The sequence below is a fragment of the Sturnus vulgaris genome, chromosome 4 (assembly GCF_052056855.1).
Source record: "Sturnus vulgaris isolate bStuVul1 chromosome 4, bStuVul1.hap1, whole genome shotgun sequence".
NCBI classification, from domain to species: Eukaryota; Metazoa; Chordata; class Aves; order Passeriformes; family Sturnidae; genus Sturnus; species Sturnus vulgaris.
Window position 1 is genome coordinate 60,812,752 of NC_142246.1, and position 244,482 is coordinate 61,057,233.

The following is a 244,482-nucleotide window of genomic DNA, read 5'->3' on the forward strand; positions in this document are numbered from 1 at the left end:
CTTACACATCTTTCCACAGAACAGCCTGGATTCAGGGCAGCAGGGGGTGGCAAGGTGTAATCATCACACTGCTCCCTTGCTGTGGTCAGCTTTGCTGGCTCACAGCCAACCTTCTCCTCATCCATCTTTGCCCTAACATCTTCTTTGCCTTGAAGATGCCCAGTTTATGCTTTGGACATCTTCAAGGGGAATATTCAACTCTACCAATAAACTACTCCATTTTAATTTAAGGCCAGAGTCAGTATCTATTACACAGGGTTTATTATAAAATTGGGTTTTGCAATATATCTGAAATTTTGGGGATAAATCTCCCCCAAAACAAAGAAGTAGCTGCCTAAAATAAGATGTATTTTTAAATCTCAGCAATATCTGCCTAACAGCAAGGTCTTTGCTCCTTTTAAAAATTAATTTCCACCTAGCAGAGGGTTCTTGCCTTCAAGTTTAGTGTTCTGAGACAACTCCATTGCTCTCCTATTGGCAAAAAGTGTTCAATATTCACACAGCCAGAAATGCTGTGCCTAATGTAAGGTTTGGAACGGCACGTCAGGTGCCAGGCCTCAAAAACTTAGGGCACATAGTGCCAGACCTTTTTCTTGGATGCATCTTAGCCTCCCTAGAGGACATACAAAAGCACCTAAAACATTAGGAAAATTAGTGTCACTGACAGTCATTTGTGATCTTGAGTCTTCCAAATGTTTTTGATCCTCTTCCCATTTTCACTCAATTGCAATCACTTCATGTTAAAAAATAAATCTCTGCATTTGCAGAGTAAGCATTTATTTCTAGCTCTCAAAGCTCCTTCCAAAACTAAGTATAAACATTATTAGTTTGATTTTATAGCTGTCCTAAGTGGAGAGTGAGGGACCATCTACAAATGAGCTTCTATGCAGGATATAGGCCTAACCTATGATACTTCTCTGTTCCTGCCACTTCATGCTCTTATTCTGACAAACTGTTCCCTCAAATAATGCAAAAGTTTCAGGTCAGATTTTAGGTGTCCATACATTTTACCCCAGAATTTGAAAATACAACCATGTTCCTTGTGCTTATAATTGTCAAAAGTGATCATAGAATGCAACCCTTTGAGTTAAGGTTAATTTTTTGTTGACATACCTCGGACTGACCAGAGTGATCAAATCAAAGGTCCAGGCCACCAGGTATCATTCCTCCAGCAGAAGCCAACAGCAAATGCCTAAGGACGTGAATAAGAAGTGGCAAACGTGCAGTGACACATCTTTGGTACTGTCCTATAGTTTCTAGTGATCTAAGATTCAGGGATCATTTTTATAAGTATTTTTTGTAAGAGTTACTATCTGCATATTTGAAAGTCCCTGGTAGGTTTTACTCTCATTAAGTTGTCTGATTACATTTTCAATATATACAAAAAAGTGAGATTCATAAATCCCATAGCAATGAGTACCAAAGCTAACAAGTTGTGTGAAAAAAAAAACTCCTCTCATGGTCTTTTCTAGATTTCAGCTGGTATTCCTCTTTCTGCTTAATCCAGCAGAAAAAAACCCCATTGATATTGGTGTGTGGGAGATTGCTCTCAGAATTACCTGGAATAAAAGCAAGAAATATGTTATAATTAAACCAATCTGTCTTCCCCAAAAATCTAGTAAAAGGGATTTATATGTCAAGACTGAAGAAGTGAGCTACTCTTTTCAGATAATAGAGGAACAAAACTACTATCAGATAACTTGAGAAACTCAAACACCAACTTTTTTGAAATTTTGCCAAAACATTCTGCTATGCCTTCAGTGCAGACAGGAATTTTGCAGCCAACATAATTTTAAAAACTGAGATAAGTATGTGTGTGGGGGGAGGGAATAATAGAGCTTTCTATTAATGGAAAGCAGTCCGGCTGCAGCCTGAACTGTGGTGTCTTCCCTCCCTATAATCATGGCATTAATTACTCCATAGGTCAAATTATGTTTCTGTTTGAAAGAGTTTGGCCATCTACGTGAATCAGGGCATGCATATTTAGATCTACTGTATCCTCCAGCATGGGCTTTTATTCTTGTTTGATGCATGCAGGCTACTAATTTAGATTTTCATTGAAGATGGCTATTTTTTCCTCTCCTGCACAATGGCAGTCCAGTTCCAAAATATACAGAGCAAGTACACATGAAGTGAATCTGAGGGCAAGTATACTTCCTCCTTTGACCATATGGACAGGATTTTTCTTTAAAATAAAAAGGCCAAAAAGTGACTGGAACAATGCCCAAAGGGGAGAATAGAGACAGACATTTAAAGGTGAGCTCACTAGATTTATAATCTAATGATAGCAGGAGACACTATCATCCTTTCCAGCCAGCTACCCGGTTAGCAGCAATGCTTATATCACAAGAAGGGCCCTGGAGATCCTTCTTTAGAAAATAATAGCTACAGCTATTAATATATGGGGGAAGCTGTAGCAGTCCACTTCAGATATTGATAATAAATTACATTGTTCAGATATGAGATTATGCACTCCAGGCAGGCAAACAGAAAAGCTGGGTTTTTTGTGTGTATCAGTGTTATTTAGAAGAGCTGCTTGGAAAAGTTTTAAGGAATTAGAGTGCTTCTGTCCAGGAAGAACAGCCAAGAGCTTTGAACAAAAATATTGCTCCTCATTTAAGCATATTAAGAGCCTGGATGAGACAGTAGCTCAGGGCTCACAGGGAAGGTGCTGCCTCTCATTTTAAGCTGATCACACTATTTGTGGGAACAACTTGTGAAATTACTTTGAATGTATCAGAAGACACAGAGAAAACATCAAAATATTGTAGAACATAGCACGGTTTCCTCAGTCAATGAAAGCTCTTACACAGCAGCATTAGGATCATCTTTAAGAGGGCCAGTAGTGGCCCAGCAAGCCACCCACTAAAAACCAAGACAAGCAGTCTTGGTCTCAGAATTTTTTAGAGGATTAGCTTGCTCCCATGTGCAAAGAGATGTAGGAATTTTGTTGTTCAAAACTTAAAATAAGACACACAATGGGGTGGCAGGAAATAACCTGGAAATGCCAGGATTGATAACTCTAAATGCATACAAAAATACCATGAGCTTGTTTTAAGAATTCCTGTACTTCAGAACCCTGTGGTATTTCAGTCATCTCTCTGGTTTGCTGGTGTGGAGATATATGGATTCAATGTTTTTACATTTTTCTCAGCCACAAAGATTAAATAGTTGTTTATCTGTATAATGATAGCAATAAGCTCATGTTACCACACTTATGGGAGCTGAGAGCTGTAGAAGCCCTTAAAAATAATGACCTTGTGGATAAGGTTGTGCGTGTTGTCATGAGTGAGTTCCAAAGACATTTCTGAACTCTGTTCAAGATCCCTCTCTTCTGATTTCTGAGCATATAGTACAAGAATTCCCACTGAAGCCCAGCGAAGTTAAAATCCCTTTTACTTGAGGTGTTCAGTGCTTTGTAGGATCAGAGCATAAGCAAGGCTTACAAATGAATACAATCAGAGATTGTTGGGGTTTTTAAACTGTATCTTTTTAACTGTATTGCAGTCTTTAACACTACCTTTATAAAAAAAGTCAGACTGTAAGAGGATAAGCATAATACAGCAAGTTTGAAAAATTCCCTGACTCCCTGGCACCACAGATTCAAGTCTTGGGGTCACTGAACCCTTCACCTTTCTCAGATAGATAAGATGACTACTGCAATATTTAATACAAGATAAGCCACACAAGCATTTGACTGGATTTGACCTCTCAGACAGCTTACAAACCCAAGAGCTTGTGTAACCTGAACCTCTGCAAGGAAATGGATATTTGTACATTCTCCCATAGCTCCAAGAACTGGAGATTGTGGAAACATCAAATATCATAAGACATGCTGAAGGTGTTATCCAGAAATACTGCTGAAGACACTTCTTTAGCTGTATCTTCAAGTATCAATGGCCAAAACTGCTCCTTACCCAGGTATGAAGAGCAGGCTGATCTTTAAGAGTCTGTACATCTGCAAAGATGCTTTCCAGAAGCAGCTGCACCTCAGAGGCAAACAGCACTGCTCCTCAGTGACAACAAGCAGCTTAGAGACAGCTCTCTGCATGGGAAGCCTGGATGGGTTCTCTGCTGTCCCACGTATATCACTCTACTGCCATGTAACTTGATGGTGTGGCAAACACCCTGCATGGTGAGATAGACAAACATCACTTTATGTCCTTCACAACCAGAGAGGAAACCCAGATAGCCAAGAACATCCACCTCACATCACATGATTTTGCTGTGCCAAGCATTGTCCTAGTGGTGTGAGCTCTGGTCCACCAGAGAAGTAGGGCGGGAGAAGACAGAGGGCTGTGGTTGGGCAGCATGCACAGCCACAGGTTTGGCCACACTCCACTGACTCTCTCACTCTCCCTAACCAGTTGGCCAGGAATCCTTAAATTTAAATCCTTCAATCCTTAAATTCATTCAGCTTCTGTACAAGTATTTCTACTCACATGAAGCACATACACACATTAACTCTGTTTTCCCACAACACAAGGTTTCTCTCAGTGGCTACTCTCAGTGACTACAGTAACCACTGAGAAAAGGAAAGTGGTGCCTGAGGAATGGTTGCCTGCCTGCTTAGCTCAGGCTTCTCATGTACCAGCAGATGCTGCCATTCACATTGCTGTGGCATCCAAATATGCTCTGAAAAAAGTTTTTATCTGTTGGTAAGGACACACATGGCTTGTCTACGGTTGAGGCTCTGCTAGTGCCACATGCAGACTAGCAGTAGTGGAAAATTTTGAAGTGCAGACATCCTCAGACAGACACAGAAATAATCCACCAAATGTCAACAAACTTATGCAAAGCTTTCTCATTTCAGAAATTTCAGTAATTCCTGATGAAAGTATTTCCATTTCATACTTCAGTGTGCACTCCACATGCCTCTGAAAGTCCAGGATGAAAAGTTCTTGTCTTAATCCAAATGTCCTCTAATAGCAATGGAATTTTGAAACTGCCTGTAAAATGTCAGGGGCTCTTTTTTCCCCTTCTGGTGTGGCATCAGCAGAAATGTGGAGACACAAATTCAAACTGCATAAGTGGAACTAATGCCCCTCTCCTAGCTGAATTTTAAACAACAGAGATATGTATCTTGTTTAACATGACTTATGAAGGCTTCTGAGGAAGCTGGGACCACTTCAAAACACTTTGACTAAGAAGAAATAAACTAAACCACTGCAAAAAATAGGAAAAAGTATTAGATTTAAATCAATGAAGAATTTTTATATATTCTTAATGCTGTGTTTATTTGATAAAAAGAAAAAATAATTAGAAAATCTATTATTTCATAATGTAATTGCATTTGTCTGTACAAATATATTAATTCCTGTTCCAATTCTAAACACAGTGCTGTTTGTATTTGTAGGTGGCAGGAAAATATATGTTACTGTTTGTGATTGAAGCTACCAGTCAAGGACATATTTTTGGTACTTAAAATAAGTACAGTAATAAAACTTTATCTAGCCCATAACTTTTTTTTTTAAGAGTGGAAAGTAAGGTACACTAGAGATCACATCTCGTTATGATGAACTGGAATAAACTCCTATTTGCATGTTTATTTTTCTTTTTACTAAATGATTGTCCAAGTGGTTTATTCTTCTTCATTCTGACTGATGTTACATGAACTCTTCCATGCATTATTGCAAGTCAGTTCAAGTATTTTTGTCCAAACTATTTCATATTACACAATTCAATACTTAAAAGAAGTGGAATCAAACTTATCTATTGCTTCTGTAGTATTAAACTTGATGCTAGCCAGCATGGTCCCAAATCTGAAAACACTTGCCTTAACGTAAGTTACTTGCAAATAGTCACAAATACCTCAGTGGGTCCACTGTCATACTTAAATATGTGTGGTTCCACGTTCAGGAACCAGGTTAGTCTTCACCACTTCTGTGCCTGTGCATCCTGAAGGTATCTATTGGCTGCAAAAGGCTCCTGCAGAGGAAGAGATTAAATCCACAGGCTGGGCAACTGCTTGCAAGATGGATAGATACAATCAAGTTGCCAGAGGTACCTCCTTTGTGTCAGATTGCTACAGTCAGGAAGTCTTGACAACCTGTGCCTTCAAAGGCAACAGTTCAAGGCTGAGATCAGTTCAAGGCTAATATCAGTTTCGTCAGTCTGACATAAACAGGTATTAGGGATTATTTCCCTGATAGAAACAAGAGCTGACCTCGATTCAAATGCAAAGGTTATTTATGAGTAAATGTTACATGTATTACTAAAGTTACAGGATGCTTTTAAAATGTGAATTAATATTGCATGGTAATGGTTCTAAATATGTGTGTAGTGAACAACAGGTAGTCCATAAGATCTGAGACCTGCTGAGCTTGATGGCAGTGACAAGTAAACTGCTGGACAGAAATAGTCCAGGCTGACAAAGGGACAAATATGACATTGCTAGAAGCAAGTCACCTGCTCAGTTTTATCTTTTTACCTATAAGTCAGCACTAACTGGGTGTTACTGCCTAGTATGGAAATGCCCTGCTTTCATTATAAGCATATACACATACGTATATATATATTTCACATATAAAATACATACACATGAAAAAAACATTCTAAATGAGGATTCTTTGGCCTTCTAGAATTTGCAGAGACCTCTCATTGCCTTCTTCCAAAATGCATAGCTCTTAGTTAATTGGTTTCATTAATTTTACCCCAGCAAAGCTTTTTTTTTTTTCCACTTCAGCTTGGTTGATTTTTTTGAACTGAGCTTCTAGGTACGCTCTGTTCCAGCCATGAATAAACCAGCAATTGTTAAATGCCACCCCTTCCATGAGCTGCTGTTGCATGGATTATTCACCACATGGATTTGGTAGATGAAGTCCAGTATGATGACAGAGTTCCTGGGACAGCAGAAGACAAGACATTGCTGAGTTAATTTCTACTGCACTCCCCTCTAAAGAGTGGTGAGCTCCTTTTTGAGATGATGGTGGGACAGACTCCAGCTCTTCTCCTGTGAACATATTCCAAATGGCAAGAGACAATGTTTCCAACCCCTTATTGCAAGAGCTTCTTACACCAAGGTTTCATTCTGAAATCTTTCATGTTATCTCAGTGACTTCTTCTTGTGGTGTTGGGACTTTATATTCTGTGGTGTCCTATACTAGTTTAACTTTTTTTTCCGTTTTGACCAAGCTGGTTATTGTAATGTTAATAAGGCGATGACACCCCGGAGCTGTGCCTCTTTTCTCTACGTTACTTAATTTTCATGCAACAAATTGTATATATTAAAAATAAAGAAGAAATCCACTTTTAAATATTGCCTTAGGATGTTCACCTAAAACAATTTAGGTTTAGGTTTCATTCCAAAAAAGACAGGATGGTAATGATTTTAAAATAATGGCCAGATCTGAGGAAGTTAGCGATCATTTGATTTTACACTGCCCAATAGCAACTGAATATTTCAGTGCAGACATGCTACATTTTAATGTAGACATTAAATAGACATGTTCTCTGTCCTAAGGTCATAAAGCAGAGAAGGAAAAGATAACTATGAAAGAGATTTCAAAATTTCAGAGTGACATTTAGGTGAGCAGCTTTTGTGCATGTTGAATATTTTTGTACCTCTGGAAATCGTGCCTTTCATAAAACAATTGTGGGTTTTTTCAGATATCTTAATAATGGTGTGAATTAATTTTATTTGGGGTTTTCTTCCTGAAAAATTAGCAAGTTTGGTTCTGATATACTTAATAATATGCTCTGGGGAGGAAAATTAAGGACACAAGAGTATGTGGAAATAGGGTCAAGAAGCATGAAAATTCTTTTGGACAACAGCATTCCACTGGAACCAGCTCAAGAGTCAGAACAGGAGAGACAACCTGATGAAACTTGGCCTCAATAAGCAAAGTTCAAACATAATGAGAATCAGCAAACAGAAGCTTCAAAATATTTACACATATCCAGACAGAGAAGGAAAGTTCACATCCATAATGAATGGTCATTAGGAGGAAAAAAAATCAAAGCAAAATGAAAGCAGATTTTTAGACAAAGCTGAATTTAAACCAGGGCTGATTACAGCTGCTTTAATGTCTGAATCCAAAATTTGGCTCAACTCTAGTTAAACCATAATCTGACAGATAGCCTCTTTTTATTACAATTCTCAGCTGAATCATTTAGTTTGTGGAAGAAGCGTGGTTCTGGCATCATAACTTAAATTATGACAACTATGAGAGTACTCCTATGATGCAAAAGGGTTATATCAGGCTCATTTACTAATCTCCATAGTTTTCCCAAGATATTTTTTGTCCAAGAAACCCAATGCTACAGAGTTTACCAGCCTGTAAGACTTATAGTAGTTACCTTCTCAAAAAAACCCTGCAGTGTATGTAACCTTCTTAAATTCTCTGTTATTTTTTTCATTTTACAAATGGAGACCCTGAGAAGGGTTTTGCCACAGACAATATTATAAAGTGTTCAAACCTGTGAGTGACATAAATAAGTAGTTTCCAAACAGAGGTGCACATACAAGAAGCTGTATATAGATAACTTCTGGGTGGTAGGTGATGTAAAGTTGCCTCTGCTAATGAAATGGAGTTTTTAAGATGATGGTGTCCAAAGTGGGGTACACACAAGACAGACCACTGGGATGAAGGAAGACTTTATGTGCACCTCATTGGTAAATTATTGTTTAAAAGTAATTTAATCTAATTTTCAACTCATCCTTTTTAAAATTTCTATTTTGTGCATGTTTTACAATAGATATAAATTACTACAGTAGTACATTTATATAATTCATAAATAAATAATTGATTGTACATAGAGTGGGGGTATATTTTTATGCTGATAGGGGTATACCACCCAAGAAGTTTGAAGACCAGCATTTAAGGATCAGCCCCTGATTGACCAAAGTGGGACTCCCATTATTTGACAATTCTTCTCTAAAAGGTTAAAAAATGCCTCTTGGGATTTCCTGCAAAAGCCAGTGAAACAAATGGAAGACTTTTGTAAAAACTTCCAGTGGATTTGGATCAGGCCTGTCAGAATTACAGCAGCAGAGGTAAGAGGAGGTATCTGTCACTCCTGAATCCTGTTCCTACAGCACTGCTGACATTGCTCTCCACAAAGTATTGTATAGATGCAGAAGAAAGAAAAAGTGCTTATGTGTAATTCTGCATAGCAAAGGAGTAGTTTTATGGTGAATAAAGTACTGATATGGGGCAAGATAAACACTTCTTGGATCACAGTAAAGGTTACAGTTAGCAAAACAAATTTAGTTACTAGGTCTTTACTTTTTCTGTCGTTACACAACATAATCATAACACACAGAATACTTGACACTGCTGTTATAAAATAACTGAATGTACAGCCCACTAGTTTTGACAAACAATTGCATTCTATCATCCTAAAAAAGGAAGCCATTTTATTCTTTAGCCCATGCCTTGTGCACTCAGGGCACAGCATTGCACAGGCAGCACTTTGTGGTGTGAGGCATAGCCCTCTCCTGCCATGGACTGCCTTTGTTATTGGTGGCTGTGTCTGGGTGGCCACTGACCAGCATCAGCTTCTCACTGACCTCGGGCCCACGGCCTGGACAGGAGATGTGCTCATCCTTGATGCCAATCTTGCTGTCCCTCAGGCAGCTCAAAGGCATGTTCTTTTCCTGGATCTGAATGATAAAGTAGGGTACCTGAAATACAGCTATTGCTGCTGCTGCACTCTAGAAATGCAGAAATATAATGCAACACGTTTATGCACCAGAAATTATTCTATCACTAGAAAAAAAATGTAGGTGCATTTATTTAAACATCTAAAATCAATCATCAGCTACCAGGAGTAGATTATGTCTTGCTTATCTTCCTCAGTTTCAGTAGTGACTTCACTGGAGATCTGTCTCTAACATGCCTAAGTGGAATGGGAGGATCAGAATGAAGAAGTCTACAGCATCAGCATATTTTTCTTACAGTGAACCTCCCTCCACTAATTGAAACTTCTTTCCAGTTCTCTCAGCTGGCTTTTGGGCTTCATATGGATCTACTGCAGCCATTGCACGATACGAAGAATGATGACTGACACTTCCTGTACATTTTTAATTTAATAAAACATATGGTTATTAATGATACTTAATCATTGAAATTACATTAGCTCTAGAAAAATGCACACATATAAAATCAGGGCAACATTTAACACTGACACACTACCAGTCCATTTTTGTTAGTATATCAATAGGACATTGACTGATGGGTCTGCACTGGCCTGTTCTCCAGGCACTGTCACACTTGTGCCTTGTGCCGTGGCTGCTGCTGTAATTTTGATCTATACACAAGGGAGGGACTCAAATGATTTCAGAGGGTGCAGAGGGGCTCATTCATTAGTCTGGCCTCATAAAAACTTACTCTACTGCAAACACGGAACTGGCTACACCTATTTTAATGCAATTAAAAGACTGCATAAATCAATGTCACAACAAGTATTTCCCTTTAGACACCCACTAATGATCTTAGCTCTTAGGAGAGAGCTTTGCTTTCCTTCCCTGAGTGTCAGGTCACTACATGTGGTTGGCCTTCCAGAGGCAGCAGAAGTCAGATCCTGGATAGCCAAGTGCCTACAGGTACTCTCTGGCATCACCAAGCCACTGTAGCCTTGGAAGCTGTTCAACAGACTTGCTTCTCTCCACGCTCCTGGCAGAGCAGGTGTGCTGGTTTTGTCTTGGAGGCTTAATTTTTTCCATAGTTAGCTGATATGGTTCGGTGTTTTGGGATTGTGCTGGAAACAGTGTTGATAACACAGGGGTGTTTTTGTTATTGCTGACAGGGCTTACACAGAGCCAGGGCCTTTCCTACCTCTCACCCTGCCCTGGCAGTGAGGGGGCTGGGGGTGCACAAGGAGCTGGGAGGGGACACAGCTGGGACAGGTGATTCCAAGTGACCCAAGGGATATCCCATAACATATGGAGTCATGCTCAGCATGTAAAACAAGAAGAAAGAATCAGAGGGGGATGTTCAGAGTAATGGAGTTTGTCTTCCCAAGTCTCCATTACATGTGATGGAGCCTGGATTTCCTTGGCATGGCAAACACTTGCCTGTCCTTGGGAAGTGGTGAATGAATTCCATATTTGGCTTTGCTTGCACCTGTGGCTTTTTCTTTACCTATTAAACTGCTTTTATCTCAACCCATGAATTTTCTCACTCTTACCCATCTAATTCTCTTCCCCATCACACCAGGAAGGAGGGAGAGAGTGGGGCTGAGTTTCTTGTTACACACGCCTGCAAGCACTGTTGACAATTTCTGTACCTTACTGCTGTCCTGCCTTAAAGATCACTGCTATTGTTAGTGCAGCAAAAAGGCCTTGCACTGCCTCCAAGGCCTTTACAATGACAATGCATGTCCCATTATGCACTTTCTATAAAAGAGGAGTTAGAAAATGTTCAGGTGGCTTATGCAGGATCCAAAGCAACATCAAAATGGTAATTCTACCAATTTAAGTGAGCGTATTTGACTGAATAATGATTCCTCCTAACCATAATTATGATACTTGGATTCTGCACTTTCAAATCTATGAGCTGTTTGGTTTGGTCTCTGACTGCTGACTAATGAAATAAACTGCATTTATCCTCCAAAATCTGAAGAAAAATGGGGTATATTTCAAGCCTATTTTATGAGTGAGCCCATTGTGGAACAGATAAAAAGGTGGTGGCTCCCAGGAAACTTTTCATTGTATGCCTAACCAGGTGATTCTCTGGAGACATGCATACGATATTAAAAATAGAAACTCCAAGGAAACAGAGACTGGCAGAATCACACCATGGAGAAAAGAGCTAGGTTAGACACATACATCCCCATCCACAACCAAGAGCCCTCCACAAACAAAGCCCCACAGGCTGCACATGAGGCAGGGCAAGGCTGCTGAGGCTTTGCAAGGAGGTCTGTCACACAGACAGGTGGATCCCAAAGCATAGATCACTCCAGCTTCATCCCTTCCCTCTCCACCAACAGCACCTCAATCTGCTGTTCCCAGAGGTGAACAAGGGGAAAGGCACAAAGCCCACTGGACACCTTCCTGAGGTTTATGTTTATCTGAACATGGTTTCTATCATTGCTTAATAGTCTGGAGCATGTCAACAGGAGATAAAGAGGAAAGATGACTGAGGAATTAAATTATCTGCAGTGCTGAGCAAGCCTTTTTCAGCCCACTGTGGTTTAAATTTGTCACCTGACATGGTAAGATAGAAGAGGTTATGTTACACTTCAGCTCAAGATGCACCTGCCTAGGAAGGCCTAAAATCCCGCATTAAAGGAGACAGTGCATGACCCAGCGCTGAGGGTAATACTGAAGTGTTCTCCTAGAGCCAGGATTTTGGGCCCTCATTATCATCACTCTCTGGATGTTGTTGTAAACACAGCACCCTAACTGATAAACAGAATCAGTCCATTTCAGACTCCAAAGACAAGCAGCTGGAATTTGAGATGGATATCCTTTGATAGGCAAAGAGGGCAATTTTTATTTTTTCTTGTGCGTGTTAGGTGCCAGCAGAACTTTAATCAATCTTCATGTGATGCCAATAGTTCACAGATAGAGCTGCAGTGCTTGAAGGAAATAGGTTAACTTTTCCCACTGTGAGCTGCTAGTTCTGAGGAGTGTTTGATGCAAGTCTGAAGAAACTGCACACTCTGAATTTGAAAGTACCATTAACCAGGAAAAATTAACAAAATACTTAGAAATAACTGAGCTCGGTGGGCCAGTTTTCCAGCTATGACCTTTAATTCTCCATAAAGAGAAGGTTATTTAAAAAAAAAAAAATCAAACATGCTCACCAATCTCACCAATTCAATCTGGTTAATTAAACAGAATGGTGAATGTTACCACATGTGTGGAAGGAATCCAAAAACAGTTTGGGTAGAAGAAAAAAATCACAGTTATAACCCAGTCTTATTTAAAGAAAAAAAAATTAAGCATATGGTATAATATTTCATGAACCTGTGAAAATACTGTAAATATATAATTGCACTAAACATATATAAATATTGCACTAAACATTATAAATAAAAATAAACTGTGAATAATTTTTCCCTAAAAAATGGTATCAGAATACTCAGCATATGCATATATATATTTAGGGAGAGAGTGTAAGCACACTAGCCAAGTGTTGTAACTTGTAAGCCATATTAAGTTACTCATACGAGACTCACACTGATTAGTGCAGATATCCAGGTACATCTAACTGCCCTGGTCTAGTAAGGATGTTGTCTGACTGTGCAGGCCAAGAGCAAATGAAACCATAGGCAGTGCCAAGTCAAAATGCCAGCACTGGATTGTCTTGGTAGCTTACTGTCTCTAGAGGTGAAATTTGGAAATGAAACGTTCAAAAAAATGAAGCTTTGGTACAGGCAAACCATGGAGTTTATGTTGAAAATAAGTGGCTTCCAGCTTGTTGATCTATTGATTAATTATAGGCTCAGGTATAAAATTGAGTTCCCCTTTCCCTTAATGTCTTAAGAAAGACAACAGGAATACAGTATAAAAGCAATTGAAATTTGCCTATTTCCAGTCATTGCCCTTCAATCTGACAGAGTGAAAAGACAGGGTCTGGAGGTCCTATCACAATCTGAAATCTCTAAGTTATTACATCAGTTAGCTGTGTTCTGTAGTAGCCCACCATAGCTAGTGTTCATAAATAGGAAGTTGTGCTTGTAGAAGTTAATTTCTATTAAGATTATTTAAGAGATCTCGTGATAACTTTCATAACTCACACAGGTCATGATCTACTGATGAACTCTGAAAAATAAGTCCTGCTTCTGACTGTACCCTCACAGTGCCACGGCATCCTGCTGCTAATACTTGCAGTGCTAAATCTAAGTTTAGGCTTGAAGAATTAGATCATACTTCCTTTTCCCTTTCATCATACTAGAAGGTGTGTCCTCCTTACCTGAGTACTTGGCTAAATATCTCCTGGCTGTCCTCTTTCATCAGCAGGAAATTATGAACTCCTCGTCCAATATGCAATTATTTAAAAATTGTATTATCATAGCATCTAATGGTCCCTTGCACTTGGCACAGGACAAACACATTGCAGAGGCAAAATACATTGCCCAGATAATTTTCAATTCAATTATGAATAAAGATACAATAGAGGGATACATCATGGAAAGCACAAACAAATGAGATTGGTTAATGTAATATAGAAGATTGAAAAATGTTGCTTTGATGTGGCTCTTCTTCCACATTTCAGTCTTCCAAGAAATGTTAATAATAGCTAAAATCCCTTAATTTCTTCCCTAATAATGCTTTCCCAGGTGACCATATGCCACAGAGATGCTGCGTGATCACAAATGGGAAGAATACCAAAGATCGTAAGGGGAATGAGTCATGAAGCAGCAAGACATGTTCTAAAAATATTTACAAATCCTTAGTTAGAAGAAGAAGAAAAAAAAGCTGCTGCAAATAGCACTTCTTGGACAACAGGATTCTTTGTATGGACAAACAGCACATGTAACATAACAAATGGCCAGCTTTTCATGCGAGACCAATTTTCAAAGAGATTATGAATGTCCCTCTCCTGAATTTCTTCTTCAATTTTTGCTTAAACTATCCTGAATCTTACATATGGAGAAGGAATAAGCTTAATCGGGGCAACTGTAAGCCTTTCATCAATTCAATTATCCAGTAAAGGGCTCACTCGTTGAACTCAGCCATAAAATGTTAGAGTCGCAGTGCTGCTCCTGTCTATCAGCTTGTGTCCCTGAATTCTTTGTACCCTTAGGGATGTTTTATCTTTTGAGAAATGTGACAGTCTGCCTTTGGAGACTGGCCTCGGCACAGCTCCATAACCAATATATTGACAGATATAAGGCAGCGTGGAAAGCGAAGCAGTTCAGGACTTGTGTCTGTCAAGATGCTTTCCTCTCCAGACACGGGACCTTTAAAAGTTATTACAGGGCCTTTCAAACCATTAACTTACATTCATGACATTAGATTTATTTTTATAGGGATCTACAGATCTACAGCAGTATCACATTATATCTCATTTCCCAGTATTTTTACTTTTTGGAAAATATAATTAAAATATTATTATAACTCTAAGCATGCACAGGGCTTATCTTCAAAAGGTACCTTTGCTGTTGGAATAACAGGCTTAAAACGGGGAGATGAATTCACCGATACTGCCAGTGTTGCTGACATTTTCTACTGAAATGTGACTTGATTGTTTCTATATGTAAACTTGAACTTGCAGTTTCTCTTCCCTCCATTTTGAAGAGCGAGGAAGGAAGACCACTGTTTGAAAGTAAATGAAAACCAATCACATCACCTCTAGGAACATACTAATCTATAAAAATTAAATTCAAAAGAACACAAGACTAGTAGTGCAACATTACAGGCATCCTCATAAGGTCAACCATCATTTCTGATATTTCAGGACACAAAGATATGCAGCTATATTGACATGAATGCTTCATGTTGGGGATAACACTATACTAATTGTTCAATACTGTGATTTCCTCCTTGTTTCACCTTACCTGACTATCACTGCTTCTGTGCCCCACTGCCCTGGTTAGGAGAATATGATGGTTCAGAGACTCCTGAAAACCATTCTCAATTAAAATCAGGATTTTTGCAAAGATAATAGAAAACAACATAATTACTTCTTATGTTGTTCTTTTCCTCCTTATTGCAATCCCTTCAAGATCAAACTGCCAAAATACCAAAGGACATAATATCCAAAGTTGGTTTTCTGAAATTTTAGTTTGGAGCAAGCAACTCTCTTGAGGAGATAGCTGTATCTATATATGACAACATATTTTAATTTCCTGTCTTTAATCAAAATCACCAGCCCAATGCTAACACAATGTACTTATTGGACCTTGAGATTTCTTGCTATTTTATGGCCTTTTAATCTTATGCTCTTGTATATGATGTTTAAGAATGGTGCATCTTTAGAATGACATGATAAAAGCTTTCAGTCAGGAGCTGGGAGCACATTTAAGAAATGCACATTTTAAATCAGCCTTTAAAATCACTGGCAAATATTTCCTAGACAAAGTAGTAAATTCTCTGATCTAATGTAGAATGAAATAGGTTTTTGGTACTGGGTTCCTGTCCTTTCTCTCAATGAAATAATCATGTGTCCAGGTAATAGTGGACTATATTGCTGTCAATATCACTTTCAAGTTATTAGGTCCAATCAATGCTGGATAAAAGGAAAAAGGGTGGTCAACAGGCAATCTGGCTTTCAGTTTAACACTCCCTTGAGGATTTTCATTATCCTTTCCTTTTCTGTTCTCAAGGTTAGCTCGAGCTAGACTATTTGTAGCTTCAGCTTCCTGGAGATAATGCACATCCACAATAGCCTTGCTCCTCCAACGTCAGAGTGCCCTTCCACCTGAGTAAGCAGAGTCCTGTCTTTTTTCTATTATTTGTGACCTTTTCCTGGGTTAAAAGGTGACTCCTGAAGCAGACAGGTTTCACTTCTTATGGTGATTGCAGTGCAAAAAGCACGCTTCTACCTTGTTAGAAGTGACATCACTGTACATTAAAGACATCATATCTCCTTTCATATTAAAATGCCTGTCAGTTCTGCTGCTCGCAGGCTGTAAATCTGCCACAGTATCCTGTGCTTGGGAGCTTTCATTATGAAAATATGGAAGATAAGCACTCTGCTTTACTGTCAAAAGGAAAAAGTAGCCTGGTAGTAATGAGGTTACTTTAAAAATAAATATGCGATTCCTTAAACATAGATTACTTGATGTGGGGCAATTTTTGAAAGCAATCTTTTTTATTTGAATTCTTGAAAAAAATCAAGCTTAAAATATAGTATGAGTAAAGCATGCATATATAGTCCTGTAGAATTTATTAATGCATAGATTTAGCACTTGCTCAAGCAATAAATCATTAGATTTTCCTTTGACTTTGGCCCTCCGGCCTTGAAAGAAATGACATACTAGAATTTAACCTGTTTTCCATCTTTATATAATACAGATACAAAAAGACTTGTATGTTCTACAAGACAGTGACAATACTCAGCTGTCGTGCACTTGACTGTAGAAAATACAGTCAGTAGAAAAATACCTCCTAAACAGCAAAAAAATTATAAATCATTATTGATCATTTTATCCCATGACATCATTAGGATCCTAATAATACCTTCTTACTACATAAAGTTTTCATCCATTGTTCTGAAAGCACTTTAGAGATATCATTCTTGTTGTTTTACAGAGGAGAAGGTGAGACATAGAGAGGTGAGATGACCTGTCTCAACATTTGAGAGCAGCTCAGCAGCAGAAGTGAGAACAGGTCCTCCCTCTCTGGACTAACCTGTCCCACACTTGACTTGCTCATTTCCAACCGGAAATTTGAATTGCTTGTTGGTGAAACCCTTAGGTGTTTACATAGCATATGATTATTCATTATTCAACAATGGGATAAATTATCACAGATATTCCTTTATTATTAAAAAAAAAAATTAAAAATCTCCTTATCCATTTTGTGTGACACACTAATCCAGTGTTATTCCCCATTTCCACCAGAATTCCCTCCAGCTGAGGAGACTTCAGCATGTGAGCACAGCATGTGCATTTTCACATTTCATCTTCCAAATGATATCCTCTGTTTGATACTCTGTTGATACTCTGTTTGAGGAGCCAAAATGAGCAGTTTAACAGTTATTTATGGGCAATGAAGCCTTTCACCTCCCAGGCATTGATTTTAATGTCCAAACCGTACATCCAGAGACAGGAATATATATTTAGCCTGTCCTGTGTGCATTATGTGAAATCAATTGGTAATGTCAGTCCCAAGTAGACAAGCACACAGGTGAAAGACATGGGGGAAAAAAAAATCACAACAAAATAAAAACAGAAAAAGGAAAAAAAAAGAAAGAAAATTATTTGGATGAGGAAGGGGAATGCATAGGAAAAATGTAGCAGCTGAGGTGGTGACACAGTTGGGATATGGTCTGATGAGGCAAGACCAGACGACTGCACACATCACAGAGGAAACCAAGAACATGCGTCACTCAATGGAGCTGGAAGTGAAATGAAACAAGAACCAAAGAAAAGTGTGTGGACACAGTGTGCTTCTTCACATTCCACTTTCTCCTGGAAGCTGAGAGGATTTCCTTCCTCTTTGTAATATGAAGTCCTCTGCTGTGGAGCAGAGCAGAGAGAAGTAATGAGAGCTGTAGTTCTTTAACGATCCAAGTCATAAGGATTTATAACCCGTTTTACAGCAATGTTGCCAACACCTTCCTGGCCACAAAAGCCTGCAAGGACTGATCAGGCTTCTGTATCATCTGTCTTCTGCTCACAAGAGGCTTTTGAACCTTTGCAGTCCCACAGTCACAAACCCTGTCTATGCTGAGTGCTTTTGTAGCATTCTCCACTGTTTCCAACATCCATGTAGGTTCAGCAGCAGCAGCAGCAAGGGAGAGATTTCTAATGCCAGGTGGTCTGGATGGCTACAGGCACTTTATGCTACTGCCCTCTCAATTTTCCAGGTAGGATCAGGTGAGTGATAAAAGATGGGTGATGTTTTTGGCCCTAAAGCTCCTACAATTCCTGGGAGTGGTGGAGCTGCACTGATGGCACAGATGGCAGTTTTGCCTGAGAGGTGTGAACCAGACTGTGGAACAGTGAGTCAGTTGCCCTGCATCATTCCCCTCTCCTAGAAGATAACATTCCTCCAGACCTGTTATTGCAGATCTGGAAGAGTTAGTACCTAACCTTCAATATTGTTTTATGTAATTTTCTAGGAATATTTTTTTTCTTGTAAAAGCAGATAAGACTAAAGAATAGAGAAATATTTTCTGGCATGTGTGAACACCAGGGAATCAGATCTGAACACTGTGTTTGAGGTTATACTACGTCTGAAACTGCAAGCCCCAGGGACTGGGCCACAGGCAGTCACACCAGATTGACAGATCTATATTTATAGATAGAACCTTTATTTTCACTAGAGTATCCATTGAATTTATATTAGAGTTAAAAAGACAAGAGAGTTGTATAATGTATTCTGTGAAAAATTAACTTTTGACAAATAGGAAATTTATGCTATTGTTCTATTCCCAGCAAAACAGTATATTTCATACAGATACAGTCTTCTAGTCTTCCCTTTTGATTTTATCCGTTTTTGTTGTTGTATTGCAAAATAATTGCATTCTGTTTTGTTCCCTTCATGAAATAATGACTTTTTAGTCAATAGCCAGAAATTTGGGCCTATTGGAAAATACCATGTCACAAATGCTCTAGGAGTGGCCTAACATTGACATTATATTGCATTCTATTTCTAAAGAAATTGAGCTCTGCTGTTAGTAAATGGTGATGGTAACATAATATCCATTATTCTAAATGCTTAAGGTGGCTGAACACACTTTAACCTTCCTTTTTCACTGAAATTCAGGACAAGTCATATATTGCTATTACCACACTACAAATCTGATATTACTTCATAACCCCAAATCTGCATCAGAAGATTTCTAGGGAGCTGGAAACCGACTTTGCAGATGTTTTTCACCAACAGGTCGGTTTAAAGTGACCACTTCAACTCATGTCTGGGCTTAAACTTGATGCCAGAGTTTTCAACGTGAAATACTGAATCAGCTTCATCGAACTGGATGTGGGAAAGTTTACATTGAAATGCCATCTGGAATTGATACTGCACAAGCAAAAAATACAGAATGTGTCTTTACCCTGATGTAAATATTTTATAGAGTCTAAGCACAAAAGGCTTTGCTCCAACTCCATCATGCCTTAGAAAAAAATCTAGCTAAGTGGTGCAAAAAGGAATCAAGTGAGGCTTCCAGCCTTTGCTTAATAGAAAACACAAACCTGACATGATCTATCACTCTATATTTTAACTGGACAGAAAGTAGGAGAGACAAACATGTGACAAAGGGTCATTGTGTCACTTAAGCCATATAGGAGATGAACAACCCAAGGTGGTAAGCACAGCGTAAGAAGTTGAAGATGACAGGATTTTGTTAGGCTCTTCTATCTAAAATCTATAGCACAAACCCAACACTTTTTTGAGTAAGGTTCCATTCAAAATTACATTTAACTTTTTGATTGGGAACATGGAAGGAAATCAGTGGTTCTGATGATCTTAGCACAGCATGAGAAATAATGCTGGAAAACTAAGCCTCTGCTTATGAAGAAAAACATCTTTGAAGTTTTACTGTATAGGCACAGACAATCATTCACATGCTGAGAGGCTTGAACTCTCCCATCCAAATGGGAATATCAGACCTCTTAATGCTCATGAAAAAGCTGGTCCCTTGGGAAACCAAGGAGTGCACTCCTTGGAGGGGGTTAAGTGAACTCTGAAAGCTTCTGAGGATCTTCCTTTCTTTTTTATGGAACTGAAAGTGTAGGAGACAGAAAGTCTCAGGCTGAGTTCTTACATTATTCTCCCCAGCTCCCTGGAAGAACTGCTGACAGTTCCTTGTCCACCAGAAAGTTTGCAAAGGAGGAAAAGGAAGAAGGTCCCAATACTTCCTTCCTTTCTCTTGCTCCTTCATGCACCCTTCAATTCCTTAATGTCCTATTCCTCACACTCAGAACATCAGAAAAAGACAGTTCTAAGAAGCACAAATCACAGTGAAAGAACATAGCTCCAGAAGGAAGGTTTTGAGACCTCAGGTGTATTTTCAGTAACTTACAGAGGCATCCTAAGTAACAGAGGAGTAATTAGCAAAACTTCTGCTGGCTTCAATAGGAGCAGAATTTTACCTTCCACCTCTCAAACCCCAGAAATGCACTATCATGTTTGCATCAGGGTCCTCAGGAAACAGTGCAATAGCAGTCCTGATCTTGAATTGCAAAGCTTCTCCACTTCAACACTGTTTCATGGAGGCTAGCACCTCCTTCTACCTCCCCATTCTCAGAGGCTCTGAACAAGAAATGTTCCCCTGGTTTTGGAACTTGATCTTGGCCTCTTACTTCATTACATAATTTTTAAAAATGCTTTTTTCCTATTTTTCTAACCAAAGAAGGCACCAAAATTAATTGTTAAACGTGATATGCTGTGATTTGGGCCAGAATGGATTTGTCCTCTCTGGCACAAATTTTAGGTGAGGACTGCTTAAAGATTGTGGTTTTTATTCATCTGCTGGGTGTAGCTGGGGATTGTTCAGGCTGAATTCAAAATGTGCCACAGACATTTTTTTGTCATCTGGATTGTTGTTCATCTGCACTTAACTTATATAAACGATGTGCAATTCACAGGAAAAGGAGAAATTGGACACTCCTTCTGACCCATTCTGTGTTCTGTAGCCATCTCACTCTGAAAATGCTTTTATTTCAAGTAGCTGGGAGAGAAAAACCTTCCTAACTTTGAAGTGGGTTTTATTGCATTGACAGGGGAGAGAGGGAGCATGTGAGAGTAAAATCCTATTTCATTTTTAAAGTTAACTGTAAAGTTTTAATTAGTTCCTCTGAACAAGGATTCTGTGATGCTTTTATATTTAAGAGTTAGCAATAGTACATGATCCACAGACTTCCATCCTAAAGTTCAGTTGACAAAGGCCAACACAACTCTTTTCTTTGTAACTCTGTAACCATTTATGTTTGAGGTGAAGATGTTAATATGGAAATTTTGTGAGCTGGGAACGGCTACAAACTCCATCATTGTAATTTATGACCTTTCATCTGAGGCCAAATGTAAAGGCAATTGCAATTGTTCTCTATCTCAAGGCCAGCACATAGCAGATGTGTGAAATTTGGAGTGCTAGACATAAACTTTTATTACCAAATTATAAATAATTTCTATCACTTACAATGTTCACCTTTCAAGTTCATCTTGATTAAAACACAAGGGCAGCATCTCGCTGATTTCCATGAGTTATACAGCTGAAAAAGCTCTACCATGGAACACTAGGAAAAGATAAAGCAATTCAGTATTTAAAACAATCTACTGAGAGCCAGGCATGCAACATTTTACATCAAAATACTTCTCATCTAGAGGACAAACAAACAAAAGATAATCATTAGCCAATGACATCTGAATTCCGTTTTCACTTTTGGAGATTTGGAATACTTAAGGAGTCCATCTAAGGCTAATTTACCTCTAGGAACAGCACACGAGAGTGCTTTGAGACCTCTGGCAAACCAGGGAAAATTACCCAAGATTTGGGTTCATGACTTGGTCTCAAACTATGGAAGAAGGGAGCTAAGGATACAGAACTTGCCAATCTGAATGCTCATGATTCAAATCCGCTGTGTTTGTGAGGTTCACAGGCTGTGAAGCAGAAAAGTACAAGGATTTTGTTGACTGACACTAGACAATCTAAGTATCCACACATGTAGAAACTGTAATTAAGTATAAACCTCAGCTAGCTAGAAAGCAGCCTATTGAGCCGAAGGCAAAAAGGAAAAACAGCTCATCAGTTTCAGTTTCTGATGGCTCAAAAAAAAAAAAAAAAAAGCTCTGACGGAAAACTCGTCAGAAATAAACCAAAGAGGAAGGCTCACAAAACAAAGTGTCCCCAGTCGGATTTGCAAAATTGCCATGCAAATTTACCAGCCCAGACATGAAAGTTTTATTTGCCCAATCTTTATACTGGAGATTGATAACAATGAAAACAGGAATATTCTCGTATCAAAGCATTACTCACTGAAGCCAGGCAGCCAAATAAAACTTTGCAAGTCTGCTCCCTGGAGTAACTATTTTATGTTCCTTTTCTGCTTCAAATACTAGATATAATCAAGCACAGTTGGATGCTCCTGATTAACATGATGGTTGCCTGGAAACACAAGCACAGTGTGGCCAAACTTCCCTGTCCCTGCCTGTGCTTGAACTCTGGGACAGGCAGGTGAAAAAGGTCAGGCTTGCAGCTCTTGCCTCTTAAAAGCCTTTTAGTTTAAGCATTGGAGAAAAAAATTGTTACTGGACACGAGTTCAAAAAGAGAAGATAAACAACTCTAGAAAGAAGCGAGAATACAAATCTGTGTTCTGAAAAGCCATGGTACATTTTCTTTGTATCATGAGAATTGAGAGGTTTGGCAAGATACTAAATCAATAATGGACAGATAAAAAAATTCCAACAAAACAAAGCAGTCCAGAAGCTTTCACAGATGATTAACTCTTGTCAAAGTACTAAATCCTAAAAAAAAAAAAAAAAAAAAAAAAAAAAAAAGGTATTTTTTAGACATCAGGAGATAGATGAGGGAAAGGAGGAAAAACAAGTGCGATGATGGGGAGAAGTAGAAGAGTAGAAGGTGTGTTCAGTTTCTTGTGCCAAGTTATTCCCAGGTGACTTTTTAAAAAATCTCTTATGTTTCTACGTTCACTGATTCCTCTGTGAAATGACCTTCAGCACTTTCCTGTCTGGTCCTGGACAGGGTGCCTGTGAGGTGCTCACTGTGTCTCCAATAAGGAAAAGATCATTTGGGAATTAACAGGGTCTCATTAGAGTAGAATACAATAATATACTGGACTGTATTGGACATGAGGAGGAATTCCTTCACAGAAAGGGTGATTGGACATTGGAATGGGCCGCTCAGGGAGGTGGTGGAGTCACGATCCCTGGAGCTGTTTAAGGAAAGACTGGATGTGGCCCTGAGTACCATAGTCCGGCTGGCAGGGTGGTGCTGGGTAACAGGCTCGATGGTCTCTGAGGCCCTTCCCAAAACTTAACTGATCCTGTGCGGTTTTTTTCCTCAATACATCTTTTTCCTGGAAGATTTCTCCCAGATGGGGTGTTACTTTGTGTGGAATCCTAAGCAAGACATGACATATAAAACGCCCGCATCTCCGTGAAAGGCCTTGGCCCATTCCCCGCGAGGCCTCAGGGGCCGGGCGAGACTCGCCATGGCCCCCGGGCACAGGGGCGCGCCCTCAGCGCCGGGCCCGCCCCGCGTTCCGGGCCCTGCGCGGACTGTCCCGCCCGGCCGCCGTAGCGGGGCGGGGCCGCGGCCGCGGGCGGGGAGCGCCGGGAAGGGGCGCGGGAAGCGCCGGGAGCTGCGGCGGGCGGTGAGTGTGGAGCCGGCCTGGAGCCCTGCGTGTGCTCCCCGTGGTGGTTTGGCATGGAGCTGCGCTCTCCGGCCGGGACCTCCCCCAGGGCGCTGGGGCCGGGCTGGAACGCGAGGGTTCCACACGCGGGGAGCGGCTCCAAACGCGTGTGTGGTCCGGGAAAGGGACGCAGCCCTGGGGCGCCAGCATCGCTGGTGGCTGTGGGTGTTGAGAGGGAAACAGAGAGGATCCCTGGATTCACGGCTGGAATTGCCCATTGCAATGTGCCCCAGGAAGCTGCGAAATGAAGTCGGCACCGTGTGGATGTGTTCTGCCTTTGGCTTAAAACAGAACAAAGCGATGTTAGAGCAGAAGTCAGGCGAACACTGACTGAGAGGGGGTCTTGCACCAAACTGGGTGCGCCTGCTGCGTTTTTAAATCACAGCATCTTTCCTCTGTAATTTAATCACAAGCCTTAACTTAGTCTGTTTTATTATCTCAAGGAATGGTTTTAAATTTACACTTTTCGTCTATTTGTGAGCTGAGATTAAAACTACTCTTGTTCCCGCACAGACTTCCGTGTATAGAGCATGAATGGACTTCTCCCTCCGCCCCTAAAGGCATTATTTATAAACACCTATTTATGGCTTAGCCCTCTGAAACCATTTTAGCAAGAGGTTTTAGGGATGATGGGGCCTTTGGCACTGTGGAAATTTAAACGATGCACAGTGTGGCAAACACGGATTCTTAGTGATACTTTCAGAAGTAATAAAAATGCCAAAGGGAAAGTTTAATGCAATGGCTATAGGAGGTCCCCCCACCTCAACCCTTAAAGTTTTGCTTTCATCTCCTTCAGTATTTTCTCCTACTGAAAGTATTACAAGTCAGGGGTCTGGCTGTCTGTACAGAGTATTTAAAACAATGTGGGAGCACGTCTCTTTTCCTAATGTTTGTTCTTCACTTCTCAGCTTACCAGAGAAAATCAAGATGAGTCTACGGAAGCAAACCCCCAGTGACTTCCTAAAACAAATCATTGGAAGGCCAGTTGTTGTAAAATTAAATTCTGGAGTTGATTATCGAGGTAAGTTCTCCATCTGTCTCTCACAGTGAGTAAAGTAATTCATTGAGGAGGCTGGAATAGATGCATTGATTTTGAAAAGAAAAAGAGTGTGATCCAGAATCATGGAGTATGAGAATAGAGATCTGAGAATAGTGACAGTAAAAATAGAAAATCAGTTCTGGAGAAGGTGATAGAAAGGGGAATAACAACAGTAGATCTAGAGATTAAAATTACTGATGTAAATCATTACTGTCCTTGGTCACAAGTGATTAAACTGGATGATTCTGAGTTTCTAAACTGATACTTGGAAAGATTGTCTGGAATTACAACTCCTGACAGAGCCAGAAACACTCCTTGTTGGAACTAGACTTTTCTTCACCTTTTTGTTCTGTATTTGGATGTAATATAGATCTTGATCCAGGAAAGCTTCAGAGTAAACTATGCTGTCATAGAATAATAATAATAATAGAATTCTTACATAAGGGATGAAAGTGTTCTTGACATTCTTTTATGTTAAACAACTGCCTAGACCTGTGTTGGATCAAGACTCACGGAGATACAGGAAAAAGTTTAGTGTAGCTTTTGCCAACTTCATTTTAACACAGCCCATCAGTTTAATTCCTGATTTCTTCAGTCTGTCAGTATATCTTCATGTATATAGGATTATAGATTTTTTTTTTAAACCTGTAAATTAAACTTCTCTGTGCAGTGAAATGTCCTGGTCCTGCTCCCATTTAGGTAACAGTATCAACCTGACCAATTTTTTTAGTAGTATCTAAACTCAGTCAAAATTAATCATGTCTGTTCTGTTGTGCTCAATTAAGAAATTTTATTCTGTAATGACTTAAACATTATGGGTCTGCAACAGATCCCTTCTTCAGAGAGGTTTAGTTCAAGTAGTTTAGCTTGGCAGTTGTGAGAGGACACTTGTTTGTGCTGTGACAAGGAATCTTTGTGCTATGACAGTTTTAAGTTGTTATTGTTCACTGTCAGAGTAAGCAGTGGCTTCTTACTCCTTCCTGTTTCTCTTCAGTGTCACTCAGTTGACAAAATTTGCAGTCTCTCATTTCTTTGAGAACCACATTGTCTGAGCACTTCAGGTGGGGTTGGGGGCTTTAAAAGTTCACTGCTTCTCTGTAAATTCTTTAGTGCAGGAGAATGTAGAGAGATTTCAGTAAAGTCAATTAAAGCAAGTCATCATTTATCTGAGGGTACACACAAGGCAGGGCCAAACCAGATTTTCTTTGAGACCATTGCTGCCTTTCCCTTAGTAAGATCCATTTGTAAATGCTGTAGGTGAACTACTCAACCTTCCCCTCAGCAAAGCTAGTTTAATGTGCCTACAATCGGACACCACATTAATTGAACAAGAGTTCCTTGAACACTTTCATTTATCACTATATTTTTCCCTCCCTTCCTTATTTCCTTTGATCTTGTGACAGAAAATCCGTGTAGTGTTAACATTTGAAAAATATGCACTTTGTTTTCTGCAGAAATGTGACCACCAGTTGAAAAAGCCAAACATTTACAAAACAGCATCTCGGGCTGTGGTTGCAGATCTGTCCAGATTCTGCCCCAGGCTGTGTTGTCGGTTTTTTTTGTTGCTTCCACCCTCGGAGGCCCCATATGCACCAACATGGCCTCGTGCAAGTGGTGATGTGTAACTGAAATGTCTTGAACCATTGCCAGGTGCTGCAAATATCCAAGCCCTGGGAAGCGATCAGGGATACATTAATGTATGATCTCTGTGTGTAAATACGGATATGTACATCAGACTCTACCTACAGATAAAACAGATAAATTGCTAACCAGGGTGGGCAGTGATAATATTTGATGCCATTAGTGGTGTAAGAATAAACACAAAGTAAAGGAGGAAGAGAATGAAACAAGCGTGAATGTACTCTGTGAACAAAAGAGTTTGAAAAGACTGTATTTATGGCCTACTGAGTTGTACCTCAGGTCAATCCACATGGTTTCATTTTAATTTTCGAAAAAACATACTTTTGGTTTCTGTTGTGTGGCTCCCTTGGGATTACTAGGGTGGAAAAGAATCCTGACTTTGGCTTGGGTCTTTTTGGTGCATTTAGTGGCACTTTGTGAGCAGTTTTTTCTATGTCTGTGGAAACTGAGGAGAGAAAAACGGAAAGGAAAATAATAATCTTTAAGCCATGACAAGTTGGCAGAAGAAGTTGAATTCCTATTATTAACTAGAAGATCCTGCAGTAACACTTCTGAAAAATGAGAATGTGTCCTGAGTTTTCTCCCTCTTCCTAAGTACAGCCAATATACTATATGTCAAGTTTTACTCCTAGGTAAATCACTGAGTATTTTTCAAACAGAAGAAAATATTATTTGAGTAGTATTGTATGTGCAAGGATAAAGTCAGGAAAGCATACATGCAAGAGCAAGATAAAGCCACTTGTAGAAAGCTGTATTACACCTATATGCTACTGAAATGTGTATTTTCCTGATCCAAAAAATCATCTGCTATTATAAATGACATTTTTTTCTTTAATTGCATTGTGAAAACAGTGTAATTTTATTTTTGTGGGAAGATTTCAGTGGCCTTTTTCAAAAAACATGTAGAATTTTGTTGACATCAAAGATTTGCAGCCAGTGTTCTTCTTGCTCTATAAGCATGAAGACAAATATGTGTATCCTATCCTGTATTAAAAGGGTTGTTTTTCAGTTATAGCCTTCACAAATTTTGTGAAGGACACAGCTTACATAGCTTTGTCCTTAAATTATCCAGTTACACTTAATGTCACAGGTGGCTTTTTGGTGTATGCTTAAAACACAAGTGAGAAGGGACAGCTTAAACTTTCAAAGTGAAAATTATCCATCTTTTGAAATAATGCCTTAACTCCTTTTTTTTACTCCCACAACTCTTACTCCAACTGATAATATTGCCACAAGAGTGCCCGACATTCCCTTCTCCCAGCTGAATTTTTTGAAGATTTGCCCATGCTTAGGCTTTTAGTTTTTTATAAGGTACAGGGTGGGGTTTTTTCCTGTACTATTCAAACACAATGCATTTTTGTTAATTTTTAAATAAAATCAAGCTGATTCTCTTTTAAACTGCCACTGTTTTCAGGTGTCCTGGCTTGCCTGGATGGATATATGAACATAGCTCTGGAGCAGACTGAGGAATATGTAAATGGACAGTTAAAGAACAAGTACGGGGATGCATTTATCCGAGGAAATAATGGTAATTCCTACTCCTTCTGTTACTGCACATTAGAAAATTGTGTTTTGATATTCTGAATTTCAGAGGTGGCTGAGGTGTAAGTAAGCTGCCTGTAAGCCTAAAACTAATATTCTTTCTCAGAAATCTTTACAATATTTGCTTTTTACAGTTTCACTTTCCAGGGTCTGTGATTTTCTATATTCCTGTGGTCCTTTTTTCCTCTGAACTTGAAGTTCATGTAGAAAAGGATGCTCTTGTCTAGCCTTCTTGGAGCTTATTTTCTACTGTTTGACAGGCTTACTCTTTTGCACTTACTCTTGCTTAGGTGACCTCTGCACCATAAGAGTTTGTGTTTTTTAGGCAAGCTACTGCATAAATTTATGCTACAGTGCATACAGTCTGTATTACAGTGAGACAAATATTTTCTGGTGAAGCAGTTTTCCAGGACTGAGTGAATGCTTATCCTTAGTCCTGGAGGCTATTTTCATCTTTTGAGTAAAGATTTTACCACCAGTCAAAAGAACCACTCATGCTTTAATATCAAGCCTTTGAATATCCAAGTGCAGTAGGTGGATTTTAGTGCACTTCAAGGACAATCCCAGGCTCCTGAAATGACTCTCTGGTATCAGGCTGTAATAGCAGGACATGCCAGGGAGAAGAGTATCTAAAAATAGAAAAGGTTCACAAGTCAGATGTGAAGAGACTTATAGAGGAGGCAAATAAAACAGAGTTTGACCAAGTTGCTTGGGAAGAAAATGGAGCTTAGCAAGGAGAGATGGAATAAAAAGATACAAGGACTGAATCCCATGTTAGAAGAGTCAAAGAGAATGTGGCACCAGTGTAAAAGAACATTTTGAGTGGAGAAATAATCCTTGAAACGAGGCCAACCCTTGCTTTTTGCAAGGCATTTGGACTGTTACACTAAGGAATGGAGCGACATTACAGCTGGAGAACCAATTAAGGAAATAATCTGTTATGAAAGTTAAAACAAATGGATGGGAGGCAGAAGGCTCAAGAACAGGCTGAACAGAGAACTGTAGACATGTGGCAGGTTTAGGAGCACAATATCATTTTATATTGTGACTGAATCTGTTCTGGGGATGCCATCAGCCAAGCAGGAGGAAGATGTCTGTTCCTTCATAACTAATCATTAGCTTTGCCTTAAGTGCTTGGGATTTCCAGCTTTTATTGAAAGATCACAGCATTAGTCTGACACCTGTAATTCTGCTGCTGAGGAACTCTCTCATACTCCCCTCAGGAATACTGCAGGGCACTGTCTTTGTTCCTGCTCTGTTCAGCCTATATCTGCTGGGGCATAGTTGGGCTGTGAATAAAATAAATACTGAACCAAAGTAATACATAACATTTAGAGCTAATGGCATTTTTTTGAAACCTGGATTTAAAAGTTGTCTGGGTTTGTTTTTACTGAATGGGATTTATTACAGTATCAATTTACAAGGCATGGAAATAAGATGTTTTAAATAAAAAGACTTCTGCATGTTATTTACCAGGGCCTTCTTCTGTGTGCCACTTTCTCTTTTTCACAGTGTTGTACATAAGCACCCAGAAGAGGAGGATGTGAAGATGCCAGGAGGCTGTTTTTTTGTACTTGGGAACCTCTTTGAAGTGATGAGCCCTCTTTGATTTGTAGTTCAAAATCCACAGGTGAAATACACAAGTGTTTAAGTATTTTTTTTAATAAATGTAAACGCAAGTGTAAACTGCCTGAATGCTTTTGTTCCAAAGCATTGCTTTGTTCCATTGTACAGAAAAAAAATAAAAGAAGTATGTAATAGTGCTGCAAGACTAATTTGAAGCAACAGCTCATTTAATTATGCTAACAGTTACTAAAATACTGATGGGAAGGTAAGCAGGCATGGGGTAATTGCAAATCAAAGCCCTGTATTGATGGCAAAACAATAGTTTAATGGATGGTGGGAAGGAAAATGCTAATCATTTGGTGACAATGACCTGTCCCTTTTGGAAAACACAGGGTCAGCTTTAAATGCCAGTCTAGTAAGAGTCATCGGCTAAAAAGTTCATCTGTCCAAAAAATCTTGAATTGTGGATTGAATCAAGGGATATAACAGTGACACTTCAACAGTTAGGGGTGGGGAAAGAATTGAATCAAATGGAAGAAAAGCCTTAAGGGTGAAAAGAAAGCTCTGTGCCAGCTGAGGAAGTCAGTCAGAGGTGAAGAGCTCTCAGTTGGTATGTCACTACAGCCTAGTAGCTACTTCACCTCCTGCCTGTGTACCCCCCACCCTTCCTCTGCTTGGAGTGACCTTTTTCTTGTGCTTCTCTACCAAACACAATGGACTTCTTCAGTAGAAAGCAATTTTTACTAATACCTAAATCTACTCCTGAAAACACACTAGGAATCTGAAAGTTTTTGTAAACATGCCACATGTGTCCTCTCCAGCCAGTTCCTTCTTTCTTCCATCCACTCCCCCCACAACCTGGTACAATCTCTATCCTCTGTGTCTAACCAGAAATGAGAATAAGGGCAGTAAAGTATAAATGGGGTATGTATTAGGGAGAGGGAACCTCTGAGCTGACAGCAGAGAGGGAACTTATTTGTGTGTATTTTGCAACAATGCTCCCAGATAATCAAAGCACAGCGAGTAAATCCAGCTCAATTTTGCATGGATACTTATTCCAGTTTATAAAGTGTACTTCCTCCTTTTACATGCAGTCAGCCAAGAAAAACCCAAACCAACTCTGAAAATTCAGATACTCCTTCACTGTTAAGTGCAGGAGTGTTCTTGCACTTAACATCACACACTCAGAATGTTTTCTTGTTCTTCATGTCAAAGTTACAAGTTAGGGTACCTCATGGTAAGGTTACTGAGCCAGTTTTTTTACATGAGCTTTCTGAAGCCTGGCTTTATTCTTTGAACAGTTTGTAATGCCTCCAGGAACAAAAGTACTTCCAGTTTTGGACAGATTAACAGAAAACAACTGTGTGAATATAACATTATCGTATTCTTCCCAAATACCAATAGCTCTGATGCATGCAGGGAATAGTAACATGCCAGTAACCAAAGGGAGAGAATTTGAACTGCAAATCTTTAATCTGTTTTTTAAGATGCAGAAATAATTCTAAATTATTTTGCAGTCAGTAGTTAACCTTTCCACATTAAGCACTTCAGAAGCCATGACAGAACACACAAATAGAGTTGCTACTGTACAATATACTTCAATAATTTATCATTTTCTGACAAGGGTTGAAAAAGGTCCAGGATATAAGACAAATCACCAACTTGCTCTTCAGTAAGTGACTTTTTTTAAAAAATGAAGATACCTCCAAGTTGGGCATACTATTTTTCATTTGCCTTGTCATCTATATTTAGCTGGCAGGTAACTGACTGCTTTCAGTCCTGGAGACTGTCTGGATTTTGCTGTTTGGTTTTATTTTAATAGGGGTACATTTTTTTCCCCCTCTCCACACACCTACTCAACACATTGTGCAGACTTGGATTTAATGTCAAGAGTTTGCATTGTTAACTTTTTAACTGTGGTTCAGTTTCTACGAGTGTAGTTATAGAACATATTTCATCTATAATCTACTTTTGGTGGTGTAACCACATACTAAACTCCATATAAATATAAATAGTACGTAGTTGGCATGCCAAGGGGTTTTTTTAATGTATTCTAGGTCATGAAGTCACTATTACTATGTGAGATAGACAGGAAGATTTGCATTGAAGATCTGTTGTAATTCATATTTAAATTTCAAAAGTAGCAAAAGAAAAGAAATGAAGCATTTACTTCCCACACTCACTGACTTCCAGTTTATTTTACAAATTCATCATATGCCATCATTTACCATATCCTGATGCTCTTGCCTCAATAGCTGTGTATAAAACAGTTTCACTTGAGGATAATAAAGCTTATTGAGATCAGAACTGACCAGGAAACATTAATGCCTTGAACAACCTGCAAGCATTTGTCCACCACTTTTCTTAGAAGAATGTACCCAAGATTAAGTAATCCAAAACTGACAAAAATTACTGAAATTCAAAGATTAAAGCTGCACTTATGTTGATAATCCATACTTTTATGCAATGAGATCACACCATGAAACCATGGCAAGTCAACCACTATCCCACCCTCAGCTACACATTCAGTTCACAGACAGACTTATGAAAAGCAGTAACTGTAAATTTGCTACATCTCCACATCCAGCACAAGTTTCTTGCACTTGAAAAGTCAAACAGACACATTTCCTTAAACAAAAGCCTGGCTGGGAGCAGCAGCACAGCATCCCTCATGGAAACTAGGGAAAGCCTGGAAGAAGGAGGCAAATACTCACCGTGTGTTAGAGCAGCCAAAGCCAGGTCACTACTAAAGCCTGCAGTGCCCTCGAGTTGCCCCTATATAAAGGGAGCAGAGCATGCTCGGAAGGTTTTGTTTTAAAGGTGTATACCCTGATGACCACTGACTTTAGCAATTTGTTTCACCTGGTTCCTAGTTCAAAGGGAATCTAATGCACTCTGAGCATCATTCATTTGAGTTCTTTCTATCTTTTTTGTTATGATGACAAAACAGCTACTGAGAGCCATTCTGGGTATGGCTTGGTAGTTCCTCAGGCTTTTTCACAGCTCTGAAAACCAGCTGTGCCCCACAGCTGTGTTGTTCCTGGGAGATAAGAAAGCATGGAAGTGTTTGCAAAGTGACAGCCTTGCAATGTGTGACTGATGGTACCAGAGCAATTCCTGATCTTTAATATCCCAACTCACACCCGTGGCCAGCTCCAGCCCTGTGTTGGTTTTGAAAACAAGCAAGCTGTGGACTCAGCAGTTTCAAACTCTCAGATTCGTGTGCCAAAATGTTCTCCAAGGCCTGAAATCAAATGGGAGGGGGTGTTTCCTGGGCTGCTGTATTCACCCTCGGCCACAGGATCCCTCTACCAGGTCACTCTAATGGAGCTCACGGGCAGCTCCCACTCGGTGCCATGATCACACCACATGCCTGGCCTTGCCTTTATCTGACAGAGCAGCAACAAAAGATAATCCTTTGGAATAGAGGGTTAGTTTTCTGTATGGAAGTTATAAAATAGCTCAAGTGGTGAAAAGGGAGAGCAGCTCTCCATGGATGGTTTGCTTCTGCTCTGTGCAGTGCACTGTGGGAAAATCCATATGGGCTCTGACTGATGCCATGTGCATGCGAGGAGCCCAGCATCTGAGGGCATCTTTATTTTACCTGCTGTCTGTATTCCTCATCTTACTCAGTCTTATTAAAGCAATCATTAAGCTATTTGTTGCTCGACCTCTCTGTCTCTCTCTCTGTCTCTCTCTCTCTCTCTTCCCTCAACCATCCTCTAGAGTAGAACAGCTGCCCAGGTTGCAGGAGTTACCAAATAAAAGGTTATTTTGGTTTGAATTTGTAATGGAAAGAGGCTCACAATGCATGTTGCATGCATGTATACATGCCAGTTCATTGCCAGCAGTGACATTTTAGACATTGTTGGACTTCAGTACGTGACAGGAGAACAACAAGAATAGTCAACTGAATAAAAGGGGAAGAACCTGCCAGGACTTTTGCCAACCCTCTGCCTAACTAGTATCAGAAAAACATCCTGATCTCTTCAAACACAGAGACACCACATGTATAGCTCAACCCTGAGATGCCAGTTTGTAGAGATCATTCTCCATTTTCCTTGTGGGACTACAATGGCTTTTTAACCACTCATCTCACAGCTGGACACTGCTCTTAGTTTTAAAGATGACCTAAAATATTCTTAAATAAGGTGGTGCTGCCAGCTTTGCTGGCTTAATGATCAGTTCCTTGTGATCTGAACTCAGCTGTTTCCACCTTCTGTCTACTTGATCAACCTGCCCACTCTTCCCTAAGCCCCCTCAAACTTTGTTCACAGGACTCAGGTGGCTCCAGCTGACCAGAACGGAATTCTAACTCATTAAAACCCTTATCTTGCACCAGCAAAGTATTTCCCCACCTGTCAATGAAGCAACCAGCTTGCTCTGGAGTGTCAGCTCTGAGTTTCTTACATCCATGCCCATTTTACATACTGACCTCCACTGCACCTGCTCCACAGGCCGCTTTCCCCTGTGCCTGTTGTGCCCTGGTGATGTGGAGATGTACAAGCAATCTGCAGGAAGGATGGAGTTTCTGCACCAGAGAACCTGCAATGTTATGGGGTTTGGAATCCTTCTGTGCACTTATCAGTGACATTTCAACTTACATGGTTTATACTCTATCTTAATTATTGAGTCATTACAGAGCATGCACAGTTGTCCCCAGTGCTATTTCAAATTCCCAACTGCCGTTTGTAGATTTTTTTCTTCCAGAAATCCGCTACACAAATGCTGCTGGGAAAACAATAGGCGGGGTGTAAATTGTCTTATGTCCCCTTCTCCTGACAGCTTCCTACTAACGAAAACGTTTATGACAAGAAAAAGCAAAGCTCTCTCCAGTTCCAGCTGTGCCACGTGGTCTGTCTGGGGCCCATGGTCAGAGCTGAGCTCGGCTGAGCTCAAGTGACTCCAGCAGGTCACAGCCCTGGCCAGAGAAGGCTGAGGCAATGCTGTCCTGGTGGGTGATGCAACCAAAGGCTCCGAGAGGGCTGTATTTCTTATTGGAAACATCTGCCTGTCACTTGGCATTTGAATGAGCAGTTGGAAGCTGCTGGTAGGTGCTTGTGTCACGGTAATGACTGTGACAGGCTTTTTCCATCTCTGAGGAGGAGATGGTTGTGACATTTGCTTTGAATGCAACTTTGAAGTCACAGAGTTTCTGTGTTTGAGACCGGCAGTGAGGATGAATTCTGTGTAAAGCTGTATTTCAGATCAGCCCAGCAATTAACACTGTCCAGGCAGTGCCATCTGACTGGTGCTGCTGAACCTGTGAACAGCAGCATGCCCTGAGGCTGCTGCAGCCTTGGAAGGGAGCATGGATATTTCAGTGCTGCCCTACATCCTCTGCTGTTACACACGAGTTGATCTGTTTGAGCCTCTTCTCCCCACAGCTTTGCATGGTGCTCCAGGGAACACCAAACACTGCTGTTTCAGGGTGTGCACTTGGCTGCTTTCCCCTCTTTTCCAGGTGGGAGTCAGTGGAGAAATGGCTCTCACTGATTTTAGGAATAGGTTAGGAAGGAAAAATCATAAAAGACTGGCTGGTTTCAGGAAAGGATTAGTCATCAATACAGCATAAAGGTAATCTCTTTTGTGTATGAAGGATAGGCAATTACAAGCTGGAACATAACCAAGAATGCAAAGTTGTCCTGCCTTCCTGTGAACTACGCTCTGCTTCCACTGAGAAAAGGAAAGAAAACTACAAGACTTACATTATATCTTGAAATTCAGTGATTTTAAGGTATCTTTCAAAGGCAGAGGAGAGCAGGCTGATGAGAGCTCAGTACGACCAGTTGCCATACCTTCCAACGAGTTAAACAGCTGAGAGCTGGGCTGTCAGCAGCAGAACCTCAGTGCCAGCCCAGCATCTTGCGTCTCTTCCAAAAGACAGGCTGTAGAGCAGGGCAGGCTGATTGGAACAGTGCTAATAAGTGAAGCATCGGCAAGCTTGCCCCCGGTTTTTGGGGGGCGCCCTAGGCAGAGGTCACCAGGATGCCCCCTCTGGACAGACTCACACAATGGTCAGATCCCAAGCAGGATTACAGATTATGGCACCACTGGCAGGTAACAGGGTGACCCTGGTGACAATGGCCAGGGTCATCAGAGAGCCCTAATCACCAGAGTAGTCTGCAGTGATGAGAGACAGGATCAGCTCGGCCACCGACTGCCAGCACAGCTGCAGCAAGTCGGGCAAGGAGCAGGGCTGACAGCCTGGACATGAATACAGCTCATGTGCTAGGGGACAGTCACACTTATCAGATGTTTGGTCCCCTGTGCCAGCTTCGGGGGATTTGTGAGGTGTTGATGGCTCCTTCTGGCAAGGCTGGCACATGGGATGAACCTTCCCAGCCTTTATAGCAAAATTCTGCATTTACTGCCAAAATTAATCCCATGTAAGCATGAGAGATGGGGCACACTGCTGGGGTAACATGGAGGGAGCTGATGTGGCTTGGCTTTGCTTTGCTTCAGCATGAAAGAGGGGGTGTGTGTGTGGGGAGGGTAACAGGGAAGAAAAAGTCTCATCATCCTGCACCTCTGCAAAAGAGGTGTCCCACACAAACCCCAGGATTTGCTGTGGGTCTGCCCCTTCATGCAACACTAGTTGCCTTTGTTTTCATTGAAGAAACTTGGAGATTTAACACACACACACACAGACGGGGGAAAAAAAGAGAGAGAGAAAAAAAAAAGAGAAGAAAAAAAGGAGTAGGATGTGAAGAATATGATTAAAGCAGGATTTGGGCACTGGCAGAGAGCTGCCGTGGGTGGTGGGTATTAGCAGTAACAGCTGCTGCGCTTCCCATTAGAGGAGCAGGCGAGGAAGGTCCCTGAAAGGATGGATCTCTGGCAGGCCAGCAGGGCAGTGGTGGCAGCGAGCCCGGCAGCGAACGTGTCCCAAGGTAAGCGCCGGCAGCGCCGGCAGCCTGAGCCGGGCAGCCCCGGGGAGCAGCGCTGCTCCCCCGCGGGGATGGGCACAGGAGGGCGGCGAAGCTGGGATGGGAAACGGCACAGCCCGGGAAACACCCAAGGGAAAGAGCTGATACTCGGGGCTACTTCCATGAGATCCTGCTAGAAATCTTATCCAGCAAGGGAGGTTCAGGTGTGCCCAGAAGTGAGGTTGGCTCCATGAAGAGGACACATCCTGCCGCTGGTCCAGCAGGGCTAGGAGAGTTAGCAAAGGCTCCTGCGGTTCTCATGAGCACACAGCTGGTTGGAGTGGCAGGATGCTTGGTGTGGAAGGTTAAACTGCATCCATCTGCTTGCTGCTTTAGGCTGGGCATGAATTGTTTTCTCTGTGTGGTGCTTCATTAGTCGGCTGGCAAGTTTCATAAGTGTTCGAGAGGGAGGTGTAAGCTAGATGTCCTCAGCCTCTGTTGCCTCTGATTTATTTATGTTTACTCATTGACTAAGTGTAATGACATCTAAGGCAGGAAAGGCTGCATGTTGAAAAGAAGATGGTAGAAAGTGCTACATTAAAATCAGAAGCACTTGCTTTGCAATATCCATTACCAAAAATGCCACACACTCATCATTCAGTTCCACTTTGAAAAGTGCATTTTGAAAAAGCAGAATGGCCCTATACTCTGTTCAATATGGAAATGTATTTTGTGCTGTCACTGCAGGGACACGGCTCTGTGATGGCAGGCAGGGACAGGCTCTGCCCTAGGCACCAGCCCCATATGTGATGGGGCCTGCAGCAGCTCTGCAGGTCCAAGGGAGAGATGTTTCCCTTGTTGATCAGGCTGTACATTTGGGCTGAGTGTGGCTGTACAGAGCCTGCTCCTCCTCCTAAAACACACAAGGCTTTTTAGGGCAAATCTTTTCTGGCTGCTCCCTCCATGGGCAGCTTCACAGAAATACATCCTCCTGTGGGGGGGCTCTTCCCTTTCCCAGCCTGAACAGTTCACTTCAGAATGTAAACTGTGGATTCCCAAAGTGGCTCCAGGTGCCACAGAGATCACTCACTCCCTTTTGTTTAAAGACAGTGGGGAGAGGAGCTCTGGAGGTGAGGTGAATCAATGGCACCATTCGGGAAGCCACTGCTTTGAAGCGAACTCCACGTTGTTTCCTGCTGTAGGATGGAGGATGGTGGGAGAGCCCACACTGCCATTGCTGGCTGGGCCTGCACCACGCTGTGCTTGGTGTCCTACGCAGCCGCCTTCTCGCAGGGCGCGAGCCTTTCTGCCTGCACCGACATGATGCCCAGGCACCTGAGGGTGCAGCTGCACAGCTCCAACAACAACTATGTCACTGTCCACACCAATGTGTCCTTCTACTTCCCGGGAGACAAGGTGCCAGGTAAGGACAAGCTACTCATTCCTGCATCTGAAAAATACATGGTAACCTCTCAAGTGCTGGAATTAATCTCTGTGAATCTGGGAAGAGGGATAACTGCTCTGAGCGAGTTACAACACCTCTCTGGTCATGAGGACATATTTACAGAGGAATTCTGTTTGCTGCATGGGTACTTTGGGTGGGATTTATTTATCTCAACTGTGTCTCAACCATACCAGACCTTATTACATGCAATGGCACATGAGAGGCACCTCCAGTGGGTAAAGTCACCTTCCCAGCCCCTCTGCACCACTCAAAGGGGTCTGGGTGACTCACCTGACTCTTGGGCATGGTTGGCAGCATTCCCCATCCCTGGCATTGCTGCTCCTCAGGCAAATGCAGACAAAGCTGAGAAGCACTATTCCCCAGCTTGGCCATTTGCTTGTTCATCCGTGTGCAAAACAAAACCCCTCTGAGGGCAAAAAACGAGCTTTCACAAACACAGAGCGGTGTCCAAACCTCCCTCCTTAAAAATGGCTGCATGCTGCCTGATCAATGTGGTTAACAGCTTATCATCAAGGAGGGATGGGGGGAAGACTTGGGCAAATGCTGTGTGCAATAACACATTGCAAAACCAAAGGTGTTTTCAGTAGCGTTAGCCAAGGTTTTTTTCTGGGAACTCCATTGCAGACAATTCACTCCATAACAGCAAGATAAATCCCTTTGTGTCCCGTGTTTTGTCTTCCAAAAGTGACAGTAAGAAGCACGCGGGATTACATGGGCTTTATGCTGCAGGCTCGCAAAGTGTCCAACAATGAAATCACTGGCACGTTCATCTTCCTGCCTCCCGGTTCCAAGCTGCTGACTTGTTTTGAAGATGGTGACACTGTCACACATTCGGACAAGTCACTGAAGAGAAACCTGTCCTTCGTATGGAAAGCACCAGACCAACCCATTGGAGACATCAAGTTTTTGTAAGGACGTGCTGGTTCCTAATCAGAATTTGTGTCTTCTCAGTTACAGGCTGTTCAGCACAGTGCTTTATGTATCTTGAACCCAATATAGCTAAATACTTACCAAATGCTGCAACAATATCCCAGCTGGTACATAAATCACCATTAATATCTGCTGTGTTCTGCTGCTTTTTATTCACATGGTCACTGTTTTCTCAGAATAGATACACTGGAAGATGACAGCTTAAGCATTTTAGGAAACAGAAATATTAAGGCATAAAGAGAGAACCATGTTGCCTGTCTTTGTAAATAATACAGCCCGTAGGACTTCCCTGCCAACAGGATAATCTTGTATATCACTTTAAAAAAAAGGTGGTTTTAAAAAAGTTAAATGTAAACAGAATCACTCACAAATTACTCACAATAGAAAGAGAGTGAGCACTGTGTCAAAACTTGACATCTCTGTTTTGCACCAAACTGTCCAAGTAGCTTGGTTCTAATTTGGAATGAAATTAAACATCTTCTAACTGACTGCCTTAGAGGAAGCACAGTGGCTTTTCATTTCAAAAGAGATTAAATTGTTATATTTCGACTTCAAAAAAATCACTTAGAAACTGCTTGGCCAGATCCTTGGCTGCTTCCCAAAACCTAAGTGTCCTGTTGAGTGTTGTGGCTTGAGTATCTCATTGTAATTCAAGAAAAATTCATTGAAACAGAAATATTGCTGCTTGGAATTTCCAATTTTTGGCCATTGCTTTAGATCAGAAAATAATATTTAAGTTTAAAGAAATACTATTAAACTCACAAAAAAACCCCCAAATAAACCCAAACAAATCCCAACAAGACCTAGTCCTAGCCACCTACTCTGATACTTCCTTCACACTCTGACTTTTGACCCTCCAAGCTGATATCTGATAGCCTCTCCCTTTTTACCCTGTCACAGCATCTGGAAAAACACCTTATTAGGCTTAAAAATGCCTTGTAAGTTTCATCTGGCCCAGAAAAAACCCAGGTTGGTTTCCTCTTAGATAATTTTCAGAAGCTGCTGAGCAATCTGAGCTGAAATTCTCCCAAAATCTCCAGCTTAAATAAGACTCTCAGGGTGAAGTTAAAGGTTGGCCAACACAGTTTTGGCACCTGACAAAAAGCAGAGGATTAGGCAGGCTCAAATATCAGAGGGCTGAGAAGAGAGACTTTTTCTTACCCTTACCTATTCTGCTGTTTGTACAAGTTACATTGGCTTGTTTTAATTAATAAATACCACTGTTGTTTCCCTGCCTACAGAAGATTATAAGAAGAGCTAGTCCAAGTTTTACAAATGTACTTCTATCAACATGATGAATGTAATACAGCTTTTAATTTTTTTTTTTTTGTTTCTTTAAGTTCCCACACATTTTTTGGCTGAACTTAATTACTAAGTGGTGATTCTTTACCCTAAATCTTTCTTATGGGACCTGGTACCTTTTATTTGTAATAGGAAATGCACAACAGGTTAATCCTTTAGAATACTTTTGCTTTGGCTCTCTCTTCAGATTAAAGAAGTCTTTGTGATCAGCTAAACAGTCAGATGCTTTATTAATGCTATAGAGCCAGTAAATTCTTGCCTGATTGTGTTTTAACAGCATCTCCATAGTCCAGTCATACTTTGTTTACTGGGCAAAGATTGAATCTGCTGTTGTGGCTCAGGGAGGGCAAAACAAGACTCTTGCTGACAAGAAGCCCAATGCTGTAGCTCCCATGCCTCTGCAGGGACCAGCTGACCTTCACCCCACAGGTATGGTGAGCAAATCTTGTTGTTCCTTATCAACACCCCCTGCAAAGCACTTTTACAGTTTATTCTGGGCAAGTGTCCAACACAAGTGGCCCAAACAAGTCATTAAATGAGGGACCCATTTAACTGCTGTGTCTGTCGAGATCAGTGATGGCCATGGTGAGCTCCTTGAAGTGAAGGTGTGGGTCAGTATTTGAGGTGTGGATCAGTATTGGAGGAGCCAGTTCCAAGGAGGGCACCAGAAAGTTAAAAGGGGTTGGCAGATCTTATGATTTCAATGCAAATCTTAAAATACTTTACCTAAATCTCAGCTCTTGAAGAGAAGGAAGTGCAATTAGCAATGTTGCCTAAACAGAGGAACACATTTGTCTCTAAATGTGATTATTACCCTCCAGCTATATATTTAGTTGCATTTATGCAGCCTTTGGTCAGTAAGATGCTCCAAGAATTTACTTATACCCGAATCAAATGTATTTCTCTGCATTTTTGGCATGGCACCAAGGCTGAGTTTTAATTATTTTACTTGACCATTACATAGGCAGCAAGCTTTGCTGCTTTAATATCCATGTGGGTTCTCTCTTAAAAATAAGTGACATGAAAATAAAAGAATCACTGTTACAAACCTTCCTGGCAAACCTTGGCACTGAGTGGGATTTGAAATAAACAAACTGAAGACAAAAGATTTCTGCTCCTCTCTCCCTGGTTTTTGTTTTGTCTCCCTGCTGGACAAGGTCCCATCTCTCCTGCAGCTGCCACTGGCTCCCTGCTGCCTGCCAGCCCCACTGGCATCATGGCAACACCAGCACCAGAGCCAGGTTTTGGTGTGGGGTCAGACACTCGTCCCGTTGCTGAGCCAAAGCAGCCAGCCCGGACAGCGCGGGCTGTGTCCGGCAGGAGCATCCAGTCCAGCGGCCGGGGGCTGGAACCGCCCCTTCCCACCCAAGATGTTGGAATGGTGGATTCCTTGCAAGGTTCCCTCTCCCAGGACAATGCCTCCAGCGACAGCACCTTCAATGGGTAAATCTAGGTGGTGGGAAAAGCTGTTCCTCCAGTCCTTATGGGGAAGGAAAATAGTACTAGTTTCCCTGCAGATGAACAAGGAAGATGTAGGAAGGTGTCTGCGCGTAGGGGGGAGGTGAGAGGGTGTTTGTTTGCTGAGATTTTAAGAAAAAAATCCTTTGGATATTGCACATGACAGACAGTGACAGGGAAAAAATCCAAAACGCCTAAGAACCCAACACTGCGTTGCTCAGCACAGTGGGGGACTGGCCAGGTGGTGGAAAAATGTGATAAAACCTATCGACTGTTACAACGTTTTTCTGAAAGTGCATACAAATATTCAGTGAAACAGTGAACTCAGCAGACCTATTTCTCCATCTGCAGGGAAAAAGAAATAAAAGGATGCAAAGCAATTATGACATTTGGGCTTGAGGACGTCTGCTCAGAAGTCTTAGAAGGTTTGGGCTGCATTAGCTTTCATGCAACATTTCATATTGTGGGTGAAAAATATGGGGATAGGAATCAATGATCAAGCATAATTCAAAATACAATCTACAAAATATGATCTACATTGACTGTATGGATCCCAAAACTGCTCTGAGGAGCAGCACTTCTTGGTGGTGTGAGCCACAGGTGCCACTTGCTAACCCTGCCTTTCCTCTGTCCATATTTCAGAGCAAGAAACATTGCCAGTGCTGCCACCCTACACTTGTGTTTGATGTGTACAGGCAACAGAAAGGTAAGCACCAGGGGTGGGGAAGACACCCTAGCAGCCCATGTAGGTGTCATAAGTGGCTAAAACTACACTGAGACTGTTAAAAGTTTTAATTCTTTTTCCTTAACTGGAAATGGGGGGGTTACATCTCTTTCTAGTTTGGTTGGTGTTTTGGTTTTTTTGTTTGTTTTTTTTTTGTTTGGTTGGTTGGTTTCTTTTGTTTTTTTTTGTTTGTTTGGGTTTTTTTGAGCCCACTGCCTGGGTTTTTAAGAGGCCCACTGTAAAAGCAATTGCTTTCCCTTATGTAGACATGACTACAGGCTGCTGGAAATGTCTGTGCTTAGAGATACAGGATACAGAGTTAATGGGGTAAGTCCACTATGAAGTGATGGTGAGAAGAAAAATACAAGGAGAAGAAAGAACTAGGGTCTCCAGAGTGCCAAAGAAGGAAGAGAAAGAACCACACAGAAAATAAAAGAGAAATGGGACACACAGCACAGAATGAGCCAGAAATATTTAGGAAGCAGCAGAGGACAGAGAACAAGTAAAGGAGAGATGTGTATCGTGAGCACCTGGTATAGCCATAGAGAGAAGTGGAGAACTGGCAGTAGATGGAAACCAAAGGGAAGGACAAGTTATTGCACAAGGCAAGATCAGAAGAGCATAATGAAACAAAAAACACTGAGAAATTAGGCAAGAATGGAGAGGAGTGTGAAAAGAAAGAGGAAATTAGTTGAGATAGGGTAAGGACTTGTGAGGCAGTTCCATTTTCTATCCCAAAGTCCCAAATCCTGCAGAATATCCTTACAGTACAGCTTTTGCATTTTGAGGGCAAGTTATCCATACACATGCAATCCTAACTTTGCCAGCCTGCTACTTTACAGTTTGCAGTTCAGCCACTGAAAGTCTTCTATTTACTACTGTATTTTAATAGCATCTTCAGAAACCATCCCTTCCACAAAGGATGCTCTGACCCTCCACTACTTTGCTTCACAGCTTGCCAGGGCTCCTACCTCAGCTTTGTACTCCTGTCACACTGTCTTCCCAGGAAGCTTTAGAAATCACTAATGATGGTAGAGGGTGAGAGTTTCTCTGGTGTAATTAATGGATGTGTGAAAAAGCCTGCTGGGCTGGACAGGCTGGAGAGGTGCCAGCTACCGAGGGCCAGAGCCAAATCTCAGTGGAGCTAAATTAAAAACTCCAGTACATTTTGCAGGTTTTGGATGGGGGCTCAGGTGCATAGTGGGAATGGAAAAATTCATTGGGGACCTCCTAAATTGCATGCTTGTTCCCCAGTTAGTCTTGGATGATACCTGCAGCAAAGCCTGGGCTGCAGAACCAGTGTGGAGCAGCTGGCATTTTGTGACAGTTAAAATAAGGTGCATGGAACCAGACAGTCCTCAGAAACAGGCCCAGGCAGGAACTGTCATTCCCACTAAAATGGGTGGTTAAGCAGCACAGAAGGGCAGAAGATTTCAGACTGTCTATGTAAACTGAGAAAGCAAGACAGGCTTTGCGGAGAGTTTATAGTTTGCATGTGAATGCCCCAAAACTGCTGATGGCAAAGGCCATCCCAAATCTCCCATGTCCATACACAGCATAGCCTCAGAAGGGCAGTACTGAATCCCAGTGGGTCCATGTGAGCCTACACACGCAGCTTGGCTGGGAAGATCACACCTGCCCTTTCAGCATGACCCTGATGCCACTCAAGGTGGGAATTGTTTATTAAGTGATATTATTTTGTGATAATGATGCCTGTGAAAAATACCACCACTACAAGAGGAACTGCAGATGTTTAGTTAGACAAAGCAGTGACCTTCTTCTCCACCTGTGCCCTTCACCTTTGCCCTCCACCCACACTACCACACAGCCCTTGGGACTGACTTGAGTGCTTTGTTCTTCCTGTGGCAATTCTGGTAAGGATGGAGCAGGGTTGTATCTGCTTCATTTTCTAAAAGCCACTGAGTAAACAGGGAATAGAGAAGAGTTAATCTAAAGCCAGAGAGACACATGGGCATCAGAAACAGAGTTGAAATGTTCAATGAGGTAGGCAGTGAGAACTTAATCAGCCCCTTTTTCTCTTCCCTCACTGCATATTTTGGCATGTTTTTGCTTTCAAAGGGCAGTACTGAGAGTGGGACCATCTTGAAAGCCTCCCTACATGTGACAGCGTCTCCCTCTGCCCTGAACATACGCACTCACCTGGATGACATTGCTGCAACCACAGCCTGGCTTGGTGATGCCAGCACTGCTGGCAATTTGTCCTCGGCTTCGAGGCAACTGGCAGGAAGAGAGTTGGCACCGCAGCCAGAGGGGGAAGGCACCAGGGGTGAGGAGGACAAGGATGAGCAGGAGGCAGCTGGGAATACCCTGCCATGGGTGACCAGACCAGCTCCCGAATCTGCTGTTCTCGGGAAAGGAGAAGGCCCTGGCAGAGGACCCCGACTCCTTGCAACCCAGCTCGGCATCCTCCTGGTGTGCACGGCCGCTCTGGGCCTGGCGCTGGCAGCTGCCCTGCGCTGTGTCTGTGCCCAGCACTGCCACAAGCGAGCCGAGGTGTCCTTCAGCGAGCCCGAGCCCGACGTCATCACCGTCACGGAGAACGGGGAGATGATGCACTTCCGAAAGATCCGCCAGAACAGCTTCGTGCTGCTGCAAGCTCACTACAACTGGGTCAGCCCTTCGAGCAGCGGGAGGAAGACAATGGTGGTTTAGTTCCTCTTTGTGCTCCATATAGGCAAACAAACCCAAAGCAGCCAGTTCAGACAGAGGTGTTAGGCAAAAGTATCTAAGCTACAGCTGCTGAGAAAATAGAAGCTGATAGATTGCTCAGTGTGTTACATTTACTGCAATTAATATTGTATATCTGCTCATTAGCTGTCACTGTGGCAATGACATACACTAACTCTGTTGCCTTAAGGGTGTAGCCTAAAATAGAAATTCTTCCTCTGCACTGTGGTATTGACTTCTGTTTAATCTCAGAAAAAAAGTTTCTACTGTTATATTTCTTTCTAGGAACTACAAACCAAACCATTCTCATTTAAGAGCTTACAGGTTTGACTCTGTACACTTGGTATCCCTTGGATGACAAATATTTGCCACAAGATTTCAAGTTTCAATTTGAAAATAAAAAGCAATAACTCATTAGTGGAGAACATTGATCCCAAGAACGCTAAATTGATCCATGGAGTGAAACACAGGATGGCAGACACCAGCTTTTTGGGGAGAAACATGCCTCCTCATCAGGTGCAAATGGAAGAAAATCTTTCCTGTCCATTTGCACCTGATGAAGAAGCTTGTTGAAGCCTGACAGCCAACATTTATTTACTCTTTTGCTTTGAGTCAGCTCAGTGACACTGTGCAGAAACACAGACTGAGAAGTATCCTTCCCAGGTCACTTTGGAGATGCCCTGCCAAGGCTGCATGGAAAGTTAACAGCATCCCTGTGTTCTGAGTTTGTGCAAACTTCTCTCTGACCATGTGGTTTTCTGTAGGAGACCCCTAAAGCAGCCCTCGGAAAACAGCATGCTCCTGGACACCTCCTAAGAAGGACAGGTGACAACAGCAAGGGTAAAGTTTTATTTTACTGCAGCTTTAAAAGAGCCAGAAATAGATCTGATAATGATCCTCTCGAGATATACATTTTAGAGCCTTTCAGAGAGCAGGAATTGACCCTTCTGGTGTCCTTTTCTAGGGTGGATCAGCTCAGCTGATCATTCCCAAGCCATGGAGTGGGGGACAAACTTACATTTTGGTGCTGCAGCCTAATTCACAGCCCACAGCAACCGCCCTGGACCAAGCAGATAATGACAGGACTCTGATGGTTCATCCAGCCTTCCTGGTGACAGCTTCCCCTTTGTCAGGAGAGCCCTGTGGCCATCTCCATGTTGGACAGTGAATCAAAGCCCTGCTCTCATATGCTCCCTTACCTCACCACTGACTTCAGAGGAGACAGGTGGGACATGAGTTCTTCTGCTCCTGCTCCAGCATGATGCACAGAGTGCAGCTTTTGCTAACAGTGCCTTCCATTAGCATTCAGAAAGAGCTGGATTCTGACCATACTGCTGCACTGTGATCAGTGACATTTGTGTTGCACACATGGACAAATTTTTATCAACTTCACTTCTAGGCCCAGTGAGCCCTGGGCAAAATAAATGAGTAAGAAAAGAAGCGTACTCACAAATGCAGCTTGCAGAGATGAGCTTGATGCTCTTAACCATTGCACTTCAAAGAGAAGGGCAACTGCACTGTAGCCCTTTGCTGGAGAAAAAACAAGGGTAGTGCTGTAATTGAAAAGACAAAGTTTGGTTTAGGACTCAGAAGGATGCCAGGTAAATGGTTTTATATTTACTAATTGAGCTGATGCCCTACCTACTAGTAAGTCTCCAGGTTTTTAAGCATACATCTAGATACTTACAATGGCATTCCTCTCTGGTGTCGTGTGCCTTAGAAAGAAATCATGTTTCTGTAAGCCAGTGTAGCTGAACTGTGTAGTGACTAAAACAGACTGCATTTAAGTCATTGTTAATGCAGCCAAAAAAAAATCCTAATTAACTGAGAAAATAGGTCAACAAACTCTTAAATATTTAAAGAACTATCACATATTATTTTAAAAAGTTTCTTATGATGGCATAGCTGTTTATGAATAAATTACAAATACCTATGGCCTCTTTCACTGTCTCCCTGGGATTAATGTTATCAGACTGCTCTGGCTATAAAGCCAGAACCTTCCTCTCCTCAGCTCTTTGCCCACAACCCAGCACTGCTTCTTTCTAGGCTGACTAGAGCAAGGAAGGCCTCATGGTGGTGTTTGACTGGGAGGGGAGAGTGGCACACTACTCTGCCTTCTTCTGCCAAACTCTGTCTTCTGCTAAATTGATGTGCTCCAGTATTATTAGTAGTAAGAACAGTAATAGTGAGCTCTGAGGGATACAGCTCCTCTGAATTAGTAATGAATTTTGCTACTTTGCAGCTCTCTTGGCTGAGACCTAAAGTGCCTGTGTTTTTTTCTTGACTTCCGAATGATGTTCCTTTTGTTACAGTTGCCATGATAGGAGGAATGGAGGTCTTATCTCTTCTTAAGTCCGTTAAAAACACAAGCACTGGTCAATTTATTAAAAGGCAAACCATTCAAACTTCCCCATTCTTAACTGACTTGCCTTATTCTAATATTTACTGGAGAGACAAGTGAAAGACTTGTCTTGTTCCCTCACTAGGTGCATGCCTGGGCTAGTCACAGAAGTTCTGTTGGGACTGGGGATCTCAGTTCTCTCAGGGTGGCTCAGCCTGCAGCACCTGTGGCCCACGTCAGGCTGTCATCCCTCAGCAAAGTGACATGGTTTGGGGTCAGAAGTACTGAAAGCAGCTAATGCACACCTATCCCGAGCCTATCTCCCCACCAGCCAAACAGGCATCAAACATAGTCCTGGCAGTAAAAATGTCTATGGCTATTGCAATGCTTGAGCTATCTTAACTCAAGAAAAAAAGAAATTTAGAAATAAAAAAATGTGGAGAGGTTGCATTAAGCAAGAGAGCTGATCCAAAGCTTAGACATCACAGACATTTTCTGCATTGGTTGAATTATCACTTGTAAGTAAAAAAACCCAGACATTCACCAATTTGGCCAGCTCCAAAAAGGGTGCCAAGACTCGCAGGAGCAGCCCCAGGGCCCTGTGGACCCAGCAATCATGGCCAGCATGGATGTTCGAGCTCTCCCAGATTAGTGAGGGATGCGGCCCCAGGCATTTGTGAGATCTGACTGTCTGGCTTGGCCAGCCCTTTTGGCACAGTTTTTGCAACTACTCAGGACCACAGAAACCAAGGAAGGCAAAACAGCAAGGTCAGGAACCCAGGGAGTAAAACATTCAGCAGATGCATGTGTTATTTATTCACTCAGATTTAAATAATAATGACAAATGCCTGTAAAAAAGAAAAGGAGACAATGCTTTAACAACGCCTGCAACATTCAACTCCAAAAAGACAGCTGCTTAGCAGCAAAAACAAATGACAAAGTAGCAGAACAAACCCCTCACTCCTCCTGGCAAGCTGGACCCTTTCACTGTCCCTGCCAGGCCCTTAAGGCTCATTGTGTCTGGACAGCTCTACAGGACTCCCTTCCTTCCTTTGCCTTCCCTTCTCTCTCCTGCCAGGTTGTCTAAAGCTACGAGAGGGCAGAGAAGGACTTGGGGAGTCACAACTTCTCCTGGGCCAGGAGCTGCTCAGAGATCTCCCAGCCCCTTCCTGCCACTGAACCGCTTCCCCTTCACAGGTAATGTCTCTGCAGCCCTCTTTCCTCATTAGTGCGTGTGTGACTCTCTCAATAAAACATTTCGCTACATGATGTATGAAGGACCGTGTCTCAAACCACATTTTACTGTATATTTAAGTGCATGTTTTGCTGATTTACTACTGTTCTAGAGAACGTCTCCCTCCCCGAGCAGGGCAGGCCCGTAACGGATACATCAGCTCTGACTAATGATTATTAGTACATCCCAAGGTTATGTCCCACAATCAAATAATGTGTAGGAGGAAACAGAGACTCCAGCTTACTCGGTTGAGGACAAAGATCACAGATAGTCTCTTTCAATCTTCAGATTGCAATATCCATTACAGATTGCCACCTTCTAATGTCAAAGTATAATTTGTTGTTGAGAAAATGTGTCGCTGTTCCAAAGGTGAGTCAAAGATCAGCCTGGCTGTATATCAGCACATGTTGATGTACATTAAGAACTGACGGCCAGGTACCAAGGACATCGGGCAGCTGCTGCAGAGGGAATGGCAGCAGACGTGACTTGCTGATCCTTCCTGTGCAAACACAGGACCCGGAGTGGGAAAATATTTAACCCAGTCGAAGTGAGGTGTCAACAGTAATTGCCAGTGTCTAAGACAGCACCAACGCGACGTGTCAGAGGCAGCGGCTGCCTGCAGCGGTCTATGCCCGCACGGCTCCGGGCAGGAATCGTGCAGTACCTTGGCTCCCGGGCAGGTCCGTGCGGGCCCACGCCGCGGGATCCATCGCAATCGCGGGTGCTCCCGCCGGCCGCCGCCAGGGGGCAGCGTTGTCCCGGCGATGGCGGCCCCGCGCTCCGGGCCGGTCCCGGCGCGGCGGGAGCGCTCGGGCGGAGGGAGGGTTTGTAATCCTTGTCAGTGACATTCCAACTTACATGGTTTATACTCTGTCTTAATTATCAAGCCGCTTCAGAGCATGCACAGTTGTCCCCAGTGCTATTTCAAATTCCCAACTGCCGTTTGTAGATTTTTTTCTTCCAGAAATCCGCTACACAAATGCTGCTGGGAAAACAATAGGCGGGGTGTAAATTGTCTTATGTCCCCTTCTCCTGACAGCTTCCTACTAACGAAAACGTTTATGACAAGAAAAAGCAAAGCTCTCTCCAGTTCCAGCTGTGCCACGTGGTCTGTCTGGGGCCCATGGTCAGAGCTGAGCTCGGCTGAGCTCAAGTGACTCCAGCAGGTCACAGCCCTGGCCAGAGAAGGCTGAGGCAATGCTGTCCTGGTGGGTGATGCAACCAAAGGCTCCGAGAGGGCTGTATTTCTTATTGGAAACATCTGCCTGTCACTTGGCATTTGAATGAGCAGTTGGAAGCTGCTGGTAGGTGCTTGTGTCACGGTAATGACTGTGACAGGCTTTTTCCATCTCTGAGGAGGAGATGGTTGTGACATTTGCTTTGAATGCAACTTTGAAGTCACGGAGTTCCTCTGGTTGAGAAGAATTTCTTCCTAATATCTATTCTAAATCTACCTTCATTTTAAAGCCATTCCTCCTTGTCCGATTACTACTTGCCCTTGTAAAAAAAGCCCTCTCCAGTTTTATTTTAGCCCCTCTGTTTGCAGGGGCTCGCTGAACTTCCTGCTAACAGCTTGCAGGAAAACACCCTATATGTGCAACAAAAGCCAAATATGCCAGATACTCAAGCAGTGTCATCCTTCCCATGCAAAGCACGGGAAACATGGATGCAGCACAGTCCATGCTGGCCACGTCAGACACAGCAACACCCTCTCAGGAGGCTCCGTGTCCTTGATGTCTATGAGGGCTACTGCTGTTCTGGGCCCACACTGACAAGGGCAGTTGAGGTACCTGGAATGTGAGGCCAAGGGCATAGCTTGTGTCTGTGAGACTGGCTCCTTGATCCTCCCTTCTACTTATCTGCCATGCTTACACATCCCCCTGATCTTCCTCAACTCCTCTCTGTCTCTGCCCTTCTCTCCTCCCTGCTATCTTTTCCCCCTAAATCCAAGCTTTGTCCCACCTGTGAACAGACTTGGTGTTGCAGGTGCTATTAACTAGCTCACCTCGGCTTTCCATGGCATTACAGATACCATTTCCTGGGTCCTTCTGCTCCTACCAGGTCCTTCTCCCCAGAATGACTACAACTCTTCCTTCAAACTTCACTGAAGTATGGCCACCTCACACATCAATGTCCCTTTGCTACCTGTGAAATCTTGCTCTTCCTTTTAGGGCACTGTAGCTCCTGTCAGCTTCTCCCTGTCTTTGTGACAGTCAGCAATTTTGCTTGTTATGCTCAGGAGCTTCCCAGGTCCTGCTCCGTTAGCTAAGGCTTTTACCAGGCTCTAGTCACCAACCTGTGTGCCTCAGTGTGCTCCCCCCCAAGGTGTCTGCATGTGGCATTGTCTTCTCCTGTCCTCTTCCTAGCCTTGATGGGCCAGTCTTCTCCATTCTCTGGTGGTTCTGAGCACTCTCCTCTCTGATCAGCCACAATTTCAGCCTTTTGGAGTGATTCCCTTTGTGCCCAAGTGGTCTGGTGCAGCTTCATTTTGCAGGTCCTGGGCAAGGAAGTCCTTGCCTTGCTCAGGAGACCAAATTGGACTGAAAGCACGGTTAACAGCAAACATAGGCAACTTTATTTCAGCAACTAAGTCTGTCAGCATTTGCATACATGCAGAGAAGCAATGTGGGCAGGATAGAGCAGGCCTTTGGCACTGAGACAGCCTTTGGATCAGCAGGCATTGCCTCAGCAGGAAACGGTCATGGTCCCATGGAACCTGCACTGGATCCTGTCCATTCTCCTGCTCAAATTGTATTTCCCAGTAGGTTCTTCAGGAGCTCCTGGACCTTAGTGAAGAATTCCATCAGCTTCTTGAGTGGAAATGGGCAGCTGTTATTCTCTTCCACTGGTGTTGGCATCGAACTTGGCTTCTGAGTGGGCAGTGTTGCTGTCCATGGATTATTAGTGGGGAATGCTGTCGGCAATGGCTTGTGAGTGGGGAATGCTGTTGGCAATGGCTTGAAAGTGGGGAATACTGTCGGCAATGGCTTGTGAGTGGGGAATGCTGTCGGCAATGGCTTGTGAGTGGGGAACGCTGTTGGCAATGGCTTGAAAGTGGGGAACGCTGTTGGCAATGGCTTGAGAGTAGGGAACACTGTTGGCAATGGCTTGAAAGTAGGGAACACTGTTGGCAATGGCTTAAGAGTGGGAGGTGGTCTTGGCCATGGCTTAAGAGTGGGGAGTACTGTTGACCATGGCCTAAGAGTGGGCCATGGAACATTCATATGAACCCAGCCTTCTGATGCTTGAGAATCCTGTACTTGTGGAAGCAGTTCCATCTGGATCAGAATCCACTCATAGAAGTGCTGAACAGAAGTGTATACTCCAGGACGTTTTGCTCTGGCGCAGCCTCTTCCCCAGCTAGTCACACCGACGACCCAAAAGAAGTCAGCGTTGTTGTCCTGGCACATGAGTGGACCCCCGCTGTCACCCTGTAGCAGAGCAGAGAGAGTTAAGGTGGTGTTGGGTGGCCCTTGTCAGCACTGAGGCTGCCTCCTTCTCTCTCACAGCCCCTGCCAGAGCTGTATTCCCAGCAGAGCAAGCCTCTGCTCAGGTGCTGGAGCCTCCAGACGCTTAGCTGGGAGTGGGTTGGGGGTCTATGAAGTCAGGCTGTCTCTTGGCTCTGGACAGTGATCCTGGATGTGCAGAGGACAGATGTTCCAGCATTGGCATCTGGACCTCTGGGCTGCCAAGAGCACTAGCAGGGCTTTCTGGGCAGAGTGCCAGGCCTCTGGTACAAGGGAGGCCCTGGGCTAGGCCCTGCAGATGGGGAATGGGTAGGAAGCCCCAGCAAAGGTGGGGAGCCAGGGCTGAGTGAGCGACTGGCCAGGGAAAGCAGGGGCTGGGCTGTGTTGGGGCGGTGCTGCCTGCGCTGCTGGAGGCTGAGTAACTTGTCACACTCTCCTACCTGGCAGGTGTCAATGCCACCCTCCGGGTAGCCAGCACACAAGTTGTGGGTGTGGATGCTCCCCCCGTACCACTCGCTGCTGTTGCAGATCTGGACACTGATAAGGTGGACCTTGGCCTCCTGTAGGACATCACTTGATGTTTGAGCTGTGAGCATAGAAAGGAATGAGGACCTGGCAGCTTGCTGCCACTTTCCCCATCTGGGGGTGATTCCCTTCCCTAGGGCTTGGCTTTGCTCTGCAGAGGTGCTGGAGCTCTCTGTCCTTGCTGTCTAACTTTAGGGAATGTGCAGCCTGACTCTGCTGTCAGGAAGCCCAACCTGTCCTCCCAGTGTATCGAGCTTGCCCTCCATTTTTGGAAACTCACATCTTGCAGTGGTGGCACCCCAGCCAGCGACATAGCAGGTGTCCAGCTGTCCCACGCTCAGCGTGCCGTTGGGCACACAGACCGGCTGGACGTAGGGGCTGCACTGGACAGGCTCGTTCAGTTCCAGCAGCGCGATGTCATTGCTCTGGTCGGCAGGACTGTATTCCTGGTGAACCAGCAGCCGCTTGATCAGGCGCACCTCAGCCTCAGGGCCCGGCTCGGACAGCTGGGTTGCCCCGATCAGCAGACGCATGGCGCTGATGTTCCTGAAAGCACATGGAGAGAGGGGTGAGGGGAAGCAGAGCCTGGAGCTGTGGCAGCTCAGCAGTGACCAGCCTTCTGCTTCTCAAGGCAGAGGAAAGCAGCACTGTGGAGGCGGTGACTGCTCTAGCGTGCCTCAGGCTCTGGGAATGTCAGCTGGAGCCTGCTAGGAAGTAGTGGCATGTGCCCAGCCTTCTCCTGAGCAATTTCTCAGTTGGGCTCTGCATTGCCCAGGCACTGGGCACACTGCAAAGAAACGGGATGGGAGAAGCATATGGCACTGCTAACAGAGCACCTGCTGATGTTGTGAGGATATCCCTGTTTCCTGCTCCTCCTTACCTGGACTCGGCAAAGCAGTGGGCTGCTGTAAGGACCCACTGTACGCTGATGAGGGACCCTCCACACAGATGCCCCGTGTCTGAAACTGAGGGATCTTGGATGCTGACAAGCCAGGGCCAGGCCCCTTCCTCAGCACTTTTGCCACCCACGACGCGTGTCATGCCTCGCTCATCATCAGAAGTCAAGGGCCGGATCCCACAGCTCCCTCTGCAAGTAGAAAGTCATTTCCATCCTGCTCTGTGGCTTGCTGCTGCTCCAGCAGAAGCTCCGCACAAGGTGTGCAGGGACAGCAGGTGGGAGAAGGCCACGGGGTGTGCGCCTCTCCACAGGGAACTGAGGTTTCCCCATGCTGTGGCCTGGCCACAGAGGACAAGTGGGCCCTCTCTGAAGTGCTGCCCAAGCTCCCTCCCAGAGCCTGGGGCCACTTACTCGCACGTGTTCCACATGGCCTGCACAGGCCTGCATGTGGCCAGCAGGACGAGGAGGAAGAGCAGCAGCATTGCTGCCCGTGGCTCGTGTCAGCTGCGAGAGCGAAGCCTCCGTGCACCAGCACAGCCACAGTGCCCGCGGCGCCCTCAGCCCTGGGCTGATGTCACAGAGCAGCCGGTTCCGTGTTCTCTGCCTCGAGCACAGGGAGCAACATGGAACCGTAGAATGGTTTGGGTCAGAGTGGACCTTAACAACCACCCAGTCCCAACCCCTGCCATGGGCAGGGACATGTCACACCAGACCAGGCTGCCCAGAGCCCCATCCAACTGGGCCTTGAACATTTCCAGGGATGGGGCAACCACGGCTTCTCTGCGCAACCTGTGCCTGTGGCCTCACCACCCTCACAGTCGAGAATTTCTTCCTCATATCTATTCTAAACCTGCTCCCTCACTTTGAAACCATTCCCTCTTGTTCTACCACTATTTGCCCTTATAAAAAATCCCTCTCCAGCTTTTTTGTAGGCACCTGCTTGTGGGATGAGGGTGTGCAGGCCCTGGGGCACAGGGAAGTGCAGATGCATTTGTCAACAAGACAGATAATTTTGCTTTCATTCTTTAAAATATGACAATTTGACTGACTTTTCCTATTATATAGTACTTAAGTAAAAGTCAGTTTGGTCATGTATGTATGGTATTCGGGCCTGTGTATCTAAAATGGAAAATACCTGTGATCCTGTTCTCCAGGATGACTTCTCAGCCACAGTCAGCACTCTCTCTGAAGGACTGTAAAGTGTTAAGTGCTGCCTACAAACAACAAAGCATAGAGAAAACACTGATGAAAATACATGGTATTAAGAAGCATTGAGATATATCTGATAAAATCTGGCTTTGCTTTCCATCCCAACCCACATATTCTGAAAACCTCCTGAAGATCCTTAACCAAACAAACAAAAGAGAAAAGATGTAATCAAAATGGCATCTAAAAATTAACCTGCTGACTGATACAGATGTATACAATTAATATGTGTATATACACATATTATTCTAGCTCCATAGTGCTTTCTACCCCTTTTTGTGTTTTCAGACAGAGCAAGGAAAAGACAGATACAAAGAAAAAAAAAATTAGAAGCTTGAAAAAGAGTCAAAATCTGTGTTTGCAAACCAAATAAAATTTTTGGACACCTCGGTGTTTAAGCACTTTCTTTTCAATGTTGTTAAAAGTTCTTGGTTTTCAGAAAGTACCTGTCCTCCCAGAGTGATGGCTACCTGATGTGTCAGTGCCAGCTGAGCATCTGCCATCATTTCTTATTTTGGGAAATGTAGCCCACATGTGTTTACACGTCTTCAGACTGTCAATCTTTTCCAAGGAGTTGGCAAAAGGTTTGCATCTGCATTGGTTTTACTTATCTGAGTTGTTTTCCCATTCTTATGATCACCTTTATTCTCAGTGAGAGGTTGAATTTCTGGTGTAGTAATATCCATCCACATAAAAATGAGGGCTCAATGCATTTTAAAAGGGAGAGTCATTTAATCATTGATGAAGGTACAATATTCTGAGTAAGTCTTAAAACCACCAGAGGTCACACATGGGTTTTTTCCTTCCACTTTTCCTCTTCCAGCTTTTTTAAAAAAATTGTTAGTTTGCCAGTACAGCTAGATTTTTGATACAACAAGGTAGCTAAACTTCATGCATGGAAAATACTGAAAAATAACTGCATTCAATGTTCAAACAGACCTAATTTAGACAGGGATTCTAAACACATATTTGCCTGTGAAAATTAATGGTGTGCCCAGAATATGAAATGATGCTGGTTTTCATGACTTGGTAAATTTATAATACATCATTTTAGTGACAAACAGGAGAAATGAAAACTATGTTGGTGTTTCTTTGTTGTTGTTTTGGGGGATTTTTTTGTTTGGTTGCTTTTGGGTTGTGGTTTTTTTTTTTTTTGTTTGTTTGGTTGGTTGGTTTTTTTTTGTTGGTTGGTTTTTTTTCCTTTAAGATGGATATGGCCATCAGCATTTGGATAAATCTCATACAATTTTAACTGAGTAATGTCAGCTAGAACCACAACTTCTGCTGCCATAAGTGTCATCTAGAAAGTTTTTTTAGTAAAGATGCTGAACAGATGAATATCTGAATGGGATATATGTCTCATGCTGATTTTAAATTTACTAGAGAAATACAGTCTTCAGTCTTTGGATAAACTACATTGTTCCTGTCTTCTACTTTCAGCCTGTAGCAGCATCCTCTGTGTATGGGTACAAACACTGGTATCTAGGACAGATGTTAAGTACATATTAGTATTTGTTAATTCATACAGTTTAGTGGTATTATGTCTTTCAATTAGTTGAGACATGTTTCAACTCTAAATCAATTCCCAAAACACAATTAAAAAAAAAATCAAGGGTACTTAAAAACTAGTTGGAAGTGAGTGATCAGACTCTTCCATTAATTAGGAAAAAATCAAAGAGATGATGGAATGTGTGCTCCAGAAGCATCAGTGACTGCATCAAATAAGCTTAAATCAACAAAAAGTTAATTAGGTAAACATAATAATTACCTACAGTGTATTCTTGAAAGATAAGAGGAGCACAAAGTATCTATAACTTCCAGAACAGAGGGAACTGAAACAGTGGAAGATGCTGGAATATTTCAGGGTCCTGGGCTATGTGTGACACACAGACAGACAGACACAAAAGGTGTCCAAGTTGAAGATGTTCAACTCCACTGTCAGCTCTGGCTTCTCAGGACACTTGGGCTGCTCCATAATACTGGAGAGGGATAAATAACTGAGCCATTCATTAACATAAACCAGTTACCTCCACTCTCCATGGGTGGTCTAATTCCCAAGAAACTAAGAAACCACTCTTACCAAGAATCCATGTCTGCCAGCTCTCTCATTTTCCAAACTGCAAAAACCCAAACAATAATAAGGCCCAGGACAACCGTCAGTCCAAATTTTTCACTTCAAGTCAAAGGTCTCACTTGACTTTTGATTTTTAAAGGGCAACTATCATAGCTTTTAAGCCATCTGCTGAAGAGATGAATAGCACATTTAGGATCTGCATGATTTATTTGGCAAAGCCTATTAGTTCTTTCTGAAGAAAATTAATAATAATTCTCATCTGTTTGTCAGTGGGAATTTAATGTAGGCTAAAAAGTCACTAAGAGTTTTCTTCAGATGGAAGTCTGTTCAAAACAGAACAAAATAGATGAGTTTGAGAGAAATGCTTAATAAAGTCTTCTTTAAATGAAATCTACTCAAGACTGGACTGTTAATCAAAAGAACATTACTTACCTTACCCAGCATTGCTGTACAGAATCTGGCAGCAAGTTTTAAAAAGGAACCCTTTTCTCTTTCTTTATAGTCATAATTTATAACAGCTGAATTATTGGCCATAAATACTCTTTTCCTTCTACTAATGTATTACGCTTCTGGGATTGTTCAGAGAAAATATTTTGTTACTTTGAGAATAAGCTCCTAAATTGAGGATTCTGGAAAAAAAAATTAAAACACATTCAAAGTAGCAGCTGTTCATAGAATATCACTGTGCCATCCTAAAAGACGAAATTTTATTTTTATTTTCAGTATTAAAAGATAATGAAATTTCTCAATAAATTTATTTTTTAAACATAGGAAGCTGCTGCTTGCCATACACTGGAGCATATTTATACAGATACCAAAATTCAAGGCTCAGATGCAATTGAAATACAAAAATTCAAACGGGATTAATTAGCAGAGGGAGTTTGCTGGTGAAAGTGGAGAATTAGATAAGCAAAATATATTCCTAAAAATATGTGATCAAATTATAGAACATAGAGGATAATGATTTAATATACATCATGATACATGATACATGGAGGAGTTTTTCTATATGTATTACACACCCTACTTTAAAACAAACAAAAAAAACTACCAAAAACTTGTCTGAAAAACTGATACCAGCAAGATTTGAATTTTGTTGGGTTTTTTATATTGCCCTGATAGATAATTAAAATGATATTATTTGGGACATTGATAGGTGATAGTGTAGCTCTTTATGCCTTTTATAATCAGAGAGGTTACATGTTGGTGTTTTGTGTCACAAATAGGCGTTACCGGATTGCAAACACGATACGAGTCGGGCTCTGCTGAGTGCAGCGCGTCTGTTCTGATCCCTGACTCACACAAAATCTCACCTATCACAATTCCCCTATGGTTTTACACCAGGAGAGGCCAGAGGGAGGAAGTTTGTGAGCACAGGATGGCATAGTACTGTGGGATTTGGCTCTGGCTCTGGGAGAGATCCATGCGTGATGCTCACAGACAGCCGAGCTGGAAAGATCCAGGCTTCTCACATTAACACTCCGTGAGCTGCAGCAAAGAGAGTTACCAGATTAGCTGGCTCAAATTGTGTCATACTCTTATTTTTAGCACGCTATTATGCCTCTGGGATATATTTTATTTATCAGGGAATTGGACCAGATAAACAGATGTTGTAGCTGTTTTCTAAAAAAGGGCTTTATGCAACTCGATGTGAGGTACCTGAAAGATTGTATGTTTTGGGGAAGGAGCAGAGTGAATATGTGAGGCAAATATAGTAGTCCTGAGCCACTTCTGGGAAATTACAGTTAATTTTTCCAACAAACAGAGACCTAAAATAGATCAAAAAAGGTTTCTTTGTAATTTTTATAAAGAAAAATAGAGGTCCTCCCAACATTTCTCTAATCTGAAGCAATATTATGAAACAGAACAAGTGAGAATTTGCTGGAGAACTTGCCAAAATATGTCAACAGCAGTATGGGATTGCCCAAAGGACTGACAGTGACTCTAATGGATCCAGCACTGAACTTTAGGTCTGCATCATGTGGATGTTCCCTTCCAGGGGAGCTGCGAGTCCCAACAAAGAACACAAGAACTGTAATTTGCATGGGTTAAGTTGTTCAGTGTCAGTACAAAAAGCTGAGTTCTGCTTCCCCAGGCATCATCTTGGAAGGCTGCCCTGGTTTCTTGGCTACAGGACAGGGTCTCTCAGAGAGCTTGGAGAAGAGATGAGAGCATCATCTTGGTGATGACACCAGGTTCAGTTGGGGACAGCTAACTGGGAGAAGCTAAAAAAACCCCAAAACAACAACAAAAAACCAAAACAACAACAACAACAAAACAACAAAAAAAACCCCAAAACGGGGAAAAAGACATTTTATCACTTCATCAAACAGTGTTGACAAGAAGTGGCAAAACTACACAGGGAAGGCACCAGGAAATAAAACAATTTTTGACATCTTGGGTACGGGCTGTGCAGCAGACAAAGGATTGAAATAGGGGAGGACTGCAGTCACAATGCTAAGGAACAGAGGGAGCATAGAACTGCAAAAGCTTTTGTCAATAGAATTTCATACCCAATTATTGTCACAGGACTCTCAAATTTTATTTCCTGCATTTCTCCTGGCAGAAGGCCAGTTCTCACATGACCTCCATAATTTTTTAATCTTATCAATAAAATTGTCTTTCCTTTAAGGAAGCCCATTTTCTTCCCTTTCAAGGCAGCTGATTTCCCTTAGAAGTTGGAATTATTTCATAAGAGAACTGACCATGAATAGCAAGTTTTCCCTTACAGAGATGAGCCAGTACCAGCATGCCAACATCTGCAAGTCTTTGATTTTGTGACTACTATACTAGATGTAGCCCACCCACACAGGATGCCACCAGGGGCTTTTTTTCCCTTTTTCTTACCTGAGTGACAAATGTTTGTGCCAGTGGCAGTTTGGAGCACAAAGAGTGGATGAGATGCACCAGCATGGGATCCTTAGGAGATGTGTGGCCTCTTCCATGGGCTGCTGCAGCTGCTGGGTACAAGCTTGTGCCTTGGAGCACAGATCACAGTCAGCTCCTAATCTCACACCTGCTTCTGGCTAGGGCTAGCAATAGTCAAAGTTTATCTGAACCTACCAGGCAGCCTAAGAATTCAGTGGTTATTTCGTTATTTAACAAATCCAGGTGTTTCTATCAGCTCAGCAGGGCTCTTTTCTGCATAATAATTCCAAAAGCCTTTGGTTTACCTGCCCTCCCTGCCCCTGACCATGGTCAGAAGGGTAGGTGCCAGGGAGCAAAGCCTGATTCATCGGCAGCTATTGCTCATTTGCTTGTCACTCTATAGGTCACTGGCTGGCAGAAATCTCTGTGGAAATGCATCTAAAAATATTTTGAAAACTCGGTCTCCACTGATGAGAAAATTAAGTGGTGACTCATGCTGCCATCAGCTCCAGACTTGATTACTGCAATTTGATGGACTGAGAAGCTGATGCTCCACCGAGACTACAATTTGCTTAGGGGAGCAGCCGAGAGGCCTCATTGGCATTCCTTGCTTCCAACACATCTCTCTTGTCCCTTTAATCACTAATAAATTTAATTTCACTTCTCACTGAAGATCTCACTCTCCACCTTTCTGGCAAGAGGAACAATCCAGAGGCTGCTTTCATGACCTCTGCTGCAGCTTTAGATGCTAGCACAAAGCAGACTTGCCTGGAGCAATGCCTCCAACCTGCATTTCTGAGTATTGCTTTCTCTAGTCCTGCACAGCTTGTCCATGCAACTCCAGAAGATTCCTTACCATCCCACAGGGTGCTCTCTGTTGAATGAGAATTTTACAGGAATGGGACACCTCAGCTTGGAGGAATTAAAGTCAAAATGCCTCCTCGTAGAAGCCACAGTCTAATGATCACGAGCAATAGTGTGGTTGAAGCAAGAAAATGGTAAAGAGGGGAGCACGTCCCTCTCCTGATATTGCTCTGACAGGATGCTCTAAGTTTCGGTCTGGGAGACTGGGGCTACCCCATGGAAATAGGGACAAAAGAGATTTGGTTTACAAGATGCTAGAAGGGGCAGGCCATCAAATCTAAAGTAAAATGCTCTTCATTTACTCTCATCATGTGCTACATTATCCCTGAGCTTTGTTAGAATGATGGCAGGGCTCTTCAAACAGCTTCCCTGGGGAGACTGCTCTGCAGCTTAACAACCTTGCACTGGAGATGTGCAAGTGTAACCAAGGGCAGAATTTAGTCTCTTGTCTATTTAACGTGTTTGCGAGGGACTGCCTGTGTTCCTGGCACTTTATAATAATAGTAATATAAATGCATTTGGATTATAACCAAATGGAGAAACTATGATTTAGCCCTTTACTGTGTTGTAATTCCCAAATGCATCAACATCTATTTAAGTGCAAAACAGTCTACAGTTTACAAATACAAAGCTGCGATTGTCTGCTGTAAGGGTTCTGTATAAGATTATGATTCAATACAAAACACAATTCAGTGTCTGAAATTTCATTTTTAATGGCAGAATAACATCAAAAAAGTAGCTCTTTCTCCATATGCAGTCTTGCAAAAAAAAAATTGTATCCCAGGGACTTGGCCCTTTCTAGTCATTTCTACATATATAACTGCTCATCTCTTATGCACGTATGCACTCGCACATAAATCAATGTGCTTGCAGACAGACCATATTTCATCTTGCCTTCTAACCTCCCGCTGTCAGGATATTGCCACAGAAAAATGTACACAAATAAAACTAACAGCTCCTTTTTCCCTGACTGCCAGAGTAATGTAGGGGACTACTTCTGTAAAACCAGGCTCCTTTTGCTCCATGAACAAGCACAACTGCACAGCTTCTGCTGAGACTGCCTTTCTACCACATAACCTGTTCACACTTACAAAAGGATCAACGAGAAAAAACACAACCACATCTTTGATTTTAACTACATTAAAATTGTTTCTCTTGATAAGTTACTGGAGTCATCAAAAGCTTTTCAATGTAATGCACAAAAAGGGAAATAAAACATTTGAGTAATTCCACACAAAGTCCTAACATTGCCTGTGACCTCTGAAGTGCTGTTCTATTGTTTGGGTGAGTTCTTTTCCCTCTGCTATCATTGGATGGGATTAGAGAGATGCAGAAATAGGAAGTGTTGATGATCAAGGAAATCTTCATGTTGTAACATGGGCAAAGTTCTCATTTGCCATTAGTTTTATCTGATTATGTTTAATATCAGTTAAATTTAAAGACATGAAGTTGAAAAGATTCACAAGTGCTCTAAGTCTTTACTGAAAACCTGGTTAAGTTCAGTGCATTAGTTTTCAATGGGTGACAACTAGCAGTATTCTGAGGACTTTCCCCAAGTTCATGAAGTATTTCCAGACAGTTAATGGGCTTGCTTTTTTTTTTAAACAAGCAAACAGTTTAAAAGCTCACCCACAAATTAATAAAACAGATAACAGAGGCAAAAATCTGACCTAGGGGATAAATAATTTTATCTTGTTTTCCTGTTAACAGAATTAAATTCAAAACCATTGTTTATTAAAGACATATAACAAGTCATAAAACAAACATCTTAACAGTCTTGACAGAATTGGTGTACACAATTCAGTTTCATTAAGTATGGATTTAAAATACGTATTTCAGTTTAGCTTGATATTCCCTTTAGACCAACACCTCCAACACTCATACACAATATTTAAGCTGCCCCAAAGTAATCAACAAGGACTTTGTAAAGACTCTAACAAAACTACATTGTAAACCAGTTTGAAATATTCTTAAATGTGAAAAAAACCCCAAAAAACAAAGGATGTGTTCAATGGAATCTAAGTTGTTGGAAGTACTGAAAGGCAGAGATTCAGTACACAGAGGTAGCTCAGTAAGGGTACTTGCAGTGTTCTGACTATTTAGCATTGACACAACCACAGTCAGCTACTGTCTGCTTGAACTCTTGCTATATGTTTGAAAAATGGAACACTGCCTCTGGGCCTGTTGTCTCACCATTCAAAACCAACAGAAAGAGTCATCAATATCAGTGGAATTGGGAATAAAGTCTCTATAGTCTCTGGAAATTCAGGTTTATGGAAGCAGAACAAAAAGAAACTGTCCTGAGTTTGGTAGCAGTCCTCTGCTGCAAGCAGGGCTTTTAAACCCAGAGGATTTTTTTCCCATATGGAACCAGTTACCACTTAGAATGCTTAAGGTAGTGGAAACTTGAATTTGGCCCAGGAACTCTCCAGTTCCTTGCAGGCCTGTTGGTGGATTTGCCTGTGCTATCTAGGGATGCACTGATCAAACTGTGAGCTCACTGCCCAGTGGGAAGAGAGCAGAGCCCTGGGGACATGGGCAGTGGACAGTGTCCCTCAGCCTCCTCACCTACTCAGCAGGGAGAGCTTGATCCCCCTCCAGGGCAGGAAAGAATTCAGCATGTGCCACCTCCCATACCTTTGTCACATGGTCCCTTTATTGGTGTGCCAGTTCTGAGCAGGGTGATGCTGTCAGCTCCCCATAGTTTCTCATACAGGTGGCAACAGGGAGTGGCCATCAGGTAAAGCACCGAGGATTGGTACCAGATTACTTTTTCCTGTTGTTCACAGGACTGGAAGTAACAGACCAGGTAAACCAAGCACATTTTTGTCTTAATAAGGCAAAAGGATACGAATTTCACATGCTTATTGTCACATAGAAGATCTTCAGCTTGTGCAAAGGCTTACAGCCTTATCAGAGCTCCGATAATCTACATTTGCTAAAGACTTGCTCTGAGATGTTTGCACTCAGCCACACCTTTAGCTGCAATGTTAACCATGACACACATGGAAGCCCTGCATTTATATTGATCCCACATTGACCTATTCCTTTCCTTACTTAATATTTTAATGCACAATTGCCAGCACCGTTCTTGCAGATGGGCACACCTCCCAGTCTGGACTAGAGCACGTTTCTGAAACCTTCACCTCCCAAACAAAATTTAGTGCTGGCTGCATGTTTAAATATATGCCTGCATTCCTTTCTCTTCAATGCCTAGAAATAGTATTTAGAATTCCTTTTTTATATAAGTTTATTAGAAAGAGTAATATTATTTTTTTTAAAAGTTGTGATTGATTGTCAAATAAGCTAAGATAGCGTTTCTGTTACTATAAGGATCCTTTTAATTCGCAAAAAAAAAAAAAATTATCAATTTTCTTGTCCTCATAAGCTACTATTCATTACCACTGCAGCAATAGAGAAAACATAGCTTGGCTTACTACAATAAAGGCTCTGTTTCAGCATCCTAAATTCTCCATGCATCGCACAGGGGGAAGGAAAAGAAAAAAAGAAAACCAAAAATTTGTGTTCTTCAGGGGCAAATGATGAAAAGATCTCCTAGCTGCAAACACAAATACTTCACTCATAACCCAAACACCAGACCATTTCTTTGAAGAAGCTTATGAGGCATTTAAGATATACAATGGCACAATATCATACAATGGAATTGAAAGAATTTTCTTGAGAAACCATTAACTTTGAAGGAATGTCTAGACAACTGTGTCAACAAATGCAAATAATTCATGCTTTTCAGCTTCTATCCATTGGATGGCCCCATGCTGAGTATACACAAACTCAGAAGAAAAAGGCATGTCACAGTCATATGACTAGGGAGTGTAACAGAGTCACACAGAAATTCAAGTCAATCTCAGAAAAAACCTTCAGAAAGCTCTTCCCCCGGGTATGCCAGCAGTGGGATAGGCTTCTGGTCATTTTGGCTAGTTTAAAACAGAGACTTGCAGCTGCTGCACCCTGGCTCTAAAGCAGGGGCAATGGAAGAACCAGCTGCCAGTCATGACCATTCACTCGGTTAGAAAAATAAACTAAAGGACTCCAAAATACTGTACAACCTCTGGCAGCAACCAACAAAGTGGCTTCTGAAAACAATGCTTTTGCCAAAAATGCATCTGTAAGGCACTTAACAGGTATCTTTTAATATATATATATATATAGATAGATATATATAAAAAAATAAAATATGCACTGAAGCAACATTCACAAAACCCAGCTGTGTCAATTGTCCGTGTGTACAGTATAGTACATATATACATTCACTGTGACACAGGCCATCTCCACAATTATACCTTCACGGGTGCTTTGGGCTGCCTGGTTAATTTCAGTGCCTGTGAACAGGAAACAAAACAGTCACTTTTCTACACCCTTAAAAGACAAGCAACAGCACAAGGTAAGTTTCACATTTGTAAGGGGCAATAAAAAACTGCGTGTACTTCTGAGAGGCTGAGAGAGGAGTCAGCGTGCAGCTGACAGGCTGGGGGTTCTGAGATGAGGGTTTTGTCTCTTATCACAACCTCTGCTCACACAGAGAGCCTTAACACAGCAACCACAAGGACTATGGCTACAGCGCCAGTGAAGGAAGCAGAGATGGGTCTCAGATGCCTTTAAGACAGTGATTGTTTGGACCCCACTCAAACCACTCGTGGCACAGATAGAAGGAGCTTCAGACCCACTTAAGGAAAGACAGCGAAGGAAATTTGTGCCAGCACTTTTGTGTCCCCAGCTTCCTTCCTGGGAAAGGCTCAAAGCCTGCTCAGAGGATAATCACTGCTGCAGTGGTGGATGTCATGCACCTCTGATGTTTATATCTTCCTTTCTGATAAAAGGTAAGAATAAGCCAAAGTCCATCAGTCCAGAGGTGATCTAATGCCAGGGGACACCTGACATCTTTGTAGCTCTATTGTTGCTGAGGAAGAAAGAAACCCCTTTCTTTTCTGATGGCAGGGTCCAGCTCTGTGTTCCTCACAGAGCTGGCCAATTATGGTAGCTGAGCTATTTATTCAATGTGTGACAAAAGTTCAGCTCAGTGCTCATGCTTCCAGTTTGGCAGGAAGCAGCGTCTCTAACTAAGGAGAGAAATGCTTAGAAGGCATTAGGTTTTCAGCTGCTCCTGTACAGCAGTGTGGTCACTGGGCAGGATGCTGGCTATTGGTGTGCTCAGCAGCAAAAAAAGCTCTGTGTCTCCTTAAGTGGGACAAATTGGCCCAGATGAGAGGAAATTAGAGAAATTAGCAAATTCTTGAAATTTGGAACCTCTGTTTTTCTGAAGTCTTTTGGGTGAAGAGCCCTGACAGACTGGCATTTTTCTCACTTCTAGTTTCCAGCAGGTTGGCTAAACAAGCAATTTGCAGTCTGAGAGATGCCTGATGGGGCTTCTTATTGTAGATATTAACCTTTAATATTGTACACTTAAAGCTTGTAAGCACTGCTTGAAAATCACTCCAGCACAAATGTAAACCCTTAAAAAAACCCCAAACCTTTAAAAATAAATGGGCTATATTCCTCTCAGAAACACCAGCATTTAACTATTGTTAAATCCAGCCCTTTGAGATTAGTCTTTTGGATATTATTCAGCAAGAGACTTTGGAGAGAGAGACATCATTCCACACTTTGTTTGGGGAAACAATTTTTTTAACTTTGTAGTTTGGCAGATTCTGCTGCCATATTTACAAAGTAGAAATACCTTAGTGTAGATGAACCTCTAAATATTTAAATTCAATTTCATACAACCCGATCACATGTACTATCATAATTAAGTAAGAATGTCACTGCAGTTGAATACTGTGACTGGATAACTGCCTCCCCCTGCAAGAGAGATGCCAAAATGAAGCCAAGGTGTTTGTAGAAAATAAACATCAAGGGTGATGATGACATGTTTATTTTCAAAGCAGGAGACCATTATCCAGTCACAACATTCGCTTCTATTATACTTATTGCAACTGTACCAGACCCAACCTCATTGATTTTTTTCAAAGCGTAATTAAAATAACATTTGTGAATAATACAGAAGACCAACTGAAGAAACTGCTGCAACAGAACAACAATCCCCCAAAGTGGTTCTACAGTGGCATTACAGTCTGCTTAGCACAGGAGGTTTATTTGATGCTTAATGAATAAGAAACTAGTGCTGGTGAACTGTAAATCTCTCCAGTACTGATTGACTGTTCTGATGCTCTGTTTAAAGGCTGTTTTAACTTGCAGCAGCTGACAGCAGCCCCTAAAGGCCATTACTGCCCTGAGAATCAGCAAGGTCTGGATGAGCTCCAGCCCCACTTCTGAGATGCTGAAGAAAAGTCAGCATTGCAGGGATTCTTCTGTCACCAGAAGCATTAACTTTAGGCTGTCTTTCTACAGGAATAGCATGGAATTTTCTTTATACTACCAGTAAAGTCTCCTGATAATTTCTGATTAATGATTTTCAGACTGATAGGTAATTGCAACTAGATTCTCAGACTTTCATTTTCAGGTACTCAGACCAGTATATATTAAGAAGGTCTGATTTCTGAACATAGTTTCTGAAAACTGAGAGTTTTCCTGCTTTTTACAGTTCAGGTAACACATGAAAACCACTGATTTGGGGAATTTTAACATTCAAGATAGCAAGGTTACTGTAGTGGTGTGAAGCTGTAAAATGACAGCCACTGGGTTTTGCTGAAAATTGGAAATATGAGTGTTATCAATAAAATTTCTCCACTGCTAAGTGAAGAATGCAGGGTAGTGATGGAGCTGAGCTTCCCAGAGTAGGTCTCAACCATCAGTGAAAATGGCTGCCAAAGATTGCTTCAGCTTCTGCAGTTTCTTGATCTTTATTATTTCAGGACATTCAAAGACAGCATTAAAGTTGATTTCATGGACTAGCTTTTTGCAGGGTGGTTATTCTGAGGACCTGACTAAAACCACTACAATTATTTCACATAGATCACAGAATGGCTGTCAGGTGTCAATACCTTCAATTTGTACTGAAATAAGCATAATTTGAATCAGTGATGTTGATTCCAAACCCTCCAGATTGTAGTCTATAATCCTACAAGTTATTCCATGCCTTAATTTTGGCATGAAATGGGATGCCCCAGACTGCTGTAGACTTCTTGCTATTGTAAAGGGTGACCCAAGATGGGGGGGGGGGGAGGGGAAAAAAAAGTTTTCATCCTCTTTAATCCAGTTCAGAAAGTGTCCTTATTTTACCTCATTTCCCCAGCTCTCATGCCAGCCAACACATCTTTGTCACTTCTCCATAAAGGAGATCCAAAGCTGTGATTATTAGTCAGCTAATGGATGGAGACATTCTTATGGGGCATAGTCTGAATTCATAATTTCAATGAATTAGTGATTTGAATTAACCATAGAGATCTAAATTCAAGCTTTGAACTTTTCCAAAGTCTTTTCAATCGCCTTTTCAAGTGGGATAAAGTTCTGCACTTTTAATTTGATATTGCCATGATTACCATTTATAGAGGAAGCAAGGAAATAGAAAAATCCCTATTATAAAAGGAACTCCAGGAGTTTAGGACATGTGTTTAAGTATTTTTCCCCTCACAATACAGTTGCAATTATAAATCAAATCCAACAATTCTTACCTTTTGCCTAGAAAGCATCCAGGATTTTATCGTTGGTACCAACAGACTGCCAAGAAGGATCTGAGCAGGATGATAGATGAGCAAGGGGACAGAAATTAAGGACAGGTGTTCATAACCTGCAAATACTATCTTCAGCATGGGAATCCCTGCAGGCAGAAAAACAGGAGACACTTTCACCTCAGACTCTGAGCTCCAGACAAAAGCAAAGCATTTTATGTTGAACTGACATTTCACAAAAAAAAAAAAAAAAGCCAAAACAAACTGTTTTATATATTAAAAATCCAACCCAAATGAGCAAGAACATGGAAACAAAAAATACATGGCAGAGGAAGTTGTGTGGCAGAAAGGGAGGAGTAGGGAATGCCATAAAAGATCTTTTCTAATTAGGCTAATATTGCAGTAAATAAAAACTGCTGCTGAAGACTTGATATAAAATACATTCTGCTATAGCATGACTGTTCAGTTGCTGAGCACAGTTCTGAACTGCTTATTCACTCCTTCCTCTCACTATGTTTGTATGATTGTCCTCCACCAACATGCCCAACTCCTGCTTGTAACCTTTGCAACCTTTTGTTGGTCTGTTCTCCACTGGAGGAAGGTCATATTTTCCTGGTACGTTCCCTCCAGCTGGTGAGCACCCAAATGAGAGCCTTCCCTGCTTTGACTGATCCATGAGACAGAAAAGGTTTAGTCAGCTGGGTGAGCAATATGAAGTGATCCTGCCCACGAAGAGTTAGGCAGCAGCTGGAGTACAGAAGTTGCTGGATGCTGGAAGAAGTGAGTGCTAAGACCTAGAGATGGGCCATTTGTCCTAAGAGCTGGGATTTGCACTCAACAGTGCTAATTCTATCAGACATCTCTGTGCACAATCTTCCTGCTTGATGATGTGATATATAAAGATAAGTTTTATTCACTTCTGCAGTAATGAAACCAATTTTGCCTACTTTGAACACATTACTGTTCAAAATTATCTGCTTAAATCTTGGAACTTTGCTACCATGCTCCACAAAGTGCAGGTGTGGGCAAAACCTGCAACCAGCTCTGTCTTGCCTGCCCAGATATTTGCACAGCTTCCAACAAGAGCAGCTGTGATTCCACAGGAGCCTCCTGAGAATGCACCTTATTTTCTCTCTCATCTTAAATGTCACTCTAGGAATCCTTTGCTGGCATCAACCTTGAAGTGAAGCAGACTACACACAGTTTTCACAGCTCATCCAAGTGTCTCATAGAATCACAGATTGGTTTGGGTTGGAAGGGACCTCAAAGCCCATCTTGTTCCAGCCCCTGGCCACAGGGACACCTTCCACCAGACCAGGCTGCTCCAATCCCCATCCACCCTGGCTCTGCCTTGTCTCCTTTCTCAGTAATGACAAAACACTGAGCTTTGTGCCACATACCCTCCATTTCCCCAGGAGGAGATGTTTCAGATCAAAAAAGCTGTCATATTTACGGAAACTTTTCATTACATCTTGGATAAACTCCCATTCTCAACACCATTTCAGGTTTCCTTTAATAAAGCTGATGCCTCCCTATGTGAGCAAACAGCTTATTTGTTGAATATTACCACTTCACCAGTGCCTCACTATTGTTGACACCTGTGTAGGCTTGCTGAAATCTTCATGTTATCACAGCACCATTTCTTGTAATTATTATTATTAGTTTCATCACATTACACCACTAAAAATCTCATGCCTGTGCTAGTAACCTTTACCTATGTGTGTATTTGAAGGGATGGATTAAATCAAATAAATAAAAGCTTGCATGCTTTATTTCAGAATTATAATTACCTTCAAAACAACATCATAGACATATCATACAATCGCTTATTATTAAGACTAATTTCTGTGGCTTGGGAATAAATAGCATTTAGACAGAAATTAAATGGGCATTTTCATCATATTAGGGCATGTAATTTACCCCAAATGCCCATCACACTGTTTTTGCAAACAGATAAAGGTTTTATTGCCAGTTTCCACATCTCAAATTGACACTCGTGGGTCCTTTTCTGTTTTCTAATCATAGAAAAATACACTAGAGTCTCAGACTATGAACATGCTGTATTTCTGTTTGTAAGACAGTACCTGGTGTTTTGGTAGTGCAATTTCATCCACAGATCCAAAAATATTTTAGAAAGCTGAAGAGGGCTCCTACAGAGAATCAGAAACACTACAATGACTAGCCTAAGATCACACAGAAACTAATGTCAGAGACATGAACAGAATACGTCCAAAATGACTGAGATAGGCTTTACACTACTGTATATTTTCTGAAAGAAATATAAGAAATTCCAGCCTGAAAGGTAAATTCTCTAGAGGAAAACTATTTCTGTAAACTAGGAAAAGAAAGTTGTCAAAAATAAATACAAAATACTATAATTAGCGTGACAATATAATTAGATCACTGGGTAGAATGAGGTTCTTAATTCACAGCTTGTTTAAATACATGTCACAACAACAGGTTCCTGGAAGCTACTCATGTGCAATTAAAGTTCCTATTATTTACCAGGAAATGCTAACTGGTGAAAAGAAGTAATAATAATCATTTTTGCAGGTAAGAATTAGTCCAATGGAAAGAAAAAAACCCCAACCTTGTTGCCTTTATGAACTTTCTGATCTCTATAATTCCAACTTTGCCAGTATGCAACTCTCTCAGAAAATATTTCGTGACAGAGATCCCCACAGTGTAGTCACAAACACTTGTGTCAGTAACGTTACCACACGGCTAAACTAAACAGCGTGAGTTTTATTTAGTTTTTAAAATGCCATCTAAACTTTTTAGTAGCAATATGTAGTAGATGCAAGGATCAGTATGACTGCTAATGTTTTCCAAACATATAAAACCCATGCAAATACCTAATTAGGAAAAACATGCCCTAATAGTTACTTTTACCTCTTTTAAAAAGAAACACTAAAACAACTACATTTTTCTCATATATATGTGTATATAAATATACAGACATAAACACTTGGGAAAAAAACAAACACTGAAGCTTCATGCCACAAACACCCATTCATGCTGCTGTGGTTTATGGAGTTACAAGCTTCCAGCAACCTGGTTCAACTCTCTGCCAGACTCTCACTCACTAAATCTCATGAGACCTGAATAACAAAGTTCTCTTCTGTGCTTTGGTGCTACGCTGCTCAGCTTTGCTCAAAGTGGGGCTTTAACAAGCATCCCATCCTCCTCCAAGAAAGGAGTGAGGTGGGACAGCAGAACCTCATCTATCTAGAACTACACAGAGCTGCAGCAGAAGGGAGAAAACCCAAAGATTTTTCTACAGGTATCCCTTTCAAACAAGATCATTGGTACTCCCAGCTTTTTACCTCAAATTTCCTTCTTCCCCTTTGTTTGGGAATGTTTCTCCTACCAGTGTTCCCATCTTCCTCCTTGTTCTTAGGCCCTGGTATTCAGAGGCTCTTTTTCTCTTTGTATTTTCTCCCTTCCTCCTTTCCCCTCCTCCTCTCCCATGCTTCCAGCCTCTGAGGGTTTGCTTCTCAAGACCTTTGATTCTACTCCTTGTAGCCATGTAAGTTTTGGGTACTTCCACTAAAATCACTCAGCTCCACTAAGGGTAGGGGCACCAACATCACAGTCCCACTGCAGCTGAGAGAAGAAGACAGGCCTGTGACAGGGAGCACATTTCATTTTTCTCCCTTTTTTGTGTCCCTCACTCAGCTCTTCTTTTTCCACATTAAGCACTTTGCAAACCTGAGGAAAGAAGGGAAACACTGTTTATCCATGACCTTCAACAGCAGCAGGGAAGGGTGAGAGGACTGCTCTAGGAAATAGGAAAGCCCTCTTTGCTCTCCATCGCTCCAGGGTGTTCCAGTTTGGCTCCAAGGCTGTAGGTTATCAGCCCTGGCCAAAGGACACAGCTTCTCTAATAATCTGCTCAACTGAAAGCTATTTAATCCTTCCCCCAGTCTGCACCCAGTATAGCCTCCCACATCCTCATTTCCTAAAAGGCCCATGAAAATATTATGCTGTGCTTCACTACATTTAGTTAACTGTAAAATAATAATAATAAAAAACCCTAAAAGATTTGAAGGTATTTTTAAGATAATTTAAATATAGGACTCTTTTCATCTAGCTATCACTGCAGTAATATAAATGAAGCAAATTAATTTTAATGCTCCAAGGTACTGATTCTGTGTCACTGTCACTGACAGGATCCAACTAGACTTTATGAGATGGCATTTGACTTTATGGAAGTGAGCACTATGCACGCATTTACAATTTTACAGGGACTTTAAGCTGTCATGCTGAAAAATGTTTATAAAACATTAATCAAAAAATGCCTCTTTAATACAATGCATTGTCTGAAAGATGTTAGAAGGCACATATTGTAAATGGATTCTTTTTCTGACTAAAGTAATTTCTACCAAAAGCCTTTCCCCACTGCTATACAAGTACACAGTGTGGAGAGATAAAGAGCACTTTCTCAGCACATTACTACCTGATCCAAACACTTGGGAAATCACTAATGTACAGCATGCCATATTTCCATGTCACACATGACACATTTGTCTAAAATTACCCAACAGAGTTTGACATTGCAGCATATTCCTTAGCAGAGCTTTCAACTGACATCTGCCAAGTAAGAACTTCAAGTAGGAGCTTTCTTCTTCTAACAAGCAAGTAAGAGTTTTCTTTTATCCTATACCCATGATGGAAATGATAAAACAATAAGTACTGGAAATCAGAGGGTTTTTTCTATTTTAATATGTTTATTTTATGCTTGCTGGATGTGTAAGCTCCCCTTATAGCACTGTTTCATCATTTGCTGTTTTCTATCACATTGCACTGGGTTCAGAGAACTTAATAGAACATTTTTATTGCCACCAAAACACAGGCCATTATCTCTCACACCCAAAGCAGAATTATTGCTAGTGCTCTACTTCCATAATTCACTGTATAGGTTTTTTCCCTTCAATGTCTTCATAACAAACAATTTATCCTAAACCTTTATTGCCTACATTGCTGAAACACATTCCACATCACAAAACATTGCAGCATTTCTTCTCAGGAAAAGAGATTTGGGGCAAAACAAAGACGTCATCCTAGGGCTATGGAACCATCAGGCATTCAGGAATCAGAATGCCAAAGAACCCTCACAAAGAGGCAGTGGAAATACTTGTAAGAAAAGCTTTAGCCTCTGAATTTTTACCTCTCCCTTGTACTTGTCAATACTTTTCAGAAGTCTCTACTGCCATAATCTTCAAGTGCAATGCACAAAATGAATCAAGTACATGATGGGAGCTTCTCTAATGCCCTCCATGCTACTCTTAGTGAAGGATCCTCTCAGGGATTGATGTGAAAGGAACAGTATTGGTCAAACAGATATTTATTTTTTCATCTGAGAAAAGGCCTGTAAAGAGGGGCATATATTGCCCTGAACCTCTCTCAGGCTGTCAGAGCAGGGGGAATCTGAGTTTATGCCACAAAGACCAAATGAGCACGTGAAATTTTGCTGCCAAGTTTCAGAATAGCACTGCATGGAGCCCAGTGACTGCATGGTGGGCAGGGCTGGTAAGATTCAACCAGTGCCCAATTTAGAGGAATAGAAAAGAGTTGCTCATGCAGAGAGCTGCCAAAACAGCAAGAACTGCTCATCTCACTTGAAAACTTTATTAAGGGTTTCCCTGTTTCTTCCCAAGCAAATCATTGCTGTGGTTAGTTTTGAGGAGACAGAAGGTCACACACTATGCCTGTCCTTAGTGAAGCCAAACCAGGGAGAAATGTTTCTTGTCCTCGTTCAGAATGTGTTATGACATACTGAGATCACGATAGAAGATGCTGCTATTGACAAATTAACTGGATTCTTTTTCCTACATCCATGCCATCTCCAAAGCACATCCTGAATTCAAGTTAAATGCTTTTCCCTAAGGACCAGTTTCTTCCAGGTGTGGGAATAGCTAAGTGATACCTGACAACCTCTAACAATGCAAATATTCGTTTGCTACTGAGTATTCCCATCCCAGCCAAAGAAAGAACCTTCCAATGCAATAGGAGATCACATTACATTGCAGGGAGAAATGTGCCCTTTTGCCCACATATATGCTATATGAAGAGGACTTGTGCTTAAAATGTTCTCAGGGAAAAAAAAGACAATTTTTTTTCAGTATGTTTTCATATTTCAGGTGAGTAACAAGTGTAATGGAAAGCAAAAACCAGGCTCATGGAGAGGTAAAAACAAACATCTGAAGGGGAGATTAGACAAGGGACTGTGGGATGTTAAGAGACTCTGGAAGAACTCCAGGGGAAAACTGCAAAATGGAGGTTGTCCTCGCTCACTTTGGAGGTGTGGACCCTAATCTTCAAAAACATTTTCCTTTCTTTGGAAAAGAACAATCCCCTTGCATTACACTAAATTATTTACCTCTTTGCAGGACTAGAATTACTCTGCCCTTAATCAGTGATGTGGCCACATACTGGCCATACAGTTCTGTGGGAAGCAAGAATTTATGCTGGCATAAGAGACTGGACTGGTCTTTAAGTACAGGAGGAAGAAGAAGAGAAATTAATGAGAAAGAGGATTTTCCTTTTGCTGTAACTCTAACAAGAATTTAGAAAAAGAAGAAAACATAATATGCTTTGAATGCTTTTGCTCATTCTTTTTCTTTAGGTAATTGGTCCACTATACTCGTACAGAAATCAGTAATTCAAGTGCAATGTAAGTGCAGTTACCAGGGAACACATCTTGATACCATCAAGGTTTTAAGGAAATAAAACTGCAAAACCTGGGAGGAAGAGAAAGAAAATACAGTTTGTCTGTTTCTGGGGTTTCAGCGAGTGCATTCAGATTGGAAGTGATGTTTAATGAAGAGCACAGGCAATCTTAGCAGCTGCTAACAAGGAAACATTTAACACCAACAACTGAAGACTGGTGCCTGAGACTCCAGAACACCTCTACCTGGCTGACAACATGATGATAGGAATTAATTAACAGGGAATTCGGGAATGATTTGAACCACTGTAAGTCATTTTTCATATGTGACTTATTCTTAATTTGGCACCACAATGTGGACATAGCAATGTTGTAAGCCCACACTCACACTTCAGTGCTTTCTTTATTATTTAGATATCAGCTCATTCTTCATACACACACCCTACTCAAAGCACAGGCAGCAAATTGATAATGAATTAAAAATTTGTTATCAATAACTAAACTACAAAGCTAAATTGAATAGAATTTAAAACCATTTTTAGAGGTTTAGTATGGGAACCTGCTACTGAAAGGAATTCTGGACAAAGAGATGGACAAGTGACAAACTCACGAAGCTGAGATTTGATTAATTTGATTATTTCCTTGAACACTACTGCCCTTCCACACACAGCTGAGGCTAAGACTTCACAGTACTAAAGTTTTGATTATATAGATTTATCTACACGTATTATTAAAAAAACCCAAACCATTAAAAACATGTTTTATAGTTGTTCTTATTATATTTGTAAATGCAGGCAGGGAAGGTTTATGGTCCAACCTGTTTCATACTACCTTTTAATCAGATTTTTTTAAAGCTTTTCTCTATCTGTAACCTTGATTCAAAGGAAGACATGACACACAAATTCATTATAAATAGTAAATCAGGAAAACCCTTCTTTGCATAAGGGAAAAACCTGTAACTTTTCCTTTATTCATCTAATTTCTGTACCCAAAAAAAGAATATATGGGGCCAGAAAACCTTACTGCTCCATTTGGGAAAGCATTTTGAGAAAACAGCTCCTTACACCTTGAAATCCTATGGGATACTATCTCCCATTCTAAAACTCTGTGGATAGGGTTATGTGCTTGCAGTGGTCATGGCAGCTTTTAGAGCTGGATCCCTGTTCCAGACTCCCAGGCTATCCTGCAATAGGAGATTTCTAGATTTTGCTGCTGCTGTTGATTTCTCACATCTTTGCACCCACTGCTTTAGAAGTGTCTGGAGTCAGCAGCTCAGACTGGCTGCCAGAAGGTGCACTGAGAGCAGCAAATGTAGATACAACTCTCTCAGGGAGACTCAACATCATCTTCAATAGTCACCAGCTTTAGTGTGGGTGACACTTGTAGCCTCTGCCAGCTTGAGGTAAAAAAAAACAACCCCAAACTTGAGTCATGTCCAAACATGGATCTTCCCAAAGGCAACCTGTCAGCTGTCTGCTGAGTACAATGTAGTTTCTTAAAGTAGATAAATTAACTTTAACTGTTTTTGGTGGGGAGGGAGAGCTCCTGTGTCATTATCATTTTACAGATGGATATGTGTGTTTACTTTCTTTTGTTTCATTATGAAGAGGTATGAGCTTGCTGTCATTAAAAACCTGCAATCTGGTTTTTAGTGTCTGATCCAATTACGTGTGCTTCTGGAAAGACATACAACCAAATAAATAATTGGAGAGGTGCAACTCTGAAATGACAATTGTTATTCATCGATCTCTTTCTGCAAGTCGAGATTGAGAGATGTAAACTTCAAGTGAATGAGATCTCCTGGGTGAAATTCTTCAGTTCAAACACAGTAAACAACTGTTGTCCTCTGATGCACATTTTAGTACTGCTGCAGGCAAACTTTCTAAATATTAATAAAAAAACCTATACAGATGAAAAGGAAGCCCTGGGAGCTGGTACAGAATTTCTTGCCACATTCTAGGTCTAATCAAAGAAACATATGTTTCAGGTGAGAAAGAAAAGGAGATTCCCTAATTTGCTGTAGTATTTCCCCTTCTGGAATCACAGAGAGGTCAAAATTGACTAAACTGCAACAGATTAAATGTACTAGATTGTGATCTTGTGGTTAAAAAAACCAAGGGAGAGCCAGATATTCTGTGCCCAAAAGCCACCATAACTCACTGGATTGTGCCATTTCCTACACATTTCCAGCATATTTCCCTCTGCAAAGTTCAGACCCAGGGATGCTCTGCTCTGAAGGAGGCAAACAGGGGCCAGTCACGTATGAGTAATGAGAGAAAATAAGAGAGATGCTCTGGCACAGATGATCTCAGTGACCATAGCCTACCCAGAACTGTCAGTTTGACTTCCTGTGAATATTATCCCCCATGTGAGGGATGGTGCAAGTTATTGCAGAAATGCTTTCATGTGCAAGATAGCATCTCACCTTGGGGAGGGGAGGGGGGAAGGGGAAGAACTAAATAACCAAATGTTGGCTCTAGAAGACTGCCAAGCTAGGAAGTGTGACCCAGCTGCCTACAAAAGAAAGATGCTAACATGAGAAAAGTGCAGTAGATCAAGATGATTCTGTTCTCCCCACTGTAATCTCATGTAATACAAATCCCTCGGTTCTTGTTCTCCAGAGATAGAAAGGAGAATCACAGAGCTGAGGAAAAAGCCCAGACAATAACCTGGTGTTCCTTCCAAGCAAAGACTGAAGTGATGAGAAAAAGATTTCATTTTAGCCCAAAGAATCACCGTATCAAAACTTTAAAAAGGTTCTAGCAGTCACTAAGCCCATTCCTAAGGGATCTCAGAAGCAGAAATGGGAGAGTTCTTAACTCTCTTGGCAGCCGTGAAGGGTCCAGACACAGCCTTTAGAAGACACTCGTTCTCTGCAGCATTTTCCTCCCATCAGCTTCCCTTCTGCCCCGAGGGACAGCACCCACAGCTCTAGACATTTTTACTTACACCACCCTATCAGACACCCAGGGAAGGAATGAGACTAAAAGCCTGTAAAAGATACAAATGCAAATTCAAGCACTACCATCACCAAGAAGTATGACAGGACGTAGTAACATCTCCTGTCCCACACTCATGGGAAAATTCTGAAGGTAAAAAACAGCATCAAAAGTCTTACTCTTGAAAACTTTCAGAGAGCAATTAACCAGGATTATTTTCTATATCTTTCTGTGAAAGGCAGAGAACTTGATGAATAACTGCCTTAGAGGAAAGTTCTCTGCCAGGAGCAGAGAAAAACCACTACACTCAAAAATACCAGAGAACAGCCTGAATACCTGCTTAGGGCAACACACGTGATTTTGCCATCTTACTTTTCTATTAGAGAATGATTAAAAGATGCCTCCTTTTAAAAACCATCAACCCTTTATTTTAGCACAAGTTAGAACATTTTAGCATTTTTCTATTTAAAGGAGAAAGGTGACTATCACCATACAATAAAGAGAGTTTACAATAGATTACTACAGCATTTCAATATATTCTTTATCCTGAAAAATCTTATAAGGTGGTAACTGTTGAAAGCAGAATAGAAAACTGGAGATATCTGGGAGCAGATTGGAGCTATTTGTGAGCATGATGCCCTCTGTCCCTCTGTGCAGCTGGGGAGCTCGGGGGATGGCACAGGCTGATTAATCCATAGCCTGGATCATCCCCTTGCAGATATTCCCCTCTGAATCTACTTGTGCATTACATCAGGCTTTTAAGAATTGTTCAAATACACGCAAGGTGAGTATTTAAAAAATAAAATTGAATTAAATTAAAATAAGACAAAAGAAAGTTGGTGTTTTGGCTTTTATTTCTAGAATGAACTCTATTCTTGCCTGAAAGTATTTGGTAGGCTAGAAACTTTGATTGTATTACTTGAAGGGCTTCATGGTGAGAGAACTGCTACACTGCTGAATCCAAATGAGGAAAAATACATCCTCCATCACAAACAATACCCTGACCTTATTATTAGGTAGGGCTACTTTTGCTGTTTTGTTTTACCAATGTGCTGTTCATCATAACTCCAGTATTAATATTTGCCCTAATAGGTAACATTACTTTGATTTTTGCTGAGAAAATAATTCTACACAATAAATACCAAGAATTAAAGCAAATATATATATTTTGACAATCCTGAATTTTCCTTTTAGAGTTGTAACTTCTAGCTAGCAATTCACTCTCTGAAAAAAATAAAATAATGTTCTGTATTTGGCTGCAACTTTTGTGTAAGTGCAAGCAACAACTGCAGTATTTTTTAAAATGAGCCACAGTGATAGCTTTGCACTTCCTTGAGGCCTCTTCTCTTCTCACTGAATGAACTCCAGGGAATGGCATCACGTCGGGCTTTCCAGATGGATTATGTGAAGCCATAGCTCAATGTCATTTTCAATAGCAAGGCTCATAATTAAAGGTCAAATAGTCACTTCATCTGCAATCAATCAATAGAAGAAGTACTAATACTAAGTACTAATCAATCAATGGCAAATGCACTAATAAAAGCCATGCATCAAATGTCTGCATATGTGTGTGCTCACATGTACCGTGCATATATGTGAGCAGGGAGAAGGAGAGAAAGGGAACAACCCGGGGGTGAAAATGCCAGAGGCCATTGTGGATACTATATTTATCTTGGCTTCCTTGCAAGTTTATATCCTGCTTCAGTCATTAGGTGAAATGCAAATAAACATTGGTTTTTCTGCATGTGAGATGCCCTGTATTCAAAACCCTGCTGAAGCACTCACCTCTTTGCAGAGGTACTGACTGGTGCTCCCAACTAAGGAACACAAAGGCACCTACCCTGTGTAATTTGTCCTTACACAAACACGCCCTGCACTCTGATCTTTGAGACAAAAAAGTGTGTCAACTGTTCTGTCTACAAAATAAAACCCAGCAGATGGGAACAGCACTCATCTCCGTGCAGAGCAAGCACTTATTCATGGATGCAACAGTGAAAGTGGCAGTTGGCCTCATGAGCATGCACTGCATGGGAATTAGTTGGTTTCATAATATGGTGTGGGAGAAAGTGACTTACAAAAGTCTTCTCATGCCTCTCCTATTACCACTTCTAAAGCTTTAAAGCTGTCAGCTCTTCTCCCACTTTAGTTGGTGCCATTCTCAGCTCCCCAGGGAATGGGTCAGACATACCTATTTGGAGTTTCACCTGCCAAGCTGAGAGAAATCAGTTTCAAAGTGAAAGAACAAGTGTTGGGGGGTCATTTATACACTACCACTGAAATCTTGAAGACAAACAAAGCAGAGCTCCACGACAGATGTGAAATGAGAGTATGAGCCATGTTTGGGCTTTCAGGCATTGCAGTGACAGAGGGAAAAGGAAAAGCTCTCTCCACCATAAGCAAGAAGATGATCTCTCGTTGCATGGTTTATAATAAACACCTACGGACAAGCAGAAATGTGCCAGAACAGCAAAAGAGTAAGGGCCAAAATGTCTGTGTTTGTCTTGCTTCTGCTAAGACCAGGGTGGACAGGGACAGAATTAAGTGTCATTCAGAAACAGCTACTCCTTAAAAATGAATTAGATCTACTCTGCTCCCACCTTCAGTGAAGGAAAAAATGCTGCCTGCTCTGGTTAACCTATCTGTTTACATCATCAGCTCAGGGGCATGCCTCATCACACCCTGGCTTTGTAAAACCCAATACTCCTTATTTTCATACAGATTTGTTTTTATACAGCTCTATGTTATATGGAACTGGTACTAACACCAAAAATAATAAAATATCAGTGGTCTCAAACTTGGCCAGCTAGAATCTGATATGCAGCAGGCACACCTGGACACCCAAGGAGCAGCAGGTACTTCAAGCACACCAAGGACAGGTTCCCAGGGGATTGGCAAAAGGAGCATTTGCCCATCCCTTTCCCAGGATGACTGGAAAGCAGTCTGCCCCAAAGTTGACAGAACAGTGCATAGGTGAGAAACAGCCCCACAGTACCATGTTCCACTATCTACCTGTTTCATTTCAACCTGCACACTTAGACATGGGATATCTGGAGTAGGGAAAAAAGGTATTTATGGCTGAGGGGAAGCTGCAGGAGTTCTTGAAGTCACGGTGGCCAAAGTATTTTTGCTGGTGTACTTGGGCAAAGAAAACTGCAGAATACAAAAGCTGGCTCATGAGGCTATGCTAATACAAGCAGCAGTAACTCGGAATTGGGAAAATGTGAGCCAAAAGGTCAAGGAATATAGGAATCTCAAACTAAGTTCCTCTAAAGAAGAAAAAAAAATAAAAAAATTGAGAGTGTAGTAGCAGAAGAAGAGTGAACTGACTCAGCTGTGTGCACAGAGACAGGTCAAGACAGGCTGCATAAGGATGCTTGGTAGAGTCAGTAGAAGAAACAGTCCTCATTTTTTGGGGGGTGATGGCAAGCCCCTTTAGCACTTAAATATTTTAAAAGGTTTTGTGCTTATTTTCTTAGGGTCATGGCAAGCCGGCAGAAATATTCAACAGAGCATATATAAAACTATTCTCACTGAGGAGAGAAGGGGAAACTTGCACATTTGTGCTGTTAAACAACATCAGCTTCTCCAGCTTTTCTTCTGTAGTATCACAGTTGTGCCCTAAGTTCATACATATCTCCAAGCAGCAGCACAGCAGTGTTTTATGACTTATGTGTGCAGTTGTATCTACAAATACAAGTGTAACTGTCCAGAATACAAGCTCATTTATTAGCCAAGTTTCATAGAACTTTTGTCTGGAAAAGACCAGTGTAATTTAATCTATGTTCTGCTCCAAGGCAGGATCAACTCCAGCTCTTCAATTCCCATCTGAGGCTTGTCTACCATGATAGGAGATTGAAGACATCAATAGGCAACATATTCCAAAGCTGAACTGTTTTACACTAGACAGCTTCCCCTGATTGTTAGCTTAAATCATCATCACTGTAACAAAGTCCTTCCCTTTACAAAGTCCACTGTGACAGAGTTACTTTCTTCCTTCTTTGCATCAACCTTTTATGCATTTGAAGATCACTGCAGTATTTCAGTTATCTTCTCTCAACAATCCCAACTGCTCCATTCTACCTCTGGGGTCATGTTTTTGAGGTCTATGATCATTCATGGCACTCTCCTCTGATCTCTTTCCAGTTAGTCCACATAATTTTAAAATTGTGGAGCCCAAAACATTGTGCAAATATCAAAAACCATAACACTCTCAAGGCACACAATTTTTGCTACTTCTCTGCAACCCATAGGACCGTGTGTGAAAGGAAGGTAGGTTAGTTTAGTATGCTATGTATTTGACAAAGCTATGGGGCTGTTACTCATTTCCTTGCTCTTCCTACACTGTTAAAATAATTTATTTAATGACTTAGTTCAGTAGTTTTTCTACAAAATGAAGTCAAAATTCACTGATCTATAATTTCTCATCCCCATCCCCTTACATTTCCACTGTAAAAAGAGATATTTTGTTTGACTTTTCCTCGTCATCCAGACACTCCTCCACTTCCCACAGACTTCCAAAGGCACTTGCTAACAGCTCAGCACAGGCCTGGCTGAAGCAAAGAGCCCTGAGGTGAGTTTTGCTCTATCAAACCACATGAAAAACATCTAAGTCCCAACTTGCTCTTCCCCTGTTTCAGGCTGAGTTCTTACCTTTGTTATTGACATTAGCTGTGCTCCTGTTCCTCTTTCACAGATACACACTTGTAAAAAGTCAAATATTCAATCATATATGCTTTACCAATATCTGTTTTGATAATCTGAAAACAGTCCAGTTGTGTCCCTGACTGAACACAATGGACAAACCAGTAGCTAGTGTCTGTAAGCATTTCTGATTTAACAATATTTTGTGAATATCCATCAGAATATTCTATTACCACTGTGGGGTCATAAGTAACAAGTACCTCTATGATGTTTTGATAAATTAATTCCAAGAAATAAAGCTATCCAAACTATCTGCAGACTTCAACACATACATTTTGTTCATGCTAAGCAAAAGAGTATTGTCTATTTGTGATTTCTGAATAAACTATATCCTTTGATTTTTTCACTTGTACATCCCAGATTTTAGATGCAAGATTTTACTGTCAAACTGGGCAGATAAACCTTCCAATCTCTTCAGAAACAAATGTGAAATTTTTTCAGCATTAGATAAGGCAACAGGACAGAATAAGAATGGAAAGAAAAATACAGCTTTCCACAAATCAGGTGGTCTTACTCTACAACCTCTAAAATCTCAGCTGAGCAGATTGTGTCCTCTGCCCTGTAGGAAGCATTAATTTAATCTGTGCAAGAATATTATCCTACTATACTTGTCACACTAAACCCAAAACCATTTAAGCAGAAAAAACAGCAACTAAACCAATTTTTTTTCAACACAGCAAGGCATGGTTGTTACTGTTGTTTTGCTCACAAGTTAATCTCCTGACTTACCCAGGGTGAGGGATTTATGTGTGGAACAGAAAACGATAGCCACTGTGTCTGCTGGTGTGAAAGTGGAGTTGTTCCTAAAAAACAAAAGATTTTTTAATAACCTGTGATAGCAAAAACCTTTTTAAAACAGCATCTATCAAAAATTATACTTTGAAGATTCATATACACGTTTACATCACTGGGATCAGTCTAGTGATAGAAATAATTCCACCCATAAATGAACAGTAGTGTTTGATTTTATTTTTCTTTAGCATAATTGTTTCTCTGTTGTGGCAAACTCTCTAATGAATACACTCCCATGTGCAAGACTGGAATTTTGAAAACATGCTGTATAGGACACAACTTTATTCCAGCCAAGTTTATTTTGTCAAACATGCAAAAAGATCACAGTAGGGTCCACTTACCTCCACAAAAGAAGAGAGAATGACCTATGATTTCTTTTTCTAGTATGGAACAGTTGCAAAATTTGGACAATATATTGAGTCTACACTAAGGAGTTAGCTTCCATTTCAGAGAAAAACTACATCTAAGGGTTTAAACACTGGGACTAAGGCCAGAAGGGGAGGAAAAATGACATATATATATATAGAGAGAGAGAGAGACAGACAGAGAGAGAGATAGAGATGACTGGCCAGTGGATCATCCTTTGGTTCAAATTAGGAGTAATTCTATGGGATTCTAAATATTCACCATACTGTGTTGGTTACTGCTTAAGGCATTTTAGATTTCACAGTTGGGGAATATCTTCTCCCTATGTTAGGTCTAGCAGTTCCAAAGTTATTTAAAAATGCCTTTTAAGGCCAGGATATGATCTTGTCACAGAGAAATTTTCTTGTGTCACTAAAAAACGCCTAAGTAGCTCTAAGACACTGTACCCTTCTTTGTCATTCTCCCTTATGGATATTGGATAATTTATACAAAGCATATGCCTGGAGTCTGCTGTATTGTGGCACTCCCCTTTCAGCAGAGTGCTGCTACAACAAATACTCCAGTAAGCCTAAGTGAGAGGACAACTGTGGCTATTCCAGACAGCACCAGTGATGCCCTGAGTCACTGGATAACACCATTCTCACAGTACTAGTTTTTGAGAAGTGAATGTACAACTGTCCTTCCTCATTGATATTTTTAAAAAAGAAAAAAAAATCTCTACCAAACATTAGTTCAGGACAACTGTCTTTAAGAATCACCATAAAAATGTAGCAAATTTGACATATACAGAGAGGAGTGAATTGCCAGCCCAGCAAATGTATCTTAAGATGTAAAAAGTCAAACTGAGTTCTCTCTCTCATATGTCATCAGCATGTCTGCAGGGCAAATTATACCTTCAGTGACATCTGTGCAAATCCATTTTTTTCAGTGGATGAGGTAGAGCAGTGATTGATTGAGATTTAACAACTCTGTAATTAACACACAAGAAAGGACAGAATTCAGGTCCCGCTCTCTTAGCCTATGAAACTCTAACAGAGAAAATGCAGGAAGGACAATATGAAATACCAAAATGAGGTCACCCCTATTCACAAATCTGCCTTTACACATTTGTATCAACTTTGTCACCCAAACCAAAGATACCGCACAAAAGAAATATTCAAAGGTTGTGATTCAGCACATTAAATTACCTTGTGGAGAAGAGGAAAGTCAAAAACATGAAGCTCATCTGAACAGAAAATACTGAAAGAGAAACAAGCTAAAATTAAACCACAATTGTAATTACCATGTCCATGCCTTTTATTCCCCTACTACAGGTCAGAAACGAGGCTATCCAGAGAAATCCACTGACAGACAACCTTTAAAGACTGCCTGGAAGAACAATACAGATCATTATATCCAGGGAATCTAGAATTAATGGTAAGGCTGCACAAGTTCTTCCTGGGGTAACACCTCTGAGTCAAATATTTCTTGACACAATGGATGGCAGGAAATAGTGCACATTATGCACATCTCTTTGCACAGGTTTTGTTTTTATTGGGTTAACAACATAAAATCTGTCAGAAATGCTCTGGTTGCTGGGCATTTAGACTTGCCATTTTACAGGATGATCCAAATAAATACTCTCAGCCCTGGGTATATTAATCATGATCATTCATGGGGAGAGGGAAGAGAACATCATCATAGATGTTTGAATTCTTTCTGAGACAAAGGCTAATTCCTGGGCTAGGAATTTCAGACATTTCCTTCAAGCTCTGTAAGTGCAGGTAGTTGTGAGCATCCCAAGGGGAGCTCTTCTCTCTGCCAGTTCTGCTGACACCCACAGGGGCTCTGGGGACACAGAGCCCACCCTTGGACTGCAGAGATATGAGGAGAAGCTGGTGGCCTCCATGAGTAGCTGCAGAGACAGAGGATCAGCCCAGAGCATGGAGACTCCTCACAAGGCTGGAGCAGAGACCCTGTGACCTGCAGAGGCCTTTTCTGACTTTATGGGTTTTGGGGAAAAGCCTTTTACTTGCAGCAGAATTTGGGGTGGGTCCTCTCCCTATTCCTTGCAAAACTTGTGAATTGCAGTAAGACTGACATGCCCCATAGGGCAGTGCAAGTCAAGACAATGCATTTGATTTTGACCCCAGTTTACAACTGGGAAACATGGCAAGGATATTAGCTTTACCAGTGATATTTTCTGTTCTCCTACATACATTTCTTAGGATGTATAAATGCCACCTCAGCATGCACTTGATTCCTCCTTCATGAACTAAGGGAGCAATCAATTGCCCCTGAATTACAATTCTTCTTCAACTATGTACATTAATTTAATATGCACCAATCCCTTATTACACATAATTCTGTAAAGCAATAAAAATGTGTTGCTACCAATTATTCCTTGTGAATATTTTGCCATGGCTAGAATATTAGCATAAAAATTACATAAAAACATTAATCAACAGAATAACAAACTCTTTTTCACCTCAAACTCCTTGTACTAATTTCACTTCCTGGTGTAACACAATATAAACATCAAGTCAACACATCCAGTGGTGATACAGAAGCTTTTTCTACAATACAATGTGCATACCCATCTCCAAAACTTCCTTGGTTCTTGGTTTTATAAATAGTCCAGAAAATCCTCCCCCCTCAACCAATTGTCTAATATGTTCCAAGCAGTTCCAATACTTATGTTAATATTCTTACTAGGAAATTCCAGTTATGCACACTGGCAATGAACACACAGATATGATTTTCAGTGTATTCCACAGCAAGTGGTGCATTTCATTTCACCTGGCACAAAGACACAGAGTTGTCTTGAAGAGAAATAAAGGCCAAGCAAAGCAACAAAAGCAAACACTGTACATCAACTGTTCTAGGAAGAACATGTCTTTTTTAAACACAAAATAAACATTTTTTTTCAAAGTAGTGATGAGCACAATAATATAAAATTACTTCATCCTGAGTTTCTCTTTCAAACCTGAGTTGAAAATCTCTGTACCATTCTTTTTTTGCTGACAACTCTGCACTGATTTAAGTGCAAGGTCCTTCTTGGATGCCAGTGCAAAGAAGTATTTTTTCCATTTCAAAAAAGCTCCATAGCATTGCTTCCTACTTCTTTGCTTTCAGAATAAAGCATTTATATAGTACCATTTACAATCCCATGTATTACTTTAAACAGGTAAAGTAATTAGTAAAGTAGTGTTTCATAATCTAAAAAATTGCCACAAATAGGAAAGAATTAAGATCTTATGCACAAAGAGGAGGGACAAATTTCCTACTGGCTTTAGTAGAGGTCAGATTTGTAGAAGATATATTACTTTCATTAGACAGAAGCATATGCAGACACACACCTCAAAGTAGGTGATGGACTGATTTCTTGAAATCTAACAGTTTTAGAGCATGAGCTATGATTTATACTGAAGTATACTGTAGTTACCTCTCCTCCATGCAAATTGAAACTCCTGTCTGTGGACAGTCTGAAGCAAGATGGGAATTCCCTGCTGGGAGAGGAGACAGTGCCTGTACAGCTCTGCCTTTCCCTGGGAGGGAGGGATCTGCAAGCATGTTTCCAGCTGATGGCAAGGATACCAGCAGCCTATTCTCACGTGGATGTTATTTAAGGTTGAATGACTTGAGTGCTTCTAAAAGAAACTCTAAGAAATGTGCTCATCCACAGAAACAGATCAACACATTCTAACTCTCAACTAGTTTCTAGGTTTATGATATGCTTAGGAAGAACAGCTTAAAAATTAGAAGAGTGCTTCTGAGTAACAGCTCAATCCCAAATCTTTCCCTGCTGTTTGGAATGTGACATCTGTGTTTTTTATTGCTGTTTAATAACAAAGAAGCCACAACCAGAATGCCAATAAATACTTGTAAAGTACTGCTATGCCTTTTAGAAAAGAATGACCAGAGAACAACCTCAGACACACCTAAATAGCAGGGTTCATTCCTCTCTAAATGCTTACTCGACCTCTAAATGCATCCAGCTCCTAAGAAATTTGGCAGTCTCGTTTACTAGATGCTTTAGAAACTCTTAACCCCATGCCAGTGCTCCCACAGCTCCCCCAGTACATGTAGCTCATTACAGACCTGAAACACACACACAAAAAAAGAGTCACTTTAGGGCTGAACTTACTTATGAACACGATTATAATCAAGCTAAATTTATCCAGGTCAATATTTGGATTGGCAAAAGTATCGCAGAAGGTTGTGTAGATGATCATGAGGAGCACACAGCTGCTGATAGCACCAAATGGAGGCTTCTTCCTCTCAAGCCAGTCCTTGATGTATCTTCGGACAATCTGAAACACAGAAACCAACAGGTTGCCTCTTTTCAAAGATGCAGGGAGCCAAGTTGGGCATCACAAAGTGAATCTGACAGCAGAAAGACACAAAGAGAAGAGAGTAATTTGGATGACGGCCACAGTGGATTTCAAAGCTTCCCTGCCACACAACTCTTCTTCTGGGGAATTTAACATTTGTAGTGCAACTTCCACTGGGCGTCCATAATGAGAGTATATTTTCAAGTACATTCAAATCCATCCTTAATCATGCCAAATGTTCTTTGCTAGCTGTCACTGAGACATGCCCATTAAGCCTCCCCAAAGTTTATCTCCTCTGCTGATACTAATGGATGTATGTAATTATCACAGTCCCCTTTGCATCAACAGACAATTCCAAGTGCAACTTTGGGAATCTTAAAAATCTGACATCTTCAGGAATTTCATGATGGTAGATAATCGAAAGTGATCCATGGAACATTTTAATATTTAAATAGCTAGCGATGCACCAGAAGTTTTTAATTAAATTATAACTCAAGCTTGAAAAGCAAAAGTGCATGTGTTGTGGGAGTTTAAATAATTCAGACTCTGAATATCTGGAGTTTTTGTAAATCCAAAGACAAATGCCATTTGCACGCTTTTAGAATACCAGAATTAACACATGAAAACAAGGAAACCTACTGTTCTTAGCAGAACTTTTGCACTTTCAGGAAACAGAATATGGAGTAGTTTTTCAAGAATTTTTTAGAAATTACTATAAATTTTAAAGCAACCTCAACTTTTAAATTACAATGAATACCACAGCACTAAGCCTCAGCAGATACAATGCATCTATTTTAGTCCTGCCTGGGGACTCACTTTTAGTTTTTTCTGTTTACTTTATATAGTTCGAAAAAACTTTTTAAAGCTTTTATCGTACAGCTGCAACTTGTGTTAATTTTTCAGCAAACACATTATCTTGCCTAATTTCTCCTGAGGCCTCCTGATGTTCTCTGTTACCACACTCTTTTGGAAATCACAGCCTGGGATCCTGAAGCACTTCTGCCAAAGGGCTCCAGAGGTGTCTCGTGACCTTCCCTTAGTGGTGCCACCAGCAAACATCACCACCATTGGCTGAATAACGCAGAAAATCTTAGAGATATTCAAGATTAATATCAGGGCATCATCACCAATGCTAGCATAGGACCCTTTCACACAACAAATGCCAAAGCCATGGGATCAAGTTGCTCTCAGTTCTCCTCACTGCTTTCCTGGCTTGTTTGCAAACCTCTCAGCAGGGAAGTCCAGGGAGCAGCTATCCCACCCACCACAGCAGTGACACTCCATCAGGGCACACACTAAAACTTTGGCACATGGGCTCCATGCCAAGCTAAGCAGGCTGAAGATCAGCACTCACCTCTCAGCACTTGTGGGCTTCCTGCAGATGAACAATAACAAACTTGCAGGGAAACGTCTAAGGGAATGCTCAACGCCCCGGTGAAAACACTGAACTTTAAAATGTCACACTTGCCAGATGTTAAAGAGAGAAAATAACAAAAAATATAAGGCCAGACTTCTGAAAGAGCCTCTACTGGAGCTTCTTCAGCTACTGGGTAGGAATAAGACACTGCATTGATGAAAGAGACACAAGAAGTGAAGACATGCAGAGAACAGTGTGAAAAACATCTTATAGGAAGTTCAGAGTAGTCTAAGTCTGAGCAAATTTGGGACTCTCATTATCGGAAGCAAAAAGCAAAGTCTTTCACTTCTAAAGTGAGTGGATTTTTTAAAGAAAGTTTAAAAAAATATCCTATTATCCTTTAAATTGTCACGTTGGGGAAGAAGAAAAACTACTTAAGGCCACCTATTAATTTATGGTCCTTCCAGAAGATTTATACTGAAAGTAACGAGATGTTGAAAAAGAAAAGTGATGGTTCATTATGCCCCAGTACAATTTCTAGTAGAAGAACTTAATACAAAAACTATAGTCCTGTTCTTGTTCAGCCTCTAACAGACATGACAATAATAACATTGTACACATATTTATCCTTGACTGATATAGAAGAAAAATTGAAAAGCTTTTAAAAAAATGCAGCTGCAAGTATTTCCTCAGAATCTTCAACTGAGTGATACCTTCTTTAAATATCCACTTCTACTTAGCCTGGAATTTTTGTGAATCAACAACCATAAATACCAGTACAGCTTCTCACTGCACACTGTATTAAAAAAAAAAAATTACACAGTCAGATCCTGAAGAACTAAATTGTGGCTTCAGGAAATCATCTAATCAACCCATTGTCGTGCTAAATGTGCACAAAACACAGACAAAACACATCTTCTCTAATGCAGAATCCCTTACACTTTGATCTTCTCACAAGGTTCAACATGATCTCTAATTTCAGAGGTTAATTCAGCCTATAATCACTGATTCAAGGTAACCTAAATTCTTGTATAACTTGAGGGGAGAAATATAACCCTACAGAAGCTCATGTCAGCTGATTCACTTTGACTGAAAAACAATCCATTTGTTATTCATGCCTGGCAGAGTTGCTCCAGGACAAGGATGCTTTGAAAGCCTTTTAATTCTTAACCCAATTCTATAACTTTTCAGCGTAAGCACGGAACTACAAAAAACAAAATTATGAATATTTGTAGTGAAATAACAGTAAATGCCACAAATATAATAAAGACACCACACATTCAGAGCCTGGGCTAAGATATGAAAGCTTCATTTGTCTGAAATGCAGCAAAAACTAACATAATCATTTTTGAATGTTAATATGAACCACTAGTATCCAAAATAGATGCATTACACTGATGGAAAAGAGCAAAAAGGGGAATGTATTGGGTTTTGTGGCAAGGTTTGAAGCAGGGGAGGCAAGAGGAGTGGCTTCTGGGAAAAGTTGCCAGAAGCTTCCCTTATGACTGATGCAGCCAGTGCCAGCCAGCTCCCAGATGGATCCATCCAAGGCTGAGCTCAGCAGAGATGCTGGTAGTGATGCACTGCAAAGATTTTTGTGCACATTCAAATGCCAGCCCCAAAGAGCAGGGAAAGGCTGACCCAGAGGTTGCACGTGAAAGAATATGAAGGTGAATCCTTCCGTGAAACTGCAGTTTAGTGGAGAAAACAGCAGGAGAGAAGCAAAACTTCATAGTAGGTGATATTTTATAAATAATCCGCATGATGAAAGATGCTGATAAACTCACAGAAAAGTTAGACAATAAAAGAACACAAATGTGTCCAGCAGGCAACCACCTCCTGAAGACAACATTCTGGCAAACTCCAAAAGTTTTGGAAAAGCATCAGCCCAAATTTGCTTCAAAACACTGTTTCAGGCTCAAACTTTCCTCTTGCCCAGGATTTAATTTTTAACAACAAAGAAATGTAATTACACTTGAATTAACAATAGTGTCCCCATTTCAATTTAGTTCTCCTACCAGAATAGTTGTAGCCACAGTATTTTTCCTACAGACTGCTCTGTATCCTGCCATAACCTCCCTGTGTAAATACCAACCTCCCTAAGCAAAGGAGCTCACTGCTCAAATGCTTATTTCATTTAACATCCCTGGGCAAAGAAACACGATGTGGTGTTCCAGGAAAGCAGGTAAATAATGCTCATCTCTTATTAGATCACACATGAAAATAGCAGAAGGTGTGTGGCAGAAAAACAATTCACTTCTCTAACTGTACCTGCAAAACACTCACATTGTATGCCCAGAGAAATCTGTCAGTAAAATACAGCTAAGACTGTTTCCATCTGTCTGCTCAAGTGCTGGACACACAAGATAAAAAATGCAACAAACAATGTAATTCATTAATGTTCATTATTAATTGAACTAAATAGGGCAAGGAGCTCCCCCCCCACTTCATATGGAATGGAATAATTTCTGACATTAGTCATGCAGCACATCTCCTAAAAATTATCTAGATTTGTAACTTATTTGTTTACTAAACCCAAGAAATTAAAATAAAAAACCAAAAACCCCAAACAAACAACCCAAGCCCAAAAAGCCCCAAGGGAATAGATAGGAATTCACCTTTTCTGTTTCCATTACACACAAGAGTGTCTCTTGGTATTTACATCATTATGTAAAATAGATTTTTCCTGATTCTACCAACTCTTTTGGACTGACTTTCTCTTTAAGAGAATTTGCAGTGGTGTTACTGTATTTCTGCTCCTTTTATTTTTTGTGTATTGGTATGTTCTTCTAAATACCTGGGAAAAACACCTGAGGCTTTACCATCTAAAAAAAAACCCCACAAGTCACCTTTTCCTTGTGTTCAAACATGAGTAAACAAGCTGAAACTGCTGAATTATCATCACATCTAAATGCAGCAGCTACCTTACTTAATTTGTCTTCTAAGGTAAGATGTCTAACTCTTTCTTAATTAATATCATTACTACCCATAGCAACAGAGTTTTGCAATGAACTTGAAATTGAAAAATTTTCTTTTGAAAATCTTTGAGTTAGGATAGATATTTTCAATAGTCCAGTAATTTTTCCATATTTCTTCTTCCATAGTGATGGCAAAACAAGAAAGACGACTGCATGGAAAATTGGGAACTATGTCAGTGAAGCCTGTAAGACATGAAAGGTGAGAAAATTGGGAAGGAAATCACCTAAGATGACAGCAGCTGTAAAACCAGTATAAAGAATCAGATCCTGGGATGGAAAAGAGATTAATTGGGTTATAGAAATGAAATAAGATGCTAAGAAGGACATCCTTTCACAGATTTCTATAGCATAACCAGCCTCTATATATACAAGGCCTCCATGCCAGTTCAAATGCACAGTCTCTTTTACAAAGCAGCACTTACACCACTTCAGCTAGACTTTGTCCTGATTATTTTAGAGGGATTTTACCTGTATGCCTTAAGGCATAAATTTCCACCTGGTCCTGAATACTGGTGTAAAGTTTCAGACTCTGTGATGGTTCACCTGCTTTCCTAGAACATCAACAAATGTTAAATCTATCCTTATGCTACAGAGTGTGCAATCCAATGTTTCTTTTCTGAAGAGGGGGTAGAAAAAAGCCATATTCACAATCTGAGGGAAAAAAAAAATCCTTTTCTATAAGCAACATGTTTTTTTCCCCTCAGCTTACCAAACTCCCCTAAAAGCTACTTACTCCAATATATCAGTCAGTTTACTCAGGAGTGAACTGGGCTCTGAAGGCTGTTTATTTGCTTTTTTGGTCCTCTGCAACAAGCTCCTAGGAGAGAGAGCTCACCTCCCAGGGTACCTCTCCTCCCCACAGCTCCTTTGGACTTTGAAGAGAATCAGGGCTATTTCTATGTGGACTTCATTTAAAAGAACAGAAAGATTTGACACTGTTCCTCCCTTTTTTTGATAACAATTTTGTTATTTTTTGTTTTCCCCACCTTAGTTAAATAGTTCCTTCCACTCCCTACCGACAGCCTTCCCCTTTCCATTTCTCATTCTTTAAAAATAAATACCTTGCTAAGCTTTTTAGTTTCAATTTCACTTACAACTTGTATTGCAACATAGCACCCTTTTAGACTTGTGTTTATAAGCACAGCTCCCAAATGCTGATAGGGCTCCTCTGGAACATTTTGGGCAACGATGCAGAAGGCACTTAAAATCCTTTACTTGTAGGACATTAAGATTTTTTTGTGTGTGTGACTAGATTCAGTGAGGGTTTCTGTACTGCTGGTTTCATTTTATAGATTTGGGAAGAAGAACTACACAGAATCATAACATTAATTTTAGCTTTAGTTAAGGTCTGTTTAATGTGAAGTGCCCACTTTATGCTGGCAGACAAATTACCAATGGGGCAACTAGAGAATGCATGAATGATAATGTACAGACAAGCTTTTTATTATTTATTCATAGAAAACAGTGGGTTTTGGTGTGCTGCTTTGAAAAATGTTCAAACTAGTAGAATATAATGAAAGCACAGTGAAAATTCTATTTCATTAACATTTAATCATAAATCGCTCTTTAATATAAAACATAAAATAAAAGTCTGTCATAAGCACTTAGGTGCAGGGAATGGAGAAAGTCTGCAAAAAGGGGAAAGGAAACATTGCAGTGGGTTTCACTGTTCCTGTTATCTGTCACTTCAGAAGAAAAAAATAAGCAAAGAAACAACAGTCTCCAGCTAAATCTCACAACTGGTCATGATGAAACTGCTTGGATATTTCTCAAAACCTTACATTTTGATGGCTAAAAGTATTAACAATATCTATGGGCAAGGAAACAATGATTGTAGAAAAATCACAACAGCTCAGGAGCAACAATCTCACCCAGGACTCTGCTACCCAGATAAAAATATAATCAGAACTTCAAGCTGCCAGAGCAGATTCAAAAATCTTTTCCATGAAATATCTATTACCATGTTTATCATATAACAAGTATTCTCAAATTCCCCTTAGAGGTATACAAGAGTGATGCACAAATAACAAGCTCTTACCCACTACAGATCTTCAAGGCTTATAGAAAATTAGATCTTTATAAAATACTATAGATTATGTCCCTTTTTGAGACCTCTTGTCAGAGGGGTCTTATTCGTTACTCTACAAATACAAATGCAATATTATCCTATCAATATTGATTTGAGTAACATCAGCCTGTCAATTAGCAGAGCACATCTGCAGACACCGAGGACACAGGCTAAGACATTTTTTAGGTTCAGACAACCTGTACATCTCTGACAAAGAACAGAGTGATTATCCTTATTGGAGACCATCTATCAATCACTGCTATCTGTGAGACTCAATGACTTTCTGATAACATAGCATCTTCTTCCTCCTTTAATAGTTCTTTCTTCCCCTAAAGAATGGCCACCACCTGAGCAGAGCCTCTACCTGCAGCCCTTTACACATTTCAATGTCAGCAGCTAGAAGAGCATGCTTGACTCCTGTCAATAGTAGTTCTAAAAAGCTAAAAAAATTGTTCAAAAAACAGTAGAAAATAAACATCAATTACACCATTGTGACTTCTTTCTCCCAGTCATCATCAAAAACTCCGACAAGCCAGCCAAGCAACCAAAACTCTTAATATTTTTTGCCATAAAGCAAACAAAAAACCCAAACAAAACAAATCTAAAAGCACCTTCTTATCTGCTCTGCTTATATGCCAGGAGCTGCTCAAACAGCCAGCTCTGCAGCCTGCTCAGGAAATGAGCATTTAGGCAACACAGGTTTTCCCAGAGGCAAGATTTTTTTAAAGGAAAATAGAGCCCTTGGAGAACGCTTTCTTTAAGCAGCCTCCTCTGTTTTACATTGATGTGGTTCGAGCATAAAGCTCCTGTTGATCACAGATGAGTTAGGAAGGCTGAGGAGAGGCAATCCTCCAAGCTTGGGTTTTGTTTGTTTTTTTTCCCCAGTCAAGCTCTTTGCTACCAGGTAACCTTACCAGGCATTCTTCCACTGCTTTTCTGCTGAAAAGTATGGCTGCATGTGGTAAGGAATTGATATCGTGGGCATGAAATGATAAATTCAAATTAATTGCTGAAGGCATAATTCAAGAACTGTGAGCCATTATCTCCTAACATATCTGGAACCCCCAGAGTGAGCAGCCTGTGATTCTCAAACATGTCCCTGAGCCACATGTCAGGCAACAGCTCAGTGATGAGCCAGTGGTGGTCTATGAACAAAGGGCAAAACTTCCCATTTAATTGGAGCAGATGAAGGGCAAAAAGACCTGGCACTGGATCTCTTGATATCAGTCTTTTTCTTGTTTATTGTCTTCCCTGACTCATGCCCATTACTTTTGGATATCCACCGTCAGAAATGGCTTCTATTCCTACCTGGGCAGGTTGGTTTACCTTTGTACAGCTCTACCTAATCAAGATAATCAATGTAAACTACTGGCATTTCTGATCTGTAGCTTTTATTAGCATTTCTTCTCTTCCACATCCTCTGAACAGATATAGTCAAGTGCAGTAACTTCAGAAACAAAGTCTTTATGCTTAGAGGAAAGTGAGATATTTCTGTTGACCTTTCACTTCCAGAAACTGCTTCAAACACTTTTAAAGAAGAATCATCCTATTTCTTGTTGAAGTGTATTTATAAAAACACAAACTATTAATTTGTCATTGGGTTACAAAAGCTTTAGGATTCTCTATATTTTTCTTTCAGTCTTTATCAGAACTCCTAAATCCCATCTCAGTTAATCACAATCTCATCACAATTCTGATTTTGATCTTGTCATCACACAGAGCACTTACTTCATATGCCTGCTGCTCAATTCATGATACTCAGCCTTATCACTTCTTACAGCTGAAAGAACACCCAACTCCAACAATTAGCTAACATATCAATTTCTTATAACATCTTACCAAAGTAACATTCCATTATATATACAGATGAAAATTCTCTTGAAATTTTGCCATCACTTTGTCCAGAGATCTACCATCATCTTTGGACTCCAGCACAGATGCTATACTCCATGGCTATAGGACACTTTATTGCTAAATCTGCTGTTGTGCATTTGTTTCCTAGAAATTTCCACCTAAGGCATCCAACTAACAGCTTCCAGTGTTTGGACCTTTCAGAAGAGGATTCAAGTACTTTTGCTTGCCTGCTTTCGGTGGACGCTTAATTTTGATGAGGTAAGAACACAATACAGAGGTAGATTAATCAGCAACCCTTTGTCCTAATTAATGAGGAAAGTCTTTGGCATTTAATTCAAAGCATGAGAGCAGTTCCACAGCCTTCAGGGACACAGAGCTAATGTCCATTTTCCAGATGATATGGTTGCAGAGAGGTTACACTGAGGTGCTGCTGCTGCTGACTACTGCCATGCTTATCATGCTCTTCCCTTTATTACACTTCAAAGTGTGTTTTTAATCAAAAGAAACTTCACTAAGAATTTGTTAATTTTCAGTACATGCCAATTTTGAAATGTGCAATTATAGTTTGATACAAGACTGATTGACTGTCCTACGTAGCACAGGCAATGACAGATATTCTTAACCTTGTTCAGGGTGCTCCTTTATAGCCTCTACTTTCATTTGCCTGTATTTTAACCATGCCTTCCATTTCAAAGTCTGCTTTAGGTTTACAAAATTCAGAAGGTTCCAGCTGAACCCAGAGTTCAACTGGATGCTAGAATGAGCTTTAAATCCCACTGATATTCCCTCTGTGCATTCTGAACACCTGAGAACAACAAAACTTACAAGTAAGTAAAAATTAGACTTAAGGTGTTTTAGTGTCCAAGAACAGTGACAACAGTTATGACAACTTTTAGTCTTACTATTGTGGTTTCCCACCATGACATGGGATAAAAATAATTAATATTAACATTTGTGAACAGACAGACACTACAGAGTCAAGGATCACAGAAAACCTTGTATGTGCAATTAGCGGTTTTTACATTTGTGAGTTTTCTATCATATGCTTTGTGTGAATAAGACTTTGTGTGAACATATGAACAATGAATATAAAATTAAATGTTGAATAAATGTTCATTCCACAAATATCTTCCACCCAGTGTAACATGATAGAGAAGTCATGTAAAATTTGTTTGTAGTTGTGCAACTAACCCCCTTATTGCAAAACATAAGCCAAGTGGCTTGAGCAGCCTTAATTTAATGATTTCTTAACTTGTGATTGCTTAGCCTTTATATGCTTATTAATGTTGGTATTTTTTTATTCCTGTAATTATTAGTAGATACTACACAGGGAAGAAGGACTTCCTTCACCCCCAGGCAAAGGGCATGTGACAAAAGGACTGTGTAGTATTCTCAAAGCTCATTTGTATGGGGCTGGAATTTCTCACAGCCTGGGCTGCCATTTTTCCCACTTTATGTTCACAAGCTCCCTCCTCGCTCTGCAGCAGTGTATGTTTGTGGTAGTGAGGGACAGATGCTCAATCTCAACAAAGATCAATGTGGCTCCAGGGAGCACTGTAGCATCTTTTCCCTGATATTAGACTTCACTATCCTGAGGCTGTTCCTATGTGGCAGCTTATCAGGTTGCCAGTCTGTCTTTAAGATAGCTCTCTTTATCTTATTTTTTAAAATAAGAATGTATATTTAAAAGACATACCTGTCCAATAATAAGAGGGACTACAACAGTCATAAACAGCTGCGAGAATATGGATGTAAAAGGCACAGAGGAGGATGATCCAAGCTACAAAATAAAGACATACCATTAACCATTGCACTTTTTCTTAGTACCTGCAAATTTCATACACAGATATCACACATTAATATGCATTTTATTTTACACATAAAAACTGGGAACTACGTGCACTGAAAGTAGCTGCACACATGTTTAATAGTTAAGTCACAATACAGCATTTGGTGTTCCACAAAATGGAACTAAACCAATCTCTGATTATTTTATAACCTAGGGTAATATTTCCATCAATATTCATTTAATTGAAAACCTGCTACACATATATGCCAAGTAAATTATATAAGCATTTATAGGATGATAGTCTAAAGAGACAGGGAGTGAATCCTCCTAACTAAACAGTTAGCACGACTTACTTTACCATTTATACAAACATCAGGCAACACAAGTCAGTGCAGTTATTTCAATAAATAAATGAAAATAATGAAATAGTGAAGACAACATTCATATGTTTTATTTCAGTGCTGTTAAAAAAAAGATATAGTGGAAGTATAGAACTATTCTTTCATTAAGACAACTGAACTGACAGGCTTAGTCTTCAAATAGGTGATGTCTCTAACTAATTGCAAATGCTAGAAGTGGTTTTTTTGTTGTTTTTTTTTTTTTTAAGATGCAGGTAGAAGACAGGAACACACACAGTCAGTGGGATTTTTGGAACCTGCTCAGAATGTTTAGGAGAATATAGAGTATTTTTAACATTCTGACTGGACTTATTTTAGGCTAGGTAATTAGAAAGTTTCCTTTAAAGTAATTTAACGCCTCTTTAACAGCAATGGAACACACATTAAAAAACATACACTAAGAAGATTGAATAGCATTGTCAGAGCTCCCATAGACAACCACTTGCTTCACAACGAGGCAAAGGGCTCAACATTAAGGTTTTCACAGATCCACTCTATTTTATATTTTGCACTTCACTTGAAAGATTCTCAAAATGTCAACAGAATACAGAATCCTTTCAGCACCATCTAAAGGATGCTGATTTCCTAAAATATTCTTACATCATTCTCATAAATTATACTCATATTGGATTATACTTTTCCCACTTACCTTCCTTTCCAAGCTACCTGCATGACAGACAAGGTGATCGTGCAATCTAGTAACTTTTTATAAGCTTGCCTTGAAAAATCAACATATGGCCATACAAATGGGTTTCGCATAAAACAAGATTCTTCATAAGTTTGAACAACAGAAAAATTGGAAATTTTGTATAGTGAAGTACTGTACTTCATGCAGAAATGTACAACTGCACTGCTTTTTTGTACCTGTACATTTGTATATGCACCACTTGGGAAATGGGTGAACACTCTGGGCAAACTGAGCTTTTGGTGCAGGTAAATGGCATCAGATTTTTTATGTCCCTTTCTGAATGCACTCTGGGTGGAGAGTGTCAGGAGGAGTGTTCAGGATCTGGATGTTTCCTATGTGCTACCTTAACTGGCACCATCAGCTAAGACTCAGTCTGACCATTTAATAAATCACAACATCTCGTCACCATCACCTCCAACTTTAATAATGTGGGCACATGGGAGGGGACCTGAAGATGATGCCACAGCTGAGAATTTTGGTCTCCAGGTAGGGACTAAGTGAGCCTAAATTTGAGAAGGAAAAGCTTGCATAGGAAGATTCAGATCACCCACGAGTACCCAAAGTCTGGCAGTGCAGCCACATTCCCAAGGGACACAGGGCATTCTGTTTCCCTACAGGGAGCACAGACCTCCATCATCCCACTCATGATCTCCTTGTTGTTTTAATTCTTGCAAGGACCTTCTGAAATTTTAAAAGGTTCTTAGTTTTTCACATTGTATTTGGACTTATTGTTACGTGCTGAGGAGCTAAAAGCATTACTTACTGTGTATTCCAGGAAGCCTTTTCAAGTGAAAGTGAAGATTTTTAAACTTTAAAATCTGCCTGGGCCACAGAGGGAGTCAATCTAAGCAAGCCAGGACACTTGCACAGATTCACAGAACTACAACACTTTGGCAGTGAATCCTGTGCTTTTCTATAAAAATGTTGATTGGGCTTTGCTCACTACTTTTTAAGTTTTATGCTCAGTGGATGCATAATCAGTTTCTAAGTCAGGAATGAAAAACTACTGAACAGTATAACACACTGCTGAAAAAGGCATAGTCTTGCCAGCTTTTTAAAATAGTACTTCAAATGCAGGGTCTTCAAAGTGTTGGGATTTCTTAAGTACTTTGTGTATGTATAAGGATATGTTCTGCTTTGGATTTGGGGCTTTTGGTATTTGTTTTGTTGTGTTTTCTACATAATTACAAACTGAATTAAAGGTACTGATATTACATCTTCAAACAGACTTCTAAACATCGTTTCCCTTCTGTACATTTTGACAATAATTTCAGTGGGCTGTTTTTAACAAAATCTGTTAGATTATGTCTCTCAACTCTTGTATTACTTTAACCTTTAATGAATTTCCTGAGAAATACACAGAAGATAAGATACAGGCTGAAGAGAAGGCACGAACTTCTCAATCACACAGAAAATAAGGATATTTTAACCCAGACTCTGGACATACGGTATCCAACCACAAGAAATCAAAAATACTGAAGAGCCCAAAGCTAATGGAAGAATACTTTGACCAGGGCCTTCTCAACATCTGTAGCATGAAAGCTCATCAGGCTCACAACTCTGAGTGTCCCACGGACTCTCAGACATTGCTTGGGTTCCAGAGTTCCTTTGAAAGTATCTTTTGGATATGTTTGCCATGCTTCTTTTGAGAAAGAGAAGTGAGAATTGTGGAACAGAGGAAACAAAAACCTTGATATAATGTTAATTAAACCTTCCTACATACCTACAAAATGGAAATATTCTGTCTGAATGAATAAATAGGATTTTGCTCAGGTTTTAGTAGGATCAAGCTAAGTTCTGCGCTCCAATAGCTGTCATGAGAGTTTTTTTAAAAACTAACTACCTAGATATGTGCACTGCATAGAAATTAGTATTATGTTAAAATGGTTGAGTATCTTTGGCTGCACTCCTTGTTAAAATAATCTTCGTGCCTAAAAAATACCCTTTTTTCAATGGCAAACAGATGAACTGTAAGAACTGGCATAAAGACATCATAAAATCAAAGTCCTGATTTATAGCTGAAAAAAACCCCACCCCTACCTGATTGGATTGACACATGGAAGATAAAATGCACCACTTAATGAAAAAGAAATAACAAATTTCACGCAAGCAAATTGTCTATGCTTATTTAGGAACAGTTTTTGAAGTTTGATATTGTGAAGAGATTTTTACACAGTAAGAATTCTGGATAGCAATATTTCACTTAAAGGTTCAGTAATAGGCCAGCCCTGCTTTAATCACTATTGCTCACTATTCCAGAAAATTCTTGACTGGGGAAAGACACTTTTCACTTAAATAATCTGAATGATTTCAGCAGGGTAACTCAGATAAGCAGAAAGATAATTCCAGGCAAATCTTCCCAAACAATTCTGTCACCATGCAGTACTTCAAACCTGACCTGCAGCATTCTTGCTAATTTAGTCCTAGACCTTTCTTCTCAAGAGACTGCCTGTTTTTAAAAACCCAACAAATAATTTAGTGGGTTTCTTTATGAGTTTGTGGTAGAAACGCTGGCTTATCCTTAATTAAAAAGCTATATTTAACTGGATATGGCAAAAAAACAAAGAGCAAAACCCAACCTTCCTTGCATAGAAACAAGACAATTCCATCTCCCAGCCTAGACTGTCTCCACAAGCCAGATGCTCCATTCTCATCTTTCTGGCTGACCAGGCAGGTGTCACAGTGGGTGTTCCCATGTCTACACTGCCATGGCCTCAGAAGAAACACATCCTCCCAGTCCCCCCAAATTACAGCCCAGTGACACATGTGCTGCACACACTTTGGAGCAGGCTGTCCTTTGGGGGTGCCTTTTACTGTCCCAGTGCTCTGCTGCAATTAATGCTTCCTCAGGTTGTGTCTTTGTGCTCTTCACACACCATCAACCAGCTTCAGCCTCAGCAGCTGTTGAGCATGGAGCAGGAAGTGAGGCAGGGGTGAAAAGAGGGCAGAACTGATGGGGAGGGGCACTACTGGCTGCTCTGTTACACAGGATATTCAATTTTAAGCTTTTCCACGTTCTGCTGGAAAGGTCTGGCTACTCTGACAGCCTCTTTAAATTTTAGATTCAATGCTTCTGGCTCCTCTCATCCAGCCCAGATCCAGCTGCCAGAGGTCTGTCTGAAACACCCCCTGCCCTAATCCCTTTACATCCTGTTTTGGATGGCAGGCCCATTACAAAAAGGCCATAGAATGCAATGCACTTTTGGAAAAGATGTGGATGGGATCCAGTTTAGTGGTGAAGGGCAGTGAACAAGAGTTACCAGCTGAACAAAGCCCCCCCTTGCTCTGGACTCTTTCCAGAGCCCTTATCCTCACCCAGTCATTGCAGCACGTTACAGTACAGCAGAAAACAACCACGTCTCCCTCAGTAACCCAGGAATGGAAATGCTGTGATGGGAACTGCCATGGGCAATAATGATGCTGAGGATCTGGGAAGCAGGGAGCAGTTAGAAGAGCCCTGATGAGCTCCTGCGAGTTCCACAGAGCCCAGCTCCAGATTTCAGGTAGGAGGTCAAAAGAGGTCATTCCTACAAAACATCTAAACAGAGCAGACAGGTCACTGGGGTGTCCTTCCCACCCCTCTGCTTTACAGGCATTCACATGCACAGCATTTGGACATCTCAGTAAGGCAGAGAAGCTGTGTGAGAGATGCCAGCTCCCAGCCACTGACCAAGAGTCATTGACTGGTACCAAAATAATCCACCTGGAATGGGTGGAAGGAAAGGCATATCACTGAGAATGGAGTTTCTATAGAACATGTTTAAATTTTAAAATAAAGCTTTTAATTACACCTGTCAAAAACTGCAAATTGTCTCTTCCCTTAGAAAGGGCAAAGGTGCAACAGAGATTGCATCCAATGCTTTGGCAGTCATGTATTTTAACAAAAGAGATCTTTCAGTATTATTCTTAAAAATTAAACTTAAGTCCCCAGATCTGCTAAATAACTAGATATATTTAGCAGATTCTTGCATATTCTATATGCTTGTATGGCTGTGGGAGTTGATTTGGTACAAATGAAAAAGTATCTGTTTATCTACATATGCCCTCCAGTTCTGTTGCCAAATAAAAAAAAAATCAAAGTTTCACATTCAGAAGTACGGAAAAATAAAAGCTGACAGACTTTTTTTTAATTTTTATTTTTTATTTCCTGGCTTGGGCAATGAGACTGTATATTTTGGGTTTCCCTTGTTGAAGTGATCACAGATGCCTAATCCCCTTTGGGTTCCCCTATGACACATTAAATACCAAGCCAATCCAAACACACCCGTGGATTTCAAAGCCTTTTACAGAGCTGTAAAAACAACCATAGGGATTCTTCATCTGAAATACACTAGAGCTACTCTTCCACTTAACTGAGGTGCAATGATCTGGAGGGTTAATGTACAGAAACAAGATCAGGTTTACAACCCAGAAACACCTCAATGGGAGTTAGATTAATACCCTTGGAGAGCTGGGACTTCAGAACTAGCATCCCAAAATTCTGCTGCAAACGAGGGGCTGACTATCTGGAAAGGCATAGATTAGTCAATACAGGATATTTAAGAACCATGAATATTATTTATCCACGATAAAGAAAACTGTGATGTACCAGAAGAAATAAATCCGGGGATATTGGAGACATTGCATGAGGCTTGGATAAGCCCCTGGTGAAGCAAATTGCACAACTGTGCAGGATTTGTATTACCTGGCCTGGAGAAGAAATTAAAACTGGAGCAGGTGCATAAAACACCTCAGATTAAGGGATTTGTTTTATGAATTTAAAGATTAGAAATGCACGGCTTGTTTAGCCTAGCTGACTGAAGGCTGGCAAAGAGAAAGAGTCAGGGTGATAAATTTCAGAGAAGCGCTATTCAGATGCACAAGACTGGCAACAAAGACAAATGGATTACACATCTTTAACCAGTACTTACTGGAAATTAGTTTTCTGTTCCTCAGAGACACAAGTTTTTAGCACTGCAAGGGTGGAGGGAGAACAAAAATCCTTAATTTTAGGTTGGATCGTGCTCAGCTCTGAGGTGAAGTGCACAGCATGGAAAAGAGCTGGATTGGGTGAGTCAGGATGGGATTCTCCTGGTAGCCTGGTTCTAAGATCCTGTTAAAGATGTGTGGTTAACTTCTGCCCATGTTGAAGCGGGTTGTGCACTTGAAAGGCTCTCCTAGTTCTATATAGAAGAAAATCTCAAGAGCAATAACATGTAGAAAAGCACCTAGAAAAATCGACAGCACTTTGTGTGTGAGTCAGGAACAAGGAGGTTCCCTATTATTCTCTGTTACTTGTTCCAATTTAAATAAGAAAGCCATAAAAGGTGAATGTGAAAAAAAGCAATAAAATGATTATTAAGTAAATATTTCACAGCAGTCATTGAAAAGTTCTAGCTAATTGTAAAGAGTTTGGATCAGATCAGAGAATTTTGTTTTCCCAGTGATTAAAGAAGAAAGGAAACAGTGAGGTAAATAAACAGGTAGAAATAATGATGCACTTTATATCTTCCACATGAGCGAGTTGATCTGTTAATAGCTAATGCACTGTGCTGCTCCCCCTCCCTTCCCTCCCCATTGTAATCAGCCTTTTGTCACATACCAGTGAAATCCATTAGCTGCAACTTCCTTATCAACTTCCAAGGCTTTCCAGCTACTAAGATATTTGCATATTTAACGAATCATTTGATTGGTATCAACTCTCATTTACCAAGTGCTTGAGAAGAAAAACAAGGCATAGTGTGTAGAAGTTCTGTTTAAAAACAAAAAAGTACTGACAGCTCCTTTCAATAAACAGATTTTTCCGAATTAATGGGATTGGAGTAGACTTGGTAAAAAGTCTGAGAACTATCAAGAACTTTTGGACCCATATTTTAATTTAAAGATTGTGAGCACAAGTGAAAGCTCTTCAGCATTTAAACAAGCTTCTAATTTCACTCACTTTATTTATCTCACTCTCCTCTGCACTACTTGCACCAAATGTCCTTCACTTGTCTACCCCTGAATTATTCCAGCAGTGCTACTTTCTAGTAGTTATGACATCACCACCACAATGCCAACGTAAAAATAAAAATCCAGACATCAAGAACAGGAGGAAGCTGATGAAGCCTTGGGAAGATTCTGTTTTGGTACAAATGCCATGGTAGCTTTATTGGCAAAAGAGCTAATGGGGGAGTAATGCCTGATAGTCACACAGAGAGTTTGCCAAGTGTATCTTTAAAAATACACATGAATTTTGTATTGGGTCTTTAACATTCCACATTAACTGCTCTGCAGGCATGCTTCTGAAGAATGTGAAGTACATAAAAATGCAAAATATTGACTTATCAGTAATATTTTTGATGGCTTTCAATAGAAGTACATAGATTCACACACTTAAGACTTTTGCTGCTTAGAAACCTAACCTTGGAGAAAATAAAACTTATTTTTCTGCTTTAATAATTTTCATGATCGATCTGTTACTCTGGCTTCAGCAAAGTGTGCAAAGTGACAACAGGGAGATGGACAGACTCACTCTCTGAAAGCTTTGGTACACAGCCTCCTAATCATTGTTAAAGAAGCACTGCAGAATGCTGCAAAGAAATAGCAAACAGCATAACCTCATGCTAACTTGAAACTGATTTAACTTGCTTTGTTTCTGCTCCCCAGTTATGAACTCCAGTTATATACAGTTTATGGGACATTGGCCATTTGTAACATCTTTGCTGGGAATATGGCATATTAACCATTAATAACAAGGGTTAACAATAGGATGATGATATTGCTGATTAACATATCTGGGGAGAAATTTTCAGTAACTTCTTATTAGGCAAAATGTTAATCAGAGGTATCTGTGATATTCTTTACAAAGTTTAGCTAAGCATCCTCATATAGTCCAGTAATTACAGACACAGTATTTAGGGCTTCATTAAATTAATCTGAGCCTCTTAGAATGTTAATTTTGAGTAAGCTTTACACCAGGAGTTTCATAGCAGAAATATACTTTTCAGAAATGTAACTGACTTCCTCTTCAACACCATTCATTTAAGATGATAAATTATTTGCATTAAATGCATTATTTATTATACCTTCAACATGCCTTTATCAATGTTGTTTAGACAATTTATATTTACATTACTGGGCAATTATGAACAAAAAGACAGCTCAGAACATTATATTCTCCAGTGCACATAGGGCAAAATATAAACAATAACTGCTACCTCAGGTTACGCTATATAACAAAAACAAGCTAATAGACAACAATGTAGTTTATTTCTGCTAGCACTAAAGGTATTTTATGCACTGTACACAGGGAGAATAACAAATATGAACACAAATGCAACAAGAGCATTCAGACTATCATAGCACAACTCTGTGGAAGAGTTAATGCTCACAAGTACCAGATTCAGGAACTGAAGTTCCTTGATGATATTGATTTGAAAGGTCCAAGAATAGCATTCAGCAGCTCAGCTCAGTTGTTGTAGAGGTAAATGGAAGTTTCATTTTGAAGCTTGAAAATTCCACCCTGTATTAATTAAGCATTAAGGCTAAGTTGCATGACTAAACTGTTGAATGGTTCAGAGAAGATAACCAGGAATTTCCCAGTCAGTGTTTCTCATTCCACAGTAACTCCCACAGTACCACATGAGATGATGAAGCTGCAGGCTGTAAGCAAGCATACAGAAACATGTGAACTGTGTTCTTGCATCCACTGTGTGTTCACCAGGCCAGATGCATCAAGGAAACTCAGAGGAAAACTAGAGAGGTTCACAAGAAAAAAAGTCCAAAGCACAGACTATCACAGGACATGGGAACTCGGGTTGTGCACATTCAGCTGTCCTAAATACCTATCACTGGATGAACTGAATCTCCAGAAAAGCAGACCTCATCTTAGCAAAGTGTGCTGCTGGGCTGACCAGAACAGCACTCTTCATGTGTGAAACTCTCAACACAAACCTCAAGAACTTTTAAATATTTACATACCACAAGAGAAGCCCTCAAGTTTTGGGCTTTGCGAGAAAAAACCAGAGTTTTTGTAACTCCCCTCATCCCCAGACTAGCTTTTTTATCACTCTGATGACAAAGCAATTCATGTGTGTATCTTCCTCAAGAAGAACAAGTCCAAGTCACGTTACAAATCACCCAAACAATTCACATGAATTTTATGCACTTCTAATACAAACGTTTCCAAGGCTGGTAGGAAGAACAGAGACATGATTTGCCCTGTTCTTGCACACATGAAGTTTTACCACCTCTTCTGAGAGGTAACAGTGAAAACTGCAATTCATGGGGTAGAATATCTTGTTATCTAACTATAAAGACACCAAAGAAAAGAACTTTATCTTGTTTGAAAAAATATACAGATCTGTCCTTAACATTTCAGTTTCTGCAGGAAAGATCCCTTTTGACTATTCAGTGCACCAAACTCAGTCAGGTAAAGCACAGTGAAAACTGCCAGTGAGCAAAAGTAAAAAGTAAAAAGGGCTGAAGTTTCCCTTAGAAACAAGGGGACAGTCTCTGAATAAATGCCTGTGGAAGAGACTTTCTATAGACAAGAGGGAAGAGGACTGCAGAACAGAGAGGCAGACCATCCTGAGATTTACAAAACACCCTTTTTTAAATTATAATTTTTTTTTAAGTTATCTTTTTCAACCTACAGTAAGTCTATGGTCCCAGGTGTATTGAGAAAGCTTTGCTGGTGTGTATCAATATATACAATACAGTCAAAGCAGTTTGTGTGTAAACATAGCTACATCAGTGAATTACAATTTGTTCTAGTAAAATAAAAATCTTCCCACACAGTTATTTTGAGGCAGTAGTTGATGTTACAGACACTCACAGTACTATTTATCCCAGTTTATATTGCTATATTTGTATACAGTCCAAATGCTGCTTAAGCATCCCTGCTATAAACAGTGCATCCTTTGCATGCCTCTTACAAATTGTTTCAGAGCAACTTCTCACTTCCCCCCTTTCCAGTGTGCTGACTTACATACAAAGCCATCAGTAAGACAAACATAAAAGAAAATATAGGTTTCCCTTGAAATGCTTCAGCCTATATTCCCTGCTCTTCACAGCAGCCACAGCCCCCAGCACCTTGCACCACATCACACCATTAATGCCAGCAAATCCTCAAGCATCAAGACTTCCTATCTGACAAGGGATTTACTAAACACCATCACCCAACCCACCTGTTAAACCTCTCCATTGTATGCAAATATCCACGCCTTTATAAAACATGAAGATAAAGCTTGCTCTCCTCCCTTTCTTTCTACCAGGAGCTGCAAGGATCCAAGGCCCTCACTGCAGGGTAACAATTGAACTAACAGGAGTGAAGCAGCATTACATTTAGTAATGCACAGGGGCTCCAGTAATCTCTCTTGCTAACCTCTACCACAAAAACACCCATGGGCTCAGATGCCCCAAAGCAAGGCTCTGTTTATCTGAATAGTGCTTTACCAGTTGTTCTCATCCTCTTCAGATCAGTACAATCCTGTGCAGCTCCTGCAAGTGAAAGCTCCCCAAGAGCTCTCCTAACTGAGTTATCTCCCTACCTGGCAAGTGTTTGTATTTTACCCAGTCTGAGTAACAGCATATAATTTTACACTTCTGTAAGAGCAACAGCTCTTGGTCATCTTAGAATGAAGAGTAGGTGGTGTTTGCATTCACTAGGATGCATTTTGATGGGAGGCAGCTGATTTCAAATATTGACCAGAAAAATCAACTTCATTATTTATGCATTTTGAAAAACATCCAAACTGCTATCTTAAATATAATGCCTAATAGGTGCAAGATTACCCAGTAAAAGATATTAATATCATGATACTTACAAAAAGCAAAAGCAGAAGTGGAGTTATAACAATGCCCTGAAAAAAAAAAAGAAAACAGTCTGTTAGGGAGGCAGAATAATATTTTACTTTCTTACCTTAGTACATGGAAATACACAAACATCATTTAACATCATAGAAATTAAGTAACAAACTCAACTTTGCTCTTCACTGAGCATGTTCTTTAACATTTATACAGAAACCATTTTATAAGCTACACTCAGTACCAAGTATCGTTTTTATCTTTTAGCACCTAAGCCCCTCATTTGACATACAGAAATACGGATCATTTATTTAAAAAAAGACATATTAAAGCTCTCTCCTCAGTGTGCTGTATCTTAACTTCACTAAGCAGCTCCTCCTTAGGGGGAGACTTGATCAAGTCCCATGCTACCCAGTCCCAGGTCCTCTTCTGAGCAAAAGCTGCATCAACTGTGATGAATTAGGTGTCGTGACTGTGTAATGTAAGCAGATATTCCCCAAGGAAATGAGCTGAGATCTCAAAACTCATTTCACTTGATTAGACTTCATGTCTCACTGGTAGAAGGCAAGTCTTTCATCTAATCTAATCACACAGGACCACCTCGGCTTTCCACATCCCCCAGGCAGATGCAAGCAAAAAGATTTGTTGTCTTCACTGACAAGGAACAGGTTTAAAGCTGATGATTGGACAAAACAGAGGATTTTAAGTTTCATGAAAGCAAATCTTAGAATGAGTTGTTTGGGTTGGGAGTTAACATGACATGCATCACTTTCATAGCTGCAAATGGCAATTCCCCATCACCCTTCCATCTGACTTCAATATTTTATTATTGCTCAATAAAATGATTCCATCATTTAATGCATGCTAATTCATAGAGCTGGCTCAGAACTTCTCTAGGTCAGGACTATTCTTCATCCAGATAGGTCACAAGAATAGCCAGCTTTTCAGCTATTCACAAACTTTATTTTTAAAATACAAAGGTCCAAAACATACTCACATTTATCTAAAAGGGTGCTTTTTTATGTTTTATTTAGCTACAAGTGAAAAACAATTGAACAAAAAACCCCAGTTGTACCCTACTTTACACTTAACCTTGAGTAACATGGCTTCACTTCAATATCTTGGAAGAAAATCTAAAGAAAAGCCTTAAACAACTAGTTTTGTATTTCTGGGTCCACAAAAAAATCACAGATCCAGATGGACTATCAACCACAGAGAGTTCCTATTTTGTTCCTAAAACAAAATGCAACAAATAAATGCCACAAATTATAGCAGGCAGGAAGGATCAAGGAGGCAACAGTTAAGCTGTGCAACTTGAAGGCTCTGCAGAATTTAAAAACATATTTCAAAATAAATAATACATGCCATATCTGACTGCCCCACAGCCCAGCTATCCATAATAATTTATCTTTTTGCAAATGTCACAATTGAGATAGATCATAAAAGACTGAAAAGAGAAGTAGAAACGGCAAGAATTGCTTCAGGGAGTCACTCACTATTTACAGGAGGTCTAGACCAAAATGCAGATAACAGATATGAAGAAATATAGGTGTTCAAGCAGAGCAGCTGGAGAGGAAGAAACAAAAGTTGAGGAAGAGAGGACGCAGCAAGGGCTGAACTGACACTTGCATACAGCAGAATCAGTGAGGAAGAACCGACTGCAAGAGCTGTGTAATGTAGGGACAGCACAGTCACTGCATCAGAGAGACCAAACCCCAGCTTTTAGGGACTGCTCAGAGAACCTGAGCCAGACTTTGCCCTTCTTCCCCTTTCCCCCTTGACAGTACACTGCACACCTCAAATACTACTGGACAGTACCAAGTGTCTGAGTGTTCCCTGAGCCTCCTCGAATTTTGGGATGGCAGAACACCACTGTGCAGCAGGGTTCCACCTTCAGGCTCCTGCACAAGTGAGGAGGAGCACGGATGGAGCAGGAGGTGTTCCTCCAAAAGCATCCTGTACTCCAGCTGAGCACTGAGTGTAGGCAGAAGAGAGCACACTGCCAGCTTGAGAGCACAGTGAGCTCTCCTCCAAACCTGAACAAACTCATTGACTTAGCACCATTAGCTATGTCTTATGTGCTTCATGCCTCAGCGTGGTTTTATATGTTACCAAAAAAAGAAAAGAAAAAAAAATAAAAAAAACAAAAGCAAAGCAAGCTTTCTCTTTATCTTGTTGATAAATCAAGATGTTGTCCTTCCTCCTTGGGATGGGAGCTGTGACTTGCTATTTAATCACTTTAGAAGCTTGTTGATATTAACACAGTGGGCAACAGCCACTGCTAATTCAAAGCATGTGCCACAAAAGGAAACTGCACCTCTGTGACAGTAACACTTCTTGTAATTCTGTAAGTGGAGAGCAAGAGAATCATAAAGAGATTCCTGACTGAGCATGCTGCAAATCTAGCACTCAAAAGGTCAATTTTAGCAATTTGTTACTAAATTTTGCTATTAAACCTGGTGATCCTAATAATCAGAAAGGGGTTTCCTGTTTCCTCACCACAGAAAGGATTTACAAGGTTGAACTTTTCCATTTGCAGCACACACACAATTCCCTGGGAAGCTAAACAATTACCTGACAGAACAGACAAGTTCATATTAAACAATAGATGCTCTTGCTGAATCAGAGTAATTTGATGTTAATGTCTTATTTTGAGGAGTGCCAGTTTGAAAAACCACAGGGATTACATTAAAACCAAAGGTTTTGTTTTTTCTTCAGTCAGTAGTGCAGTGGTGGCTGTGATAGTTTACAGGTGCAAGCAAAGCAGGATTTATTCAGGGAGGGAACCTCTGTTACCCAACCAACTGCTGGAACTGCTAAAGAACAAACTTCGGGGATGTAAAGCCATATATTATATATATGTTATATACATACACACACACACACACGTTAGATATATGTTATATATATTATTTATATGTTATATATGTTAACCTGAAAACACTGATGTGCTTTTATGTGCTGAAGCCCTTCTCTTCAGGTTCTTGCCCCAGATATAAAGGGCTTACCTGACCACGGTGTATCTGTCTAAGAAAAGGCATTACCTTTCCCTGCACACAGCACCTTGCTTTGACACATTACCTCTTCATTAGGAACATGCTCCTCAATGTGCTTGTGAGCATTATGTGATGCATCTCAATTCATACTCACTAAAGAATAATAAATAGAGCACTTCAAGCCTAAAGCCTACTGACAGAAAATACAGGAGATTATTTACATTTTTGAAGGTAAAGCCCAAAGTCTGATTCACTAAGAATAAAGAAAATGTGGAAGAAAACAGTTACTCCAGAGCCCAGATCATGCTCCAGCAGAGTCTTCACGAAGATGAGAAAATTTTGACACTGGCACTGTAGCTGCTTTCTAAGAATGCAGCTGACTGAGGAGCACAAAGGAAGCTAAAAATTAAAATAAAGATGACCATTTCTAAGTCCATTGGCCACTGAGACCATCAAAGAGGAAAATGGAACTAAATTTGACAATGCTTTCCCCTGCCTTGCTTTCCAGCCAAGTGCTGTCAAATACATAGTGTATGGAGATAAACAGATTGTAGATTAGCACTTCCAGCAAAAGCTGAGCATCTGCCCTTGAGAATGCAAGGTCATTACACAGTTTTAGCATCTTCAAAGTTCGGGTGGAGTGTTAGGCTTCCCGACTGCTGCCCACAATGGAGTCAAAGTTGTAAAGTGACTGCTGTTTGCTATCTGCAGAAAAACTTTCAAGAAATCCATTTACACCTCTGATGTGAAAGACTGACTGAATATATTTCAATGATTTTAGTGGAAAGGGCAGAAAAAAAAATCTCAGCCTAACATGAGACATTGATAGAACATAGGAGTCTGAAGAATCAGACACTTGGAAACATCTCCCTACAGTAAAGATCATGAAACTGATTTTATTTAAGAGAGTTTAAATACAGGTTTGTGTAGGCCAGCATGTACATAAATGTACATATAAACAGCAAGGATGTACTTGGAGGTCCATTTAATTGTTATTTGCTTTGATTAGATAAAGTTGCTAAGAGGTTTTCTAGAGGCTTCATCCAGTACAGCATTGCTGTAGAGCAGGTATTAAGAGGTGTTTATCCTCCAAAAGAATATATAAAATCAATACATAGAATTGGCTGCCAACTCAGGGAAGAGAAGTCACCTAATGAATTTGCAACTATGGTGGCAAATCATTAAGAATGAAATTATGCAAATAGGAAGAGAGAGGTGGGCACAGATCCAGAGGGACACATGGCAGAAGACAAGTAGGGATTATTGTAATGAGGCATGAAATACATGTGAACTTTCCTTCGTTTCCTTTACCCACAAATTTCCCGTGCAATTTTTCATCATTCTTACAGGTCATCAGTACAACACGCATGTGGCACCTGCCAGTGAGAAAAACCTTAAACAAAGTCTCACATCTGATTTGTCCATAGAATCAGGGCTAGAATGGGAAAACAGGGTTTTGTACCCAAGATTCTAAACAAATGTGTATATTCTGAAATCAATTACCCACTTGTGCTTAGTGCTAGAGAGGTTCCTGAATGCTTCATCAGAGCAGGACACAAAAGAAGCAGAAGTGTAAGCTGGGTTATGTAAAAACTAACTGGGCAGCATTTCCATGCCACTGATAGGGTAAGGTGTGAGAAAAAAGTCTTATGAACACTGGATAATTTCATCAGAAGACAAGCATAAATGAGAAATGAAACTCAGTCTTATTCTGTGTATGGCAGTATTTCTCAAATGACTTTATTTCAAGAATTGCTGGCAGTTTTTGGAAAAGAAAGATCAGCCAAAAAATAGATCAGCTCTGTTGGTTAGAATATGAAGTTAATAATATTAAAAAAACCCCAGCCTGCACACCCCACCTCACCACCCAACAAACACATATTCCAAACACAAAACTGCAGTTTTTATGATTACAATGAGAAAGAAACTTCATATCAAAATATGTATTATTTCTATTTCTTATGTCTTTTCCTTGATTTTGTGCTTGGAAGTGTGTTTTCAATTTTTTTTCCCTTTATTTTTAACAAGTTTGCAGACAACTTTATAAGGTTTTACATCTTAAAAAGAGAACCTTGCCTCTAGAAAAGTGCTTCTAGGTCTGAATTAGGCATGTTTGTGAGCAACAGGACATCTAGTGCCAAAGTTCTGACAGAATACAGATGTTCTCAAAAAAAAAAAAAGGGGAAAAGAAAGAAAGTGGAGACACCTAAAGATGGAAAAGTTGATTGTTCCCTGTTTTCACTAACATGACAGAGATTGTAAAGACCACAGCAGAACTCAGGGCCAACTCTCAGTCTATGCAAATCAAGGAGCACAAGACTCCCACTCCCCTCACCCTCCAGACTGGTCCCAGTTCCACTTCACAACATCAGCCCTGAGCAAACACACTGATTATTACCTGTGACACCACATTATTCATCATCTTGAATAAACTGATTTAAAGTGTACTCCCACGTCAGACTGCTTTGCAGTAATCTTAACTTTAGATATCACATATAGAATGATTCCTTCTGTTAAAACACATCTTTCACATACCAAAATCCTCAGAAATTAGCTGCCTTCTCCCTTTTTCCACCTGTCCCCACGTAGCTTTAGAACTGTGCAGAACCTCTTGATAGAACACCATTGATGGAGATAAAACCCCCTATGCTAAAAACACATACTTGGATCCAAAACCAGAAGGGCAAAATCCAGAAAAGTCAGGTTGGGACCAGGCAAGTCCTTGTGAAAGCACAAGAACTGAAGGGGCACTGAATGCAGAAGGGACATAACAGAAAAGGGCCTGGTAACAGGTGCAGAGGCAACTGTGAATTTTACACAGCTCAATTTTTAAGTACTAAATAATTTGAGCATGAAGATTTCAAATTTGTAACTGAAATTATTCCAAAAACATTTCAGTGCCTTAATATTTGGGTCCAGCAGCTGCAGGAGCCTCCGGGAGAAACTACCTTTTTATGGGTTCTTTAAACATATTTTAATATTGTTGTAAGCACAGGTATACAAGCTATGCTGTTCATTTGACTTACTTAAAGATGGCAGCAGAGATGACAAATTTCTGTTGTTTGAGATGTTGAAATTGGTTTCCACAATACAACGTGTTTTCCCCATTTCTAACTTTGTCCCCATGTAAATTACATATATGTTCTGGTTTTATCTCTTGCAATCTCAGAGGTTAAATTACAGCTTTCTCATATTCTTGTAATTTCAGTCATTTCCCCAAGATGCAACTTGTGTCCCTGTGTTGCTCCCACATGGACATCACAGAAGCTCCTGGTGTTGGGCAATTACTTGCCTTTTGTTTTCCAGTTCAATTATTTTCTAAATAATTTCAAGTGTAACACTCCTACTATACATCCCTCCTCTGTCAGCTACTCTAATGACATTTTTGGATCTGAGAAGGCTTATACAACTCCAATTATTCAAAATAAAAGATTTAATTTAGTTCTTTACATCTTGTTCTGTATTAAATGACTGTTCTGAAAGCTGGAGAGAACAAAGGCTTATGAACTGATGCTTTTTAGGATGCTTAATACACCCATTCTCCCCACAATAAATAATAGGAAAATTTGAAAAGATATTGAACAGAGTGTGAAGTTAAGTTCACATATTTTTGGTAAAATGATAAATATTGCACCCCACCAACATAACAAACTACAAAAAAAAATATCGGAAATAGAATTCTATGTAACCCTAATTCAACTATAATTACAAATAACCACTACAACAATAGCTGTAACTCATCCAATTAGGCCAAGATTTTAATAGCAAAACTGTGAATTTAGAAGCACTATGTCAAAATGGCTTTTGTTTTATCAGAGGGGGCAAAATAAATCAGATTTCATATCAACTACGAGATTATGCAGAGGGCTTTGTGAGTTGTTCCAGACATTGTTCCACCTTTGCTCTGTTGTATTAATCTAGTGCCTCCAATTGTGGGAATAGACATTAATTTGAAAAAAAAAAAGAATTACGAGATGATATTAAAAAAGCTTACCAGCATCAGATAACAATAGAAATCAAAAGCATTTCCAGTATTTATTAATAATTACTATTTGCAGATATTCCTCTTGCCTACATTTTATACAAGGGTAAAAAAATGGAATCAAAAGGAATGCGAGCAGCCAGAGTTCAATTCTTTCAACCAAACAGATCAGAGAAACAAGAAATACTGTGATCTGAGCTACCAGCAGTAACACCACTACACTTGTCACAGATGAAATGTAAAGAATAAAACCAAACAGAGAGAGCATTTTTTTCAGCAAGGTGGAGGGGTGAGATTCTGGTATCAGATTGAGCGTTAAGCCAAGAATAAGAAAAGAGTATTTTAGAAAGGTAGAACTAGAGATAAGGCCAGTTTGCCTGGCTTTCCCAGCAGAGGGCATCTTAAACACATCAGAAATCTGTTTCTTACTCAGCAGCAGAATAGTTCAGAACACGGCAGTAAGGACCCTGAAGTTCTAAAGCAACTATGAAAACTTCCTGGTGCTTTGCAGGTGATACAGGAGAAATATCTGGAACGATGCACAAAATACAACACAAGCCTCTATCAGAGCTGGAAATGACCAAACAGTGATCAAACAACCTGGATCCATCAGTTATGTGGGAGCTGGCAGCCAGGGTGTGGAATAGCTTCTACAACAGGGGGGATCCCAGGTGCTGCTTCTGGCCACACTTCCAAGTGCTGCAACCTCTCTGCAGCAGGTCCACAGCTCCGGGTATGACCGAGGAGATTACACTGGGTCCTTGCTCATGTTTCTAGAACACGATCAAGCCCCATCCACCAAACTTGTAACACCTGCCTGCAACTTTTTCTTGCCTCTCTCTTGTGCAAGGCATTTAACTCAGCTGTCTTGTTGCTGTTCAAGGATCTGTCAAGCCTGCTGGAGCTACATTTTCCTCTTCAGTTGCTTTTGCTGACCATTACTCCTGGCCTCAAGACTTTCATCCTCTCCTTTACCTTCCACCTCAATGAAGCCTTTTAAAACTTCATCCTACATAGATATTTTTCCTAATTACAGCTGATTAAACCAGTCTGTTCCTATTCAAATCAATTTCTCATGGAGTGTCAGCAGAGAAAAAGATCACTAAGGTTCTGTATGTCAGGATAGTTGATACACTGGCATTAAGTGGACCTTGGTTAGAGGAGACCTAAAAGCGATAAAGGAACTTTTCAATCATCCACACCCTTACTCTTTTCAGAGCAATCCCCTTGTCTCTGCAAAAATCACTTGGAAACAATCCTGTAATTTCTACCACTGCAAGCAGATTCCACACCATGTGAGCATGACCTCAGTGGCACTGAGGAAGAAAGGCACTGAGCTTGTAGGATTAGGGTGTCTGTAGTTGTAAGCACAGCCCTACCTTGAAAAAGTGTTTAAGATATAATAAGGATATAATAAACCTAATTACATGCGTTGAGGTGTACTTTAAGTCCAAGGTATATTAGTGCAGTGTTAAGGATGTGCCATAATTTCTCCTTTGTTTTGTACATAGAAAATAAAAATGCAGTAGCAGTAAAAAATATATTTCACAAGAAAAGGTAATTTTGGACCAAATTCTTAAGTCTGTTTTCGTGAAGAAGAAAGTTAAAAAGAATCTAAATTTCCCCTGTATTTGGATCTATGCCAAGTTACAGGCAAATCTTAATTTAAATTACTAAGAAGCCATTCCCAGCCTCAGCACCTGTGCTCCCACAAAGCCGTGTGTGGCACTAGATGGTGCTGTGGGACCTTCCAGGGAAAACAATCTTCTCAGAAGTTATTGTATTGTTCAATTAGCCAGAGAGTTGATTCTGTATTTTGAAGAGCACTAAGTCCCAACAAAAGAAACCAGACCCACAGAAACGGAAGGAAGACACCAAATAAACATTCAGCTTTGACTGACACTGCTTTTTGGAGTAGCTGAGTGCCACTCTTCCCCTGGAAGGCTTCTTGCCTCTCCTTCCCAAAGTAACAGGATGCAGTTTTATGCTCAACACCAACCTTGCTTTAAAGGGTTCTACATGTAAAACAGAATTGAAACAGTCCCAAGTCACAAGCTCCAAGTCACAGGTGCAACAGGCAAGGTCCCCACAAGACTATTCTATCATTCTTTGGGACTGGACCTCACCACCCTTTAGCAGACACCATTTTATTCCAGTCAATGTTTAAAAAAAATCATTTTGACACAATAAGCTTCGAATTAACAAAACTTCGAAATAACTAATTTATTTTTCCTTCATGATGATCAGTTGTGTGAAAAAAAACAGAAGCATAAAGGAATGATTATAGAAACCTGAGAGAAAAGCTAAGGCAAATTCTAGAGAAATGAGCAGTTATAAGCAGTTATCAACATTGATTCTACTTATTCCTTTCTATAGCTTTCCTTGTAATTGAAAACTATTCAAGTAGAACAGGTTCTGTATAAAGGCAGCACCAACATACAAAGCAAAGCACATTTTGTTAACATAAACACTATGTTAAAATAAACTCTGATCTCCTTCATTCTTCTTCAAGTCAAGAATCTCAAGCGTTGTTAAGTATAAACACTGTAAAACTCCTTGACACATGCAAGAAAATAAAAACTTTATATAATGGGCAGGAGCACTGTGCCTATAAAAACTAGTAAGGGTTAATTATGCATCAGTAGTAGTAAAACACTTAGCATTGCAAAGGTCTCTTGGAGACTTGCTATTCAGAAATACCACTTAAAACTTGTCACTAAAGTGCTGGCTTAATTCTCCACTTCCCCAAAACGTGGGTTTTATCTGCAGTATCCATAAAACGAGACACTATCCCCCTCAGCCCAAATCAAACCAACAGCACAGTTTGTCTGTAATTATTGTTATCAATTAGATAGGTTACATTGGCTTTATCAGAAAAATGCCTCATCAGCCAAAGCGCTACCTGCACTCTGCAGGGTGAGAAATGCCCTCCAAATCCCCCAGGATCCTTCAAGATCATTCCCAAGTCTGCTGGAAAGCTAAGCTATTATCAATTAGTTTGGGAGCGAGCTCACTCATACATTCCTTTTCTTTTAGTCTAAATGCCCTGAATTGTTTTAATAAAACGTATGACAAAGCTCATTTAATCTCTTTCTACTGTTATTCTCAGGATTTCCACTCAGCATTGAGTATTTCCAAGGCCAAACCCAACCCAAAAGCACAGAAGCCCATGCATAGACACAAACCCCCCAAACCCAGCCCCCAATATGGTAATCTATATTGCTAGTGTTCTGTGCTGCCTGCCTGGCCCCAAGTCATCAATAATGAATAGAAATGTACAGCTACAGCAGTAGCCTGTGTCATGGGCTTGTCAGGGATTTTTGAAAAGGAACAAAAACACAGGTCTGCCATTTGATTGTGTCTTCCTCTGCAAATGCAGGAAGGGCAAAGCAAAGAGGTATTTATAAAGGGGAAATATTATTAACCCCCTTTGTATGAAATGAACAGTTTCCTCAGCCACACAGATTAAAAAGTATTTGCTTGCAACGCAACCAGTATTCTCCTCGGCCTGAGGATTTACAGTTGATTCTGAGCCCAGGGAGCAGAGGTTATTTCTATTTTAAGATAATGAATACATACTCAAGAGAAGTCAAATACCACAGTTTACATAGAGGGAGAAAGGATTTCTTTTCTTAGGAATCCAACAACTTCAGTATCAAGTAAATTTTGTTTTTAAAGAAGAAACTGAATGCATGGAAACGCATGTACACAAAGTCAGCGAAAGCCACGGCATTATTAAAAAATATGCAGATCCTCATGAATGGGCTAGAAAATATGAAAAAAAAAAGGTGGTACTTATATATATATTTTTTTCAAATGTTCCCAAACACACTTCTACAGATATTATGACTGTGGTCTTACAGGAGTGATTATCTCACATTTTACAAACAGAACACACCAGCTGGTACACTACCAATCCACCCCCTGGGGAGGGTGGGTGGCAGACTACAAAATGTCTACAGGACACACACGAACTAAACTGATTGAAAACTCAGTAGTAAACCCAAATATTTCTTGCTTTCCACATCTGCATAAATTCCAGAAAAAGTCCTGCATTAATATATTTAATTAATAGAAACATTAACTTTTGTAGTAGATGAGTATATATTCTCCACTTTGGAAGACTCAGCTGAAGATGCACCCTTGTCTTCAAAAAACCTGGAACTAGACAAATTGAGGTAATTTTAATAAGAAATGAAACTATATAAACATGAACTTCCAATCTGGCATCAAAAGCAAGACATCTCAATTCAGATTACATTGCCAGGCCTTCTTTCCCAGAAGCCAGTAACAAGAAAAAGCACATGGTTTAAACACAACTGAGGAAAATCTTCAGAAAGCAGCAATCAATAATACAATTTAACCAGCCTACTCTGCGTTCTGACCTAATGTTATCTTGTGATAACTGTTTTTAATGGCTAGAGTGGGATATTATCGTATTCAGCTGAGCTCAAGTGTGCATAAATCGCTGAACGTTCATGGGCTGAATATGTTATTAATGACTGTGAATAAGGAAAAAGGACCATAAACCACCTTTCTGTGGCAGATAATAAAATAACTGCCTCAAAATCAAAAGTACACACTCCAGCACACTAAGGTTAAAAAATCCCCAAACCACAGAAATGTGATTCTGTTTAAACTAACTGATTAAATTGAGATCATTTACTTACAAAAGAAACTTTATCCTATTTAAAGAACTCCAAAATTATTTCATGGCAGAAAAAGTTGCTTCTCAATTCTAATTCCAAATGCACTTCAGCATGACTACACTAAAAATCTTTCATTTTGCAAATTGTGTACAGTCGGTAAAAAGTTCTTTTCTCCTAGTGACATCTTTTTGTGGTTTTGTGAGTGCTCAGATACCCCTCCTCCAGCCCACTGCCCAAAGACAGGTTTGGCAGCACAAAACTTCTGCTTTGTTTTGAATATCCCCACGGAACACACAATCTACTTGGCACACATTTTCATGTGCTGAATATGCACATCTGCAACAAGAAAATGCAGGAGGGGTTCTCATATGTGGTAGAATGGGCCATAACCTCATTCTTGTTATCAATGCCATATGACCCTTGGAGCATCTTATGATTTATTTTTTAAAAATCCATCTGCTTCAAATATGTTCATTTTTTGGTTTGTTATTCACTAGATACAGATCTCACATTCAAGAAAAGATCAGTGTCTTTGTTCAGCATCACACTGTTGCTGAAGTGACAGTGAAAAAGTAAAAAAGTCAGGCAGAGGCATCCTAAAGAACTGCTTTATGAAAACACAACAACAAAAAACCCAAACAAGAAAACAAACAGGAAAAGAAAAAAAAAAACATGGAGGAGGGCAGCAAACAAAACTTGGCTTTGTACTCCATTTCCTGTATGGGTTGTGCCACTGCAACTTGCCATCAGAAGGAGACTGCTTTTCCCCTGTCTGATATGAATACTGGTTTTGCATTTAAATCATCTGCCCCCAAATGTGAGTCTTTGATTCAGTAACACAACAGAATATTTCCAGAGGGGGAAAGTGGTTTCTGAAAACAACAGTCCTAGTCTGGCAGAGACTGTCTAGGCAGGGAAACGAGCTTGTGTGTGAGACTGGAACCAAAGGAAGAGAAAATATTTCCCTCACAGCCCCCACAATGAAGGTTTGTTTTTTTTATTTCAGCTCTTAAGAGCTCAAATGGCAAGACAGTGTTAACCTGGAAGGTGTTTCTATTTTACAGGAGGTAAAACAAGAGAACAACTAAAAGATGTTATCCAAGATTTCTACCTTCCTCTTCTCAGAGCAAGAGTTCTTCAACCTACTTTGTCCTCAGGGAACCACAGCTCCAGAGGTGGCTCCTTTGTGACTCCTCAGGCTTTGCCTCAGCTCTTCCCAAAGAGCCACTCCCAAGGCTGGAAGTTCACAGTATGGGATTAGACCATTTGTGTACTTAAATTTACAAAAGCCTCAGTCCTCTGCATCCAGAATAATTCTCATTCTACAAGCAGAATATATTCCTTTAAAAAGTGGAATCCCTTTTGTAATTACTTAGTTAAATGACACATCACACACATTCACAGTGCCTCATTAGATGAAGGAACAAAACATATCCCTAAAGCCTTTGATTTTTACTGAGGGTTTCTAGGATTTTCTAACCAATAAGATATTTGTTTGTGCCTATTTTGTGTGCCTAAAACTGTTTCACCTGGTGGGTGGCAGACCGGACTTCTCCACAGAAGTTGTGAAACACTGAACTGCATCACTTGCTATCCATCCCTACCCTGAACATGGGAATTTCAGGAAGAGCAGCAAGATTCAATTCATCCTAAGATAAATAACTGACACGATTTTCAAAACAGTTCTCTGATGTTTGCCTCATTGATCTAACATAAATCAGTGATATGAAACCTAAGAACACATTACAACATCATTGCAATCTACCACTGAAAATCACAGAACCAACTCATCATTCAGCTCAGCGTTACCTGATAATAACTACTAGCTACCCATTACAGGGCAGTTTCAATACCCATAGCATGGAATAGTTAAACAGCCTCATCCTGGTGTTTAATACTGGTTCTGGTTGAAAATGAGAAACACACCTCCTCTCTGCCTAGGTATGAAAAGTATGTTTCTTTAGACAACAGATCCATACCCTCCAGTTTATACATTACCAGTTTATTGTCAGCCCTTTTCATTTAAAGTGCAATTTCCATGTGAAAAAGACACAATTTCATGTTTTGGGTTTTTTTACTGAAGTCTTACTGTATACTCTCACACAGGTGACAAAGGCAAAAATAACTGTTCTGGTTATTTTCCATTGCACACAACTATTTAATCTCTTTTCCAAAGCAGTTTCATGCAATGCAAATGCACATAATACAGGCTGGCACAGCACCCCAGTGGGCAAATCAAGGCCCTATTACTAAAAGGCCACAATGCCATCATCTCTCTCATTTCTGGATCAGACAAAAAGGGCATCAGGTTACCTCCTACACAGAACAAAAATAACCATCCTGTAAGGCTAAAAGTAACAATAACTTGGGATGGTCATTCCCAAGCTGCAAGCTATCTAAAGATTTTTTTTTTTTTAACCACACTGTTCTACTGAGAAGGCACACGAAGAGTTGAAAGATTGCTTGCCAGATGCCTACTAGATCTTTAGATGAACACATACAAAAGCTAAAACTGCTGAGTTACTTTTTATCTATCTTATGTAAGAGGGCGTTTTAAATGTAAATATTATACTTAAATTAGCATTTCTGGTTTGCCTACAATCAAAAGCCTCTAACATCATGACAACGAGGTGGCCTAGCAACCCAGACAGACAGACACAGGAAGTTCAGTCAGTCAGTAATAAAAAGCTTTGGCTGTCTGGCTTCAGGGAGAAGAAAATTGCTTGGAGGATCACTTCAATACTCTAGTAGGTGATGCACTATTTTATTCTTTCTGATAGCTGCAGTTTAAAAGAACTCAAAACAGGAAAATGTACATGTAAAGGCTGAGCAAAGATGTGGACTGATGCTTTATTTTGTCTTGTTTCAGATTCACGCTTTTGATAGAGCCTGGGGAGCCAGAGACAGAAGAAAGGAAACTGTCCCCAGTGCCTGACAGTAACAGAAGTGAAAACAGCTGCTTGAGTTGCTTGCTACCTGCAGAGTGGCTCTAGGAGCAAGAGGCTCTGCTGGGGCAGCAACAACCTCTGCAGTGTTTGCAGACATCACTGCAGTGCACTTGCCAGCAAAACAAAACATACTTACCAAATCACAGTCATAATTTCATTGCTTATCATGATTCGCTGAGAATACACCGTCATTCTACTCACCAGCAAATCTACATCTAAATTTACCCTGTGGTAAATTTAAATTTACAGTGCTGCTCATGAGGGACCCAAGCCTGACCCTGTAGCTGAGCAGCTACAGCTCCTCCCAGAGAAAGGAAGGATTCTGCCCCTAGAAGGAAGGTTTGTTTTATAAGAGAGGTGCTGTCAGAACTGAGGATTTTTCTCCACCCTCCTTCACTCTAATTACATCTAGGCATTAACAGTGCTAAACTCTGTGTTTATGAGAAGCTTTAAATTCTTCTGTCAACATGACTGACTTTCCCTTCACTAGTCTTCTTGAGGTTCCTTCTTTTCTATTCCTTTCTCTTTTGCCTCTCCTCAAAAACTTTTCCAAACAGATTAAAACTATAACCCTTCAAGGAGCTGATGTCCAAGTATCTAACATTTAATACCCTAACACCCTATACCTAGCAGGACACAGAGGCTCTCTGCATTTCTTTTCATGCATGTGTTTTTCCAGTAACTCTTACTTAAGCATGAGACCAAGAAACACCTTCTAACTCCATTGCTAACATCAGCATTGAAAAAAACCCCCAACATTAGCTTGTCTTCAGTCCTTCACAGCTACTGGCAACTCACTCAGCCAACTGGCAAATAAATCTGCTGTGGTCATTTATCCAGCAAGCAATGATTATCAAGATGAACATTGCCAGATTTGACAAGTAATGGCTGTATTAAATACCATAAGAGTACATTCCTCAGAAGCTGATGGCCCATCCACAGAATTCTTATAATTAGCAGCAATAACCATTCTGGGTAAGTGACTATTCTCTTCCAAGGGTAATAGCATCTGCTTACATAAAGGGGTATTTTTGGCACATTCTCAAGGTCTTCTTTCTTCTGCCCTGCTGTCAGAACTCTAATCTGGTATGCACAGCACCTACAGTGGTTCTGCATACTCCAGGTAATTAGCCTTTCCACTAATCAGAGAGCATCTCTCATTGCTGCAAACATACAGGACATTGTTCCTTAACTCTGAGGTTTCCTTTGCTCATTTCTCAAAGAACTGACTCAACACCGGGTACCTTGAACTACACTTTCAATGCACACAATTTAGAGCTTTCCAAATAAAACAATTTCTGAGTATTTTGCTGGAAGCTGAATTTAAAGACATGAATTATCGATGTTTCAGCTAAAATGTATCCCTGATCTTTCCCTTTCCTCCTAATAGTTAAGAAAATAAAAGCTCACAATATGTTTCTCTGTGACCATCTCCACACGCCTTTCTGCTTAAAAAATTGATCATCTTAGATAAAAACTAATTTGCACCTATGATTTATTAAGACAAGAAACTCGTGTTTAGAAAGAAAAAGGCTGCAGTAAGTGTCTATGCTCTGACAAATGGCAAAAAATACAGCTGATTTAACAAATGAGTGCTCAATCAATGATGCACTGAGGCACATGACAAAGGGAAGTCAAAATCCATTACATTCAAGAACCTCCTTTAAATTCCACTTCAGTGCACTGACCCTGTTGCTCAATGCTAAAGACTTTACAAGGTTTTCGGAAACATTTAGAGGAGCTTTTGTTTCGGCATTCACTCAGCTGCACCTCACAATTAACACTGCCAGACTCCTCTCTAATCAATTATTCATTAAGATTACTAGCATATCTTTTGAGCGCCTTAACTTCACATCACAAGTGTGCGAGGGATGATACATCCGTGTGTACTTTGCAGAATAAAAGGCAGACTCTAAGCAGGTTTTAACGTTTAAATGAGAACAAGGCTAAAAGAAGCGAAATCAACACTTTTAGTCAAAGTTGAGCTTCAGGCGAGCTGCAGGCAGTGCACAGCGTGAGAGAATTTGGCTCCAGAAAGTGCCCATGTGTTGACAGCTGAATAAGAGTTTGAAGGCTTAATGGTAAGAAATGTTCAGTCAGTGGTAATGTTACACTTTACTTACTCAGTTAACTACTCATCTTCTCCAGCCCTGACAGCTGATGACACAAACCCCATTCAATTCAAGTTTCACCAGTTGCTATACAAATATGTTTATACACACGGCTAGTATTTTTACCAGTCCAAAAAAAAAAAAAATCAGGAAATAATTTTCAGGATATAACTATCAAATACAATTGTGCTGAGAAATTAGGAATGCAAAAAACATCTGAAAAAGTTGCTGAAACTATAGAAAAAAACTCAAATAATTTGAGCCTATTTCTACAACTACAATAACACGTGTGAAATAAGGAAATATCAATTTATGCTATGGTAGAACCTATTCTATTAAACACATGTGTTGGTGAGGAAGATGTCTGACCCCTCAACGTAATTTAAGCACATAGGGTAGGAAGGTTCTGTATTTTAAGTCCATAAGAGATCTAACTTGGGCTCTGAAGTTAGAAAGGTATAAATGGTCCTCCCAACAGCACACAGAAAAACCCTATTATCACAAAATCTTTTAGGCTGGAAAAGACCTTCAAGATCCCACTGTCAAGTTGAAATGATGAAGTTTTCAGTCCTTGTATCCACCTGCTTTATCTGGGTCAGGATGAGCAGCCAGATAGGACAGTAGGCAAGATGAGCCTAGTTACTTAGAATTTTTGCATTTTCTAAGCATCACAGCATGAGTAAAGTCTAAACAAACAAAAAAACACCAAAAGAAAAAAAAAAAAAAAGAAAATAACATTACCAAAGACAAGCAAATGGTAGATAATAACTGTTCAAGCACCCATGGTGCTACCAGAGCAGAACAGAGTTTTCTGAATCTAAAGTGGTATTTAATAAAATCTCATAATCTAAGCGTGAACAAGTCTGTAGCTGCTTAATAACATGTCAGTAAAATGCCAGAGGTGCCTAATACTCCTCTATTCTGCATGCCCACAGCTGCTGCTGTCCTGGCTGAGAACAGCAGCTCTGTGTTTACTTTCTACACATAGTGATAAGCACATCATTTACCAAAATCTGGTAACTTTTTGGTAAATAAAAGGCAGATCATTTACCAAAGACTGAATATCACATTCCAGAACCTGATCTTACATCACAGAAACAATAAAAAACCCCCAGCTTATCAGCAGCTGGAAGCAAGAGCCAGGCAATGCCTTTGAGCATCTGCAACAGATTCCAGCACTTCAAAATGAAGTGAAATTATGCTCATGATTACACCTTGCTCCTTAGGTTATCAAGTGGCCTAAATGCATAACTCCCAACAAATGGATTTCTTGAAGCTTCCCAATTCACTGAAGACAGAGGTGCCCAGAAACATTTAAAACAAACAAACAAAATTAGAATAAGGAGCTTAGAAGTGAAACTCCCCTTGAAATTAAATTAGGTACTTTGAAAAGTACCTATTATAACTTTACAAAGCATACAGAAAGCTAATTGTGTGCTTCAACAGACAATTGTATTCCTGAAACAATATTCATTATCACACATACTGTAAATATGTGCAAAAAACCTCAATGTATTGAAATACTGATAGCAAAAGAACTTAGTGCTATCAAACCAGCATTGTTGCTGGCTTAGGGACAGTAAAGATATTTAAATGGCCTTTGGAAGAAGTCTACTGAAAGGTATGAATTCATTGTACAAAATACCAGCTTATAAGATGTTTTTTGTTCCTGCTACACTTCCAGTGATTTCATGGAACTTGGTTATTCAGAAATAATTGTTTCAAGCAGAAATAAAATATTCTATCTCCCAGAAAATAGACTGATATTTCAACTGAAGTACAGTCTAAATCCTTACACAATTTCCTTTACTATCCTGATTTCTTCTTTTTGTTTAGAGGTAGCACTTGCATATGTTATCTCTGCTTTTCAAAGAGAAAATAATTATTTAGATTCATATGTAAATTCCATGTTCCTTCACGGATTGTCACAGCAATGCATGACAGACTGTACAGTATTACCATTGAAAATAAAGTATCTTAAAGGAAAATGAAAGGAGAACAAGATAGAAAAAAACCCAACAATAAAAGCATTACTAATTCTCTGTTTAGCATCAGAGGCCTGAACACAAACTACAGCTCTGCAATGGAAAGCTCCCAGCTGAGAGCCCTTTTGGACAGTTGGGTGTCACGAATTTCTGCTGCAACACAGAGATCTGTGTTCAATGATCACTTTTGCAAATGCTCATTGTGGAGCTCCCCATCATTTGTAAAACAGATCAAATGGTCCCACTCCACACCCCCACCCTGTTTATCACTGTGTGTGTAACCCTGTCCTCAGGGTGTTTATGAACAATGTTTAAAAGGCAGCAATATGCACAGCTGATCAGACCAGCAGCTGATCAGTATTTAATCACCAAATCCAATAAGGAAACAAATGAGGCAGAGCACAGGGGTAGAAAACAAAGGTAGGTGGAAAATGTTAAATGAGCCACCAATTTATGGAAGATAAAAGCACTCTCAGAAACAATTTACAAAACAATTTTCTTTTTACACATTTAATAAACATTCTGTCAGAGTAAACGAAATCTCAGAAGCTGGAAGTTAAAAAAAAAAATCAATTAAAATGAAGTCACAGGGAATGGTGGGAATTGTTCCTGGCAGTTATTTGATATAGTATGGTTAATATTTCTAGTCAGGCAAATTAACAGTTTGGCTGCTGTAGACTTGTACTCACACAATACATAACCTCTGAGGGTTTGTTCTAAAAATTATAGAAATTTATGCATAAATACTGTTATATAGCTACATTTGAGATGTACAATAACAGTTATTTACCACACAGACTCTAATACAAAGAAATTCTACACTGCTAAAAACAGCCGAAAAGAATGTCTTAAAATAAAAGTAAAAAAGACACCATTCATTCCACAGGGTCCCATTTCACTTGTAAAAAATATTTTGAAAGCTCTTAAATGAAAATCCGTTTCTCTAGCCAACTGTATCAATAGATGAGCTTTTCTTTAATACCATTCTGCCGTATAATTTGTACTGTGCCACACTATATTGATTGAAGAAAATTCCAGTGAGGCAGTGTCAGTTTCTGTTTCTACAGGGAAACCACTGAGCTGAACAGCGAGGCTCCTAAGGTCAAATCAGGATGCAATTTGTGTTGCTACTTTAAAATTACATGGGGCTAATGAGGAAAACATGGGAGATTTGCAGGCATAAGATAAATATTGCCTTTTCTCTTCACTATCCTGTTAATGTAACTTGAATAACCATGTAAATTAAGGTTTTTACTTTCATGAATGAAGTAATTTATATTTGCAAGCAGAAGCTGTTTTCTTCATATGCTTCAAGTCATTTACTATCTCTACTGCGCTGCCAAGTATGGCCACAGAAAAATCCATTTATCTTCCAGCTTATCTCGAGATTCTGCTTAGGAGAAGCTGCTGCTCCTTGACTTTTGTAGCTCATGTTTGTGTTAGAGATTTGCTCACTTCAGGTGCAGGGAGGGAGAGAGAAAGCAGCTTATCTTTATCACAGTGCTCTCTGCAAACACATTCCCTTTCACATGGATGGTGAAAGTACAGATAGGCAACTTGATGCAACCTTGCCTTGTTCAGAGGAATCAAAAGGGGAATAAATAGGAGCATTTCACATGAGAGTTCACATTTATTTACGTCTGAGCTGTACAAGCTGAATAATTAACTCTCACCTGTGACAGAATATCTGCCTGCAGACACCACAAGTGGAATACAGAGCACCTCTAGTTTAGGTGTTTGGACACCTGCGAGTCAGCAAGGAAAGGGAATTTCAGTCTTGCCCACTCTCCAGAAAAAAAAAAAAAAGACTCCCCCTGTCCTGAACCTCAGACCCCTGAAGCCACAGGTCCTCTCTGATGCTTGGACAACCCTTCATCCCAGCTCTCTACCTGACATACATGGAAATTCTGTGCTGCTGTCATGCTATGGGCTCTGCCCATATTTCCTGAGCCTGGTACTCCCTATCAGTGACATTCCTCCCTTACCCTGCAAAGAGCTCAGAATTACACACAGGTTTGTAATACAGAACTCAGAGCCTGCCAATGAAAAGCTTCCACACCTTCAGGCTTTTAAGGTCTAATGTAAAGTTATGAAAATTGAGCCGACAATACAATGAAACAAAGGAAATATATCAATAAAAACAGTTGTATTTGAACTAAAGAATGTGCAGACTAAACAAACTTCATGTTGTCCTGAGGCATTTCAGATATGTTATTCCTCCTGCCCTCCCCTACAGATCATACAAGGGATTTATGAGTTCTGCTAGCATGCACATGCTCAAAATAGTGAGCACAGACTGAAAGGATCAGCAGTGGTTTTTATAAGCACTGTGCTTAATTATATCTTACTTTTTATAGTGACTACTGGATTAAAAAAAAAAAAAAAAAAGCAAACCCAAAACAAAGCTATTATCTCAGCTTGCTCAGTGCCTCAGAAAGACTAAATGACCACAAAACTGAAAGTATCTCCCACCCCAACAACAGCATGAACAATGTCAGAAGCAATGCAATTAAAAGAGCCACCTATTAAAACAGCACCATCTCTCAACTAGCTAACTTTGATTCAAAAGAGCAAAATAATTTAGCAGAGAACAATGCACACTTCCTAACCTTTCATACCGTGTTAACAGGTGGCAGTGCATTTTTCTTTGATGTTTGCTGTGAAGTCAGATACAAAGAGCCTGTTCAGTTATTCTTTGTTACATTTGTATTCCCCTCTGCTACCAATAGCTACATTAAAAAAACAAAACAAAACCCCCATATATTTTAAACCTTATGAGATAAGCCTGTCAGTGCACACAAGCATTTAAAAAAATTTTAAAAGTTGTAATTGAAATTACATGCTTTTGACTGCTGACAGACAGTTTTGTACAGAAATTTTGTTTGCAAAACTAAGATCCATAGTTGAAATTATCAGAAGGGATATAGTTAAAAGAACAAATGGACAAAGCAAAGTAAGGACAGGTTACAAACAGAAGGCTTTGCTCAGACTGTTGCAGTCTGTTCCTTGCCCAAAAGCCAAACTTTAGACAGGTCTCCTGAAGTGAACGAGCTCAGTGAGTGACAGTCCTAACCAAGCAGCAAACAAATGCAAATTTTTCTGATGCCCATCTCCATCGAGCTATTGTAGCTGTGCCTTTATCCTGCATGTAGTGTTGTTTATTTCCAAAGATTTGCACTCAGTTTTCCACTCGATGTGTGAGACGCTGAGATAACAATGCCCTACTATTTCAATACAATGCCTCAAGTAGTAGCAGGTAAGCACAGCTAACACATGGGAGAAATGGCAGAATCTTCTGGTTAAATCTAAACCTCATTCCAGACATCTCCTTCCTTGAAACTATTCTTTTACAACTGGATGCATGTATAAGGGGTTGAAGAGAAAACAGGACAAGCTCACAGAAGATAAATCTATTGAAATTCGTTACATATACAGAAGTACTTTACAAAATACAGAGCTGTAGAATGTGAGAGCTTCAGAGGAAAGTGACAAATAAGAATAATCCAAACTTTAAACACAGTGCTCATTAACTATCTGCTCTAGGTCACTGATAGAGAAGGAATATTCAATCAGCTCCAGTATAGCAGATTTTGTTTGCTTCAATACAGTTGCAGCCATCCATGTATAAAGTTATTTTCATCGAAGGAATATAATTTGCTTCCCCCCCAGACTCATAATAGAACTGAGTAGCCACAGAATCTCTCCCTGTTGTTTTATTACCTACAGACTAGGAGAATTTCAGAAATTAAGAAGACAGATTAATTACACTGTACAATTTAATTAAGTCTTTGAAGAATAATGGATCCAGCAGAAAGCTCTGTAATAGCATGACAGAACTGGGAAAGAACAGCGAGTTCAAAAAACAGACTAAAAGGCCAAAATGGAACAGAATCTCCCTTTCCACTGAAGTTCCCAGAATGTAGAAATAAACACTTCCAGAGAGGGAACAAAGCCTAGCCCTGCACTGTGTCCTAATGAATCAGGACGTACTGCTGGTGGCTGAGGGATGCAAAATGTCCAAGCATAGGAGAATAGCCCCAAGCTCTTCCCAAATTATGCACTCAGGTATCACAGGCCTGCTAGCAAAATGTATCAGATCCTCCTGTACATTATAGTTATTCTTTTGGAAAAGAGGACAGACATAAATAAATTGTAGAACAAAATCTGATACGTAGTGGAATAATAAAAGTGTTCAATGGGGAAAGGTTTTCATGCACTGCAAAATTCTGCAGAAGTTCAGATGGCCAGAACATAGGTACAATAAATGCAAATGCATTCACTCCCATAAAGTGTGGAAAACTTGGAAAAAGAAAATTCACTAGTATAAACATAAAATCTTGTTCCAAGTGGCCTGAAACCTAACTTTTCAGTTAATAGGTATATGCAAGACAAAAACCACAAACTGACAGAGTTTTTGAAAATGGCATTGCGAATGAGACATGACAAAAAGTGCATTTTGAAACTGTATGACCATCAATGGTCAACAAATATATAAAGAATATAAGATACAAAAAACTTGGTCATCTGTACGTTGAAATTATTTATCCCAATCCTGCAAAGTGTTTAATCTCAAAATTAAAGACAATAATAACTTGTTGGGCTGTTTGTTTTTTTTTTAAAACCAAACAACCCCAATTACATGAGTTATGGTATCAATTAGCTCTACATTAAGGCATCTGGATGAGGTGAAAATCTGCACATGGATGTATTTATCTTACTGGTATCAACACATTCCATCCAAAACCAGGATTTCACTTATCATATACTTGCAATCCTTTGAAAGGAAAACTGTGAAGAGCTCTCTAGTAGCCATCTGTCCTTCTTATGCCAATACAATGTAGACAATTATAGCAATATTCCTTTCAACCTCTTGAACAAAGTACATTAAAAAGGTTTGATCAAATCCTCTTTATGCAATATATGCCACATTCAGTGAATACAAATTGATGACCTTGCCCTTTGCCCTGGCAAACTCTCTTTGTCTTTCCTCTGTGAAATAGCATATTTGAACACAGTATTTTCTTAAACGTTGCCCTGATTGCATATGGAGAGAACACAGGCAGCTAAATATTAATCAAACAAGTGAATGAATGAGGTTTCTTAAATGCACTTCTTGTACACAATTTTAACACTCTCTCACCCACCTCAAATCTTCTGTATAATGAAATGCCAGACAGGAATATTATGCAAGTATGTAAAAAAAATGTCATAATCTCAAATTATTTAACAGTACCGTGAAAACATAAATCCTCCTTTTTGTACCAAAGCACCAACATGTTAAAGGGAATACTATAATAAAATCTTTTTTAAAAAGCTTGAGCACAAATTATGTTTAATAACTTCCATAGCTATGGACAATTCATTAGGCTGCTGTGACTGAAACAGGCTAAAGAGCACCTCTCCTTTTTGTTCAGTTTAGTATGCAAATGGTTGTCAAACTGCCAGAGTAGCTGGTTGCAATGATTTTTCTACACTGCCAGTTAATCAGTCTCCTATTTCATCTGTATGCAACCTTCATACACACATACAGGAGAAACAAAAACTGAAAACACCCAGATAAGTGCTTACCTACAAATTATCAGGGAAGACTCAGCACTAGAGTTATTTATGTTATTTGTTTTACAGTAGTACTAAGTGGTTAGGTGAACCAATGTGCAGTGAACTGCATGTATTTATCAGTCTCTTCCTCCAAAAGTCTATAACCTGGCTTATGAGACACACATTAAAAAATCCCAGAGGACAGAAAAGGAAGCCAAGAGACAGATAGATATATGATGGGGTTTGTCTGGTTTTGTTGGTGTCCCCTCCCCCTGCTTTTTTTTTTTTTCCAGTCTGGATTTTTAATAAAGATCTCTTAAGAGTCTCAGAAGTTACAAGTGATGGCACAAAGTGAACAAGCACACCTATCTGCTTTTGGGCTCCAGAACAGAATGGATTAAATAGACATTTATAGACAGAGTTCAAGGAATTGAGAGAGAGCTTTGTAAAGTGCACACCCAGAGCATTCACAGCATTTAACAAAAAATCTTGTGTAACAGGCTGGCAAAGACAACGGATTAAAAGGAAGCGTTAAATACAAAGTGTTATTGTTGTGCTCACTGCCATTGCTTGATCATCAGGAAGTCAGGAGGTGGCATTTGATAAAGCTGGTTACTAAGAGGAGAAACAAAGAACACTCCATCTGTGTCACACGTATGCCATAGCTCATATTAGCAATGAAAAATACAGAGAAGATTGTCCCTTTATTCATATTTTAGGGGATAAGAAGACTCGGCTGTAAATAAATAATAAATAAGAGCTGACAATTCTTCCACTTTTCTTCATTGAGCAGACCAAATAGAACACAGGTCCTCTATGGAGCAGTATAGCCCACACTCAACTCATACATCACTGGTATCCACAAAGGTATTTCTCTCCTGATTTCTCACCCAAAAGCAGAAGAGTCCAGGCTCCATCTGATTTGGGTACTCTAGCAGACTTTTATTTGGATTCTTTCTTGTAATATCCATACCTTTCAGAGACATTACCAAGTCTTAACTTTGCTATCAAACTGTGTGACATATCTCACAGATACTAACAAATGAAAGTAGAAGCCCTTGAACAGCTAAAAAAAAATATATAGTAAGTGCTACTTTTACCTCCATTTGGTGCTACATATATTTTATCTAAACTCTTAACTCCATCATTTGAAAAGTAAGTGATTTCATGAAACTTTATATTAAAAATACTTGCAGTTGTTCCATTCAAGTAAAAGAGATTTGAAAGTAGTAACATTTCTCCAGCTGGAAGGTACTCATCCTATTTATAAAAAGACAGGATATTGTGTACATGATTTGTTATTTGGACCAGGGAGGGAACCCAGTAGAATCATGAGAAGGACATTATCAGACAGACTTTGCAAGGATAAGTGTATGAACTTACAGCATTTCCACTTCTTTAACCATAAGAATGGAATGAATTCTAGAATAATTTAGTTTGGAAAAGCCCACTAAGTTCATGAAGTCCAACCATAAGCCCAGCACTGCCACGTTCACCACTAAATCTTGTCCCTCAGTGCCACATCTGCATGTGTGTTAGTCACCTCCAGGGATGGTGACTCCAGCACTTCCCTGGGCAGCCTGCTCTAATACCCAACCACCTTTTCCAAGAAGAACTTTCTCCTAATTTCCATCTGAACCTCCTCTGGTGCAACTTGAGGCCATTTCTTCTCATCCTCTTGTTACTTGGCAGAAGAGACTGACCCCCAGCTGGCTATAACCTCCTTTCAGGTAGTTGTAGAGAGATAAGGTCGATATGAGAGCAATATGAAACATGCTTGATTGTTTTTTTTTTCTGGCTATAGCTTGGAGCACTTCAATACTTGACAAGATAAACTTCAAAATACACTACCAAAAAAAACCCCAGAAGAACAACTCCACCAAAAAAACCTAACTGCTCCTTCTAGTCCTGTTTTGTAGCAAAACATTACTTTAAGAAACCTTGCACTTTGGCACCAGACCAGTCCTTTCCATTGATTTTCATCAAGGGCAGAATTCCACCTTTTAAGTTTACACAAGGCACAGTTTCACTTCAACCTCCTCCAGCAAAAATTGTCATCTTTAGCCTCCACTCCTTTGGCCACAGTTAACATCTTCTCTTCTTCAGTCACACATGAAACCATTTCTAAAATGGATCACAGACATAATCGAGTGGGGGAAATAAACCCCTGGTTTTTGTTTTAAAACTCAGCTCATTTCACTGTTCTGGTCTAAAACACAGCTCAAGAAACCAACATGTTGGCACCTTTTCTTTTGCAGCATGAGAGGAGCAGAAAGCAGAGTTGTCACCTCTTAAACTGACTTTGTCACCAGAGAAGTCTGTAAGGAATTGCACCTCAGATTATAAAAGAAGAAAACAAGAAAAAATATCCCATTTTGCTGGATCACACTTTCCTTTTGAAAGTGCTGTAAAAAATCCTACCAAAGTGTCTGTAAAAAAACTCTTGACACTTGCTGGGCAAGAACACTTGTACCTTCTGAGCATCCTGCTACTGTCTACCAAAAGGTCCTCAGAAGCAGGTTCACTAGAAGTGCACTGATAATCGCAATTAGGAAAACATATGCTTTATTTGGAACATAATCTCCCAAAACTGCAGCATTTAAGGCACATTTCTTGCTGTAAGCAGCGAAGAAGTTTACTAATCTTCAATGTTTCCAGGCATCAGCAGAGAACTGTGACCCACTGAGATGTCCTCACCAAAACACACAGAACTGCCAAATACCCATTTGGAACCACATTAGAACCCATTCTCCTGCCACACTTTTTTCTCCAAACAAGGTTAGTTCCAAACTCATGACATTTCTTTTAAAAGGTCAAGTTTGCTTTTTGACTTGCTTGATGGTTTTTCACTTTTGTAATTCCACTCACCTGAACAACCTATAGAAATCAATGCATTTCCAAGGACCCCAAATTAATCTTAAAGTGACTCTGGTATGACTATCCAAAGCATTCCATGCAATACCTCTCTCCCAGCCATTTCCTCACTGTTCAGGGCTGTACAAAATAATGCATGCACCACTCAAGCCTCCTGCAGGACCCCAGAGAAATAACTTACTGAGGTGTGCACCATAAAATCAACAATATCTGACCTAACAGTCTCTGGTTACACTGACAAGCAAAGGATAGACCCTCAAACCTGCTCACCAGCTTGATTCCTGAAAAGGCTACTGCTGGATCTCAGGAATCTGGAGTTTTGGAGCTTTCTGTGCTTCCAGGCACAGGACCCCTGGAAAACACTGTTCTGGACCTGAAACCTTGGAGAAGGCTTGTAAATAGAAATAGTAAGTTAGAAATCACAAATGTGTAGTGGGTTAGATGTGTGTATTTTCACTGAGTGATGGGTTTTAAATTCGAGGGTTTTATAGTATAGTGGTGGATATGGGACAAGATGGAGAATTTTGGGTGGTGTCTCTCTCTTTGTTCATCTTCTTCTTTCTTCTTCACGGAGCTTAGGTAGTAACCTCTGGTTGGTCAGTCAAATATCACTCTAAGGGTCGTGGGAATCTATTATTGGGTCAAAAGGACAAATAATATAGGTGTTAAACCTTTATTGCTTTGTTTAGCTTTAAAAGGCCTTGATACAGGCTCAGCTGAAGCCATTTTTCCCAATTCTAGCAAGGAGCTAGAGGTGCTGTCATACTTTCTGTAATTCTTCGATGAAATATAATGAACATCCAAGCCCAAAAATGAGAATCATCTCAATCACCTTTCTCATAATCCTGGCTCTGAGGGAAAATAAACGAGACTGATGACAAACCACTAATAAGTGGTGCAAAGCCCAGCATACACCCCCACAGGCTACCACATATTTGTTAGACTAAACCAAATTTTTATACCTCCCTCCAGTTACAGGGAAAAATTTGAAAACTCTTTAAAAAAGGCATTAGACGTCCAAGATGCCACTTCCACACTTCCAGCAGGTAAATTTACTAACTCCACTTACAGAGATATTTCAAAGTGTTTCTTTCTGGTCAAACAGAAAATCCCTGTCTACTTTTCACACTCAATTTTACTTTTTTCAGACACCTTTTCAGTGTTCCTCAAGAAGAAAAACATCAGTTAATCAAAGGAAAAAAATTCAAGCATATAAGTACAAGTTCAAAAGTATATTTTTTCCCTAATATTATATGTTGAACTATACAGCAATTCTCCATTCTCCTAGTGATTCTCTAGTCCACGTGATACAATTTTTTGCCTGTCCATTAGGGATGACAGTGAAGAGACCTGTCATTGATGATTCACTGCTACACTGACCTCCACCACCACCTTCTGCCAACACAACCAGAAACCTCCCTGTGCTACCAAGGGCTGGCACCATGTGGATGGTGTGGCCACCAAGCAAAGAAGCACACCAGGGTGACTCCTCTCCACTACAACAGCTTATTTTCCACTAATTGTGGCAGGGACTTTGAATCACTTAGATGTGGAAGGCTTGGGAAGAGAATATTGGAACTGAAGAGACATGAGGTGGGAGCTGAAACCACCACTCCACATCTTTTGTGGCACATAGTTTTGGGAATCAGTTAATTTTGAAAGGGCTGGTTCTTTTGTAAGCAAGAGAAGTCAATGCCAAAAAATAAGCCCACTGAGCCAAGAAGGCAGGAAAAATGGCTTGACACAAATACAAGACTCCCAAAAGCAGTGACAGAGGAACAAAGGAACTGGAGTCTGTGATTTACCGAGGATAAATCTCTTGTTGTGTAAGACTTGTGAAAACTAAACTCATTTTCTGAAATTATGTTCTCATTTTCTGTGATTCTTTGCTTTCCTGAAAAGTGTTTCCTGCTAAGGGTAATTAGAAAATCAAAGCCTCAACGCATCACTAAGTTAGGGGGAAGAGGTAGGGAGGTGAGATAAACTAAAAATAATCAGCGTAACAGAACAGGTTGGCTAAGCCTCAGACAAAACCCTTGTTCTCTGAGACTGCATTTCCACTTCTGAAACCAGAGGCTAAGCTTGCTTGCCTGTTATACAAGATAGAGATACAAGTCTGTTCAGAAACTCAGCAGTCCAGTTCCTTTCCTGTTTTTGTGTGAGGTTCTTTCCACTTCAACTAACTGTGAGCTTTACCAGGAGACAAAGTGGGAGATGTCACTTGTCACAGACAGCCCTTGAGATGCTGTGCCTGCCAGAACTTTCCCTCGTGTTTGCCATTTTCCCTGGCAGCTGTGTCTTGTGTATTGTTGTTCTCTGGACTAAGATCTTAGTTCCATGGCCCAGGACCCAGGTTTCCTCTACTCACAAAGATCAAGCATAGCCTAGTGCCATTCTCTATTCCATCTAACCTCTTACTTCCCTTCCCACATTCTGGAATACCATGTTCTCACTAAGACAGCTCTCTGATAAACTGGACTTCTGCCACAGTCAGGATTTAAAAACAGAACAAAGCACAGGAAAACCATACAAACATGGAAAGGGAGATTTCAATACTCAGACCAGGTCTTTCTCCCAGCCCCATCCCACTGTTAGTTGCATTAGAACAAGCCTGCCTTTGCTTCCCTGCAATTACAGGAAGGCTTCGCTTCCCATATTAAAACAAGGCTGCCAGCAGCAGAAGCCAAAGGAAAGAAAGATATCCCTAAACCACTTAAAAACTAGCAAGTGAAAGTGAAAAAAAACCAAAACAACTTTAAACTGTCTCTTCCACACAAGTGTTAAACTGATCTTTCAATTATTGATATCTCACTATCTTGTTTTCTTGAAGGGCCACTAAACTGGAAGCTGCCCAAATCTTTATTTGTATTTCAAGACAACGGTCAATGAGAAGTCTCACAGCCTTACTTAAAGTGAGCAGGTCCCTTGCAAAGCAAGTTTGCAATGTGGGACAGCAAATGGAATCACTGTTTTTCAATAGTGATTTCAACAGTGAACAGTAATTTAATCTAACTGATATCTGGAACAAAGATTAAACCTACTCCTATTTAAGATCAACAGCCTCATATTAAAATGCCATTTCTACCAGTATATTAAGAGAAAAATGAAGCTTTTGTAAATGGTCTTGTTTAACATGGCAGTGAAATACTCAGTGTGAAGTACTTTTATCTTGTTACATAAAATAAATGCAACTTGTATAACATCACTCCAAATACTAAACTGCTATGAAAAAGAACATGTGAATGTGCCTATATGAATTCTGAAATAAAAAAGAGTGAAAAATTGTATCTGGTGAAGTGAAATTAACTGAACAAAAATTCTCTGTGGCAATACTTTAGCAGCCTCACCAGTCAGCTTATCAGTTGAGAAGGCTGGGGGGAGGAAGGAGAGATATTGCATAAAGTGAAAATACAGGTCTTCTCTTATAAAAGTCAATACATCATCTTAAGCTAGAAAAAAAATGGTCCCTAAACATCCATAACTACAATCAGTAATTGTCATTAAAAGCTCTCATTATACAGAGTAGGTGTAATTAGAGCATCTTGCCCGCACAGGGTGAAGCACACAGAGATTGCTGGAAGAATTCATAAATTAGTGCCAAATCAGCCTCATTCCCAGCTACCACACAATCTGCTGTAAACCAGAAAAATTGTATTTACACACATTAAGGCAAAGCCCACTGGCCTCTACAAAATTAGCCTAAACACGAAATGCAGTTATTTGAGGGACTCCCTATTTCATTATGTGTCTTAGGAATAAAGGGATAAAGTTTGCCATCAATAACGCTGAACATATCTGCTGAACCCCGCAGATTCCAGGGCATTAATAATTTAAACTCTTATGGGAATTTTGTCATGGTGGAGATAGGACTTGTCTGCAAACGGAGCTCAGGGGATGTTCAATATGATCTATTCTAGTACACACACACAATTGCTACATTTATCACGATGCAGAGGAAAATGGTTCCTTCTTAAGGACTTCAGGAATGTTCCTTCTGTAATTTACACAACGAAAACTCTGAGCATTTCTAATAAAAAAAAAAATCCCAGGTCCTATAAAGATATTATTGTAAGAATTACACTGAAAGGCTTCTTCCCCCCCCCATTACTTGCACATGTACAGTGGTGTTTTCAACACATTATAAAATGGGATGGGGAGAAAGGAATCCAGCCACTGAGAGTAATGTTGTCTGTGCAAGATGCTACTGCCAGCACTGATAGTGTATGAGCTTATGGCCTAAAAAATAAAGCTGTATGACTCAAACATTTATACTGGTGCAAAGCTAATAGCTCTGTATATAACAATCAGTTATGTGCACAACAGGATGGCAGAGCAAAAATCCTCTTTTGCACATGTCAATGGAAAGCATGGAAAGAAAAAATAATTTTGAAATGCTCGTGGTATTTGTGCAATGCAGAGTAAAATTCAGGCATTTCTGCAGTAGCCAATCTAAGGTAAACTCTAGATATGGACACATTCACTCAAACAGGCTTTGAAATAATTAGACAAGAAAAGCCTTCCTTTCACAACTAAACCCTAATTTTTGCATTAAAAAAAACTTCAAAAACATTTCTGTCCACATGCTTTTAATGAGCCCACATTGTACCTTCACTAAGCACAACCTGATGTAGACCACAGTTCCTGAGTGGCAGAAGGACAAATGTTCCCCTAAAAAGATCAGGCACTAGAGAAGCTAGTGGAGGAAAACACATCAAAATAATTCTTTCATTTGCTAAATTTGCTATATTTCCATTGAAATAATATTAATAGACAGGTAATCAGGAAAAATCTTAATGGCACAAGGAATGCCTCAACATCTCAGCCCAGCTGATTAGCTTTTCACCACGATTTAAGACAGTCCCTGTAAAACCTAGGGAGCAGCATCCAAATCCTCTACAACATTATTGCCTGATTGCCCATGAAAATTGAACTCTGAGTTCAGTTCAAGAATTTTATGTCATGTAATGTCATAAACCAATTATTTTTCTTTTGGGATATTTGTAAACAGAATCAGTATGGAAAATGTAATTCAAAAGTTTTTCACTGTAGCAGCTTTTACCTGATGTTAACACCCTGAAGAGCTATGTTCCCATCTCAGAATAAACAAGTTATGCTAGTGCTGGCTCTCAAATGATTATTTGGACTTCTGTGTTTCTCATGAAAAGAAGAAGAAATCACAGGAGCGAGAACAACAGGTAGGCAGAGGACGTGTGGCAATTGTGCAGAGGGAATAAATCTGCAGGACTGTTGAGGTGTGTGCACCCTGCTGCTGAAAAAGGAGCCCCCGGGTCAGGGCTACCTCAGGACAACCCCGATTCAACCTGAGCCAGAACTTGCTGTTCTTCCTTCTGCATGGAAGCCAGCACAATCCCCAGAGATCTGCCCATCCTCTCTTGCTTATCCAGTGGATCATTTTAATTTAGACCTCCTGCTCTCCAGGGCTCTCCTGTCCCAAAATCTTGCTTTGTCACAAATCTTTTTTTAATCTGCTTGGACATTTCAGTGCTTGACCGAGCTCTGATGTCTGATGGATCACCCCCTTGCTAGTTCTTCAAAGAGAAAGAAACTTCTTACTCTGACAGGGCTTTTAGAAATCCATGGCCCAAGTACATTACCAGAACATGAACTGGACAGCCTAAAAACAGCAAGTACACCTGCAGAAAAACCTACACCTACAAGTCCTAATGCATATCTCACCATTCCAGAGTGTTTGAACACCTTTATGAAACAGATTGATAAGATTGTAATGCTTTTTTCTATCAGCTATGGCTCTTTACTTCTCCTACAGGAAAGTACAGTAATTATTTGGAAGAGGCTGTGGAGAGTTTTTAAGAGCTTATAAAATAATACCAACAGCAAGTAAAACAAATTATACCTCCTACCATATATTACAGACTTTATAGTTTTCTGTGTATTATTTCATAACACTGGCTTGGGGTGGTCTCAATATAAGTTCAGCTGGCACTGAACTGTGCAGTTGTCTGAATTAGCATAACAATTTTAATCCCAAGAGTTAAAAGAAATCAGACTGAAAAATAATAAAGGATCCAGCATAATGTTTTGTAAGCATTTATGGTGCAATAATTATGCCACAGCTTAGTAGGACTCTCATAATATATTTTTCCAAATGTCTTTGGAGTGACATATCCCAATTTGACAGACTTTCATGAATGAGGGAAGAACAGCCCTCCACTAACTCTGCTTTGGGGTAAGCAGTCTGAAATGATAGTAATGACGAAATTCTATGTTAATTCTATGACTTGAATACAGACCCACAACTGACTAGATTGTGAAACTGCAAGACAAAAATGGCAGATGGACCAGCTTTGCTGGGAAGCCCACACTGTAATTAGGAAGGGAGGGGGAAAGAGGAAAAAGCAAAAGCATGCAGCAAAACTATACTTATACTTTTATTAACTGAGTGACTAAACTAGGCAGTAAGGCAGAACTCTATAAATATTAGACTTCATCTGGATTTTATTATTTGCAAGCTGTTTGTGTTACAGGGATGCTCTTAGCTTGTATTTTAACTACCTACTAAAAATATGGAAAGCAATAGTAATAAATATATTTTATACATGAGTTCATGTACCAGTTCTTTGTTGGGGACACTACACAGTCTATAAAATGAATCTGTAGTCTTTTACTCTGTGTTAATTGGCCTGCAAAGTCAGGAAGATGGATAGAAACTGTTTCTCAAAGTCAATGACCACAAAAACCTTACCAAAATGCTAATCAAGTGTTAAGGCTACAGTAAAATTGACAATTATTTTGCTAAATGCTTCACTGTAGTGCATTATCTGTGTTACAAATGCAGCAAGGAGCTTTTATGGGGACTGAATACAACTTCACATGATTTTGTACCCACTGTAGGGAACTCCATTCTGTAGCACAGGGAAAGACACAATGATCACCACTGAAAGAACAAAAACATGTGTATCTAAGCACCAGTTATCAGAAGGAAATTAAGCTATGTCAAGGTACTTAGGAAAACAGTGCAACCGCTGGGATTTATTTGTTCTTACACAGGAAAAAAAAAAGTACATGCATATAAAAAAACTTAGACCCATTTGTAGCCTTTTCAAATTTCCAAGGACTGGTTTGCCAGCTGCATGCTGTCTACTTTCCAGGATGCACTGGACAGACTCCTGAATATCTTTTTCACTTACTACAACCATGTACAGAATATTTACAGACCATAGACTAGTTCCTCCAGTCAGAGCAGAACTGCTGCCAATACAAATACCATGCCGTGTGAGCTGATGGACAAAACAGTATTGTCTACGTAAAAAAACGAAACAAAAAAACCCCAAAAGCAAACCAAAATCAAAGAGGCAGTTCTTGCATAACAGCATACTTTTAAAAACCCCCAGATCTACGGACTACTTAAGAAATAAATCCTGCAAAAGCTCTCCTTCCCTTGCAGTCATTCCAGGTGACAAAGGACAGCACCCTGTTGCTGTCCCCCCTGCCAGGCAGATGCTGGGCAATTGTGGGGTCCCACCAGACTCTCCAACAACAGCTCAGAGTGAGAACAGCACTGGCTGTCCCTGTGCTGAGCAGGGGCCTCAGTGCTGCTCCTCACTTTAAGAGACTCCGTTTTCCAATCCACTTCCACTTTTAATTTGTCCAAGAATTAGACCTCTTACAGATTGATTACTAGCTCCAGGCGCCTGATAAGTCATGACAAAATTAAATTCACAGTCTAGTACAGTTTATTAGCAGGTTACTGAGCTGTTGGAAGAAAACACCCTCACTCCTCTCCCAGTGCCTTCCTCCCATGCTTCACACCACTCACAAAATAAGGCACCTGTACATCATGGAGCATAATGTCTACACAAAGCCTGTGAAGTCCAAAAAAGACTAACCTGAAAATTAACACCTTATGCCACTTTGTGTGGAAGGACCAGATTCAGATTTCCCAGTGTCTGCAGATTTGTAGAGGAACACTAACATTTAGTCTCCTTCCTTTACAGAAATTGCATTTACCCACAATTACGTATTTGCACTGCATGTTCCTGTAAAACACCTAATTAGCAAATAAACCTACACTGTGGATTGACCTACCTGCATTATGTATCCTCTTTCTAAGCAAAATTCACACAAGGAAGCAAATTCTGTCAGCTGCTCATCACACAATATTAAAAAGACTACAGGGGAAAAATTAAATCATAAATGCACAAGGACCCTCTCCCTAACTGCTACACTATTTCACACAATAAAATTAATAATTTAACTACCTGAAACTTCACATGTGCAGGGCACTGCAAGTAGACCAGTGGCATTTTCACTTCAAATTTATATAGTCTTTAGTCAGTATACTTAATCTGCATTTCTAACACCTGCTTCAGTCAGCTGTGAAGTGTAATGTTATCTATAAAATTTTCTTTCATCTTTGTACTGTCCATCCAACAAAAAAAATTTATCATAGTGGATAGTTATTTGACTTTTAAAAGGATATGAAACTTTTCACATGTTTTTTGATCACTGCTTGAAAGACATGCCCATATATTTGACACTCCATTTTATTAAAAGGTTTGAGTTTTTCAAAAACCCTTTCCCGTTATTCATGTTATCTAATTCTATGTAATACAGTTCTCCTTCAAATAGTTAACATTTGCTTTCCATATAGTAGCAAAAATGTGGTTAGGTAGATCACAATGCAGCAAGGTGTGCATTTTCACACTATCATAGCTTGCCTCAAATGCACCAGGAGGAAGAAGCCAGAATGACTTTTCCAATCAGGTGGGCATCAGTGTTGGCACCTGTAGCTACCACAGCACAAGGTGATATGGAAAGAGTACACAGAGGGGTGAAACCACATGCAGCTTTCATGCAGCAGGTTGATGTCAGGCAAAAAGCTCTTCCCAGTCATGCACAGTCTCAGTCAAGTTAAACACTCGATACCAATAAAGATATCCAAGGAAAATGTCCCATGTTGAGCTTTCAGGACACTGTTTGAAAGACAAAAGATAATATGAAAAACTTATCTTCGTATATTAATGTACAAAATTTTCTACCTGACATGGTCACCTCATTTAGATACAAGTAAAAAACGGCAAGTTTTCAATCATTGCACCCCTTGTAGAGCATAGTGAGTTTGTCATAGGTAAACTCAGATGTTCATCTAGTCTGATCTTCCACCAGTTCTCAGGGAAAGGACATCACAGAAATATCCTTGCTACAAGTTATGCTGGAGTGACCAAGAAGGTACCATCAGAAAATAATTTAGAAAAGGAATTTTGTCATGCAATCTCTTTTTGGGAAGTTGAAACAACAAATACAACAATTTACTTGTCATTGTAGGAAAGTAATCAGGAGGAGGTGAGTGGAGAATTGGAATGAAGGTGGAGGAAACAAGATGCTGGGAAGTGCATTTGCTTTTGTACCATGCCAAAAAGGTGATAAATGCCTGAGCCTCATAACCTCCAAGATGGTTTGGATTTTGCTGGGCTGGTGTTTTGGAGTGCTTTTTTTTGATGGGCATTTATGTTTATTTCTTGCTTTTACAAGAAGTTAAAATGAAAACTCTATGCCACTGACAGAACAGTGTTAAACAAAGCCAAATAATGACAGACCATAAACTAAAACAGTTCTCTCCCTCCTTCACAATCACTGATCTTTTCAAATGTGTCATTAAGGCTGAAAGCTGAAGATTGTTTTGATACCTACAAAGAAGATATGGCAAAATAATAATGAAGGGAGCCTCTCCACAACAACACAAGTACAGCTATTAAAAAAAAAAAAAAGAATTCATGAACTACTCCTGGCTCATACTGAAGGGTCATGATGGCTTCCCAAAACTGACTTTTAAAAAGCCAACAATAAATAATAAACACAATTTCCAAAGGAAGCTCCAGTTTTATAACCATGCCTTGGCTTGCTAGTTGAGCTAAAGACTTTGTGAGAGCTTTTGACCTAACCTCTGGCACCTCCACTAAGACAGTATTTGTCACCCTGACAGCAAGGGGAATGATTTCCAGCCCCTCAACTTAGAGTAATAATGACATCCGTCTTGTTTTCACCCCTAGAGACTGAGGACTGCCGAGTTTTGAACAGGCACTGCTCAGTCAGATAGAGAAGAACCACAGGGAAAAAAATCCAGGCAGAGATTTAACCTGTTCTGGGCCAAAAATCACAAAGCTTAATAAATTAATGTGTTTAGGATATTTTTCCTCCCACAAAGAGTCAACTAAAGGTAAAAGGTTTGCATAGAACAATGCAGCACTGGTATTGCTGTTTGTACTACATGCTAGAGCTCAACTCTTGCCACCTACTGAATCCATATTTGGTGGTCAGAGAAGGAAAAGGAGCTCCATGCTCCCTGATGGATTAGTGTAGGTGACTGCTCAGCACACCAGCTCGTGTTTTACAGCACACATACACAGCTCCTTGTAGCAGCACCAGTTCAAAGTGCTAATCAAGTACAAAACAGGGGTTTAAATATCCCTATTCCCAGGGAAGGGATGATTTCTCTCCACTTTCTCTCACCCCACACACTTGTTGTGCAGGTGACTAAAAGCTGCAGCACAGAGGAAAGAACATTGCTCCATTTCAATCAGAAGCTGAAACTTTGGGGGAGAACATTAACAGTAGATTCTAAAAACATTTTCATTTCCTTTTGATGAATTTTTTAAAAGTGAGGGAGAAAATTACATATTTTGTGCATTTCCTAATCTGTCTGCAGGGAACATTTACCCTTAAATCAGGCCAAACGACTACATGTTTGTGTACAACCACAGCCCTAGAGGAATGCTGAGGAATGCTTCTTCTAGTATTAAAAGATACTAGAGAGGACAAAATAAAAACCAAATTGTCTTTCAGAGTGCCTCCCTTCTCAATTTCTCCTTGATACTCCAATCTACCTAACATAAAGAACCAATAAATTCAAACATTTGTTTCCCACAGACACAACTAAATTCTTGCAAGAATTTTAAATCTCTTGCTTTACAAATAAACTGTTCAAAGTTTTGTAGTGTACATTTTCACCTTCTTTAAAAAAAGCACATATATATTTCTCCAAGTAGTTGACAGAAACAAATAAAGCAGCTTTTCAATGCAAACATTTTTTAAAACTAATTTTATGTGATATGATGCTGTTCCATGACACAAAGTTCAGTGACTTAACTGGAGGTCAGACACCTTGATGTTACTTTATAACAGAACAAGTGATATTTCTTTCTGTTAATTTCACACTTTATTTTGGAGTGAAAAAACAGGAAACCATTCTAATACAGAAGACAAGAAAACATCACAAACTAAACCCAGGACCTTTCAATGTTATGATCTGCACACAATTTCCACCCTGGGACAATTTTTTTTATTTGTGGATTTTGGCTGTTTGTTGTTTTTTTTCCTTTCAAGTTCTGACCCATAACCATAGTAAGCAAAACCAGAAAAAAAAATTACCCAAAAAAAGTATATTCTTTTGCCAAAAATGTGATATTTTCACACTAGAGAGGACAATGACAAATCTTGCTAATTATGACAGCTAAAACTGTATCAGCACAGATTTGATTTACATACTAATCCAATCAATCACCTGATTATATAATATTAAACACATATATTTCCTTCTCTAGATGTTCTCCAAATAATAGTTACCCAAGACAGGCACTCTTGATTCTCTAATTCATTATCTTCCATTTAAAATGGAATCTAGCTCCTTATAAATTTCCAGTATTCAGTCTCCATTAACAAGAGAGATGACTGCACCACAGTCACAGATGCACTCATTTCCAGTTTCCCCATGCTATGTGATCAGAAGAAATATGTCAGATCACAAAATTTAAGGTACTTTGAGTGTGCAGTCTTGGCTATAGAAACTGCTCTCCCTTCTACCTTGCAATTCCCTAAGTGACAATTGGACTGGAAGAATGAAGCTGCTTCAACTCTCACACTATCCTTCCCAAGTGCAACAAAAACCCTGAGTTCTGCTTCTGAATTTTCTCCAGCAACATCCACTTTTCATGTTTGTTTCACTAACTCAAGAAATGCTACTGGCACATATATCCTCAACTCTCTCTTTTCCTAAAAGCCTGCTAATCCATGGAAACAGCAATGATGTGGCCAGGATTCAACCTCCTGTCTCAGAAGTCATCACCAAGTACCACGCCAAGCAAGTGCACTAGATGAGATTGCTGACTAAAAAAAAGCAGGTGCAAGAAAAATATCCCACCTGTCTGCTGTCATATGAGGAAATGGGAAAAGCAGAATACTCAAATATATTTATCTTGGAAGTGCATCTTACTTCCAAATATATTTAGAAAGGTAGCAGTTACTTATTTTTTGGCCTCAAAGATAATACAAAGGGATGTATTTAATGGCCTACTTATCGCTATCTTTAAACAAACTTTTTTTGGCAGAACTGATTGCTTGAGTCCCATAAGACCAAGCAAGATGAATTAAATGATCAGTAGCAAAAGCTAATGGGAAAAATGAGAAAGCCCTGAGACCAGCTACAGCCCACATAATTTCTACACATTTGACAGCTAATGGTTTCATTTTTTGTTATTAGGTAGATTTCAAGGCATTTTCCTCTTGGCCACTGTAAGAAAAATACAGGGACTAATCAGTGGCCTTCTAGAGGACACTCTTTTTTGAGAACTTGACAGCACATTTTCTTTCCTCTTGGTTACTGTTACCTACCCTCCTCCTCTGTAAAATTTCAAAGATAACCACCAGCAGCGTTGTTATTTGTGCTGGCTGGCTCTGCAAATCCCTACTGACTGACTGCCTTTTCAGACCAGCTGTGTCATCAGTGAGACCACACAGTGGGTGTTACAATACTCACATTTCCAGTTATCCCTTGGGAGCAAGATCCTATTTACTTCTTTTTGAGTATCACAGTCTTATACTTACCTTTTTGTTGTTGTTGTTGCTTTAATTTAAAGTAGTTCAGCATTAGTCATGGACAGGTAGATTTTTTTAATTATTATTTTATTTTGTAAAAAATTCTGCATCTCATTCTAACACCCATTTGATCAGTTTGGCTTTGGGAGGGAGAGAGGTGATCAGTAAAGGAACACTGGGATGGGTGCACATGCCCAGCAATCCCTCAAAACAATCATGTATGTCAAGGCTCTTTTTTAAGCCCATACTAAAGGGTGTCTTTTACAGGGAGCTTTGTTATTCTGCTTTGCTTGTACCAAAATAGTACAAACTAACTCAAATTTAGGTATTCAGCTAAGCAGGCTATACAATGGAAGTTTAGGTACACAGTGAGAGTTGAATGCCTACATGCTTTGAAAAGTTACTTGGCAAACTGGGAAACAGCCAATGATGCCCAAGCTTATGTTGAGATTTCAGCTCCAGCCAGCAGAAATCAAAACGAGGATGTTAACAAGAAGAGATCTGAGCACCAACCATGAAATAAGTTACAGCAAGGCAACAAAAGTGGCTCCCAAGATTATTTCAACTCCATGGAATACAAACTTTTCCTGCCTGGTTCATACTATCGGGCCCAAACACTCACTGCTGCCGAGATCTGCCACCCCCTTCCACTCATGCAAAACCAATCCTTCAAGGATAAGGTGCCTTCTCCAGCGGCTCATTGAGAGGGAGAACTTGCTCAGGACTTGGAGAACTGCCCCGATCCAATTCGGAGCACAGACCAGCAGCACCTCTGCACTGCTCACAGAGCAAGAGGAGACCACTTCCAGAGTGCAGGGGCTCACCATAATGCAGCTCCACTTTGAAATTAAACAAGACTGAATCTAGAATTCAGCACCTGTTGTGAACAGACTTCCTGGCAAGATTTCCCTGTAAACAGCTAGCACAGTAAAAAGGGAATCCCAGATGACTGCTCTGCCCCTTTTCATACTGCAAAGATACAACTAAGAGGGGAACAAAGGGGTATACAAACATGTGCTTGATTTTATAAAAATATTTATAATGTTTGTACTAGAAATACTTAAGACAGATAAGGATATTTATCCTAGAAATAACTAAGATGAAAAAAGTGATAATAAAAAAAGCCCCAAATAAACCTAAACCATTCAACATCCATTAAGGTAAAATAAAGTAAATAAATTCAGCCAATTGGTTATTTCCATATGGTTGGATTTCTTTAAATAGTAATGAAATCATTGCTAAAAAATCCATTGTTATTAAAATAAAAAAGTTGGCTCAGCCTACCAAAATTAGATTTGTAAGTTGCTGGTCATTCCCATAATTAAATCTGTGTCACAAATTTGCAAGAAAAATGGACACTATGACTAATGCATTTACTTGCAGCACTAGTGCTGTCAGGCTGTGTAAATCATTATGCCTGCTAAAGCAGACTAGATAAGAATTCCATACATTTTCATTAACCAACTAAGCTTTGTGTGTATGTGAGAAGCTAACTTCATTCTCTGCTAGCTTTAGCTTGCATTTGGAAGACAATATAAATAAAAACACTAGCCTTGATTTGATGAGCCACGTGGCTGCTTCAAAAATTATTTGAGCTTTTTGAACGACATGAACCAGCTCTGTCCCCTCTGAGATGGTGAGATAAAAGAACAAACCCACACATACTTAGTTTGGACAAAGGAGATTAATGGAATGATGGATACCTGTAATGTGTCTTATTTCATCTATTATGTTTCAACAGAGAAAGAAAGATAATCCAAGACAAGCACTGGAGGAAGCCTCAACCAATTTGCTGCTTTCTCAGGAGTCCAGTGGCCAGCAGAGCAGAGCCCTGGAATCCTCTATTTTCCTCTTCATTTCCTGTCACCACAGACCTTCAGATCTCAGTTACAGTTCTTTGCTTAAGGTGGAGCTGATGGCTGTTCCTTTCACACTAACTGTGACCCCAAGGCACAGAAAAACCAGCCTGCACTGACTCACACCACAGGCTGGATATTTTTATGGGATCCCCAGCCCACAGTCTGAAGCAGAAAGGAGATTTAATGAGAGGTACAAAGATTAGACAAGACTGCTCTAGCCTAGCAGTGCATTTTGTGAGGACACAGTGTTCTGGAAGTCCATCTCCCACGCACAGGCCATTACTTTGTCACTGCAAACTGAGTGCAGCTCTCAGCCAAGCACGTCTCCAGTGCAGGAGCAGCCTCAGTGACAGGTGGACAAAGTCAAAGGAGCTGAACCACTCGGGCAAACGCCACGGAACCACCAGCAGCACAGCATGTTTGGCAGTCTCCTCCCTCTTGCTCTGTGATTTGGACATTTACAGGTATTTGGTCTTCTTGTTTTAGAAGCAGAATAGAAATGCTTAGGGAGCACAGCAATGCACACAACATTAAGCATGTCAGCAGATCTACACTCAACATTCCAGGCAATTTCTTTAGCCTTTAGGTGCAAAAGCATCCTCTCCTCCAAGTGGAAGCAGCTAACACAATGCTTTCTGTCTTAGCATGTCCATGCAACCTTGTGATAACCTACCAATCTGTATGAGTAAAACACTACCAGATTATATTAAAACCCCATTAAGAGGCAAATCTGAAATCACTTCTTATGTTCCACAATTATTGTAAACCTAACTGCTTAAACGAGGGGAGGAGATAATGATATTAACTACCCAACTCAGAGCAATCCTCTGTGGTATGAGTCTAAATATTCTCTTGGCTGAAATTTATGTAAATTGAATTCATCTATCGTTAGTTATTACTAATCTAGCTACATAAAAACACTTTTCTGTAACAATTAGTTTTTTCAAACACTGTGTTTTAATTAGACCTGGGACGTTATTAAACTAAGTCAGTAAAATAATGCAAATATGTACAGTATCATTCCATGCACTGTTTTGTCTATATATTTATAGGAATATGGGCTTTGGGGGAGTTAAAAAGGACTTGTTTTATGGTTGGCTGGTAATTTTTGTAAATCTCTTTACCAGTGAAAACATCCCCAGGTCCCTAATCTAAGTGTATTTCTGCTCACCAGGCCATATTTGGCATTTCTTCATTTTGTGTATCACAAGATGTTCTGTTTCATCTGAATAAGCTGATCTCAGTATCATTCTAACATTACACTGAGTATTTTCCTACAGACATTTTGTTCCACAACTTACCTTAATTTAACTTCTCAAGCACTACTTCCTAGTCTTAAGGGGGGGGGGGGGGAAAGGTGGTGGGAGCAGGAGAGTAATCAGCACAGCACATCTTTCAGCCCTTTTAAATCAGCCTGCTTGGCACTATCACACACAGGCACTGGCCCACAGGGCATAGTCTGAAAAGAGAAAACACTGTCCTGGCTTTGTCACAAGTGCCATGACGTGCCCACATGCTACACGTGGTAAGACAAGGAAAATAAGAAAAACTTCAGCCTTGCTGAGGTCAGAGCCTTCCAAATAATCTCCAGGACACGTGGAAGTATCAAGTTTTGGTCACAAAGTCTATAACTCCATCTAAGACTGTCCACCTACAGCTCATCATTAGACACTCCTAAGAAAAATGCAAATGTGATTTAGATTCATCATGAATTGAAGATACAGGACATATGGATTCGGCTATGGGTGAAGAACCTAAGCTAAGCACCAATACAAACTGATGAATTCCCAAAACCATTTCCACCAGGACCTTCCATTATCTTCTCAGAAACAAGCCAATTATTCTTACATTTTACAGATCAGTTTTGACTTCAAGCACATACATATGTATATATACACACACACAAACACACATGCATTTAATGCTTTGCCAGTTTTTCAACAACAAGCTCCTTTGCTAAGTGACCATACACTTGCCAGTGCACCACATCTGGAGCTGCTTGATTTAAGGTCATGTAGACCCACACCACTGTGAAACTACTGGTAAACAACTCCGTCTACTTACTGCTGTCCCTGGCCTACTGTCACATTTCAATCACAAGGTTTATCCTATCAACTTCATCACTGGAAAAGTTTGTAAGAACAAAGCACTCAAACATATTTGTGAGTTGTTTTGTGTCATACCCACATATTGCCTAGGTAGTCACGATATCAAAGTAGAATTATCACAACAAGTGTTTAAATGTGTGGATATATTTATAATTTGATAGTAACCAGTGTCTTTACCACATTATTCTAAAAAGATCGGTAGTTAGAAAAAAATCAGCTGGCACTATGGTTTCATTCTAGCTGATCTTTAATATTTTTGAAAAGTCTTTTCTGGAAACTTTGTAAGAATAATGTTTACTGCAATGCTGTTCCAACATTTGCAAAAAGACCTGAGGGGAACAAAAAGTGAAATGAGGTAAGTACATGTAATCAGAACTTTCCAATGATCATGAACTAAGACCAAAACCAAAATTAGGAGTATTACATGAAGACAAAAACTAACAGCTTCTTGAGTTCAGATTTCTTTAAAGAGCTGTAAACAGCTACTAGTATTTGAGAATATATCTCAGTTCATTCACTAGATGCCAGCATTGTAGTCGGAGCCTTAATTTTTACTTGAAGCCAAAAGATGTCTCCAAATGGCAGCTGAGCTGAGCCTTTGGGTATTCACAGAAACCTCTTGAACTGAAAGCTGGAGACAGCAGAGAAACCAGGAGCTCGTGCCAAGCAACAAGAGAAAATATCACACACACACTTAAGAGTTTTTCCAACACTTCCACAGTTTGAGGTACACCCACGGAAGGAGAACGTTACAGGTAACAAAAAGGACAAGTACTTGGGAACTGATATTTTAAATATGTGAGAGGTCAATGATACCCCAAATTATTAACATCCACCCTCCTATCTTCAGCCTAGTCCCTCAAAAATACAGCAGGACAACACAACTGCAAAATGTCATGTGACTATCTCTTGCAAGAGTTCCATATATTTAAGCTTCTAAAAGCCAGCTTCCCATTAAAAAAAAAAAAAAGCCATGAATAAAAAAAGAGTTATATTGTACTCGCAGTTTTGATTTCAATTTCCTAATTTGAATTCTTTTATCATTCATTAATTTTATACTTCACAGTATAAAAAGGGGGCACAAGACTGGCATCACAAACACATACTTCTAAACATGCAGAAATTTTCGTAAGAACAAATTCAATTATTAGCTGCCTAAACAATCAGTTGCAGTAGTTTACAAACACATAAAATAATTTTTGTTTAATATTCATTAGTATCTCTCTAAACAACACATCAGTAATCTTCCTTCCTTCATAAATATATTTAGTGTTCTTTGCAGCATCCTTTCTAATACTTTGTAGACCATCAGGGCCACAAATCCAGCTTTTGCTTTTTAAAGAAACAATTATATTTCCAGCTGGATTGATTGCTTTCCTATATCTAGCTATTTTAGTTTGCTCCTCAGAGACATCGAGTGGCTCCACTGACAGTAAAATATGCTAAACAAATGACAAGTCACTGAGTAAATTAGCATCTACTCTCTGATCAGCTGGGTCATGTTTTCTTTTCAAAATCCATGGCCTCTTGATAGAAAATAATGAGTATTTGATGGGCCTTATTAGAAAAATCAATATATTGACGCCCCATGTCTGAGACATCTGCATAATAATAGATTCTGTTAACCCATTTAGAAGAAAATTAAGATGTGTTTACACATTATTAATTTACCACGAGCAGAGGAAATTTATTCACTACGTTTCTCAAGAGTTTAACAAAAAGAAAAGAAATTGCAATATCCGTATTTAAGGGCACGGCGACATCAACTGAAAGACGATTCAAATTTTTGCCATCTGAATGTCAAAATTCCACCAACAATAATGTGAAAAAAATACAAAAACACCAATAATACTGTTAAAAATGAGACTATTAAATCACTTGCTATAAATACTGTGTTACTTACCAAAAAACTTCCAAAAGCGGAATTAAATATAGCAGCTGCCTAGAGAGAGAAAAAAAAATAAATATCACCAATGGTAAAATAGCCACAGTGCAAGAACAAAATGTTCTTCCCCCACCCACCAAGCTATTAGATTCTCCAAATACACACATACACAGAGACCATTAGGCAGTTAGCCACTGCTTAAAAAATTGCCAGTCGCACATAACTTATGAAGACTGATGGATTCTGGTTTATGCATTCATAAATAATGTGCTGAAAAGGACAAAAGCAGGACGAGAAAAAAAATCCTGGCTGATAGACTGCAGAGGAATATCCACAACAACTAAGAATAATACACAGAAGCTTGGTCTCACTACTCGTGCTCTAATTTGCCAGGAACATTTTAATATCATGACCTATTAATTAAAATAAACAGTACCTGATTCAACTAAAATACTGCATTTTCATACACTTTTAACAATTTTAATGAAATTTTAATCTGGCAAATAAACTACTTTAATAGTTCATTGTAATAAAGTATTGACACATAGAATTTTCTGCAGCTTGACAAACAAATTTAAAACAGGAATAACAAAAACCCAACCAAAAAAAAAACCAAAACAAAAACAAAAAAACAACAAACCAACCCACAATGACCCCATACTTCTGAGGCCAAAATGTCATTACTTTTTACTCTGTAGACTTTTAAAATAAGAAAAGAAACAATTTTGAGAATGACTTCAGAAGTGTTTGTGCTTACCTAAATGTCCAGGAAATACAAGGCAGCAGTATTATTTCTTAATATGAACTCATAAAATTCCAGGACGTTAAAACTTGAGTCTTGCATAGCTTTCCCCAGTTAGCAAGAAAGAACAGAAACTCTTGTATGGCAGCCAGTCTGATGATGAAAAGCCACACAGCAAAGGTAAGAGGAAAGAGAGGAGGGGAATCTACCATTTCTGTGCCGATTTAGAGTCAAATTAATCACCCTGGACACTTCCAGCTACAGATTAATAACAAGAGACTGCTAGTGAGTTGAGCAAGTTTGAATAAAGTCCAAAATCAGGGCAGGAGCAGTAGCTGAACCTGCCTTCTGCTCCATAAGAGGATGCAATGAAAATGAATGGGTAATGAGATCCTTGGCTCTAGAGAGCTTAGCTTTCTTATTCAAGTTCATAATTAATTCAAAGCTTTGATAATTTCATTAGATTCCTCCTCTGCTGGCCCTATCAATAAAAGATGGCACTGGACCACAGCTCCTCAGTGGCCCAAATATAAAAACAAATGCAGACTGGAAAACCTTTGCTGACTTGCTTACTAACAGGGACAATGGCATATGGCACTCCATGTTGTGGAGGGAGCATCTGAGTAGATATAGTTAAATAAAACATTATAGTTGACAGTTGTAAACTACAGTAACATATTTTAACACCTTTTTCTCATCAGCATTTCTTTTTTGAACACAAAAAAAAAAAAAAAAAAAAAAAAAAAGAGGCACAAGCCCAAACAGCTTCTCTTGCCAGAGATCATAGCAGAAAGGAAGCGTGATTAGTATAAACAATTCTTCAACAAGTGTGAATTAAATCAGGATTTTCTATTTGTATTTGAAGCTGTGCAACTGATACTTTCTGTAGCAAGGCAAAGACACATTACACTCATCCACACAAACCTAGAGCATGGCTACCAATCCTGATTTGGGGATCATCTAGAGAGATGACATTATTTTACTTAAAACAGGCTACAATTCCAGTTCCAGGAGAAATTCTGTATCTGCAAAGGTGTTAAGGAGAGATACTAGGATGGTGGTATTTTGTCATTATCAAACTTCTTTTATTCTTTCCTGATCCATGTGGAAGATATCTAGATTTTTATAATAATCTCAAGCATGTATCAGGGACTAGGACAACAATCTTGGATGAATGTTATGCTTCAGTTGCTTAGCCAGTCATGTGCAAAGGTCATAATTCACAACCAGTTCCGGACTACACTAGTTTACAATTTTTAACTCCTTTTCTCTGAAGTGTTAGAAATTATCCATAACAGATGATTAAACATTCATTACAGGCAAAAGAAGAGAAAAAAAAAAAAATCAGGAAGACTGCAAATTAAGATACAATCATCCAGATTATTTGCCTCAGTGAGGGAAAACTCATGTCAATTATGCTGCAGTTTTCTTTGTAAACATTTCCCCTGAAAAATAAAGTTAGAAGTAATTTCTTCTCATACTCACAAACCTGGGGCTTATATTTGTGATTCTGGTTCAATTTAAACAAACTGGTAGTAAACTGAATCAACTGCTCCAATTTGTAATTAAACATACCTAGTAGCACAACCCTGTAGAATTTAAACACTTTTGTGCTTCCAACTCCCTTCTATCAAAGGGATACATACCTCACAGGGCATTGTCAAAATTAATTCATTCCTTAAAAAGCACTCTGAAATCCTTAGAGGGATGATACAGATAAACATTAGTGCTGACACATGATACAGCCAGGCTCTTCATTTTCTATTTGAAACATTTATTAGTCACTATTATTGCATCACTTTTTTTTAGTGTTTGCTCTTTTTGTGCTTCGACAGATACCAGACTCTCTGCAGTCAGCTTAAATGAAACAATAAAACATGAAAACACTTGGATGTCTTTATAATACCCCAAGTTCAGATTTGCATGTGTTTGCAAGCCTTCCATTGCATTTTCCACTAGTATGAGGGGAGAGCTCTCTATAAAATCACAGTGAAGTCCTTGCAAAAGGTTAAGTGCATAGCCATATGCTGAAACGTAAGGTCAGACCACATTCAAAAGCAACAGTATCAACAACCAGACAAATTTTCTATGTTTGTATCAACTCACAAGATATGACTGAAAGTCACAGCCAGGACTCTTAAAAGGGCAAGTACAGAAGAGCATGGACAGCATCACTTGAGTTAACAATTGTACATATCAGCTCCATTAAACAACAAATTCACTTTTATTGTGCAGGTACAATTTCAGTCAACTCTGTATGGCACTGGGCTTAAGGGAAGGCTCTCGTGGTCTACATTTCCAGGGAGAATTCCAAATGAGAAATGACCAGGCCACCTCTGATGGAAACCTATCTGACAGCACTTGGGAGAAACTTTCCTCTTCTCATACCAGAGTCTAGCACAGAGCTTCAGCCCTTCACCTCTCACATTATCCTGGGACATACATATGGAAAACACTGCTAAGATTTCTACAGTGACAGCAACAAGATCCAAGACAGTCCTCCTGGCAACAAAGGCTGGTAAAAGATGGAAGAAAAAAGCAAAGCCACTACCAGGGGGCTGAGTATTTCCTCCCAGGTGTGGATCTAAATGCAGCAGCAAGTACCTGTGACTGAGCTGAAAATCAAATTTGTTTAACACACAAGTGTGTTTAGAGTTCAAGTATTAAATACAGAACACATTCTGAACTTTGTTCCATTGCCTTGTTTTTGGTGCCAAGCTAAACTATCTTGGAATTTATTAGACTAGGTATTGTTTTGATAATAACATAGTCAGACTACATTAAACAGGAAGAGACACCCTGGCCACATTTTGGAACACCTGGGTCAAACAGCAACATTTTATCATTACAGAATAGGATTATAAAGAAGTTGTTATGTACAACTAAACTGGAACTTTACTGCAGAGTACAGGGGAAGAGCAGTGCCTCACAGATTTGTATGTAGACCTCAGAAAAAGAGTAAGATTTTTCTCACCAATATGTGTATACTGCTTCAATACTAAAGCATTTGATTCTCGAGTGTCATTTGGCAGCCTTAGGGAGACAGCCTTCCTAGATGTATTTAAGGCTACGCTCACCCCCAGGCACCCCACAGCTGGGACAGCACATGCTATGGACACCAGGGCCTCTCTGGCCCCAGGTCACCCCTGCTCTGAGGAAAGGACATCCCAGGGTCAAGGCCACAGATGCAGAGTAATGAAACCAAACAGCCTCAGAACATCCTGGAAGGAAGCAGCCTGGGCATATACAGAGCTGTTCTGTGTCTGTCTGCCATTCCCTGCAGATAAAATCTGAGCACTAGGGGGATGTACCACACACACTAGTGGGATATAAAGCTCAAGCACCAGTAATAAGATAATTATCCTATTTAACACACAAGGCACACTGAAGAAGAAAGAAAAACCCAGAAGAGCAGAAAAGAACTGGGGAAAGACAAGGACTCTCACAGTTCTAGTGCTGGATTATGCAGTAGAGGACAGAGAACACGATGTGGTAACATTTTAACATGATGTGTAACATTTTACAGCATCCATACTATGACTGCAAAATTTAATACAACCATGTCTCCTATTTGACAGAAGAAGAAAGGAAAAAAAGAGAGACTGAAGAAAGTGATGGAAATGGTTTGACTAAACATGACAGAAAAGGAAATTTTATCCACCCAAAGAGATCAGTATAGTTCAAAAAGGTCAAAGAAGGCAGGATGTCAGAAGTAACTTGAATGAGTTGGCAGAGTACTTTTCAACAACTCCTTCAATCTCCTATTTAAAAATAAAATCTCATGTGAATGTTAGCACAGCTCATGTCTTAACTGCTGTTTCCAATAACAAGATGTTACATCTCTGTAGAAAGCTATTTGCCACAGCACCGTTACTGCAAACGGAATATAAATATACCTAATAAGGTTTAATCTGTGTTGCTGTTCATAACTATTCATCTGAGTTCAGACAGGAAAAAAAATATATATTCAAGTTCCTGCTTTCAAGCACTAAATTGAATCAGGTGTCCTCTTCTCTTAAGAAAATTAAGTTGCTTTTGTGCAAGAGTGTTTTAATGAGAATAGAGCCTGCCGACATTGATAAATGGGAATGACACCAGAGAGAGCATGTAAGCAGGACAATATGTGCATGTTACAGTCTTACAGGCTATTTTTCACTGACTATCCTGAATGACTTCCCGGTTTCTTAAGGGGCCTATTAATCTCAAATTTAGTTATTACACAACGTTTATTTGAACATATATTCTGTGGATGATGACAGTTAATAAAGGAAATCTTTTACAAGCTGTATTTTTACATATTGTTCCAACTGCAGCTCCCAGTCATTCCACTGTATTGATGGAATAACCTAGTTATGATGCAGCTTTAAAAAAGGCACATATATTCAGATTCCTTTCTAAGCATATGGGGACTCTTAAATAACTGTTAAAATGCATATAAAAATCCTGCTCTGGCATGGCAAAAATGAAAGAGGCAGTGTTAACTGCTCAGCCAAACCTCTACAAGCCCAGTTGTCCCCTCCAAGGCAAAGCAAGTGCCTTTTTAACACTCCAGCATCATCTCTGGGAAACAAATAGGGTCTAGATTTGACTCTGATGTATGTACACTCCATACTGAATGCAACAGAAGCTGGAGAATACATCTTACACAACTCCAGCCCATGTGCTGTATATGTGATAGGGCACCACAACAGTTGTATTACGTTTCCAACAAAGTAAAAAACACACAAAACCCCCAAACCACCAATCATCCAAATACACAAAATATGAAAAACACAAAACCTCACAAAATAATATAAACTAAACCTCACAAAACTCTGATACCAACTAAATTTTGAGTCCAAAGAAATCTTCCAAAGTGTGCTGATGTTCAGAAAGACTGACTCTTATAAAAATACCAAATTAATTATTTTAGTAGAAATGCATATAACATTATGCTCTTATTAAAAAAAAAAAAAAAATTACCCCCCCCCCCAAAAAAAAATCCAGAGAATTATAAATACACACACACAAAAACTACACCCACCAACCAAGAAGCCTCCAGTACACCAACAAAAAATCCCAAAGTATGGAGAGCATTATGTATTTATCCACTGCCATGTCCCCTGTGGTCCAACACAATTTTCTGACTGGGGAAAAGAATAGCAAAGATATCACCTAATCCCCAACCTGCCACTAGAGCTGTGCTGACAACATGAAAACATTGCTTTATTTCAAACATGTTCAATAACCATCAGTTCTATGGAAACAACACTGAAAAGGCACCAGAAAATGAAAAGAGAATAACTAATCTGTTGTTTGTTTGCATTTCAGCAGGGGAACATCATCCAGAGAATGATGTTCTCCAGGACACTGTGCTGAGCCCTCTGTTCCAGGCTGCCAGAGGATGCCCTGAGTAGAGTAGAAGCTGGTGCTGCTTCAGGCAGGCACAGCATTCTGCCACGAGCAGGGCACAGAAACAACCTGGGGCCTCTGCTGGCAGAGAGTTATTGCCTCTTACCAGCAAAGCTGCTTCTGGTGAAAATCAGTTTTCATATCCCAGCTTTTATAGTTCTTCATATCCATCACCACCTTTTGGTAAATAGTATTTACAAATACAAAGGCATCTGTTGAAAGGAAAGCTTTTTGGACACACTTGTTAAATTATGTGGTTCTTCCCAGTGAAGGATTCCTCTGTTTCACCAATAATTTCAGCCTTACTGAGGCAGATAAAGGAAACCATCCTGCTCACTTTCTTTTTGTTAGAAATGCTAACTTGTCTCTACTGACAGCAACTGGGATGACTCAAGGGAGTTCTGGAGTGTCAGCATGGTATTTCTCATTCAGAGGCAGGAGGAGGTGAAGAAAGACTAAAAACCAGGAGAGTATATGCATTCAAGTGTTTATTTTTTCCAGAGAGTAAAACCAGAATGTAAACATTTGCCAACAATTCAAATGGCAAACATTAATCATTCAGGTCTCAGGAACGTTTATGTGTCACTCTGCAAATTTCCACCAATACTAATATATAGACGAGTAACAGGAAATCCATGTTTAGCAAGGGTTGGAAAGCAACACTATCTCATTTTCTTTGAGATTACTTGTTTAACTGAGCTCAATTAAAGACTTCTGTCATCAGAAAGATCACATGAATGAAGCCAGGAGGAAAGAACCTCTGTCAGGAGCTGGAATGTCCATTCTCACATTGAAAGAGCCAAGATCTGGTCTCCTCAGGTACAGAAGAGATGAGAGGCTTCATGAACAGTGCACAACGCCCGACTAGCCCACGCCATCAGCAGCACAATGCTGTCACTTTGTTCATAGTTTCTTTGCTTTATCCTAAATGGCAAAGATTTACCCACACTTGATGCTCCTGTGGCTGTGTAGCAAACAAGACTTGCATGATGTTCATGAGAAAAGCAGAAAAACCCCACATCTAGGTCATATTCAGAAACACAAGTGTAGGCAACACACAACTTTTGCCTAACCTTGTCTATTCCTTCAGGTTCCCAAGGTTAAAGGAGTCTTCCTCTTTCTAGCAACTGTGATCCTCTTTTGACAATGAGAAGAGCTGCAAGCAGAGACAGCCACCAATACTCTCACCTCATCCTTGTGTGACAGTCTTTGTGTGACAGTCATACCCCAAGCCCAGCAGTACCCTGAAGAGCTAATTTAATTTTCCCATCCTCCTGTCAGCTGCAGCTCAAAACACAAAATCACTCTCATAAGACAGTGCCTTCCACTGCTGGCTCCTATGTCACACACCCCAACAAGGCAGTGACCTGAGCACTACAGTGGACTTTTGAATACCATGAATAAACAGAGGCAGTTTCTCTCTCTTCCCTCCTCTACTTAAAAACTGCAAATGCAAACATTAAGATGACTGCCCAGTGCCAGTGTAAACATTGGCACAAGCAGTGATTTAAAGCTGTCAGGCTCATTACAACACAGGCTTTCTCATCCCAAATACACACGTGCATAAACACCATGCTCCAGCATCTGACTTAGTCCTCCACAAAATTCATGTGGCTCTGACACACCAGAAAGCTGAATCCCTGGAAAGGCATCTAGCCAAACTTTTCAGATGTATTCTTCTCCAAATGGAAAGCTCACTTCCATCATTTTCCTAATCAAGGAAAAACTAGGTATCTTCTCCCTTGTACTCACATATTGTGAGGCGTAAGCCTTAGCTGCCACACATTTGGCCTGTGGAATGTAGTTAGAGGGCAAAAAGTTTAAAATTTAACCAGTCACTGGCACTTTGGTATCCAAACGACCCACAAGCCTTATGCACAACATGCATTTAGAGATTCCAGGTTTATTACCTTAGCAGTGCAGACACTGGGTCTCACACCAGAACAAACAACTTGCTGAACAATGAGTTAATAAAGGAGGCTCAGCTGAACAGTGGGAAACAAGTACTGCCAACTTGTTCCTCTCTTATGGTCAAACACTTCATAACTGTAAGAGACTTTCTCTCTAAAAAAAAATAGACTCTAGAAGGTATCCTCAAAAGGATACAGAGCAATAACAACCTCCCGAACATACTTTTATTTAAGTTCACATTTTCTGAGATCTTAAGCTGTGATAAAAACACTTAAAGGTCTTGTCCCCTGATTCTCCTGGAGACACATCATCCATAACATGATTAGAGGTCTAGTTAAACAATGCATCCCACAACTCCAAAGAGTATTACTTCCCTGTTGAAGTGAAATGAAAGCACAAGGCCACTTTTTAAAAGGTGCCCTTTGCATTAACTGTAAGGCTGTGCCTGCACCAGTATTTTTCTATAAATATCCCACTGTCATATTGCTTTCTGTGCAGTTAGTAGCAGAACCAGACATTTTAACTCCTATGCCTTCAAAACCAGCTCAGAATAGCATTGTTATGAAAGTCCCTGTCACTACTACCACTGGCAACAGCTCCACTATCAGTTGTGTAATGCCAGGAGATGGGAAATATAACACTAGTGCAAGGAAGGCCACAGCATGGGGAGGCTGGCTGAAACAGCGGCTTTGTAAAATATAAATTAAGTGTGGCCCTGTGCACAGATCCATGAATCCTGAGCTCTGGAGCTCGTGTCAGAATTTGTCATCTCATCAACAAATGTCTGTATTTCAAAGAAGGACAATTTATTTTTTCTTAACCTAGCCCAGAGGTTAGGTTTTACTATAAGCCAGTATTATATGGTACTGGAAATTCCCTTTTTACGAGCCCAGTCAAAGCTCTGCACACTGCAATATTGTGGCAGAGGTAGAGGGAGGGGGAAAAGAAAACTTGCATACAATAAGCAAGAGACCAACATAACAGCCACTGCATAAAAGATAAAAAGGAACAATCTTGATTCATGCAACTGCATTCTTTGAAATGTTGCTCAGCTACTTTCACCCTCTATATTAGCAATTCATATAACTTACACAAGCACGGAGTGAGAAAGTGCCTAAATGTGAATCTTTATATATTACATATCCCCAAAATATGCCCAAGGAATTCAAGAGTGGATCAGTAACAACTGAAGGTCCAAGGTATTTGTCTCTGACAACAAATCAACTACAGCATTGGTATTTACCACCACCCCTTCTTCTCAATCGTGCCCAAAACATCTTGAAATTCTACTCAGATGGTTGCGCCCATTTTTCAAGAGGACTGCTACATCCTCTAATCCAAAGGGGGTAGAAGGGACTTGTCTTCCATGCAGTGAAAGGATTAAGACTCAAATGCTAATCAAGTCTAGGTCAGGAACTTGGTTTCACAACTACTTGAAAAGCAGCACAAGTACATCATGAACTACAAAGATGCTGAAACTGTTCTTTAGAATTTTCCTTCATACATGTATATATTTATTATGTAAATATATGTACAAAATACATATTAGCAACTAAATTAAAGGTATTTTTATTACTTCCTTCAAAAAATTTACTTGACTCTCTAATGGACTGGTATATAACCACTACTTCTCTAAAGAAAAGGTGGACGGAAAACACTAAAAACTACGAGTTTCATGTACAGAATTCTACTTGTGCTCTCTGGAGAGCAGAGGATCACCAAAAGCTGTGATGGCTCTGAGTTAGTTTTACTGCAAAAAGTTAAAAACTTGCCATTCACATTGAACATGCACTTTGTGGCAGCATTCACTGAATTTTCTATTGACATCCAGAGCTGGCTGAAAACTGGAATATGCAGCATAAGGGATATTACACAAAGTCTGCAGAAGCAATCTAGATCCAGAGCCCTTTTTCACCACACAGGACTTCAGTAACATGAGATGCATAAGTGGACAATGCTGTGCAAGAAGAACATTCACAACTGCCAGGTCAGAAGTGTGAGAGCTGCCAATTTTGCTGCACAGCAGGAGGTACCCATGCCAAGACACAGCTTCATAAGAGCAAGGCAGAGCAGCAATACATGTGAACACAAAGATAAGGAGCAGAACTGGGATACTCAGATATGCGAAGAGTAGAAAAAGACACCTTATACACCAGGAGAAATCAGAAATCACATCTTTGACAGACACCAAATACCAGCTCCATGAGCAGCACCTCATCCATCAAAAAATTTTATATCTGACACATTAGCTGTATTTTGTAAAAATAGCTTTCATTTTCAAAAGTTCAATTCAGAGAATAGCAATTTCTTTGACTAGTCAGTGGTCAGCACTTTGGGATGTAAAACAGACAAATAAGGATGTTTGAAATCCCACCTGACTGGTATTTTGAATCATGTTTTGCCACTGATAGAAGCTTGATAAAAGGCAGGGAAAGACTCATTATATCAGGCCATATCATCATAAGGAGAAAAAACCCTAACAAACAAACACCAAGCGCCCCCACATCTGTCTATGGAACACGTTTTCATCTCTCACATACATTCATTCTAAAACCCAGTTGTTGTTTAGTCAATTGTACTGAAAGAAAGACCTCAGAAAAATATCACAACATCGTCACCATCTCGTTGAATCAAAGTTCAATTTGCTCTAACACCATAACAAATGTATTGCTGTAATCTGTATCTATATCCTACTCTCAAAGTATCAACAAAATTCAGAGCGATATACTTATCTACAATACATAAAAGAATCATATCACCACTATAAGCTGTAGTGTAGCAATATAGTGGCAAAGCATGAAACAGTAATCAAAGTCCTGAAAAATACACCATTGTCAGCACTGTACACTGGTACCAGTGTATTATAGCACCTTGGTTTCAAATAAATCAACCTAAGTGCCTGCTTTGGTAAGCACTTCGAATTCACTGTACATCAGCATTAGGGGGGGTAATGCACAAAGAAACAAATCAGGGAATGGGACTTGTAAATAACAATTCAATTAGCAGATTTATATTACTCATTTCCTAATAAACTTTCCACCCACACCTACATGCAAACCCTCCTACAGCCTTCCCCCCTTCATTTACATCTCTGTGCAGGCCTGCTCTTTTTTCTTGCGAGCCCCTTTGCCCTTTCAATCATGAAGTATATTACTCCACTGTCAGAGCAAAGCAGTTCCTAACAACAGGGAGCCCAGCTGGGATAGGAAGAGGGCAGCAGGCTCAGGCATTAACATAATAATCCAACTGTGTTCCCCCAGGCCCTTAGGGCACACAGCATATTAGGCAGCCCTCCTGTGCTGCCCGGGCCAGGCTGCCGGATCACCTGCCCATCAACCTGTGGCAGTCGCCCCCACCTCGGCCGATCCAACTCTCCTGCCAAGCCCCCATCCCAATTACCTTCCCACAAAAGACAAGTCCATTTTCCGCATCCTAACGTGCCTGCTCACATTCTTATTTACTCCATTCGAATGCACCTTGCTGTTCCATTTCCAGCACTCACTCCTTGCCTTTTAACTTCTGGAAACTCTAGGGATTGGAACAGGACCTACTGCTGCTGCCAGCAGGATCAAGAATTGTTACCCTGGAACAAGAATTCAAGTACAAAGCACTGCTCTCCAGATACAGCTTTCAGCCCTACCTGTCCTCTGGATTCCTCCCTGAAAGAAAGAGCAGGAAAAAACAAAGAGGCAGGCACACGCCTTTGTCATTTCTATACCATGCCATCCAAGGAAACCAATTTAGGGTGGCCTCGCTTGTTCTGGCTGGCGTTTGAAATTCTGGAGGATTTTCAGCAGTAAAGTTATTTCACAATCTTTGGTATAAGGCCTGCCACTCTACAGGACACAGCTACTGATTAAGGAACAGAGTCCATAACAAGATTTCAGTGCACAAACACAGATATTAGATATTTGCAAGAATCATCATAATGCTGATTTCAGCTCTATGAAACTGTCCAATTTAAAGAACGCTTAGAATTGTACTGCTCTTCCCAACTAACATTTCTTAAAACCTAAAAAATATTCCCATATTCAAATGCTTTCAGTAGGAAACTAAAACTCAGAATATTAATTTGCATGCAACCTCTATTAAGCCCTTAAAAAAAGAATATACATTTATTATGCAGTCTATTTCAGTGCAATTCTGTAAAAACCTTTTATTTACAGTATATATGCTGCTTGTACAAAGTACTTAATAAAAAGAAAAATAAACACACTTGCCAGTAAAAACCAGTATTTTCCTCATATTATACAAGACAACCTCAGAGACTACTAGGAGAAAAGCTTTTGGTTCTAATACAACTTTTATTCTCATTAAAACATACATATTCTCTAATTACCCTTAACAATGGAAGGCACAACAGAAATGTAATACAGTCTTGTTAAAACAACGTTTTGCAGACTGTGCAAAGCCCAATTTACTTGATCACTTGTGAAGCAAAATTTCCCTAACCTCATTAATTTTCATTAATCTAGCTCCCTCAAAGAAGGAAATATTCAGCAGCAAATGTACATTTTATTTTAAATGCTCGGTTGTTACATTATCAGTACAAAGAAGTGTTAAGCATTGTAATCCTGCCACAATAGGCTGTCAGAGAAAGACCACAGAAAACATTAGTTATATAATTTAAATATTTTAGAAAGCAATCCTTAGGCAAGCTCTGCCTATTACTATTCCTCGAATACATAACACTAACAAAAAGTATACATTACGAAAACCGTGTCACATTTTAAAAACATTTGCTTACAAGCAATTATTTTTCCCAACACAGACATTCTTTTCTGCCATCACAGCCATAACTTGTTAGCAGCACGCCCCTCTGAGCTGGGAAGGGGGCACAGTTAAAACAGCCCTTTGCCTTGAATTTATGCTGGGTCACAGGGTCACCAATAAAACACCAGGATAACCCAGGGGTTTGCTAAGTACTTTATATAGTCAGGAGACTTCTTATACAGCCACAAGCTCATATATTACCATGACTTGATTTAGATTTTTAGGATCAGCAATTTAGAGAGGAAGGGCTTTGTCAACCAGCTTCTGGTCCTTCCGTCATCTCTTCTGCTACACAATCCAATTCCCATCATTGTTGGCATAAAACTGAATAGGACTTGGAAAATTCACTATAGCTTTTCTCCTTCAACACCTCTAAACAAAAATGACTTTGCTTATCCAAATACCAGGAAAAGGAGTTGGCATTTTTAATTACAAGAGATCATAAAACCACTCATAGCTTTCTGGAGTTTGTTCTAATTATTTCCTTTCTTCCCCACATTAGAAATCAAAACCTCCACAAACTAAAGTAACAGCAAGTTGTTCTTGATATGCTGGAAGACAAATGCCCTATAGCAAGAATTTGAGTATAATCAAGTCACCAAGCAGCTTTTGCTTGTGATCATTCATGTGTTGCCATGTGCAGACACCTTTCAAAAAGCTGCCATGTTAGTTATATTCCTCATTCAACAATTCCAGTGTTGTGAATGGAACATGAGATTGGAAATAAACTTGTGAACGAAAACAAATATTTTCCTATTTATCTCATTACGTGATCTTTAGATCATGTCCCTGCCTCAATTACATCAATATGAGATTTTTTATTTCATTTTACCCAGCCCAAGGTCATAATGGCTCGTAAAAAGGGAAACTATGGCTTAAGTTTCTCATACAGCTTAGGTTGGTCATGGGCTGTTTAAAATAGTAAACAACCTCAAAACTACTAAATATAACAATTGCAGTATGGAGCAAAATATATACAGATACATTTCATTTGATGACATAACTATGAAACACCTACATATTCCCTTGAAGTAACAAACTACTAGGCCCATGCAGATGTTGTGTTTTAATTTTCTGCATAATTTGCCCTTCAATTCAATCCAAATTTTCTTTTCTTTTACAGCACTCACTCTTGCTGACTGCTTCTAGAGACTGTCCTCTTTCATAGTTCCTATGGCTTTATTCTTAAATACCAGACAGAAGCATATTAGTGACACAACTATTTTCATCCCTACACAGCTGTGCCAGCAGGGCATCCCTGTCATCCCTAGATACCCAACAGCCCTAACCAGAGAACACTGTTCCCACAGATTTCTAGGAGGCTGTGTCTTTACTTCCTATGTTTTTTCCTTCATAAAAGTTATTTCAAATTCATAGACTCTCTGGTAATAGAAGCACCCAGAATGAAGCAGCAATCATTAATATGCAATGTAACACCTTAATGTACTCAAATTTATTCAGCTAGTTATGGTGGGTTGACCTTGGCTGGATGCCAGAGTCCTACCAAAGCCACTTTATCACTCCCCTCTTGAGCAGGACAGGGGGAGAGAAAAATGTAACACAACACTGGTGGACTGATATCAGGACAGGGCAAGATTACTCATCCATTTACTTTCACAGGCAAAACAGACCCGACTTTGGTAAGAAATACTTCTTTTTCCCCCCCTATTAAATCAGAGCAGGATAACAAGAAATAAAATAAAATCTTAAAAACACCTTCCCCTCACCCCTCTTTTCTTTCCAGGCTTAACTTTAGTCCCAAATTTTCTACCTCCTCCCCACCTATTTCTGAGTCCTGCAAGGACCTCCACTGCTCTAAAGACAGTTTTCTATAAATCCTAATAAAGAACTGCTTTACAGGTCCTTATGACATTTCATGGTACAGAAATGTGCCACATGAACAAGAAAGTGGAGGACGATCTACTTGTAGAAGATATCAGTAATTTCACCAGTTCCAAACTCCTAGTACTTATTTAATAACAACTAGCATCTCTCATGAAGCATAACTTCATCTCTCAACATCAAAAGTTGCTAGCATGTCAGGGAGAAGTAGTTCTGCAGTGCATCTCTCAGCTCCCACACTGCATTGGAATCTCCCACATCTCCTCAGATCCAGTCACCTTTTTACTTAAACTGGTGAGGTACCACTAGTGATCAAAACATATGAATTTTGCCAGGCTGAAAACACAGGGAGATGGCTGTGCCTCTACTTCGATAAACTCATCTAGTATTCGCTGACTGTGTCACATTCTTGCTTGTCGGCAGTAGTAGAATGGCTTTGAAGAGCTCTAAGCAGTTAACAAAAGAGAATGAAGTGAAAGGAATTCTGTTTCAGATACATCGCAAATCCATCCAGTAGGGCTCTCCCCAAAACCTCAGCTAGGGACTCCACACCTTCCTGGGAAGCACTCTGCTGCCTGTGTGAGGTGACTCACAGGGAGGTCACACTGACTGGCCTTTGCAGACACGACTTCATGGACCCCTGGATTTTACCTGTTCCAGTTCTGACTGTGACCTTCAACAGAGCAGTGCAGACAAACAAAACTGCTGCAATGCCTCCCAAAGGAACAACGGAGAAGGAAAAGTAAGAAAAAAAGCAACCCACAAGGGTTGTGCAAAACAGAATTGAAATGTTATCAAGACCTAATTTCTCTATGTTAGGATAGCCAGGCAGAATCTTTTGAGCAGCAGGCAGCTGCCAAGCAGTCATAGTGCTTGTGCCTAGATTATGGCACATGAATGGCAACAAACGATCCAAAATCCAGAGTGCCACCATTCTTATGAAAAGTTACTGCCTGCAAACCACTCCTGTGCAGCTCCCCCTTCCCATGCACCTCTGAGAAGCACCGTACCTGTCTTCATCCTATTCATATTATGGACCTCATAGAAATTTTCAAATAATGATCAGCTATACCTGCTGCTAGCCATAGGTTAAATAACCCTGGTTCACCAGAAAGCTTTTCCCTCACATTTCTTTAGATGGCGATTTGTTTTTAGCAAAGTTTTGGATGTGCAGCAGTACAGGAATGGGGACAATGGAGCAGCCATGGCTGTGTTGGAAGATGCAGACAGCATCTTGTCACATCACCTGTGACAGAAGTGAGAGTATTAAAAAAAAAACCACAATAGACTTTCAGGTAGGTCAGCTTTTGGGGTTTCTTGCTCAAATAAAATGATTAAAAGTGAGACTGTCAAGACTGAAACACACAAATCAATTCAACCCTTTAAAACACTCCAGGGATATTTTCTTCACTTACTGCTCACTCAAAAATGCCTGTCAGAATTGTTAAATGCCATACAGACATTAAAGCACACACAAACTTCCTGTGACCAGAAACTCACACTCAAATATGTACATACCGTATTTGCCACACACAATATTGTATAATGTTAAATATAGTGAAATTGTAGTGATCAGAACAAACAACAGGTATCTCTGATAACTATACATTATGATTCAAAAGTCAGGGAAAATTGTTCAGTCTTCAGTTCTACAACAACAGAGAATGTTATTGCTTAGTAAAATAGATATTCAACTCACAACCTTGGTATTTTCACCTGAGGATAAAAATAAAAGAGAAGCACAGAAGACCACAATCAAGTGTTCCTCTCTCTTTTCTGTTTCCAGGAGTCACTCATCCCTAAAGCACTAAAAGAATTCAGAGTCAGCACTTACAGTCTCAGTTTGTTATTTCACAATGTATAATACAAACAAGTGTTGATCACTAAAAATATTAATTAGCATTTAATTAGAAATAAGGGGGACAGCAATGATATGCAGACATCCTGTCCCTGGAATTGAATACTAATTCATTCTAGATTATTAGCAAGCAATAAACTAAAATCAGCACCATGACAAGTTAACTATCGTTATTGACACAGTTCTGGATAGGAATGACACTAGCTCAAAGGATGGCACAGTAAACAAAGAGAAATCATGAAATCATGCTCACTTCTAACATTTACAAATGACCATGATAAAAAAAAAATCTGAATGAGTTACATAAACGTTTCTATTATGAGAGTATTTTTTTTTTTAACTAACATGCAATTGTATCAAAAAGAACTAATAGCTCTTGCAGACAGGACTGTACTGGCAAGAAAATTTAACCAACAAAAGGGTTAATTAGGGATACAAATTTTCTCAGACTGTTAATAATGGGAATGACACATAGTATGTGCCCATAAGTAATTCTCAGGTATCTTTGATCTTCAGCCCCCAGCGATTACTGTTGCCTACCATACCCTGGCCTCTGGGACTCTCTCAGAACCAGACATCTGGCTACTTTGTTGTTTTAGACTAATCTCATCCCAGGAGAGCTCAAGAAATGACACCAGGCAAGGAGGGTCCTGGCAAGGGAAAAAACATTACGGTGTCAGCAGATTTTTTGAGTGGACTAGAGTATCAAAATTGTCTGCAAATTTCTATAGGGATCCCGGGGCTTCTCTGCTCTCCAGCACTGCTTTCACACAGAACACCAGAATGCACGTGATCCTGTTTTAAGGAACTGTTAATCTCTTTGGAGAAGCTAATGAATGATAATCCAAGCAAGAACATGTGACAAAGGCAAACAGAAGTAAAAAAAACAAAAAAAAAAAACAAAAAAAAATCCTGTAAGGAATGGGTGGATTTAATGAGGATTTTTATTCAAAGACCAACACATGCTGCATGATCAAACAGTGTTTTTCAAAGCCTATTAAAAAATACTCCAACACCTCAAACACTCTATTTTTGAGTCAGTCATAGGTTTTAGCTGCCAGCAGTGTTATCCCTGAAGAATGACCCTCTGACAACTGCAACAGATCCAGCTGAGTGCCCGACTGGCTGCTCTGGGCTTAGACATTGAGCAGTTCACGATGCCCGGAGCCCACACGGGTCAAATGGGCAGCAAACATGCACAAAGGAAGGTTTAAGTCCAAGGCCAGGCTCTTTCACCATCAGAGGCTACCTGGGTTTTGCCACAGTCTCTAGTCCAGACTCCCACCCTGCCCAAATCACTGTAGGTCACATCAGATGTGCCACTGGCAGCTGGACAAGAGCTGTTGCAGGGATCCCTGCAGAGAGGTCTTTTCCTATTCCTACAGCAGAGCTCCAACATCCCAGGTGTTCCCAGTGCTCACTTACTGCCTGCATTTAGCAACACAAGGAACCAGAGCACTTAGAGTTGGAATAAACAGAAATCTCACATGTGTTTTTTCTGAGAGCAATTAAACATGCCCATAACTAGGAACATTATCTGCGCCATGTACTTCTAATAAACATCACTTTTAAAATCCAGGAGTGGCATAACAGCAAGAATTCACTTCTGTGTAGGTATCCTTTTGTTTCCAATCAGCCACTACACCTTTTTTCCCCTTCTATTGGAAAGAGCAAGCTAAAAAGAATGGACACGAAACAAAGTCAGATTATAATGCTTTCCTAAAGGCAGGCCCACATGATTTAACTTTGCCTAATTTCAGAGTATTTTCAAAGAGCTCAGAACAAAGCTCTGGAAAAACCTCTGAATAATCTGTCATACCACACCAGTTCCCAAAGAAAACCTCTAGCAAGTGCTACAGACAGAAGCAGTTTGAAAATCATGTGCTTTACTGGTGATCCAGCTGTTACAGAGTACCCTACTCTCTTTATTTCCTCATTTCTCACACCACAGTTATCCTGCCTCCTTCCAGCCACAACATTCCCCTCCCAGTGGGACAAACAACACTAAAAAGTTGTTTAAGTAGTATTTAAGCAGTTTCCTAATGCACTGTAACAGTTGGACCAATAAGAAAAGAACCTGTGCATCACTGGCTTTAGCTGCATCATATCAACAGTAAATTAACTCCTGAAAATTTCAGCATACTTGTGAGATATTCAGAAAGATGCTAAGCTATTTCTTTCTGAATACGAACTAAGCAAATTCTTCTCTGCTTGTATGGTATGCTGTTAGAGTGAATGTGGATTAGTCCAGATAATAAAATTTTAAAATACTGGCAGCACAGGGACAACATAAACTGGTTTTTATGCTCTATGTAACACATGCAGAACAAATGTTAGTCTTAAAAGCTTTGCTATGATATCAACCTGTTAGAGTTTAATTGATTACTTCTGTGACTGCTGTATCTTGCAAGTAGCTATGATGCTTCACACAACAGAAACAAGGAAAAGTCATAAAATATTCCATACCATCACAGTAAAAACTTGTATTGTACTTATCAATACATCGTCTACTGCAGAACAAACCAGACCCCAGTGTAACAAGAAAAGTGCTGTAAGGCAGAACAAGTCAAACTAATGTGTTTTAAAAAATCATGTGACTTGGATGGTGAATTGGCATCAATACAAGTAACAAAAAAATGAAGTGCCAGCTAGGCAGAATTTTCATTTGGTATTTTATGCACTGTAGATGCCTAATATCTTCTGTCTTCACCAGCAATAGAATTCAAATGGCGCATCCCACACACTTGCCTTTCCCTCAACTCCCAAATCAACAATAAACAAAACTCCGCAAAAAAACCACATTATCTACTCCACAAAAGCACACAGAAAATAGCAGTCAAAAAGCAATCATCTCACACGAATTCTGCATAACAAATATAGTAAAATACAAACTAATCACATGCTCTAATGAACATTTCTCACAGTGCCTAAAGGCACATTTTTTAAGATTGTGTTAAATACGGCAGTTACAGCCTAGACATAGGTACTACAGCCTTATTTGCAAGGCCATGTGCAATCACCAGGACTCCAACAGCAAATAAGCAAATGCTCCAGAACATAAATACTCCTCTGTTTCCTCTAAGTATTGATTTATGTTCTGTAGGTATCCAAGCATTGGTAGCTAATGCTGCCTGGCACTATCTATTAGAAAATTACAGCTCTTCAGTGAGGCTTTCTAATAGTGAATAAAGCTCCCCACAGCCCTCGCCCAAAAGCTCCACAGCTGGAAGCAGAAAGCAGTGTAGCATGACAGGAATGCCAAGATGTCCATACAAAAGTAAATCAAATATGAAAATAAACTCCAGAGAAAAAAGGTCATCAAACAAAATCCATGTTAACACTTCTAATTCGTAAATTGAACGGAATAGTTCCCATTTTTCTGTCATTACAGCGGAACAGAGAGAGGAAAAGCCACCCTGGACATTAGTAACACCATCATGAACAAGAACTCCTCCAAGAACCTAGTTAGTCTACACCAAAAAAGGTTTAATGAGTGATATTTTAAATGGCACATAGTTCAAGCATTGATGTCACTGCAGAACCATTAATCTCCCCCAAGTACCAGATCCTAACTAGGATTCAACCTACATATTTGAAAGGCTGGCTGTGCAACTGGTACATGTTCCTCTTTCCCAGTCCAGGGCATTTAACAGTATAGCTCTATAGTGCACTGCTGACTGCATGTATACTGTGCACTTCTTCATGGTTTAGGTACTTTATTTTTGTTTCATTTCTGTCTGTATGAGCAAACCCAGGAGAAAACATCCATAAACCACTTTGATTAAATTCTCCTGGGTTTTGGAGGCTGCCTTTGCCTCCAATGAAAGCTGGAGGAAATAGGCTTCTGAACACAGATGGAAGAACTACACATTTCCTCCACTGAGCAAGGCTCTGCTTCTTATCTTGTAATTAAGCAGTTTGTCAGCTAATAAAATGACTTTACAGTCTTCTAATACCTGCATAAGGAGATAGTAGAGGGAAAGCCTAGTGATGTTACCTGAGGAATACACTTCCTAGAGCTAAGTACAATAACTTCAAGATAATGACATAAACTTAGCCCTTAAATAAAACTCCATTTTTAGAACCATTTATAGCATGAACAATACTGATACTTCGGTTTACTTCTCTACTTTAAAAACACAGGCAGTTTCAGTTATTTGAAATAAAGACCATATTTTCAAAAAGACAGTATTTAGCATGAGAATACAGTGGACAAACACGTAGTGCTCTGCTTATTTATGCAGGTACTTGGCATTTATGCCAGCTGCACACTTTTGCATAAGGACACGACTTCAGATCAATTACTGCCTCTGGAATCCACCTACTAGAAATCACATAGATCCAATATTCCTTTGTGAGTCTCACCTACACTGATCCACCCCATTGCTTCGATTTCAACAGAAGAATACCTGATTTACACTCAGATAAAGGAAACGAATCATGCCCAAATTTCCAGGTACCTTCACTAGCAGCACAGGTGTTCTTTTGCTGGCAGCAGCTGGTATGTGCTAATTAGAAGGAAAACCCAATTCAACTATTTCTAGCTTTGTAAAAACATCTAAGAAATGAGATGGCTCAGAATAAACTCTCAGCATATTACAATATGTTCCACAGGAGGAAATAACCTAACAAAATGAAATTTTCCATTGCCTTGCATCACACAATTTAGAAGGAAATTGAAGCCTGAAAGACAGGAAATCTCTTTAAAATCTGTTTGTATGGCAGATCTGCATTAGGCTGCAAAAAATTATTAGAGTATTAAAATATACTCTTGCCTCCCACTACTCACAAAGCAAACAAAATCACCCACAAGCTGATAAAGATGAACACAGCCTGCTGGAAGTGCTGCTAAATGAGCCATCCACCTCACAAGCTACTGTAGGAGAAGTTAGCATGACAAGTCATTCGTCTGAGTGTAAAATCCTCTTGCAAGTTGGAAGCGCTGACTGATATTAAAACCAGACAGTCAGGGAAACAGAAGATTACTACAGATTTACACTGTGGTTTTATACTAGTAGGGAAGATGACAAGATGACAAACAGCATGCTGCAACTGGTTGATGAGTTGGAAGAGGAGAGAAATTAAAATCAGTCTGATCAGAACTTTGACAGAATGCTTACACAATGTGCACTAGGACTTGTATTATGCAGAAATACCAGAGAGGGGGAAGAGCTAGGAGAGTGGTAAGCATAACTGCTGCTAAGACAATGAGGAAGATTTTACACATTCTTAAGACAAATATGTGCATCTGAATCCTGATCACAGAGAGCACAGCTGTCAGACTCACAGAGGACCTCAGTTATAAAGTATCCTTATGTTCAAGGAGTTCATATTTACATAAAACAAAGCTGCACAAAGCTACAGCATAGGCTAGTGTTTTAAATTTGTATATGTATTACCTATTGTTACTTATAAATCTGTACTAATTTAATGGAATGGTCTAAATTTCAAGAAAATGGAATTAAAATGCTGAGGAATCAACTAAAAGAAATCAAGGTTACAAGTTATGTATTCTGCTGTTATTTGCAGAAGATGAGATAAAACTCTGAGTTTTATCTACTGGGAGTTTTAGGAAGGTTTGGAAACCCAAATGTAGCAACAGAGGCATTTGTTACTCAAGGGGTCATGACAGCAGAACCCTCATGAAGCAGAGATGCCCCAGAGTGACTTGTCTGCAGAAGGGATTTGTGGACAGCACTGTACAATACTGTGTATTTTTATTTTTCTGTGCACTTCATACTACAGATGCCATCTATCATTCTGAGTTCCTCAGATCATAAATTACAGAGAACAAAGCCATGGGCAAGGGAGCTGCAAACAGCAGAAACGTCCCAGTATCAATAGGTCACAGACATTTGTGACTAGGCTTAGAAATAAAAATGCCTCACAACTGCACAGCAGAGGTGACACTGCTGGTTGAGAAGAAAAGGTGTAAGAGAGGCCATAGACTAAATTATTAAAATATACACCTTAGAGGACATAACCTACACAGAAGGTCTCACTCAACATTGATATTCTGAGCCATTTGGATAACAAAACTACAGCAAGTGTTTTTGAGATAACATACATGACATTAACAGTATAGAAAAAAAATGTTATAGGATATATTTTCTAAATTGCAAGACCACATCATTTTAAAACAGAAGCATAAAACACATGCGTAGATCAGAACTGAAATTTTGTGTTTAATTTTAATGCTGCCATTTCTTGAATTACAGGTAACCTATCAAGCTAGTTTATGCTTCATCTTCTTATAGGACTTTTAAATAATCTTGTAAGCATTGAATATATGAAAGCTTCCCCAGAAAACACATTCTGAAATAAAATACTTGGCTCAAGTAGAATATAATTTCATAGCCACACTTAGAGCTGACTTGCTGTAGTTCCAGTTACAAAATCTTACTACTGTAAAATTAACTAATATTTTCAAAGAAATTAAAATAAAATACGTCAAGAATATGTATGTCATTTGCAGCTGTAACTTGAGGAATAAATACCTTTCCTTAAGGAGACAGAAGGATTGAAAGAAACAAAACAGCAAAATATATGAATTTGAACCCAAAAGTGAAATGGCATGAAAAGAGGATAAGCAGACTATTCTGAATTAAACTGCAATAGCTGAAACTTTCCTGTCAATGGAATCACCTTCATGACAGCAAAAGCACAAACAGATTTGGTTTTGGTTATGGTGGTTTAAGGCTCATCTTTTAAATGCAGCAAATCACTGGCAGATCTCACCACTTCTGCAAGCAGACAGGCTGAGCACTATAAACTCTGTAAGCAAGCAAGGGCTGCTACAGGCAGGGATATTTGCAAAACCAGTCCCAAGGCACAGACACAGAGCTCAGACTCTACTCTTGGGCAGGTTTCTATTGCTCACTGTACCACTGGAATGTGTGCACACATGCAAAGTTTAGCAAAAGAGAACACTGTGTTCAATAAACGAACATCCATTTCCACTGACAGGGTCTCTAAGAACCTTAGTTCTACTTATGCTTTTCTGCCCTGTTTCCCTTCACCATTTGTTCTTTCTGGTTTATGTGAACTATTAGCAATAAATAAGGACACAGATCACATCACTGCATGCACACGTGCTTTAATGGATTCACTAAGATCATTCTGGTTTACTAAATTATCTTCCTATAGAAGGATTATTATTATTATTAGTATTATTAAGGTAGCCTGTGTGCAATGGCAGAGACTGACACACCTAAAAATCTAGGATGTTCTTTAAAAAGTCTCCACAATATAATTAAAAAAAATAAAAAAACCTTCCCCCTTTGCAAAGGTTGAAATAAAGCCTTAAGAGTAGCAATAATTATGACCATTCTGATCTTCAGTATCCAGATCACAGGCTGTAAACTCAATAATGTGAAAACCTCAGTGAATGTTTCACACCCCAGTATTATGTCTCAGAAATAACTTTTCAGACTCCATTATGTCTGCCATGAACTTGATCTTTCACCTCTAGTGAAAATCCTCTTACAACTATAATTCTAAAGTTAATGATGAGAGATTTCATTTGCTTTCCAAGCACAGATAAAACCTTTTTGAAATACACTCTCACTGCCATGACCTTGGTCTATGACTTAAGAGTTCACCACATGTAATAATTTACTTTGTCCCATAGGGCTCATTGAGATTTCCTTTTAAAAGGTTTTGGATATGCAGTTGGAGCTAGAGCACTCACACAGCATGCCTCGAGTATACATCCTCATATACATTACAGACATTTTGCAACCATATCATTACACAAAATGAATTTAGATCATTAAAAAATTTAACAAAAAAAAATAGGTGTAACTAGCAAACTCTTCCACTAGAAATCCAACATTTTGGGAATCCTGTTGCAATTATGGACAATATCTGCTAGAAGAGGGGTTGCAAAATTTCACTACAGTAACACACAAATTGGCAAACTGATTCAGGAAATACACTGTTGCTCTCAACTTACCAGTTCAAACACAGTTCAGTTCAAGCCCAATAATACTCTCTTTAGCTCATGTGCCACATAATTACCAGAATTACTGCATTAGACAACCTGGTTAGCATATGGCTGCTGACAAGCAAAGCTTCTCTGTTTGCTTAGGCAGGTCTTACTAAATACGTCTTTAGTATTAAAAGCAAATAGATGAAGTCAGACCTACTGCATCCACCTCGATTAAAGGCAAGTTTTTTATTCTCCTGAATCCTGGGGAAGATTCCTCCTGGTACCAACTGCCCGGGGAAGCATCCAAGGGCCTGGGGCAGGGAGGATGCAGAGGCAGACATCACAGACCTGGGGAGGTCAGGCTGAGGCTGGTAAGGGGATCTGAAGTGCCAGAGAAGCAGACAGCCTGTAAATGTAAATGCAGCTTGTGTAGAGGGTATATACCATGAGGTATTGGATGGGTTGGCAAATCTGCTTAACAGCAAAACTTCTATCACACAGAGGAATTATTAGGGGCTGCTGTGCTTCCAGGGCACTCCTTCACCAGTCTCCTGCCCCTCAAAACTTCCATCCTCTCACAGGGGTTTCCCATGGGAGTACAAGAGTTTGAGCTTTTGTCCAGCTATTCCAAGTGCTGCTGTTGCCCCTAGCTCTGCTAATCTAGAAGTGGCAGCAAAGTACTGGATTTCAAATAAGAAAGGACATAATCACAAGGGAACACATGCAAAAATCCTGCCTGGGCAGGAAAGCACCTGAGCATGGGGTCTGCATGTCTGAAAAAGGCTTCCCAGGAAACACATGGCTTTACTCCAACATGCCCAGAAACAGTTGATCAGCAGCTTCCTCTTTTCAGACTTCATAATAGAGGCAATATTTTCCAGAAACTGGAGCCTAAAAAATGCTTTGGAATCAGTAAAAATTTGCCGCTCTGCTGCTCTCCACACTTTCTGCCAAATGCTCTAACTAAAAAATGAACAAAAAGTCAGTTTAAAAGAAAAGTACAAATTGAAAACACTTCTAAAATATCCAAATTTCAACCATGAAATAATTTTAAATAAATTTGGGCTTATTTAGTTGTATATAAAGTAACCTAGGACTTTGTCCTGTCTTCACACAAATGAGGTTTTCCTCATAGAAAACACATTTTCTTAACACATATTGAATAAACTGACAAACAATTTAGAAGACAAAAATATTAATAATGTTCTTTCATAATTATAATGATGAAAAAAGGATAATAAAATAAATTTAATTTCCTTGAAAAGCAATTAAATTTAAAGAGAAGAATAATTTTAATTGGAAATCTTGCTTCATGTTTTACAGCTTTGATTTCCACAAATCAGGACTTAATACTGGACACCCAAAAAGAAAGCTAAAGAAAAGAAATTATGGAAATGTTCAATTTGCAAGCCTGATTGCTTTGTTTCCTATATATTCTTATTACCCACTAAGCAAAAATATTCATGTCAGCTAAAAAAGTGCTTGGCTAGAAAAAAAAATAAGTGAAAAACCCTGAGGCTTTGATTTTAAACAAAAAGGACAAAATCAAGAAAGAGGAAATAATGTAACATTCTCTCTTTACAAGTCAGAGTTCAGAACTCAAACAGCAATGCTCTCCTTGATTAAATCCACTCAAGAAATTCCTAAATGGCATTTTTTGTTCTCAATAGATTTGTTTAATTTTGATGTATCTGCAGTGAGCTGTAAGGCAACAGGTGAGGAACAGTGGAAGCAGAACCCAGCACACCCCTGGGTTTCAGTGTCAGCAAACTGCACAGCTCTGCCAAAAGAAAGGTTTCCATTAGAAAACCACCTCACACAGTGCATGCAGGTGCTCGATGGAATTTAGACTGCAAAAACCACTTCACTGAAAACAAATCACTTGTAACTTTTTGAATAATCTTTCCAATTCTCACTGCCCTCCAAAACAGCCTTTATCTTCAAAGGCTGAGAAGGGAGAATGGATAACTTTTCTTGCCAGGAAAACATCTGCTCTCTCTCAAACAGGCACAAAATTAAACAGCAAACCAGTAGAGAGCTTGAATTTTAGAGCCCACTCTCTGCAAACACTTTAATATAACTATTTCTGAATTGTTCACAGTTAAAAATGCTTGCTTTGCATACACAATACATTTCATACAGCACTCAGTGCTAAATGAAGGCAGCTTTTGCACAGTATAACTTCACACTGAATTAACCTGCAGACCAAGACAAATTCAAAACCACCTTCCTTTAAAAGGCCACTTTTGTCAAGCGTGAGAGCAACACTCTCCTTCTGTACTGGCTTCTTTATGCCACAAACAGCTTTCAGGGTCAGTGACACTGCCATAGCAGACAAAAAACTGGCTTCCTAGCCAAGCACTGCAGAACAGCAACAGCAAAGCCTCTAAAAACACTCTTACGAAGTCAGATCCAGGACAGTTGTGCATACACAGCTGTAAAAACACACGGCTGTGATGATTCCAGGTAGCTTCCAGCCACAGCCCAGTTTAGTGCAATTTAAACAGGCTATTTTACACCATTCTACATCATGCTACAAGGGAAGGCTGAACATGCACAAGACTGCAAGTTCTGTTTTATATATCTTAACTGCACAACTCTAAGAGTCTTGCACTTCCCTCCTCTCTTGCACTCCCAGGACTTTTTCCACTGGCCACCTTATGAGTCATATGAAAGACCCTCAGTTAGAGGTAATGACAACCAGAAACAAAATTAAATCTTATCCCAAGTCTAACTCAACCACTGACACCTTGGGTTAGTAAATCAGCTGCTTTTCAAAGGTGCTGGAGAATCTGAAACTTCCTAAAAAGTAAAGAGCTTGAAGTGCATGACTGGGGATTTCACACATATCATGTTAGCCTGGATTTGCTCCACTGAATTAAGAGCAGAGCTGTGTGCCTTTGAAAATCCCCCTCCCTCTCAACAGTTTGACTGGTAGGTTTGCATTAAAACTACTACTGATAAACAAAAGGAGATCAGTGAGAGAAGGAAAAAACCCAAAGACTCCCAATTGCTTTGGGTTATAGAAGACTTGAGAAGATATGAGGAACTCTAGAGATATCTAATGGAGCTGCATGACTGGGACACATTACCGTGATGAAATTCATACTGTAAGTAATAATTTGGGCTCCTCCTATGCATTGATGGACATAAAATGCACTCACCACTCAGGAAAGGAAAAAACCCTAAGTATCAATAAATAGTTCAATAAAAACCATCTGCTCAAAGCACAGCAATGATAAAAGAAAAGTAAACTCTAAGGATACATAAAAAATTAGACTGTAATACTAGAATAGAGTGGATGAGTTTAATAGCACAACAGTTCCTATGTACATACAAAGCTTATGCTGACACAGTTAGTTCTTTATATTTGTACAAGTGAAGTACAGACATCTTGCCTAAATTTGTCCTCCTACACTCATACACTTCCAAGTGAATTCAGTGTAGTATCTAATAGAATTATTTAATTTTCCTTTAGAATTGTTTAATCTGTGTAGGCAGACAAAATTTACTATTAAGAAAGGAAAAAAGAATAATGATATTTCTTCTTCTTTTACAGTATCACATTTAAAAACAATAGAATTAAATTACTCATCCTTTCATAAACAAAACCTGGACACATTAATATTTTCAGTGTAATCTGGAAATCAAATTTTAGACAACACTACTGACATACTTAGGGAGGAAAAAATGTATTATCGAAGAAAACTAAACATCATGACACATCTAGTTTATTTGAAGATTTTAAACCATTTTGTTTCATAATATTCATATGTTACCTTCCAAGGGTAAACACTCATGGTACACTGGTGCATCAGACAGAGTATGAATCACAAACCATTAGAGCTTGTACTTCTTTTTATTCATTTTATTTTGTTTTCTAAAAGGTTAATGTACATGTACATACAGTTCAAAGAACTTCAGATATTTTTAGAGAAATCAATATCTTTCCTGTGACTTTACAGTAGTGTTAGAGTTCACTTTTTCTTTATTTCTACTAAAAAAAAAAAAAAGCCCACAAAAACAAACAAAGGAATTTTCCAGTCTTCATTTCTCAGAAACAATTTATGTGCTGTTTTTCAAAATATCATTTAAAACTCTTGCATATAATTCCTTGGGTAAATGTTGCTGCTCTCCCTTGATTCTTTCCCAGAAAGGCTAGCTGTGGACCTTGCAAATTTGTACTCAGTTTTATGTTCTACATCTGCTTCAAAAAACAAATCTAAAAATCTATAATAGAACAATTTCTTTACTTTATACCTTATTTCAAACACCTTTCTGGCTTTCTTCATTGTAGCCTATTTTATATTTCAAAATCTCGTCTTGCATGTGCACCACCTTGTTTTACAAAAGGGCATAGCAGAGCCCCACTAAAGTTGCAAAAAAAAAAAAATAAAGCAGCACGTTGATTATGAGGTTTTGTACAAGCTACAGCTCAACTGAACAATAACAAAAACACCCTCAGTGGTTGTGTGGTGTATGAGATAGCAAAATAGCCCAAGTATTCTTCAACAAAATGAGCTGTCTGCCACGATTTATCTGTACAATTCCATCACAGCTCATGCCTCTTATGTTACACTTTTCAAAAGTATGTCATTAAGCTGCCATAAAAGTCATCACAAATTGCTTTTTCTCCCAAACTGATAATAGACTTATAGATCTAATTTTCAATCTCTTTTCTTCATTACTTTGATTCTTAAGGAGAGTATGACATTTGCTGTCTGAATACTTTGTAGTAATACCAGGCATCTCTACAACACTTCTGTCTGAGTATCTCTGAGCTTTTTTGTCTTTACAGTGCCTTGAAATGGTGACATATTTATTTGTCTCTATTGCAGACTTTTAAAGAAATTGTTTTTATAATTACACTGAAAAACTACAAGACTTGTCGAAAAAAAATTGACACAACAAAGCCTTCAGTGCTGTCAAGCTATGCCATTAAAATCCTGACCCTTCATAGTACAAGAGCAAAGAACAAATGTGAGGCCTTCTGGTTTTCATTCCAATTTTTTAGCTTCATGCACTGTCCTCTACACAAAACATGAGACTGCTTGACAGAAATAACTAAGTAATTTAGAAAATTTCAACAAATTAAAAATTAGATTTTGATTCTTATGGTGATTCCTCCTCATTTTGAACCACTCAGCATATAACCTTGTTTTTGTTCATATAGGGCTTTATATGTATCAAATTCACATTCAGTGCTTGAAACTGGCTTTGCTAATGAGCTAAGTGTATTTGTGACAAAAGCTAGGAACAGGCTGTCTAGAAAGTTGGTGGCAGGGTTAATGAAAGTAACATAGGAAAAGATCATAGGAGCAATGATGGAAAATCAGGGTGAAGGAGAAACAGAGAAGAAAGGAAGTCTCTCTTTTATTATTTCACAACCAAATTTTCCCATTAATATGCAGCAAATTCCACTACCCAAGTAGCCTCTAATGATGTAGGTCACTTTCTAAGCACTTGACCAAATACTTAATTACCCTGTCCCAGGCCAATAAAATATAGATCTTACATCAGATTTTTTCAGCACTGATCTTCAAACACCCCACAAATGTGCTATTATGCATCACAGCCAACCCCAGAGACACAATAACTCACTCTGTTTCACCCAAAAGGTTGATGACAGAGCTAAAAATAGAGACCATGTTCCTCAGCCCCAGATGTACTATTTCTACCATGACACAGACTCTGATATTTCTTTGAGAATAACCCAAGTCCAAACTGACAATTAACAGTCACTTTACTTAGACAAAGAAACCTAAACCATTCTACATTGTCATAACACAGGCAACCACTACAGCTCTAAAATGCTGTGTTTCAAGACATGCAAAGAGGTCTTCAGAGCAGTTATTGAGGGTGTGCCTGTACTCCACAGCAGCAGGACACTTCTCAGACTAATTAGTTCATGTGGAGCTTCCTTGCTATATTCCTTCTGAGCAAGCTCATTTATCTTCATATTACATTATACAGTGTAGATACATCCTCAGACAAATCAATTACTCTAGGTAAGGGATACACACTTGCTGAGGCAAAAAGCAGTTTAAGAAGCATTATTATGAACAAATGCTCCCACTGTATAACCATTGCTATTTCTAGTTGACTCCCAGGTTTAAATTCTTCATATATCAGAATGGATTCAAATTGAAATGGAAAAAAATGCAGTGTTCTGCTTATATCAGAAAAAGAAATACATCAGTAACAGGTGAAGTTTGGCAAGGAGATGCAAGACTGTCTTTCTCCCCTAGCATGCTGGATGTGATTTGCTGATCTTCAGAAGAAAAATTAGTCTGAACAAAGAAACATCAAATTACAAAAAAATACGCTTGCACTGGAAACAGGCTCAAGTTTAGCAATAACTTTGCCACATGCTTTGCCTACACTGAGCATGTTTAAAGGGAGTTTTTCCTTTACACACCCTCTTAGAGCCTGAGAGCCCTCAATTCCCAAGACCCAAATCTTGATTCACCCTCTCTGCTGTCAGCAACTATCTGTAAAACTCACTACAAGGTATGCATTTTCACATTCCTCCAACACCAGTTTGGCACAGAAGAATCAGAGTTTAAAGCTCACCTTGTCAGTGATTTTCACAATCACATAATAGAAAGTAGCTGGTATAAAATGTGCACATCCTCACCACCCCAAGGGACACTACCATATAAAGTGAATTCTAATGGTCAATAAACTCTCTCCCTCCTGCACACTGTTATATTGCTTTCAACTAACCAATCTTACTGTATTTTTTTTCCAGAAGATCTTTACCCTATTCTAAGGATAGTGCAAACAGAGCTGAATGAGCACTCACTCAATACCTCATTTAATCCTCACTGTTCACTATGTGGTACCTTGCTGAAATTTACAGCATCTACATGTAGAATGATAACTGGAAAACCTCTCATTTCTCTGTTGATCATTATCAGGTACTGGAATTATTTCTTTATAGTAACTACTCCCCAGCACCTCCATCAGACAATTTTATGGTTCTTTTTTCAAGGTAGCAAACTGGCAGACAAGTGATGTGCATCAGGATTGCCCATAATTAGAGATGGTTGACTTGAAATACTTTGGGTCTCTCTTCAGAGGATAAAGCAATTAAACAGCACTTTGTCAGTACAAAGTACAACTTCAATCTCTTTCAGTGCTATCGTGTTTTTTCAAAGCTGACATTAATCGGTCCCAAGAGCCTGAACTCAGAAAATGAGAAGTTCACAACTAATGGTCATATTTAAAACATGTGGTTGAAGTGAACCACCCAACCTCACACAAGAGTTCTATGGCTGAATTAAGATTTGCCTTTAACCCTTCAGAACAGCACCCAACAGCCCCAGGTGTAAATCCCATCTGTCAGTGTTAATTCTCTCCTTTCTTCACCTACCATGTCTCCTCCACCTTCAGCAGTTATGAGGAAGCAAATCTAAAGGAAACAAGCTCATTAATTAGCACAGCTGGATTAATTTCCTAAATGCCATTTACCTGGCCTCCCTGGAAACAGCAAGTGCTTTGTGGATAAAGAAAGAGCCTGAAATTACACCAGAATATGTCATTTTAAGACAGAAATTTATCATGATCAAACTGAGCTTATACCAACAACTTCTATTCCAGCATTTCCTATCTGTTGAGAACTTTGCATTGCATCACTGTCAGGGAACTCCACGTTCCCTGAATTTTCTCTTCATGCAGTCTCAAATAACAATATAAGATTTAAATCTATGTTTGCTTGCTACATTTGCAGCTTCAAGCTTGAGAAATTCCTACTACAGAACCTCTTAATACTGAACACATCCAAAGAATCTCCACAAGGGCGTGACTTCATTGCAAATCTATTGGTCTATGCAATAACTACAACACAGCACAGGAACATTACAGGGTTAGGACATAGAGTGCAGCAGCCACCAGAAATCTCCCAACACTAATTGCTATCAGAAACCTTCGCATCACCTCAGAAAAGGGAGTTTCTTTCAGTTTCATCAATACCAGCACATGTCACTATTTTCCTTGTTTGATACCAAGACAACACCCAAGCCCAAATTCCAGAATGCTTTACAAACCACAATAGCATCCCATTTCTGTCACTGCTTTGCCACTTGAGATCATCATAAATAAATACTTGTTTGAATGCCTGTTTAAAAAAGCCAAAATGCAAACTCACCTCATTCCCACCAACAGCTTTGGTTAAAATTACAGCAGAAGACACGGGAGGTGGCATGCAGCCCACTGTCTGCAAGCTGAAAACAACAAAAAGAATGTTACATTGTTTACAGGAGGCAAACACTAAGCAACCCACAACCTTAAACCACCAAATAGCAGAGCAGAAAGTCTCATCACCTGTGCAGTGCAATCAGTTCCCAATCAGTTACAGCCCTGCACTAGCAAGGGCACTCCTGCTGGCAGCATTTCTATGCCATCTCTCACCAGTCACTACAAACACTTAACTGCTGTGACTTCACTTCCCCACCTAAAGGACTGTAGCTGTCATTCACAGAGGTGTCTATACATCTATCACAGACCTCCAGATAAAATCATCAACAGCTTTTTCTTACACTTTAGAAATCCAAGATACCCCTACTATTACTGTCATTTTTTGGCATTGTTAGTGCAGCAAAGTTATTGATGTGTACAGTAAATGCTGCTGCAAAGTAAGACAAAAGTGGTGAGTTTTCCTTTGTTTTTTAGAGATAGTCCACAAAACCATACCACAATAAATTACAATTAAATTTGGGGCTAAGTAAAATAGGGCTTTTGAAAAAAAAAAAAGGTTGACTTGAAAGGAACAGTAATACATGTAATAAAATAGATTGCAAAATCCCCAAAAGTGTGGAATCTAGATATGATTTCAAGTATTGGAGCTTGAGATTCTAATTCAGAACAATCAATTACTAGTGGTGAACTACTTTGCATTTGTAACAATTTCAGTAGAACCTCCAAGAAAAGCAGTGTCAAAAAGCTGTAGCAAACAGAAGTGTTAAATCCGGGCACCAGGGTGCACATTACAGTGCAATTGATATTCTGCAAATATACAAAAATCTTAAGGAGAAGAAACAGGAAGTGACAATGACAGTATTCCCTTTGTCAGACACTCTGGGAAAGGAAAGAGGCAACCAATGTAAGCTTGGTATAAATCCAACCACAAGGTGCCAAGCACCACCTTGGAAGCACAGAGCACCTTCAGTTTACAGTGATATAAGCTATGGCAGCAGAGCTGTCAGCACATGGCAGAACAAGCTCATATTGAAAAGAAATACAGGAAAAAGAAATGGTGCAGGAAGGTTTGGAGACATATAGGAAAATATACAGCAGACAAATACATGGCAATTCTGATGTCCATGCCCTACACTGTGATACTTTTATCTCTCTTCTATGTGGCAGCCAGCTCCTCAAACTTCTCACCTGCTCTAATAAGGAGTGGGTTAAGTTCAGAGTTATCCAGAGAGGCACAAAATGTGTGCAAGGGAATTCATCTCAGCTGGCAGGGTTTTTCCATACTATAAGGGAAAGATTTAATCATACAATCTGTTAACCTTCTCAAATTGAAAATAACACATTTGGGATTAAAAATAAAAATCCCTAGCAAGCAATATTAATCTAAAAAAACCTATTACACACTAAATGGACATAGTTTTAATAGAGTGTATTGAAACATGCATCTGTAAACTTTTTTTTCAGTTTGTATCAACTACACAGCTCTACCAATATACAAACAGATTCCTCTAATGCCCAACAAACTACTAGAGATAATAACCAATCAACTAATATATTCCACTGGATCAGGCCATGCTATCAGTACTAACATCAGGGGTTCAAACACTGCTGTTCTGCTGATAACACTATAGACTACTAAGCAGTAGGGTCTGAAGTCACATGTTCTAGGTGCAAAAGCTCCAAAGTCGTATTTTATACCCAATCTTTGCATCTCATGCCTTACCACTTGTGCTGTAAATGCTATATGCTAAAAGTGGAGAAGAGGTGAATCTGTGCATACATTAATAACCTGCTTCATGCTCCTTTTCAAACAGGTGTTGTCAATGCAAAACCTGGGCAGCTAACAAAAAAAACAAACCTTGGGAGGATGTAATTTTCTCCTCTATTTTATGCATTTCAAAATAATTGCAAAGGAAAAAATCTCCTAATATCATCCCAGACAGAGAGGGGTGAAAGAAAAAAAATCCCACTCAGCTGTAGAAACACAGGTGAAAAGCTGGTACCGCCTAAATCTGCCTCTCAAATAACACTTAAAACAAAACAGACCATTAGAGAGGATAGGACAATCTGCCGTGCATTCTGATGCAAGATGGAAAAAGTTCTGTGGGCTGTGCCCTTCAGGCATAACCTTGGAGCAGTGGAGAACTGCAGTGCCCAGGGGAGCCACCCTGCCAAAGGGTGCTGCATGCCCTTGGGAGCACATGCCTGTTTTTCCAGGCCTTTTTGAGGGCTATCAACCAGCCTCCACTACCTGCCGTGCTAAATGTGTGATAAGGAAGTAACTTTGCTGCAACCTGTCTCGTTCCCTTCCCTGTTTCCCTTAGGTATTTTAGCGTTTCCAAGGGAATAAAACTACAGCTGTGGGGCATTAGGATGAACTTTAGTTTACACAGAACTGCCACAACACACTCCCTCACATCAGCTCCTTACACACACACAGGGACCTGATTTGAAAGGTGTCATTCTAGAATTAGGACAGAGCTCAGTACCTTCTGCACCTGCATCACACTCTACAGCTCCCAGTGCAGTGTCTGCTGCTCTGAGCATGTCCTGAACAGCAGAATTTCTCAAGAAAGCACTCTTAAAAATAAACCCAACCAAACCACCTTAATTAAACTCCTCAATCTGATCATTCTTTCAATGAAACCTCAATAAAGCAGAGTTACTGCACTAAAAGGTAAAACAGCCAAATCAGATGCAGTATTCAAGGAACAAGTGCTTGAAAGGCAGCTTGAAGCAAACAGAAGTACAGCAGCTCACTAGTAAGACACAGACACACTCTCATGAAGAATGAGCCCAGTTTAGGCTCCACATTTAGAGAGACAAATGCACAAGTATTTCTTTTCTTTACAAAAGTACATACATCCTTAGTTTTACAGGTGTGCATGCATATACATACAATTATACTCATGCAAGGCTCATGGGAAAGAAAGAATGAGAAATGCTTCATGGAAACAAACACCCCACAAAAATCTTTCACCTTGCACTTGAGAAACTGAAACTCCATGGAATAGGAAGGAATTTTGGCTACAGTGGAAAATCACATACCTGTCCTAGCTGAGAAAAAAATTTCACACTTATTTTACTTTAAAGAATACCCTTTACTACAAATAGCTAAATGCAAATTAACATCATATAGCAATCTTGTTATTACCTTGCTTTACTGACACTGTTAAGCAAAAGATTGTTAACTTTAATTGATGTTGTCTCAATGTCACTTTTTTACAATCATTTGGACCAATTCACACTTGATGGAGCACCAGAAGAAGCCTCTTACAAACAAAATGAAATGCTCCTTTAGGTTTAGGCCTTGTAGAAACATAAACATGAGCAGCTTTTTCATTAAACTTTTAAGACAAGGAACTCCCCAAGCAATGTTTCACCAAGCAGTAAGAAACAATGGGGATTCTTTCAGTAGTTTTCTGAAATAATTGATTTTTGCACTCAAACATTCCTGTATACCTGCATGGCACTAAGTATTGATCTCCCATTCAAAAAAGAAAATAAAACTTTTAACTTTTTTTACTTTACATAGCATCTATCCCCAGTACACCATCAATGCAGCTCTACACATTGGCAGTGTACACCCAATATTTAAAACACATTGTTTTCAAGGTAACTTAGTTTCTGGTCATCACAAAGTTCTTGTCCTACAAAAATTTTACTCTTTTTTTCCCTCCATAATTTAGCTGGAAGCAGATACTGGACCCCTGCAAGAAATGGTCAATACAAACTACCTAAAAACAGAAGACCAGTATATGGTATACACAATATTTATTCACTGATTTATGCTTTTCCTTCAGCATTCCTTTTCTTTCCTCCCCACCTTCCTTGAGACCCAACACATGACTTCAGCTATGTTTTGTGAAAAAGAAAGCTAACCTGTTGCAACCTCCCTACACATAAGACTGTCCAGACTTTTCTAAAAATGAGACCAGGTTCCTGAAGGGATAATCTTGTGCATGTACTTTGTTTTCTACAGCAAAGTGCTGAAGCACAAAAACAACCAGCAAAATCTCTTCACAATACAACAAAACACCAGTTGCAGGATAAGCAGCCCTTTAAGATGACAGCTACAAATATATTTCACTCCATTATGCTTAAACATACCCTTTTAAAAGCCATTCATTTATAGGTGTGATTGATAACAGCTGAAGAAAGACCCATATTGCTGTTGGGAAGAACACAAGTGTAAAAATCTGGACAAAAAGGTGTAGTTTCACATGCATCAAAGCACTTGTCAGCTCCTGCAAAAGAAAAAGAAGAGAGGAAGTTGCAGTCATAACAGCTGAAGTAAAATCACGTTTGTGCTTTTAAAACTAGGATCAGCTTTATAATACAAAAGGAGTGCATGTCAAAAAGGCACCTTTAGGGATCATCTGATCTCCTCTTTAATAATGAAGTACATCCAGACAACATAAAAGCTGTCTGCTCCTGGGCATTTTTCCACAAGAATTGTCCACCACTTCAATAGTGTAGCTCTCAGAACAGCAGCTTTTCAGCAGGCAGCCTTAGCACTTTGTCACAGCTTCAAAACCTGTGTTAACTGCACTGATGGCTGTTTACTGACTTTTGATACCAAGAGGCATGAAAACTTGTAGTGAGCACATGATTTCAGGTTCCTCTGTCTAAAGAGAGCCACAAACTGTGATTCTCATTTATACTGTTAAAAAAAAAAAAAAAGGATGTTTATGGATGTTTGTATTACCAAGCATTCATTTTGTGGTGTTGAGTTTTTTTCATGTTTGTTATTTTTTTCCTTAACAGCAAAGCAATTTGTAGCAGACTTTGATTATTTATTGTAAGAACAGACAGGAAATAGATAGGAAAAAAAAAATTGGCTGACGAAGAATAACAAAGAAAGTATACCAAGACCGTAACAACCTAAAAACTGTTAAGCCATAAATTTCAGAGAAATAAAGTGTAAAGCACCACTGGAGACTCAGAAAACAACAAAGAAAAATTTAATTTTAAATCATGTAAGAGCACTCCAGAGAGGTGATCAAGTACCCTTAAAGAGAAAAAACTCTTCAGCTAGCTTTTTCTCTCTGTTTCTGCCTTTTCAGGCATTTCAAGGATCTTCTACACAGGTTTTTGAGTACAAGGAAAGAGTCTTGCACATTTTAACTCATTTCAAATCTCACAGACTGAGAATAAAAATTTGTATTCCTTTCTCTCACAGTAACTCGCACTCTTTTCAAATAAACAATGCAAAAGAACCAAAGGCAGTCTTATTCAAAATCTAATTTGCTGGGATTCTCCAGCTGACAGTCCATATGCATTAAACATATCTATTTATCTACAGAAATATCCTTCTAATTTCATATTTTTACAATTGGAAAATACCTTAAAATCAGAGGTTTTAAGGAGACTCTGTGATACTTCCAAAACCAAGACAAAAAGAAAGCGTTATTGTAACTTCCAGGGAGCAAGGAAGGTGACACAACACAGCCAACCAGGAGGAATGCTGTATCAATGGAACAAGTCTTTGCAGATCTAAATTACCAGTCTTGAAACTGTCTCTAATGATTGCCTTTGAGGATAGTAACAGTTATTTAGAATAGTTATTATTTATTATTATAGTATGCCTTAGACTAGATGATCACAGAATAAACACTGAGGCAAACAGCCTTCACCCTCTCAAACAATTTACAAAAATTGTAAAATTTTTGTCCAAAATTCATCTGCCTCAAAAAAGTTGCTAGAAGCTGCTACTTATGACTCTGTTTCTGCACACCAGACAGAACAGGTTACCTTGTCCTCCCCAGTATTTCACACCCTTTAGGGAGCTTATCCCAGCCTCTCCCTGGCTGCTGTGGGTCCCTGTTGCCATCCAGCCACACTTCCCATAGTCACAGTTAGACTCCTCTGAGCAAATACCCACACAGAGCAAACAGTGTTTCCAGTGGCTTGCCAAATTCCTCCTTGAAATGGATAACTCAAGTATGTGATTTAATTTCTGGGGCCCTACGGGAGGTATTTGCTTTAAAAGAGCAAGCTATCCAGTCACTGCAAACTGAAATAGCATTATATTAAGGTGGAATCAAATGTTCTTGTCAGAGAACACAGAGTATTTCTACAAATGTAAGAGGACCTTGATCACCTCTGGTTCTGAAAGTGTAACAAGGCCATGCACAGAGAGGCTCTTCTTGAATGTTACCCATTATTCTGTAAAGTGATTTCTGAACACATTGGCAAAATTTTTTGAGCATGCACTTACACAGCAGATTAAACCAAAAGTGTAACCTTAAAAGAGCAGCAGTTATTTCTAGTTTTCTCAGATTTATCAGAAGGCCTCTGTTAACACTTATAAACTTTTAATCCTGTCATAAAGCATACCAAACACTAGTTTCCATCTAACTAATCATTATCTAAGGTAGAACATCTGATACACAGGTAAAAAAAAAAAAAAAAAAATAAAGCCAAAAGCAGAAACCATACACTTTGCAATCCAATAAAAAGGCATATTAAGCAATAATACCAACTTTAGGTTGTGCCTTAAACAAATAAAACATGCCCAAAAGTATTTTAATAAAAACATGATCTGGCCACCTAACACATATAAGGATTGTTTTTAATATACACTTTAGAAAGTAATAGCACAAGGTACAATGTGAGAAACTATTTTCTTCTTCTGTCTTCTACTCCCATGGCAGAAATTCAGGAAAGGCCTAGTTTCTTCATGAAGCTGGATAAAAGCACCAGCCCCAGCTGCTGCTCCCAAAACAATCTGAGATCAGCTACCTGGACATAAACATCAGCTCCTGTAAAAGCTTCATTTACATCAATATATTGCTTTTAATATTACAGATGGAAAAAAGTTATGTAAGTTCAAAGTAAGACATGACACATTGCCCAGAAAACAGTCAGTTACATCACCTTAACTGGAAGAAGTTAGATATAAACTAGCATGGAGAATCTAATCAAGCCTTTGACAATGCTACTCATTTCTCTCACAAGGTTTCAAGAATACAAACTAGTGAAAGGGGAAAAAAAATTACATTTTTTTCTCTGCATGCAAAGATTCCTAAGCCTGAAAGAGGAAAACTCCACTCTATTAATACTACTCATATTTGTGTTTAGGGTCCTCTTCTCTGTGGAAGAGAATGCCTCTCCACAGCCTATTTCCATTAGGATTAGTTACCATCCCAGGCAAACAGTTAACAGGACTCTTCCTGCATCCCCATAAGGCTGCTACAGAACTGGCTAAAATTCCCCAGTTCATTTACACTGTGTCCTGGCAGAACTAGAGGTCCTAGTGCCAGAACTGTCAGGAGACAGCAAAGGAGAGGGCAGCCACCAACTCAAACACCTCCTCTACTTGAAAGCTCACCATTATAACCATGATACAGGTGGAGAGACTTTTTCTGTTGTTGAATGCACAGTGCTCACTCAAATCCCTGGTCACCAGGAGATAACTGGACAAAATTGTGATGATTCTTTCAGGCATTAGTATCATGCAACTTATGAATAGTATTCCCTGTTAGTTAACAGCATAAAGGAATCAGGAAACTAGATTAGCAGAGATATGCAGTGTTTAATTTCAACTCTGGCTGCTCCTTCTCTTCTTGGCTCATAGCCATCATTTCCTTTCTCCATGACTCCTTTACACATCCCTTCATCTCTTCTGAATCCCAGACTGTTCCTCTTCGAATAACACATGACACAAAATTTTAAACAAATCTCAGTGCCTGTCATGTGCACCAGAGTGTAGGCACCTCAAATCCACCTGTCCACAATGAAATCCTATGGGAAAAGATTGCCAAGGCTTTGCACTTGTATATTGACATTGTATCTGCATAGGAACCCTTTTGTGCTGACCCTAGCTGCTGTCCTGGCCCTACCAAATAAGGTAGCTTAAAGCCACCAGGTCTTTGTTTCCCTCAATCCAGCAGTGAACAGCTGTATCTCATCCTGATTTGGGCTTGGGACACAATCAGGGTGTAGATCCAGTCTCCAAATTGTGCTCATCACTTCCATTTATTTAAAGCTGTGCAGAGACAAACCACCCACCCTCTGTGGATGGGTGACATTTATTCACACTCTCTTTATCATCATCTCCATTACTTTGTGAAGCACTTTCTGAAATCAGGGAGGAATATTCCTTAAACATCTAAAATCTATCTTCTCTTGCTAGCCATCATCCCAGCATCATCACCATTCCAATTATATTCAAATCTGATCAAAAGGAACACAAGCTTTTTTTAGAGCATAACAGGAATGAAGCAATGAGAAATTACAGTACCTCAGTTTTTAAGGAGAGTCCACTGTTAAAGAATATAGCAGAAACGGCAATGTAAGTAATGGTAATTTCTGGTTTCAAGGGTCCTAAAAAATACAGACATAGAGAACAAAGTGAACTACAGTCAAAGGGATAAGATATGCATATACTATATCAAAGCAAATGAGAATACTTAAAAAAACACCTGAAGAAGGTCTTATCAGTAAAGTCTCTAATAAAAAGAACAGCATTTCTATCAAGTTACAGAAAGCGTGCTATTCATTTTTAAATAAAGTAAACCAGTGAGTGCATAGTGAGTTATGTCATCATATAATTTTGACTTCCATGATTAGAGGCCACTGGAAACTCACACATAAATTCTGGAAATTTGAAAATGGGAAATCTTTCACAGTTTTGCCATCAGAGTATCCCTACAGCATCAGCAAACTCAAACCATGTACTCAAAAATATTAGCTGGTACCTTCACACAGGGCCACTGACATCCCTCACACAGCTACCTCTCACTTCTTGGCCTACAACACACACCTGTCTGGCTGCCTGCACAGAAGAACCCAAACCATACCTTGCAATGATTTCCTCAGGGCAATATAATTCTGTGTCATTCCCCTCACAACAGAAAATGGTTCAAAATGGTTCATTCCAGCCCCATAATAACACATTTCAGACAGTGCTGCAGTGAGATCAGCAGGGGCAGATGCCTGTACCATCAAGAGTTCCTCTGTATTAAAGGCTTACATTTGTATATATTTATATACATTTTATATTTATATATATTTTATATTTATATACTTTTTTCACTCCTATAAAAATGATGAATTCTCTTAATACACTTTGCCTTCTGAGGCCACCAGGCATAAAATGTATGTGCTCATTTTTTTCATGAGGATTCAACCAGATATTATGTTAGAAAGAAAATATTAGCAGTCTACTTAGGACCAAAGTAATATCCTCACTCTACAAGTGACCCTAAGTTGTCATGAGCAAAACTGCAGCAGCAAACAAGCCAGCCTTGAGTTGCCACTCCAGAAGAGAGGAACCTTTCAGCTCCCTTGGATGAATGATACATTGATGTTCACACTGGAGTAAGGTCAATGATCCTTACATCAGAGGGACTTGATTGTACAAACTTGCATCTCAAGTCATTTCAACCCAAATCCTACTCTCAGAGAGAATTCTGTAGACAAGACACTAAAAGTGTGTGTGCCAAACAAACAAAAAAACAAAAACCAAGCCACATATATGAAGACTGAGGTAAAAATAAGGCAGGAAATGCAAGAGTTACAGTTGCAACAAAGCACATGACTAGTTGCAAAATTATGGCATGTTAACTGAATAGACAGGGAGGGGGGAAAATCCCCAAAAGATTATACAAATATATAGCTCTATAGAAAACTATATTTTATAGATACAATTACCTCATTTTCCCTAATCCTTTAGAAGATTAGAGTACCTAATACATGCACATACAGCAGACAGGTAGTGGGTTAGTCTGGCTAAGGTAGGGATTCTTCCAAGACTCAGTATTTTCTGGTTTATGGTTTCTCACTAGGCTACCTGAACTCCTTGTCCCAGGAGAAGCCTCTACCACCAGAGCAACCACACACTCCTGGAACACAGAAAAACACACTCCTGGTCAAAACAGAAAAATTCTTTTCACAAAGGAACTAAATGGCCTCATTCATCAAATAGGAAAACACACAAAAATGGCTTGGCTTATGTCGTGAAGGTGACAACAACACAAATCTTTGTTATTTATGGCACAATCTTCCACGGGTATGGATGCTGGACCATCCATACCATTCACTAAGGCCCTGCAAATTACTGTGCATGGCTTTGTCAGCTGGAAGATGATAAACTAAGGCTTTTTTCATGTGTTGATACTTCCCACCCCTCACCTCTTCCTGCTTTTAAAAATAAATATTTTTTTTCCTTAGAGCACTGAGATCCCATAGTTTCAGAGGAGAGGATACCACTATGTGGAACATGTGCTCACTACTTTCAATCAATACTTCCAAGATTTTTCAAGTAAGTTGTCCCAGGAACAATACTGTGTCAAAGCTTGACATCTCTTTGCAGCAGGATAATAAAATGAAGTGCTCCATCATAGTGCTTCCATGTAGGAAGTGAGCCGAGGAAAAATCATCTCCTATTCTAGTGAAAAGGATCTCCCACATGGCTGCTAACAATTAGCACGACACTCAAAGCAGAAAGGGACAAAACACCTGATACTATCAATTTCAAGTCGTCTCTGAGGTCTGCTGAAAACACAGCACGGATGCTGCAAGAAGCTCCATGTGGGTTCTATTCACTTATGCAGAACAGCACACAGATGTTAGAAGGGATCCTTGCACAGCAGGAATTTGCCTACCCTGAACTCCACGAAGTACCGGAGCCTTAGTTGCCACAGCATGTGTTCAGAGCCATATTTTTTTTAATCACTTTCTTTTTTTTTTCCCCAGAACCTAAGAGGTGGGAAAAGTTTGGCTCCTCAGTGAGAAGCTGTCTATCCTCAAACTTCAGCTCTGTTAGGAAGAAAGAAAAAAAAATAAATTTAAAAAAGCAACCCTATGCCTATAAAAGCACAGATAGATTCCTCCTCCTCTCACATAACATGGATCTGCTAGAGGAATTCTACTGAAGTGTTCTACATTCCTTTTCTTACGCCATCAGAGAAAAATTAGGAAGAAGAAATACAAAATTTAATTCGTTCTTGAAATCTGTGAACATCCTAGGAGCTGAAGTTCCAATGGAAACTAACGAGGAGACACCCCTGGCGTTTATATTTAAAGATACATTGTTTATGTTTAAATAACAGGGGATATTTCAGCAGCCCTTTTTCCGGGAAACATACAAGCCCTCCCTGCTTTAGCAAAGGACAGATCTGCTTTGCCCCTGCACGCATTTTTTACACCGCCACTTCCCACAGGATCAGTTTCCCTGTTTTTCCCCACCTTTCATGAGGAATCAAGAGGGAACAAAAAAAATTCCAAAACTTCAAACTACAAGCGTTCTACTACAAAGCGAAAGAAAAGGTCTGGCCGAAACACAGCACCTGAGAGTTTACCAGAGCACGCCTTCAGCTGCACCTCCGGGGAAGCTCCCAGGCGGCAGAAATCCATACCCTGAGCCGCCAGGACCTCATGCCCACAGCTCTGGAAGTTAGGACTTAGTTGAACAGGAGCACATTCGGAGCCAGTCGCTACTTAGCTCCCATTCACTCTTAATCCCAAAGGAGCAGGACACTCCTCCAGCCACTGGTACAGTGCCGAGCAAAGGCACGGGAACACACGCGGGAGCAATTCCCGTGTTCCTGAGGAGCAGGGAAGAAGAGGAGCCGATGGAGGGCAGGGACCCCTCCCGGGCGGGACGGGGCGCGGGGGCAGCGCGGCCGCCGGGAGTTGGCCAAGTCCCGGGGGCTGCCGGGGCACAGCGCCCGCACTCACCGCCTTTGACGCCGACGCCGGGCTCCAGCCGCGCCACGGCGATGACCAGCACGATGCCGAGGATGAACCACTCCTTCCGCAGCCGCTCCAGCAGCCCCATGGCGCTGCCCGCCGCCCGGCGCCGCTCGGCGCGGCTCGGTCCGGTGCCGCTCGGCTGCTCCGGGCTGCTGCGGGCGCGGGGCGGGGCGCGGCCCCACCGCCCGCCGGCAGGGCCAGCCGGATCCGCTGACGGGAAAAGTCTCACCCACCGCCGCCATCGCTACCACGCACCTCCTAATAGGCGCGCAACTCCGCGCTGCCGCCCGCCCGCCCGGCTAGGCGCTGCTGCGGCCCCCCGCCGGCTCCGGCTGCCCCGCCCCGCATCCCCGAGCCGAGGCGGACACCGCGGGTGGCGGTGGCGGGAACGGGACAGCGCCGTGGCTGCCGTCGATGGGCGGGTCGGGGAGAGCGGGGACACGGAGCCGGTGCCAGGCGGGCGGGCGCGGCAGTGCGGGCGCGGGTGTGCGCGCTGTTTTGGTACATTACAACGCCCGCGTGACGGCCGGCGTTTGACGCGCGGGAGGGCGGGCGCGAGCCGGGAGGCGCCCGGCGGGAGGCGGGATCCGGGATGGCTCCGTGAGGGCCGGGGCTGGCAGGGCGGGCACCGGCAGCTGCGCTCCCCGCAGCCCCGGGAGCCAGGAGCGCCGGGGCCGCCGTCTCGTCGCGCACCTGTTACCGCGGTGCGCTCACGGCCGCCCGTCCCGGTGCTGCGCCGCCGCCAGGGACACGTGGATCGGGATGGCCCTGGAGTTCCCGTTCAGCGCCTGCCTGCCCGCTCTGGGCAGACCCAAAGGCACCTGTTCAGCTCCTGTCGCGACATGCCGACAGCATCGCCCGAGCCGGGCCAGCCACTTCCCAGCGGCGGGCGGTTCCCTGGTTTACCTCAGCGCTGTAAACACTTCCATTAAAACAGTATCGTAAAACCTCATGCTGGTGCTCCACCAGCGCTTTCCATTCTCTATTCCCCTCTTGCGGCGCTTCCCAGACGGATTCATGGTCGCGTTAGCAGGGAAACGATAGAGCAGGAGACGCTGTCTTCAGCGGCTGCCGCCGGCGCTGCCCCATCCCGCCGGGCTCTCCCACGCACGGCAGCTCCGCTGAGCGATTCCCGAGCTTTTTGGGGAATTCATCCTGCACAGCCTCTGCTGATGTGTTGAGGCTTCAAGGAATAGCCTTGCCACGGGCTTTCTGCTACCAAGGAAAGAAACGCTTATAGCTGAAAGCCCAGCTGATCCCCAAGATGTGTGTATCCCGGCGTGTCCTGGGAGGTTCGCTTGTGTAAACAGGGACACATCAGAGCCGAAATGTTTGGATATGGGAGGGAACGTGCCTTCTCCTACCCGCAAGCACATCCAAACTGTGCAGTTTGAAATGATTGTACATTTCACTGCTTTACTGAAGTTTACTGGAGCACATGTTGATCCTTGCTCCCTTCTCAGGAGGGAGAGACAGAGCAAAACCTCACTGCACTTGCCCTGGGCAATCACTGCAGGTTGGCTGTTTTGGGAGAAAATAAATGCATAAGGTGTTCATCTAGAGCAAGCTGTGATTATAACGAGTGTAGGATTTGATTGTTGCACAGGAGAGATAAATCAGATGAAGATGTACAGGCAATGTTTATTACATAAACTATATTAAATCTCTCTGTGAATACTCACTCACAGGTGGCCCCAGTTCCAGGACATCTGCACCGTTCATGGATCAGAGCATGCACATCTTTTCCTGTGTGGCATTGAAAGCACACCAGCAAGAGCAGGTTCAGATCATCTGCTCTGATCTGGACACAGCAGGAGACCAGGCAGATGTCCATGGTTTTGTTGTGAATTTGTACACAGCCCTGGAGCTCCTAACAGAGATGGGAAGAAGACTTTTCACCCTGTTCCTAATGTTTCCAGCCAGGCTGATAAGTTGCAAGATGCAGAGGCCTCACACTGCACCAGCAGGGCTAGAAGACAGGAGCAGATTCAGCATAATTCAGGGAAAAAATATAATAATAGAAAATCTGTCTAGGTCAAAAGTTATGCACTCAGAAGTTAGAAGCAGCTGAATTTCATAGCGAATGAAAATGCTGCAGTATCAATTCCTGCAGAAGCTGCAGAGGGATGCAAAGAAGGGGCAGGTAAGGAGGATGCTCAGTCTGGCAATAAATTCATTCAGGCAATAAAGACAGCAGTCTCACCCTACGTTTGCATCATAGTTTTTACATGGTAGTAATCCTGCCCCTCACTCTTTGCAGGTAGATATTAATAATGAATTTCTAATCTTGCTCACTGTTCAAGTTAGTTGCAGTTAATTTTGCCAACAAGTTTCAGATATTTGCTCACAGCAGATCTAACCGGCAAAAGTTAGAAACCTCAGGTTCAGTTCTGGGCTCTAGAAGGTGCTTCTCAATTTCCCCTCCAAGAGGTCACTTCCTGTGCACAGTCCCAAGCCTGTTTCTCCTTCTCTAAACAAGGATGAGATATCTCACTGGGTATTATATTCGTAACAGTTAAGAAATATACATACTAAAAATCACAAACAAACAAGAAAAGCCCCCCAAACCAAATGGTTATCAGATATACCAGAACTTCTGTCTATTCAAAATAAAAAGATAAGCTTTAATGAGGCTCTCTAGCTTTGAGTGGATGCTTTGCCTTAAAATTTTTTCGAGGAGATTTGAAGTTTGTAATAAACATCTTTTGCCATCTGAGTTACAAAATACTCGGGTTCATGAGGCTCTCTTCTTCTGTAATCTTTAAAATCATATGCAGATATTCTAAGATGTGTGTTGAAAGACTCACACAGAGACATTCTAACTGTTGGGTTTTTTTGTTTAAAGCTGTTGTGTTATGACTCTGGTAAGCATATGTGTCTCTTAGATTAAATAGATTAAACTGTTCCTGCTTTTAAATAAGAGAGGACTCTGTAAGCCCTGCCATGTCCCACCAGAGTGGAGCAGAAGGGAAGAAAATACTACATGTGAATTTTTTAATTGGCAGTACACTCCCACATCCTAAATCTGTCTGCAGGACAGCATCACTGTTGCTGTCAGGGAATTTATCATCCATATGGAGGCATTTGGTCCCTATTAGAGAGGGACAATCCAGCTTCTGTCCTCTCATCCAAAACTGTCTCCTGCAACATTTCACATTCCTCCTCACATTCCTATACAGATAATACATATTCTAATTAGACACCAGGACTCAAACAGATCTGGAATGGTCTGGCACATGTGTATGTTCATTCTCTGTTACGTTGTACAAAAACCTTTTGGGGTATATTGGGCTGTGGCTTAGACATAGTATAGGAACAAGAATTTAGCTTCTCTCTGATTTCACATGACCAAATTTTCATTTTTGTTCAACTGCAAACATACCTCGAGGCTTCCAGATGCTTTCCTGCCTCCAAAGGCCCTTGTGCTTCCTTCTGCATAATACAAAAGCTCTTTGTTGCTCACAGGTAGCCTGCTGAAACCAACAGGACTGTTTGTGTGAGCACGGACTGGTTTTCATGTCTGCAAAGACGCAGGAGTGGACTGGACATTTCTGGGCTTCACATTTTGAACAACCACTCTTGTGTGGTTTGAGCCTGTTCTTTTTGTGTACCCAGCCTCTGATCTGCACCACATACCTCGCTGCCTGATAACTGCACTGTGATTTTAGGGAATGTGTGAGGATTTTCGTGCTCCTGAGTAGCAGATGTCATTTGATTATGCATTTAGACAGGAGAGATTTTAATATAAAGGAGAAGGGATCACCAGATAAAGGGAGCTTAAACGAGAGGAAGAGATAGTATTAAATAATTTAGCTTGAAAAGAACAAAGATATTCAGAATGAACAAGATAAAGAGAGGTGTTAATTATAAATAGGAAAGTTGAGGAGAAAAAGTGGAAATATATGGGAGGCAGTTTACAACACATTTATATTTCTCACAAGCACTTAGTGGCATGATCTCAGATTTTCTCAGAGAAAATTGAAGAGATTGCTGTACTGATCCCGTTAGCTGCATTTCCTCATGGAAGAAGAATTTACAAGTCTTTATTGTGTCTTGGCCTAGGTGTTTATACTGCTTTAGGCATCTGCAAGGGATCTTTTGGTTCTTGCTGCTGAATATTATTGAATACCTATAAACACTTAGGTAGTGCCAGCTGCAGGACTTACTACCCTTAGCATAATGGAGTAGCAGAAATTATGTACAGGTTCAGTTTAGAACAGCACTTAATGGGACTTAAACACACATATAAGTGTGCTTTTCTAAACAGAAGCTATGAGGTGATGAAAGGTTTTGTGAATCTTTGGGTTTATTATAATGCTATCATCATTTTTCCCCAGAGACCTTAAATGTAGAATACTCCTTTTGTTTCTGACTTGTAATAAAATGTCCTCTTACGTATTTAGTTATTAAACAAATAAACGATTTTTCTTTTACTTAAGAGCTCAGTGTAGAATTTTCATGAAATAATCTCAGGCATTAGGAAGAAAATTTAAAAGACAACAAGCGAGGTTTTGGCTGATCCCTTTCCTAGAACCTGCTTGTTCTTACCAGAAACAGAACCTGGTCTACTGAAGCTTCACTCATGATATTCTCTTGACTTCTCCTCCTACACTACCCAGAGACGTTATAAATTTAGACAAATTTTCATGTTTAGCGCTTTTTCACAGAAATGCGTTTTCCCAGTAGACAGCAAAGCTATAATGTATTCAGAAGGTTGCATTAAAAAAAAATAAAAAAGGAAAAGAAAAGCTATTGGCATAATAAAGCTGTGCTCTTGATACAAATTATGGGCTTCTTCAACTGCAATTCAAAAACAGAAGACAAAAAAAATATTTTTTTAAAACCTTGAAAAGCTGTACATATTTAAACCTGAAAAATGAAAGCAAGAACAGGAAATAACTTCCCTAGATAATTTCACAATGAACAACTGGATTTAACCTATTAAATAAAAGACTTCAGAGATAGCATGGGGATACCTTCATGTCTTTTTCTCCTTATGCTTACAAAAATAACCTTCTAATATTGTAAAAATCATACCAAAATACCTACAACATGAGAATTTTCACTACAGAACTCTGTGCTGCATTTTTACAGGGCAGAAGCAGGGGTTTATTCCTGGATGTGGATGCACAGATGTGCAGATGCAAAGGTTTAACAATGCTTTTAAGGTAATTAACCACTCATCACGGGAAGAGTGTGTAAATCACAGAAAGCAGAAAGAGGAGAGCAGCCACCCCAGCCCCTCTAGCGCTGAAATCAGGAACCTGTCACAAAGGAAGGGGCAGCCATCAGAGAAATCAGCTGCTAGAAGTTTCTAGGAGGTTTGTCTTGAGGTGGGTGAAAGCTGGCTTTTAGGAGCTTCAGATTTATCGTCTAGAAAGTCCAAGAGAAAGGGCAGGCCACGCTCCAAATTCTGTATTCTCTTAGAAAAAGGCAGAGCCTTATTTGTCTTGCATCTGTCCCATTTGATTTTAATATTACTAAAGAGTTTGAAGATTCAAAGAAATGGGGCCAATTCACCAGCTTCCCCGAGGGAGAATGCCAGAGAAGGCTGTACACTTCCTGAGATTTGTCAGCTTGGCTTCCTGTTAATGATGGCACCTGTTGTTACACCTCGTGGATCTTTGCAGGTCATTGCTGTGTCCTTTCTTCACCACGGGACGGGTCAGCGCTCCATCAGTCTGGAGAAACACAAAGTGCATTCCACAGGAATCTTACAGACACATAACTTGACCTGCTTTGAAGTAAATTCCACACTATTATATAAATAAATATATAAATAAAAATAAATAAATAAATACATTCATCTGATCCCAGCCTATCTGGACTTGGTTTAAAATGGACTAGGAAGTGATGTCACAGGAGCACTGAGTGCTTCCAATTGCTGCATGTGGCTGTCCTGAGAGGAATGTTTCCACACATCCTCTCCTAGAGAGGCAGGAGAGCATATTAAGATGGGCTCTGCTATGTCTGATGTTGATCAGGTTCACATTTAAGTGAAAAAATGTCAAATGATAAAGCTGATGCAAAAGAAAAAAAATTGGAGCCAGGAAGGGAGATAAGCTAAATAATTAGGAAAAATATAACCAGAGAGGAAGAAATCCTTTAAAAGCTATCTAATAACAAATCAGATATTATATCTGTCAATACATTAAAAATGAGGTTGCTGACAAGTCTTCATCCCACAATCTGCAGCATTAATAAGTTATGAAGTATTAAAAAAACTGGGACGCTTTGTGCCTAAAACAGTATCACATGAGGACAAGGGAATAAAGCTGAACTAAAACAAAGGACACGATTGTGTTTTGCTGGCAAATAATGACATAAATGAAAAACAAAACCACAGAAACAAACACAACCCCTCCAACCACCAAATAGAAGGAAAAAATGACTGCCTTGGTTCTTTGGAAGTTAACCAGATGCAAATCATGAAGTCAGCACTGTCTGATGAAAGTTTTGGATGTAGCTGTTATTCCAGAAGTGTCCAGCCCAAATTGCTTATTTAAACAATGAGAAAGAGATGGCAGAGGATTAAAGTGCACTTGAGATCCAAACTATCCCAAGGTAAATAGGCACATGAGGGATATAGCCCCATGAAGGAAAGCCATTTCTATCCAAGCCTACTGTCCTGCTGCTCTCCTTGCACTGTGAATTCATTTCCTTTACTGCTGCTTCACTAACAGGAGACAAGACTTAGCTCCTCTGTCATATCCAGGGCTCAGCTCAAACATGCACCACTTGCTTTTTGGCACAGCCAACAGAGCTGCTAAACCCTCTCATCCTCCCTTCTCTCATGTTCAGCATCTGCCTCACACCTGTACCAGGACACTGCTGAATAAGTCTGCTCCTGGGACATTCTGCCTTCTCTTTCCTGTTCCCAGGGAAAGCAAAGTATTATTCTTTTGTGAAACTGAAATATTCCTACAGCATAATCAGGGCTTGACAAAGACTTCTAAACAGCACTATGCCCTGCCTGACATCTATCCAGCTTATGCCACACAAGTCATCCTTGGGTGATTTTGTATTGTTCATTTCACAAGTCTCATCCAATCTTCCCCATTCCCTTCCATGTAAGCAGCTTTAATACCACAGCCTTGAGATGCAGCAAGTAAGGGAAGGAATTAATTTATTTTTTCAGTAGGTACAAGTCAGTTAGCAAGCACAGTAGGGAAGTTAGAGCAGAGATGGGGAGGGATAATCTGGCTGGGGTTTATTTCAGCAGAACCTGAAGAGGCTGTATTAGGTAGGGCCTTATATTTCCTTTAGAGGATGTGCATTAAGCAGAGCTCTACCCTCATCCCTTTAGGAAGTGGGAGAGTTACGATGGTGCCTTTTCCCTGAGAGCATTTCTAAGCTTTCCTCATAGGAAGCTTTCCTTGTGGTGCATTCTTAAGTAGATCAAATGTAAAGGAAAATCCCAACTCAGAATTAATTGGCATACATTTTTTCAGGAGCTGGAGGGATTTTGAATTTCTTCCTTCTAGATGAACTTACAATGCTCCTGCAATCCTGCATTTGAAGTTGCACCTGTCTGTGGGAGGAGGCAATCACAAGACCTGCAGCAAGGCACATCACCCTGATTTTACCTCTCCACCCTGTTACTCACAGGATTTCCAGTGTGGTGTCCATAGCCCACGTTTAACTCCAGCTCCTTCTTACAGCCTGCTTCTGTAAGTGCTGTTCTCACTCTGGAGACAGTGGCATAGAAAGAAAGCCATGTTTGGAATTAACCATTTCCAGCATCCCTGCACAGCCAGAATCAGAAGCTGAAGCAGATGCTTGGTGGGGGAATAAGAGTCCTTTTTTTAAGGGGGTCCAGAGTAATCATTGGCTTAAAATTGCTTGGTACCTTTAGCTCCAGGATCATCCACACCATGTATTGCCTTCTGTTATTTTGTGAAACAAAGCAGAGGTGTTTCTACCATGACAGATCACTGTCCCCTTGAGTCATGCTCCTGCCCTGGGAAAATGGCTTTTCTCTAAACATGCCCAACCCACTGGCACATCCAGTACTGCCTGAGCAGCACCACTCCCCATCCAGACAGGTATTCCCTCCTCACCTCCCGTCCAGCAGCTCTCTGGGTGCACAGCAAGATCCATCTGAGTCACACAGTAATAATCATTGCTTATATACAAGATCCCTTGTGTACTGTATATTAATGTCTGGCTGGTAATTTAATGGCACCTCTAGGCATAAACAAAAGTTTATTAAAACAGTAAGTAAAATGTTCCCGAAGACTGGCCTGCATTTTTAATTTTTTATTCAGCATTCCAAAGTACAGAGCCAGCCTTCTTATGCAAAAGGAAAGCTACAGAGTTAACACCAAGTCACTTTGCACAAGTCTGAAGCAATAGGATGCTTCATTTATTCTCACAAGCCCCTTTTTTTCTGGTCATCTTTAGCAATGACAGCCATACAGAAATCTGAATTATCAGGAAATGTGTACAACTCCAGAAAGCAGCAGCATTTTGATTACTACTCACTTTACTCGTAATTTCTCAGCTAGGAAGCCACACAGCAGCTAAAACCTTAAATCCCCATCAGTAGTTGGCAGTCTTAACTATGGTGAGCACTGAGTCATACTCTGAACCTTGGGCACATAAAAGTAACACCATTCCTCCTCCATGTTTTCCATTCACCAGATGATTTTTTTTTACAAATTATTTAGTGCTCCAAAGCCACCAGATTTCTTTTCTCATAACTTGATTTCTTGAGCTCAGTAAAATGTGTATGTGCTTGCTAATACATGTTATACATTTACAATGGGCAAGTAGGTGGACACGTTTTTTAGATAACATTTAAGCAGAAACTTGAACAGATTTTCACATTTTAGATTAAAGTTATAGAGATTCCAGTAAAAATTTTTCCATTGAGAAAATTCACTGTGGAGATGCTGGAGCAAGCAGCTGTGCTTTTAGCAAGTCTCATTTCAAATCCCAGCCACACTTCCAGACTGCAGTGACATTCCCCTCCACTCCTCCACTGTAATTTAGTGTACACCAAGGACCAGGAAGCATTTCTCAGCTCCCAGGGCACATCACCACCTCTCTCCACAGTGAAACACAGCCCCACGGTGCTCGACTGGCCTCTTGCTTTCCACAGAAGGACAACAGGAGCATTCAGACTGAACAGAAGGCACAAACACATGCTCCAACAGGTCCCATCGATGTGAACATCCACAGGACTTTGGGATCCTGGAGAAAATACAGCTGTTCCCAAAATTTTTGTCATAACCTAGAATATTTATCTACTTGCCAGCCTCTACAGCTACCTGAAAGGAGGTTGTAGCCAGGTGGGGGTCAATCTCATCTCCCAAGTGACAAGAGGCAATGGCCTCAGGTCGTGTCAGGGGAGGCTGAGATTGGATATTAGGAAAAATTTCTTCACCAAAAGTGCTGCCAAGCACTGGAACAGGCTGCCCAGGGAAGTGGTGGAATCACCATCCCTGAAGGTATATAAAAAGACATGTAGAAGTGGCACTTAGGGGCATGGTTTAGTGGTGGGCTTGGCAGTGCTGGGGGAGCAGTTGAACTGGATGATCCTAGAAGTCTTTTCCAACCCAAACGATTCCATGATCAAGGAACTCAAGCAGCTGAGAAGTCATAAACAGCAAGAATGAGCAAGAAGGAGAAAGACTAAAACTATAATGAAAAAACATAAATCCTTTTATGCCTGCCCAGAATAAATCCTTTAATGCCTGTACAGAATAAAAACTTATTCTGTAAAAAATCCAAAATAATTCATTGTGCATCAACTACTTTTTTTTGCACCATTCTTCAGCTTTTTAATTTTTAGAATAAATTTTTCTTATATTTGAGAGACAATCCAATATAAGCAGATTTGTTATTGACCTGTAAGCCTTAACCTGCACAGACTGGTGTCCTTTATAGCAATATGATTTTAGCTTTTGAAAAAAACCACAGACCCTTGTTCAAAATTAGATGTTAAAGCTCTTAGCATTCATCAGTAAGTACAGGACTCCAAATCTTGCACAGAAATCTCAGGGGCTTTTTTTGCCTATCAATATTTCGTGGCACTGCTCACGTGAGAAAAAGCAAAAGATAAGGGTCAGGCAACAATGCCAGTGTATGTGTGATGTGCACTTTGTGGTATTTCTCATTTCCAGCTACAACATCAGGGCTGATATGTTATCTGTCATAAAATGCTGCCACAAAATATTCAGACATAATGGACTAGAGATGCAAGATCTGGCCCAGAACTTAAAATTAGGCAAATTAACACTGCCTTTGCAGCATTCAGACTCAACCTGGCAGTAAGTCCCTGAAATCCTCACGGAGGTCAAGGGGTCTTCCACATGGGATAGCAATTCTTATTCAAACCATTCCCTCATATAAGACATTCAGTGTAAATCTCTCTTTTCTGTCTTTTCTTCTAGAGGAGAGTGTTTAGGATCCTCACCATTAAAGGCAAGAATTCATTCCCATTTTAGCATTTTTAAATCTCCACTGTTGTGATTCAATAAATTCTTAATATCACGCTGTCTATGCAAGGTCCACCTTTTATCCCCCTGCAGAACAGCTGTGAAGACACAAGAGCTGAAATTTTAGCCCCAGTTCAACAGAGCACTCACACACATATTTCAGGTGCTGCAGCTGGTGAAGAGGCTGATTTACTTAAATGCTCTGCTGAGTTAGAGACCTGTGACCTTATATCATATGCAACTTTAAATTGAGCTAATGGCAGTCATAGATATGTGCACTGACATAAAACCACTGGCTTTTTCATTCCAGGAACAGAAGGGGAAAAGGAAAATGTTGGTCAGAGTCTGGAAGCTTTGCATATTCATACTTTTCACAGTTGTTAAGTGTTTGAAAATTCAGGTAATGAGCATACAATACTCAGGCTGCCTTTGTATTGCTTGGGGGTTTGCTATTCCAGTAATATCTCTACAGAAACCATTCTATCAAGACAGGGTTTTTTTGCCCTCAAATTGAATTAGCACTTGTACATTGAAGTTTTCAACATCACCCATAAGATTTTTCAACTTGTCAAAAGAATCTGCATGGTCTCTAACCATGAATAAAAATGATTTCAGATATCATCTTTATTTCAAGTTTTATTTCCTGGGATTAATCTAATTGATTGTGCTGGTGGCTTGTTGAACAGCTGCTGAAACAAACAGACTATTTGTCTTTCTATGTAAATACATGGGTACCTGGTTTAAATAAAGTTCATACCAGTGTTGAGGGGGAAAATATCCAACAACAACAACAAAAAAATCTTGTTTTCCAAACTGGCACCATAGACCTGAAATTGCAAGAACTCTCTTAATTTTCCTCTTGCTGATTCAATAAATCTTTTATCATAAAGACAAAAAATAAAATCCAGTGGACCATATATACCTCATTTTAAAAATATATATCTAGATGTTCACACAAGACATGCATGGTTTTCTCCTCTATAAATAGGAATAAGTCCATAAACCTTTACTTCAACATAATTCCCTTTTTTTTTTATTGCTTAGCAGACCTAACCTTGTTTTTCATCTTTGATTACAATCCCATTAATCCTTTTTATGGCTTCATAATGGACCAGGGTCTAAACCAAAGACAGTAGGTAAAATAAAGTGAAATGCACACCCCTTTGGCTTTAGCACCCATTTTTACCTTCCCCAGGCATCTCTAATGAGGAAAATAGCACTGCTAATTGGAAATAAAAGGAATAAATAGTTCCAAATAATTCTTCTTAAACTCTTTAAAAATTATTTAGTTGCTTTAAGATCCTTTAAGAGCCTTAAAACATCTTGGTTTTCTTAGCTATTCTCATATGCATAATCAAAAAATTCTGGGCTAGCATGGAGATCATGTAAATATAAGTAGGTGGAGCCTCTAGAACCAGGATGGAATTGGGCAAAAAGAATTGCTTCTATAGTAAGATGCTGGCAAATAATAGGTACACACAGGATCAGTTATTAATAGCCTTTTTATGCATAGATAAGCACCACTCTTAGCAGCGTGCATGTGCACCAATGAAATATTAATAAGCAGCACACAGTTGTGTCCAAACAGAAAGAAAGCTGCACAGATAAGAATTAGAATCATAGAGTCACTAAATTATTTAGGCTGGAAAATACCTTTAGGATCAGGTCCAACCATTAACCCAGCACTGCCAGGTCCATCACTAAAACATGTCCCTAAGTGTAACATTTACACATCTTTTAAATACTTCCAGGGATGGTGACTCTACCACTACCCTGGGCACCCAGCTCCAATATCTGACAACACTTTTGGAGAAGAAATTTTCCTTAATATCCAACCTAAACCTCCTCTGGTGCAACCTGAAGCCATTTTCTCTGGTCCAGTCACTTGTTACCTGGGAGAAGAGACTGACCCCTATTTGGCTGCAACCTTATTTCAGGGAGCACAGAGAGTGGTAAGGTCTCCCCTGAGTCTCCTTTTCTCCAAATTTATCACTAAACAGCTAAAAATTTTAGAAAGACAGCAAAGACTTCAGAACAGGCACAACCAAGCTATGGTTGCTGAAAGAAGTTATTCATTTAATGGCAAAAGTAAGCTATTCCCATTTTCTCAAATCAGTATATAATTTGGGGGGCTGTCTATCTTGGGATAGCCTATTTTTACCCTTAACGAAGGAACATAAAAATTCTAATCAGTTTTCAAGTCTCAGGAGTCCAAAGAGAATTTGCATATCTGCATAAAGAAGGACCTGGTACAGAAGAATAAAACAGGAATCTTTTGGATTACACAAACTCAGGTAGGATGCTGCTGTGGTCAGTTCCCCAACAGGATTTAGCACAGTTGGTAAGACCTACCTTCTTTCAACCCCTCCTCTGGAATGGTGCCAGCTGTAATTATACATTATAATGAGCAAGAATCTTGAATTCACAGTAGAGCAGTGAAGTTGTTTCTTCTCACCTTCAGTAATGTATTTCTGCCCTCCTTCTTCATCTTTGCTGTGTTGTTTTGTAGTTTATGTCAAACAAGTCTCATTCTTCTCATTACAGACAAAAATCTCTGCTTGTTGAAGTGCTGAGAGAGCTAATTCTTGTTGTTCTCACTTGTTACAGAAAACCTCCTGCCAAAGGAACCGTTTGGCTTAAAATATTGTAAACAACCTCTCTTCCTTTCCCCGCCACCACAGCTTGCTTTTAAGAAGTCTGTTTTCATAAACAGTACGTCTTGTCTGCTCAAAACAGCATAACTGGGAGTTGCCATATCAAATACATTTATAGAAGATGGCAGCAAAGGAATACCTTGACAGACTAATGATGACCTCCTGCAAGTCAGGCACTTAAAAGGCTCATTTCCCTGGTTAGCATATTAAAAAGTAATGGCTGAGTGGCACTGCTTCCACTCACTTGTCAAGGGTAATGCCTGCCCTGTGGGCTACTGTGGAAATAACACCCAAATTCACCACAGAGGTGGCTACCAAATAAGCCAGTCTGACGGGGGGATATGAAGTACACAAGTGAATGTCAGCTTCCAGCAGACAAGACTGAAGCTAGACCAAAAAATACAGACCTGCTTTTTCCATTGCATGCTTTGCCTTGGTAATGCCCATGGATTTCTATAGCTTTTCTTCCAGGTTAAAAGCAGGGTAGGAAGGCTGAGCTATTTTAAGGAGAAAAACTGTCTTTGTATCTATCTAGATGTTTTGCCTGGTGCCTAAGCTCTAGTCTCTTAAAATACAAATGCATACAACCACTAAAGTGATTTAAAAACCTAACTGTATTTATTTAAACAGTTCTGTGTAATTCCTGAAACAAGTAGAAGGGACAGAAAATGCCTCATGCCCATGACTTAGAATTCACTGACATGTGGTCTTGCACTTAGATTACCACCACTCAGCCCAAACATTTGAACTGGAGGTAAAAAGTAAAGTTCACTCACTGAATCTGATTTATTCTCCCAGACTTCAAAGCTGGGCAGAAAGCCTTGGTTAAAAAGGCAAAGAGTGAAATCTTGATTCTATTCAGGTTAATAGAGAAGGTACTCTAGACAACTGAAGTTAATCCTGGCATTAGTTTCCAAATTCAAAGTCCTGACCTCATGGAAGTCCCATTAGCATTTCTGAAAGGATCAGAGACCGACACACTTCTGCTAAAATAACCTCTGCATCTGAGTGCAGGGACTGGTCACACGGGTCCCACACACACCAGCACGTGCTGGGTGATGTCGAGTGCATTAAATTGATTCTTCCTCGGACAAAGCTCACACTAAAACTCACTATGCTCCTCCAGGTAGGAGTGAGCAAAGCCATATGCAAAGAGTGGAGCTGTTCCCCAGAAATCATGACTAGTGTTTGAAAATGGGAGAGCAGAAGGAATTGCCCTAAAAAGCAAATTGTTTTTCCACATAAGCAGGGAAAAAAAAAACCCAGAAACCAAAACAACAGAATAAACACCAAACTATGATTAACCAGTGTTGGGCTTGGTATGTAAGACTCTTGCAGTACCATCAGCTTCCAGATAGGTATTTTTCATTAGGCATTTTTCATTAGGCTTTGTGCTTATTGTTTACTAATATGAAGAAAACTTTTGTCACCTTTGAGTGAGATACATGGGTATCACAGAATCATGGAATGGTTTGGAGTTGGAAGGGGACCCTGAAGATCATCTGGTTCCATCCTGGGCAGGGATGTGTATGGCAGGATGTGTCCTAGAGGTTATTCGTGTCCCCCCCTGCCCACCCACTGGAGGGTTTTGAGAAGTTCCCACCTCTGTTTTTTATTTTACCTGCTGTATTACCCTTCACCTCCTGAAGTTGCATGGTTTACTATTTATTCATCATTTTGCTTTGTTAAGATGCAGTTCAGGTTTTCACTGTATGTTTTGCAACCATGAAGTAAGTATCTAAAAATTCAAAAGACACAAGAGTGTAAAGAACCTCTCAGAAACCTGCTTTCTGAAGAAGCCTCAGCAGATAGAGCAGTTCAGCAGTGCAGAGCTGTTACCTGTGACCTAAAATAGCTTCTAATGCAGTAAATTATTTTAGATATCAACATTGTTATGCTGGAATAAGTGTAGAGCTCTTTCTAAATTTTTGTCATGTTCTGATAAAATCCCAGGTCTGACAGGATATCTTGACTAAAGAGTCCACATGAAATATGTTGCTAATTATTTATACACCTCTTCAAAGGCTCAGTGCTGCTACTTGTACTTCTTGCTACTCTTACCTACCCAGGCCCTAAAGCTGTTTTTCAATCACTGAACTGAAACCCCTTAGAGTAACAAGTTTATAATAGAGGTTCATAAACCTGGCAGTGATTAACAGCACAGGTTAATCAAATGGGTGTAGAACAGGCTTTTCCTCCCTTTTTCTTTAAAGGATACTGGCCCCAAGTGTTTTTCCCATTTTGCTATGTGGAAATAAATTTGCAATTAACTTTTACTTACTGGTGTTGTAGCAGCCTCTGAAGACCCCAGCCAGAAGCCAGCACTTGTGCTTCTCAGCATGTAAATGTGCACCAGAGGAGAGCAGGCACTCTGAAGAGCTGACAGCTCAGCACCATCCCACAGCTGAGCTCCAGGGGCCAGGGATGGGCTCTGCCAGGACCCACTCCTGCACAGAAAAGAGCAGGCAGCCTCATGCTTGTGTGTCACCCTTGTCACTAAAGATGCTCAATGATTTAAAATAATTAAGAGGAGCTGTCCTCCACTGACATTGGTTGGTCTTATGAAAATCAGAACTATCAAGCCCATCTACTGCCAAATCTCCTGCATTCAATTCACTCCAAGATCAGCGGGACATAAGACTCCAGCATGCCCCACTCACAGGGAATTGGTATCTGATTTCAGCTCTTAGCAGTCAGACTCCCACTGAACATGACAGATTAACACGAAAAATGAGTTTGTGGTGGTCACTAGGCTGGATGGAAGCTGGGCCTAGGAAGTCTGAACTTCCCAAAACTTGGAGCCAGTAAGAAACTTCCAACATAAAACAGGTATTAGAGGCTGGTTTCTAGACTCTGAACCCATTGTTTATCAATCAGTAGCCACAGCATTTTTGTTTAGGATTCTCTGGAGCATGATCTTGAAATAAATGGGATTAAAATCCTGATTCAATTCCAATTGAGAAAAAAAAGAAAATTCCTGGACTGCATTAGCTATGTGCAAAGACAAAAAAAAAAATCTTTTGAACTAAGACTGAAATGTATATTTGCTTCACCTCACTAAGTCAGAGGGGTTTTTTCCTTGTGTTACTTGCTTCTAAAAATTGCAGACTCCAACCACCTACAGTCTGGGTGTGTGACAGACTGAGCCTGAGCATCCAACACTTTCACTCAGGAGTCTCCCTTGCAGTCATGCAAACCCCAGACCTCCCTCACTTCCCGCTGAGTTTATGATAACAGAACCACCACGTTAATCCACAGCAAACTCATCCTCCTGCTTGGCAGCTCACAGGAGCAGCAAGCACCCCTCACCCCCTGCCTGTATCCATGGCCTGATGGGACCTCTCCTTTCTCCCTGATGCTCAGGACTGGAACATCCAGGTGCCACAGGGATACTCTGCTCCCTTACCCTCATCCCAGCCACTCATCAGGATGTGTTTTTTAAATTCTTGCTTAGATTTTCATGTTTCTATAACCCTCCCCTATTTCACTTTGTTTTGGTGATGGGCATGGGATTTATGTATCAGCAAGTCAGAGGAGTGATTGAGACCTGAGGCAGAAGGTAATAAGCATCATTCCCCAGTTCTTGGGTGTGCTTATTCCACACCTTGGACCAGTCCTGAAGGAAGATTTTCCTTCTGCAGACTCGAGGATTCACAAAAGGTTCAAAAACCCCACCCCTTAGAGCACTAACCTTCACCACATCACAGGAACAAAAGCCTTCATCCTGAAGAAGCAGGGGTTTACTTTCACACCGAGCATTCTCTGTCCTCTGCTGCTTTTCCTATGAAACACAGACCTTTCTAAATAACAAAAGTTACCCTCAGAAGGCATCTGCTTCCTGCTCACATCCTGCACTGCCATCACCTGTGATCCCACCATCCTCTGCCTGCTTTAAAATGCTCTTTTCACTTTTCGTGACAGATTATAGCAATCAGGAGCAGATTGGAAAAAAAAAAGTTATTTGCACATAAGCATAAACTATTGGTAGACTTCAAGCAAGTTCTGAACAGCAAAATTTTAGTAATCTAAAAGAGATTATCATAAAGACAAAGTTGCTTGTCTTTCAGATAAAGGCCAAATTTCTCATTTGTGGCCTGTGCAAAACTGGTGGGGGTGATTTATCTAAAAGGGGGCGTTCCCTTTTTCTTCCTCCTACTTAGACAAACTGTCAAAGAAGGGGAAGAAAGGAGTTAGAAATGACATCACAAAACCGGAAATAATTTCTTTTTTAACTTCTAGTTGGGGGTAGGTTTTTTACTACTGGAAAAGTTTCAAAAACTGATGTTACAGTCCTAACCTGAGCAACGCGATAACCTGAAATCTTAATATTCTGATGGGTGCCAGTATAGGATTTAAGGTCCAATTCATTCATACATTTACTAACAAACTAGGGAAGTGCTAACTTACACAGGAACTTCTGCTTGCATAACATAGAAGGATGATGATTTCAAGAGGTGTCTGTGTTCATACACTAAAGGACCGAGTTTTTGTAGTCTCTGGTTTGGCAGAAACCAGGAGAAATAAACAAAAAATAACAAGCAAGCTTCCCCACCAAAACAAAACTGCAGATTACACTTAGCAGTTCCTTAGTTTTAGTACTACTAGTACAGTTTGTCTCTCCTCTAGGTTCAGCTTAAACTCTGATTTGATGGCTGGTCTTTGGTTTGGCAGGAGCTTTGCCCACCAAAAATGCACCAGTCCTGCTTTCATCTTTCATTTCCATGGCTTTTGCTCTGCAGAAGCCAGTGACCCCTTAAGTCCCTGAGTTCGAGGAAAACCAGCAACTGTTCATACAGATACAGAGATCTGTTTCCAACCGTTTTTCATGGAATACCTCAATTCATGGGAAAAAAGAAAAAAAAAAAAGTTTATGATTGCAATGAAATCTTGCCTTACAACAGGTGAGGCAACACCACACAAACTCAAAGAGTGAATTGCAACTTGTTTTGAAGCCAAATGGAACATTGGACTGCCTCTTTAAAACAGATATTCTTGTCAAAGAGCAGCACATCTCAGCTCTCAGAAGAAAGCTATCCAGCTATTCCCAGGTCTGGCTGAATTTTTAAAGAACACTGAAATGTTTGGAGCACTCACACATGTATTAATGCAGCAAAGATGCTTCCAATTCACTCATCTTTTTTCTGACTTAAAGTGGAATAAATAAAAGCAAAATCTAGTCATGTACCTTTGCTGAATTAATGTTTCTTCCCTTCCTCTTTAACCAGCTTGGCTTCTTTATACACGGACAGCGGTCTTGATTGGGGTCAAGGTTGACACAGCAGCTCCTTCTGTTGCCTGACCCACTGTCACCACCTCAATGCACATGTAAAATCATTGTCAAAATGTTACCAAAAAGATATATTGTGCAGGTATAGAAGAAAGTCTGCTATCCCCTGCAACATCATCCATTTTTATTATGCCACATTATAAATTACATTTTTCATCGTGTATCTTAGGCATGGAAAATAAATGCACTAACCCTGTAAAAATAAGATTCCTCACTAAAACCCTCTATAGAAGATACCAGTCCAGAGCACACATTTACAGCTACATCATAAATCTTTGGTAAAAATGGGATTTATAAAAGCTGTGCTGACACAGCTTATCTACAAGATTGTGAAAACGACAGCCATGTGTAGAGAGCTCACCGTGCTAAAACACAGCTGTATGAATATTGTACATCAAACCCCACACAAGTCCTCTGACCTCTGCAGCAGCTCCCAAACCACCCCTGCCTGCCTCCCTTCCCAAGCCAGGCTCCCTCTCACAGCTGGAGCACAACTGTGAATCAAATAGAGCAAAGTTCTTTTCATAATTTCCTTTTCCTCACTTGCCTGCAGGAAGATATTCTTTCTACCCACCTGTTCTGGGTTTTTCTCACGACCACCTTTTAGTATCTAAAGCAGCTGGGCCTTGGAATTGATTAACTTCAGTGGCTTTGACCTCCAGGCATGTAACCCTTACTTGTCAGCTTCCTGAACTTTTCTGGTCTCCATTTTTAAGTATTCTGAGCAAAAACCTTCTTTCACACTTGACACTGTGACATGCCATGAAACATCCTTCTGGGGACATGGAAGGGCACCAGGTTTTAGAGAGATATAAAGTAAGAACTCAACCACATTTCATTCCAAGATACACCTCTTGCATGATCCTTGCAGTAGGTGAGTCCCAACACTCTGCTCGACACCTGAAGGAGGAGTTGCTTTTGCTCTGGTTGAGGAGAGGAATTCTCCTAATTCCCTAGAAACAGGCAGTAGGGCCAGACAGCAAAAAGATGCCAACACCAGCCCAACCCTCTGGAAGCATTCTTCCCGGAGCAAACTTTCAGGGCTCCCCAGGATCATGGAAACACAGATGAGCTCTGGCTTTTGCTACCCCCCGTCGCCCTAAAGTATCACTGGGACCACAGAGGGAGAGAGACCGGGGAAAAAAGAAAAATACAAACAACAGAGCAAAGCAAACCAAATCCCTCCAAACCTTCCACTCACTACCACAAACTGCATTTGATTTCCTGATTGCCCCAGCTGTGTTTATATGGATGGGGGGCCGCGGAGCATCCCATCCCATCCCATCCCATCCCAGCCTCCTCTCTCCTCCCCTCCCTTGGAAACCCTCTCGGGACCCCGCCCGATTCCAAGCAGGGCACTCCCGAGTGCATCCCCCCTCACTAAAAGCCATGGCACAGCTGTCAGCACTTACAGCAGACAACCTCAAACGATTGTAAAAGCTTCTTCGGATCCAACCTCCTCACTCGGAAATACACACGAACATTATTAAAAATTATATCAAGCAAAAAACCGGAAACTCTACCATTAATAAAAAAACCTAATTATCCACGCAAAACCAACCAAATAAACAACCACAAAAGGCAAAAATCCTCCCCATCATTTTCCCTAATTCGGGCTAGAGTGTCTGGACCCAGCAGGAACATATTCAGAGACAGGAGCACTGGGAGCCCACGTCACTGGGAAAAACAGGGATGCTGGGATCTGTTAGGAAGTGTTTCCTCATCTCATGGGTGTGCAGCAACAAATTCACTTACCCAAGTTACCCAAGCAAACATGCTGGCCTAAACAAGAAAGCAAAATGCATTTTACTCAAGTAAGTTCACCATGTCAGGCCACCTACCAGGCGACAGAACTGCTAAGGGATTAACAGGTAAAAATATTATTTGATTCTACATTTTCTATATAAACACAGCAACAGACAGAGTCACACACATGCAGCTTGATGATTTGAAAGGTTTCAAATGACAGCATCTTTGGGTTGTCCCAGGTCTCCCCTGTCAAAACAAACAGTAAAGCAGTTAAGCATGAATTTAGTTCATTCCAATTCAGCAAAATATTTAAAGTAGATGTGTGGGTAGAAGCTGTTGTGAGTAAATGCCTCCACAGAAGTTTGTGTTACATGCTACAGACTGAGCTGTCTGCATTTTAAATTCTGCTTTGGATTGGCTGTACATACATCTGTCAATTATTAATCTCCTGCATTTTTTTTTCTGGGCATCATATTTTTTTCTTTCTTCAATTTTTCTTCACCTTCACAGTCCCATTTTCTGAGCTGTCTTCTTTCCTGCGTGCCTGTGTGTTTGCAGTTCTTAACACAGAACCATTTAATAAGCTTTGATGTTCCTGGCAAAACTCCCATTGATCGTCTTGATTGCCTTTGTAAGAGATTTCACTGGAATTCGATGGCTGTCTCAGGACTGGGGAAGACACGTGATAACACAGTCCTAACCCGCTGCTTCCAACAGGAAATGTTGATGCCAGCTGCAGATGCGTTTTCACAACTTGATTTCATTGTATTAAGAGTCTTCAGAACGTGCAATACTTTATTTATAAAAAGGGATAGGGAGCACAGGTGGATACCTGCCCATGCTCTGTGTGGGAAGGGAAGGGCTTTGATGTGTGCTAGGAGATTTTACAAAAGGTGGAAAGCATTTCTGCTGAATTTTAACCCATATAAAATGAAGAGGATTTATGATTAGCTTTGAGTAAAGCTTAGCCGAGTGTCTGTGCCCACATGTAAGGTGGACACCCCCCCAGCACTATCACTGCTGTTATGCACAGATTTGTCTCCTGGGAGTTAAAGCCTGGTTTTCAAGGACTAGGTCTGAGCTCAGCGTGCCTGGCCTTGCAGGGATGGATGCTCCAGCATACATCTGATATTTCTGGGAGGTGCTGGTCCTAGTGGGGCTTCCCACCAGTCAGGTTCCAGTCCCACCACGCTCTGATTGTCTGAATATTGAATCAAAGGGAGAAACCAAAATAATTCCCAGACATTTTCTACCACCCATTCATGGTGGAGGATGAGTCCATGCCAGACCTCACTAAAACTGTGGAGACTGTGAAAGCAGTCCCACAGTCTGTGGCGTGGCACACATCAAACACCACAGGCCACATGACCCTGTCTCCCTAAATAAGTATTTTAACACACAATTTAATGGCTCAGAGGTACAACACTAACCCAGTGACACAACTGTGCCTGCTCAGAAACACAAGGATTTCATCACCTTTTCCAATGGATATCAACTGTCACAATTTTTTCTTCCTGGCTGGAAGGAGAAGGCTGCCTGGTGAATCCTGGGGACACACAAAGAGATCAGGCCTTGCAGAGTTGAAGGGGGAGAAAAGCAAATAATATTTTTCTTGAAAACACTGAAGAAGTAGATGGAATACTCTGAAAATTTACAAGGGCTAAGAGCTCTGAGCTGAGGACGTGCCCATGCTGGTGATCAAATTGAACACCACAGCATTTTCCTTAAGTTAGAGCAAGCCCTGGAAGATATCTGAAATGCAAGCACCATCTTTGGCTGCACCGAGTGCCTGGCACCAGCCTCCAGGCACCAGGCTGAACACACGTGTCCTCATTGCTCCAGTTAAATGGCATACGGAGGGAGGGAGGGAGGGAGAGAGGAATTTCATGCTTAATTAGGGAATGTGTTTGGAATATGATTTGTGATAATACATCTGTAACAAGGGGAATTAATGAAAATAATTAATGAAGGCTAATCTAAGATACCAGGGTTTTGTCTAAATCAGCAAGAGTAGAGTCCCAAGGACATTCACAGTGTGATATATAGGATATATTTTTTTAAATGATCCATGAGGTCTTAATGTTTTCAATACAAGTAGGAGCTGGGGACGTGGTTAGGGAGGGCTTCCACCTGTGAGACTGTTTATAAGATGGGTTCCTGTATTCCTGTGAGAGTTAGATCTGAATTTATCTACTTTGTATTATCCAGTGTTGCTTTTCCTTTAGAAGCCACTTTATGTCTGAATTTCCCTCTTTACAATTTTATCTTGATCTGTAAGGAAGAGCAGTGAAGTTTGCTGCATATCCAGCTGCTCTGATTTTACAGTGTTTGGACAGCAGGTATATTTCAGAAAAAAAAACAAAACAAACCCAAATTCAAACAATCAGAAATACAGGCAAAATCACAGCCTTGCAGGACATTCACGACCCTTGAGCTATAAAGCATACAGTGGAAACTTGAATTAAGAGGAATGTATCAAAAATAACTTTTGTAAAGGGCCATGGCGAGCCAAGCAGGTGACTGCAGTGCTGATACCAGCTAGATGACACAGAACAGGAGGTAGGAAAGTCACCACTGCCATTGGTGACAATGGACAAAAAAGGCCTTTCCTGATGTCTCCAAGGCTGGAAGAGCCCTAGAAGAGCCTGAGGAGGCGTGGGAGTGTTCTTGGTCTCCCCTGCCACACTGGGCCCACCTCAAACAGCAGCTCCAACAAAGAGGAGGGAGTGACATCCGTGCTAAAATGAATGCCAAAAAGCCCTGTACAAAGACAGGCCCTGCTTCCACATCCACCCTCCCTCTTGGAAAAGCTGTTCTGGAATGGTGTCCTGGGTGCTGTGGGGAATGTGCAGTGTGTGTGAGCAGAGGGGAGGCAGTGTGAGCTGGATGGCTTCTGCTTAGCAGTCTGCTCACATCGTTCTCCCACGAAGAATATTCAGCTTTCTTTGTCTAAAATGTTGAGTGGTTATGAATAGTAAAGATAGACTATCTGTAATTATTTTTAAATTATTAATGGTTTTGTTAGATCCCTTCACTTCTACATTAGGTTTCTGTTAATGTAAGTTAAATCAAAATGTACTTCAGTTTCCAGGCAGCTCCCAAATGTATTTTTCATTCTTTCATAACATTACTTCAAGTTCTCGATGAGGTGTCTATGATAAAGTTTGCTCCCGAGTCGGCAGACTTCCAGTCCTAATGAATTCAGCGAGAGGCTCACCACGCAGGGCTCTCATCAGCCGGGCTGGATGGCAAACGAGGAGACCGCGGCTGCACTGCCAGTCAGTCCCACCCCCAGCTTCCAGGTGCCGTACTCCATCCATGGGGAGCGTGGGATCCACGGAGGGGATCACCAAAGACGGGGGGGGATATTTGTCAGAATAACTGAGCTACTTTAGTGGCTCTTTCCATCACGCTTAGGAGACTCAGGTTGTCACACTAGGCACTCCTGCTCAGAAAATACACCTGGCTCGGAGCTCAGACCCTGCAGGCAGGGAGGAGAGGTTCCCGCTTGTCACCCCGCCCCAGGAGATGGTCTCGGATGGAGGGAAAGAGAGGGGCACAAATGCGGATTTCTTTTCCCTCCTCGCCCCTCAGGCGAGGTCCGGATCCGCACCCCTCGCCCCGCTCCTGCCGAGAGGGGCGGCGCTGGGAAGAGGATCTTGAGGAGTCAAACGCGTGCATTCAACACAAACGCCACGAAAAAATGCCTGGATAAATTATGCAGAGGGATTTCTGGATTTCTTTCAAGTAATTAAGTTTCGATTTCTTGCATTTATTTTAGTGCCAGGAAGCACGAGGCGCCACGGACGGCAAAACTCTTCATTGATCGTTCCGGGCTTGAAGTTTGACTTCGTGACTTGACTCGGCTCGCGGCGGCGGCGCGGCCGCAGATTTGGGAGCGGGGGAGGAGATTTGGGAGAGGGGGAGAAGGGGCCGGCGCGGGCGGCGATGCGGGGCTGGAGGCACCGAGGGGCCCGGGGATGCCGAGGCACCGCCGGCCTGCGGGGATGCCCCGGCGAGATGTCCCGGGCCGGTGCATCTGTGCGCACCCGCGGAGCCCCCGCGGCGGCGGGGCCGGGTGGCTCCCAGTGCCCGGAGCCCCGGGGAGCATCCCGGAGGCGGCGGGGGCCGGGAGCGGTGTGGGACACCGGGCGGAAGGGCCGGGGCCGGCGCTGCCCTGCCCTCAAAACAAAGGTAGAGTTTGCTCAAAGTGTAGCCCGCATCTTAATGGATTAAAAATTCATAGGGCGCATTAGGTTCGGTAAAATATGAATGCGCGTCTTTAAATTTTAATCGTAAATCAGAACATGGATACATGAGAGGCGACAGTGATTTCTCCCCAGATGTCTGCGTGGGTCAGGGTGTGGGCGTGGGTAAGTTGGAGGGGGGGCTCTCCTTTTATTTAGGCAGCCCAGCGGTGAGCAGAGCCGGCTGCGGGGCCCGCGGGGCCGCCGAGGTGCCGGGGGGCGGCGGAGGCTCCGCGGCTGCTGCGGCTCCCCCGGCGCCCCTCCCGACTCCCGGGTGCGGATGGGCAGCGCGGGGGCTCCACGAAAAACCCCCAACACACAAACAAATAAACACAAAAAAATCACCCAGAGAAGGGGGTAAAACGGGAAGGTGCAGGGCGGTGGAGCCGCGGGCGAGGCGCTGCCGGCAGCGGGCACAGCGGCAGCGCGGGGCCGGAGCCGCGGAGAGTCCCTGCAGGGCGGAGAGGCACCGCGGGGACCCCCGGGGTCACCCCCGGGCCCGGCACCGAGCAAAGTTGGCCCAGCTATGCTGCCGCGCCGCTCCGCGTCCCGGTGGCGGCCGTTCGGAGCGGCGATGAGCGCTCAGCGTTTTGGAGATCGGTTGTCAGTTGCTATTAAAATCAAGATTAATTCATATTAACGATATGCGTTCTCAATTCTCCCGTGTGACAGCATACATTAGAACAACTATTGCGAGTAATTAAACTCAGTGCGGGAGGGGTTAAATGTATAGCGGGGGGGTGGGGGGTTCCTCCTCGCATTTCTCTCCGCCAAAGTTGAGCCGGAGAGCCGGGCGGGCAGAGCCCCTTCCCCGGCTCCACGCACTCGACAGGCTGGCTGCCCTCGGACCTCCCCGTGCCAACGAGGTATTCTCTCCTTCTTCTTCTCCCCCCTCCTTTTATTTATTTTTTTTTTCTTCCCCGGGAAGCGGGAGCTTCCCCTCGTTCTCCCGCACCCCTCCCGGCACGCCCGCGCCGAGGCGCGCAGGGCTGCGGCCGCTGCCGGGGAGGCGGAGGCGGGGGCGCAGGAGCGGCCGGGCGCGCTGCGGGGACCCCGGCGGAGGGAGGCGGGGGACAGCGGCCTCCCTGCCAGCCCTGCCAGCCCTGTCAGCCCTGCCCGCCACGGGCGGGCCGCACCCCGCGTGGGCTCGGCCCGCGATCGCCTCAAAACGCGCAAAATATTATTGATGGCTCTTTCTTGGGCGTTGGAGATGCTCGATGCTTTAGACTAATTAGACAAGCCAAAAGCCTTTTGAAGATTAAGCAAATTGGACAACCCTTGTTAATTAGAACATAATTTAAAGTTTGAAATTATATCACTCATGAAGTAGCCTAATTAGTATGACGATATGTTAATAGCCTACCGAGACACGAAGCGCGGAGGTTTGGCATGAACTCCTTAAAGGCTTGCAAGAAAATCCTCTTTCCTATGTTGTCATTAATAAAAGATTTCTATAGACTTCAGCCTTTCAACGGTGACATACAATTTATAGTACACACAATGCATTAGCCCATAGTGCTGCTCAATTTTTTTACTATTATGAAAACTAATAAATTCGTCAAGCTGAATTAAGCATACAAATCAGATGAGGCATAACAGATTACATATTGAAGCGCCGTGTCTCCCGAGCCTAAATGAAATTTCAATCTAATAATTCCTTCCTGGCCCGGCCATAATTTGTTTAGAGATGTTGTTCTACTTCTTTCCAAGCGCTATTCACACCATAATTAAATGATACTCAAGCTTTTAACTTTGATTTATTTCATTTCTCCGAGCTGGCGACAGTGAGAGCTGATACAATGTAATTTTTTTTATTTCCCTTAAAATTACCAAGTCTGCTGTTTAGGTGAGAAATTAAACACCTAAGCACTTATTTTAACCTTTCTGCTGCAAAGTGAAATTCATGGAAATAAACCCGACCACCTCCAGGAAAACTGACTTTCCCCGATTTCTTTTCTCTTTCTTTTCATTTTTCCCCCCTTTTTCTTTTCTTCTTTTCCTGTTAAGACAGCCGTGGGAAATTGGCGGGATAGCGGTGCGCTTTTGCAGGAGGATCTCTCCGGCTCCCCGCCGATGGGGGGGCAGCCCCCGGCCGCCGCTCCCGGCCTTTCCCCTCGCTGTTCCCGAGCAGCTCCCGGCGCACCCTCGGCCCTGCAGCCCCCCGGGAGCGGTGCCAGAGCAGCGGCGGGACACTCTGGCTGTAGGTGCGTGGCGAGCCCGGACGGGACTTTTTTTCCTCCTTTTTTAAAAATGATTTTTTTCTTTTCATGGAAGGTGGATTTGAGGCGGTGGGGTGGTCGCTTCACCCTCCTTTTTTTTTTTTCTTTTTTCTTTGCCTTTTTGCCTTTTTCCCTCCCCTTTCCGGGAGGCGACGGGGCGCGGCGCGGCGGTGAGTGTGGGAGCACGCGTGGGCGTGGGAGCGGCGGGGGGCGGGCAGGGAGCGGCGGAGGAGGGGGCCGGGGCCGAGGAGGCAGGCGCGGAGGGCCCTTCCCGAGGAGTTGGGCTGTAGTGACAGGCGAGAGGGGAGGGGAGGGAGGGGAGAGAGTAAAACCCACCGGCGCGGCGGCGGGGAGGGCACTTCGCGAGAGGCGAGGGCCGGCGCCGGAGCGGAGGCGGCGGCGGACAGCGGCGAGCGCCCGGGCGCAGGGCGGGCAGGCGGGCGGGAAGCATCCCGCGCATCCCCGGCTCGCCGGAGCCGCCTCTCCCTCTCGTCCCCGGCGGGGCTCGGGCAGCCGGCTGGGGAGCGAGTGGGAATTTTTTTTTTTTTTTTTTTTTTTAAATTTTTCGGGGGGTGGGGGCGCGGGGCTCCTGTGGCTTTTCCGGGGGGTTCGGGCCCCCGGCCCCGCGCCCCTGCCCTCCTCCGGCGGCCGGCTGCCGGCGGGTCGGGCCGCGGCGGCGGCGAGCACCATGATGATGTCTCTGAGCAGCAAGCAGCCTTTCGGCCTCCCCCACGGCGGCGGCAGCGGCGGCGGCCTCCACGAAACCAAGTACTCGGCCCTGCACACCGCCTCGCCCTGTCCCTCCGCCGGCGCCGCCGCCCCCGCCGCCAGCTCCCCCAGCAGCACCGGCACCGGCGGCTCCGCCGGACGCGGCTCCGGCTCCGGCTCCGGCCCCGGCGGCAGCGGCGGCTCCGGCTCCAGCTCGGGCTCCGGCCCCGGCGGCAGCGGCGGCGGCGCGGAGGCGATGCGGCGGGCCTGCCTGCCCGCCCCTCCGGTAGGTGCCCGCCGCCCGCCGCCCCGCTTTAAGGGGAGCCCCTCGGCGGCCCCCCGGATCCGCCTGATGATTTTTTCATGGCCGTGCAGCAAATCACCCGGCGCCGCCGGGCGCTCGCCCAACTTATGCATGCGGCGGCTCTTGCCGCTCGTATTAATTTTTATGACCTGGGATGCTGCGTGCGGCTGGTGCGTGTGTCCGTCCGTCCGTCCGTCCGCCCGCCCGCCGCGGCTCCTCTGTGCGAGCGGCTGCGCGCCGCGCCCGCTCCCTCGCCCCGCTCGCTCCCTCTTCTCCTCTCCTCTCCTCCCCCCCCACCACCCCACCCCCCCTCCCTTCTCCAGGATTTCTCTTTTAACATGCTGGGAAGGTTTTAGTGGCACGGCGGAGTGCGCGGGGAGGCGAATTCCCTGCTGAGCGTTATGTGTGCCTTCTATTTGCAATTGCAGAGCAATATATTCGGCGGTCTGGACGAGAGCCTGCTGGCCCGCGCCGAAGCCCTGGCAGCGGTGGACATCGTCTCCCCGAGCAAGAGCCACCACCACCACCCGCCGCACCACAGCCCCTTCAAGCCGGACGCCACGTACCACACCATGAACACCATCCCCTGCACCTCGGCCGCCTCCTCCTCCTCCGTGCCCATCTCCCACCCGTCCGCCCTGTCGGGCACCCACCACCACCATCACCACCACCACCACCATCACCACCAGCCCCACCAGGCGCTGGAGGGGGAACTCTTGGAGCACCTGACGCCGGGGCTGGCGCTGGGGGCCATGGCGGCCCCCGACGGCGCCGTGGTCTCCACTCCGGGCCACGCTCCGCACATGGCCGGCATGAACCCCATGCACCCGGCGGCGCTGGGCATGGCCCACGCCCACGGGCTGCCGGCCCACATGGGCTGCATGAGCGACGTGGACGCCGACCCCCGCGACTTGGAGGCCTTTGCCGAGCGCTTCAAGCAGCGCCGCATCAAGCTGGGGGTGACCCAGGCCGACGTGGGCTCGGCGCTGGCCAACCTGAAGATCCCGGGGGTGGGCTCCCTCAGCCAGAGCACCATCTGCCGCTTCGAGTCCCTCACACTCTCCCACAACAACATGATCGCCCTCAAACCCATCCTGCAGGCGTGGCTGGAGGAGGCCGAGAAGTCCCACCGCGAGAAGCTGGCCAAGCCCGAGCTCTTCAGCGGCGCGGAGAAGAAGCGCAAGCGGACCTCCATCGCCGCCCCCGAGAAGCGCTCGCTGGAGGCCTATTTCGCCCTGCAGCCCCGGCCCTCCTCCGAGAAGATCGCCGCCATCGCCGAGAAGCTGGACCTCAAGAAGAACGTGGTCCGCGTCTGGTTCTGCAACCAGCGCCAGAAGCAGAAGCGCATGAAGTACTCGGCGGGCATCTGAGCCGGCCGCGGAGCAGCACCGACAGCATCAGCGTCACCGTCACCGACACAGAATCCGATAAACAACGAGAACAACGACAAGGAAAGGAGGAAAACAACCCCAAACAACCCCAGCCCACCCCGCCGCCCGCCCCGCGCCCAACTTTCGGGGAGAACTTCCCCGCGGAGCCGCGCCCGGACCCGCCCCGGCAAGTACCGCTGGTTTTTATTCCTAACAGACCTCGCCCGGGTGGCAGCGGGGTGGCCACGATGTCATGGCTTTCTCGGGACCCAAACTTGAATCTAGAGTTGAGGCTTCGCACCGCGAGAGACGTCTCAAAAGTATTTTGATTTAAATAATAATAATAATAATAATGATTAAAAATAAACAGATAGCAGGTTTTTCTGCATTTACACTGCGTATTATAAATATATAAATATATATATATTTTTACTGTGGTTATTATCCTTTTCCTTCTCTGAAGTTATAACGCTTAGGGAAAGAGCTGATCCTGCTGTGTTCACTGGTCTTCAAAAGCTATTATTAGATTACTGCCAAACAACCCCTTGTAAATTATTAATTTATCTCTCTAGCAACTTCATTTTGTGCTCATTCTAATTAATTACACCTCTTTAATCTAAGTCTTGATAAAAGTAAAAAAAAAATTGTTAGTGAGAATCAAATATTTTGTGTTGGTAGGATTTATGAACGTGAGCTTTTCTTCTTCTGAATGTCCCTTTTGGCCATTTGTAAATTGTCACCTGAATCTAAGGTATTTCTCTGGCGAGTATTCTTATTCGTACGGCGTCGGCACCCTATAGTAGATGTCCTACATTATTTGTGTAGCCTGATTCACTGTCCGAGGTATTTGTTTACCGCGTTACATATTTAATGGGGATTCCCATATTGTCCCCACCACACGCTGCTCCCGAAGTGAGAAAGGACGTGGCCGCGTAGGTGACAGCGCTGGGGAGGTGGGGTGGGGTGGGATTGTCGCTTCGGGTTTCTTGCCAGCACAATATTCGTCTTTCTCGATTTCAAAGGTGTATCGCGACGGTATTCAGACCGGCTCGGTTATTTATTTATCTATCCGATTGGTTATTTATTTATTTATTTATTTAGTCGGTTATTTATTACCTTTAATTGCAATACTTTTCCACGGAGGAAAGTCCCTTTTTGGAAGTATGTTTGTAGTAAAGCCAAATTAAAATTTGTAGGGAAGGGGAGCGAGCAAGCGAGCGAGGCTGCACTGCTTGTAAATTCACAACCGGTTTGGTACATTTCTTTTTGGAGCAACAACAATAAACTGGGGGTACTCGGTTGGGTACCTGTATGTATTGTAAATATTTCATTGGCGTTGACGCACATATAGATATATTCTTACAGATTTCGCTGTATCGCTGTTCTATCCGAGACTGTTTGAAGTCTTAAGTTCTGTACATGACCTGATTTCGTTGGTTTTTGTTTGGGTTTTTTTTTATTATTATTTACTTTGTTGTTTTTGTTTTGTTAATAGGAGGTTTATTTATTCTAGTAATGTACTAAGTTATTTTTAAATGTTGTTAAATCGTCTTTCATTAAAAAAAAAGAAAACAGGATTTTTACGTTTTATTGGCAAAGCGCGTTTGCTGCTTCTTGTTTTTCCACCGCCAGCCCCTGCCCGAGCTCCGCGCCGCCTCCGGGCAGGGGGGAGCGGCCCGGGGAGAGCCGGGACAGAACCAGGGACAGCACCAGGGGCAGCACCAGGGACAGCTCCGGGGACAGCTCCGCGCCCGCGGCTCGGCCGTGCCTCTTGGCGGGGACGGGGCACAAGGGGCACACGGGGCTCTGGGGTGTCCCCGCTCCCCGAGCCGCTCTGTTCCCCCACCCGGCGAGGTGGGGCCGAGGGTGCCCCGCAGGCTGAGGCACGGGAATGACCCCCACGTTTGAAAAAGGGAAAAGTAATTTCCCCGCGCGGCGCTCACAAAAGCGGGGGGGGTGTGGAAAAAAAACCGACGGCGGCTGGCGAGGAGGGGGAGGGAGATCATACACGAACCGCGATTAAATATTCATATTTCCGCCCAGCCACCAGCTCCAGCTGCAGCTTCAAAGCCGCCCGGGCACGCCGAGGGTGCCGGCGGCTCCGCGGGCGCGCAGGCAGGGCCGGGTGTCCCGAGGTCCGGCGGGCACAGGCGCCGTGGCCTCGCCGGTGTCCGCACCCCCGCCCTCCCCTCCAGCCCCTGTCGCCGTCGTGGTCCCCGCAGTGTCACGGCTCAGCCCCGCGGGCGCGCAGGGCGGGCTGCACGCCCCTCCATCCGCAGCTTGCAGCTTTTTGGGAGGGGGTGGCGCTGCCCCGCCGGGACCCCCCCAGGGTGCCTCCCCCGAGGGCTGGGGGCTCGTTCCAAGAGGTGAGGTAGGGCAGGAGGGAGCAGGGGAGCGGCCGTCGGGGCCAGGGTGAGGCAGCCCGGCAGGGGCAGGGCCCGAGCAGCCCCCGAAAGCAGCAGAGCCCCCCAGACCCTGAGCAGGCGAAGGCAGCGAGCGGCGAACAGCCCCTGAACCGCCGCTGCGCCCTCTTAAATGAGCCATTCACTTAAAGGCTATTACGGGCGAATTAATAAATTACACAGCGAATTATTAAATCCAGATAATTACAAGGAATAAGTAAGTAATCATTAGTTATCTCAGCTAATTACTGTGGGTCAGAGCGAGCGAGAATGTGAAATCCTCCTCGGGAATTGAAATTAACTTTGCACTGTGAGTCTCTCTGCTTGACATCCCCAGTCTGTAGGCACATGGCAGCTCCCCTGTGAGCTGGGCTTTCTATTTAACTTGGAGAGAATGGAAATAAAATTAAGTGGCGATGTGATAATAGGAAGCTGCTTAGAAAGCAAACGCGGTGGGTTTTATTTTTTACCTTTTACTGCCTGGAGATAGATCGCTCTCTAGTTAGCCAAATTAAAAACCTGGGGCAATTAGCCGACTTCTCCCAGTACCTGCTGGTCCCGCACTTGCAGATGATTAACGAACGAAAAGGCACGGAAGAGCCGGGAGGCTGAGGGGTGTGGGGGGGTGCAGAGGTGCCCAGAATCCGGGAGAACCGTGCTGGGCGCCAGGGTAGCCCTTCCGCTGCCCGGGCCGAGCAGGGCTGAGGCACCAGCGTGCTTTGTTTTGGGAGACAATAAGCTGACGAGCTCTAATGAGGGTCCTCATCTCTTCCGTTGATCTTTCGCCAGATCCTCCAGGAGCCCCCCCTCTCCCCCAACACCCATTTACAGCATCACTTCCCGGCTTTCCTTCACGTGCATCTTTTGTAAACAGCAGATCTATAGGCGGAGATGCTCACGCTGCTCTCGCCGGGCTTTGCCCGCATTAAAACAACAACAACAAAAACAACTGCTGTGCGTGCACGGCGAGGAAAAATATCTCGGCTTCTTTGCCTTTATCAATTGCAATTAGGTGGACAGTCTTCCCCCTCTTTCCTTGCTCCAGTCTGGGATGATAATTAAAATTTAATGAAGCCTGGGAGTAGCAGAGCTCTGTCTGGGGACCGTGGAATAGAATATTTTAACTGTACATTTACACCAAGTGTCTGGCTTCAAAGACGTGACTGCTTTTAATCTCGAATTAGAAAACCACAGACCTGAAATTAAATATTAGCCACCCTCGCCTCCCCTTCCTTCCCGCCACACTGTCACGCCTGTGTTTGCCTGCCTTGCCCCACGACACGCACACATCCGCGTCTCGGGTCTCCAATTACCCTCGCGTTAATAATAAATGGCTTTGCCGGGGTGCGGGTTCCCCCCTTTTTTTTTTCTTTTTTTTTTTTTTTTTTTTTTTTTAATAGGGTTAATGCAATATTAATTACTGGTAGCTGCTATAAGAATGCGCCGCGTTTTTCCAGGAACAAATCGATGGATCGGGGCGGCGAGCGCGGAGCAGGAGGCGCAGCCCCGGGGCCGCCCGGGTGAGTACGGCCTCCAGCGGGGCCCTCCGCGCCCGCGGAAGTCCCCCCATCCTTCCTGCCCCTTCCCGCTGCCCCGCTGAGGATGGAGACGGGTCGGCGTTTTCCCTCCCCAAATCCTCTCTCGGGGGAAACCGCAGCAGTGTCCGCTCCCGGGACAGCCCGGCTGGTTTGTGATCCTGGCGCGGTGAGCAGGGTGGGGAGGATGGGGGGACCACATTGCCCTCCCTCCTTTATGGTTGTTGTTATTTTGGCAGGTGAGACCTCCGAGCCCTCCCGGAGGAGGGAGCCCGGCGGCGCAGGAGGGGAACCTGCCCCGCGGCTGCGGCTCAGCGCGCCCCGCAAAGGTAAAAGAAGGGGTTGGAGGGAAGAGAGGACACCCCGCAAGTCAGCGGGGCGGGGGGTGGCGGATAGAAAAATAATCACCAGCCAAAAATATCCCCCGGGAAAATCCGCGGGTTCCCCCAGACAGCCGGGACCCCCTTCCCATGACAGGGGAGTTGCTGACCTGCTAACACGGGTCCTCCGTGCGGGAGCATCCCGGAGGCCGGGCAGGGCCGGGGGTGGGCGGGCAGGAGCCGCGGCCGCTGCGCGGGGTAGGTCACGCCTTCCCTGGCCCGGGGCCGGGCCCTCAGTTGGCACTTGTTGGCAGAAAAAAAAAAAAAAAAGAAAAAAATATTAAAAGCAAGAAATAGAAAGAAACCAACCTAAACGAACAAACCAACCAAACCCCTGCCCCCAAACTGGCCATGACACCCGAACGAAAGCAAAGGAGGGAAAAAAGAGGCGCTCGCAGCGCGCCGGGCGGCAGCTGGGACATCCCGGGAGCAGCGTGTGTGCGAGAGGCGGCTCCTCAGATGGGCCCCCGCCCCTGCCCGGCCCTCCGCGGGGCGCAGCGCTGCCGGGCCGGGTTGGTCTGGACCCCCGTGGGCCCTGGGTGCTGCCCCCGCAGCGGCACAGCCGCCCCCTGTCCCAGTCACCAGCGCTGGGAAAGGAGCCTTCGGCCTCCTCCTCCTCCTCTCCCCGCCCCAGGAAACCCGTGCGGCCCGGGGCGTGCGGAGCGGTGCCGCTGTGCGCGGAGCCCTGCGGAGTTTTTGCGGCGCTGGGGCCGGGGATGCGCTCCCCGTCGGGGCCGCGGCATCGCTCGGCGGCGCGGCGGGGCTGGGCTGGGCTCGCCTCCCCGTTTATACAGAACAGGATCATTTACATAAAGTCCTTAAGGCAAATAACTGTTGGGGCTCTAATTTATATCTGATCGAAAATTAGCCGTCATTATGCGCTCCATTAGCAGCGTCTTTAATGTGCTTCTAAGCACCATTTGTCAAGCGGCTTGTTAATATCCTTCAAGTCTTTAAAGTTGAGAGCTCATTAAAGAGTGCGCTCTGTTATTGATGTAATTTAGATGAGTTTGGAGGAGCGAGTGCGCCGCGGACAACCTGGATGAGCGGGGAGAGGCTGGGGCTGCCCCGGGGCCGGGCGAGCAGCACCCCCGGCGCGGTGGCCCCTCACGGTCGCCCCTCAAGGCTGCGCCGGGCCCGGCCCGGGGCCCGCTCCTGGGGAGCCTTGCCGGGCCGAGGCGGAGTAAACCCGGTTAATGATGTGCAGACGTGACTCCGCCGCCTCCCCCCCCCACTCCATCGGAAGAGCATAAAGGCCAATAAATTACCTCCGCTGCTTATCTGAAAATCCATCTCTCCTGTCGCCTTTTTTCTCCCTTTTTTTTTTTTTTTTTTTTCCTCTCCGCTGGAGGACATCGCGTTTGTGCAACACGCTGAAGCCGCCCCTGAGGGCGGGCTATGGGGCAGCGCCCTCCGGCCCCCCCCGGGGGGCTCCGAGCCCCGGCTCGGTCCCTCCCCGCCCCAAATCTGCCCAAACCAGGTGCTCGCAGGGGCAGCCCCGGCTGAGCTCTGTGTCCCCCCGCCCCCGGGCGGTGCGGGGGCTGGCGGGGAGGGTCCTCTCTGCGCCTCCGTCCCCGGGCTTCCCCCGGGCAAAAGCAATAAAGCGGGTAATTAGACTGCTAAAGACGGATGTAAATAACGGGGAGGAGGCGGCGGTGACAGGCGTGCGACGGGGCCGCTGCCCCCCGGGGATGAGGAAAGGAGCCCCGCAGTGCCCGCCCCGAGGCTCTGTGAGGGCTGCTCGCTGCCCCGGCACTGCAGGAGGGACTCACCACCCATGAGAGGGTGCCCTTGGCCCCAGGAACCCCCAGGGCGTGCAGGGCAAGAGGGGCTGCGGTGGGGGGACCTCTGCAGGTATCAGCAGCCTTTCAAACTCCGCTGCAGCCCGGCAGCCCCCCTGCAAGGGGCTCCAAGGGGCCTTTCACACAGGTTTCTGTCAAAGGGGTGTCTCCTTCACCCCACGGTCCCAGGGACACACAGACACCCCAGGTGTTTGCCTAGAAGTGTGATGTGTAAGCAGCCATATGTGTGATCCAGCCCTGCTCAGCTCTGGGCAGTGAGCCCAGGGATGCTCCCCATCAGAGCAGGGTGGGATGTATCCAGCCCTGCCCCTCACATGACAGATGGCTGCTCCTGACCAGCTGGACACATCTTCTGCACTTCGCATGCTCTAGCATGAGGTGTCCTAGTCCTAGAGCCACCACTTCTATACTGGTCTCCAAAGCTCTCTGGGCAGAGGAAGAGAAAAATGCCCTCAAGGCAGTGAGCGAAAACGCCACCGTGGGTGGGCAAAGCATGAGGCACAAAGAGCCACCAGGCGGCCCGAGGGTGACGTGATGAGCTGTCCTTGCAGATGTGCCCTTGGCGATTGTCACCGGGAGCACACAGGAGCCGCAGCACAGTGGCACAGTGCACATTGCTGGACTCTGTTCAGGCACATCGCCCTTGAGCTGGCTGGCCTCTGTTCACTTTGTCCATCTGCGTGTGGCATTTGGGGACAGAGTCCTCTCAGGGTGTGTGTGGGCACACGTGGGTGGCCTGCTGTATTTGAGAAAGGCTCCTTGAGAAAGACGTGATGCTTTGGAAGCCCTTTCTCACCCATTTTTTCACTCCCTCATAGCTTTTCTCTTGCCTGTGGCACCACATTATTTTGGATGGAAAACCATAGAAGTAAGCAGGATAAACTTTAAGAATGCACATTTTTTAGGGAGGACAATTACAGGGAAATAGAACAAAGCCGTTCCAAAACACGATGTCAAACAAAGACTTGCCCATACTGTATAGGGAGGGAAACCCATGGAAGAGTCTCATGTTACTACCTCACCAACATTTTATAGCAGCAGTGGCCACAACTTTAACAAAAGTAAAAAGCAGTTCAGTTTCTTGCCGTATTTTGTGGGCAGAATTTGTGGATGTGCAGCAGCAATTGAACCATATCCTATTCTCACCCTGGACACTCTCGTGGGGTGGCTTCTGGCAGTGACACGTGTGGCAATGCCCACTGGGCAGCAGCAAGGAGCCCCCTGGGCCAAAGAAGTGTGGGATGAGCAGGGCTTGGGCAAACCTGGGCATAATAAAAGCCTCCACCCCACAGGTACACACAAATATACAGACACAGCAGATGCTATGTAAAATAAAGCAAAAGGTATCACCTTTTGAAATAGTCTTTACATCCTGAGTTGTAAAATTTATTTCCTGATTGTTCTTCCTTTTAGAAATACAGATTCTTTAATAGAATATTAAAATTCAGCATCTTTGAAAATGACTGTGAAGGGACACATCTGGTGTTTGATACTAACCTTCCCAAATTTCTACTACAAAAAGTGTCCCACCACCCTCCCAGTGAAGCCGAGGGCATGGGATCCTTGGAGGCCACCCAGGTCAGCCCCCTTGGAGCCTGGGATAGCACCACAGGTCAGCCTCTCCTGGCTGTGCCTGCACCAGGGAACGAAGCAGGGCAGGGCACCAGGCTGGCCACAGACAGCTTTGCCTCCCCTGTGCTGGCTGGAGCCAGTGAACACATTCCCAAGCAATGCCTGGCCATGGACTGGGGACAGTGCCTGCTCCAAGCAGGCTGCTCAGTGGTGCCCACGCAGTTTTGGGGAGGCTGGGGAATAGAGGAAGGGAATCAGCTGTCACAGAGTGCTGCTTGGCCTCAGGCTGGAGAACAGCTCCCAGCTGGTTCTGCAGACTGGCAGGGATGCAGCCACCAGAGACCACCCACCACTTACCTAAAGCTTTCTTTCTTCTTTAAAGCCTTTTCCCTGCTGGGGAGGTCGGGCTGTGTTTGGCCTGGATATGAAGACCAGAGCCTCTTCCCCCACCCAGCTGAGCTGCTTTGTCTACCTGACCCAGGCAACTCGTGGAATAGTCTGGATTAGAGCCTGACATTAGCTGATGGGCTCTTGCCCCGATGCAGGTTTGCTGGGCAATGGCACCAGGACTTGGTGAGGTTCCCCTCCAAGGACCCTGATGCCTGTCTTTTGGATGATCCTAGAGCAGCCCTGCATCCCAGTGGCCTCACACGTGTGCTGATGAACAGGGCATGGAATGGAGCCACGGGGCTGCTCTCCCAGGGAGCCCATGGAGATGGAGCACGAGGCAGCCCTGGGAAGGTGGGGAGAGGCTTTTCCTTCTTTTAGACAGCTGTTAAAATGTTTTCATTTAATCAGCCACAGCACGCACGGCTCAGTTAAACAGCTGGCACCCAGGCTGATGCACGGGGATGTGTAATTTTGATTCCTACCTTTCTGTTTCAAAGCTGTGTCGTTTTCAGCACTTTGATCCAGAGACTAAACTTATTGTGGCATATTTATGTATATGACATTTTCGTTCGCTCCTTTATTTATTTATTTCTGCAAAACACAGCACTGACAAGGTTTCTAGTGCCGAGGCAGAGGTGCTCTCTGAAGGAAAACACGTGGTCCAAACTCCAGCGTGTGCTGCCAGAGCCCTGTTTTATACAGGTCACAGGCTCCAATGGCAGGAGCAATGGCAATGTGTGGAAGAGCTCACGCAGGAAAAGGAAAAACCAGGCTGGAGGTGAGTGACTGTGTATTTAATGCTTCATTCCAATGGATTGTTCTTTAGTTTTATAAGGATGCATTTTTTTTCTAGGGTTTTACAATTCTTTCAGGGTCATTACAGCAACTTCCTTGGTAGCAGCATTCTGATCCCCACAACATTCCCAGGAAGTAGGGATGTGCTGCTGTCCAACCTTATAGCAGAGGAAAACAGAGAAGTTCAGGATGGATGAAGAAATGGAAAGAAGTTTCCCAAGTCCCAAGACAGCTCTTAGACCTGGGAGTAACCCTGCCCCATCTGACAACACCTCCAAAAAACTGAACCAGTACCTCCCTTGAATATCTCACTCCCAGGACACTGGCAGTATGAGATGCTCCATGAAATACCCATTTCCCTCAGAAGCACAGCAGTTTTTTTTAAAGCTCAGCCTCAGCTATCCTGCAGAAGAGAGGTGAAAGCTGACTTCCCCGGATTTGGGCCTTTATGTTGAATTCTCTGGTGTCAAATAAGGCACAAACTCTGTCTGACATCAGAGGATGGAGCATTAATAAATCCTCTTGCCTGGGGCTTTCAGTACATGTGATTTTCTGCCTTTTCCCTTGTGTGGGACACACATGAGTTCTGTAACCTCTGCACAAAACCTGTAGGGATATATCCACAGCTAAACCCCTTCCCCATCTGCCCCATTGGCCTGAAATGGGCTTAAAGCACTTTTTAAACTGGTTTGAGGCTGGGGAGGTACAAACAGAGGCACAAACAGACAGGGACAGCCATGTGAAATGTGGTTCCCCCAGGAAGGGAAGGGGGAACCAGGAAACCAGGTCCCATCCATGACTGAGCCACTCGAGGAAGAGATGCTGCTCGTGTGGACATTTCAGCACCTGGGGCACCTCCTTCACCCTTTCCTGCCTCCTAGACAGCTTCTGTTCCAGCAATCCTCATCCTTCCAGGGCAGCAGCAGCCCAAATGCAGCTCTGATGGCTGAGGCTGGCATTTATTACGTGGGTCCTCCTGTCCATGGACACCTGTGAACACAAACAGCTCTGTTACCCACATGGAAGCAGGACAGCTCCTTTCTGGAGCCTTTTAAACATCCTCAGCACCAGTTTTAGAAGGTCTTGGGCCTCACATTAAGAGAGCCCTGACATGTTAAAAATTTAACTGGGAAAACCCAAAAGGTTAAAGTAAAAAAATTTAAAAAAAAGTTACGCCTTGAAAAGCAACAGAATTGCTGGGGCTGTTAATTTCTCACCTTTAGAAAAGACTCTTTGACTCACACACCTCCAAACTGAATCCCTGGGCAGTGCTGACTCTCCCTTTACCCCTCCAGATCACTTCCCTTCTTTGCCCCTATGGGTGTTTGTGAGCCGTCTTCTTGCCCAGAGGAAATCACCAGGTGGCTGGGCTGCTTCCTGGGGTTTTGTGTCAGATCTCAGTGAGATCTCTACCAGGCGCATGTTTTAGGCATGACAATCTTTGAACTGTCCCTGATTGAATAGAGAAAAATCAGAAGCTTTTCTCACATTATGGTACCTTACATCCAAAGGAGGAAAACCACCTGCAATTACAGGAAAAATATAACACTGAATGTGGTTCATTTTCAGTCCAGGCTTTCCAGGAAGAAGATGTTGCTCCACCTTTCCTCTCACTTCAAAATTGCAAGTCTTGCCTTGATCTGGGAAAGCACTGAGCTCAGATTACGGGCAAATACGATAAACCAACATCTCAGAACACATGTAGTTCTTTATTTTGAGGTACCTGTAGGCACTTTTGGCTGGCATTTCATCATACCTCAATCTTCTTTCTACCGAGGCAGAATCACTCTGATACACTGTAAAACAGCTTTGCTTGCTACCTTACACCCTAGGCAGTGAGCTGTAACTAAGATGCACACGTGCAACCTGATATATTTTGTGCCAAACACCTCTGCAAAACCAGCTCAACAACAATGTCACTTATAAGTCATTGTATTGCCCTGCTGACACCCCCTTGTTAGAAGTACTCCACTTTTCTGAAGCTGAAAATCCTCCTGGAGTGCAAAACTTCCAGAAGAATAAAAGTTGCAATTACAAATCTTAACTAAATATGCAGTATTAATGTGTCTGTTTCAATGTTACATTTCTGTGGCAACTTTTTCCATCGTGGGTCGTTCAGTCATGTTGGGACAATTTGTTAAATAATGTAGATGCACTTTATCATGGAACAACATCTGAGGTGATTTACAGTTCCATCTTTTAGCAGCACACCTGTAAATCGCTATAAATAATGCTAACCCCCATTAAGGAGACATCAGGGTGCTTCCAGACAGAGGGAATTAAGGGGGAAGCAGTTGTGGATGATCCTGGGTAAAAGCACTGCCAGTTGGGCTTGTTCCAATACACAGACCTGCATAGTCCACAGCCAAGCCTGAAGGGGAAGCTGTGGGAGGTCCAATCAAGTTGTGGAATGGCAGAGTTTGGAAGGCATTTAGCAGCAGGCTGATGTCCAGAGATCAGTGACATTCCAGGCTTAAGTAGCTTTGTTTATCTTGAGGCTGCAATGGAATTTTTATAGGTAAGGTGTTTGCAGCAAAGTTTAATTTGAAAGAGCTCCTCATTTTTACTTCTCATCTGTATCATGTCTTCAGCAGCAGCAAGGATAAAATGAAAGAAGGCTATGAAGCATTGGAATTGTGGTGACAGAGGGGAGACTTTGAATAAAGGTGAAGAAGGAAAAAAATTAGTCTAAGGAAAAGTGGGGAAGAAAGCAGAAATGGAGAAAGGATACAGGAGGCTCAAAAAGATCAGATTTACTGTAACTGGTATTTGTGTGTAAACCCAAAGCCTTTTAGCTGGGGGGTAAAATTCTGACTTATTCTGCTATGAATATCCAGCTACCTGAAAAAAGATTTCTTTTTAATGGTGCAATGCTGTATGTGGGAAATATTGAGAAAAGAGGATCAAGCTCCTAACCAAGGACTGGCCATGGCAAACCAGAGAAAACATGGGAAGTACTTACCCCAGATGAGTGATCATCATGCAGAGAGGCAAAAAAACAGCTAAAGATGGCAGGACCATGTCAAACTATGAAATAAACCTTTTCAGGTCGTAGTGCTGTTATGAACACTTGTGTTTTAATGATGTTGAAGATGATTTCCAGGTAGAAATTCAAAAGGTCCCAGTACAGAGATCAGCAAATAAAGGCATGGTGACCCATAATTTGGGGCTGCCAAATGCAGATTTTTACTTCAGCTTGCAATACCTGTGAAGACATTGAAGCCTTTGATTCAGAAGTCAGGAGCTGACCTGTCCTTCTGTTACAAGAGAGCTGCCACAGGAAGGAGCTTTAGCACCTTTAGCACACCTGGAATGGTCTTCAAAGGCTCAGAAATCGGAGGAAAAAAGTGGAAGAACTTCCTCTTATCTTCTTTGAACAGAGATCTGACCTACACCTGAGATGAGACTGAGCCAAACTCACTCACTCTCTTTTAGAGGTGCAAAAGCCTCTTCCTGGCTCATGTAGTCAACACCACGACAGGCTCACGAGTCCGGGTTTGGTTCCACAGACTCTTTCAGCTGATGAAGACCACTATATATTTCCGGCACCTTTTTCTTTTGAAAAAATAGTTAACTCCAGTCTCACAGTCCTGAAGATATTTCACTCCTGTCTGATATTAAGAAACGTACAACAGGGACTGCAGAAATGAATCACAGCATCTGATGGTGAGATTAAACCCAGCAGCTTTCAAGGGAAAGTGCATTGTCTCACTGATGGAAATACCCCAGCTCCCTACAGTGGGATGTGGGATCCAGGAGAAAGAGAGAGAGTGACTAAGGCAAGTCATACTTCTTGCAAATATATTAGTTTAGGTTTTTTAATCTTTTGCTTTCCTCACCTTTACAGCTTGTTTTTTTCTTTACTTTGTATAAACTATGAAGTTTAGTGGCACAGATAGTTTCAGAAAGTTATATTCTAGGCAGGTTCCACTATCCTGAATTTTCTAGTCAGGAAGATGGAGATAAAAACCCTAGAACATGACTTATATTAGCGATCCCACCCAGGAACATTGATTAAACATCACTTGCTCCAAGGTGGTTTGGTGTGTGTGTGTGGAAGTGCAGTCTTGAGCAAGTGTTCACGTTTCTGCCAAAAGCTGTGCAGAATCGAAATGTGTCAGTGATGTTGCCCTCCAAGAACAGAAGTTTGTAGAGGTGAAGCAAAAGCAAAGCCCTAATTCATCAAAACATTCTAGTATCACAGAGTTAAGAGTATCAAGGCTCAACAGATGTGAAAGCTCATTGCAATTCCGAATTTTAAAGAGGTTGCTGTGAGAGAGAAGCAACCATGAGACGGAAAGCAGGTAATCCTGAACTGCCCTTATAAATAAATTTTAGTTTAATCTGTACTGCAAGCAGCCAGCAATGCAAAGGAAACCTTTTTCCTGCTACTTGTGTGGAAAGAAAGTGTCTAATTTCCTCAGCCAAGGAAAGACAAACAGGCAGACAACTCTTCTGAAAGCAAACAGCAAAGAATAACAGTGACCACCAGGCCTCAGGGAGGGCTATTTGAAGGTGCTTTTAAAGGCATTGCTATGGTCAAGTCCAGATTTAAGCCACTACAATTGTAAACTGTGAACTTGTGGCCAGATGGGACAACGTTTTCTGACAGTCCAGGAAGACCAGGAGCAATGTTGCCAGGGATAGCACAGCTCAGTGCAGGAGGCAGCAGCCTTTTAAAGTTGATTTTCCTCTGTGTATGGATAAGTATGTCCCAAATGAGACGCCAGTCACAAAAGCTGCCTCCGAGAGACAAGGGCTCCCTCTCATCTGTCTGGTGCACAAGATCTCAATCCTAGCTGGGTTTGGAGCTGAGTAGGAGTCAGGAGTTACTGCTTCTCACAGCCACTCCTCTTAGGATGCTCAGGTTCCTGGTCTCTGGCTCGTGTATGTGCTACTGAAAATCTGCTGTGCACTGGTTTCCTGTCCCACGTCTCCCATGCTGTGGGAGACCAAGTTGCAGAACTGAGCTGGAGAATGAGCAGCTGCTGGACTACTTGAGACTTGTCACCCTTGGGATCCTCCTCAGCTCCTGAAGACTCCAGACCTCTGTCATTAATGGAAATACCCATTAACACACATTCTATCTACTCGTAAGCATTTGTGTGGCAAGTATTGAGGTATTATGAAATTGTGTTGTCAAACAAGACACAGGTTTGTTAAAAAAAAAAAAGAAAAAAAGAAAAAAGTCCTCATTCTCTTCTTTGTAGGAGTTGCCTTCAGAAATACCTGCCTGAATCTCAGGATAAAGTCCTTGATGCACACCACTTCTGAGGGCTGAGTTCTCACCTCATGAGTCATAGCTGAACCTCAGAACTACTCAAGACTTTAACCTATTTCTTGCATTTTTACATGTATATTATTACTTCTTCCAGTTACAATCTACTTTTTCCTAGCAGGAAACTAACATGTGGCTTTAGTAATACCTATCATCAATCTTATTTATTCCATCTATTTCCAGGTAATTATATATAGAGTATTTCTCAGTCTATATTTGGATGGCCTATTTAGAGATGAATGGATTCCTTCCAGAATGGCAATGACCTTTCTGTGATTCAAACATTAATTTTCTAAATGGCATCACAGGTGAAATACCTTATATATCATCATAATTAACAAGATACACCCTATTAATGGTCAGAAAACATGCTTTTCATAATTATAAACAGAATAATTTCTGAAATACAACCTTCCTCTCTGCTACAAGTTGTTCAGCAATACCACTGGATTCATCCACAGCAAAACCTACTAAAGACCTACTCAAAAAGCAACTTAATTGCCAGCCTAACATAGCCTAGGCACCCACAAAATGTAGATATTAGAGACATTATGCTTCAGAACGATTCAGATATTTATCTGCTATATTATGTTGGACAAGTTTCTGGTTTGAAATGGCATTATAGGCTAAATTGACCTGCCTGCTTTCCTAACTTTGCTAAAGTCAACTCTGCCTGTGATTTCTGAGGGCACAGAAAAAGTTGTACACTGCAATGCAAACTCTCTCCTGAGTTCTCCTTCCTGATTGCAAATTAAGGGTCAGGGGATCAGGTGCTTTCTGGTAAAACTTGGAGGAAGGATTGCAAGGACAAAGAAGGAGTCGGGGTGGAGAATAACTGTGTTCCTCAAGAGGAGCTCCTTAAAGGAATGAAAGCACCTCTCATGTAAAGAGACGAAGGACAGAAGTTCTGTGACACCTCTGTGAGCTCTGGTCCCCGCAGATCTTACGGGCAGGACCGTGTCTGACAAGAGAGAGATCAGCAAAGAGAGCACTGCTAATTCAGAGAGTGGTGATTTTTCTTCTGCAGCCGCACTGGGTCGATACTTCAGCCAAGTACAGCGAGCACTGTGCTTTCAGCTGGGGCGTGCTCACCGTGGCTGCTGTGACCCGTGGAGCTCTGATTGTCCCAGCAGCTGAGAGCTTCATTCCAGGATCCTGTCCAAACGATGTAGGGAACAACATCCTGCCTAACCTCCTGCCCCATTAATTTGAAGGGGGAAGAGCCTTAATTTTCCCACTGAAAAAGTCTGCAAGGGGGTGAACAACGCCTGCATTCTGTCAGACTGAGTTACTCATCACACAAATTGTTACTGGGATGGGAGACAGGTATATTTAAAACAAAGAACACAGTTTGCTCCCAAAGCTTCCTGACTTTTAAGAATAGAACTCACACTTACATTGCTATAGGATGATAAAATTCCCCTTATTTTTAGTAAAAGCTGCATGATGAAAAAGTGTTAAAAAGCATGGGAGAGTTGATGCTCTAGGGGATTAATTAATGACCATTTTCACAAGCATATCAGAGTTATCATGTAGTAACGAGTGCAGATTGGCAAAAATAGTGAAAATCATGGATACTATTTAACATAACTACACAATAACTTTTGAGACACATAAACAGAATGTTCATTTCCTGCAGAAATGTACATGGGGTTAAAAGCCATTAAGAATTTAGAAACTTGCCATTAATAAAATGATAATTGTATTTTCTAGAATATTGGTGTAGTTTATATTATTTTATGCACTTTTTTTTTTACTACGAAGGCCAAATTCAATTTTGTCATTTCTTTTGACAATATTTTGATAAAAGAAATTCCAAATATCTAAATTTAGCAGTCATGCTATACTTAGAAAGATTAGAAGAGCTTGTAGGTTAACAGGATTTTAAGATATTATTTGCAAAATTGTGCTGGTTTTAGAATGTTTTTCTTATTTCATCTCAATACTATTAAAATATAAGGGGGAAACTTAAGGGGTAAACAATATAAATGTTTGTATTTAATTCATAGTCCTGTTTCTCTTTCTGGTTTCCATAAAATGTTTACCTCATTTTAACACTCAGCAAAGAGATTTGTTGCCTCTGTGTGTGCATAATTGCATGTGGGAATATTTCTATACAACTTTTCAGCCTTGCAAAAGCCTTCTAAATTAACATTGTTATAATAAGCATAGTGTTCAGACAATAAAGACCTACAAACAAAAAGAAAAAAATTATTGAGCTATTTGTATTTAAATTGCATGTATACAGCATTTTGGATCAAAAAGAGTCTAATAAGAGCTGGTTAATGACACATTTTTATTATTCTTTAACA

The 244,482-nt window shown here is 41.3% G+C and overlaps 5 protein-coding genes across 6 annotated transcripts; 3 read left to right on the plus strand and 2 right to left on the minus strand.

The window, feature by feature from the left end:
* The first annotated feature begins 23,829 nt into the window (after positions 1-23,829).
* LSM6 (LSM6 homolog, U6 small nuclear RNA and mRNA degradation associated) lies at positions 23,830-29,928 on the plus strand. The gene is made up of 4 exons (XM_014880605.2): positions 23,830-23,896; positions 24,844-24,956; positions 28,030-28,143; positions 29,670-29,928. The coding sequence occupies exons 2-4, from the start codon at positions 24,863-24,865 to the stop codon at positions 29,702-29,704; spliced, it is 243 nt and encodes an 80-aa protein (XP_014736091.1). The 5' UTR covers positions 23,830-23,896; positions 24,844-24,862; the 3' UTR covers positions 29,705-29,928.
* Positions 29,929-37,795: 7,867 nt separating this feature from the next.
* REELD1 (reeler domain containing 1) lies at positions 37,796-45,382 on the plus strand. The gene is made up of 6 exons (XM_014880531.2): positions 37,796-38,015; positions 38,743-38,965; positions 40,567-40,718; positions 41,447-41,732; positions 42,390-42,453; positions 44,551-45,382. Exons 1-6 carry the CDS (start codon positions 37,796-37,798, stop codon positions 45,142-45,144), a joined length of 1,539 nt encoding a protein of 512 aa, XP_014736017.2. The 3' UTR covers positions 45,145-45,382.
* A 5,904-nt stretch (positions 45,383-51,286) lies between these two features.
* Positions 51,287-54,106, minus strand: LOC106855676 (acrosin-like). Its single transcript, XM_088164083.1, has 5 exons — positions 54,036-54,106; positions 53,607-53,813; positions 53,007-53,272; positions 52,642-52,787; positions 51,287-52,165 (listed from the first exon to the last, which is right to left on the minus strand). The coding sequence occupies exons 1-5, from the start codon at positions 54,104-54,106 to the stop codon at positions 51,479-51,481; spliced, it is 1,377 nt and encodes a 458-aa protein (XP_088020209.1). The 3' UTR covers positions 51,287-51,478.
* SLC10A7 (solute carrier family 10 member 7) lies at positions 53,758-199,153 on the minus strand. Of its 2 annotated transcripts, XM_088164084.1 has the most exons (14): positions 199,022-199,153; positions 195,582-195,664; positions 191,447-191,583; positions 187,287-187,362; positions 154,709-154,747; positions 108,924-108,959; positions 97,957-98,040; positions 87,817-87,982; positions 84,878-84,929; positions 83,262-83,335; positions 68,226-68,371; positions 64,938-64,976; positions 54,760-54,838; positions 53,758-53,813 (listed from the first exon to the last, which is right to left on the minus strand). In XM_088164084.1, the coding sequence occupies exons 1-13, from the start codon at positions 199,119-199,121 to the stop codon at positions 54,788-54,790; spliced, it is 1,083 nt and encodes a 360-aa protein (XP_088020210.1). In that variant the 5' UTR covers positions 199,122-199,153; the 3' UTR covers positions 53,758-53,813; positions 54,760-54,787. The 2 variants fall into 2 exon arrangements, with proteins under 2 accessions (XP_088020210.1, XP_088020211.1); XM_088164085.1 differs by lacking the exons at positions 53,758-53,813; positions 54,760-54,838 and having other exon boundaries at positions 61,330-64,976.
* A 27,169-nt stretch (positions 199,154-226,322) lies between these two features.
* Positions 226,323-228,016, plus strand: POU4F2 (POU class 4 homeobox 2). The gene is made up of 2 exons (XM_014880530.1): positions 226,323-226,628; positions 227,075-228,016. Exons 1-2 carry the CDS (start codon positions 226,323-226,325, stop codon positions 228,014-228,016), a joined length of 1,248 nt encoding a protein of 415 aa, XP_014736016.1.
* The last annotated feature ends 16,466 nt before the right edge of the window (positions 228,017-244,482 follow it).

Excerpts from the sequence above, each read along its gene's own strand:
- LSM6 (XM_014880605.2), top strand. The coding sequence starts at position 24,863 with ATGAGTCTACGGAAGCAAACCCCCAGTGACTTCCTAAAACAAATCATT. Across the intron at positions 24,957-28,029 it reads TTCTGGAGTTGATTATCGAG|GTGTCCTGGCTTGCCTGGAT; the intron begins GTAAGTTCTCCA and ends CACTGTTTTCAG. Across the intron at positions 28,144-29,669 it reads ATTTATCCGAGGAAATAATG|TGTTGTACATAAGCACCCAG; the intron begins GTAATTCCTACT and ends TCTTTTTCACAG.
- REELD1 (XM_014880531.2), top strand. The coding sequence starts at position 37,796 with ATGGAGGATGGTGGGAGAGCCCACACTGCCATTGCTGGCTGGGCCTGC. Across the intron at positions 38,016-38,742 it reads CCCGGGAGACAAGGTGCCAG|TGACAGTAAGAAGCACGCGG; the intron begins GTAAGGACAAGC and ends GTCTTCCAAAAG. Across the intron at positions 41,733-42,389 it reads AGCGACAGCACCTTCAATGG|AGCAAGAAACATTGCCAGTG; the intron begins GTAAATCTAGGT and ends TCCATATTTCAG.
- LOC106855676 (XM_088164083.1), bottom strand. The coding sequence starts at position 54,106 with ATGCTGCTGCTCTTCCTCCTCGTCCTGCTGGCCACATGCAGGCCTGTG. Across the intron at positions 53,273-53,606 it reads CACTGCTTTGCCGAGTCCAG|GAACATCAGCGCCATGCGTC; the intron begins GTAAGGAGGAGC and ends ATGTGCTTTCAG. Across the intron at positions 52,788-53,006 it reads GGGTGCCACCACTGCAAGAT|CTCAAACATCAAGTGATGTC; the intron begins GTGAGTTTCCAA and ends CTATGCTCACAG.
- SLC10A7 (XM_088164084.1), bottom strand. The coding sequence starts at position 199,121 with ATGGGGCTGCTGGAGCGGCTGCGGAAGGAGTGGTTCATCCTCGGCATC. Across the intron at positions 191,584-195,581 it reads GACTCTCCTTAAAAACTGAG|GAGCTGACAAGTGCTTTGAT; the intron begins GTACTGTAATTT and ends TTTCTTTTGCAG. Across the intron at positions 84,930-87,816 it reads GATTATAATCGTGTTCATAA|TATTTTCTGTTCAGATGAGC; the intron begins GTAAGTTCAGCC and ends TTTCTCTTTCAG.
- POU4F2 (XM_014880530.1), top strand. The coding sequence starts at position 226,323 with ATGATGATGTCTCTGAGCAGCAAGCAGCCTTTCGGCCTCCCCCACGGC. Across the intron at positions 226,629-227,074 it reads CCTGCCTGCCCGCCCCTCCG|AGCAATATATTCGGCGGTCT; the intron begins GTAGGTGCCCGC and ends TTGCAATTGCAG.